The 288,358-nt window shown below is 38.4% G+C and overlaps 9 protein-coding genes across 18 annotated transcripts in view; 5 read left to right on the top strand and 4 right to left on the bottom strand.

The window, feature by feature from the left end:
* LOC106094046 (centrosomal protein of 135 kDa) overlaps positions 1 to 94,156 on the bottom strand; it is a 95,201-nt gene extending 1,045 nt beyond the window's left edge. For 2 of the 3 annotated variants that reach the window (XM_059360394.1, XM_059360400.1), the window contains exons 1-12: positions 93,895 to 94,156; positions 89,443 to 89,569; positions 89,242 to 89,385; positions 88,953 to 89,182; positions 88,389 to 88,896; positions 77,545 to 77,625; positions 76,834 to 77,482; positions 76,509 to 76,719; positions 76,332 to 76,447; positions 8,357 to 8,482; positions 8,068 to 8,221; positions 521 to 627 (exon numbers count right to left, since the gene is read on the bottom strand). In XM_059360394.1, the coding sequence (XP_059216377.1) occupies positions 521 to 627; positions 8,068 to 8,221; positions 8,357 to 8,482; positions 76,332 to 76,447; positions 76,509 to 76,719; positions 76,834 to 77,482; positions 77,545 to 77,625; positions 88,389 to 88,896; positions 88,953 to 89,182; positions 89,242 to 89,385; positions 89,443 to 89,569; positions 93,895 to 94,068 (2,627 nt within the window). In that variant the 5' untranslated portion in view covers positions 94,069 to 94,156. Of the gene's footprint in view, positions 34 to 520; positions 628 to 8,067; positions 8,222 to 8,356; positions 8,483 to 76,331; positions 76,448 to 76,508; positions 76,720 to 76,833; positions 77,483 to 77,544; positions 77,626 to 88,388; positions 88,897 to 88,952; positions 89,183 to 89,241; positions 89,386 to 89,442; positions 89,570 to 93,894 lie in introns of all 3 variants that reach the window. The other variant, XM_059360401.1, reaches the window with a different exon arrangement.
* Positions 31,652 to 76,154, top strand: LOC106094044 (uncharacterized). Of its 4 annotated transcripts, XM_059360419.1 has the most exons (6): positions 31,891 to 32,147; positions 66,973 to 67,447; positions 67,530 to 67,689; positions 73,416 to 73,593; positions 73,668 to 74,388; positions 76,013 to 76,154. In XM_059360419.1, exons 2-6 carry the CDS (start codon positions 67,011 to 67,013, stop codon positions 76,035 to 76,037), a joined length of 1,521 nt encoding a protein of 506 aa, XP_059216402.1. In that variant the 5' UTR covers positions 31,891 to 32,147; positions 66,973 to 67,010; the 3' UTR covers positions 76,038 to 76,154. The 4 variants fall into 4 exon arrangements, with proteins under 4 accessions (XP_013116668.2, XP_013116669.2, XP_059216402.1 ...); XM_013261214.2 differs by lacking the exons at positions 31,891 to 32,147; positions 76,013 to 76,154 and adding an exon at positions 31,652 to 31,813 and having other exon boundaries at positions 73,668 to 74,671; XM_013261215.2 differs by lacking the exons at positions 31,891 to 32,147; positions 76,013 to 76,154 and adding an exon at positions 31,652 to 31,872 and having other exon boundaries at positions 73,668 to 74,671.
* A 1,160-nt stretch (positions 94,157 to 95,316) lies between the features above and the next one.
* Positions 95,317 to 97,109, top strand: LOC106094045 (general transcription factor IIH subunit 4). 2 transcript variants are annotated; one of them, XM_013261218.2, is made up of 3 exons: positions 95,317 to 95,403; positions 95,471 to 95,788; positions 95,843 to 97,109. In XM_013261218.2, exons 2-3 carry the CDS (start codon positions 95,493 to 95,495, stop codon positions 97,038 to 97,040), a joined length of 1,494 nt encoding a protein of 497 aa, XP_013116672.1. In that variant the 5' UTR covers positions 95,317 to 95,403; positions 95,471 to 95,492; the 3' UTR covers positions 97,041 to 97,109. The 2 variants fall into 2 exon arrangements, with proteins under 2 accessions (XP_013116672.1, XP_013116673.1); XM_013261219.2 differs by having other exon boundaries at positions 95,375 to 95,403; positions 95,467 to 95,788.
* Positions 97,110 to 97,307: 198 nt separating this feature from the next.
* Positions 97,308 to 99,725, bottom strand: LOC106094043 (probable Ufm1-specific protease 2). The gene is made up of 4 exons (XM_013261213.2): positions 99,593 to 99,725; positions 98,512 to 99,531; positions 98,001 to 98,448; positions 97,308 to 97,938 (listed from the first exon to the last, which is right to left on the bottom strand). The coding sequence occupies exons 1-4, from the start codon at positions 99,629 to 99,631 to the stop codon at positions 97,583 to 97,585; spliced, it is 1,863 nt and encodes a 620-aa protein (XP_013116667.1). The 5' UTR covers positions 99,632 to 99,725; the 3' UTR covers positions 97,308 to 97,582.
* Positions 99,726 to 103,363: 3,638 nt separating this feature from the next.
* On the top strand, positions 103,364 to 120,761 carry LOC106094047 (ubiquitin-conjugating enzyme E2 R2). The gene is made up of 4 exons (XM_013261221.2): positions 103,364 to 103,545; positions 103,980 to 104,672; positions 104,740 to 105,068; positions 120,215 to 120,761. Exons 2-3 carry the CDS (start codon positions 104,175 to 104,177, stop codon positions 105,040 to 105,042), a joined length of 801 nt encoding a protein of 266 aa, XP_013116675.1. The 5' UTR covers positions 103,364 to 103,545; positions 103,980 to 104,174; the 3' UTR covers positions 105,043 to 105,068; positions 120,215 to 120,761.
* A 21,166-nt stretch (positions 120,762 to 141,927) lies between these two features.
* LOC106094647 (T-cell immunomodulatory protein) lies at positions 141,928 to 144,488 on the bottom strand. Its single transcript, XM_013261883.2, has 4 exons — positions 144,127 to 144,488; positions 143,965 to 144,057; positions 142,898 to 143,899; positions 141,928 to 142,844 (listed from the first exon to the last, which is right to left on the bottom strand). The coding sequence occupies exons 1-4, from the start codon at positions 144,251 to 144,253 to the stop codon at positions 142,234 to 142,236; spliced, it is 1,833 nt and encodes a 610-aa protein (XP_013117337.2). The 5' UTR covers positions 144,254 to 144,488; the 3' UTR covers positions 141,928 to 142,233.
* Positions 144,489 to 155,126: 10,638 nt separating this feature from the next.
* LOC106094645 (tetratricopeptide repeat protein 27) lies at positions 155,127 to 157,925 on the top strand. The gene is made up of 4 exons (XM_013261880.2): positions 155,127 to 155,287; positions 155,345 to 155,715; positions 155,770 to 156,269; positions 156,320 to 157,925. The coding sequence occupies exons 1-4, from the start codon at positions 155,233 to 155,235 to the stop codon at positions 157,767 to 157,769; spliced, it is 2,376 nt and encodes a 791-aa protein (XP_013117334.2). The 5' UTR covers positions 155,127 to 155,232; the 3' UTR covers positions 157,770 to 157,925.
* A 186-nt stretch (positions 157,926 to 158,111) lies between these two features.
* Positions 158,112 to 159,557, bottom strand: LOC106094646 (dynein axonemal assembly factor 10). Of its 2 annotated transcripts, XM_013261882.2 has the most exons (3): positions 159,535 to 159,557; positions 159,067 to 159,460; positions 158,112 to 159,005 (listed from the first exon to the last, which is right to left on the bottom strand). In XM_013261882.2, exons 2-3 carry the CDS (start codon positions 159,339 to 159,341, stop codon positions 158,162 to 158,164), a joined length of 1,119 nt encoding a protein of 372 aa, XP_013117336.1. In that variant the 5' UTR covers positions 159,342 to 159,460; positions 159,535 to 159,557; the 3' UTR covers positions 158,112 to 158,161. The 2 variants fall into 2 exon arrangements, with proteins under 2 accessions (XP_013117336.1, XP_013117335.1); XM_013261881.2 differs by lacking the exon at positions 159,535 to 159,557 and having other exon boundaries at positions 159,067 to 159,501.
* A 5,300-nt stretch (positions 159,558 to 164,857) lies between these two features.
* Positions 164,858 to 273,977, top strand: LOC106094653 (solute carrier family 26 member 6). 3 transcript variants are annotated; one of them, XM_059370614.1, is made up of 7 exons: positions 165,077 to 165,216; positions 242,041 to 242,066; positions 259,748 to 260,064; positions 260,296 to 260,848; positions 268,000 to 268,743; positions 268,804 to 268,952; positions 273,174 to 273,977. In XM_059370614.1, the coding sequence occupies exons 1-7, from the start codon at positions 165,090 to 165,092 to the stop codon at positions 273,742 to 273,744; spliced, it is 2,487 nt and encodes an 828-aa protein (XP_059226597.1). In that variant the 5' UTR covers positions 165,077 to 165,089; the 3' UTR covers positions 273,745 to 273,977. The 3 variants fall into 3 exon arrangements, with proteins under 3 accessions (XP_059226606.1, XP_059226597.1, XP_059226601.1); XM_059370623.1 differs by lacking the exons at positions 165,077 to 165,216; positions 242,041 to 242,066 and adding an exon at positions 164,858 to 164,881; XM_059370618.1 differs by lacking the exon at positions 165,077 to 165,216 and having other exon boundaries at positions 242,066 to 242,154.
* The last annotated feature ends 14,381 nt before the right edge of the window (positions 273,978 to 288,358 follow it).

Genomic DNA, 288,358 nt, shown 5'->3' with positions numbered 1-288,358 from the left:
CTAAGGCAGCAACAACAACGACAACAATTACAGCTACAGAAAGACAGAAAGATAAATAGAAAGTTGAGCTTATTATTGGGTTACAAAAAAAAAACTTGAAACAAGACAATGTGGTCTAGTAAGGAAATCCAAGGGGCAAAAGTTCATGACTTAGGTTTAGGGGGGAGTTTTTGAGTTGCCTAATAAACCAATTTAAATGTTTTCATTAATGTTCACTTTTGAGCCAATAGCTGCAAAGTTGCGCTCCTTGCCCACTATCAGTGGTTTAAAGAACAAACAAATGACTACTTGAAAAAATATGGCTACTTTGCCGTTTGGATTAGATTTTTGGACCACTTCTGTGGTACAAATTCCAAAATTAAAAGATTACTCAAAGACAAAATTTAATAAATTTCGATTAACTATCACTACATTGGGATATGTTTAATTCTAAATTTGTATTTTTTAAACCATGGTTAAAAAATACATATTTAGAAAATAATGGTTTTTAAACCATTACCAAAAAAAACGTCATACTCACTTGTACTCGGCCGTTTCATTTTCTAAGCTTTGATTATTACCCTCCAACATGACAGCATCATGTGAAAGACTTCTGTAATGCTCCAGCATTTCTTCGCGCTCTTTCTCCTAATCAAATAAACAAAAATTTAATAAGAATTTTCTGAAACAAGCGTAAGAATTGATGTTTCAGTCTACAAAATCTATATAACAAGTAAGGTAAGACAAAGTCGGGCGTTGCCAACTATTTAATATCTACAGTTCGGATTTTTATGGCAAATCGAATTTTTGACATCATTTGGAGAATGCGTTGGTATTTCAATACCCACCACCGAATGATGGCGGTATATTCATTTTGTCATTTTGTTTGCAACACATCGAAATATACATTTCCGATCCTATCATATATTGGGTTGCCCAAAAAGTAATTGCGGATTTTTTAAAAGAAAGTAAATGCATTTTTAATAAAACTTAGAATGAACTTTAATTAAATATACTTTTTTTACACTTTTTTTTCTAAAGCAAGCTAAAAGTAACAGCTGATAACTGACAGAAGAAAGAATGCAATTACAGAGTCACAAGCTGTAAAAAAAATTGTCAACGCCGACTATATGAAAAATCCGCAATTACTTTTTGGGCAAGCCAATTTATAAAAAAACGGCTGAACCGATTTTCTTGAAATTTTCACAGATGGTGCATAATGATCTGAAGGGGGGGCGGACCTTCCCCCTACCCTGATTATCAGAAACACCAGATCCCGGTGATGGGTGGTGCGATTTAAGCGAAATGTGCTATCTTAGTAGTAACCTAAAAATAAAAATTTGGTATCCAAGTTTCCGATGGGGTACCTGGGGGGGCCGCCCCACACCCCCAAAACCTACCAAATATATATATATAAACCAATCATGACAACATGGGACTCAAATAAAGGGTATTTAAGAGTCGAAAACGTGTCTGATATCCAATTGTCGGACTAAGTGTTTGGGGGAACACCCAACACCCAGAACACCCCTAAATCGGACATATTTACCGACAATGGCAATATGGGACTCAAATAAATGGTATTTGCGAGTACCCCTAAATCGGACATATTTACCGACAATGGCAATATGGGACTCAAATAAATGGTATTTGCGAGTAGATAAACGAATTTGGTATCCAAATGTGGGATCAAGTTTCTGCAGGTGCAACCCTTTCGCAAAACACCCCCCCAAACAGGACTTATTTACTGATCATGGCAATATGGGGCTCAAATAAAAGGTATTTAAGTATAGAATACGAATACGATATCCAATCAAGTGTATGGGGTGCCGCCACTTTTAAAAACCAACTCCTAACGAGGACAAATTTACTACAATAGCAATATGGGGTTCAAATGAAAGGTCAATGGGAGTAAAGTATGAATCTGATATCAACATTCGGAAAAAAGTGCGTATGGGACCACCCCACCTCATTTGTTGACCATTCCAATATGAGACTGTCATAAGAAGTGTTTTAGAGTAGAATACGAATCTGAGGCCAAGTCACTGAACGGCCGCCTCATCCCCCATAACACCCCCGAAACCGGTCATGTTTGCCGACTATGGAAATATTGGGCTCAAATGAAAGGTATTTGGGAGTAGACCACGAATCTGATATCAACATTTGGGACCAACTGCCTAGGAGACGTCCCACCCCCAAAACAACGCCCAAATAGAACGTATTTGCCCACCATGACAATTTTGGGTCTTAAAGGGAGTGGATCGGAGAGATCAAGTTGTGGGAGACACCTCGAAACTTGGTGTCAGAGATTTTAGAATCAGCGCGAGGCGCTTAGAACGCTATTCTACGTTCGGCTAGTGGAGCAAATGTACTGTCTTAGCCAATTAAAGTAAGTAAAGGGAGTGGATCTCGATATTGATAGTTTTTTGGGCCCACCCCACAAACCGGACATATTTGCTGATTTTGCAATAAGGGATTTAAATGAAAAGCATTTGGGACTAGAAACCGAATTTGTTATCCAATTTTGAGGCCAATGGCAATATGGGATTCAAATAGATGATATTTGAAAGTAGAGCACGACGAAAAACTCCAAAATGATTCCAAGCGAACTTGGAGATTTTTAAATGGTACCTTAGGCAGAAATTCTAGAACTGAAATCAATGTAGACGACAGTGCTGGTAATGTTATATTTGATGATCATGATAAAACGGAAGTAATTAACCAACATTTTCTGAAATCAATCCAAGATTTAAAGTTGGCAATTGAAGTTAAACAAATTGATACCTGTAATTCTTTAGCAACTTTGCATCGCTGTCCTTGTTTGTTCGAATTGGTTCCAACCTCTCTTGAAGAAGTTATGTTAGAGATATCGAGTCTGGAGACAAATAAAAGCTGTGGACACGATAAAGTTTCTTCGAAAGTGGTAAAGACGTGCCGTGAAAGTATTGCTCCCCACCTAGTTGAGATCTTTAATAATGTGTTAGATACCAAAGTATACCGAGATGTTTCATAAAGTTATCCCAATACGAAAAGGAAAAAGTTCCAATGATATATCAAACTTTCGTCCAATAGCAGTATTGCCAATAGTTAATAACATCTTTGAAAGAATTATGTTTCTGCCTATTTTGAAACCAACGAACTTTTAAGTAGAAGTCTGCTTTGGTTCAGGAAAGGATGTGGAACTGAAGAAGCTCTTATTAATGTTCAATATCACATATGTATTGGGTTGCCCAAAAAGTAATTGCGGATTTTTCATATAGTCGACGTTGACACATTTTTTCACAGCTTGGGACTCTGTAATTGCATTCTTTCTACTGTCAGTTATCAGCTGTTACTTATAGCTTGTTTTAGAAAAAAGTGTAAAAAAAGTATATTTGATTAAAGTTCATTCTAAGTTTTATTAAAAATGCATTTACTTTCTTTTAAAAAATCCGCAATTACTTTTTGGGCAACCCAGTAGTTTATTGGATAAAGGTTACATTGGTGTCGTAGGCATATTTTTTTCGATTTATCAAAGGCATTTGACATGATTGACCACAAAATCCTTTTGGGAAAGCTTAACTATTATGGTGTTGGTGACAGCAATTAGAATTTTTAGCATCCTATTGGGTTGCCCAAAAAGTAATTGCGGATTTTTCATATAGTCGGCGTTGACAAATTTTTTCACAGCTTGTGACTCTGTAATTGCATTCTTTCTTCTGTCAGTTATCAGCTGTTACTTTTAGCTTGCTTTAGAAAAAAAGTGTAAAAAAAGTATGTTTGATTAAAGTTCATTCCAAGTTTTATTAAAAATGCATTTACTTTCTTTTAAAAAATCCGCAATTACTTTTTGGGCAACCCAATATTTGCGTAATAGAAGGCAATTTGTGCAAGTTAAAGGCGAGAGAAGTGAATTGGCTCTAGTGTAACATCCCGACACGGGATAACTATGAGCACCACACAGGCTGGAACTTTGAGCTCCGACTTGTGTGGTGTCCATCGTTACCACGGAAAGCTGCCGGGCGCGTCCACAGGTTGCGGATGGTGGAAAGCTCCGTTTTTATTCGGAGTAGCTGCAAATGGGGCCCCGGACAGTCAGCGATTTTCGAGAGGAGAGTCTCAGTGAGGAGTCAGGTGGCACTGGCTTTTAATTAAATACTGAGTGCCAATGATACTCGAGATGACAAGGCGAGTTATTGGCGCCTTTGCATAACCAATGGCTAACATCAGCGTCTGTTCCCAGGTTAGGGGCGGCTGGAGGCGAGCGTCGGATCTTGGAGCAAGCGGCTCGCCACAACGACGGATACATGTGCAATCCCACAAAACCTATGTGGTTGGGGTGCTGGCCCAGTAACCCGCCCCCGGAAAGCTATTAGAACTTTTATGAGAAACAAAGGAATAGTAAAAACGGACCCCCCCCTCCCAACGTTAACGACCCACGCAAACCAAAAAAGAACCACGATTTGCGGATCTGCACCTGGAATGTCCGCACTCATTATAGAGAAGGTGCAGTATACGCGCTGGCGGATGTATTAGAGAAGTACAAGGCAGATATTACCGACTTACAGGAAGTGCGATGGACTTGGAATGGTGTCACTACAACACCAAACGGTGACGAACTATACTATAGCTGCCATAACACGAGGCATGAATTTGGCTGTGGATTTGTAGTTAGTCGGAGACTAAAACACCTTGTCTCCAGCTTTACTCCGGTGGATGAGAAGCTAGCCACAATCCGCATAAAAGCTAAATTCTTCAACATCAGCCTTATTTGTGCCCATGCCCCGACGGAAGACAAGGACGAGCAGACCAAGGATATTTTCTACGAGCGCCTAGAGAGAATATGACCGCTGCCCCGACCATGATATTAAAATCGTTCGGGGAGATTTTAATGCGAAGATAGGAAAGGAAGACATTTTTGGTCCAACAGTCGGAAAGTTTAGCCTCCACGAGATAACGTCCAGTAATGGGTTGAGGCTGATAGATATTAGGTAGGTTAGCATGTCCGCCTATGGCGCTGAACGTCTGGCTCCAAATCTTGGCGAGACCATCAGAAAAAAAAATAAATCAATGGTGGTTTTCCCTTCCTAATGCTGGCAACATTTGTGAGGTACTATGCCATGTAAAACTCCTCTTCACAGAGGTGTCCCACTGCGGCACGCCGTTCGGACTCGGTTATAAAAAGGAGACCCCTTATCATTGAGCTTAAAACTTGAATGGGACTGCACTCATTGATATGTGAGAAGTTTGACCCTGTTCCTTAGTGGAATGTTCATGGGCAAAATTTGCATTTGCAAAAAACATGGTAGTAAGTTACACCAGATTTCAACATAAAAATATTCACAAAGCCACATAGTTGTCACCCGATCAAAACACAAGGAACCAAACTGATCTCGTTGTGATAGATGGAAGGCATTCATCCAGCGTGTTAGATGTACGATCTATCCGTGGAGCGAATATATATTCGGATCATTACCTTGTTGCAGCAAAAGGTTCGCACCCGTTTGAACATGGCGTGGAAAGTACAATCTGACACTGCACGAAAGCTCGACATTGAAAAGCTGCAAACTTAACAAATGGCAGCGGCAAACTCCACACGATTGACCCAACTGCTTGATGAAAGCACCCCTTTTTCCGATGATATAATGGCGCAGTGGCAAACTATTGCCCACTCCATGGAAAATGCCGCGAAATCCGTACTTGGGTACCGGAAGCCTACTCCAAGAAACCCATGGTACGACCAAGAGTGTAGAGATGCTACTGAAGAATGCGGCATATAGAGCAACCCTGCAATCAGTAGCAACGGAGAAAAGGAGAGAGGAGAAACGTCTATTCCCCAGAAAGAAAAATGAAATGGAAAGACGTGAATGTGAACGAATTGAGATGTACAGGAGTCAGAATAACGTCCGGAAATTCTACCAAAGAATTAAACATAAAACCGAGGGCTTTGGTGCAGGCACATCCTTTTGCAGAGACAAAGAAGGAAATCTGGTAACTGACACTGACAACATGCTGAGGATGTTGGCGGCGAAGAGGATACCGCAGAACCAATCCCTGATGATGGTATAGAATGTTTACCTCCTAGTCAGAATGAGGTCCAAGTAGCAATGACCCGACTAAAGAACAACAAGGCTGCAGGAGTCGACGGGTTACCCGCTGAACTATTTAAGACCGGAGGTGACACGCTGTTAAGGCGTATGCATCAGCTTATCTGCGCAATATGGCTAGAAGAACGCATACCCGATGATTGGAACCTCAGCATACTATGTCCCGTACACAAGAAAGGAGACAAGACGGAATGTGCCAACTACAGAGGAATAAGTCTCCTCCCCATCGCATACAAGATACTCTCGAGCGTACTGTGTAAAAGATTAAAACCTAAAGTCAATGAGATAATTGGGCCCTATCAATGCAGCTATAGACCTGGTAAAGCCACCCTGGAACAGATATTCACACTGCGCCAAATTCTGGAAAAGACGCGAGATGGACAAATCAACACCTACAATCTCTTTGTTGACTACAAAGCCGCTTTCGATACCCCTTTACCCCGTTCAACGGTATTTCAAGCCATGTCTGAGTTTGGTATCCCTGCAAAATTAATAAGACTCTGCAGGATGACAATTGCTGATACGCGTTCCTCAGTAACAATTGGAAAGAATCTCTCCGAACCATTCAATACCAAAGGAAGTTTCCGACAAGGAGACAGCCTATCGTGTGATCTCTTTAATATCCTGCTGGAGAAGATTATACGAGATGCAAATGTGAATAGATATGGCACACTAATCACAAGAGAACACATGCTACTCGCCTATGCCGACGACATCGACATCATAGGTCGGTCCCCGGAAGTAGTAACTGCAGCCTTTGAAAGAATCGAAAGAGCAGATAAAGAAAATGGAGAAACTTGGGAACCACAACTTTAAGCTGGTCAGTAACTTTATCTACCTCGGCACCGCCGTAACCGAAACGAATGACACCAGTTTTGAGATAAAGCCAAGAATAATACTGGCAAACAGATGCTACTTTGGACTAAGTAAGCAGTTTAGAAACAAGGCCACCTCCCGACAGGCGAAGATTACAATATACAAGACAATGATTCTATCCGTGTTGTTTTATGCTTCTGAGGCATGGGTACTCGTGAAAGCAGATGAGGCAGTGCTTGGAGTATTTGAGAGAAAGATTCTTCGTAAAATATTCATCTGTACCCGATGCCGCGGCACAGAGATATCCCATATGTGGGAATTTTAGAGCGGTCGAGCTAAGTCTTCAGGATCAGGCATGAAGGGACACGGATGAGAGATGTTTACAACGGGGAGTTGTGGGCATTCCAAAAATGTTTTGCCCTGGACTAGACTTTAAGAGGTCTACCACTGACGTCCCAGTCTCATTGTGTCCGTCATGACAGGTCACTACATGATCGGCAAACATACTCACAGACTGAAAGTTGCAAGAAACGACACTTGCAGAAGATGTGAAGATTTCGAGGAGAAAAGGACTATAGAACATCTCTGTTGTGTGTGTATGGGTCCCGCAATGGCAGTCAAAAGGAGTTCCACTCTAGGTTCTCATTTCTTTGAGGGTTTTGTGAACATTCTAGCGTATGTGAACATTCGCAAGTTGTTCAGCTTTTTAAAGCGATCTGGAGGGTTCAACGGTAGGAACTAGAAGGCATCTTCCGAAAACTTCTAAGTAAGTCACTAAGTAAACCTAACCTAACCAATCGAAGTCCCAGCGGAAGATTTATTAGGAGTGTAGATATATAGTTAAACTCAAATATTAACATTGGTGTTTAGATGGACGCCTAACTTGAATTTCGATTTACGTCGATGCGATATACCTCGCGAAACCAACTACCAAGTAATTCGAGGTATTACTGTGCTTGTGAATAATTTGAAATGGATAGCTTTGTTTATTCCGAAGATAGTGTACATCCAATAGGCGGACGGACGGACATCGCTGGAATGACTTGGAATTTTGTGACGGATCCAAATTGTATTTTGTAGAGTCTTTGATCACTATTTCCAGGTGTAAACGTATTGTAAAACCCCCCATCCTTGGGTGAGAGGTATAAAAAAAAATCGCAATTTTGTATCATCCATTTTAACCTGCCTTGTGCATTAGCAAATCTTCAGCTTTCTTAACTTCCTCCACATATTTACGCAATTGTTGTTTCAAACGTTCAATTTCCTTTTCGGACTCTTGCAATTGTTTCTTAAGCGAGCTAACTTCCGCTTGGCTCTCGGCCAACTCATTGGTAAGTTTTCTAAAAGAGAAAAGTGAAAAAAAAAACAAACAAACATTAAAGATATCCACTCAAGAGAGTTCTATTCTTTGTCATAAAACATAAAATAAAATAAATCACATGAAGGCTATATAATACAATACATGTTTTACTTACACATTTTCCTGTATGGCTTGATCTCGGCTGGCTTTTAAGGCTGTCAACTGTTGACGTAGACTTTTGCCTTCGGTGGATGTTTCCTGCAATTCGGAGTCACGTTCACGTGTTTGGTTTGAAAGTTTGCTGCAAGCATAAACAAGAATAATTTATTATTGAAAATAAAATAAAATAAAAAAATAAACAAAAAGCAACAAAAAATTAATGAATGACTGGCTTAGTAACCAATGACGAATGAGCCAAATTCAAAAGACTTAAGAAGCAAACTTGTTTTCAGAAAAAAAATCTAAAAATGATGCAATTAAGTTAACCGAATTTTGAACAAAATTGATTTTTGTTGTTTTTTTCTTACTTCTAATAGAAAAACATCAAACTCTAAAAGTCATGAAACATTTATTCATTTTTCTTTTTTTTTTTTTTGTCTAATCCCTAGTAGTATCTCTTTTTGGCCTTTAATGAAAATGCCATGTACAAATTTTCGTGATTTAGCTGTTGTTGTTTTCCCTTTCCATACAAAACACAGTTTCCATTTCATCGATTCCAGGTTTGTTTGATTTATTGCATATTGTTCCATAGCTTACCACAAAATCACTTAAACATTTTTTGCTGCCTGCCTGCCTTCTTTGTTGTGGGCCAAACCCATAAATGATACTTTAACCTGTATTTCAAACCACAAAATCAGTTTCTGTTTCAATTTGTTTGGTGTGGTGTTGTCTTGTGAGCCATTGCAACATTTTAATTGAAGGGATTATGTGACATACAAGACATGGGAAAAAATGCATCAACCGAATCCCTGGCAGAAAGACCGACTAGATGACTAAGAGCATATTACATTATTATGTCAATATGATTAACTTTATCACATTTTTATTTTTTTGAATAATTACAGTTTGTAATGGTTCCCAGAGTTAATTGATGAGTACTGCGGAAAGATTAAAGTGATAAAATATAAAATTAGCTTTTGATATGCCTCCACACCAAAAGGTGTCCGACGAATTCTCTTCTAAGGGGCGAAACGCCACACACCATGGTTGGTATTTGTTATCGTCTGGCTTTCCCATTTCCCATTGTAAGAAAAAAGTCTTTGATCATTAACTCGAACACGACTCTTATATACCCTCCACCATGGATCGCATTTGTTGAGTTCATTTCCTGGCATCTCTTCTTAGGCGAAACAGGATAGAAGAAAAGATTTGCTCTGCTATTAGAGCGATATCAAGATATGGTCCGGTTTGGACCACAATTAAATTATATGTTGGAGACTTGTGTTAAATGTCAGCAAATTCGAATAAGAATTGCGCCCTTTGGGGGCACAAGAACTAAAGTAGAGATATCGATTTATATGGGAGCTGTATCGGGCTATAGACCGATTCAGATCATAATAAACACGTATGTTGATGGTCATGAGGGGATCCATCGTACAGGCAAATCAGATAAGAATTGCGCCCTATAGAGGCTCAAGAAGTCAAGTCCCTAGATCTGTTTATATGACAGCTATATCAGGTTATGAACCGATTTGAACCATACTTGGCACAGTTGTTGGATATCATAACAAAATACTTCGTGCAAAAATTCATTCAAATCGGATAAGAATTGCGCCCTATAGAGGCTCAAGAAGTCAAGACCCAAGATCGGTTTATATGGCAGCTATATCAAAACATGGAATGATATGGCCCATACTTGGGACAGATGTTGGATATCATAACAAAATACTTCGTGCAAAAATTCATTCAAATAGGATAAGAATTGCGCCCTATAGAGGCTCAAGAAGTCAAGTCCCCAGATCTGTTTATATGACAGCTATATCGGGTTATGGACCGATTTGAACCGTACTTGGCACAGTTGTTGGATATCATAGCAAAATACTTCGTACAAAAATGCGTTCAAATCGGATAAGAATTGCGCCCTCTAGAGGCTCAAGAAGTCAAGTCCCCAGATCTGTTTATATATATGACAGCTATATCAAGTTATGAACCGATTTGCAACATACTTGGCACAGTTGTTGGATATCAGAACAAAATATTTCGTGCAAAAATTCATTCAAACTGGATAAGAATTGCGCCCTATAGAGGCTCAAGAAGTCAAGTCCCCAGATCTGTTTACATGATAGCTATATCAGGTTATGAACCGATTTGAACCATTCTTGGCACAGATGTTGGATATCATAACAAAACACGTCGTGCAAAATTTCATTACAATCCGATAAGAATTGCGCACTCTAGAGGCTCAAGAAGTCAAGACTCGAGATCGGTTTATATGGCAGCTATATCAAGTTATGGACCGATTTGAACCATACTTTGCACAGTTGTTGGATATCATAACAAAACACCTCGTGTAAAATTTCATTCCAATCGGATAAGAATTGCGCCCTCTAGAGACTCAAGAAGTCTAGACCCAAAATCGGTTTATATGGCAGCTATATCAAAACATGGACCGATATGGCCCTTTAATAATACCAACCGACCAACACTAATAAAAAGTATTTGTGCAAAATTTCAAGCGGCTAGCTTTACTCCTTCGAAAGTTAGCGTGCTTTCGACAGACAGACGGATGGACGGAAGGACCGACGGACAGACGGACGAACGGACATGACTAGATCGACATAAAATGTCATGACGATCAAGAATTTATATACTTTATGGGGTCTCAGACGAATATTTCGAGTAGTTACAAACAGAATGACGAAATTAGTATACCCCCATCCTATGGTGGAGGGTATAAAAAGAAATAGCCACACAAAAATTTCGAAAAAATTAAAAATTACAGAAAATATCGTCAAAATGTCTTTTTCATAAAAAATAAATCCGTTTAATTCGAAAAATTTGTTTTAAATTTAGTTCAATAAAAAATTTTGTACATTTGATTTTCTCAAAAAATTTGAGATGAGAGAGAGAACAAATAAAAGTGCGCCAAGTTCGGCCGGGCCGAGTCTTTTCTACACTCCATCATGGATCCCATTTGTCGAGTTCTTTTCACGGCATCTCTCTATATAGACAAACAAAGGATATTGGATAAGAAATGCTCTGCTATTAGAGCTATATCAAGTTATGGTCCGACTGAGACCATAATTGAATTGAATGTTGGAGAACATATTTAATAGAAGTAATTCTGTAAAATTTCAGCCGATTCGAATAAGAATTGCGCCCTTAAGAAGTAAACTAGGGAGATTGGTTTATATGGGAGCTGTATCAGGCTATAGACCGATTCAGACCATATTTGACATGTATGTTGAAGGTCATGGGTAAGGCCGTTGTACAAAATTTCATTCAAATCAGATAAGAATTGCGCCGTCTAGAGGCTCAAGAAGTCAAGACCCAAGATCGGTTTATATGACAGCTATATCATGTTATGGACCGATTTGAACCATACTTGGCACAGATGTTGGATATCATAACAAAATACTTCGTGCAAAAATTCATTCAAATTGGATAAGAAGATTGCGCCCTCTAGTGGTTTAAAAAGTCAAGATTCAAGATCGGTTTATAGTGCAGCTATATCAGGTTATGGACCGATTTTGACCATACTTAGTACAGTTGTTGCAAGTCATAACGAAACACCTCATGCAAAATTTCAGCCAAATCGTATAAGAAATGCGTCCTCTAGTGTCTCAAGAAGTCAAATCCAAGGATCGGTTTATATGGGGTCTATATCTGTTTATAGACCCATTCGCGTCATACTTGGCATGGATGTTGAAAGTCACAACAAAAGTCTTTGTTCCAAATGTCATCCAAATGGGATAAAAATTGAGGCTTCTAAGGGCTCAAAAGAAGTCAAATCAGGTGATCGGTTTATATGGGGGCTATATTTGTTTATAGACCGATTCGGATCATACTTGGTATGGATGTTGAAAGTCACAACACAAGTCTTTGTTTCAAATTTCAGCTAATTTCGGATGAAAACTTAGGTTTCTAGAGCCCAAGAAGTCAAATTCCTATTGGTTTGTCGAAATTGTGGGACGTATATTTTAATGAATTCTCCTCCCCTTTATATTGTAGGGAACAAAATAGTCTTTAACTGAATTAACTTAAGCACAATATTTGAAAATTTTTTAAAATTTAATAAAAAAAAATTATTGAATCAAATAATTTCATAAATGAAGATTACAAATATTTCAATTACAATTGTGATTAAAAAAATTTTCAGATTCAATTAAAAAATGAATTGAATCAATTAATTATTTAATTGAAAATTACAAAAATTTCAATCACGATCATTTCTAATTAATCAATTAATTAATTGAATCAATTAATTTTTAATTAGCAACGATTTTATTTTCAATAAAATTTTTAATTGAATTTTTTTTTTGCCACGCACCTCGACCTCACTGTCCTTGAATTCAAGGCCTTGAGCGCCGCCACATAAATCAGTAGTTTTAGATCCCTTTTCGGAATGACGATTACGACTATTGCAATACATAGCCCTCTGTCTGAAAGAACTTACATTCCATAGGAGTAGATCGCAATCTCGCCTCCTTCAGTGAAGTAAGCGGATTCAACGTCCTCAAAGGGCGGACCACGTTGCTTTTCAATGGCCATTAGCCATCTCCTCTGCTAAAGGGTGATTTTTTAGCTATTATCTTTTTGGCAACACTGGTTTAAACAACTCACGCACGTTTCGAGTTTTGTTTCACTGTCAAACATCTTCAGTTTGGTCTATAATTTAACCATGTATCGTCTTACAAACGAACAACGCTTGCAGATTATTGAATTTTATTATCAAAATGAGTGCTCTGTTAAGAAAGTTCATCGCGCGCTTCTTCTTCTTCAGCGAAGAAGCTCATTTTTGGCTCTACGGGTACGTAAAAAAGCAGAATTGTCGATTTGGAGTGAAGATCATCCAGAGAAGCATTGCAAGAGCTACCAATGCATCCAGAAAAAGTCATAGTTTGGTGCGGTTTATGGGCTGGTGGAATCATTGGACCGTACTTCTTTAAAGATGATGCGAATCGTAATGTAACTGTGAGTGGTGAGCACTACTGTAAGATGATAACTAATTTTTTTTTACCCAAAATGCAAGAGCTTGACTTGCTTGACATGTGGTTTCAACAAGACGGTGCCACATGCCACACAGGACTTATTGAGAGACAAGTTCGGTGAACATTTTATTTTACGTTCGGGACCGGTCAATTGGCCGCCTAGATCGTGCGATTTAACGCCTTTAGACTATTTTTTGTGGGGCTATGTTAAAGCTCATGTCTATACAGACAAGCCCGCTTTAATTGACGCACTTGAGGACTATACTGAAGCATTTATTCGTGAGATACCGGCTGAAATGTTGGAAAGAGTATGCCAAAATTGGACTAGGCGAATGCACGATTTGGAGGCCATCGCAGCGCAGAGGTTAGCATTTTCGCCTATGACGCTGAACACCTGAGTTCGAATCCTGGCAAGACTATCAGAAAAAAACCATTTCTCAGCGGTGGTTCTCCACCAACAACATTTGTGAGGTACTACGCCATGTAAAACTTCTCTCCAAAGAGGTGTCGCACTGTGGCACGCCATTCGGACTTGGCTATAAAAAGGAGGCCCCTTATCATTGAGCTTAAATTTGAATCGGACTGCACTCATGGATATGTAAGAAGTTTGCCCCTGTTCCTTAGTGGAATTTTCATGGGCAAAATTTGCAATCTCGGATGGACCATTTGAGGCGCAGTCACAGCACACATTTGCATGAAATAATCTTCAAACATCAAATTATATGGACCGTACTATCGATTCAAATAAAGATTTGTTTTGGCTTTTTTGAAAAACTTTCCTATAGCTCTTAAAAAAATCACCCTTTAGTTACTCTAATGTGGGTAATGAGTATCTCGTATCAGATGGTCTACGACACTCCTCAGCTTTCCCCTCGCATCCATAACTGATCTGTTGAAATACCCATACTCTTTCAGCATGGCAACTTCCCTCGGCCTGAACACAAGCCTTTCATAGAAATGGGGTTTTCTTTTTATACCCACCGCCATGGGATAGGGGATATATTCATTTAGTCATTCCGTTTGCAACACATCGAAATATCAGTTTCTGACCCTACAAAGTATATGTATTTCTGATCGTCGTAAAATTCCAGTCAGTTGTACAGTCCTTAAAAATTGAGATATTGACTCATTTTTGTTCTATACGCAGGTTAAGTTCTTGAACGGGCCAAATCGGAAGATATTTGGATATAACTGCCACATAGACCAATCTGGCGATTTAGGGTCTTGCAAATGCAAAATTTTTTCTGATGTTCTCGCCAGGATTTGAACCCAGGCGTTCAGCGTGACCTCCAATTTAGTGTTTTAAGCCAGCAAAAGCCACATTTTCTGTCCGATTTCGCTGAAATTTGAAACAGGAAGTTCAATTAGGGGCCCCGATATTCAAACTAAGCATGGTCCATATCGGACACTATTTACATATAGCTGCCATAAAGACCAATATGCCGGTTTAGGGTCTTAAGCATGTAACAGGCGCATTTATTATCCGATCTCGACGAATAAGAAAAAGTGAAATATTTTAAACCTCCCGACATCCGACTCAAATATGGTTCAGATCGGACCATTTTTAGATATAGCTGTCATATAGACCGATCTGCTGATTTAGAGTCTGAAACCCATAAAAGCCGCAATTTTTTTCCGATTTTGCTGAAATTCGAAATAGCGAGTTCACTAAAGACTCCCGATATCCGACTCAAATACGGTTTAGATCGGTCTATATTCAGATATAGCTGCCATATAGAACGATCTGCCGATTGAAGGTTTTAGGATGGGGATATACAAATCACGTCATTTCGTTTGTAAAACCTTTGTTTGTTTGTTTGTCTGTCGGTTGGTTTGTTTGTTCCGTATAGACTCAAAAACATCTGATCCGATCACCTTGAAATTTTCACAGATTGTTTAGGTTGGTCTGGAAGGGAACATAGGCTATATAACTTTTTCATATCGGGAGGGGGGGCGGACCCTCCCCCTTACCCAAACAGTACTACCCAAAAATAAAAATGGAACGGTCGAGACAATATGGGATTCAAATGAAAGGTATTCAAGAGTAGAGTACGAATTTCATAATAAAAGTTGGGTCCAAGTACCCGGTGGGCCACTTCAGCCCCAAGACCTCTTAAAATAGGTTTATTTGACGATCATGACAATATAGGACTCAAATAAAAGGTATTAGGGAGTAGATCACGAATTTCGTCAGGAAGTAGGAATAGGCTTTATAATTTATTGATAACGGAAGGGGGCGGACCCTTCACCGTTACCACAAAAGTACCACCTAAAATCGAAAGTGGACCGATATGGACAATATGGGTATCAAATGAAAAGTATGCGGGAGTAGATAACGAATCTGGCATACAAATTCAGGTCGAATTTTAGGGGGTCATCCACCCCCACAAAAACGCCCAAAATGGGCATATTAGGCAATCACGAATATATGGGACTCGGTTTATTTGTTCCGTATAGACTGAAAAAACGGCAGAACCGAGTTTCTCTAAACTTTCGCATATTATGTAGGTTGGTCTGGAAGGAAACATAGGCTATATAATTTGTCGGTATGGAAGGGGGGGGGGGGGGGGGGGGGGGGGGGGGACAAAAACACAACCCAAAATCAAAAGTGGACCGATCGGGACAATCTAGGTATTAAATGAAAGGTATTGGAGAGTAGAATACGAATATGTTATTAAAATTGGAGTCGAAGACAGACATATTGGACGTTCATTTCAATATGGGGTATTCAGAAGTAGATTTCGAATCTGGCATACAAAATCAGATCGAAGTATAGGGGGTCACGCCACCCATCAAAAACGCCATTAGACCCATTATGACTAAATGATACTTGGCTGAACCGATTTTCTTAAAATTTTCGTTGATTGTGTGCGTTTGTCTGGAAGGAAATATAGGCTATATAATTTTTAGATCTCAGGTGGAGGCCACCCATATCCGAAAGTGGTCCGATAGACACAATAAGGGTATAAAATGAAAGGTATTTGAGTACCCAAGTACCAAGTACCCAGCGTTCAAGTCTAGGTGGCGCTTTTCCTCCTAAAGATACGTCAAATGGGTTATTTGACCCACTATGACAATATGGGACTCAAATGAAAGTTATTTGAGAGTAGAAAACGAATTTGATATCCAATTTTGGAGCCAAGTGTTTTGGGATACGTCCTAAAGCAACCCCTAAACTGAACTTCATTTCCGTTGGGAATAAAGAACGAATTTGATATCTATTTTCAGTGCAAAGTGCTGGTGGGTGCCCCAGACCCAAAACACCCTTCAAACGGTTCGTATTTACCGGCCAAGGCAATATGGGGCTCAAATTAAAAGGATTTGGAAGTGCAGCACGAATTTGATATCTATATTTGAGTCGAAATGTCTGAGGTGCCATCCCTTCCCTAATGAGAATATTACCATTTTCTCACACATCAATCAATGCTTTCCGATTCAAGTTTAAACTTAATGATAAGGGATCTTTTATTATAACCTAGTCCGAACGGTGTCCCGCATTGCGACACCTCTTTGGGTAAAATTTTCTAAATGACCATACATGGCATTGTCACTCGCAAATGTCAGCAACATTAAGAGGGGATAAACACCACTTTGATCGATGTTCTCGCCAGGATTTGAATGCGTTCAGCGTCATAGGCTACAATGGCACGAATTCGATAGAGGGTTAAAGAAGGCATAGCGGAGCGAGCCCGGTTCGACTAGTTATGTATTGGGTTGCCCAAAAAGTAATTGCGGATTTTTTAAAAGAAAGTAAATGCATTTTTAATAAAACTTAGAATGAACTTAAATCAAATATACTTTTTTTACACTTTTTTTCTTAAGCAAGCTAAAAGTAACAGCTGATAACTGACAGACGAAAGAATGCAATCGCAGAGTCACAAGCTGTGAAAAAATTTGTCAACGCCGACTATATGAAAAATCCGCAATTACTTTTTGGGCAACCCAATATATTATAGATCGTCTCGATGTTCTGAGTCGATCTAGCCATGTCCGTCCATCAATCTATCGATATCACAATAGCGGTCGAACGCGTAAAACTAGTCGCTTACAATTTTGTACAGATACTTGCTATTGATGTAGGTTGTTGGGGATTGCAAATGGGCCATATTGGTTCAGATATGGATATAGCTCCCATATAAACCGATCTCCCGATTTGACTTCTTGAGTCCCTGGAAGCCCCAAGTTTTGTCAGAATTAACTGAAATTTTGCTAATGGTGTTCTATTATGACTTCCAACAACTGTGCCAAGTATCCTTATTCCTTTTGGCAGAATTTTTGGTATGTGGAATAAAATTATGCCCTTCAACTAAATTTATTTCGTATAATATTTTATCACTTTCGTATTTTTTGTAATTCGTATAAATTTTAGAACTTACTTATTTAGTTACCATGTGCCAGAACATCCTTGAAATATCTTAGCATATGGCAAAGGAAAAGAACTGAAAACAATTACCAATTGCCCATACGCACAATTCAAATACACTTGAAATGTCACCATCAATCGTACAAATACAAATCGAAAGACTTAAGACACGAACTTTATAAATAAGCCATAGCTTACCATACACACAAATGCAGCTACTAATGTTGTTGTTGCTAATGCTTCAATGGATTGACATTTATTATTGAAAGTAAAAATGTGGCACTTCAACCACACCAATGACCATACTCAATTTTATTTGGGCCATAGCCTAGTATTGCTATAAAAATTTAAATTAGAACCATAGAACAAAGTTTCAAAAAAATACAATGAACCATCACCATAATATGCATGTTCACACTTAAGCGAGCTCATTGAAAAGTCACAAGACACACCTAAACGTTCATAATTATTGTGGCCCGCAACAACGAAAATGTCAGTTGAAATTCAATAAAGCAAAAATAAAACCAGGCTAGTATTCTACTAAACTCAAGTCCATTTGTCTGCAGCTTAAAAAGTCGATGAATCACAAACTGAAACACCATAAGCCACCACCACCATCATTATCATCGTCGTGGTCATAATAATTATGATGATTATGGTGGTACTGGCGCAAATGATGTTTGGCAAACATTTCAAAAACGTGTAAAACAAGTAAAAAAGGCCGGGCCGAACTTTGGATACCCACCACCTCGGGTATATATGTAAACCACCTTTCGTCAAAATCCGGTGCAAAACTCATACCTTATGTCCCATAGCACAAATATGTGGAGGGGCTTGACTTAACTTTTTGTCCCCGATTTCGGCAACATCGGACAATAAATGCGCTTTTTATGGCCCCAAAATCTAAAACCGAGAGATCGGTCTATATGGCAGCTATATCCAAATCTGGACCTATCTGTGCGATAATGCAGAAGTATGTCAAGGGGCTTAACTGAACTCACTGTCCCAAATTTCGGCGACATCGGACAATAAATGCGTGTTGTATGGGCCTAAGACCCCAAATCGGAGGATCGGTCTATATGGCAGCAATATCCAAATGTGGACCGATCTGAGCCAAATTTTTGGAGGATGTCAAAGGGCCTAACACAACTCACTCTCCCAAAGTATAGCAAAATCGGATAATAAATGTGGCTTTTATGGGCGAAAGACCTTAAATCCAGAGATCGGTCTATATGGCAGCTATATCCAAATCTGAACCGATCTAAGCCATATTGACGGAGGATGTCGAAGGGCCTTACACAACTCACTGTCCCAAATTTCAGCAAAATCGGATAATAAATGTGGCTTTTACGGGCCTAAGACCCTAAATCGGCGGATCGGTCTATATGGGGGCTATATCAAGATATAGTCCGATATAGCCCATCTTCGAACTAAACCTGCTTATGGACAAAAAAAATGTTCCGTGCAAAGTTTCAGCTCAATATCTATATCAATATCAAAGTTTCAGCGTGATTTCAACAGACAGACGGACAGACAGACAGACGGACATGTCTAGATCGTCTTAGATTTTTACGCTGATCAAGAATATATATACTTTATAGGGTCGGAAATGGATATTTCGATGTGTTGCAAACGGAATGACAAAATGAATATACCCCCATCCATCGGTGGTGGGTATAAAAACGGCAGAACTCTTATGAACATTGTTCTTGCTTTAGTTGCTGGTAGCTGGGTTTGAGCTTAGCTTGGTTTTATGCAAAACACGTTCTTCTTTATTTTTTTACAATATCCGTCAATGAAATTGTAAAGAATTCATGCAAAGTAAATGCTGATTACTTTTGCTTATTCTTTTCATATTTTTTTCTTTGGGCCTTTGTTTATTTTTTTTTTCACCATAAAGTGTTGAAAGTCCCAAGCATTGCTCCGTCTAGCCATAATTTTCGTATGGAGATGGTAATACAGGCATCGAACAGGCCAGGCTGGAGGACATCGGCAGCCTCGCTGTTTCATGTTGGCGTTGATTATTTCAAGAAATTGTAAATACAGTCCCTTAGCACCATTTTTTTTGATGTCAAGGAGTTTAACCAAAATAAATACGCAAAGAGTCTTCTTTTGTCAGACCTCTTTTTTTGTGTGTAAAATTCTTCGTGATGTTCTTTCTTATTTGTTCTTCTTAAATCGTATAATTTTTTTTGTTCCTTTACCTTCCGCCACAAAATCCCCAGATTATCTCTTTCGAGATCATGTTTACATACGAAATCATTGAAACAATGGCAATCATTGTGCTAATTTACAAAGAGAGAACATGTGTTTAAATGTTGGCAGTTAAAGCGTGTATTGAATTTCTTATTACCATAGAATTGGTATCCAACAAATAAGTCGTTTTAAACGAAAAATGTTCTTTAAAAGACATGCCTCATCTTCTTCACAATCAAATGAAGTCATAAAAGTACATTTTTGTTTTGTGCAAAAGAAATGTGGATTTATAAAAGACTCAAAATACGCTTCTCTCCAAAAAAAAAAAAAACAGTAACTGAAAAAACTGAGTATTTTTTTTTTAATTTTTATATGGGTTGCCCAAAAAGTAATTGCGGATTTTTTAAAAGAAAGTAAATGCATTTTTAATAAAACTTAAAAACTTTTTTTACACTTTTTTTCTAAAGCAAGCTAAAAATAACAGCTGACAACAGACAGAAGAAAGAATGCAATCACAGAGTCACAAGCTGTGAACAAATTTGTCAACGCCGACTATATGAAAAATCCGCAATTACTTTTTGGGCAACCCGAAAATATTTGGCAATTTTAAAATAACAAATTTTTCAAGTAAAATTCGGCAGGGGCGAATCTTATATACCCTCCACCATGGATCGCATAAATCAAGTTCTTTGAATGATTTTTTCATATAGAAAAACACCAGTCATGAAAAAACACCACCTGCAAAATTTCAGGCAAATCGAGTAATAATTGCGCCCTCCAGAGGCTCAAAATGTCAAACTGGGAGATCGGTTTATATGGCAGCTATAACAGGTTATACAACGATTTAGACCATACTTGGAACAGTGTGGATAAGAATTGCACCATCTAGAAGCCCAAGAAGTCAAAATCGGGAGATCGGTTTATATGGCGGCTATATCGGGATATTAACTGATATAAACCATACTTGACACATTTGTTGGAAGTTAAAATAAAACACTTCATGCCAAATGTCGGCCAAATCGGATAAAAATTGCGCCCTCTAGAAGCTCAAGACCCAAGATCGGCTTATATATAGCTGCCATATATTAGCTTATAGACCGATTTGAACCATTCTTAGTACAGTTGTTGGAAGTCATAACGAAACACGTCATGCAAAATGTCAGCCAATAAGGTTTAAGAAGTCTTATCGGGAGATCGATTTTTATGGCGGCTATATTACGTTATGAACTAATTCAGACCATACTTGGCAGTTTTAACAAAACACTTTATACAAAATTTCAACCAAATCGGATAAGAATTGAGCCCTCTAGAAGCTCAAGAAGTGGCGCCCCGGTCGCTTTATATGGCAGCTATATCAGGTTATCATCCGATTTAGACCATACTAAGCACAGTTGTTGAAAGTGATACCACAACACGACGTGCAAAATTTCAGCCAAATCGGATTAGAATTGCGCCGTCTAGAAGCTCAAGGAGTCAAGACCCAAGGTCGGTTTATGGGCAGCTATATCATATTATCAACCGATTTAGACCATACTTGGCACATTGTCGGAAGTGATAACAAAACACCACGTGCAAAATTTCAGCCAAATCGAATTAGAATTGCGCCCCATAGAAGCTTAAGAAGTCAAGATCTAAGATCGGTTTACATACCGACCTACAACCGACAACAAGTATTTCAAGCGCTAGCTTTACTCCTTCGAAAGTTATCTTGCTTTTGACAGACGGACGGACATGGCTAGATCGACGATCAAGAATCTATATACTTTATGGGGTCTTAGACGCATATTTCGAGGTGTTACAAACGGAATAACGAAAATAGGGTATTAAATTTTTTGATATCCAAAGGGGGATCGGGCCCTCCCCCATTCCCCCAATTTTCAAAAACGCCAGATCTCGGAGATGCGTGCACCGACTTAAGCGAAATTTTGTATGCCACCTTATGGTAACCCAAAAACACGCAATTGGTAAAATATTTGGGGATCAAATAATCGGGGGGGACGCCCCATCCCAAAACCCATGTGTACTGATTGGGACAATATGGGTATCAAATGAAAGGTATTTAAGAGTAGAGTACGAATTTGGTATACAATTTTTACTCTTAAGTTTTTTGGTAGAGTCCAATGCGGATATAAAAATTTATTCCTTGGTGTCTGAGGCGCCTCCCTACCTCCAAAACCCGAAAGTTACACCGCCCAAAACCCCTCAACAGGACATATTTATCAAATCAAACGAAAGATATTTGGAATTTGTTGCAAGTATTTGGTCCAAGGTGTCAACGGGGCATCCCTAACCCCAAAAACCCCCGAAACGAGAACAAATGTCCAACGTCACAAAATGGGTATCGAATGAAAGGTCTTTGGGAATTGACTACGAATCTGGTATGCACAATTAGGACAGAGTCTGGGACCGGCCCACCCACTAAATACCCTACAATAGGACGTGTAGTTCGATCGGGATAATATGTCAATTAAAAGAAAGGTCAATGACAGTGTATTTCGAATCTAATGTTGGTATAAAGGTTCAAGTATCTCGGGCACGACCTACCGTTCAGCAAATTGTTGTTTGGTTCTCAGCGTTGGGGGACCGACCCTCTCCTCCCAATAAATGCAACGCCAAACTGCCATGTTGGATGACGGACAATATATTTTACCCAAATGAAAGGACGTGTCAGAGGGCAATCCCCCTCCCCCTATCCTACCCGAAAATTGCGCCCTCTAGAAGCTCAAGACCCAAGATCGGCTTATATATAGCTGCCATATATTAGCTTATAGACCGATTTGAACCATTCTTAGTACAGTTGTTGGAAGTCATAACGAAACACGTCATGCAAAATGTCAGCCAATAAGGTTTAAGAAGTCTTATCGGGAGATCGATTTTTATGGCGGCTATATTACGTTATGAACTAATTCAGACCATACTTGGCAGTTTTAACAAAACACTTTATACAAAATTTCAACCAAATCGGATAAGAATTGAGCCCTCTAGAAGCTCAAGAAGTGGCGCCCCGGTCGCTTTATATGGCAGCTATATCAGGTTATCATCCGATTTAGACCATACTAAGCACAGTTGTTGAAAGTGATACCACAACACGACGTGCAAAATTTCAGCCAAATCGGATTAGAATTGCGCCGTCTAGAAGCTCAAGGAGTCAAGACCCAAGGTCGGTTTATGGGCAGCTATATCATATTATCAACCGATTTAGACCATACTTGGCACATTGTCGGAAGTGATAACAAAACACCACGTGCAAAATTTCAGCCAAATCGAATTAGAATTGCGCCCCATAGAAGCTTAAGAAGTCAAGATCTAAGATCGGTTTACATACCGACCTACAACCGACAACAAGTATTTCAAGCGCTAGCTTTACTCCTTCGAAAGTTATCTTGCTTTTGACAGACGGACGGACATGGCTAGATCGACGATCAAGAATCTATATACTTTATGGGGTCTTAGACGCATATTTCGAGGTGTTACAAACGGAATAACGAAAATAGGGTATTAAATTTTTTGATATCCAAAGGGGGATCGGGCCCTCCCCCATTCCCCCAATTTTCAAAAACGCCAGATCTCGGAGATGCGTGCACCGACTTAAGCGAAATTTTGTATGCCACCTTATGGTAACCCAAAAACACGCAATTGGTAAAATATTTGGGGATCAAATAATCGGGGGGGACGCCCCATCCCAAAACCCATGTGTACTGATTGGGACAATATGGGTATCAAATGAAAGGTATTTAAGAGTAGAGTACGAATTTGGTATACAATTTTTACTCTTAAGTTTTTTGGTAGAGTCCAATGCGGATATAAAAATTTATTCCTTGGTGTCTGAGGCGCCTCCCTACCTCCAAAACCCGAAAGTTACACCGCCCAAAACCCCTCAACAGGACATATTTATCAAATCAAACGAAAGATATTTGGAATTTGTTGCAAGTATTTGGTCCAAGGTGTCAACGGGGCATCCCTAACCCCAAAAACCCCCGAAACGAGAACAAATGTCCAACGTCACAAAATGGGTATCGAATGAAAGGTCTTTGGGAATTGACTACGAATCTGGTATGCACAATTAGGACAGAGTCTGGGACCGGCCCACCCACTAAATACCCTACAATAGGACGTGTAGTTCGATCGGGATAATATGTCAATTAAAAGAAAGGTCAATGACAGTGTATTTCGAATCTAATGTTGGTATAAAGGTTCAAGTATCTCGGGCACGACCTACCGTTCAGCAAATTGTTGTTTGGTTCTCAGCGTTGGGGGACCGACCCTCTCCTCCCAATAAATGCAACGCCAAACTGCCATGTTGGATGACGGACAATATATTTTACCCAAATGAAAGGACGTGTCAGAGGGCAATCCCCCTCCCCCTATCCTACCCGAAAAAAGGAATAATATATATGAATAATAAATAATATATGAATAATATAAAATAATACTAGCTGAGCCGGGCCCGGAAATTATCCTTTGAATATTTATTTTCGACAAAAAAAAAGAGCTTTTAGTGAAATGCCGTGCTACGATAAAAGTATATGATGGTCGATTTAGCAGTGTTTACGGGGGTGAGGTGGTCCCCTAGACACTTGGCCCTGAAAAAAGTATCAGCATCGTGCTCTTGTCTCAAATACAATTTATTTAAACCCCATATTGCCATTGGTTTAAATAGAGTATATAGAATGAGGCGTGCCCCAAACACTTGCCCCAAAATTTTTTATCAAATTATGGGTTGCCCAAAAAGTAATTGCGGATTTTTTAAAAGAAAGTAAATGCATTTTTAATAAAACTTAGAATGAACTTTTATCAAATATACTTTTTTACACATTATTTCTTAAGCAAGCTAAAAGTAACAGCTGATAACTGAGATGGGTGTGCTTAAATCGCACACCCATCTCCGTGATTTATAATAATTTCAAGAAAATCTGTTCAACCGTTTTTGAGTCTATAAGGAACACACAAACAAACGCAAATTGATTTTTATATATAAAGAAGATATAGATTTGTAGGATTCGTACCCCTTTCTTTAATTAATGCCTCATATTTTTAGTATCGGGTTATATGTCCGTTTGGTGGGAATTACTTAAGATTTGGAAGACTAAGATTGGCAAAGATCCTAGTATTGAAACAACAGGCAGTACAAGGACGGAAAACTTAATACAGCCTAACGAACAGGGACCCGACGATGGAACCATTACCAACTTTATAAAGAGTCGGAAGACTACAAATAGGCAAAGAACCTAATACGAAAACATCAGGCGGTGCAGTGACAGGAAAGTCAATGCAACCTAATGAGCAGGGAACAAACGATGAGACCACATCATCCACTCCTGATGATGTTAATGGGAGACCAATAAATGAGGTCATCCAGATAAATCTCCAGGGGAGCGAGATAAATCTCCAGGGGAGCGAGACAGCTAAATGATGATGGAGAAAATCATCAAGGGCAAGATTCATATAGCCTTAATTCAGGAGCCATGGACGACCCGGAACAGAGTTTCTTGACTGAACCATATCAACCAACAATTATTCTATGCTAACAATGGTACACGGCCGAGGAACTGCGTTATTAAAAAAAAAAAATTAAATTATGTATTTTCTCCAGACTTGTCAACGTCGGATGTAACAGTGATGAGACAAGGAGACGTTGGAGCATACTTCGTTTCACTTTATCTACCTTTCGACTCTCCAACACCGCCACCTACGCCGGAGCTGCAACGGTTGGTGAAGAAAGTAAAACAGAAAGGCAACGAGGTACTAATAGGGTGCGATGCGAACTCTCACCACATTACGTAAGGTTGTACCAACATTAATAAGCGAGGCCTAGCCCAGGTAGAATTCTTGAATACTAACGACCTAATAACACTTAATATTGGTAACACCGCTACCCCTGTTATGAGGATTAGGGAGGAGGTTTTAGATGTGACAATATATTGGGAAAATCTAATCGATGAGGTTCAGGATTGGAGGGTCTCCAATCTGCTACGCAGACGATATTATAATACTTCTAAGGATCTGAACCAGCTATGCAGAAGGGCCGAAAGGGTTCAGCAGATGGCATACGACTGGACTAGACCTAGGGGTCTCAATATTAACCCAGAGAAGACCGAAATCTGCTTGTTCACGAGGAAGACAAAGCTGGGCCAATTTAACGCATCACGCTTCCTTAATAGAACGATTTCAACACTTGAGGTCAAGTGCGAGGCACTGCTGCCAGCGGCACAGTCTTGAATTGACAGCACCCTAGTATTGTCATCTGGAATATCATGGTACACGGATGGATGGATCAAAGCTAGAGAACAGAGTGGGCCTGGGGGTCTACATTGAGAACCCAGGAACTGAGATCTGTTTTAGACTGCCTGACCATAATACTGTCCTGTAGGCGGAGATCTGGGCGATTAGGCAATTCGTGAGGTGGTGTGGTGCTAACGCAAGGATGTCGAGTGTGAAGACCAATAGGGACATTAAATTGGCCATAAGGGCAATAACAACTAAGACGGTAAGGTGACGAATAATCTTGAAGTATAAGATGGAGATCAAATGCCTTGGAGTATAAGATGGAGATCAAATGGAGAGGAATGCCGTGAATAAGCTTGGTTAAGCCGAAGCCTTTCGGCTACGTCGCACCGAAAGGCTTCGTGTTAACCAAGTTTATTCACGGCATTCCTCTGACATAAAAATATATTCCTTGGTATCTGAGGTGCCTCCCCACCCCCCAGAACCCCGGGCAGGGCATACTTATCAATAGGGCCGATTTTAGAAAATTAAACTGCAACTTTTGGAATTATCTATCCAACTACATCGCATGGGATACCGTATATGGCTTTGAATCCGTTGAAGAACAAGTACATTTAATGCGACATGCTATTTAACTCCTGAGTACCTTTGCGAGTAATTAAAAGCATTCATAAACAACAAGCATGGTTTACGTGCGAAGTAAAACATTTGATTAAATACAGAGATGCACTGTATAAACGTTGGAAATGTTATAAAACCACAATCCCCTATAATCAGCTTTAAGAAGCGAGACGCCAATTAAATGAGAAAATAATTGCAAATTTGCCCATGATCATTTCATTAAGGAACTGGGGCAAACTTCTCACAAATCAATGAGTGCTGTTCGTTTCAATTTAAAGCTCAGTGATAAGGGACCAACTTTTTATAGCCGAATTCGAACGGCGTGCCGCAAACCCAGACGTTCAGCGTCATAGGCGGACATGCTAACCTCTGCGCTACGGTGGCGTCAAATGAGAAAATAAAGTTATTGAAAACTGAATACTATCGTCAGAAATTTGCTACTGCAGTCGATACTGAATCAAAGGGGAAAGTAATTCGTAATATTGGCATCGGACAAAAGAAGACTTCCGTTCCTGACCTGGATGTGGATTACTAAAAACCCAGTGTTTGGCAACAACCAAAATCAGACATCAAATCCCAACAATAATTATGAACACATTATTCCATCGGCAAGCAATAATTTTACAGACTCCAAGTTCGGTTGATGTGTCGATCAGAAAGAAGTCTTAGAATGTTTTTCTCTCTATAAAATCAAATGCAGAAGGAATGGATGAACTACTTCCTATTTATGGACTATAACATATTATCAATTCTCGTTTTACTTGATCACAGCAAAGCGTGATCAAGGCACCCCCTAAACTGAACTTCATTTCCGTTGGGAATAAAGAACGAATTTGATATCCATATTTGAGTCGAAATGACTGAGGTGCCATCCTTCTAGCCTTGGAATCATATGCAACTAGCCGAACCGGGCCCGCTCCGCTGCGCCTTTTTTAACTCTTTAATATCTTTTTAGGGTGGGGACACTTCGCCCTGAATGCGGATATCGAATTCGTGCCATTGTAGCCTATGACGCTGAACCAGTTCGAATCCTGGCGAGAAAATCGGACAAAGCGGTGTTTATCCCCTCTTAATGTTGGCGACATTTGCGACGTACAATGCCATGCATGGTCATTTAAAAAATTGTCCCCAAAGAGGTGCCGCACTGGGGGACGCCGTGCGACACCTTTCATGTGAGTCCCATATAGCCGCGATAAAACTACGCCAAATTTGAATATCAGATTTGTATTAGATTCGTACTCTAATCTCGAGAACCTTTCATTTATTTAACACACAGACATAGTGTCAGACATTTTTCGGGGATTTTGGGGAGTTTCGTTCTAAAACTTCAAACTTCTATATCAGATTCATATTTTTGGGCCACTATAAAGGCAAAAAAAAAAAAATTGATTTCAATCTGTCCAACCATCCCAGAGGTCTGGCGCTTTTAGAAAATTGTAGTAAGGAAAAGTATCTACCCCCTTCACTTCCGCATCGCCAATTGGCCATTTCCGTATGTCTGTCTGACAGCCTGTCTGCCCATGTATTGATCACATTTGACATATGTCACTTGTTTGGCCCAAGACGAAAGCCAAAATCGATCTTCCCGTTTTTAATGACAAACTTTTTTTTCACTACCACAAAAACGAAATATTCGACTCTGTCATTTGACTAATGGTTTCTTGGCCAAAACTTCTTAGAATTGACGTAGATCACAATTTTAATAACCGATAGGCTGTAGGGATGGTTTATGGTCTTAACTAACAGGTAACATCTTAACTAACAGGTAACATCTTAACTAACAGGTTAACATTTTACTATTACAGCATGTAAGGCATTGCTTATTGTATTGGGTTGCCCAAAAAATAATTGCGGATTTTTCATATAGTCAGCGTTGACAAATTTTTTCACAGCTTGTGACTCTGTAATTGCATTCTTTCTTCTGTCAGTTATCAACTGCTACTTTTAGCTTGCTTTAGAAAAAAAAGTGTAAAAAAAGTATATTTGATTAAAGTTCATTCTAAGATTTATAAAAATGCATTTACTTTCTCTTAAAAAATCCGCAATTACTTTTTGGGCAACCCAATATATTCACGTTCAGCAGGGTCGAATCTTAAGAACCCACCACCATGGATTCTGCTAAAAATTTATACAAAATAAATTAAGTTGAAGTCAAACCAGCAAAAGTTAAAGCTTCTATGAACCGAATAAGGATAATCGAGGGACCGGTTTATATGGAAGTCGTAACCGAACACCGCATGCAAAATTACAGCTAAATCGGACGAAAATTTCGGCTTGTTAGGACTCAAGAAGTCACATCGAGAGATCGGTTTATATGGGAGCTACATCAGGTTATAGATCGATTTGGACCGTGCTTGGCACAGTTGTTGGAAGTCATAACAGAACACTATATACAAAATTTCAGCCATCTAAGTCATTACATAACACCACATGCAAAATATCAGCCAAATCGGACAAAAATTGGGAGCTATATCAGATTATAGACCGATTTGGAACGTGCTTGGCAAAGTTGTTGGAAGTCATAGCAGAAACCATTTGCAAAATTTTAGCCAAATTGGAAAAAAAAATTGCGATATAGCTCCTATATAAGCTGATCTCCAGAAGTCAAATCGGGAGATCAGCTTATATAGGAGCTATATCAGGTTGTAGACCGATTCGGACTGTACTTTTCACATTTGTTGGAAGTCAAAACAGAACACTACATACAGAATCTCAGCCAAATCGGACAAAAATTGCGGCTTTCAGAGGCTCAAATCGGGAGACCGGTTTATATGGGAGCTATATCAGGCTATAGACCGATTTGGACCGTGCTAGGCACAGTTGTTGGAAGTCACAACAGAACACTACATGGAAAATTTCAGCCAAATCGGAAAAATTGCGGCTTCCAGGGGCTCAAGAAGTCAAATCGGGTGATTTGAACCGATATGGCCCATTTGCAATCCCCATCGATCTACATCAATAGTAAGTATCTGTGAAAACTTTTAAGCGGCTAGTTTTATGCGTTCGACCGCAATTGTGTTTACGACAGAGGGACATGGCTAGATCGACTCAAAATGTCGAGACGATCAGAAATATATATACTTTATGGGTCCTTAGATGAATATTTCAAGGTGTTACAAACGGAAAGTCTAGATTTTATACCCCTTTCCTATGGTGGGGGGGGGGGAATAAAAAAATTAAAAACAAAATATTATTACAAATATTTGTCCGCTTGTCTCGCATAATAAATTCATTCAAAAATTTTGCTCAACATTTTGATTGCTTCCGTGGTTTAATTTCATTTTTGGCTTTAATTTATTGACTCATAGTCTTCAATAAAGCGTAGCTGACATTTGGAATTGTTCGATCTTAAAAAAACAAAAATCCAATACACTTTACAAATACTAATTACTTTAACAAAAAATTGTGTGCAGTAGTGGGTTTCGTAGGAATCTAACCTTGATATTGAACGGATTAACAAGCGGTTATCGTACTTTAACCACAATGGAAGGTTTAGTCATAAATGGTAGAGGGAAGTCATAAAGCTTCTTATTCACACCCAGTGCAATATTGTATTTGGGTGAAAGAAATCTGGCGAATATAAACAAAAATATATACAAATATTTATAGAATTTTTTATACAAAAAATTTCGAGACAAATTTTTTATACAAAAAATTTCGAGACAAATTTTTTATACAAAAAATTTCGAGACAAATTTTTTATACAAAAAATTTCGAGACAAATTTTTTATACAAAAAATTTCGAGACAAATTTTTTATACAAAAAATTTCGAGACAAATTTTTTATAGAAAAAATTTCGAGACAAATTTTTTATAGAAAAAATTTCGAGACAAATTTTTTATAGAAAAAATTTCGAGACAAATCTTTTAAGGAAAAAATTTTGACATAAATTTTTAAAGGAAAAAATTTCGAAACAAATTTTTTAAGGAAAAAATTTCGACACAAATTTTGTGTAGCAAAAATTTTAACTCAAATTTTTTATTTTTATAAGATTAATTACCAAAAAATTTTATTGGCTTATGAAAAGCTTGTTTTCTACCGTTTTTTTTCCAAATTATTGTAATAATTTATAATTTATACCCACCACCATAGGATGGGCATATACTAATCTAGTCATTCCGTTTGAATTATTTGTATATATATTCTTGGTCGTCTCGACGTTCTGAGTCGATATAGTCATGTCCGTCTGTCGAACGCATAATGCTAGTCACTTGAAATGTTGCACAGATACTTAATATTGATTTAGGTCGTAGGGGATTGCAAATGGGCCATATCGGTTCAGATTTAGATATAGTGCTCTAAACCGATCTCCCGATTTGGGTTCTTGAGCCTTTACAAGGCGCAATTTTCGTCCGATTTGGCTGAAATGTAGCATGTGGTGTTTTGTTAAGACGTTCAACAACTGGGCCAAGTACGGTCCAAATTGGTCTATAACCTCATAGAGCTCCCATATAAACCGATCTCGCGATTTGGGTTCTTGAGCCTCTGAAAGTCGCAATTTTTGTCCGATTTGGCTGAAATGTAGCATGCGATGTTATGTTAAGACTTTGCCAAATGCAGTCCACATCAGTCTATAACCTGATATAGGTCGCATATAAACCGATCTCGCGATCATCCTTGTTCGGTTCCTACCAGCTTTAACTTTTGCTGGCTTGGCGAAAGTGTGGTATGTACAATAAAATTATGTCCTTCAACTAAATTTATTTTGTATAAATTTTTAGCAGTATCCCGGTGGTGGGTACCCAGGTGTTGGCCCGCCAAACTTAGCATGCTTTTACTTGTTTTTAAGCTATTTATTCATTTGTTTATTTTTTGTTTCCAATTTAAATGTTTTCAAATATTTCGTTTAATTTAAGTAAATTCTTTGCCAAGACTGTCAAGACTATTTGTCAAGACTGAAAGAACACATTCGTATTCGTTTTGAACTTCACTCAAACTAAAGGCCATATCAAGCCAAACTCGACAAAAGAAATGAGTTGACTTGAAAAGACACTCAAACAAAACAACTACCGGCTTATTAAACTGAACTTCTCTGTTGTTGGGGCATTCAGCAAAACTGAGTTGCTGAGTTAAGTGGTAAGACTCTTTGAAAACGTTGCTATGGCTTACGAAGGCAGTTAGTCAACCAAAGACAGGTAACAAGTAAACATAACACACGGCTCGTACATAAACGCAAGATACCGCGAGATCGAAACACAAAAAAAAAACATAAAATCAAAAACAAAAACCCCGTGTATATAACGCTAAATTGTAAACAAGGCGACGACGCTATAATGTCAGACACGTTCTAAACAAAATTCGAGATAAACATCAAAAACACGAGAGATTGGTCACAAGAAAAGGCCAAACAACAGACGGTGAACAAAAAAGTGGATATAAAAAAATCAACCAAAAAAATTTATTTGAAACGGTATGACGACGGTCTACTGATTTTTATGATAAAAAAATTATTTTATGTCAAAATTATTTTTTGTTTGTTTATAAAATATGAAGGAAATGATAACAATTTGATGGTGCTTAAGATGAATGAATATGCAATAGGCAATTTGTCATGTCAAAGGTCGTTGTTGGCTTTTAGTTAGCTATGACTTATAATATACACAACCTCTATGCATTTGTGATATAAAATTGATTTACCAATGTGTTATTAATAATTGTGGCGAAATTTTATTTACACTGAATAAGCAAGAGAAAAAATATTTTTTCTTTATTGGCAATCATAATGGTGATAATGAAAAAAGTAAATAATCATGTTGGTGGTCATGGAGATGACAATGGTGATAATGATGATGACGATAATGATAATAATAATAACAATTGTCATTTATTTTTTTTTTTTTAATAAAGAAAATCGCTGAGAAGAGTTCCACCAACAAAAAGAAGAAGAAACCACTTGTTAAAAATATTTTATAAGAAAAATTAAAGCAGCCCAAGAAATACATGATGAGCCAAGAGTATTTTGTATTGGCATCTAAGATCCAATAATAAAATAGCAAACTCATGATAGCCCACCAAGTGGGGGATTTTAATGTATTATTTTGTTTTTTCTTTTGTGAAACTTTAACGAACATAGAAAAAGTCAAGGGCAATAACATCTTCAAAATAATAATGATGATGATGTTAAAAAGAATACAAAGATAACATCATTATCAGCATCATTATTATGTTCAAGCAAACATTTGCTCAAGAACATGATTCAATCTTGGAGCAGCAACCCCCAAAAGAAAAAAATTTCAACCAAAGAATTACAAACAAAAATATTGGTAAAATAAATTATAATTTACCAGAACAAGTGATAAGTGCTATTTTTACTTGCATGTGGGCCTATAAATTAATTCCAGTAGTTCAGCTAGCGACAATCAAAACCAAAATGTTAAACAAAACCTGTTGTTAATCTCATTATAATATCAACAAAAAAAAAAACAAATAAAAGCGTGCTAAGTTCGGCCGGGCCGAATCTTATATACCCTCCACCATGGAGCGCATTTGTCGAGTTCTTTTCCCGACATCTCTTCTTAGGCAAAAAATGATGAATGAGCGATATCAAGATATGATCCGGTTTAGACCACAATTAAATTATATGTTGAAGACCTGTGTTAAATGTCAGCCAATTCGAATAAGAATTGCGCCCTTTGGGTGCTCAAGAAGTAAACTAGAGAGATTGATTTATATGGGAGCTGTATCGGGCTATAGACCGATTCAGACCATAATAAACACGTATGTTGATGGTCATGAGAGGATCCGTTGTACAAAATTTCAGGCAAATCGGATAATAATTGCGGCCTCTAGAGGCTCAAGAAGTCAAGATCCCAGATCGGTTTATATGGCAGCTATATCAGGTTATGAACCGAATTGAATCATACTTGGCACAGTTGTTGAATATCATAACAAAACACGTCGTGCCAAATTTCATTCCAATCCAAGAATTGCGCTCTCTAGAGGCTCAAGAAGTCAAGACCCAAGATCGGTTTATATGGCAGCTATACCAGGTTATGGACCGATTTGAACCATACTTAACACAGTTGTTAAAAGTGATACTAAAACACTATGTGCAAAATTTAAGTCAAATCGGATGAGCATTGCGCCCTCTAGAGGCTCAAGAAGTCAAGACCCAATATCGGTTTATATGACAGCTATATTAAAACATGGACCGATATGGCCCATTTACAATACCAACCGACCTACACTAATAAAAAGTATTTGTGCAAAATTTCAAGCGGCTAGCTTTACTCCTTCGGAAGTAAGCGTGCTTTCGACAGACGGACGGACGGATGGACGGACAGACGGATGGACGGATGGATGGACGGACGGATGGACGGACGGATGGGCGGATGGATGGACGGACGGATGGACGGACGGATGGGCGGACGGATGGACGGACGGATGGACGGACGGATGGACGGACGGATGGACGGACGGATGGACGGACGGATGGACGGACGGATGGACGGACGGATGGACGGACAGATGGACGGATGGACGGACGGATGGACGGACGGATGGACGGACGGATGGACGGACGGATGAACGGACGGATGGACGGACAGATGGACGGACGGATGGACGGACGGATGGACGGACGGACGGATGGACGGACGGATGGATGGACGGATGGACGGGCGGATGGAAGGACGGATGGACGGACGGACATGTCTAGATCGACATAAAATGTCGCGACGATCAAGAATATATATACTTTATGGGGCCTCAGACGAATATTTCGAGTAGTTACACACAGAATGACGAAATTAGTATACCCCCCATCCTATGGTGGAGGGTATAAAAACACACACACACAAATCGAATGTTTTCAATAATAACTCTATACCGTTATGGAACATATTTTATCGAAGAAATAAAAAATAAACATAATCAAGTTAATGTGCTAAGATAATGAGGACTTATTAAGGCACAAACTTATAAATATCTCCAAGTGTTTATGGAATTTCATCAAAAAGGTTTGGGCGTAACAGAAGAAAGAAAGAACCAAGAATAAGAAGTTAAAATAAGCGAATCAATACTTTTGTATGGTTTTATTTCTAACGCCAATATAAAAAGAAATAAAACGAACAATTGGTATTTTTCCGCTGTGCCTTGTCTTACTTTATATGGACCAGAATTATCCTTTGAATATTTATTTTTGACTATTAAAGAACTTTAGTATGTGTATATAGCTTGAGAAACAGTATAACAATATATCGGGTTGCCCAAAAAGTAATTGCGGATTTTTCATATAGTCGGCGTTGACAAATTGTTTCACAGCTTGTGACTCTGTAATAGCATTCTTTCTTCTGTCAGTTATCAGCTGTTACTTTTAGCTTGCTTTAGAAAAAAAGAGTAAAAAGAGTACATTTGATTAAAGTTCATTCTAAGTTTTATTAAAAATGCATTTAATTTCTTTTAAAAAATCCGCAATTACTTTTTGGGCAACCCAATAAATGCCTTTATCTGAATTCCATATGATCTTTATTCGACTATGATTTCGCTCGGAGGATTAATGGTCATTGAAGTTTGGATGTGAAAGATTTACATGAGGCCGATATTCTCATATGGATTTTGGTAGTGGGAAGTGCCCCAGGGTGGTGGTTGGTGGGTTAAGGGGGTGGTGTGGACCCCCAGAACGTGGTTCCGAAAGTGGGTATGAATTGCGTGCTCTACTCCCCAATATTATTGCCAAGATCGGTAAATATGTATATCCAATTTTGGAATGTTTTCTGGGGTGAGGTGGTCCCCCAGACACTAAGCCCTGATTGCCACTTTGGGGCCAAAATTGTTTATCAAATTCGTTTTCAAATCTCAAATACCTTTCATATGAGCCACATATTACCATGGTCGGTAAATTTTTACTGTTTGGCAGAAGGGGCGGTGCCCCAAATACATGGTCCCACTTTTCGATAACAGATTCGTATTATACTTCCAAATACCTTTATTTGAGCCCCATATTGCGATGGTCAGTAAATAATTGCTGTTTGTGGGGAAAGGGCAGACACCCAGAAAATTGGTCCCGAAAGTGGTCGTCAATTTCGTGCTCTAGTCCCCAATACCTTTTATTTGAGCCCCACATTGACATGGTCGGTAAATATGTCTGATTTAGGAGTGTTTTGGGGAGTGAGGTGTTCACCCAAACACTTAGCCCTGAAAATATATCAGCATCTTGCTCTACTCTCAAATATCATTTGTACCCTTATTGCTATTGGCCTCAAAATTGGATATCAAATACGTTTGCTATCTCAAATACCTTTTATTTAAACCCCTTATTGCAAAAGTCAGCAAATATATCCGGTTTGGGGTATGGGCCTTAAAAACTATCAATATCGAGCTCCACTCTATTTAAGACCCGAATTGTCATGGTGATCAAATACGTCCTATTTGCGGATGCGACGTCGCTTATACAGTTGGTCCCGAATGTTGATATTGCATTCGTTGTCTATTCCCAATTATCTTTCATATGAGCCTCATATTTTATAGTCGACAAACATGACCGTTTTTGGGGGCTGTTTTGAGGGATGGGGCGGCCACTCAGTGACTTTGTAGTCTATTCCCAATTACCTTTCATTTGAGCCTCATATTTTATAGTCGAAAACATGACCGTTTTGGGGACTGTTTTGAGGGATGGGGCGGACACACAGTGACTTAGCCCTGATTCTTGTTCTACTCTAAAATACCTCCTATTTGAGCCCCATATTGCAATGCTCAGCAAATACGTCCTATTTGGGCGGTTTTATGGGGGTGGGGTGGCCCATAAACACTTTTTCTCGAATATTGATATCAGATTTGTGTTTGACTCTCAAAGACTCTTCAATTTGTCGCCTTTGGGGGTGTTTTTGGAGAGGGGCGGCTCCCCCTACGACTTGGTCCAACATTTGGATATTAGATTGGTATTCTACACTCAAATACCTTTTATGTGAGCTCCATATTGCCATGATCAGAAAATAAGTCCTGTTTGGAGGGTGATTTGGGGAAGGGGTGGACCCCCAGAAACTTGGTCCCACATTTGGATATCAAATTCGTAATCTACTCGCAAAAACCATTTATTTGAGTCCCATATTGCCATTGTCGGTAAATATGTCCTATTTAGGGGTGTTTTGGGGGTTGGGGTGGTCCCCCAAACACTTGGTCCTACAATTAGATATCATATACGTTTTCTTCTCCTAATACCTTTCACTTAAGTCCCATATTGTCGTGATTGGACTATATATATATATATATTTGGTAGGTTTTGGTGGTGGGGTGGAAGAGCTTTTAGCGAAATACCGTGCTACGAAAATAGTATATGACTTGACTAACAGTTTAACAATATAAATGCCTTTATATGAATCCCATATGATCTTTATTGGTCTACGAATTTACGTTGGGATGTAAGGTGTACTCTAATCTTAAAACACTTTATTTCAGCCCGATATTCTCATGATATTTGATTTAGTGGTGTTTTCGGGGGAGAGGTGGTCCCCCAGGCACTTGGCCCAGAAAAATATCAGCATCGTGCTATTCTTTCAAATACTTGAACCCCATAATGCAGTTGGTTTTGAGGGGAATTTACAGGATGATGGCACCAAGATTGGTTATCAAATTCGTTTTCATATCTCAAATACCTTTAATTTGAGCCACATATTGGCATGGTCGAAAAATTTTTACCCTTTGGGGGGTGTTGGGCCACTCAGTGAGTTGGACTTGAAAATATATATCAGATTCGTGTGCTACTCTAAAAACCCTCTTATTTGAGCCTAATATTGCAGTAGTCAGCAAATACTTCCTATTTGGGTGGTGTTGTGGGGGTGGTGTGGCCCCATAGACACTTTTCCCGAATATTGATATCAGATTCGTGCTTTACTCCCAAAGACTTTTCAAATTTAGGACCATATTGCTATGGTCCTAAATTTGTCCCATTGGGGGATGTTTTGTGGGAGAGGCGTCCCCCAAAAAATTGGTCCCATATTTGGATATCAGATTCTAATTCTACATTCAAATACCTTTTTTTTAAGTCCCATATTCCTATAGTCAGTAAATAAGTTCTGTTTGGGGGGTGTTTTGAGGAAGGGGTGGAAACCCAGAAACTTGGTTCCACATTTGGATATCAGATTCGTATTCTACTCGTAAATACCTTTCATTTGAGTCCCATATTGCCATGGTCGGTAAATATGTCCGATTTAGGGGTGTTTTGGGGCTTGGGGTGGTCCCCTAGCACTTGGACCGACAATTGGATATCAGATAGGTTTTCTTAACCTAAATACCGTTCATTGGGGTCCCATATTGTCGTGATTGGTCTAAATATATGTTTGGTAGATTTAGGGTGGGGCAGCCCCCCTAGGTACCCCATCCGAAATTTGGATACCAAATTTTTTTTTTTTAGGGTACTATATGAAAGTACACAAAATTTGGCTTAAATCGCTGCACCTATCTCCGAGATCTGGCGTTTCTGAAAATTAGGGTAAGGGGGAGGGTCCGCCCCCTTCAAATATCAAAAAATGTAGTACCCTATTTTCACCACGGGATCATTATGCACCATCAGTGAAAATTTCAAGAAAATCCGTTCAGCCGTTTCTGAGTCTATAAGGAACACACAAACAAACAAACCTACAAACACAGATTGATTTTTATATATAAGAAGATTTTGTCAAAATTGATTTTTACAAAAAATAATTTTCAAAATTTTATTTCTATAGAAAATTGACCGAACTGGGCCCGCTCCGCTGCGCCTTCTTAAATTCTCTAAATTTTTTTAGAGTGGGGATATCGAATTCGTGTCACTGTAGCCTATGTCCGCCTATGATGCTGAACGTCTGCATTCGAATCCTGGCGAGAACATCGGGCAAAATTTAAAGCGGTGGTTATCCCCTCTTAATGTCGGCGACATTTGCGAGGTGCCATACCATGCATGGTCATGTAAAAAATTCTGCCCAAAGAGGTGTCGCACTGCGCCACGCCGTTTGGACTAGGCTATAAAGAAAGGTCCCTTATCATTGAGTTTAAACTTTAAACGGAAAGCACTTATTAATGTGTGAGAAGTTTGCTTGGTTCCTGGCAAATTTTTACTCTACTCCCCAACTGCTTTTCTTTTGGGTCCTATATTACCACATTGATAAATATTTCCCGTTTAGGGGGTATTTCGAGGGTAGGGTGGCCACTCAGACACCTACCTAAATACCGTTGATTTCAGCTCCCAATTGGCATAGTCGGAAATAAAGTTCTGTTTAGAGGGTGCTTTAGGGCGTACCCCTAAACATTTGACTCAAAAATTGGATAAGAAATTCGTTTTCTACTCTCAAATACCATTCATTTGAGTCTCATATTGGGACTATTTGATGTAATTTTAGGAGTAAAAGCGCCACCTAGACTCGAACGTAAAATTTTAATGTCATTTTCGTAATCTACTCCCAAATACATTTTATTTGATTCCCATATACATAGTCATGGTCAGCTAAAATGACCTTTTAGAGGTATTTGACCATTTGAAAGTATTTGGGGTTGTAATCTATTGCCGAATACTTTTCATTTGACATGAAAGTCGAATATATCTGTTTAGGGAAGTTTTGGTGGGGCGGCCCGTTGGGTACTTGAAACCAAATTTTAATAGGATATTCGTTTTCTAGCCTCCAATATCTTTCATTTGATACCCATATTATGCCTATCGGTCCACTTTTGGTTTTGGGTGGCTTTTTTGGGATAAGAAGGAGGGTCCACCCTCATCTGATATCAAACAATTATAAAGCCTATGTTTCTTTCCAGACAAACCTACACAATCTGTGAAAATTTTAAGAAAATCGGTTCAGCCGATTTTGATTCTACGAAAGAAACAAACAAACCGAGTCCCATAAAACACAGATAAAAAAAATGTTGAAAAACAACAACTTTGGTCGAAAAATCAACTACGAAAGTTGTTAATTTTCCTGCAACAATTTATTTTGAATCTCAACGACCCAAAGTACAAACTTGTTGTTGAAAGACACTCTTTGCAAGCAAGCATATATTAACAACAACAATATATCCATAAGCAAGGCAAAAAATCATCTAACCAGCCAACGCATGTGCTTTGTTTCGGGTGGTGGTGTTTTTGTTTTCTTGTTTACCCTTAAAATAAAAAAAAAAAACTTTAATAATTTTGGTGCAGCAGAGAATTGAATTTGTGATCTTATGTTTGGTAGACTTGCACGCATCCTCTAGCCTACCGACATCATCGTCGTTATGATGAAATAAATCAATAAGTACTGCTGCACAGTTATAAGTGTCTCAATTAATTAAATAGAAAAGAAGGTAAAAACCACTCAAAAAAATTTTTTTCTGAATACGAAATTCTTATTTTTTTATGCCGAATTTTCGTAAATAAGTTTAATGAAAAAATAAAATGTTTTTTGGCCGACCGGGGGATTCGAACTTGTGTTTGCAAGTCATGAATGGCATGGGAGTTTTGTGCTCTACATGGTACTACGCCTATTTTGACAACTACCTCAACTAAAGAGTTTGTTGAAAGTCAACAAAATTTCAATAGTTTTGTCTGTCAAGTCTCTTGTAGAGACTTGCTTACGTACTTCAACAAAGAATGTCTTCGATTAAATGCTAAAATTTGTTAAGAATTTACAATTTCACATACAAATTTGGTAGTTGGTGTTTTCTACGAGCTATTTTTTTCTGTGAGTCATGATTGGGGGGTGGGGTGATGCTAGATTCCTAATCTACTCCCGAATGACATGAACGTCCAATGTGTCTGTTTGGGGAAGTTTTGGGGTTTGGGCGGCCCGATGGGTATTTAGGCTCAAATTTGAATACCATATTCGCATTCTACTCTCCAATACCTTTCATTTGATACCCATATTGTCCCGATCCGTTCATTTACGATTTTGGGTGGCGGTGTTTTTGACATAAGGGGGAAAGTCCGCCGCCCTTCCGATATAAAAAAAATTATATAGCCTTTATTTCCTTCCAGACCAATCTACACAATTTGTGAAAATTTCAGCAAGGTAATCGGTTCAGCCGTTTTTATACCCTCCACCATAAGATGGGGGGTATACTAATTTCGTCATTCTGTTTGTAACTACTCGAAATATTCGTCTGAGACCCCATAAAGTATATATATTCTTGATCGTCGTGACATTTTATATCGATCTAGCCATGTCCGTCCGTCTGTCCGTCCGTCCGTCCGTCTGTCCGTCCGTCCGTCCGTCCGTCTGTCTGTCGAAAGCACGCTAACTTCAGAAGGAGTAAAGCTAGCCGCTTGAAATTTTGCACAAATACTTCTTCTAAGTGTAGGTCGGTTGGTATTGTAAATGGGCCATATCGGTCCATGTTTTGATATAGCTGCCATATAAACCGATCTTGGGACTTGACTTCTTGAGCCTGTAGAGTGCGCAATTCTTATCCGATTGGAATGAAATTTTGCATGACGTGTTTTGCTATGATATCCAACAACTGTGCCAAGTATGGTTCAAATCGGTCTATAACCTGATATAGCTGCCATATAAACCGATCTTGGGTCTTGAATTCTTGAGCCTCTAGCGTGCGCAATTCTTATCCGATTGGAATGAAATTTTGCACGATGTGTTTTGTTATGATATCCAACAACTGTGCCAAGTATGGTTCAAATCGGTTTATAACCTGATATAGCTGCCATATAAACCGATCTTGGGTCTTGACTTCTTGAGCCTCTAGAGTGCGCAATTCTTATCCGATTGAAATGAAATTTTGCACGACGTGTTTTCTTATTATATCCAACAACAGTGCCAAGTATGGTTCAAATCGGTCCATAACCTGATATAGCTACCATATAAACCGATCTTGGGTCTTGACTTCTTGACCCTCTAGAGGGCACAATTCTTATCCGATTTGAATGAATTTTTGCACGAAGTATTTCGTTATGATATCCAACAACTGTGCCAAGTATGGTTCAAATCGGTTCATAACCTGATCTAGCTGTCATATAAACAGATCTGGGGATTTGATTTCTTGAGCTTCTAGAGGGCGCTATTCCTATCCGATTTGGCTGAAATTTTGCATGACGTATTTTATTTTTACTTTCAACAACTGTGTCAAATAAGGTTCAAATCGGTTCATAACCTGATATAGCTGCCATATAAACCGATCTGGGATCTTGACTTCTTGACCCCTAGAGGTCGCACTTATTATCCGATATGCCTGAAATTTTGTACGATGGATCCTCTCATGACCATCAACAAACGTGTTTATTATGGTCTGAATCGGTCTATAGCCCGATACAGATCCCATATAAATCGTTCTCTCTATTTTACTTCGTGAGCCCCAATGGGCGCAATTCTTATACGAATTGGCTCAAAATTTACACAGGTCTCCAACATATAATTTAATTGTGGTCCGAACCGGACCATATCTTGATATCGTTTTAACAGCAGAGCAACTCTTTTCTTATATCCTTTTTTGCCTAAGAAGAGATGTCGGGAAAAGAACTCGACAAATGCGATCCATGGTGGAGGGTATATAAGATTCGGCCCGGCCGAACTTAGCACGCTTTTACTTGTTGATTCTACGGAAGAAACAAATAAACCAAGTGCCATATGATCGTGATTGGTACATATGTCCATTTGTGTGTCGGATTCGTAATCTACTCCCGAATACCTTTCATTGACAGGAACGTTCAATATGTCTGTTTGGAGGGAGTTTTGGGGTTTGGGCGACAAACAAACACAAATTGATTTTTATATATAAGATTTTAATAATTGATTGATTAAATAATTGATTTTTATTATAAGATTTATTATGTTCAAAGGTCTGTTATTGAATGAATAATATGTTGTTTATGAATACAAAGCAAAGATGTAAACAAAAATAACTATTGGGTTGCCCAAAAAGTAATTGCGGATTTTTCATATAGTCGGCGTTGACAAATTTTTTATATATATAGTATAATATATACATAATATATATATTGGGTTGCCCAAAAAGTAATTGCGGATTTTTCATATAGTAGGCGTTGACAAATTTTTTCACAGCTTGTGACTCTGTAATTGCATTCTTTCTTCTGTCAGTTATCAGCTGTTACTTTTAGCTTGCTTTAGAAAAAAAGTGTAAAAAAAGTATATTTGATTAAAGTTAATTCAAAGATTTATTAAAAATGCATTTACTTTCTTTTAAAAAATCCGCAATTACTTTTTGGGCAACCCAATAATATATATAATAGAATACTAAAATACAGTTTATAACATGAACAAGTACAGCATTAAAGTGTAAACTTGTTTCAAAAAATGAACACAAGTTCTAATCTTTGCATAATAAATGCAAGACTGTTTGGCCATCATATCCGTCAAGTTGATTTTTTGTAAATATTTGTGACACAAAGACTTTGCCTTCAATAATCTTCTCCCATATGAAGAAATGTTTTATTGAAATATGCTTAGGTTAGGTTAGGTTGAAAAGAGGGTGCAGATATTAATCCGCCCCATGCCAGTAATCGGCTTGTTGTGCGCTCTAAAAACTATAAAGTAACCTCTAGAAAGAAAATTTGAAGTAAGGAATTCCATGTTACTTCGAAAATCCTTAATTGTTTTCATTACCACTCCCCAAGTTGTTTTATGTCTGGTATTGTGTATCCACCTAAGTGTCGGTATATGTTAGACGCGATGGCCAGGCAATGACAAAGGAAATGCTTCAACTTCTCATCATCTTTCCCGCATGATTCCCCCGAAATATGCTTAGACCTGCTATGAAATTCTGGATTTTGTGTAAGGCGAAGAGTTGCAATGTTATCAATATAAAGGAAAATAAGTTCTTTTAAACCGAAGTAGCCATATCAATTCTTTGCATGCTTCGCTTGCAGCTATTATTTCAGATTCATTAGTTGATGTTGATACAATTTCCTGTCGTTGTAGTATTTGAGTAATTTTTGACCTTCTCTTTCATATTTCAGACTTTTGCTTCAAGTTCCAGATATATACCTATTTACAATAAATACTCCCTTCACTTTCACAATATCACAATATATTAAGGGGTTTCTAAATGCCTAGATAGATAACCCACACTGTAGGCAAGATCAGGTCTTGTTCCAAGCATCAGGTACATTAGGACTCCAATTGTCTGTCTGCAGGGAAAATATGTTTTTGTTTTCCCATCTTTATATGGAGTTTCAGATTTTCCATTGGCGTTGACACTGATTTACATTCCATAAAATTTAATCTTCTTAGAATTTGCTCTGCATACTCTTCTTGGTTAACTTTGGCATAATCATTATTATTCACAATTTCTAGTCCAAGAAAGTAATTGGCTTCTTTTGTTGTAATTTTGAAATCAATTTTTAACTCTTTTATTCTTCTTAATGTCTTTTATTCTTCTTCAACTGTAACTGCTACTAGTCCATCATCAATGTAAAGCGCAATATTCAGTTTATTCCCATTAGGCTCTCTGATATATAAGCATTGGATCAGCATTACTTGATTTTAAACCATTTTTCTGCAAATACTTTTCTATTCTCTTATTCCAGCATTTTGGAGCTTGTTTCAATCGATATAGACTTCTTTTTAATTGACACACTCTACCAGTTCCATTATTAAATCCTTCAGGTTGTTGCATACATATGACTTCTTCTAGTTCAATACAATACAGAAAAGCTGTAGGTACATCAAATTGTATCATATGTAAGTTTTCCGTTGCAGCAACACTCAACAATGACCTTATCGTTGTCATCCTTGCAACTGGGTTGAACGTTTGATCATAGTCTAAACCCTTTTCTTGGTTAAATACTTTAATAACCAATCTTGCTTTGTATTTATCTAAGCATCTGCATTTTGCTTCAAGCGATATTCCCACTTTCCAGGCAATGCTTTTGTGGCTTTTGATAGTTTGATCAAGATGCAAGTTCTATTTTCATGCAATGAATTCATTTCAGTTTTCATCGCTGCAGTCCATTTGGTCTTTTCATTACTATCCATCGCTTGCTTGTATGGTAATGGTGTTGAAATATTAAAGTCGTCAATTTCGTTGTACCTTAAGTTCAGGTTCCTGGCACCTCTAGATCATGTTCCAGGACGTAAACATCTTTGTACCAAATATTAAGAATTTAGTTGGACCAATTATATAAAAATTTTTAAAAACTTCAATCCTATTTTAATTGCAGCCATTAAAAAAGTGATTGAAAATTTTGAAAACTCTCAATCATCTTTTTAACTGATCCAATTGAAAATCAATAATTTTTTAATTGAATATGCATTTCTTTTATTTTAAATTTTTTTAATTGCTTTTTTAAAACGGTGTTTGATTCAAACTGCTTCAATCCCGAAAATGATAAAATTTTCGTGATTGAAGCACTTTGAATCAAAAAATTAATTGGATCTATAAATTTCGTGATTGAAACGGATTTTTTTTTTTTTTTGATAAATTTGTATCTTTGTCTGTTTGCGCTTTCTTTCTTTGGTCTTAAAATCTTATTGAGATTAATGCTTTCTATTCAAAGAATATCCTGCAATGGAATCTCAATAAGATTTTAAGACCGAAAAAAGAAAGCGCAAACAGACAAAACAAACCAGAAAGGCACGTCGCATGTGGTGTAGTTCAATGCCTATACACAAAAACAGCACTGGCAGTATCAACCGTTGGGCGATCGCCGTGCGAAAAACAAAAGAGTTTTGCAAAAGATGTTAGCGTTTTTTGCTATTAGCATCGTTGGATAAGTTGGATTTGAATAAGAGAAGTAAGTATTGATTTGTTTTCTATTGCGCTTGTGAAGCAAGTCGTTTTTAAGAGCCCTGTTCAAATTCAGATGTGTGCTTTACAACCTACTCTAGATGGGATGGTATGTAAAGCACCATGATCCATTTCACATCATCCGCTGAAGATTTTTCATTGTCGAAAATGAAATCGCGATACGGGAAACCAGTCAAATGCTTCTAGCAACAACACACTTTTGCTGTCATTTGTGTCTTTATATACAATTTAATCAAATTTGCGTCTAAGACCCCATAAGGATATAAGTTCTTGATATTCATGATAATTTAAGTCGAACTAGCCATGTCCGTCCGTCTGTCTGTCGAAAGCACGTAAACTTTCGAAGGAATAAAGCTAGGCGCACAAATACTTTTTATTAGTGTAGGTAGGTTGGGATTTTAAATGGGCTAAATCGGTCCTTGGTTTGATATAACTGGCATATAGACCTATCTTGGGTCTTGACTTCTTGAGTCTCTAGAGGGCTCCCCCCATACCCCAATTTTCAAAAACGCCAAATCTCGGAGATGCGTGCACCGATTTAAGCTAATTTTGTATGCCACCTTATGGTACCCCAAAAACACGAAATAGGTAAAAAATTTTGGATCAAATAACCTGGTGGTATCGAATGAAAGATCTTTGGGAGTTGACCACGAATCTGGTATGCACAATTAGGACAGAGTCTGGGACCGGCCCACCCACTAAATACCCTTCAATAGGACGTGTAGTTCGATCGGAATAATATGTCAATTAAAAGAAAGGTCTATGACAGTATATTTCGAATCTAATGTTGGTATAAAGATTTAAGTATCTGGGTCACGTCCTACCGTTCCGCAGGACAGTAGATCGCGACAATAAAAGACTCAAATTAATTGTCGTTTGGTTCTTAGCGTCGGAGAGACCGACCCTCTCCTCCCAATAAATGCAACGCCAAACTGTCATGTAGGATGATCGACAATATATTGTACTCAAATGAAAGGACGTGTCAGAGTGCACTCCTCCCCCCCCCCCCCCCCCCCCCCATCCTACCCCAAAAAAAAAAGAATTAAAAATAATATACGAAAAATATGAAAATAATATATGGAGGCCGATCAGGATAGAATAGGACAGAAATAAAAGGTCTATGGTAGTAGAGTAAACTTTTTACCCTCAAATTGGGATGAGCAAAGGAGGACCCGGGGGTTCTTTATGAATGTGGTATCCCAAGTGGTCGCTTTAAATTATGATTTTGAATGTAGATAACCAATACAAAAAAATTAATTAGTGTTAAACTGAACGAGACCCGTAGCCTTGAATATCTTGATAACCTCCTTCAAAATGCTTGACATTATGGGGCTCAAACAAAATCGTGCTGTAGCATGATGCTGATATTACTTCGGGGTCCGCCTCTAAGCTCCCTTCAAACCGGTCATGATTGCCTACTATGGCGATAAATAATAGGTATTTGATAGTAGACATTTGGCCTCAGTATTGGATATAAAATTCGTTATCCCATTCTGAGCTCAAATGTTTGGAGGTCATGTCACCCCATAAAATCCCTCTAAACCAATGGAGATTGGGGCTCAAATTAAAGAAATTTGAGAGTAGGGCACGATGCTGATATTTTTTCAGAGCTAAGTACAAGGATGGCCGCCCCAACCTGCATACCCTTCAAACTGGACATATTTGTGGATTATGGCAAAAAGGGTCTCAAATCTGTATAAACCACACATATATACCGACTATAGCAATATGTAGCTCCAATGTGGTTTTTGGGAGTGAAGTATGAATCTGATATCCAGTTTGGGGGTAAAGAATTTGGCTACTCCAATCCACCACCAAATCCAAGAGAATAAAGTGGATCTAACATCCAAACTTTAATGGACGGCCCCTTCCCTTACTCTATTTTCAAAAACGCCAGATCTCGTGGATGGGTGGGGCGATTAAAGCGAAATATAGTTGGTTTATAATAACTTAAATACAGAAATTTTTGTCCTTATTTAGGGTGGGATATCCAAAACCACCGTCCAAATGGAATTCAAACCAATAATGACAATATGGGACTCAAATGAAAGGTATTTGAGACCAGGACACGAATCTGATATATGGGGATCCGCCTCACCCCCAAAAAAAACACCCCCATACCGGACATATTTTCCGACCATAGTAATATAAGGCTCCAATGAAAGGTATTTGGGAGAAGAGCACCAATATAATATCCCCATTGGCGAGAAATATCTGAAAGGTCATACCAGCACCCCCAAACAGGACTTATGTCCTGACGTGACCGTATAGCGCTCAGATAAAAACAGCAGCGGAGCGGGCCCTGTCCAGCTAGTAATAGCTATATATATACATGTATTGGGTTGCCCAAAAAGTAATTGCGGATTTTTCAAATAGTCGGCGTTGACAATTTTTCCAGCGGCTTGTGACTCTGTAATTGCATTCTTTCTTCTGTCAGTTATCAGCTGTTACTTTTAGCGTGCTTTAGAAAAAAAGTGTAAAAAAAGTATATTTGATTAAAGTTCATTCTAAGTTTTATTAAAAATGCATTTACTTTCTTTTGAAAAATCCGCAATTACTTTTTGGGCAACCCAATATATTTTCTGCAAATATTTGAATATCTAATAATTTTAATCATAAAAGCGTTTTACCTTATTTTCCTTTACCAAATGTTATATATTGTAAGTAATCACAATTCCTTGATTCTATACATCAGTTGTTGTAATATCTATCGATAAAGTGTCATAACTATAAAACATTCATTTACAAAGAAGAATTTTATAAATGAAAGCCTTGCCATATTAATGGTCCTAGGGTATGTGTCTTAAGTCTGTTGTTTGGAACACTTAAAACTACAATACCTAGTCATTAGTTAATACAATAATAAGATTCTTGTTAAATATTAAGACTCATGATTTTAAACACACATAGTCTTATCAATTAATGAACGACAACAACAAGTTTTTAGGAAGTTATTTTTTCAATAATTATTTGTTTTTTTTTTTCAAAATAACCCATATTCATGTCAAGGTCAATAATACCAAAATAAGACCACAAAGTTGCTGGTCTCATTCGTGGTGTGCGGCTGGGAGATGCGGTTATCATGGCCCTTAAAAATTAAATCCAAATTGTTGCATATACCAAGGAAACAAAAAAAAGAGTTTATTCATGCAAAATTAATGACACATTTTGAACGAAACAATCACATGCGATAAGTATGTATGTAAGTATGAATATGAACGAGAAAAAATAAAACGTGAAAAAAAGAAGTAACACGATTATTGTAACTACTTGTCATATGGTTTGTTTTTGTTTTTGTTCATTTTCACTTTGTTTTTTGGCAGCAGCCATTAAAATGTTGTGGTACATTACATGTCATAAAGTTATAAATGGATGTATATGTATTGCAAGTAGGATAGGAAAAGAAATATGTGTCTATACAGTGGCAGGCAAACGTGAGCAGGTGAGCACATTTTTCTAGGAGATTTACTAATATGAGACTATATCCAAAAATTTTACAAAATGCTTGGTTTGGGGCATCTTCAGAGAATATGTCATTGAAACTTTGTCTTTAGAGGAAATTTGTTGAACATAATATAGAAGAAAGTTAGAATGGAAACAAAGTCTAGAAATAAAATAATTAAATTAACGAAATAAACACTTAATAATATATTGTAAAATAAAATAATAAAGCGAATATATAGGAATAAAATAATAAGAAGAAATACATATAAAAATCAAATTGTGTTTGTTTGTAGGTTTGTTTGTTTGTGTGTTCCTTATAGACTCAGAAACGGCTGAACCGATTTTCTTGAAATTTTCACAGATGGTGCACAATGATCCCGTGGTGAAAATATGGTACTACATTTTTTGATATCTGAAGGTGGGGCGGACCCTCCCCCTTACCCTAATTTTCAGAAACGCCAGATCTCGGAGATGGGTGGTGCGATTTAAGCGAAATTTTGTGTGCTCTCATATAGTACCCTAAAAATAAAAATTTGGTATCCAAATTTCGGCTGGGGTACCTAGGGGGGACGCCCCACCCTAAAACCCATCAAATATATACTTAGAACAATCACGACAATATGGGACTCAAATGAATGGTATTTAGGAGAAGAAAACGTATCTGATATCCATTTGTCGGACCAAATGCTACGGGGACCACCCCAAGACCCGAAACAACATATTCCGTATGTTGGATTTAGGGGTGTTTTGGAATTTACAATCAAACACATGGCACTACAAATCAAGTGTTTCATTGTAAACCCCCTGGTTTTGTTGAGCTCGAGGTTGTTTCAATAAATAAAACGGTTATTAACAAAAAGGTCGAATAAATCGTAACATAATACAACGTAATGTTTCGCTTTGAGAAAAATCAAGTAATTTTTGTTTTAGGAAATAAAACAAGTTATAGTCCGATTCGGACCATAACATTGAATGTTGAAGACCTAGTAGAAGTCATTGGGAAATATTTCAGTCCATTCGGATAAGAATTGTGCCTTGTTGGGGCTCAAGAAGCATATTCGAGAGATCTGTTTATATGGACACGTATGTTGAAAGCCGTTGTACAACATTTCATCCAAATAGGAAAAAAATTGCGCCCTCTAGAGGCTTTAGAAGTCTAGATCTCAGATCGGTTTGTATGGCAGCTATATCAGGTTATGTATCGATTTGAACCATACTTAGCACAGTTGTTGGAAGAAATAACAAACAATTTGATGCTAAATTTCAGTCAAATCGGATAAGAACTGCCCCCTCCAGTGGTTCAAGAAGTCAAGATCTCAGATCGGTTTGTATTTTACAATCCCAACCGACTTACACTAATAAGAAGTATTTGTGGGAAATTTCAAGCGACTAGCTTTCGAAAGTTAGCGTGCTTTCGAAAGACGGACGGACATGGCTAGATCGACTTAAAATGTCATGACAATCAAGAATATATATACTTTATGGGTTCTTAGATGCATATTTCGAGGTGTTACAAACGGAATGACGAAATTAGTATACCCCCCATCCAGTGGGGGGTAAATTAATTTTTTTTTAACAATTTAAAATGCAGATTTTTTGCAAAAATTCTATTTCGTGTACTTTGCAAGATTTTAATCCACCGACTCAAAATTATATCCCACAAGATATGTAAAGGCAATAAAATTATGCTTCATTTTTAACCTCCACTGTAAATATTGTGATATATGTAAGCCACCACTTAATATGCCATAAAAAAGTGCATTCAAATGTTATACAAACAAATAAATTACCGCTCAAACGCTGCAGCAATTGTAATGATTTTTTCCTTGTAGAAACAAAATTGAAGTCATGATCACAATTTAATACCCAAGATGAGTGAAAAAAGGTTACAACTTACAATTTGATTCCGTTATAAAAGCAAATGTAGACACATTACCTGATATTTAAATCAAATTGCAGATTGCACATACACAAGATGTTTGCCAATTTTTGATTTCTTTTTTTTCATGTATTACAAAATCATCATCATTGAAGTTTCAGTTACATATGTGAGTATCAAGGCGTTTTTTGATGCAATAAAAAAATTATTCGGGGTTAAAATCTTCTTACTGAGGACAAAGCGATGAATATCTTATATATAAAAATCAATTTGTGTTTGTTTGTATGTTTGTGTGTTCCTTATAGACTCAGAAACGGCTGAACCGATTTTCTTGAAATTTTCACAGATGGTGCATAATGACCCCGTGGTGAAAATAGGGTTTATGATATCTGAAGGGGGGCGGACCCTGCCCCTTACCCTAATTTTCAGAAACGCCAGATCTCGGAGATGGGTGGTGCGGTGCGGTATAGTATCCAAATTTCGGGTGGGGCCCCTATGGGGGCTGCCCCACCCTAAAACCCACCAAACATATATTTAGACCAATCACGACAAAATGGGACTCAAATGAAAGGTATTTAGGATAAGAAAACGTATCTGATATCCAATTGTCGGACCAAGTGTTAGGGGGACCGCCCAACACCCAAAACACCTCTAAATCTGACATATTTACCGACCATGGCAATATGGGACTCAAATGAAAGGCATTTGCGAGTAGAATACGAATCTAATATCCAAAAGTGGGACCACGTTTCTGGGGGTCCACCCCTTTCCCAAAACACCCCCTAAACAGGACTTATTTACTGACCATGGGAATATGGGGCTTAAATAAAAGGTATTTGAAAGTAGAATTCGAATCTGATATCCAATGATATCCTCTCACCATAAACATCCCCCAAAGGGGACGAATTTACGACCATAGCAATATGGGGCTCAAATGAAAGGTCATTGGGAGTAAAGCACGACTTTGATATCAATATTCGAGAAAAGTGTTATGGGGCCACGCCGCCCCCACAACACCACCCAAATAGTAAGTGTTTTCTGACTATTGCAATATGAGGCTCAAATAAGAGGGTTTTTAAAGTGGAACACGAATCCGATATATATTTTCAAGGCCAACTCACTGAGTGGCCGCCCATTCCCCAAAACACTCCCAAGCCGGACCTTTTTTGCCGACTATGGACATACGGGGCTCAAATTAAAGGTATGTGGGAGTAGACCACGTATCTGATATCAATATTAGCGGACGTCTCACCACCACAACCCCCAAATAGGACGTATTTGCTTAATAAGACAATTTGGGTCCTAAAGAGAGTGGAGCTAAATATTCATAGTTTTTAGGGCCAATACCCCAAACCGGATATATTTGCTGACTTTTGCAATGAGGAGTTTAAATGAGATTAGAAAACGAATTTGATATCCAAATTTGAGGCCAAGGGCAATATGGGGTTCAAATAAATGATATATAGATATAAGAGAATGGAGCACGTTGCTGATATATTTTCCGGGCTTAGTGTTTGGGGGATCACCGCAATCCCCAAAACACCCCTAAATCGGGCATATTTACCGACCATGTCAATGTGGAGCTTAAATGAAAGGTATTGGGGGGTAGAGCAAGAATTGATACCCATTTTCGACACCAATTTTCTGGGGGTCTACCCCTTTCCCAAAATCCGCCCCAAACAGCAATTTTTTACTGACAATATGGGGCTCAAATAAAGGTATTTGGGAGTAGACTTCGAATTTGATATCCAAATGTAGGACCTTGTATTTAGGGCATTACCCCTTTCCCAAAACACCCCCCAAAAGGATAAACATTTTTCGACCATGCCAATATGTGGCTCAAATGAAAGGTATTTGAGATTAGAAAACGAATTTGATAACCTATTTTGGGGCAATGTGTTTGAGGGACGCCTCATGGTCAAAACTCCCCTAAACCAATGGCAATGTGAGGTTTAAATAAATGGTATTTGAAAGAAGAGCACGATGCTGATATTTTTTCAGGGTCAAGTGCCTCACCCCCGAAAACACCCCTAAATCAGATATCATGAGAATATCGGGCTGAAATAAAGTATATTTAGAATGGAGTACACCATACATCCAAACTTAAATTCGTAGACCAATAAAGATCATATGAGATTCAGATAAAGGCACCTATATTGTAAAACTGTTAGTCAAGCGATATACTATTTTCGTAGCATGGTATTTCGCTAAAAGCTCTTTAATTGCCAAAAATAAATATTCCAAGGAAACTTTTGTTCCATATTAAGTAAAAGAAGGCGCAGCGGGGCGCGGCCAGGTCAGCTAGTATGCAATAAGAATAGAAACTACAATAAGTTTGGCTAGACCAAATTTTATACCATGGCTTTTAGAAATATTCCAAAATTTCCGTAACATTATCTGTCAAGACAAAATTTTCATGAAAATTCCTCTTAAAACAAAATTTCCTTTAATTTTTCTCTAAAGACAAGATTTCAAAACAAAAGTTGTAATCTTCTTAAGGCAAAAACCTTTTTCTAAAACTTAAAAGAAAAATGTTGCCCCAGTTAATTTAAAATTAAAATATTAGCTTAATAACTGATGGTAGGTGTTTCAAATTTCACACCTTCTTAAGTCACCACATGGTATTTGGCGCTGCATATATACTTTTGTTTATTTTAATACACATACATCATCTGCCTATTAATGGGAACTCGAGGTTAAATTCATTTTCTATGGCTTGTCTTATATTTTTCATTCCTCTTTCATTGTTTTGAGTTTAAATTGCATATTAATTGTACAGCGGTTAATAAGTGTTAGTCAGTTAGACAAAAAACCAACCCAAATGTGTTGCCAGACACTAAAAACAAAATTATAAAGTGGTTATGGTAGTAAACCTTAATTAAAAGGAAGTTTTCAAGTTGGATACAGCTTCCGTTTTATTGATTTGACACAGCAATTGGGGGTTTTAAAATAAGCTAAAATTTTGGTGATTAAATTGTTTTAATAATATCACGAAATTTGGATTTTCATGCTGACATCAGTCACCGATGGGCTGTATACGTATTGTTTATGATTTTTGGTAAGCATATGCCAAGGACAACAACTGACACTGGGCTATTCCAAGTAAAACTCGTTCGGTCTATTAATTTACCCAGTCATGCCCATTTTTGTGAAATAAAAAGCCAGCTAAAGCGTGCAAAGTTCGGCCGGGCCGATTCTTAAAACCCACCACCATGGATTCTGCCAAAAATTTAAAGAAACTAAATTTAGTTTAAGGGCATAATTTCTGCCAAAACAGCAAAAATTAAAGCATCTCGGTACCGAACAAGGAGAATCGAGAAACCGATTTCTATGGCAGCTATATGAGTTTATAGACTGATTTGGACCGTACTTGACACAGTTGTTGGAAGTCGTAACAGAACACCGCATGCAAAATTTCAGCTAAATCGAACAAAAATTGAGGCTTGTAAGGAATCAAGAAGTCAAATCTGCAGATCGCTTTATATGGGAATTATACCAAGTCATAGACTGATTTAGACATTACCTAGTACAGTTGTTGGAAGTCATAATACAACATTATGTGAAAAATTTCAGCCAAATTGGACAAAAATTGTGGCTTCCAAGGGCTCAAGAAGTGAAATCGGGAGATCAGTTAATATGGGAGCTATATCAGGTTATAACCGATTTTGACCTTACTTGGCACAGTTGTTGAAATTCATAACAGAACACTCTCTGCTAAATTTTAGCCAAAGCGGGCAAAAATTGCGGCTTCCAGGGGCTTAAGAAGTCAAATCGGGAGATCGGTTTATATGGGAGCTACATCAGGTCAAACATCCATTTGGACCGTACTTGGCACAGTTGTTGGAAGTCATAGCAGAACACCATTTGCAAAATTTTAGCCAAATTGGACAAAAATTGCAGCTTCCAGGGGCTCAGTTGTTAAATCGGGAGATCGGTTTATATGAGAGCTATATCAGATTATACACCAATTTGGACCGTACTTTGCACAAAAGTTGGAAGTCATAGCAGAACACTATTTGCAAAATTTTAGCCAAATTGGACAAAAAATTGCAGCTTCCAGGGGCTCAAGAATTCAAATCGGGAGATCGGTTTATATGGGCGCTATATCCAAATCTGAACCGATATGGTCCATTTACAATCTCCAATGACCTACATGAAGAAGAAGTGTCCATGCAAAATTTCAAGCGGCTAACTTTACGCGTTCGAACGCTATCATGATTTCGACAGACGGACATGACTAGGGTTGCCCAAAAAGTAATTGCGGATTTTTTAAAAGAAAGTAAATGCATTTTTAATAATACTTAGAATGAACTTTAATCAAATATATAATTGCCATTTTGTTCGATAACCTTTTGCCATCTTCCTGGCAAATTTTGTATTCCAAGCTCATAGAACTTCTGGCCTTTATCAAAAAAACTGAAGCAAGTGCGATTTTATAGCCTCATCATTGCCGAAAGTTGTACCATTTAAAGAATTCTGCAAAGATCGAAATAAATGGTAGTCTGATGGTGCAAGGTCAGGGCTATATGGTGGATGCATCAAAAGTTCCCAGCCAAGCTCACTCAGTTTTTGGCGAGTGACCAAAGATGTGTGCGGTCTAGCGTTGTCCCGGTGGAATAACACACCTTTACGATTGACCAATTCTGGTCGCTTCTCCTTGATGGCTGTATTCAATTTGTCCAATTGTTGACAGTAAACATCCGAATTAATCGTTTGGTTCCTTGGAAGCAGCTCAATCCCACCAAACAGACAGCATAACCTTCTTGGTCCAAGCATAACCATGCTTGGACCATGATCGTTTTCGACTAACGTTGTTGTAAACAATCCATTTTTCATCTCCAGTTATGATTCGTTTTAAAAACGGATCGAATTCATTGCGTTTAAGGTTTATATCACAAGCGTTGATTCGGTTTGTGAAATGAATTTCTTTCAATACATGTGGTACCCAAATATCAAGCTTTTTCACCAGTCCAAGACTTTTTATGTGATAATGAACGGTTGATTTTGGTATATTTAACTTCTCTCCTATCTCACGCTCAGTTACATGACGATCCAATTCGATTAATGCTTTGATTTGGTCATCATCAACTTCATTTGGCCGACCTGAACGTGGCTCATCTTTAAGTGAAAAATCTCCAGAACGGAATTTGCGAAACCAATTTTGACACTGTCTTCCTTTTAAGGCTTTATCACCATACACATATCGTAACTTTTTAGCAACCTGCTCCGCGTTTTTTCCTTTACGGAAATAATAAAGTAAAATATGACGAAAATGCTCCTTTGTGGGCTCCATATTAAAATTGACGCCAACAAACAAATGTAAACAAAATTTCGCGCACTTTTTTTTCTAAAGCAAGCTCAAAGTAACAGCTGATAACTGACAGAAGAAAGAATGCAATTACAGAGTCACAAGCCGTTGAAAAAATTTTTCAACGCCGACTATATGAAAAATCCGCAATTACTTTTTGGGCAACCAATAGGTCGACTCAGAATCTCTAGACGATACAGATTATATATACTTTTTGGGGTCTTAGCTCAATATTTCGAGGTATTACAAACGGAATGACTTGATTAGTATACCCTCATTCTATGGTGGTGGGTATAATAATTCTTTAATTAAAACCAACATTTGTAAACAATGACAAATATTTTTGATACATTTTCCAAAGAAATTCAATTTTGACAAAATCTGGGATATAAAAGTCACAGTGTGTTTGGTGTTTGTCCTGCAAAAGCTCCAAGGCGGCTGAACATTTTCTTTAAACTTTGAGATTAGGAAGCATGGTCTGGAAGGAATAATAGGCTACATACATTTTTGATATCAGCAGGGGGGCCGGACCCTTCCCCTTACCCCAAAAGCACCGCCCAAAATGAAAAGTGTACCGATCGGGATAGTATGGGACTCAAATGAAAGGTATTTTAGAATAGAATACGAAACATGCATCAAAATATGAAGCGGGGTCTCAGGATGAGCTGTCGCACTGTCCTCAAAAGAACGGATATGCAGACCGACCGCATTTTGAGAGTAAAATTTACATACGATTCATCATTTTTGCTATCACACCTGTATTTTATGTTCGTATGACATAACCTAAAAATTTCAGCAAAATCTGATTTTTTTATGCGCAATAATTGTTAAAGTTGTGAGAAAGCTGGTTAAATTATAAATTTGTTAAAACAATTTAATTTGGGATTGTTTTCATTCGACTGACAACAAAAACAGCTAATTTCTTTATGTTTTTGTCAGATGGAATAAAGCACGCTCTAATCGAAAAAAATTACATGTGCTATTGTGAAAAGTGATTTTCCGTTTGTTTCACACGACATGTACAACTCAACATGTGCTAAATTTGACATGTCATAAGACAACCACATGCCGTGTAATGGAGCCTTTAATAATAAGGAACATCCTTTTTACAGTCGAGTTCGAAAGGTGTACCTCACAAATGTCGGCAGCGGTAGGAGGGGATACCACCACTGAAATTTTTTTCTAATGTTCTCGTCAGGATTCGAACCAAAGCGTTCAGCGTCATCGGCGGGCATGCTAATCTCTACGCTACGGTGGCTATGCTCGAATTTGGGGGCAAGCCGATCGGGGGAATATGGGGCTAAAATTAGGCGCTTTCTGATACATCCAAATTTAGTATAAGGTTGAACCTGGGAGAACCCGGGTTAACTTAAAAATGATTGAATCTATTAAGGTACTTATAAGCCATATATTTTAGCAACAAAGATCATAAAGCTAGCCGCTTAAAATTTTGCACAAATACTTCTCATTGATGTATTGTAGGTCGGTTGAGATTGCTTCCGTATACACCGATCTCCCGATTATGCTTCTTGAGCGTTTAGAGAACGCAATTCTTATCCGATTTGACTGAAATTTCGCACTATAACTTTTTCTATGATTTATTCAACATATGTACTAAGTTTGGTTCGAATCGGTTTAAAACCTGATATAGCTCCCATATAAACTGATCTCCCGAATAAGTTGTTGAGCCTCTAGAGGGTGCAATTTTTATCCGATTTGAATGAAATTTTGCACAAACCCAAGACCAGCAACATACATGCCAAGTATGGCCTAAATCGGCCAAAAAAACTTACATAGCTACCATATAAACCGATCTCCCGGTTGTAGTTCCGGAGCCTGTAGAGGGCGCAGTTCTTATCTGATTTGTCTGAAATTTTGAACAACGACTTCTGCTACGATCTTTAAAATCCAAACCACGCATGGTCTGAATCGGACAATAACCCCTCCCCCTTACCCTAATTTTCAAAAACGCCAGATAAGCTAAAAACAAAAATTAGGCATCTAAATTTCGGATAGGGTACCTAGGGGGGCCGACCCACCCCAAATATATATAAAAACCAATCAAGACAATATGGGACTCAAATGAAAGGTATTTAAGATTTGAAACCTTATCTGATATCCAATTGTCGGACCAAGTGTTTGGGGGACCACCCCAAACCCTAAAAACACCCGCAAATCGGACATATTTACCGACCATGGTAATATGGGACTCAAATAAAAGGTATTTGCAAGTAGAATACGAATCTGATATCTAAATGTGGGACAAAATTTCTGAGGGTCTGTCCCTCCAAAACACCCCCAAAACAGGACTTCTTTAATGACCATGGCAATTTGCGACCTAAATAAAAGTCCCATATTGAAAAAACGTATTTACGAAATGAATACGAATATCTAATCTGATATCTAAATGTGGGACCAACTGTTTGGGGGCGCCCCTCCCCCAAAAACCCCCCTAAAATAGGACGTATCTGCTGACCATTGAAATATGGGGCTCAAATGAAAGATCTGTGGGAGTCAAGCATGAATCTGATATCAATATTCGGGAAAAAGTGTCTATGGGGCCACCTCACATCCATAACACCACCCAAATATGACGTATTTGATGACCACACAAAATTTTCTATAAAAATAAAATTTTGACAAAATTTTCTATAAAAATAAAATTTTTACAAAATTTTCTATAAAAATAAAATTTTTAAAAAATTTTTATAAAAATAAAATTTTGACAAAATTTTCTATAATAATAAAATTTTGTATAAAAATAAAGTTTTTACAAAACTTTTTAAAAAAAATAATAATAAAATTTTGACGAAATTTTCCATAAAAATAAAATTTTGACATTATTTTCTATAAAAATAAAATTTTGACAAATATTTCTATAAAAATGAAATTTTGACAAATATTTCTATAAAAATAAAATTTTGACAAAATTTTCTATAAAAATAAAATTTTGACAAAATTTTCTATAAAAATAAAATTTTGACAAAATTTTCTATAAAAATAAAATTTTGACAAAATTTTCTATAAAAATAAAATTTTGACAAAATTTTTATTAAAACAAAATTTTGACAAAATTTTCTATAAAAATAAAATTTTGAACAAATTTTCTATAAAAATAAAATTTTAACAAAATTTTCTATAAAAATAAAATGTTGACAAAATTTTCTATAAAAATAAAATTTTGATTAAATTTTCAATAGAATAAAAATTTCACAAAATTTTCTCTAAAATTTTGACATTTTCTATAAAAATAAAATTTTCACAAAATTTTCTATAAAAATAAAACGTTCACAAAATTTTCTATAAAAATAAAATGTTCACAAAATTTTCAATAAAAATAAAATTTTGACAAATATTTCTATAAAAATAACATTTTGACAAATATTTCTATAAAAATAAAATTTTGACAAATATTTCTATAAAAATAAAATTTTGACACAATTTCCCATAAAAATAAAATTTTGACAATATTTTCTATAAAAATAAAATTTTGACAAATATTTTATACAAATAAAATTTTGACAAATATTTCTATAAAAATAAAATTTTGACAAATATTTCTATAAAAATAAAATTTTGACAAATATTTCTATAAAAATAAAATCTTGACAAAATTTTCTATAAAAATAAAATTTTAACAAAATTTTCTTTAAAAATAAAATTTTGACAATATTTTCTATAAAAATAAAATTTTGACAAAATTTTCTATAAAAATAAAATTTTGACAAAATTTTCTATAAAAATAAAATTTTGACAAAATTTTCTATAAAAATAAAATTTTGACAATATATTCTATAAAAATAAAATTTTGACAAAATTTTCTATAAAAATAAAATTTTGACAAAATTTTCTATAAAAATAAAATTTTGACAAAATTTTCTATAAAAATAAAATTTTGACAAAATTTTCTATAAAAATAAAATTTTGACAAAATTTTCTATAAAAATAAAATTTTGACAAAATTTTCTATAAAAATAAAATTTTGACAAAATTTTCTATAAAAATAAAATTTTGACAAAATTTTCTATAAAAATAAAATTTTGACAAAATTTTCTATAAAAATAAAATTTTGACAAAATTTTCTATAAAAATAAAATTTTGACAAAATTTTCTATAAAAATAAAATTTTTACAAAATTTTTATTAAAACAAATTTTTGACAAAATTTTCTATAAAAATAAAATTTTGACAAAATTTTCTATAAAAATAAAATTTTGACAAAATTTTCTATAAAAATAAAATTTTGACAAAATTTTCTATAAAAATAAAATTTTGACAAAATTTTCTATAAAAATAAAATTTTGACAAAATTTTCTATAAAAATAAAATTTTGACAAAATTTTCTATAAAAATAAAATGTTGACAACATTTTCTATAAAAATAAAATTTTGACAACATTTTCTATAAAAATAAAATTTTGACAAAATTTTCTATAAAAATAAAATTTTGACAAAATTTTTATTAAAACAAAATTTTGACAAAAGTAAGTCTTGTTTATGGGTGTTATTAGGGAGACCGATTTGAAACGTTCTAGGCACAGTTGTTGGAAGTCAAAACAGAACACCACATGCAAAATTTCATCCAAAATCGGACAGAAATTGCGGCTTGTAAGGACTTAAGAAGTTGAATCGGGAGATCGGTTTATATGGGAGCTATATCCGATTATAGACCGATTTGGACCGTACTTGGCGGAGTTGTTGGAAGTCATAAGAGAACACTACGTGCAAAATTTCGGCCCAATTGCTGTTTTCAGGGGCTCAAGAAGTCTAATCAGAAGATCAATTTATATGGGAGCTAAATATATCTAAATCTGAACCGATATGGCCCATTTGCAATCCCCAATGACCTACATCAATATTAAGTATCTGTTAAAGCGGCTAGCTTTTAGAGTTCGACCGCTATCGTGATTTCGACAGACGGACGGACATGGGTCATGGAAACGATCAAGTATATATATACTTATATGGAAACGATCAAGTATATATATACTTTATGGGGTCTTACACGAATATTTCGAGGCGCATCCTATTATGGTGGATAAAAAAAAATTTACAAAAAATTTAATCGTCTTTAAATCTTATTTAGATTCCTTTGCAGGATGTTGTTCGTCCATTTCGTTCAATGCTTTCTATTCAAAGAATAGCACAGCAAAGTACTTTCAAAAGTAGGTGATAAAATATGTGATGTTACTTAAAAGCATTTAACCGGCTATCTGTACGGCGATTTCTGATTCGCCATGGCTTCGTCAAATGGAGTGGCAGCATAAGTCGTTGGCTAATCTCAATGTTGTACACTGAGGCGGCAGCCCTTGTCGATGAAAGACTTCATCGGGCTAATCCCTGCTGCCATGGGATTGATTAAATTATTTATAATAAATAATTGTTATTAAGTTATGCTCTTATGTATATAGAGCACAAAAATGTAGGTCAATAAAGCTTATTAACAGCTACTCACTCACTTGTTTTCAAGTCATTGCATTTTTCACCCAAATCCACTATTATGACAGCTGTCACATTATCATCTATCGTAAATTGAATTTCGATTAATTTATTTTCAAGTGGAGGTTATTTCAAGTCTACATTATGGCTCAGGGCTTAAAGTTAAGTATTTAGATGAGATGAAATATAAAAAAAAATGCATAAATATTTACCTGAGTGCCTGCATACGAGCATGTATGGCTTACGTCAATGTGGATTTGAAGTTATTTTCCATTGAGGCAATTGATAACACAAGTGTTTTAGTTTTGTTTTATTACCTAAAGTTCAAGCTAAGGCAAATTAATCGTAAAATCGAATGAACTAAAAAAAGCAGAAGTACAAGTACTCTAATGAAAATGGGCACAAACAAATATGAGGTGCCAAAATATGACACAATTAGGAAAACAAGTGGAGCACAGATGTCAAGCAGGCAATGTTTACTACTTGAAGTGTATCATCCATCAATCACATTTGAAAGAGAAGAAAAAAACAACAAAACTAACACTCCACCCAAGAAAATCAAACAAAAACTAGTAAACAACTACCCCAATTCTGCATAGCCATTCAATAATTCATAGCAATTCGTTTGGCGTTATTAACCCAATAAACCGCAAGTCCCGTGCTAAGAAAACAAATCCTAACCAAAGCAGACCGCATGTTATTTATATGGTCACAGGTAATCGAGAAAAACATGTTAATGGTTCAAACAACTTTGTTTGCTTCTCTCCTTATGGCCTGCCCCCTCGCTCTATGATGATTGCCTATTTAGTAGTAGGCCTTTAAGGCTTTTTCTTTCAGACGTAACAAAATTGTTAAAATTTCTTTTAAGTCGGTGGCAATTTCCTTCACTACCTTACCACCAACACAACCACTGAATTAACTGCGATGGTGATGTTTGTTTTGCTTTGACTTTTTTTGTTAGATCATGTGGCGCAATGTGAAATGTTGCATAGAAACTTTTAAGCTGGTTTTGAATTGACGTCATTGTTGCTGCGAGCAACGTTATGTGTTGAAAGTCGGAGCTAAAGGAAATTTGCCACTGCCTCTTGTTATTGTCTCTGTTGGCATTCAATTGTGCCAATATGCTTTCAAATTTCTTATGTAAGTTTGTTGTTGTTGTGATATTGTCAAAATAAATACATTTCTTCCGGTAATCGATGTGCTGCATCGATGTCAGTAAGATCAATAGAACACTAGTGTGTGAGCTAGGCAAACATGTTTGTGTCTTAAGTCTTTTGTTTTAAAAAACATCATGCATTTGAGATGAAGTGATTTTTATTCTATGAAGGATAACAAAGGTTAGGTTACACATTAACATAGAAAATAAAAAGCACCAGTCGTAACCTATGGATCCGCATCCCCGACTTCTGTTTATTATTTAAATGTGGTTTAATTAATCGAATTTTAGGAGCCCAAAGGTATAGTCAAACGTGGGGAATGATTTATAAAGGGCCACTAACAATTTTGTATATCGTGTGGAAGTCAGTAGTATACTTTACGTATCACATTTCAGCCACATGGTTCATAAATGAAGTCTTAATATAATCGATAGAGGCCACCGTTGCTCATAGGTAAGCATGTCGCTGAACGTCTGGGTTCGAATCTTGGCGAGATCATCAGAAAAAATTTTCAGCGGTAATTTTCCCCTCCTAAAGCTGCCAACATTTATGAGATACCATGCCATGTAAAACTTGTCTCCAAAGAGGTGTCGCAGTGCGGCACGCCGTTCGGACTCGGCTATAAAAAGGAAGCCCCTTATCATTGAGCTTAAACTTGAATCGGACTGCACTCATTGATATGTGAGAAGTTTGCCCCAGTTCCTTAGTGAAATGTTCGTGGGCAAAATTTGCATTTATAATATAAACGATAAAAAAATATGGATAAAAATGTTGTAACTGTAAAATTTTATGAATAACACGTAACAAGTAATAGCAGCTGGCCTGAATCTTGGTTACCCATCACCATGGATTCTGCTAAAATATACCCTTATTAACCCAGTTTGTATTTGAATTTATTTGTAGCAACCAAATCGGGTATTGATTAAGGTTTGTATGACCTCATTGGGTTTTAAGGTGCCTATCGGGGTAGAGGACACTTCACGTACAGAATTTCAGGCAAAAATTAAGGCTTGTAGAAGCTCAAGAAGTCAAATCCGGAGTTCGATTTAGGCTAGGCAGAAAAGAGGGTGCGCATGTTTATCCGGATGGGCTAATGGGGGCAAGGGACGTAGACCATAGCTAGCCGCTTCAAATTTTGCACAAATACTTCTTACTAGTGTAGGTCGGTTGGGATTGTAAATGGGCCATATTGGTCCATGTTTTGATATAGCTGCCATATAAACCGATCTTGGATCTTGATTATGATTTCCAACAACCGTTCTAAGTATGGTTCAAATCGGTTTATTAACTGATGTAGCTGTAATATAAACCGATCTGGTATCTTCACTTCTTGAGCCCCTAGAGGGCGAAATTCTTATCAGATTTTGCATGACGTGTTTTGTTACGACTTCCCATAACTGTGCCAAATATGCTTTAAATCGGTCCATTACCTCTTATAGCTGCCGTATAAACCGATCTTGGATCTTGGCTTATTGAGGCACTAGAGGGCGCAATTCTTATCCGATTTGGCTGAAATTTTGCATGACGTGTTTTGTTATGACTTACAATAGCTGTGTTTTGTATGATTTAAATCTGTCCATTACTTGATATAGCTGCCATATAAACCAATCTTGGATCTTGACTTCTTGAGCCACTAGAGTGCCCAATTCTCATCCGATTTAGCTTAGATTTTGGGGAGATCGGTGTATTTGGCAGCTATATATAAATATAGTCCGATCTGAACCATGTTTAGGTCAGATGTCGGGAGGCTTAAAACTACTCACTGTTTCAAATTTCAGCAAAATAGGGCAATAAATAAAGCTTTTAAGGGGCATAGACCCTTAACCGGCAGATCGTCTATATGGCAGCTATATTGAAATATTATCCGATCTGAACCATATTAAGGTTGAATGTCGGGAGGCTTAAAACTACTCATTGTTTACTCATTTCAGCGAAATCGGGGTAATAAATAAAGATTTTATGGGCTTCAGACCCTTTATCGGCAGATCGGTCTATATGACAGCTATATCTAAATATAGTTCGATCTGAAACATATTGGGTTGCCCAAAAAGTAATTGCGGATTTTTCATATAGTCGGCGTTGACAAATTTTTACACAGCTTGTGACTCTGTAATTGCATTCTTTCTTCTGTCAGCTATCAGCTGTTACTTTTAGCTTGCTTTAGAAAAAAAGTGTAAAAAAAAGTATATTTGATTAAAGTTCATTCTAAGTTTTATTAAAAATGCATTTACTTTCTTTTAAAAAATCCGCAATTACTTTTTGGGCAACCCAATATTAAGGTTGAATGTCGGAAGCCTTAAAACTACTCATTATTTCAAATTTCAGCGAAATCGGGTAATAAATAAATCTTTTATGGGTTTCAGACCCTTTATCGGAAGATCGGTCTATATGGCAGCTATATCCAAGTATGGTCCGATTTGGCCCGTTCGTGAACTTAACCTCCGTGCAGCAAAAAAACGCATCTGTGCCAAAAAGACGTATCTGTGCCAAATTTCAGCTCAATATACCAATTTTTAAAGGCTGTAGAGTGAGAGATTTAAGGAAAATGTTTTCGTTTGAAAAGATGTTATTGAAATTAATGGAAATTTTTCTTTTAGAAAAAATAATTTAGACTATGGATGCCCGGGCTTGAGCAACATTTTGTTTTTAGACAATATTTCATTAAAATATTGCCTGTATTTTTTTTTATTTATTTTCATTAAATTTTACAATAATTGTTTGTTTCTCTTTCGAGACGAACTGGATGATCGGAGATGCAAATGTAAAAGAAAAGCCAAAGACAGCAACACACACCAACCACTATGGGACGCGTTTCGTCTTTAGAAAAAAATGTCTTTCAAATGTTATCAAAATGTAGTGTCGCCAAATGCATTGAGCAGGCATAAAAAAATTTATTTTTAAATTTTGTCTGAGCAAAAGTTTGTCTTTAGAAAAATTTTCACTGAAATATAATCTTTAGAAAAAATCATTAAAATGTAGACTTTATAAAATTTTTTATTGAAAGATTGTCTTTAGGAAAAATTTTAATGAAATTTTTGGAGGGGGCTCCGACCCGGGCCTGAGTTATTAAAATTTTGTCTTTAGGAAAAATTTGAATAACGTTTTTTACGCTGAAATTTTGTCTTTAGAAAAAATTTCATTAAAATTTATTTAGAAAAACATTCACTAAAATTTTGTACTTAAGCAAAATAATTTTAAGGTGGTCCTGGTCTGATCAAAATTTTATCTCTATAATATTATAAATATGAAATTTTGTCACTTTAAAAAGTTTTACTAATTTTTTGTGTTTAGAATTAAATTAATTTAATTTTTTTTCTACAGACAAAATGATTTTCGGGCCGAGCCTCTCCCCCCACCCCTGGTTACGTGCCTGGTGGAGGGTACTTAGCACACTTTTACTTGTTTTTTTTATACCCTCTTCCATAGGATGGGGGTATACTAATTTCGTCATTCTGTTTGCAACTCCTCGAAATATTCGTCTAAGACATTTTAAGTTGAACTAGCCATGTCCGTCCGTCTGTCCGTCCGTCTGTCAAAAGTACGCTAACTTTCGAAGGAGTAAAGCTAGCCGCTTGAAATTTTGCATAAATACTTCTTACTAGTGTAGGTCGGTTGGGATTGTAAAATACAAACCGATCTGGGAACTTGACTTCTTGAGCCTCTAGAGGGTACAATTCCTATCTAATTTGGCTCAAATATTGCATGCGATGTTTTATTATGACTTCCAACAACTGTGCTGAGTATGGTTGAAATCGGTGAAATAACCTGATATAGCTGTCATAAAAACCTATCTGGGGTTTTGATTTCTTGAGCCACTAAGGGACGCAATTATTATCCGATTTGGCTGAAATTTTGCATGTGCTAAGAATAGTTCAAATCGATCCATAACCTGATATAGCTGCCATGTAAACCGATATGGGATCTTGACTTCTTGAGCCTCTAAAGGGCGCAAGTATTATCCTATTTGGCTGCAATTTTGTACAACGGCTTCCCCCCTGACCTTTAACATACGTGTATGGCATGAATCGGTTTATAGCCTAATACAGCTCCCCTATAAACCGATCTCGCTATTTTACTTCTTCAGCCTCTAAAGTGCGCAATTCAATTCAGTTCAATAATGGTCCGAAATGAACCATAACTTGAAATTGTTCCAATAACATAGCAATTCTTTTCTTTTATCCCGTGTTTGCCTAAAAAGAGATACCGTGGCAAGGGCTCGACAAATGCGATCCATGGTGGATTCGGCCCGGCCGAACTAGCACGTTTTATTTTTTAATTATTAAAAACATTTTGCATGGATAAAACATTTAAATCTGGAATATAAAGTCAAAAAAATTTATTTAATTTCAGAAAAATCCCCGCCCTATTGACGAATTTCCTCATACAAAATGAAGCGACGGAAATTATGCATATATTGGACCGTATTGCAGGCAGGCATAAGTCTGGTGACTTGTATGATTTTGTTACTCTGTCAGCAGGGAGATTCAGCTATAATTCCACCTCCATGGAGTGATCCAGATAAGAATCCTTGTGCTTCAATGCCTGGGGGTTGGCAATTGCTGTATTGGCCACCTCTTCAGAAATGTTTTAAAATATTTAGCGTAGGTTTTCCGTGTCCTGATACTATGGAATTAAGTCCCACTGCGTCCATAGGTACAAGCAAAAAGAAATTAATGTCCAATGCACCGGTGGCAGAATGTCGTTGTCCTCCCGGCACCGTATTGAGTGGGCAAAATAATAAATGTTATCGTATATATGAAAGAGGTCCTTGCAGTAAGGGGCAATATTTTAATCCAGTGCCAGAAATGCAAATGCTTAACAAAAGGTATATACAAAAGTAACAAACACATTTTCTAAACTATTTAAAAATACATTTTTCTGAATCACTCTCTCTCTCTCTCTTTTAGAACTCCCAATCGTTGGGGCATGTGTAAGACTCCTAGAACCTGCCCCGAAAACATGATCTTCTGGCCAAAGGATGGTAAATGCTATACACGCTTAACCAAAGGACCCTGCATCAAGGGTAAACTATTAGTTGTAAACGAAGAGGGTTTAGGCGAATGTAAGGTTTGTAAACAAAAGCATTGATTTTTTTCCAACATCACTCTTAAGGGTTATGTAGATTTTTGTCACAATACACTGGTAAAAACACTTTCATAAGCTTTAGTTTAGACAAGTTTCTTCAAAAACATTTGTCCATCCGTCAGTGGGATAAAAAACAAAAGAGTGAAATAAAACACTGCATTAAAGCGATGGAGATATCTGTATGAAAATTGCCATGTGTAGTGGGGTAGGTTCATTTCATAGTCTCAAGATCAAAATATGCAACACCAACGTTAAATCCTCCTCGTTGATCTTACTTTAATTGGCTATGGCAGAACATTCGTTGCACTAGCCGAACTCATAATTGAATTCCAACCGCCTCAATCTTCTGCGCTCCTTCTCCAATTTCTGACATCTGGTTTCGAGATGTCTTTCTCCACTTGCTGTTTTCATCGGAGTTTTGGTTGTTGTTGTAGCAGTGTCTTGTGTTCTATCATTCGTCTGCTTGGTTCTGTCGAATCTCCCGACCCAGGGGCCTAAACACGGCATTCGACAACGTATTCGTTTTTGCTTCGAACAAATGGTCGATACGAAAACATATTCGGATCGAATGGTGCTACCATTTTGTACAGCGTTGCCAGTATCAAAAAGCGAATTAGAATCAAAACAAATAGGAGAATTTAGTCGGCCGCAGCGAATAAAATTAAATATAGCTTTGTTTTGTTTTTTATCTAAATGCGAAAATTACGTTTTATTGTGGTGAAGTTGGTGGATCTTTCTCTTAAGAAGAAAGAATCAACGATTTTATGGCCGAGCGGAGTAAATTTTTGCACCGTTTCGATATTTTGCGCATCGATATATGCGTGTGGTTGTTTTTGGAAATGTATGGAGAGGTGCAAAAAGCAAATGACTGACTGAATCCTACCCCGCCCAAACGGCTAAGGCTAAATTTATGAATGTTGGCCTTGGGTCGGAGGCGCGAGGCCGGACTTGGCGATAATCGCACGTTAAGGTACTAAAAAGTACCAAAAAGTACGAAAATGGCTACTATTTGCCCAGGGCGAACGATAGGGCTAGGGAAATGTTTTTGGGCTCAAGTTAAGGAGCCACTCGAGAAACTAAATCTTGAAGAAAAAATTTGAAAAATCGTACCGGAAGTGGGAGAAACAGTACGTTTAGTGCCGAAATTGGTCCCGTTGGTACTTTTTTTATGGATTCAGCCAGAGTTCTGAATTCGGGAACTTTGGTACACTTTGGTGACCTAAATTGGGTGACTATATGAGTTTTTGGAAATTTGTGCATTTAGGTAATCGAAAATGTACCAAAATTGCACGATATGGGTGAAATTTAAACATAGCGGATGGATAAAGCTAGAATTTTGACTTAAAGACATCTCTTGCCAAAGGATGAGGGTGAAAAGAAAAAATGAAACAAGTAAAAGCGTGCTAAGTTCGGCCGGGCCGAATTTTGGGAACCCTCCACAATGGATTCTGATAAAAAGTTATACAAAACATACCAAACTTCTGTCAAACCATCAAAAAATAAAGCTTCTAGGAACCGAACAAGGATGATCGAGAGACCGGTTTACATAAAGCTATATCAGGTTATAGACTGATTTGAATCGTATTTGGCACAGTTGTTGGAAGTCGTAACAAGAAGTCCAATCGAGAGATCGATTTATATGGGAGCTATATCAGGTTATAGACCGATTCAGAACGTACTTGACTCAGTTGTCGGAAGCCATAACGGAACATTACATGCTCAACTTCAGCCAAATTGGACAAAAATTGTAAGGGCTCAAGAAGACAAATCGGGAGATCGGTTTATATTGGAGCTATATCGGGTTATAGACCAATTCGGACCGTACTTGGCTCAGTTGTTCGAAGTCATATCGGAATACCCACGAGCAAAATGTCAGCCAAAGCGGATAAAAATTGCAGCTTCCAGGGGCTCAAGAAGTCAAATCGGGAGATCGGTTTGTATGGGAGCTACATCAGGTTATAGACCGATTCGGTCTTTAACCGATTTGGTCAGCCAAATCGGACAAAAATTGCGACTTCCACGGGCTCAAGAAGTCAAATCGGGAGATCGGTTTATATGGAAGCTATATCTAAATCTGAACGGATATGGCCCATTTGCAATCCCCAACGACCTACACCAATATTAACCACCAATATTATTTTATGCGAATAGCTTTACGCGATCGACCGCTATCGTGATTTCGATAGACGGACGGACATATTATATTTTGAGGTGTTACAAACGGAATGACTAGATTAGTATGGGGGTATACTAATCTAGTCTTTCAGTATGGGTATAAAAATGGTACTGGCAAAGGGAGAAAACGTACGTTCAGTACCGCCATTGGTACCATTTGGAACTTTCGTTATAGATGGAGCTAGAGATCTGAAATTTGGGATATAGCTGCAACTAGGAAATATAAGATGGATGACTAAATGATCTATTCATTGTATATTTTGGTACCATTTCGTACCTTCTTTTCAAATGGAGCTAGAGGTCTAGGAAATATATGATGGGTGGCTCAATGATTTATTCAAATTCGTACATTTTGGTACCAAAATTGGAATCTTTTGATACTTTCTTGAAAAATGCAGCTAGAGGTCTGAATTTCAGTTTGTAGGTACAACTTGGAAAAAATTGATGAATGACTAAATGATCTATTCAAATTCGTACATTTTGGTATCAAAATTGGAATCATTTGGTACTTTCTTGAAAGATGCAGCTAGAGGTCTGAATTTCGGTTTGTAGGTACAACTAGGAATTAATTGATGGGTGACTAAATGATCAATTCACGATTCGTACATTTTGCTATCAAAATTGATACCATTTGGTACCTTATTTGCAGTTAGAGCTAAAGGTCTCAAATTTGGCAGGTAGGTACAAAAAGGAAATAATTGATGGACGACTAAATGATCTATTCACAATTCGTACACAGCTAAAAGATTTTTTTTGAAATTCGTACATATAGGCGTACTTTCTTTATGGATTCAGCTAGAGCTCTGAAATTTTTGATACAGGTACACCTTGATAGTTTATATCGGGCGACTCGAAGATTTTTTTGCAATTCGTACATTTAGCTACTAAACCGTACAAAATGGTACTTTCTTTGCAATTTGAGCTTCAGCTCTGAAATTTAGGATACAGCTACACTTTGGCAGTATATAGTGAGCAACTGGAAGATTTTTTTTTTTAAATTCGTACATTTTGTTACTAAAACTTGGACCTCATTCTGAATCGGCGGTATTCATTCTACACCATCATCAGGGATTAGTTCTGTAATAGTTGGGAAAAATGCTGCTTCCATATTCTAAGCACACTATTTGTATCAGGTACCAGATTTCCTTCTTTGTGTCTGCATAAGGATGTGCCTGTTCCAAAGCCATCGGTTTGATGTTCGATTCTTTGGTAAAAATACCGGACTTTATTGTGACTCCCATACACTTCGGTTCACTCACACTCCCCTCTTTTTCCTGCGGAACAGACGTTTCTGCTCTCTCCTTTTCTCCCGATATTTCTTCCTTACCAGACGCGTTGCTGCCGATTGCAATGCTGCTTTGTATGCTGTATTTTTGGCCCCAGTAGCATTTCGACACTTAGTCGTACCATGAGTTTCTTGGGTGAGGCTTTTGGTACCCAAGTACGAATTTCGCAATATTTTGCATAAAGTGGGAAAAAGTTTGCCATTGTGCCGTTATATCATCAGAGAAAGGAATGCTTTCATCAAGCAGTGTCAGATCGTACTTTTGTCGCCACGCTTAGACGGGTACAAACCTTTACTGCAATGGACACTGTAAAGGTTCAAAGCCTCTGGGTTGGTTGAACGAAGCTCCTGGAGACAATGGGAAGCTCGATTTTGATTTTAGACCAGTTTTGGGCACATGTGCTAGTGTGCGTAATATTTTCAAGCCCATGGGCTTATGTTCTTGTTCGCGTACACATATATGTGTAATAGTGTGTGTGCATTTGCCCGCTACAGTTGTAGACCTACGATTTTTGGAGCAAAACTTTCTAGAATTTTTCGTTGACTGCGATTGGAACTCTCCTTTCAGCGTGCAGATATACTTTCTTAAATGTCTTTTGTGGTCTTCCAACTCCATGAACTGGAAGTTTGCGTGACCCCTCCTGGAAGAACCCTTTTTTGGAGAGAAGCCCCTGAAGGTTCTTAATGCTGATACTCTAAGTGGCTATCCCCCGTTGACTCGACTAGACAATTAAACAGATTGATAATGGAAATTCATTGTCCATTAAGGTTATAACCCCTAAAAATGGTTCTGGAGAAAACAATTTATCCGTCCACACTGTTAGGATAGAGCATATCTGCAGGGATTAAAGGAGTTTATAAAGGTAGGACTTGAACAGTGTCGCGATGAGTACTCCCTCTCTAGGGGGACTCACTACTTACCTCTACAGGACTTGAACTTATTGTTCCTACAACTTTCAACCACACCATATATAGTCCACGATTGTTGTGTTTCATCCATTCGCCTGCTGGGTTCTGTTAAGTATCCACACCTAGGAATTCTTCGACTAAGTTGGGGTGCGCCGAGAGAGATCTGGAGAGAGATCCTAAGTCGAGTAGAATTGGTAGGCAATTAAACAGATGGCGTGTGTAGTGTGGTCCCAAGTCACAATCGGGACACACATCCAACACACTGGCATCATTCCTAGCTGTATAGGAGTTGAGGCGGCTGCATCTGCTAGAACACAATTGAGCCAGAATTGCTCTGGTTTGCCGAGGGAGGCTAACTTCTTCCGGTGTAATGGTGGGCCGTCGATTTCCGAGGATCGTTCGTTCATTCATTGGATGTTAACCGCTTTTGCTACAGTGTCTACGTGAATATTATCTAGACTGCTTCATCGCTTCTGAGATGTGATTCCATAGCATGATTTTAAATGTTGGATTGGTCAACGGTGTTGAATGCATTTGATATTTTCAGAACCACGAGAACAGTTCGTATACGGCCTTTTTCATTCAGCCTGTGGCTTATGTGCTTGGTAATGCCGCAGTAAGAGCTCGTCATTTTACCGAACCAACTACGATGATTTTCTGGAACTAAGGGTAAATCCATGATGGTCAGGAATATCATCTCAAAGGTGTGCGAACAGGGATATAAGAAGAACCGGTCTTTATTATTATCCTGGGTCTGCAAATTACCCTGGTTCGGGACAGAGAGGCCAGTTTATATCAGAAGTCTCCCTGATGTCGTGGGAAATTTTGCAACTCCTGAGAATAGGTACAACCCTGCTCTTTTGGCTTCTGCATTAACATCGAGATGGCATCAGGACTAATAACTTTCGACGGCTATTTTCTGAACACTTTAGCAATATCTTTGACTCGAAATGGGTGTCTCATCGGCTCGCATTTTCCTCGTCTTTCATAGAATTAACCTTCTGTCTAAAAAATTACATGCTTAAGTCGCTTACACACCGGTTTAAGACTTATATCTCTTATCCTTTAGGCGCTTAGTAAGAGTTTAAAGAGTTGACTATGGTTTATTGGCAGCAGAGCCTGTGGTGCTGGAGATATTTTGCCAGCTCTAATACTCACCGTTGATTTACTTATCTTTAGATTAAGCTTACTAACAGACGGATTGTTTGGTTAAGTTCAGTGAAGCTCGTATTGAATTTTGGCAAAGATTTCAAATTTTATTTTATATATCTCTTAATGGTGATGGTATATCTAAATTGGTTTAAACAAGTGATACTTTTCTTTCCATTTTTTTTTTCAGTGCGAAGATAGAGGAGAATTGAAACCCTATTACTACGATCTAGAAGACAGTTGCCATGAACATTTTACCAAAGGACCTTGCTCTACTCCAGGTCATCTGTTTTTGCCCGGAGGCATTTGTGATTGCCATCGCTTTTTACCTCATTATTATGACAACAATCAAATGTGTTACGAATTAAGTACAAACAGCTACAAGCGAGAGCTTTGGACTTTTTACTGGCTGTACTTCTTATCTCTCCTATCTCCCTTTCAGATACTCTGGGACCTTGTGCACCAGGCAATGTATTTGTCGTACCAGAAAATCTTACATCAGTGGAGGACCAATCCTTCTTTAGTCGCGCACCTATTCCCAAAGCCCAATGCCAATGCAAGGAAGGCTATATATCATGGCCCGATGGTTTATGCTACCGCCTCTATACCAGGGGTCCTTGTGAGCCTGACGAGTTTCTCATCAACTCCACAAGTTGTGTGGAAAATTTCTGTGGTAAAAATCGCCTATATTTTCCCGATCAAAATCAATGCTATCGCATTGGATCTCAGGGACCCTGTGATATTGACCAAGTGGTTGTATTTGATTTCACCGCTAAACCCTCCATCGATGGCATTTCCTATAATGGCATGTGTGGTTGCGCGGGAATTCTCAAGAATCTAGATCAGCAATGTTCCACACCTTCAGAGGCCATGACAAACAGATGTGAGTCCACACCAGGCATGGTAGAGCTAGAAGGCAATTGTTATAAATTATACAGCAGGGGGCCCTGCGGTCCCGGTCAATGGCTGGAACCCATTAAATCCATAGTTGCAGACACTGCCAGACACATACAAACTAAGGCGAAATGTGTTTGTCGTCCAGGCTATTCACCGATGGAGAAGGAGGAAAATTCAACCTCATTAATATTAACATCCTCACCTTCGCCATCATCTATGAATTCTCTGGTGGAACGATGTAATGCACCCACTGTAGGCTTAGCAAGGTATTTGACACAACACAGTCTCAGCCAGAGGCAAAATTCCAAGTTTTCTCAACATTTTCTTTGACTAATTTTCCCGTTTCTAATTTCAACTAATTTCGGAAACATCGAAAACTACTTTTCTAATGTAATATTGTTTCAAGGACTAATGCATGTCTTAAGTTGTTGTATATTACAATATAAATTTGTTTTCAAGAACTTGTGTATATCCTATCGTATATCCTGTCCTATTCCCTATCAACTGTTGGCATTTGAAGATATGTTGAGCGGTAATCCAAATTAAAAACAAAACGATAAAAATTTTGTCTCATGACAAAAAATTTTCTATGAAAATTTTGTCTCATGACAAAAAATTTTCTATGAAAATTTTGTCTCATGACAAAAAATTTTCTATGAAAATTTTGTCTCATGACAAAAAATTTTCTATGAAAATTTTGTCTCATGACAAAAAATTTTCTATGAAAATTTTGTCTCATGGCAAAAAATTTTCTATGAAAATTTTGTCTCATGACAAAAAATTTTCTATGAAAATTTTGTCTCATGACAAAAAATTTTCTATGAAAATTTTGTCTCATGACAAAAAATTTTCTATGAAAATTTTGTCTCATGACAAAAAATTTTCTATGAAAATTTTGTCTCATGACAAAAAATTTTCTATGAAAATTTTGTCTCATGACAAAAAATTTTCTATGAAAATTTTGTCTCATGACAAAAAATTTTCTATGAAAATTTTGTCTCATGACAAAAAATTTTCTATGAAAATTTTGTCTCATGACAAAAAATTTTCTATGAAAATTTTGTCTCATGACAAAAAATTTTCTATGAAAATTTTGTCTCATGACAAAAAATTTTCTATGAAAATTTTGTCTCATAACAAAAAATTTTCTATGAAAATTTTGTCTCACGACAAATTTTTCTATGAAAATTTTGTCTCACGACAAATTTTTCTATGAAAATTTTGTCTCACGACAAATTTTTCTATGAAAATTTTGTCTCACGACAAATTTTTCTATGAAAATTTTGTCTCACGACAAATTTTTCTATGAAAATTTTGTCTCACGACAAATTTTTCTATGAAAATTTTGTCTAACGACAAATTTTTCTATGAAAATTTTGTCTAACGACAAATTTTTCTATGAAAATTTTGTCTAACGACAAATTTTTCTATGAAAATTTTGTCTCATGACAAATTTTTCTATGAAAATTTTGTCTCACGACAAATTTTTCTATGAAAATTTTTTGTCTCACGACAAATTTTTCTATTTTTAAAACATGTGATGCGTTATAAATGTTTTATTGAAGTGAGTTTGTTACAAAACATATTGTTCTTTTGTACAGCATAGAGCGGAAGACACACATAAGAAATCATAAAAGATTTAAAAACCCTAACTCACTAAATGGACAACAGATGTACGCCACGTATATAGTTCCTCTGGGTATGCTTTATGTACAGAAATATTTTATAGTGTGTCCTTTGCTTTGTTAATCTTTATTCCATTGAGATGAAACCCTCCGCCTTTTGGGTTGCCTATAACCTGTTCCATTGGTCATCCTTGTTTTGTTATTTCTTATATGATTGTTAATCATTTTTTATTGCATATCTAATATTATTTATTTTGATTTTTAGATGGTTTTTAGAAATATTCGGTTAAGAAAATTCACCACACCATCACGATTCTACCGCAAAATGTATATTTGAGCTGGTTAAGTTTATAAAAAGATTTTTTGTTTATAATTTAGAATAAGTTTGTGCCATTATGAATAGAAATAAAGAAGGTTTAAATGAAAACTATTTTATTAAGTATTTGTTTTTAGAGATTTTTTTAGAAATTCAACATTATTTGAAACAAGACAAAAGTTGTAAGCTAAAAGTCAATACACTTAACGTACTTACCTTATAAAATTGAAAAAAAAAAAAAAAATAAAGACGTTTTATACCCACTTACCTAAGTTTTTCTTCTAATTCTTTTACTTGTTTTTCCAAAAAGTTTCGTTTTTCCTTGGAACCTTTAAGTTCATATTCCAACTGATATACCTTTTCAGTTTTTGCATCAAGTTGAGTCTGAAATATATGAATTTGTTATCAAATACACCTTGAAAATCTCTTGCAAAGAAAAGTCTACCAAAAGTTTATCTTTTTCGTTTTCCAAAGCCACATAGGTTTGTTTCAAAACCTTAACCTCACTACGCAATTGAAAAGTTTCTTCACGCGAAGAGTCACGATTGGAGTCCAAGGTATTTACACGCCTATTGGTAGATTCCAATTGTTGTTCTGCAAATGAAAGTTTATTCTGATAATCCGATAAGGAGCGTTCAGTTTGCTCATGCAATAACCTGAAACAGAAAAGTGAAATTTGCAAAGTTAACATTCAGTTAGGAATCGGAGGCATATGTCTATTAGTTAAAGATAAGTTATAGGCTTAGTTTTTATGTATCTTTCCAACTCACTTCAATTGATTGTAACTCAATTGCAATTTATTATTTTCCTCTCTGAGTTGAAAATGCTGTTGTTTGTAACTCTCAATTTCTTCTTTGAGCATAACAATTTGTGTCTCTGTGGGCATGCGGGCCGATTGTAATTCTCTCTTCTCCCTTTCCATTTGTTTGAGACGTTCATTGAGTTCTTCAAAGCGTTCCTGGGTCTTATGCATTTGCTCGTCATGCATTTTGGTGGTACACAAAAGTTTCTCCCTTAGAGTATCTCTCTCACATTTAACTCTCTCCACTTCGGCTCTGGCACAATCACGTTCCCTTTCGACCCTTATTATCGCAGCTTGAACACAATCACTGCCAGAACTGGAAGAAGCCGAACGAGCAGAGGAAGGTTGAGAAGCGGGTAAATTGAGTTGGCGATTTTGGGCTTCATTGTAGCAAGGCACCAAAGCATGACTAGGCCTTGCACATAATTCCGTTCTCAGGACTCGTAATTCATCATCTTTGGATTTAATTTGTGAATGTAGAAATTCAATTTCTTTATCCGAACCGGCTTTGCTGAGTAAGCGTAGATATTCCTTTTGGAAAAAGTCTCTTTCCGACTTCAAACGTATTTTCTCCTCATCCAGGGACTGGGCATGATTTGAATCAATTTCTTTCAGCTCTATGAATAGTTAAAATATTTTTGATTTTTAAGACAAATTTGCTAAAGAGTTGTATACCTACCCTTTTGTACCGACAACAGCTTACTCTTCAGTTTTGAGACTTTCTTTTGTAGATGTTCATTTTCTATTTTAAGTTCGGATTCTAAAAGATGGAAGAATTTTAAATGGTTGGAAAGTTGTGTGAGCGAGCAACGTCTAATAAATAGGGAAAGTTAGTACAGATAATTAATTGGTTCGAGGTGTTACCAAGTTCACACTATTCAAACTAGAAATTACGGCAATATGATAACTGTTTAATTGACAGCTCATTATATTGTTTACAAGCAATTGAAAGCATTTCTGACTTAGGTTAGGTTAGGTTGAAAAGAGGGTACACATACTAATTAATCCGCCCCATGCCACTATGCACATACTCCTAAGCCAGTACTCTCGAAATACTAAAAAATGTCATGCTACTTCCAAAATTTCTAATTGTTTCTATACAACGCCCCTAAGTTGGTTCCTGTATGTTATTCTAAGAAAAAAAAAACAATTCTCTTTCACTATTGAAAATAAAAGTGTCCTTAAAAACCTAAAGATAAATTCCGCCCCAATTTTTTTTTTAATCCCCAAAATACGACCCCTTTCAAGCAATGATGGTTTCAATATCGGGAGTTTTTAGTAAATTTGCTGAGGAGGCTACAAACATTGTTAGGTGCGAAAAATTGTTAGCATGGGTTTAGGGGACATATGGAGTAAAAATATGTGCCCATTAGGGAGATCTTGGCTTTGGAAGTTTTGAACTCGAGGGGTTTTTCAATTTTTTTTAATAAAAAATTACCTACCAAATATATATGGGTTGCCCAAAAAGTAATTGCGGATTTTTTATATAGTCGGTGTTGACAATTTTTTTCAACGGCTTGTGACTCTGTAATTGCATTCTTTTTTCTGTCAGTTATCAGCTGTTACTTTTAGCTTGCTTTAGAAAAATAGGGTAAAAAAAGTATATTTGATTAAAGTTTATTCTAAGTTTTATTAAAAATGCATTTACTTTCTTTTAAAAAATCCGCAATTACTTTTTGGGCAACCCAATATATAGTCCAATCATGGACTCAAATGAAAGGTATTTAAGAGTGGAAAACTTATCTGATACCTACCTAAAACTACCCAAATAGGACGTATTTGCTGACCATTGCAAGAATCTGATATATATTTTCAGGGCCAAGTCACTGAGTGGACGCTCCAGCCCCCAAAACGGTCATGTTTCTTGACTATGGAAATATGGGGCTCAAATGAAAGGTAATTGGGAGTAGACTATGAATGTGATATCAACATGTCTAACCGACGTCCCACCCGCAAATAGGACGTATTTGCTCACCATGACAATTTAGGTCTTAAAAAGAGTGGAGTTCGATATTGATAGCTTTTAGGGCCCATGCCCCAAACCGGACATATTTGCTGAGTAAGCGGTTTAAATAAAAGGTATTTGAGATTAGCAAACGTATTTGATATCCAATTTTGAGGCCAATGGCAATATGGGGTTCAAATAAATGATATTTGAGAGTAGAGCAAGATGCTGATATATTTCCAAGGCTAAGTGTTTGGGCGACCACCTCAGTCTCCAAAACACCCCTAAAGCGCACATATTTACCGACCATGTCATTGTGGAGCTAAAGTGAAAGGTATTGGGGAGTAGAGCACGAAATTGATACCCACTTTCGGAACCAATTTTCTGGGTGTCTACCCTTTCCCCAAAAACAACCCACAAACAGCAATTATTTACTGACCGACGCAATATGGGGCTCATATAAAGGTATTTGGGAGTATAATACGAATCTGATATCCAAAAGTGGGACCATGTATTTGGGGCACCGCCCTTCCCCCAAAACACCCCCCAAATAGTAAAAATTTACCGCAAAATTTAGCACGATGCTAATATTTTTCAGGGCTAAGTGTCTGGGGGACCACCTTGCCCCACAAAATATCCCTAAATTGGACATACATATCTAGCGATCTTGGCAATTTGGGGCTCAAATGAAAAGTATTTGGGAGTAGGACACGAAATTCATACCCACTTACGGGACCACCCCCTTAACCCACCAACCACCACCATGGCGCACTTCCCACTAAAATCCATATGAGAATATCGGGCTCCAACAAAGTCTTTTAAGGTAAAATAAGTCTTTAACATCCAAACTTAAATGACCATAAACCCTCCGAGCGAATTCATAGACGAATAATGATCATATGGAATTCAGATAAAGGCGTTTATAGTGTTATACTGTTTCTCAAGCTATATACACATACTATTTTCGTAGCATGGTATTTCACTCAAAACTCTTTAATTGACAAAAATAAATATTCAAAGGATAATTTTGTTCCATATAAAGTAAAAGAAGACGCAGTGGAGCGGGCCCTGTCCAGCTAGTCTATATATAAAGGGTGATTTTTTTGAGGTTAGGATTTTCATGCATTAGTATTTGACAGATCACGTGGGATTTCAGACATGGTGTCAAAGAGAAAGATGATCAGTATGCTTTGACATTTCATCATGAATAGACTTACTAACGAGCAACGCTTGCAAATCATTGAATTTTATTACCAAAATCAGTGTTCGGTTCGAAATGTGTTCATTCACCGTAACGTTGCGTCCAACAGCATCTTTGAAAAAATACGGTCCAATGATTCCACCAGCGTACAACCCACACCAAACAGTGCATTTTCGGGATGCATGGGCAGTTCTTGAACGGCTTCTGGTTGCTCTTCACTCCAAAAATTTGTGTTTGTTTGTTTATAAATTTGTTTGTTCCGTATAGACTCAAAAACGGCTGAACCGATTTTTTTTTAAATTTTCACAGATTGTGGGGAATAGTCCGGAAGGAGCAATACGCTATATAATTTATTGATATTGGTAGGGGGCGGACCCTCCCCTTACCCTACAAGTACGACCCCAAAATAAAAGTGAACCAATCGGGACAGTATGGAATTCAAATGAAAGGTATTCAAGAGTAGACTAATTTCATATTAAAAATTGGATCCAAGTAACTGGGGGGCCACCCCGACCCCAAAACGCCCTAATATTGGACGATAATGACAATATGGGACTCGAATGAAAGGTATTGTGGAGTGGATTACGAAAATGGTCAGGAAGGAAAAAACATGACACCAAAAACACGACCTAAAATCAAAAGCAGACCGATAGGAACTATATCCCAGTATCGGAAATAGGCGAAATACATGCATACGCATGTGCCTGTAAAGGCAGTTGCCAGTACTTCCACACAAATGTAAACACCATTTCAAATTAACATTGTGTGTCATTGGCACGATGTCATGCACCTCCCATTGCTCGATATACGTCTGCAGAAGGGCCTGCGAAATATGTCCTACAAAAACAGTGTTATGAACTGGCCTGCAACAGCACCAATTAAATAAGGCCTGCTCTTAAAGTTGTTTTTACAGCACTGCGAAAAATGGGATATTTGTAAGACCTAAAAAAGCAAAAAATAGAAAGAACCAATTTTTTTATTTTTGGGCAATTATATTTGAGACATTTTGCCCTCGAGTGTTAATTATTAATTTCATACCCGCTTCAACATTTTTTGAAGTTAACTTTTTGCTGTCAGCGTGGTATGAATTCAGGTCGTTCAAATGCAAAGCGCATACTCTACCAACTCAGCCACCACACAATTAATGTAACGAACGGCAAAAGGTTTACTTTAACTTAACAACAAAATTGTAGTAGGCAACATACCCCTTCATTGCACGTTACAGGCATACGTAGGTGCATGCAATACGGCAATTCGACTCAATTTCTACCGCAAACCCAGGTTCGATTCCCACGGCTGGCAATTTTTTTCTGTTTTATTTTTTCTTTAAAGTAATTTTAGAAAATTCGGCGCAATTTTTTATGTATTTCTTATTAAACAATTTTCTTAAAAGTGATTTCTACACTTTTTTAAATTTTTATTGGTTTGTTTTTTTTTTATTCATTTTTTATGTCGTTGTCAAAATATATAAAAGGATAGCGCGACTGACTGATCGTCGTCCAGCCCAAACGGGTAAAGGTAGAATCATGAAATCTTGCACAAATGTTGGTATTGGATCATAGGCACGGAATAAGACGGGAGTTGGTGATATTCATACGTTTAGGTACTAAAAAGAATTAAAAAGTACCAAATTGTTTGTTTTTATCCAGCACGAACGGATAGGTCTAGAATTATGATTTTGGGCTCAAATTAAAGAGCGTCGCGAAAAATTATGATTTGGTGGCAAACATTTTCCAAGATAGTACTGGAAGTGGTAGAAATACTACGTTTAGTGCCGCAATTGGTACTATTTGGTACTTTTTTTGTAAATTTAGCTAAAGTTTTGAATTTTAGAACTTAGGTACACCATGGCAAACTTAATTGGATGACAAGAAGAATTTTTTGGAATTTGTACATTTAGGTACTAAAAAAAATACCAAAAATGTACAAAATGGGTTAGCTTTGTACAGAGCGGATGGTACGGCTAGAATTTAGAAATTTGTTAAAATACATCTGCTGAAAATTAAAAATTGCAAAAATAGTACTGGTAATGGGGGAAAACGTACGTTTAGTACCGCAATTGGTACCATTTGGTACTTTCTTTACAGATGGAGCTAGAGGTCTGCATGTAGGTAGAACTAGGAAATATATGATGGTTGACTTAATGATCTTTTCAAAGTTCGTACATTTTGGTAACAAAATTGCTACTGTTTGCTACAGGTCCGAAATTTGGCATATGAATACAACGAGGAAAAATATGATGGATGACTAAAAGATGTATTTAAAATTCGAATATGTTGGTACCATTTGGTATTTTCTTTATAGATGGATACAACTAGGTACAACTAGGAAAAATATGAAGGGTGACAAAATGATCTAAATTTTGGTACCAAAATTGGTACCATTTGGTACTTTCTTTATAGCTGCAGGTCTCAAAAATTGGCATGTAGATAAAACGAGGAAAAATATAAAGGGTGACTAAATGATCTATTTAAATTCGAACATTTTGGTACCAAAATAGGTACCATTTGCTTATTTCTTTACAGATGGAGCTAAGGGTCTGAAATTTGGCAAAATCGTACATTGTTATAGCAGAAAGTGTAAAATAATACACAAGAGCTCATCTCTGCCTACAGCGTACGCGAACAGCTAGAATTAAGCAATTTGACAAACATTATCGCAGTCTTGACCAAAATACAACATGTGGAAGAAAACGTACTAATTGTAGTGCAATTTGAACCTTGAAAGTATATGTTGCGCGACTAGAAGATATTTTTTATTCGTACATTTAAGTATTCAAACGTACGAAATTGATATACATCTTAACCTTGACGACAAGTTTTGGGCGATCAGAAGATTTTTTTCAAAATCTTACATTTAGGTACAAAGACTTACAAAATGGTATTTTCTCTACGAATTGAGCAAGAGCACTCAAAATTTGAAATCGGGTTCAAATTGACATTTAATATAGGGCGGCTAGAGGGGTTGTTTTTAATTCGTGCCTTTAGGTACTAAAACATACAAAATTGTACTTTCTTTACAAAGTGATCTTAGGCTCTCAAAATTGGGATATAGCTATACCTTGACGAAGCGGACCGCTGGGATGCTAGTTGTAAATAAATACATCAATGAAAATAGCAATTATAATGTTTGTTTGTTAATTTGTTTCTTCATCTAAGTCTACAGAGTTTAGCTCCATAAAAATTCAATGTTGTTCGTTTTAGTACCTAAATATACGAATATCACAAATATCTTCTAGTCACTCAACACATACTGTCAAAGTGAAAAAACTGTATCCCGAGTTTCAGAGCACCAGCTCAATACAAAAGGAAAGTGCCGTTTTATACGTTTTAGTACCATAATGTAAAAATTAAAAAAAAAAATCTTCTAGTTGCCCACAATATACTGTCAAGGTGTAACTGCATCTCAAATTTTAGAGCTTTAGCCCATTGTGCAAAAGAGTACCATTTTCTACGTTTTAGAAATTAATTGATCGAATTTCAAAAAATCTTCTATTTTGAACGTTTAGGTACCTAAATGTACGATTTTCAAAAAAGCCTTCTAGTCGCCCAATATATGCTTTCAAGGTACCAATTACACCACAATTAGTAAGTTTTTTACCACTTCTGGTACGATTTGTTACGATATATCGTATTTTTGTCAAGACTGATAATTCTTATCCAGTTGCATAATTCTAGCTGTCCCCGCTCGCTGTAGGCAAAGATAACCTATTTCGTACTATTTATTACTTTTTGATACCAATATGTACGAATAGAACATTTTGTAACCTATCACGATCCGCTTCGTTTGGGTGCCGGGCCCTGGCGGAGTAGGGGGAATTAATTTGCAGACGATTTGGCAGTGAAGGCCAGAGGACTGCCGTCAATAAACTTGGTTAACCCCATGCCTTTTGGGGAGACGCAGGACACATAGGACTACGAGCTCACTTACGCAAAATCGGTGCGGCAAGTGATACCATGTGTAGGGCATGTGGGAAAGTTATGAAACGTTGGAGCATTTCCTATGTCATTACCCGGCTTTCGCTGGGTAAGGGGCGTGGTATGGAAAACAATAAGGGATTTTGTAAGTAGCAAGGAAATCCTGACTTAATTTTTCTTTTTCGAGGTTACTGTTTAGTAATTAGAACACCCCTACGGGAAATGTGTAGTCAATTGCCCCAAAGTTACCTGTCACAGGACATATCCTACAGGGAATGAAAAGTTTCAATTGTCATAACTTATGATTTTTTTTATTTTTTAAAAAGTCGCTTAATTATTGTTAAAAATGGCTTATCCGTTAAATATATTTGCTTACTAATGTTATATTCCTTAAAAATACTTGCAAAGTATGCTCATACTTTGCGAACTGTCGCAGGACCTATCCTACGGTGTTAGAATGATGGCAATTCGTCACCTCGAGCGACAAAAGTGATAGGTTTTTTCCATGTAAGAAGACGAGGACTGGGACCAATCCCTATCACCAGACGACTTATCCCGTGACAGGTTTGGGACCTATCCCATTTCCCATAGGGGCACAACAAGCCAATAACTGGCTGAGGTGTATGTCCATAGTGGCATGGAGCAGATGAATTTCCGCATCCTCTTTTCAACCTAACCTAGTCACCCATCATATTTTTCCCACTGGTACCTACACGCCAAATTTCAGACCTGTAGCTCATTCTATAAAGAAAGTACCAAATGGTACCAATTTTGGTACCAAAATGTTCAAATTTTAAAGAGATCATTTAGACATCTAACATATTTTGCGTACTTGTGCCTAAATGCCAAATTTAAGACCTCTAACTCCATCTGTAAAGAAAGTACCAAGTGGTACCAATTGCGGTACTAAGCGTACGTTTTTTTTGGAAAATTTCGATCCGTAAAATATAGAAAAATAAAGTATAGGAATTTCGTTGCGGTTGTTTGCTGTATTATTTCTTAAATTTCTCGCCCTAAGATAGGTGTTTCAGGTAGTTTATGTGGCTATCTTTGCCATAGATAAAAATTTATTTATTTAGTAGAGTGCGAATATCAAATTTTTTGTTAAACTGCCAGAGGGGAAGGCTCAATGAACGTACACAGAATCAGAGCTATTGGTGAGTAGATTACATTACAGAGGGTGAAATTGTTCTACGTCTTGAAAGCAAAGCGCAGTGGAGCGGGTTTGATTGAAAATTTAGCTTAAAGGTAAGAAGCCTCTTCTTTATAGCCGAGCCCAGGTCGCGTGCCGATAAGCACACATTTTTGTTTTGTTTTGTCACTCGATTCGTTCGCCAAGTCTTTGAAAACAGCTGCTTTTATAAAGGGAAAATATCTGTTTCCAACGACTTGGCGAACGAATCGGGTGACTACAAGTAAAAACGTGAAAAGTTCGGCCGGGCCGCATCTTACATATCCTCTACCATGGATCTCATTTGTCATTTTTTCTTGCCCGATATCTCTATATAGGCAAAAAAGGATAATGGATATAAATTAAAAAGCTATTGGAGCTATTTCACATGCTTGTTTTGGCTGTTGGAAACCATAATAGATGTCAATATGCAAAATGTCAGCAAAAATTGGATAAGAATTGAGATCTATAGTGGCTTAAGAATTAAAATCGGGAGATCGGTTCATATGGAAGCTATATCAGGTTATGGACCCAATCAGACCATATTTGGCACGTATGTGGAAGGTCATAGGAGAAGTCGTTAAAATAATGTTTAGCCAAATCGCATAAGAATTGCGCCCTCTAGAGGCTCAGAGAGTCAAATAAGGAGATCGGTTTATATGGGAGCTACATAAAGTTTTAAACCGGTTTGAACCATACTTAGCAAAGATGTTGGAAGTCATAACAAAATATCTTATACAAAACTAGCTGACCCGGGCCCGCTCCGCTGCGGCTTCTTTTACTTTACATGGAACTAAAGTTTCCTAGGAATATTTATTTTCGACAATTTAGTGAAATACCATGCTACGAAAATAGTATATCACTTGGCTAAAAAGTTAAACAATATAAGTGCCTTTATGTGAATCCCATATGATCTTTATTGGTCTACGAATTTAAGTTTGGATGTAAGGTGTACTTCATTCTTAAAATACTTTATTTCAGCCCGTTATTCTTAAGTTGTCTGACTTAGGGGTGTTTTCGGGAGTGAGGTTGTCCCCAAGATACTTGGTTCTGAAAAAATATCAGCATCGTGGTCTTCTTTCCAATACCATTTATTTAAAGCCCATATTGCCATTGGTTTTGAGGGGAGTTTACAGGATGGGGCGTCGCCCAAACACATGACCCCAAAATAGGTTATCAAATTCGTTTTATAATCTCAAATACCTTTCATTTGAGCCACATATTGGCATGGTCGAAAAATTTTTACACGTTGGGGGGTGTTTTGGGGAAGGAGTGATGCCCTAAATATATGGTCCTTCACTTGGATATCAAATTCGTATTCTATTCCTAAATAACTTTATTTGAGCCCCATATTGCGATGGTCAGTAAAAAATTGCTGTTTGTGGGGTATTTTGGGAAAGGGGTAGACCCCCAGAAAATTGGTCCCGAAAGTGGGTATCAATTCTTGCTCTACCCCCAATACCTTTCATTTAAACTCGACATTGACATGGTCGGTAAATATGCACGATTTAGGGGTGTTTGGTGGATTGGGATGGTCCCCCAAACACTAAGCCCGGAAAATATATCAGCAACGTGCTCTATTCTCATATATCTATATATCATTTATTTGAACCGCATATTGCCATTGCCCTCAAAATTGGATATCAAATTCGTTTTCTAATCTCATTTAAACTCTTTATTGCAAAAGTCTGCAAATATTTCCGATTTGGGGTATTGGCCCTAAAAACTATAAATATTTAGCTCCACTCTCTTTAGGACCCAAATTGTCTTAGTGAGAAAATACGTCCTATTGGGGGTTGCTATGGTGGGGGGACGTCCGCTAGACAGTTGGCCCCAAATGTTGATATCAGATACGGGGTCTACTCCCACATACCTTTAATTTGAGTCCCATATTTCCATAGTCGACAAAAATTACCGGCTTGGGGAGTGTTTTGGGGGATGGGCGCCCACTCAGTGAGTTGGCCTTGAAAATATATATCGGATTCGTGTTCTACTTTAAAAACCCTCTTATTTGAGCCTCATATTGCAATAGTAAGAAAATACTTCCTATTTGGGTGGTGTTGTGGGGGTGGCGTTGCCCCATGGACACTTTTCCCGAATATTGATATCAAATTCGTGCTTTACTCCCAAAGACCTTTCATTTAAGCCCCATATTGCTATGGTCGTAAATTTGTCCCCTTTGGGGGATGTTTTTGGTGAGAGGCGGCCCCCAAACACTTGGTCCCATATTTGGATATCAGATTCGTATTCTACATTTAAATACCTTTTATTTAAGCCCTATATTCCCATGGTCAGTAAATAAGTCCAGTTTGGGGGATGTTTTGGGGAATGGGTAGACCCCCAGAAACGTGGTCCCACATTTGGATATCAGATTCGTATTCTACTTGCAAATACCTTTCATTTGAGTCCTATATTGCCATGGTCGGTAATTATGTCCGATTTAGGGGTGTGGCTCAAATGAAAGGTATCTGGGAGTAGACCATGTATCTGATATCAACATTAGCGACCAACTATCTAGGGGACATCCCACCACCATAACAACGCCCAAATAGGACGTATTCACTCACCAAAAAATTTGGGTCTTCAAGACAATGGAGCTCGATATTCATTGTTTTTAGGGCCCATACCCCAAACCGGACATATTTGCTGGCTTTTACAATAAGGGTTTTAAATGAATGGTATTTGAGATTAGAAAACGAATTTGATACCGAATTTTGAGGCCAATGGCAATATGGGGTTCAAATAAATGATATATAGATATATAAGAATAGAGCACGTTGCTGATATATTTTTAGGGCTTAGTGTTTGGAGGACCACCTCACTCACCAATACACCCCTAAATCAGGCATATTATTTACCGACGATTCCAATGTAGGGCTTAAATGAAAGGTATTGGGGGGCAGAGCAAGAATTAATATCCACTTTTGGGACCGATTTTCTAGGGGTGTACCCCTTTCCCAAAATACCCCACAAACAGCTATTTTTACGGACCATCGCAATATGGCGGTCAAATAAAGGTCTTTGGGAGTAGAATACGAATCTGATATCCAAATGTAGGATCATGTATTTAGGACATCACCCCTTCCCTAAAACACCCCCCAAAGGGTAAACATTTTTCGACCATGCCAATATGTGGCTCAAATGAAAGGTATATGAGATTAGAAAACGAATTTGATTTGTAATAATGTTGTTAGTTGCTATACAAAAACTTGAATTTCGTTTTATATAAAAATAAAACACTTTGCCATTAAACTCCTCCTATATAAAAATTAAAAATTGGTATATTTACCTTTTTGTGTCAGCTCATTGATTTTCTCATTGAATCGATGTTTATCTATTCCGGATACAGTTGCTTTATAATCACCAGCCTTGTAATCGGTAGCCTTTGCTTTATCCTTGCGTCCATCCAATTGTCTATTCTCCACTACCAGCTTACATTTGCCTTGCATTTGTTTCAATTGCGATTTTAACATTTCCACTTCGGCTTCACGTTGCGATATCTCCTGATTTGCTTCGGTCTCTACAAGCAAAGCAGCCTCTTTCAGTTCATCCAATTGTTTTTGCAAGGATCTATTGGATTTTTCCAAATCCAAAGCTCTTTGCATGGCTTCATGCATTTGTTCTTGAAATTCGCGCATACGCGTTAGACAATCCATTTTTTCACGCTGCAATAAATCTATGTCGTCATTCATGGCGCCTATGTTTTTGTAGCAGCAATCTCGAGCCACAGCGGCGGGAGGACGTCCACCACCAAGTAGATCGTTTAAACGGGATATTTCACGATCTCGTGCCTCAATCTGGAATTGCAAAAAAATTTTTTACTTAAAGAAAATATCTGGTGTATCCGTTATACCTTCTTCTGATAAAATTTGAGATTTTCTAATAAATCCTTGTTGGCATTTTCTAACTTTTCTATTTCTTTTTGCTGTGACTTGGTTTGTGTGGCGCCATCGTGTTTCACACTACCGCAATAGCCCATTGTATTGCATTTGGTACATTTTAAATGGGAATTATGTTCTTGTAAAGGTTGCAATGTAGGCAATTGATCACCTGAACGAACGGCTGTTATAAAAGGTTTTTTGGCTGCAATAGAAAGCATTTAAATAGCAAACCAAGGAAATTCAACAGTTCTATTTACTTACGCTTTGAATCTTTGCCATATTTCATATTAGCACTATTGGCAGTTTGCTTAATGTGTACTGTCTTCAGTTGGTGTTGCAATAGCTCAGTTTGTTGTTGCAAGTGAAATTTATCCGTTTGCAAATCTCTTAGCTTAGAGTTAAGTTCTGTAATGAATTGGCTCAAAATATAGTTGTTTATATGTTTTTGATTTTAATGTTTACCTCGTATCTTGTCTTCATAATCTTCCTGCAAATGCACAGTTTGCAGTTGTAATTGATTGTTTTGCTGTAGTAGTCGCGCATTATCACATTTATAAGGCTCCACGCCTAACTCCCAACAAGATTTTTCCTTGAAAACACGCAAAAGCATATTATGTATGAAAAAAAGAAATGAAATGAATACAACCAATAGGTAATGTGAGTGTCAAACAGGAGTAGTCAATGTTTGCATTTAAGCATTCTTACTCATGCCTCAATAACGGCTAAATGGGTCATAATGGATTTCTTTGGCACATAGACATTGGTAGGGGGTATCAATGTTTCGTTATTACACTACACGACCTAAGTATGATGATGGCTTGTTTTTGTTTTAAATTTACAAATAAAAACAAAAGATTGTTGTTGCTGTTGTTGTAGCAGTGTGTTGTACACTGAGACGGCAGCCGTTGCCGATGAAGGACTTCATCGGTTAATTCCGGTACGTACAACCGGCTGCCATAGGATTGTTGATTTCGGTTTGACTTTGACATTTTTTCTTACAGAGGCCTAAAAAGTAATATTCCCGGAAATTAAAGAAGCGTTTTAATCACCAATTTCGACCAACCCTAGATTATAAAACCAGTTAGGAAAGGCTCATGTCGGGCGCAACCGACTATGTAATACTACTCTACTACTACATTTAATAAATAATAGAACATATGTCTAAATCTTGACAGACTTTAATTTATTGGGTTGCCCAAAAAGTAATTGCGGATTTTTCATATAGTCGGCGTTGACAAATTTTTTCACAGCTTGTGACTCTGTAATTGCATTCTCTCTTCTGTCAGTTGCATTTACTTTCTTTTAAAAAATCCCCAATTACTTTTTGGGCAACCCAATAGTATACTTACTGAAATATCTATAAGAACAGCAAAATGATTTCACAATAAGACCTAATTCTGGCTATGGCAGTTTTAAAGGCGAATATCAGCTAAAAAAATATCTGTATATGGGAGATACGTATAAATCTGGACCGATTATGGTGATTATGATGGGCACAAATATTGCGACGTCAAATAGACCATCTCATGGACAATTTTGTAAAGATCGGACCAAAATTTTAACTTCTACATCCCTAAAAGTCCATAACGGATGAGAGATATATTGCAAATTGCAAATTTTGCCCATGAACATTCCACTAAGGCACAGGGGCAAACTTCTCACATATCAATGAGTGCAGTTCGATTCAAATTTAAGCTCAATGATAAGGGGCCTCCTTTTTATAGCCGAGTCCGAACGGCGTGCCGCAGTGCGACAGCTCTTTGGAGAGAAGTTTTACATGGCATAGTACCTCACAAATGTTGCCAGCATTAGGAAGGGAAAACCACCGCTGAAAATTTTTTTCTGATGGTCTCGCCAGGATTCGAACCCAGGCGTTCGGCGTCATAGGCGGACATGCTAACCTCTGCGCTACGGTGGCCTCCATGAAAGATATATATGGGAGCTATATCTAAATCTGATCCGGGTTTGATGAAATTTTGCGCATGCATTAAGACGTCAAACAAAACACACCTTGGGAAATTTGGTAAAGATGTGGCTTCAACAACCTTAATAGGCCGTATCGGATGAAAAATATATTTGGTAGCTATATCTAAATCTGATTCGATTTGGAAGAAATTTTGCACACATATTGGAACGTCAAATGGAACACCTCTTGCAAACTTTTGTAAAGATCGGTCCAAACGTGTGGATGGCAAAGACTTAAAAGGCCACATCGGATGAAAGATATGTATGGAAGCTACATCTAAATCCGATCCGATTTTGATGGCACACTGCACACACATAAAGACGTCAAACAAAACACCTCTTGCAAAATTTTGTAAAGATCGGTCCAAAATTGTAACTTCAACAGCCTTAATAGGACGTATCAGATGAAAGTTATATCTAAATGTGATCCGATTCTTGCAAAATTTTATAAAGATCGGACCAAAATTGTCGCTTCTACAACCTTAAACGACCATTTCGGATGTCTTTACGACAGTCGGAAAACAAATGCGACCTGTGCCTTAATTAAAAGGCTGTATGGACAGATAGACAGACAGACACACATAGCTAAATCGAATCAGGAATTCTAAGCCGATTGGAATGCTTATCAATGGGACTAGCTCTTTTCCTTCGTATCATTACAAACAAATGCACAAAGTTATAATACCCTGTTGTACCTGAAGAAATTGACCTCCCCCGGCAAACCAGAGTAGTTCTGGCTCAATTATCGCAAATTGCAGTGGCATGTGAGGATAATGTTTAAGAGTTGTCAAATGTGACACCAAATATTTGTCTTATCCATTTCATGCAAAGCAGTTGTTGTGCTACGCAGTTTTCGAAATCCATGCTGTTGCTCGGCGAATGGAAATTCTCCTACGAGGCTCGGGAGCAGTAATGCCTCAAGCGTCTTTGCTACTGGTGGGAGAAGGGAGATCAATTTGTACGACTCCCCCAAACTCGGGTCCTTTCCAGGCTTCAGTAGCGGGATCACTCTGCCCATTTTCCAGACATCGGGAACTATAAGTGTTCAAAGACAGGTTGAGGACAGTGACAGGTTTTTCCGCGGGTGGCGGCAGTTCACTGAAGTGGCGATTGGTGTACTCTCTGAAGTCAGCCCAATCGGCCTTCTTCTGATTGATAAAATCGTCCGGCGTCAGAGGATGCAATGGAAATGTCTGGCGAGCTGCTGCACCTTCTCGTAATCCTAGGGGGGGGCATCCTCATTCAACGTGCAAAACGTGGAGCCTTCAATCTGCTCTGCCAAAACCATGCCACTCTGGTCGATGTGATGCTCATTAAAATCCCCTAGAACCAGATGATTATGGCCAGATAGTAACCCACTTATGTCAGGGTTGTAAGCCAACCGGCGTTATGTACACGTTGTATAGCTCTATCTCGGCATGTAGGAGTCACTAGCGCCAGGCGCAGGCAAGATGGGTCTATATTGCACGGAATGGTGTATCACAAAGGCCAATCCCCAGAACCTCCCAGAACCAGACCAGACCCAGACCAGAAGGCTGCGGAGAAGGCACTCCTGAATGTGCTTCTCCCATGACGAAAAAATACGAACACGTACACTGAGGCAGCAGCCCATGTCGATGAAGGTTTCCGCCGTGTGAATCCGGTGCGTACAACCGGTTGCCATGGGATTGGTGTTCATCGTCATTACAAAAAGCTCAACTGAGAGCTACCGGGAGTGTCCACAAATTGAGGATTGTTCAATTAACGGTATCGAGTGGAGAGCCTCAATAAGAGACCGGTCGGAACCGGCTCTTGCTTAAATACTGAGTGACTAGCCACGTTTGTATGTAGCAGTGGCGATCCTCGTCAAGCTCTTGTAGGTGAGCAAGCTCCTTCCGGTCCAATGGACCGATCGCCGCGGGAACAGTGTGGCCATTGGTTATTTAGAGGCGCCAATAACACGCCTTGCCATATTGAGCATTATAGACACTCAGTATCCAAGAGTCGGTGCCGCCCGACCTCTCACTGGGACTCTCCGCTGGATACCGTTGATTGTCCACGACTGCTGTTGCAGCTACTCCGTATGGAGCATTCCACTATCCACAACCTGTGGACAGGCCCGGTAGCAAGAGCCGGTACCACCCGGCATTTCACTAATACTCTCAGAGAGAGGCCGGAAAATTCCTATCACTCAGTACACAACGCTACTTCTTCTTTGCTTCAAGAGCCTTCTTACCTACTCTAAACGTACCACACCAATCCAATTGCAGCCGGTGTACAACACACTGCTACAACAATAACAACAACAACATTCCCCATACACCAAAGTAGGAACAGGGTAATAAAAACCTTTGCGGGTACATCTTAGGGCCGATCGGTCGATCCATTTTCAATTATGCGACACCAGTCTGGATTTAATTTTTAATTAACCATAGTGGTAAAGATTGCAGCTGATTCAGAAACTTTCGGTAACGGTCGTAACAAGGGTTTGTAAAGATTTCGGATGTATACCACATGTATACCAGGAGAGCAACATACAAAGGAAGTAACCCAGGGGAAGAGCAAATGGATCCTCAAAAACCACCCAGCATATTATTTCCAAGAAGTAACCTCAGCTAAGTTCAGATAAGAACCCTTTAACAAACTCACAACGCGTCAAAATCCTCCAAGAAGTACAAGATGTTTACAAGATGACCGTAGAGTTACTGTGCAGCAGGAGCCCATGAAAAAAAAACTTTGTTTTTTTATGATTACAAAATTGTCTTTAAATGTAAATTTCTAGAATTTTTTTATTCTCATCGCAAATTCCGTTTGGCTTTATTTTGCCGAAGGCGTCACAATAATTTTGCATGTACTGTAGCTGACCCCTCAAATCAAAATACCATAGCAACTGTAACCGGACAATGGGCAAGCAGAACGCTGCCCAGGACATAACCTTAAATACGTCATCACAAACTAATGTCTAATTACCTCCAATAATTCAACAATTTTTTGCTTTGCATCTCTTAAACTTTCTGTAGTTTTAACTAAATCATCAAATAGACATCCTACAAGTGGTATAGCAGACAATGGTAAGGTCTGATGGTAACCCAAAACATTTAATTTTTGACGTAAATTATTAAAAACACTATCACTAAAACTCATTGCTTTCAATAAATCACAAACAAAATAGCAAAGTAATTATTTAATTAAAATTTCAACATTGAACAGGAAAACAAACAAAACTCGAACCGCGAAATGTCAAATACGAGCACTATTCAGCGTTGAATGATAACAAAGAACATGACAAATGCATGAGTGTGGCATAATGTAATGGTAGTTAAAAAAACGCTAAAATGAAACCTAAAACTATGCAATGTGTACGACTAAAAGCACGTTTAACTTGAAATTTTTATGATCTGCATTTAACTAAATTCAAAAAGAAGTCCTGTCCGTTTACAATGCGTTTTTTTTGGGGATTTAAGTTGTTGTTGTAGTCACATTTCCGTGTGAGGGTGGATATCTCTTTTTAAGCAAAAAGGATAAAGGAAAAGATTTGCTGTGGTATTGGAGCTATTGTATTGGGTTGCCCAAAAAGTAATTAAAGTAATCAAATATACTTTTTCTACACTTTTTTTCTAAAGCAAGCTAAAAGTAACAGCTGATAACTGACAGAAGAAAGAATGCAATTACAGTGTCACAAGCTGTGAAAAAATTTGTCAACGCCGACTATATGAAAAATCCGCAATTACTTCTTGGGCAACTCAATATATCAAGTTATAGTCCGATTCGGACCATAATTGAATTGAATGTTGAAGACCATAGTAGAAGTCATTATGTAAACTTTCATAAGAATTGCGCCCTTAAGGGGCACAGGAAGTAAAATCGGAAGATCGGTCTATATGGGAGCTCTATCAGGCTACAGACCGATGCAGACCGTATTTGACACGTATGTTGAAGGTCATGGGAGAAGCCGTCGTGCGTCATGCAAATTTTCAGCCAAATAGGATAAGAATTGCGCCCTCTAGAGATTGAAGAAGTCAAGATCCCAGATCGGTTTATATGACACCTATATCAGGTTATGAACCGATTTGAACCATACTTAGAACAGTTGTTGGCAGTCATAACAGAAAACGTCCTGCGAATTTTAAGCCAAATCAGATAAGAATTGCGCCCTATAGGGGCTCAAGAATTCAAGATCCAAGATCGGTTTATATGGCAGCTATATCGATTATCTCCAACTTTTCACCGACGTTTGCATAAAAAATTATTATTCGCTTCAAGAAAAATATATTTTTTTCAATCGTAATTCGCAAGTTTTTCGTGTGTGGTGCGTGAGTACCATTTTTGTCTCGTGAGAGAGCGTGAACGTGATTCGACATAAAGAAGTCGTGCGTGAGTGTAAAATCACTCACGTGCACATCTCTAGTAATGGACCTTTTGACACTTCATTTCAAACTATTGTAGACAACACTTGCACCGGCGTTTTGTTTTTGTTTTGTAAGTTTCTCGCCGAAATAATGAAATTGCGTTAAAACTAATTTATTTTCTTGGTGTTTGAAGATAGATTTCCTCAATCATTTGCGACTATGAACGATTTCAAATCGTCGTCCTCATCACGCCATGGCGGATCATCTTCATCAGCAGCACAGAGTTCCTTGCTGGTCTCGAAACCAGCCAACTTACAATGTAAAGATTTCCAAGAATACCTACGAACCAGGAATCCAGAGACACTGGAAAAGCTCTATAATTATCCCACAATTTGTTTAGCAGTATACAGGGAAATGCCAGAAATTGCAAGGCAATTTGTAATACGCATATTATTTGTGGAACAGCCCGTACCACAGGCTGTGGTGGCTTCTTGGGGTTCTCAGTATTATGCCAAGTATGTTTGAAAAATTTAAGGTGGCAAAATAAAAAAAAAAACGTTTCATTTCAGAGAGCAAGCTGTTTCCACTAGTATTTTGACGGAACTCAATGTTTGGCGCACCACTGCCATACCAGGAGGTTTATCAGCATGGGAATTATGCCCCACTTTTAAAAAGAACTTAAAAATTGCTCTTTTGGGTGGTGGCAAGCCATGGTCCATGTCTCATACGTTAGAAAAAGATTCCAAGCCTCGAGATATTGCCTTCTTGGATCAATATGCCATGTCTAGATGGCGTTGTGTATTGCACTATATGGTTGGAACTGGCGGAGCCAATAAAGCCCAAGGTAGTGAAGTTATAAGTCCCGATGCGGTGAGAATTCTTTTACATGCCAATTTAATGAAGCGAGATGAAACTGGCATCACCATAACACGCCAAGGTTTTCAATTTCTGCTGCTGGACACCCAGTCTCAGGTGTGGCATTTTATGCTCATGTATTTGGACACCTGTGAGGAGAGAGGACTATCACTGCCCGAATGTTTGAGCATGTTGTTCCAATTGAGTTTTTCCACATTGGGCAGAGACTACAGTTCGGAAGGAATGAATGCTAAAATGTTGGCATTTCTTCAACATTTGCGAGAATTTGGTTTGGTATTTCAACGAAAACGCAAGGAGGGTAGGTTTTATCCCACCCGTCTGGCACTTAATGTTACAAACAAGGCGGCCACTGTACCTGCCGTAATATTAGAGGATGAAAAATCACAAGAAAGTGGTTACATAGTTGTAGAAACCAATTATCGTGTGTATGCTTATACCGACTCACCTTTGCAAGTGGCTGTACTGGGTCTATTTACCGAATTACTATATCGATTTCCCAATCTGGTGGTAGGAGTTCTTACCAGAGATTCAGTGCGCCAGGCTTTAAGAGGTGGCATTACAGCGGATCAAATAATTAGCTATTTGGAGCAATATTCCCATCCAAATATGAAATTAACCGAATCAGCTATAAAATCGAAATCTCCATTGCCGCCCACAGTGGTGGATCAAATCAAACTATGGGAAATGGAACGTAATCGTTTCACCTACACCGAGGGCGTGGTGTACAATCAATTTTTATCGCAGGCTGATTTTGTTACCTTGAGGGACTATGCCCAATCCATAAGTGTGCTGGTGTGGCAAAATGAACGCACACGAACAATGGTGGTCACCAAGAACGGGCATGACGATGTGAAGAAATACTGGAAACGTTATTCAAAGAGTGGCAGTTAAACTTCGTGAGAGTTCTTTATATTTTAATTTTTTAAGGTAGAAGTTAAAATAAAACCAGAGAGAAAACTAAAAAAAGAGAAAAGTCTTATTTGGCATACCTTTTTAGTTGGTTAGAGTCTTGTTTAGTACCCATATCCAATATAAAGTGACAATATAGTCCGGAGAACTAACTTCACGCTGATATGTCACCACGTACCGGCCCACTTGGTATTTCTGAAAACCAATTTCCCTTTATTTTTCACCAGATTAAAGTTTCCCATGTCCATATAGTAAGTATGAAGCTTTTTATTACTACTTTTATTAACGTTATTGTTTATATATAAAAAGTGTGCCATATAAAATTATAAAAAATGATTGGATTTGACATAATTTCTAGACAAAACAAAACTGCAACAGCGCTATAACCTTTAGAACCAGGATGCCAATAACATGTATATGAGAAAAAAAAACAAACGTCGAATAAATAAGAAACATTTTAAATGAATTATGGATCTTTCCGAAATCCAAACTAATGAATGTAATTTGACTGGATGCCTTGGCTTTTAAAACATAATGGGCCTTTGTGGCAGGCACAGATTGTAGTAGCTCTTTTTGTCCCAGAAATCCATACCCTTCCATCCGCACCAACCTTTAGACTGTATAATTTGCAAGTCATCTTCTCCTGTGTAATGAGGATCTAAAATTAGGAATTTAATTTGTCCCGTTTGGACATTGTAGTCAATGCCAATAATGGTGTGGGCCAAGACTCCTCCACCAATCATAATGGGTGTGCCCTGAGTTTGGAAATGCATTGCTAAATCGGATGCAATTGTTGAGAGATCACCTCCAGATGTCACATGCTGAATTTTAGACTCTACATTTAGGAAACCCTGCAGACACATTCCAACTTCAGTCGAACCTATAATGAAAATTAATTAATTATTTTACTTTCTTCTCAACGAATTTATAGAAATCCTCTACCTATCCATTGGGATGAACCCTTAAAACTCAGTGGCTTATCCCCTATCTTTACCAAATGCTGCTGTATCTCCAAATGTGTAGGTACTGCCCGTTCGGTATAACCCTGTAACAAGAACCATGAACATATCGTCTGCAGTGATCTATAGGCACAGCCCCAGCCATTGTCTTGCATTTGCTGTTGCAGATAATGGTAGTAGTGGTAGTAGCCCTGCACCAGATACTGTTTACCCTCGCTCACACCACTGGCCTTAAGGCCCACATGTGTGTTGAGCAAGGGCTCTTGAGTTGAGATTTCATTGCGGAATATGCAAACATTGGTTCGTCGGAAATAGGGACGTGTAACTGGCAAGCCCGAATGGCGGTGTAAACGTTTGCGCTTATTTTGCATGCTAGCATCATCATCGGAAATATTATCCAAATAGCAACAAGAAATAAAATGGCCAAACTCCTTAAATTAATACAGAAAAAAAAAATCATTAAGTTTGAACTTCAACTGAAAAACTCATCTTACCTTTGGGTAAAAATTGTAGACTTTTGGTACCCTCAATTTATTCGATTGACTCTCTTCCAAGCTCTCGCTTATACTTTGCTCGCACAAACGCAAAGATCTACATATACTTTCAATCAATATGTCATATAATCTCGATACTTTTATATTTTTGTTTAAAATGGCCATGGGCTCCAGTTCTACGGGCACGGCAAATCTCTTTTCCGCTGGTTTCAGGCACATACTCATGGATGGCAGTGTGTTTGTTGTATTATCTGCATCAGAAAACTCTCTTGTTTTAGAGCGCAGAACTTCAATATTGATTACATCAAATTCACATCCCAAAGCGCCGTAGATGTTACTCAATTTAATATCGCTCTGCGACGTTTTCTTGCTCTTTTTTTCAGCAACATTCTCTTTATTATCTTGGCCAAAATGCACCGCTGCCTGCACGGAGCTTATAACTTCAGTGATATAGGAGTCATTGTTTATGGTTCCCTTGTGTCCCGAATATGGTGTGCCCTGAGCACCACCATTGGTTATGAAAACCTTTGTAGGCTGTACATTAAAGGCTATGCTACCACCGGAGATAGTTTTTCTTAGGGCATGCATTTCCCGGCGAACCGACAGTGCATTGTCCTCTGTGTAGATGGTCCACGAACACTTGAGACGAGTGAAACAGAAGTCTCTGTACAACTGATCCTCATCCATTACTTCGTAGGGAACATGTTCCAGTTTGCCATGCATTAAAAATGATGCCTTCAACCCCACCAATGTACCTAATTCGCAATGCAAAAGTATGGGGTTGTCGGTAATATCTACATCCTTAAAGACTTCACTTAAGTGAGCCTCAGCATCCGAGCAGTCGCCAAATTTAACCAAGCCGCACAAGTCCACCTCTGCTGGGAACTTATGCTGTATTTGTTCGTAATTCAGCTGTCCAATTGTAGACTCAACATTAAATCCCAGCAATAAGAGAGTCCCTTCTCCATAGAATACCCCAAATAAACAACCACTGCATTGTTGTTTTACTTGTTCCAAACGCTGCGAAAACCAGATTTAAACGTTACAAACGGCGGACATATAGCTTTGTGATGAAAAATACCTTTAAAAGTAGAGCGGAAATCTTTAATTTTGGTAACATTTTCGTCTGATTGGAGAAAATCACTTAATGCGTTGGCAAAAATAAAATATCCAAGCTCTCCCCTGTGTTGTCATTCGAAGTTGACATTACAACAGTGATGCCACCTGCAATGTATTCAAAGATAGGAACATATTTAGGATACACTTAAATAAGTAGTGTCAATGGCGCAGCCCACGAAAATGCGTTTAAGGCTCTATTACACGGCATGTAGTTGTCTTATGACATGTCAAATTTAGCACATGTTGAGTTGTAAATGTCGTGTTATACAAACGAAACTACCATTTGAAAATCACTTTTCAAAATAGAACATGTAATTTGTTTCGATTAGAACATGTTCTATTCTTTCTGACAAAACATAAAGAAATCAGCTGTTTTTGTTGTCAGCTGAGTGAAAGCAACCCCAAATTAAATTGTTTTCACAAATTTATGGTTATTCAGCTTTTGCTCAAATTTGTAGGCTATGTCATACGAAAACAACATAGAGGTGTGATGAATCATATGTAAATTGACAATTTTGACAAAGATTTTTAATTACATGTAAATACAAAGAGTGACATGTCAAAAGACATCTACATCTCATGTAATAGCGCCTTTAGTGATGTTGCTCACATGTATTTACTCTGGCCTTGCAAAAATTTTCTATCGTACGAGTCCCTAAATCTGCACTCAAGGAAGTGGAAAACCATCTCAGGCAATATCATTTTTTAGTCTTATCAGTGAATCGGTACGGGAGAAAACGTGCCACTTGGCGATATATCTCAACGAGAGGCTAAAAAGGGACTACCAAAATTTAAAATTCGATTAAGCGCGTCATTTAAAAAAAAGAGGAAAGCCTCTTTTTTCTAAATTTTTTCGACTGTTAGGGCGAAGATTATTTTTATTTATATTTTTTTATTTATTTCTCTTTTCCTGTCAATCTTAATGATCGAAGTTTTTTCCAATGATTCAACCCGACTGGGCTGTGAATAGCCAACCTCCCGAATGCGAAGCGTATGCTCTCTCTGTCTCTCTCTCTCTGTGCTATACGCCTTAGGGTTGGTATCAGGATGCACTTATAAGGTGAGGTCATGCGAACAGCTGAGAACAATTTTTTAATTTTGTAGTAAATCTAAATGCCAAAGCCTTGATAACACAGCTGTTATTTTGTCTAAAACCTTAAAAAAAATTTCAATTTCATCCGATATTCCACATATGAGCAACAAAACAGTGTAATAATGATGAAAATACCAATATAAAACACATTTGATGAAGAAAGTTTGTAAAACAAAGTTTATTTCTAAAACCACTTCGACATTTCAATTTACGGCATTTGCTACTCAAGGTTATTTTGTTGGGCGTAGAATTTTGTTTTTGTGCTAATGACACTACCTCTTGATTGTACCATGGTTGATATTCTATTCTGTTTTCGGAATACCCGCTGAAATTTTTAACCAATAAAACAAACAGAAATGATGTCAGCAATAGTTTCCAGTGTTGCCACTATAATGGTTTTTTGCCATTTTCCTCACTATTTAATGAAACCGTACTTTTGTACCAACAAAATTTATGATATTGTTAGGGAATACATTCTTTACCTAGAAGTAAAAACAAACAACAATAAAAAGATGTGTCCCATGCTGCACGCATATTCCCGCTAGGATTCGAACCCAGGCACTCAGAGTCATAGGCGAGCATGCTGACCTTTATGCTACGGTGGTCTTTAAAGGTTTACAAACAAAAATATGCAGACAAGCAATCACAAAAAAGAAAAAAACATTTGACAACGAGTTCAGGTATTATTCAGAATTCCTTCCGAACTGTCGGGAAAAAATTTCTGCAGGTATTAAAAATATGCGCCACAAAAAAGCCTAAATAAATCCGTCAAAATTCAGAATTCGTTAGGAATTCTATCAGAACTGTCGGAATAAAAATTCCTAACGTTTCACAAAACTTAATATGTAAGAAACAAACACAAAAAACAAAAACAAAACATGTTTCAGAACTGTCGGAACAAAAATTCCTTCTGACAAACACTCCAGAAATCCTTCCGAACTGTCGTAAGAAAAATTAAAAAAAAAAAAACCAAGACGGCCCGACGTTCAGAATTCTTTCAGAACTGTCGGAACAAAAATTCCTTCCGACAAACAGTGCACAGGCAGTGCATGCCTATTTCTGTAGGAGAAAGAACGCCCCCAAGACTGAACATGGCTGGGTCCAGTAGGTAGCCAGTTCCAAGGGGAATAGGGCCATTATTTTGTAGATCGTTACATAATGCACTCAATATTTTGTTGTTGGGCAACTGCTCCTACCTGTAAATGAATATATCTTGCATGTAGAGCACCGCTCTAATCGAGAAAATAAAAGTGCTATTTTGAAAATTGATTTTCGTGTGTTATTTCCATTCATGTGTGCAACTTTAACAATAGCAAAAATTTACATGTCATAAGACAAGAACATGTAGTGCGATTTTGACAAAGAGTGCGGTCAATATTTGTTGTTGGGCAACTGCTACTACCTGTAAATTAATATATCTTGGTTTTACTGAATGTAATCAGCAAGTTTTTTTTTGCTTTAAATTCATCATCTAAAAAATAATCCGCGAAAAATATCGCGAAAAGTGAATACTCGTATGGTACCAGACATTAAGCAAAAATAATTTTTTTAAATTTGCCATGTCATCTGACAAATAAATATCGTTGCAACATTAAGCTCCTTTTGCACGATCAGAAATGTCATATGTGCTGTCACTTTCTGTATTCGTAAGACTTGTCTTCTGTACGTCATATACGAATAGAGCGCCCTCTAATCGGCATGTATTCTCATATGTATTTTACTTTTTTTATAGACATGTGTCTACATGTAAAGGGTGATTTTTTTGAGGTTAGGATTTTCATGCATTAGTATTTGACAGATCACGTGGGATTTCAGACATGGTGTCAAAGAGAAAGATGCTCAGTATGCTTTGACATTTCATCATGAATAGACTTACTAACGAGCAACGCTTGCAAATCATTGAATTTTATTACCAAAATCAGTGTTCGGTTCGAAATGTGTTCAAATTTTGACAAATTTTGTTCAGCGATGAGGCTCATTTCTGGTTGAATGGCTACGTAAATAAGCAAAATTGCCGCATTTGGAGTGAAGAGCAACCAGAAGCCGTTCAAGAACTGCCCATGCATCCCGAAAAATGCACTGTTTGGTGTGGTTTGTACGCTGGTGGAATCATTGGACCGTATTTTTTCAAAGATGCTGTTGGACGAAACGTTACGGTGAATGAACACATTTCGAACCGAACACTGATTTTGGTAATAAAATTCAATGATTTGCAAGCGTTGCTCGTTAGTAAGTCTATTCATGATGAAATGTCAAAGCATACTGAGCATCTTTCTCTTTGACACCATGTCTGAAATCCCACGTGATCTGTCAAATACTAATGCATGAAAATCCTAACCTCAAAAAAATCACCCTTTATATATTGATATAAAAGAAAAAATTTGTTTATATATTCCAATATCCATTTGTCATATAAAATTTTTCGTACGTATCACACGATGTGTACAACTTTCAGAGTTGCTATTTTTGAAATTACATATCATATGTCTGACCGTCTAATAACAGCTTTACTGATAGCCGCCCGAACTGTGTGTGTTCCTCGAAAACAATCAAATCTATCAGCTGATCATGTTAACTCAATTTGCTTATCAACGCCACGTTACTTTATTACTTAACGTTACATTGACACTGATTAAAAAACATCTACTAATTTGACCGAATACGGCACAAATGACAAAAATTAAATTGCATTTTTACAATAAAGAAAAAAAAGCGAAAACATTAAAGAACGTTGTCCAAACTAGTAAAAATTATAAAAAATTCCAAAATCTACAACTAAAATTATAAATTCAACGTCCATCGAAGAGTTTCTGTGCTTTAAAGTAAGTATTTACGCCAAAGAAGTTTTCCGTGAAAGGCAATTATGACGCAGGCCGCAGAAAAAAACTGCAAACAATATACACAAACAATGAAACGGGGGACCATGAAACATTCAGCGAGGCAAATATTTAACAACTTTTCCCAGTTCATTCCACCGATCTCTTCCATAAAAATGCATAATTTGTGTTTAATTGCTTTTTTGAACACAATGCTGTAGGGAGATGCATTTTACACTTTATTCGGTGTATGGGTTGCTTACCTTGGTGGTTCGGTGGGGACGACGGAGTGTAACGATCTATTGTTTTGGTTTTCTTTATCTATTTTTTAGAATATATTGTTTGTTTTCGTTTTTAATGCGAAATAATTTTGACAACAAAGTCGTTAATGATCGTTGTTTTTTTTGCATATCTTACTTTGGTTCTCGCTCTCATTCCAGTTTTCTTCTAACAAAGGAACAAGATAAATTGGTCACGATTTGACAACTGCATTTTATCCTGAGATTTGGTATTATTTGCTTACACTCTCGAGACTGAGTTGCAGCCCAGTTTCTCAAGGTGCTATTCTCTAATAGCAGACAAAAAAGCAGCACGAGTTTTAGTAGTTGTCCTTACCTCAAAAGAAGTCATCCTAAATGTCACATTCTTTGGCCTCCACATCAAATTCTCCCTTGGCCACACCCAGCAGTTCGGCTGTACGTGCTTTGGCTCTCGAATACAAATCCTTGCAAGAAGAACCAGTTGAGGGATTCCGTGTTAAGCTTGTGAATGAGGATAATCTATTTGAATGGGAGGTAGCCATATTTGGTCCTCCCGATACCCTTTATCAGGGTGGTTACTTTAAGGCACACATGAAGTTTCCGCCCGACTATCCCTATTCACCTCCATCTATACGTTTTCTAACAAAAGTATGGCACCCTAATGTTTATGAGAACGGAGACCTATGCATATCCATATTACATCCACCAGTTGATGATCCACAGAGTGGAGAGCTGCCGTGCGAACGCTGGAATCCTACACAAAATGTACGCACTATACTGCTATCGGTGATTTCATTGCTCAATGAACCCAACACATATTCGCCAGCGAATGTCGATGCGTCGGTTATGTATCGTCGATGGAGAGATTCTCAGGTAAATTGCAATGCATCTAGGTTAAACTTCCAGATAACTTGTGTTATCTTGTATTCCCCATTTGTAGGGTAAAGATAATGAATATCCCAATATAATACGCAAGCAAGCATTGGCTGCTAATGCCGATGCCATTAAAGAAGGTATCGTTGTGCCCATGACCTTGGAGGACTATTGCATTAAACCCAAGAGAAAAGAGCCCACAGAACCAACGCTTGACTCGAATTTCTTCGATGATGTATTCGATCTGGAAACCGAAGATGATTTGCCAACCGATGATGATGATGATGATGACGATGACGAGGACGACGACATAGATGATGATGACGATGCAGACAATGCAGACGATAGCGGCAAGGGCGAAACAACATAAAGAGAAATTTTCTGCAATCAAATAAAGTATGTATCTCACTATACATCTATGTTTACTTTTGAAGAAGAAAACAAAGAAGATTTGTTTATTCAAGAAATTCTTCGTAATGAAAATCTAAATGTTGGCGTATGAATTTGGATAGTTATTAATTAATTTCTCCAAACAAAGGACTTAGAACTATGGAACTAAAAATGAGTTTGGCCTTACATGACCTCAAGGCAATACATGCGTCAAGAATATCCTAAATTTATTTTGCCTCTATAAGAAACAGTTTCAAAAGTAATTGTTCGTTTGAGTTGTGCAGCACATATTTTTAAATGAGAGAGACATATCCTCCCAGCTTTATGCCCTTGGTACTCTCTTATATGTGTAGAGAGAAACATTTATTGCTTAGACTACCTTTTGTTCACAGTTCTCTCGAGTACGGAATCTTAGAAACATATTCATTGCTCGAACGAGATGAGGTGTTTAACGTAACGCTTTGAGTATTCATAGGAAATAATTTAAATTTCTTTTGCAATTTATGACGTTTATTATTAAGACTAGTCTCTTGAGTAATTCTTCCTTAGAATTAGAGGCTAGAGAGGTTAGCATGGTTATTCCCTCCTAATGCTGGCGACATTTGTGAGGAACTATGCCTTTTAAAAAATTCTATGGCAGCCATGTGAATACTTCTCTCCAAAGAGAGAACGCCGTTCGAACTCGGCAAAAAACGAAGGTCCCTATCATTGAGCTTAAAGTTGAATCGAGCAGCACTCATTGATATATGAGAAGTTTGTCCCTGTTTCTCAGTGGAGTGCTCAATTGCAATTGCAGTATTTCTTAAGAATATTTCAAATATAGTACCTTTATAGATGCCAATTTAAGGCTGATATGTCACACCTAAGCATGATTTGATTAAGATTGGTTTCTTGAATAATTCTTCTTCAAAATTTTCTAAGAATACTCCAAAGATATTGCCTTTATAGACGCAAATTTAAGGTAAGGTAATATGGCATACTTAAGCAAAATTGAAGGACACGCATTTAGCACCTTTGATTGGCAACTGCTTTATTCTAGACTGTTATCGCAAAGACCATCCAAATCATTACCTTGTGGATAGGTTTTCAGCGCCTCATGATCTAGAGAGAGTGTAAGAGGGAGTGATTTAGCGCTATAAGAAATAAACTCTAGATCAAGCGGGTCTGGACAATATTCAAGCTGACACGGTAGCAGCTGCAGTGAATAGCTACCGGTAGAATGTTGACCTTGGAGAACGACCGCCACCTATCGCACCTGAGGGAATTGACTTTCCCCAGCAAATCAGAGTGTTTCCATCTCAATAACGATCCTGTGTGTCCGATTGGGACCTGGGATCACACGACATATGTCACCTGTTTAACTGCGCAGCCAGAGGCACTCGTCTCAGACCCAGATCCTTCTGGACAAACCCCATCGTAGTCACAGAGTTCATGGATCTGGATATTCATTTCATTTATTTCAAAAAATGCAAAGTCATCAGGCCTATTAAGCAATTACACAATGCGTGTATTATAAATAACTACTCCATAATGACCACCTGAATCTTGGGAAACCATGGCCATGGATTCTGCTTTATGTAAAATAAATTTAGTTGAAGCGCATAATTTTATTCTACATGCACAATTTCTGTGAAACCAGCAAAAATTAAAGCTTCTAGGATTCGAACAAGGGTGATCGAGAGACCGGTTTAGCCATACCCGATATAGCTAAACTGGTCCGATTTGGACCGTAATTGGCACAGTTATAGAAATCATAACAGAACGCCGCATGCAAAATTTCAGCCAAATCGGACAAAAATTGCGGCTTGTAAGGACTCAAGAAGTCAAATCGGGAGATCGGTTAATATGGGAGCTATATCAAGTTATAGACTGATTTGGGCCGTACTTGACATAGTTATTCGAAGTCATAACAGAACACTACATGAAAATCAGGTTTTAGGCCAATTTGGACCGTACTAAGCTGAAAGCCTTTACAAGACACAATGTGCAAAATTTCCTCAAAATCGAATAAAAATTGTGGCTTCCAGGGGCTCAAGAAATCAAATCGGGAGATCGATTTATATGGGAGCTTTATCAGATTTGGACCGTACTTGGAAGTCATAACAAAACACGTCATGCAAAATATCAGCCAAATCAGATAGGAATTGCGCCCTCTAGAGGCTCAAAAAGTCAAGACCCCAGATGGGTTTATATGACAGCTATATCAGGTTATGAACCGATTTCAGTTGTTGGAAATCATAACAATACACCTCATGCTAAAATTCAGCCAAATCGGATAAGAATTGCGCTCGCTAGGGGGCTCAAGAAAGGGCTCTCTAGGGGCTCAAAATTTCAAGCGGCTAGCTTTACTCCTTCCAAAGTTTGCGTGCTTTCGACAGACAGACATGGCTAGATCGACTTAAAATACCATGACGATCAAGAATATATATACTTTATGGGGTCTTAGACGAATATTTCGAGGAGTTACAAATAGAATGATGCAATTAGTGCACCACCATCCTACGATGGAGGGTATAAAAATATATATGCTCGCCTATAAGAGCTTGACGAGGACCGCCACCTTTACATGCAAATGTGGTTGCAACAAAGCCCAACTAATTGCGCTAAACCAGACAGGTTCTCAAAGAAATCAGAACCTAAAGTGGAACTTCCTTCTCACAGCTTCTGCAAAAGTTGTTGCTGGCAACCTTCAGTCTGTCAGCATGTTTCCCGATCAGACAGTGGCCTGTCATGACAGACACATTGACTGAGATGTCTGTTCTAGCCAGTAACAGCAAAGCGGTAGACTTCAAGGTTAGAGATCTAGATTAGGCCACATAGTTTTGGAATTCTCACAGACTCTTTGTGGCCATCTTTCATTCGTTGTTTTTCGGGCCTGGTCCTGAAAACTTAGCTTCAATGTTGCTAGAGGCATACCCACAGATTCCAGTTTCCCTGGGATGTGTAAGATTGTTCCTAATCTCACAAGCTCGTCCGCTTTACAATCCCCTAGGATATCTCTGTGGCTCGGCATTCAGAACTGGTGAATTTTGAACTGTTCAGCCGTCTCGTTGAGAGATCTGCGACAGTCTAGGGCGGTTTTTGTGTTCAGAAATGGTCGTAATGACACTACGACCACTCCACCACTTCCTTAATTGCAAGTATCTTTGCTTGATACACACTGCGGTGGTCGGGAGTAAAGCTGGAGACAAGGTGTTTGAGTCTCCGACTAACCACAAATCCACAGCCAAATTCATGCCTGTGTTATGGCAGCTATAGTATAGTTCGTCACCTTTTGGTGTTGTAGTGACGCCATTCCTAGTCCATCGCACTTCCTGTAAGGCGATAATATCTGCCTTGCACTTCTCCACTACATCCGCCAGGGTGCATACTGCACCCTCTCTATAAAGAGTGCGGGGTCGTCAACGTTGGGGGTCCGTTTTTTCTATTCCTTTGTTTCTCATAGTAGTTTTCATAGTTTTCCGGGGTGGGTTACTGGCCCAGCGCTCCAACCGCATGGGTTTTGTGGGATTGCACATGTATCCCTCGTTGTGGCGAGCCGCTTGCTCCAAGATCCGACGCTCGCCGCCTCTAACCTGGGAACAGACGCTGATGTTGGCCATTGGTTATTTGAAGGCGTCAATAACTCGCCTTGTCATCTCGAGTATCATTGGCAATCAGTATTTTATTAAGAGTCAGTGCCACCTGACTCCTCACTGAGACTCTCTTCTCGAAAATCGTTGACTGCCAGCATTTGCAGCTACTCCGCATAAAAACGGAGCTTTCGACCATCCGCAACCTGTGGAAGCGCCCGGTAGCTTTCAGCTAAGCTTACCGTGATAACGATGGACACCACACAAGTCGGAGCTCAAAGTTCCAGCCTGTGTGGTGCTCATAGTTACCCCGTGTCGGTCGGCAAGTATCTAGCTACAGGTGAAAAAATCTCCTTGTAATCAATCCCATATTCTTGATTATATCCTTTCGCTACTAAACGGGCCTTGTAGCGTCTAATTTGACATTTCTTTTAAGCGCGAAGATCCACCTGCATGGTATTGCCTTGACTTTCCATATCGATTTCATCCCCATTTTGTTCCGGCGCACTATCATCAATACATTATGTAAAATAGTCCTCGCACTTCAAATCGTTGACGTCATCGTGTTTAAAAGAATTTTCGTTAAAAAGGACATCTCGATGTTCGGATATTTTCATATCTTCCTTGTCGAAAAGTCGATACGCCTTTGATGTAGAAGAGTAACCTACCATCATACATTGTTTACCTTTAGCCTCAAATTTTAATACCTTCTTTTTGTTCAAAGCCACCTACATTTTATAAGGTGTTTTGTCCTCTAACAACTTTGTTGGACAGCGATTCCGAACATAAACGGTTTCCGCCCACAAATGTTGATTCACACCTGAATGAACCATCATCGATCTCGCCATTCCAATGAGTGTCCGGTGGGCACGCTCAGCCACGCCATTCTGCTGAGGTGTGTATGGTACGGTCAATTGTCTGCATATGCCCTCCTATTCCAAATATTGGTTGAATTCACCATTTATATACTCCGTGCCATTGTCAGTTTTAAGGGTCTTCACTTTTCGATTGGTGGATGTTTCGAGCATCACTTTGAGTACTTTGAACTTTGCGAAGACTTAGTTTTTTGACTTGTTGAAGTATACAAACATCATTCTGCTCCTATCGTCAATAAACTTTACAAAGTATATTGAGCCTCCAATCGAATTAGTTCTAAAGGGCCCACAAACGTCTGTGTGAATTAAATCCAAAATTTCTCCTGATTTAATTTCTGATGAACTTGAAAACGGGAGCAAATAAACTTTGCTCATCGTGCAAGTCTTACAAGTGACATCGGAATTCTTTGGAAACACCATGCCATTCACCATAATATTATTCGATAATTTCAAGAAAGCTTTCGAATTTAGATGGCCGTACCGGTTATGCCACAACGCTGAGTTATTCATAGCGAATAATTTCTGATGTTCATTTTCAGCTATAAACTGTATAGTCTTTTCTCGTTATGAATGTTTCTTTTCCACCAAATTTTACGAACAGTCCTTTATCAACGGCTTTTGACACTGAAACAAAATTAGGTTGTAGTGCTGTCTGCGGAATACAACACATTTTCATGCAAAAGTTCAAATTCACTATTGTGAATAACAACGTCTCCTATACCAGTGATGTGTTTCTCTCCAGCTAATGCTGTTGTCTCCTTATGTTCACTAAAACGTATAAACATCAAAGAGCGTAAGATAATATAAGAGAGGGTTTCTGCTTTGTCTTCCCCGTACCGTAAAATAACTCGCGTTAAAGACACCAAAGAGCGTAAGATAATATAAGAGAGGGTTTCTGCTTTGTCTTCCCCGTACCGTAAAATAACTCGCGTTAAAGACACAACATTTTCATTGTATTCCAATTGGATTCACATTGAGAGCTGCAACATTTTCGGGTTATTCTGTTTTGATTCGAGCATTCGTTCGAACATTTTTTCGTATTTTGCTTTGTTTCTTTGCAACCGAAAGTTGCAATAAAGGAAAAACGAAATATCGTGAGCAATTCAAATATGTTGTGTCTTTAAATTTTGTCACTCGTCATTACGTATTGCCCTCTAACGCCAGCTCTTATCTTTCTTACGCTCTTTGGTGTCTATTGCAGCTAGCATTGTAAGAGTTTGTTATTTTTCTCTCTTTTCGCATTTGCTTGCGCAGTGTCCCCAACTACTCCACACCAAAGAGCGTAAGATAATATAAGAGAGGGTTTCTGCTTTGTCTTCCCCGTACCGTAAAATAACTCGCGTTAAAGACACAACATTTTCATTGTATTCCAATTGGATTCACATTGAGGGCTGCAACATTTTCGGGTTATTCTGTTTTGATTCGAGCATTCGTTCGAACATTTTTTCGTATTTTGCTTTGTTTCTTTGCAACCGAAAGTTGCAATAAAGGAAAAACGAAATATCGTGAGCAATTCAAATATGTTGTGTCTTTAAATTTTGTCACTCGTCATTACGTATTGCCCTCTAACGCCAGCTCTTATCTTTCTTACGCTCTTTGAAAGACAACATTTTCATTGTATTCCAATTGGATTCACATTGAGGGCTGCAACATTTTCGGGTTATTCTGTTTTGATTCGAGCATTCGTTCGAACATTTTTTCGTATTTTGCTTTGTTTCTTTGCAACCGAAAGTTGCAATAAAGGAAAAACGAAATATCGTGAGCAATTCAAATATGTTGTGTCTTTAAATTTTGTCACTCGTCATTACGTATTGCCCTCTAACGCCAGCTCTTATCTTTCTTACGCTCTTTGATAAACATTGCACGATCATTACACATACATATGTGATGTGGCACCGCTAACCACATACCACAAATGTGTGTGTAATGACGATGTGTCTATCAAAGAGCGTAAGATAATATAAGAGAGGGTTTCTGCTTTGTCTTCCCCGTACCGTAAAATAACTCGCGTTAAAGACACAACATTTTCATTGTATTCCAATTGGATTCACATTGAGGGCTGCAACATTTTCGGGTTATTCTGTTTTGATTCGAGCATTCGTTCGAACATTTTTTCGTATTTTGCTTTGTTTCTTTGCAACCGAAAGTTGCAATAAAGGAAAAACGAAATATCGTGAGCAATTCAAATATGTTGTGTCTTTAAATTTTGTCACTCGTCATTACGTATTGCCCTCTAACGCCAGCTCTTATCTTTCTTACGCTCTTTGGTGTCTATTGCAGCTAGCATTGTAAGAGTTTGTTATTTTTCTCTCTTTTCGCATTTGCTTGCGCAGTGTCCCCAACTACTCCACACCAAAGAGCGTAAGATAATATAAGAGAGGGTTTCTGCTTTGTCTTCCCCGTACCGAAAAATAACTCGCGTTAAAGACACAACATTTTCATTGTATTCCAATTGGATTCATATTGAGGGCTGCAACATTTTCGGGTTATTCTGTTTTGATTCAAGCATTCGTTCGAACATTTTTTCGTATTTTGCTTTGTTTCTTTGCAACCGAAAGTTGCAATAAAGGAAAAACGAAATATCGTGAGCAATTCAAATATGTTGTGTCTTTAAATTTTGTCACTCGTCATTACGTATTGCCCTCTAACGCCAGCTCTTATCTTTCTTACGCTCTTTGCTCCACACACATAACACTTTTCTTTGAACGGTTTCCTTGTGTTAGTGTTGTTTCTCTTCGTCGTTGATTTTGGCTTTGCTGTAAACGCCAAAGAGCGTAAGATAATATAAGAGAGGGTTTCTGCTTTGTCTTCCCCGTACCGTAAAATAACTCGCGTTAAAGACACAACATTTTCATTGTATTCCAATTGGATTCACATTGAGAGCTGCAACATTTTCGGGTTATTCTGTTTTGATTCGAGCATTCGTTCGAACATTTTTTCGTATTTTGCTTTGTTTCTTTGCAACCGAAAGTTGCAATAAAGGAAAAACGAAATATCGTGAGCAATTCAAATATGTTGTGTCTTTAAATTTTGTCACTCGTCATTACGTATTGCCCTCTAACGCCAGCTCTTATCTTTCTTACGCTCTTTGGTGTCTATTGCAGCTAGCATTGTAAGAGTTTGTTATTTTTCTCTCTTTTCGCATTTGCTTGCGCAGTGTCCCCAACTACTCCACACCAAAGAGCGTAAGATAATATAAGAGAGGGTTTCTGCTTTGTCTTCCCCGTACCGTAAAATAACTCGCGTTAAAGACACAACATTTTCATTGTATTCCAATTGGATTCACATTGAGGGCTGCAACATTTTCGGGTTATTCTGTTTTGATTCGAGCATTCGTTCGAACATTTTTTCGTATTTTGCTTTGTTTCTTTGCAACCGAAAGTTGCAATAAAGGAAAAACGAAATATCGTGAGCAATTCAAATATGTTGTGTCTTTAAATTTTGTCACTCGTCATTACGTATTGCCCTCTAACGCCAGCTCTTATCTTTCTTACGCTCTTTGAAAGACAACATTTTCATTGTATTCCAATTGGATTCACATTGAGGGCTGCAACATTTTCGGGTTATTCTGTTTTGATTCGAGCATTCGTTCGAACATTTTTTCGTATTTTGCTTTGTTTCTTTGCAACCGAAAGTTGCAATAAAGGAAAAACGAAATATCGTGAGCAATTCAAATATGTTGTGTCTTTAAATTTTGTCACTCGTCATTACGTATTGCCCTCTAACGCCAGCTCTTATCTTTCTTACGCTCTTTGGTAAACGCCTGTTGTTGTTTTGATTCTTGTTGTTCGCTAACTGTTCTTTTCTTCTCTTTCCCCCTTCCAAAATTTTCTGTTTCATCACAACAAAATTTGGCAATTCATCCCTTGCCTCTATGGCCACGACAAATTTATTGAATTTTTTGGAAAGGCTTGACAGGTGCATGATGACAAGTAACTCCTTAGTCACTGCACAAAATTCATTTACAAGTTGTGCAACATTTTCCCCATAGGGCATGGAAAGACTAAGCAACCTTCTGCAATGGTCCCCTGGGCATATACATAAAAATCTTTTAATTTATTCCATGCCTGACTTGATGTTGCACAATTTCTAATGTAACTTAGCTGGGACGGCTTCACGCTTAGGCAAATGGAAGCCAATGCCTTTTCGTCAATATCTTTTCGTTTTGCCTCATCGAAATTATGTGCAAGCTGTCCACTCACAACTTTCCACAAGCCACTATGGATAAGTACGCTTTTCATCTGTACGCACCAGCTGTCATAGTTGATGTCGTCTAACTTCCCCATTGGCCCAAGAGGTGAAGTCATCCTTACTCGATGAACAAAAATGGAAACGACTTTATTGAAAAACTCCACTACAAACAATGACTCTGGGCCCATAAGTTAAAAATCCAATTTATTGATTTTAGTATAAAAACAGAAAAATGCGTTTATTCAGTTTGAGAGTATAAGAACGAATGAATGAGAAAAGTAAACAAGTTATGGTCCGATTCGGACCATAAATGAATGCTGAACAGTGTAGAAGTCATTGTGTAATATTTCAGTTCATTCGGATAAGAATTGCGCCTTGTAGGGGCTCAAGAAGCCAAATCGGGAGATATGTTTATATGGGAGCTGTATCAAGCTATTGATCGATTCAGATCATATTAGACTCGTATGTTGAAGGTCATGAGAGAAGCCGTTGTACAAAATTTCTGTCAAATCAGATGAGAATTGCGCCCTCTAGAGGCTCAAGAAGTCAAGATCCCAGATCGGTTTATATGGCAGCTATAGCAGGTTATGTACCGATTTGCGCCATACTTAGCATAGTTATTGGAAGTCATAACAAAACACCTCGAGCAAAATGTCAGCCAAGTCGGATGAGAATTGCGTGCTCTATTGGCTCAAGAAGTCAAGATCCAAGATCGGTTTATATGGCAGCTATATCAGGTTATGTACCGATTTGCGCCATACTTAGCACAGTTATTGGAAGTCATAACAAAACACCTCGTGCAAAATGTCAGCCAAGTCGGATGAGAATTGCGTGCTCTATTGGCTCAAGAAGTCAAGATCCAAGATCGGTTTATATGACAGCTATACCAGATTATGAACCGATTTGAATCATACTTAGCTCAGTTGTTGCAAGTGATATGAAAACACTACGTGCAAAATTTCAGTCAAATCGGACGAGAATTGCGCCCTCTAGAGGCACAAGAAGTCAAGACCCAAGATCGGTTTATGTGGCAGCTATATCAAAACATGGACCGATTTGGCCCAACCAAATCGGTCCCAACCGACTTACACTAATAAAAAGTATTTGTGCAAAATTTCAAGCGGCTAGCTTTACTCCTTCGAAAGTTCGCGTGCTTTCGACAGACAGACTGATGGACTGACATTGCTAGATCGACTTAAAATGACATGACAATCAAGAATATATGTATATACTTTATTGGGTCTCAGACGCATATTTCGAGGTGTTACAAACAGAATGACGAAATTAGTATGCCCCCATCCTATGGTGGAGGGTATAAAAAGAAATAAAGCCTAACAAACAGCATACCATAGATAAATTACATAGATAACACAACCGTAGTTGCAGTATTTTCCGACAGAGGGCAACCTTGAGGACAGATAATTTGATTTATCTAAAATCACATGATGTTTCACTCAAATCGCACGATAAACCACTCAAAAGCTCTTTTGTTTTGGTTTTATTTCCCAAAACAAATATCCCAGTTTAAAATGGCCGATGAGTTAGTTATGAAATAAGGGTTGGTTTAAAAAACAAACAGGCAACGAACCAACATGAAATAATCTGTGATCAACAAATGCCTTATAGATATGGCCAGAAATTCCAATTACTTGGTCAGAGCCATCGTTAGAATTTTTAGCCTTTTAGTCCGAACAGCGCACTGTGGGGAATTCGACCCCATTCCAAGCTATAATAAAATATTATGCACCATTCGAAATATGATCTTAGGCTATCTAATCTGGTTGTATTAAGTTAATGAACATGCACTTTTTTTTGATTTTCAATTTAACACGATATCGTATAACTTTTGAAACTTTAAACCTATTGGGTTGCCCAAAAAGTAATTGCGGATTTTTCATATAGTCGGCGTTGACAAATTTTTTCACAGCTTGTGACTCTGTAATTGGATTCTTTCTTCTGTCAGTTATTAGCTGTTACTTTTAGCTTGCTTTAGAAAAAAAGTGTAAAAAAAGTATATTTGATTAAAGTTCATTCTAAGTTTTATTAAAAATACATTTACTTTCTTTTAAAAAATCCGCAATTACTTTTTGGGCAACCCAATATTTGTTTCAGTCGTTGAACGAATTTTACAGATTTTGCTACAGTAGAAATAAAAAATGTTCATATCGTAAAATTATAAATTTCTGACGAATTTAAAATTTGTATGTTTTTAAAAAACATGGAGATATACTTGACTATTCAAATGTATTAAGCTTCGAATCATGGTTTTTCTAATTCAAAAACCAAATGTTTTTGGCGCTTTTTTTTTAAATAAGTCGATACCAAAAAAGCGCATATTTTGAGTATTATGCTGTTTATATTGCTTGCCGATTTTGCCCAACCTTTTGGGCGCAAATTTAAATAAAGATTATTAAAGCTTGAAAAAGTGATCTACGATTTTATGCAGATATATTTTCTTAATCTTTGTTGCTAAATATATGCAAATCCATATTCAGCGATATCTTTAAACACACTGCCCTATAAAGTACTACCCTCCACCATAAGATGGGGGGTATACTAATTTCGTCATTCTGTTTGTAACTACTCGAAATATTTGTCTGAGACCCCATAAAGTATATATATTCTTGATCGTCGTGACATTTTATGTCGATCTAGCCATGTCCGTCCGTCTGTCCGTCCGTCCGTCCGTCTGTCTGTCGAAAGCACTTCCGAAGGAGTAAAGCTAGCCGCTTGAAATTTTGCACAAATACTTCTTATTAGTGTAGGTCGGTTGGTATTGTAAATGGGCCATATCGGTCCATGTTTTGATATAGCTGCCATATAAACCGATCTTGGGTCTTGAATTCTTGAGCCTCTAGCGTGCGCAATTCTTATCCGATTGAAATGAAATTTTGCACGACGTGTTTTGTTATTATATCCAACAACTGTGCCAAGTATGGTTCAAATCGGTTCATAACCTGATATAGCTGCCATATAAACTGATCTTGGGTCTTGACTTCTTGAGCCTCTAGAGTGCGCAATTCTTATCCGATTGGAATGAAATTTTGCACGACGTGTTTTGCTATGATATCCAACAACTGTGCCAAGTATGGTTCAAATCGGTCCATAACCTGATATAGCTGCCATATAAACCGATCTTGGGTCTTGACTTCTTGAGCCTCTATAGGGCACAATTCTTATCCGATTTGAATGAATTTTTGCACGACGTGTTTTGCTATGATATCCAATAACTGTGTCGAGTTCGGTTCAAATCGGCTTATAACCTGATATAGCTGCCATATAAACCGATCTTGGGTCTTGACTTCTTGAGCCTCTATAGGGCGCAATTCTTATCCGATTGGAATGGAATTTCGGACGACGTGTTTTGTTATGATACCCAACAACTGTGCCAAGTATGGTTTAAATCGGTCTATAACCTGTTATAGCTGCCATATAAACCGATCTGGGATCTTGACTTCTTGACCCCTAGAGGTCGCAATTATTATCCGATATGCCTGAAATTTTGACGATTGATCCTCTCATGACCATCAACAAACGTGTTTATTATGGTTTGAATCGGTCTATAGCCCGATACAGATCCCATATAAATCGTTCTCTCTATTTTACTTCGTGAGCCCCAATGGGCGCAATTCTTATACGAATTGGCTGAAATTTTACACAGGTCTCCAACATATAATTTAATTGTGGTCCGAACCGGACCATATCTTGATATCGTTTTAATAGCAGAGCAACTCTTTTCTTATATCCTTTTTTGCCTAAGAAGAGATGCCGGGAAAAGAATTCGACAAATGCGATCCATGGTGGAGGGTATATAAGATTCGGCCCGGCCGAACTTAGCACGCTTTTACTTGTTTTGATCATCTTTTTGTTAGTCTAGGGTCTTTAAAGGCTAGGTCATGTCAGCTCCGATTTTTATACAAAATCAATGCAACAACAATCAAAGTTACATTCTGATGACAACCATAAAATTTATCCAATGTAGTGCTACGCTCTATGTAAGGGCATAGGGTCGTTATTTAATTACTATCAAATAGTTTAGTATGCATATACATTAGCATTATGTCTAAATCTGATTCGATTTCCTTGAAACTAATCACATATATCCCTCATTTACGAACATCTGTAGTATATTTCGGTCCAATCGGTGGTTAAATGCAAGACAACAGCATTTACAAGGAAGGTTAGGTTTGGTTTAAGTGGCAGTCTGCCATCAGATTCACTGAGACGTTTTCGTCCATTGTGATACCACAGGAAAAAAAGGAGGAAAATCCTTTTAGTTCCTACCGTGGAACCATTGAGATCGCTTTAAAAAAGTGGAACTCCTTCTGACTGCTAGTGCGGGACACAAACATAGAGAAAGAGTTCTATAGTCTTTTCTTCTTCGATGTCCTCCCAGCTTCTGCAAAAGTCGTTACTGGCAACCTTCTTCAGTCTGTCAGCATGTTTTCCGATTAGACAGTGACCTGTCATGACGGACACAATGATTTAGACGTCTGTTCTAGCCAGTGACAGCAAAGCGGTAGACCTCTTCAAGTCTAGATTAGGCCACATAGTTTTGGAATGCTCACAGCCCCCTCTTGGAGGCCATCTATCATTCGTTGTCCTGGGGGCATGGTCCTGAAAACTTAGCTTATATGTCGCTAGAGGCATACCCACAGATTCCAGTGTCCCTGGAATGTGTAGGGTAGTTTCTAGTCTCGCAAGACTACCAGAACAAGTGAATTTTGAACTGTTTAGCCATCTCGTTGAGAGATCTGCGACAATCGAGGGCGGTTTTTGTGTGTTGATAGCTGCGTGGCTGTCTGAGAAGATATTTATGTCAATCGTCGTTATGACAAGCATCTCCGCTTGGTACACACAGCCAAGCGGAGATGCCGTTGTGGTCGTCTAGTTTGGAACCATCTGTATAGAAGTCTATGTAACTTCTGTTACCAGGTATATCGTAGTTCCAATTGGTTCTATCAGGAATAGTGGTACAGTAATTTTTATGAATAAGCGACTCAATTAGGGTGTAATCCACATTGCCTCGAACATCGGATATTGTATCAAGGATAACACAGTGCCCGGCTAACAGTGTCAAGGATAACACATAAATTGAGGTTGAATCAAAAATTACGAGGATGAAGGATAAGGTGTACGCCAACAGTCCAGCGTCAGCCAGCCACTTACGATTTGTTTAGGAAAATTTCATTAAAAATATATGGTCCAGCAAGCGTGGTCGTGATGGCCATTTGGGTGAAGTTCGTTTTTCATTATTGACGGTATACCAAACAGTATCCAAAGCATAACGAATCTGTGTAAAATGTAAACCAATCATAATTTAGCCAGTTTGAAAACGAAACTTATAAAGGGTTTTCTATAAGAGGTATCGAATGTTTATTTCATAATAAAGAGCAATTATTATGAAATAAACATTCGATTATTTGTCTCAAAAATTACATATTTCTTTGAATACCGAAATAATACCTCTTATAGGAAACCCTTTATAAGTTTCGTTTCCAAACTGGCTAAATTATGATTGGTTTACATTTTACACAGACGTTTTACATAGATTCGCTGTGCTTTGGATATCATTGACATAGTCACAAGGTGATAAATAAAATATTTCTCAGAAAAACCTAAAATTAAATTAAACAAACTTTGCTTATTACACTTTTCTTACTTACTCTTTGCCAGTTTTTAAATTTAATTTTTGAAAACTAATCTTAAACGGGCATCATTAATCGCCATCATTAACTGCCATGTTGAGTAAAAGCTTCAACAAGTTGAAAACTTTCCAATTCCAATTTAAATTCAAATAACGGTTTTCGCCTTTTTTCCTTTCCTTTTTCTTTCCCTATATAACGCCGAGGCGAACAGAGTTTTGTGTTATCTCTGTATTTTTTGTCTCTGAGCATGCACATTGTAAAGAGTTACCATATTTTTTCCAACAAAACGCAACCCTCTCTTCTCTAACTTGAGCTCCTGTTGCCATGACATAATACCCAGGTAGTGTACCGTAAACAGCTGAGTACAATCTTTTCTCGCGAAGTGCACTATCTGTTAACGAGTTTTGGTCGTGTGTATTATAGTTAAGATATATAACACACCCAAACAACGAATATGGCATGAACTAGTAACATAGACAAAATCAGAGTTGTACTAATCACAGATTTTGACAGATAGTGCACTCAACATTTTGTTGTTGGGCAACTGCCACTACTTGTAAATTAATATTGGGTTTTTCATATAGTCGGCGTTGACAAATTTTTTCACAGCTTGTGACTCTGTAATTGCATTCTTTCTTCTGTCAGTTATCAGCTGGGCAACCCAATATATCTTGCCTGTTGCTCATTGTTCGGGGGTTTTTGTAATTCTATGCTCAATCACATCCAGTACTCCCTCGTTGAAATGTAGAAAATTCAATGACTTCAGATTTTCTTCTCGAAATACCATTTTAAATTGCTAAACACTTATTTCAACATAAACCTTGTTGATATTATAAAAACCTTTAATTTTTTTTTTTAATTTTCAGCTAACTTGTTCGTGATCATGAAGAAACCCTATGCGGATCAAAATTTTGTTTCTGGTGAAGATGAAGCAGCATACGACGTGCAAATTCAGTTATTGTGTGTGTGTTTTTTTTTTTAATTTTAATTTTCCAATATAGAGTGGTAAAATAATTTTTATTTAATTTTGTTTTCTATTTTATTTTGGACAATTTGCAAATTTCAACAACCACAACAGAGCAATATTTTTATGATAAAAATGTGTGTGAAATGTAAACTGTTATATGTATGTATCTTTAAACGGCAAGGAAAAGTAAGGAAAATAGCTGAAACCCTAGCAAAGAAACAAACAAAGATCTTAAAGCCAAATAGTAAAAAAGAAAAAAGTTATATTGTTGAAAACATATATAAAGAAAAATTGCCATATTTCCAAAAAAAAAGCAGCCCACCCCCTTACCTGCCCTCTGATAAAACCTCTTGCTTTACATTTGTTTATGATCTTTTTTCACCATTAAATAAATATGGAAAAAGAAGAGAATGCAATTAAGTTAAAAACTCTTGTATAACAATTAAGTTTTTTTCTTTTTATTTTTTAACTGATCATATTGAAATTATAATTTAGGTAATTGTAACTTTATACTCTTTTACATTCTTTATAATTTTTGTGTTTTTTACTTCTACAAATTATAACATTATTATGCTTTATTCATTTTTATCATGTTATGGGTTCGAAAGAAAAATAATGTCTCAATTTTTAAACTCTCGAAAAAAAATTAAATACAAATTATGTACGTAACATTAAAAACATTTCCTGCAAGAAATATATTTTTTAATAAAAACTGAGTAATTTTAAGTCAGTCAGTCAGTCGTTTAAACAAAAAACCACTCTACAACTCAATGCCCTCTCTCCCCTTCACCCCTACTTAAACACCTAAGAGTCAACAACCTTCATTTTAACATATGGAAATGAAGAAAAATAAATGTAAAGCATATAAATCCATACATATATTTTTTTAAGTCTCTCGCCTATACTTTAACTATAAATTAAAACATACCCACACAACTATATATACCATATAGACATAGGGATTATTTAAATAGTAATAAGACAAAGGGATTTCGTAAATAATCCTAAATCAGTAAGAAGAAACAACAGAACATCTTTCATCGTCATTACAAGACAAGCAATAAACCTTTTTCATCTTTCGTAGTTATGTAATTTTTTCAGTAAATAGCTACTACTACAAAGATATACAGAGCTCAGTTCTATCTAGGCTTCTCTAACCTTGATATGTTTCCGATTTATCAGTAAAATATTGTAATACGTACTGCATGAATATCTAGTGTTTAATTGTTTTTTTTCCAATTTTAAACACTTCAACAACAAAACATATAAAATGCCAATAAATATAGACTATAGTGAAAAACAGAAACTATATATTTGCAAGGAATGATTTTTTTACCGTGTGCCTGTTCAAGCTTATGAATATGAACTCGTAAAAGGTATTCAGCAAGAACTCGAAAAAGCTAGTTTCTCATTAAATGTACACATAGCCCATAAAGTCTGCGTTCACCTGTCAAACTTTTATGCTTAAAGAACACAAAATAAAATTATAAATCAAATCAACTCTTTTACATATATTTTTTCTTCATTTTCCTAACATTAAAAAACAAACACAAAATTCTAAGTTTGATTAAGCACTTTCACTCTAGAGCGATTTAAATATGATAACAATTAAATATAAGCACCGCAAAGTCTGCGTTCAGTAATTAAAAATAAACAAAAGAGTTATTTAAACACAAAATAAAAACATAATAAAACATTCCTAATATTGGGTAGGATAGCCACGTTGTTTTAAGACTGCACTTAGTCTATTTGGCATGGAGTTTACCAATTTCTCTGTTTCCTCAGATGTTATTTTCGCCCATTCTGCCTGCATGCCACTTCGTAGCATCTCCGTGCTGACGAATTTTTTTCTCCAATAGATCCCAAAGATGCTCAATGGGGTTGAGATCTGGTGTTTGGGGAGGTATTGGGTTGCCCAAAAAGTAATTGCGGATTTTTCATATAGTCGGCGTTGACGAATTTTTTCACAGCTTGTGACTCTGTAATTGCATTCTTTCTTCTGTCAGTTATCAGCTATTACTTTTAGCTTGCTTTAGAAAAAAAGTGTAAAAAAAGTATATTTGATTAAAGTTCATTCTAAGTTTTATTAAAACTGCATTTACTTTCTTTTAAAAAATCCGCAATTACTTTTTGGGCAACCCAATATTTTAAGCTGCTTTGGAGTGTTATATAGAAGCCAAAGCCTAACAACCTCCGATGTATGCTTTGGATCGTTATCTTGTTGGAACCAAAATGTCGTTGCTAACCCTAGTTTAGCAGCACTTGGTTTCAATTTTTTTTTCTTCAAAATATTGATCCATTTTGCACTCAATAAATTCTAATTGACCCACTCCACTAGCAGCCATACACCCCCACACCATAACTCCACCACCACCGTGCTTCACCTTTCCAACTAAATTTTGTTTTTCCAGCTCAGTCCCGGACTTGCGCCACCACACTATTTGCCGACCTTTAATGCCAAAAATAAAGAATTTGCTCTCGTCGGAGAAAATAATTTGTTTCCAGAATTCAGGAGGCTTATTGATGAAAGTATTAGCGAATGCAATCCGCTTTTGTCTGTTATGACTGAAATATACGGCTTTCTTCGAGCAACTCTTCCATGAAATCCAGCTCTATGTAATATTATTCTGACAGTTTCGGCACAGATGCTTTTTTTAAATATTGTTTTAATATTTTCAACAGTTTTGGTTGATGTTATACGAGGGTTGTTGCTTGCCATATGTATCACTTTGCGCCAATCGCAGGCAGCCGGTTGTACGTACCGGATTGACCCTAATGGAATTCTCCATCGGCAAGGGCTGCCGTCTCGGTGTGCAACACACTGCTACAACAACAACAACATCACTTTGCGCTCTTCTCTAACGGATAATTTTTTTTGGACGCCCAGGCCGAGGCTTTGAAGTTATTATGCCGGTTTTTTTGTATTTATTAATTACGCGCTGGACAGAAGAATACGTTCTTCCAACTGTTCCACAATATTTCTTAAGCTTTGTCCTTCTTTCCACAATTTAATCATTATTTTTCTTTCAGATATGCATATTTCCTTTCCTTTAGTTTCCATGTTTCCAAATTTATTAATTAAAAAAAAAAACACGTGTAACTATCACTTGTTATGATAATGAACTGATACAGATCAAAAATAAGCACAAGCACCATAAAAAGTAGCGGTACTTTCGAAGTAAACAAAGTGAACGCAGACTTTTTGGTTGTCATAATTTCTTCTTATGAGTCAAAAGTACCGTTAGAACAAAAAAGCAAAAGCAAACTTGTATTTTTGTTTTTGTTTTCCAATTTAAGAAATATAAAGAAACAACATATACAACAAAACTTAACGTTATTTATTTCTTTATGTTGTTTTTTAATCATTATTAAAGAAATTGTCACATGAACGCAGACTTTATGGACTATGTGTATTTTGATCCCTCAAGCCAGATTCAGTTGAAACCCCACCTGTGGCAAGAGACTCAATTGCTTACATTACTTGAATAGCCATTACAGAAATTTATTCAATCCCATGGCAGCCGGTTGTACGCACCGGATTGCCCCGATGGAGTCTTTCATCGGCAAGGGCTGCCGCTTCAGGGTACAACAACAACAGAAATTTATTCCTCTGGCCGAACGTAGCATACACAGAAAAAGAAGAAATCACGAAAATGTTTTTAATTGAAAATTTAATTGAAAATAAAAATGTTTTCCATAAAAAAATTTAATTGGAACTAAAAATGGTTTGATTTCAAAATTTATTTGAATCAATCATATTTATACCCACCACCGTAGGATAGGGGGTGTATTCATTTAGTCATTCCGTTTGTAACACAACGAAATATCAATTTCCGACCCTAAAAAGTATATATATTTAGGATCGTCGTAAAATTCTAAGAAGATTTAACGATGTCCGTGTGTCTGTCCGTCTGTCCCCCCTTCGTTTGTTATCACTCTACAATCTTCAAAAATTGAGATATTGAGCTGAAATTTGGCACAGAGACGTCTTTTTGATGCACACTAGTTAAGTTCTTGAAAGGGCCAAAGCGGACCATATTTGGATATAGCTGCTACAGCGGTCAAAAAAAGTATTCATCATTAGCAAAATTGATAATAAATTCACTTATTTTGGGTAATTGAAGAAAAATTAAAGTAAACAAATAATGCAGTTTTATGCAATAGTTTATTTTTCGTAATATGTTTTAAAATAAATTCAAAAAATAAATTTAATTAGCGCAAAAAATGCAATTTTATATAATAACACCAAAAACAGAACAAAAAAAGTATTCATCATTGATGTGCTATCATCAAAGTCAAATTCAAATATTATTTGGGAATCCCCCTTTTCTGTTTTATTTAGTAAAGGAGGCTTTGCCCTTGACAGCAAATATTTAATTTCATTGAAAATATAGTTTTTGTCAAAATGGGTCGTAAGCAAAACGAGGTTTCTGATGAGGTAAAAGTTTTGATAATAAAACACCACAGGAATGGTTTAACTCAAAAAACTATCAGTGAAATATTAAATAGACCACGATCTACTATACAATCCATCATCAGAAAGTGGACAGAAACGAAAACTGTTGACAATAAACCAAGATCTGGTCGACCAAAAGCACTTTCAGTTGGAGATGTGCGTTGGCTAGTGCGGCAAGTTCAGAAAACTCCGAAGACAAATGCGACTATTCTTCGTAAAAACACTATGGAATATTTAGGGAAGGAAGTTACTACACAAACAATTCGAAATACACTCAAAAGGCATAGTTACAGAGGAAGAACTGCACGTAAGAAGCCCTTTATAAATAAAATAAACCGAGTGAAAAGGCTAAACTTCGCAAAAATGTATGTAAAACAGCCCGAATCATTTTGGAAAACAGTCATTTTTGCAGACGAGAGCAAGTTTAATCTTTTTGGGTGCGATGGAAAGGTCATAGTGTACAGAAAACCAAATACAGAGCTTGAAGAACGAAACACAGTTGCTACTGTAAAACATGGTGGAGGTGGTTTAATGGTTTGGGGGTGTATGGCGGCTTCAGGAGCTGGAAATCTTGAAATTATTAATGGAGTAATGGATCATAAGTATTACCTTGACATTTTAAAGAGGAATTTAAAAGATAGTGCTGTAAAACTTGGGCTTGGTAATAACTTTCAATATTATCAAGATAATGACCCCAAACATTCTGCTTTAAATACCAAGATGTGGATGCTGTATAACTGCCCCAAAGTCATTAAAACTCCTCCTCAAAGTCCCGACTTGAACCCAATTGAACATCTTTGGGAACATCTCGAACGCAAATTGAGAACGCGAAATTTTTCGAGCAAGAGTTAAATGCAACAGGTGATAATGGAGGAATGGACTAATATAGACCAAAATATAACCGCTAAATTAGTCCAATCGATGTCAAACCGTTTAAAAGAAGTTATAAGACGCGGTGGTCGAATAACAAAGTATTAATTTTTTTTAAATTATGTTATTTATTTTTTGTTTTTTTGCAATGATGAATACTTTTTTTGTTTAATTTTTTGTGTTCAGCTGTAAAATGGCCCTTTTTGTTCCAATAAATACTATTTTTTTCTTTAAAAACAATGAAACTGTGTACATATATATCACACAAGCACTACTGCATCATTAGTTTAATATGTTTTTATTCCAATTGTCTTTTGTAGACTTATTAAAAAAAAAACATTGAATGATGAATACTTTTTTTGACCGCTGTATATAGACCGATTTTCCGATAAAGGGTCTAATGCCCATAAATGCTTTATTATTTATACGATTTTGCTGAAATTTGAAACAGTGAGTAGTTTAAGGCTTCCCGACATCTGACCCAAATATGGTTCAGATCAGCCTATATATGGATATAGCTGCCATGTAGACCGATGTCTCCTTATTAAGGGTCGGATGCCCATAAAAGCTTTTTTTATTACCCGATTTCGCTAAAATTTAAAACAATTTTTTATATTAAGCCTTCCGACATCTGACCTTAATATGGTTCAGATAGCTGTCATATAACACCGATCTCCCGATAAAGGGTCTAATGCTCATAAATGCTTTATTTTTTATCCGATTTTGCTGAAATTTGAAACAGTGAGTAGTTTAAGGCTTCCCGACATCTGACCCAAATATGATTCAGATCAACCTATATTTGCATATAGCTGCCATGTAGACCGATCTCCCGATAAAGGGTCTGATGCCCATAAAAGCTTTATTTGTTACCCGATTTCGCTGAAATTTAAAACAGTTTGTTATTTTAAGCTTTCCGCCATCAGACCCAAGTGTGTTCAGATCGAACTATAGCTGCCATATAGACCGATCTCCCGATAAAGGGTCTAATGCCCATAAATGCTTTATTTTTTATCCGATTTCACTGAAATTTGAAATAGTGAGTAGTTTTAGGCCTCTTAACATCTGACACAAATATGTTTCAGATCGAACTATATTTAGATATAGCTGTCATATGGATCAATCTCCCGATAAAGGGTCTAATGCCCATAAAAGCTTTATGTTTTATCCAATTTCGCCGAAATTCGAAACAGTGAGTAGTTTTAGGTCTCTCAACATTCGACCTAAATATGGTTCAGATCTGACTATATTTAGATACAGCTGTCATATGGATCAATCTGTCGATAAAGGGTCTGAAGCACATAAAAGCTTTATGTTTTATCCAATTTCCCTGAAATTTTAAAAAGTGATTTGTTTTAAGCCTCCCGACATCCGCCCCGATAGACCGATCTTCTAATTTCGGGTCTTAATCCCATAAAAAGCAGATTTATTATCTGAAAATGCTGTCTGTATATGAGTTCTCGGGACCTGAATAAAATATGATCGAGATCAGCCCCTATTAAGATATAACTACGTATGTATATAGTAGTGGAGTTATAATAAAATACGATGATTATTATACCCTCGTTTAATTTGGTCCAGATCGGTCCAGATTTGGTTATAAGTGCCATATAGAAAGAGCTTTCTATAGCATTCATTATCCGATTTCGTTGAAATTTGACGCAGTGACTTTTGTTAGGCTTTTCGACATCCGTTTCCTTTATGGTTCAGTTCGGTTTATATTTGGATATAGCCAAAAGGACCAAAATTTTGTTATACAAAATTGAACAGTGACTTATATTTATTAGACCACTCAATGTCCGTCCCGAATTTTGGTGCATAAGTTATCCAATATTCACCGGATTGTGACAAAAAGGGGTTTACATATATACCCGAGGTGGTGGGTAACCGAATTTTACCCTCCCCTTACCCTAATTTTCAGAAACGCCAGATCTCCAGATTTGGTATCCAAATCTCGGATGCGGTACCTAGGGGGGCCGTCCCACCCTTAAAACCAACCAAATATATATTAAGACCAATCACGACTACATGGGACTCAAATGAAAGGTATTTAGGATAAGATAACGTATCTGATATCCAATTGTCGGACCAAGTGTTAGGGGGATCACCCCAACCCCCAAAACACCCCTAAATCGGACATATTTACCGACCATGGCAATATGTTCCACATCCAAATGTGGAACATTCTGGGGGTCCACCCCTTGTCCAAAACAACCCTCAAACAGGAATTATTTATTAACCATAGCAATATGGGGCTTAGATAAAAGGTATTTGAGTGTAGAATACGAATCTGATACCCAAATGTGGGACTACCAAAGAGTACCCCCAAGAGGACAAATTTACGACCATAGCAATATGGGGCTCAAATGAAAGGTCTTTGGGAATAAAGTAGGAATCTGATATAAATATTCGGGACAAAGTGTCTATGGGGCCACCCCACCCCCATAACACCACCCTTATAGGACTTATTTGCTGACCATTCCAATATGGGCCTGTAATAAGAGGTATTTTAGAGTAGAACACGAATGTGATATATAATTTCAGGGTCAAGTCACTGAACGGCCTCCCCATCCCCAAGCCAGTCATGTTTGCGACTATGGAAATATGGGGCTCAAATGAACGGTATTTGGAAGTAGACCACGAATCTGATATCAAAATTCGGGACCAACTGCTTAGGGGACGTCCCAACCCCTTAACAACCTCCAAATGGGACGCATTTGCTCATCATGATAATTTGGGTATTAAAAGGAGTGGATCTCGATATTGATAGTATTTAGGGCCCATAGCCCAAACCGGACATATTTGCAGACTTTTGCAATAAGGGGTTAAATGAAAGGTATTCAAGATTAGAAAACAAATTTGATATCCTATTTTGAGGCCAATGCCAATATGGGGTTTAAATAAATGATATTTGAAAGTAGAGAACGACACTGATATATTTTTAAGGCTAAGTGTTTGAGGGACCACCCCACTCCCCAAAACACCCGTAATTCGAGCATATTTACCGATCACGACAATGTGGGGCTCAAATAAATGTATTTGACCATGTGAGACCATGTATTTGGGGCACAACCTCTTTTCCAAAACACCCCCCAAAGAGTAAAAATGTTGGTGCCAAGTGTTTGAGGATGCCTCATCTCATAAACTCCCCTTAAACCAATGGCAATATGGGGTTTAAATAAATGGTATATGAGCACGATGCTGATATTTTTTCAGGGCCAATTGTCTAGGGGACCACCTCATCCCCGAAAAAACCCCAAATCGGAAATCATGACAATATCCGGCTGAAATAAAGACTTTTGAGAATAGAGTATATCAAACACCCAAACGTTAATGACCCTAAACCCTCTGAGCGAATTCATAGACCAATCAAGATTATATAGGATTCAGATAAAGGCTTTTATATCCTTATACTGTTAGTCAAGCGATATACATATACTATTTTCGAAGTATATAGACTCAAAAACGGCTGAACCGATATCTTTTAAATTTTCACAGTTTGTGGGGAGTAGTCCGGAAGCAGCAATAGGCTATATAATTTATTGATATTGGTAGGGGGCGGACCCTCCACCTTAGCCTAAAAGTACGACCCCAAAATAAAAGTGAACCGATCGGGACAATATGGGATCCAAATGCAAGGTATTTAAGAGTAGACTACGAATTTCATATTAAAAATTGGATACAAGTAACTGGAGGGCCGCCCCGACCCCAAAACTCCCTAAAATAGGTTTATTGGTCGATAATGACAATATGGGACTCGAATGAAAGGTATTTGGGAGTAGATTACGAAAATGGTCAGGAAGGAGGAAAAGGCTTTTTAGTTTGTTGATATTGGAAGGGGGCGGACCCTCCTAAAATCAAAAGTGGACCGATAGGGACAATATGGGTATTAAATGAAAGGTCTTTGGGAGTAGAATACGAATATGGTATTAAAAATTGGGATGAAGTATGCGAGGGGTCGTCCAACCCCAAAAACTCCCCCCAAACAAACATATTGAACGTAAATATCAATATGGGACTCAAATGAAAGGTATTCGGGACTAGACTACAAATATGACATATTTTCAGGAACGCCAGATCTCGGTGATGGGTGGTGCGATTTAAGCGAAATTTTGGTTGCTCTCTTATTGTAACCTAAAAATAAAAATTTGGTATCCAAATTTCGAATGGGGTTCTTATGGATGCCGCCCCACACCAAAAACCCACCAAATATATTTATAGACCAATCACTACAATATGGGACTCAAATGAAAGGTATTTTCGAGTAGAATTCGAATCTGATACACAAATGTTGACCCAAGTGTTTGGGGGATCACCCCAACCCCCAAAACACCCCTAAATCGGACATATTTACCGACCATGACAATATGGGATTCAAATGAAAGGTATTTGCAAGTAGAATACAAATCTGATATCCAAATATGGGACCAAGTTTCTGGGGGTCCACTCTTCCCCAAAACACCCCCCAAACAGGACTTATTTACTGACCATGGTAATATGGGGCTTAAATATAAGGAATTTGAGTGTAGAATACGAATCTGATATCCAAAGGGCTCAAATAGGAAGATTGTGACTAGAGCTAAATCACCACAAGAAGGGCTTTTGTATGACTTATTGAAGCTCTTGGATATCCGTGGGATGTTTAGGTAATTAGAAGAGGACAGTTAAGGTTTGTTAGCTACTAAGATGACGTTGTCATTACGGTGTGTGGTCGTGTGCCAAGATTGGCCAATGGGCTAGATGTATCTCCCGAAAGATAAAGTTTCTGCAATTCACCAATATGAGGTAACTTGGTGTGTTCAGAGTATCTCACGTAGATAGGGTGGAGCTACCGCTCTCATTGCAATGTTACGATTTTGATGTCTCCCTGGACATATGACGGACTTACGTTTGATGCTTGAGAATGAGGATGAGTTATAGATGGTTGAGCACCTACTGCGGCACTGCCCCGAAATTGCGGGACTAGGTGCACGATTATGACTATCTTCAGGTGCATAGTCCTTTAGCTTTAAATAGCAGATTGTAGGGAACTCTCCACGCCTTACCGCCGTTTTGTCATGCATTTTGGCTCCTTCTTCATTCTTGTGGCTGACATTGTACTGACGTAAATTTTATCTGTGTTCTTTTATACTTTTTATACCCTCCACCATAGGATGGAGGTATACTAATTTCGTCATTCTGTTTGTAACACTTCGAAATATGCGTCTAAGACCCCATAAAGTATATATATTCTTGATCGTCGTGACATTTTAAGTCGAACTAGCCATGTCCGTCCGTCCGTCTGTCTGTCGAAAGCACGCTAACTTTTGAAGGAGTAGAGCTAGCCGCTTGAAATTTTGCACAAATACTTTTTATTAGTGTAGGTCGGTTGGGATTGTAAATGGGCCAAATCGGTCCATGTTTTGATATAGCTGCCATACAAACCGATCTTGGGTTTTGACTTCTTGAGCCTCTAGAGGGCGCAATTCTCGTCCGATTTGACTGAAATTTCGCACATCGTGTTTTGATATCACTTGCAATAACTGTGCTAAGTATGGTTCACATCGGTTCATAACCTGATATAGCTGCCATATAAACCGATCTTGGGTCTTGATTTCTTGAACCTCTAGAGAGCGCAATTCTCGTCCGATTTGACTGAAATTTTGTACAACGGCTGCTCCCATGGCCTTCAACATACGTGTGCAATATGGTCAGAATCGATCTATAGCTTGATACAGCTCCCATATAAACCGATCTCCCGATTTCGCTTCTTGAGCCCCGAATAGGACTATAACTTGATATAGCGGCTCCTCCGTCCTTATTCATTATACTTGATTTGCCTAAAAACAGATACTGCGCAAAGAACTCGACGATGCGACCATGGTGGAGGTTTTAAAAAATTCAAAGCTCTGGCTCAATAAACAAACAAGGTATCAAAAAGTACCAAATGCGGTTCTAAACGTACCATTTTTCCTACTTCTGTACTATTTTGAGAAATATTTGTCACCAAATCTTTGAAAATCATAATTCTAGCACCATCCGTCTTATCACGCCAAATTTCCATGACTCTAGCTTTGGCCATGACATATTTACCAGGTAGTGTACCGTAAACAGCTGAGTACAATTTTTTCTCGCTGAGTGCACTATCTATCAACGAGCTTTGGTTGTGTGTGTGTATAATAGTTAAGAACCATAACACAACAAATAACGAAAATTTGCGCGAACTAGTAACATGCACAAAATCAGAGATGTACTAATCACTGATTTTGACAGATAGTGTACTCAATATTTTGTTGTTGGGCAACTGCCACTACCTGTAATATATCTTGGCTTTAGCAGTTTGGGATGGGATTTGATCAGTCAGTTAGCCAATCAAAATCGAACAACTGAATCGAAGGTTAGGCGTAATAGGTTAAAATGTTGTCTTTAAAAATATTTATTGAAATTTGTCTGTAGAAAAAATTTTAGGAAAATGTTGTTTGGGGCAGATAAGCATAATAAAAAGACTTTAAAAATATGTATTCAAAATTTACATTTTAGTTTTAAAAAGTAATCTGGAGTTTAAGTTGTCTTTAGAGAGTTTTTCGCTAAAAATTAGTTCTTAAAATATTCATTAAAAAAAATTTAATATTTTTTTTTTAAATTTTGTCTTAAAAAATAATTTTCAGGGGGTCCTGCTCATTCGGAAGTTTTGTCATTAAAATTTTTTTACAAAAAAATTTCATTAACATTTTGGTTTTACTAAGAAATTCATTACAATTTCGTCCTTAAGAAAAATAATTTGAAGGCGGACCTAGCCTCAGCAAAATGTTGTATTTGTAGAATATTATAAATATGAAATTTTGTCATTATAAAAAATGTTGATGACATTTTTGTTTAGAAAAAATTTAATTTAAATTTTTTCTTTAGACAAAATCATTTTGGGTGGGGGAGCTCGGCCCGAGGCTCCCTCCTGGCTACGTTCCTGGCTCGAATATAAACCGATCTCCCGATTTTACTTCTTGAGTTCTTACAAACCGCAATTTTTGTCCGATTTGGCTGGAATTTTGCATGTAGTGTTCTGTAATGAGTTTCAACAACTGTGCCAAATACGGTCCAAATAAGTCTATAACCTGATATAGCTCCCATCCAAACCGGTCTCTCGATCATCCATTTTTGCTGGTTTGACAGAAGTTTGGTATGTAGAATAAAATTATGCCCTTTAACTAAATTTATTTTGTATAAATTTTGATCAGAATCCATGGTGATGGGTTCCCAAGCTTTTACTTGTTTCAATTACGATCATGATTGAAATTTTTTTCATTTTCAATTAACAAATTAATTGATTCAATCAGTTTCTTAATTGAATCTAAACATTTCTTCAATTACGATCGTGATTGAAATTTTTAAAATTTTCAATTAAAAATTAATTGATTCAATAATTTTTTTAAATGAATCCTAAAAAATTTTATATATAAAATGTAATTGAAAATTTAATTTTTATATATAAAATGTAATTGAAAATTTAATTTTTTTCAATTAAACAATAATGACCAAGACCAATAACTTTTTTCTTTCTGTCACTCAATTTGTTCGCCATTTCATTGAGAGCAGCGCATTTTACAGACGGAAAACAGTTGTTGTCATTGAATTGGCGAACGAATCGAGTATATATGTAAACCACCTTTCGCCAAAATCCGGTGAAAAATGCATACCTTATGCTCCATAGCAGCTATATCGAAATATTGATCTTTTAAGTAGGTATATCTAGAAATAAACCGATGTCGAAAAGCCTGACCTAAGCCAATGTGCCAAATTGCGCCTTTTATGGGGCCAAGACTTTAAATCGAGATATCGGTCTATATGGCAGCTATATCCAAATCTGGACCAATTGGGGCAAGTTGCAGAAAAATGTCGAAGGGCCTAACACAACTCACTGTCCCAAATTTCGGAGACATCGGACAATAAATGCACCTTTTATGGTCAAAAAAACTTAAATCGAGAGATCGGTTTATGTGGCATCTATATCCAAATCTGGACCGATCTCGGCCAAATTGAAGAAGGATGTCAAAGGGCCTAACACAACTCACTGTCCCAAATTTCGGCGACATCCGACAATAAATGCTCCTTTTATAGGCCTAAAACCTTAAATCGAGAGATCGCTCTATATGGCAGCTATATCCAAAATCGGACCGATCTGGGCCAAATTGAAGAAGGATGTCGAAGAGCCTAACACAACTCACTGTCCCAAATTTCAGCAAAATCGAATAATTATTGTGGCTTTTATGAGCCAAAGACCCCAAATCGGCAGATCGGTCTATATGGGGGCTATATCAATATATAGTCCGATATAGCCCATCTTCGAACTTAGTCCGCTTATGAACAAAAAAAAGAATCTGTGCAAAATTTCAGCTCAATATCTCTATTTTTAAAGACTGTAGCGTGATTTCAACAGACAGACGGACGGACATGGCTAGATCGTCTTAGATTTTTACGCTGATCAAGTATATAGCTTCTTCCTAGGGTCGGAAATGGATATTTCGATGTGTTGCAAACGGAATATACCCCCATCCTTCGGTGGTGGGTATAAAAAGAAAAAAAATGTTAGTGGTCTAGGCGGTATGTTTTTTCAATGATTTCTTAATGGAATCGGACCCGACAGCACTGTTGAGAATGTGCGTTTTTGAAAAAGTCTAGCCGCTCAAAATACTGACAAATGCTCTTTATAAATAGAGGAAAAAACTCCCCAAAAAACAGTTTTTCGACGACCTTTTTAAATTTCTAGACGCATTTCTAATCTTATAAATGGTCAAAATATGCATATTAATGGCATAACGATTTCTTTAGCATCGATCTAATTACAACATATTCTTGTTAAACGTTTTTCTGTTGGGTTCACTTCCGTTCACGCATGTAATTCATAAAGTTACTGCCTCGCTACACTTTCTTTAATAATTCGGAAAACGATATTTACCGTTTCGTTTTTGGAAAAAACCCCGGAATAGCTTTGTATCTAAGGAGAGTTCATGAACCCAAACATTTTTTTACATATGTGAACCATGTTGCAGCGAGGTGCGCGCTATACAGCGGGCTTTTCGCAAAAATTTCAATATTTGAATACTTTCAATTAAATTTTTAATTGATCTTATTAAAAAATTAATTGAATTTTGTTAAAAATTTCAATCATTTTCAAAAATTCAATATTCAATAAAAATTCAATCATTTTTTTAATTTGATCAATTAAAAAATTAATTGGAAATTTCAAAAAAAGTTTAATCATTTTTTTAATTAAATATGCAATTTTTGTAATTGAAAATTTTTCCAATCACCTATTTCAAAAACTGTGATTGATATTATCATTTTCGTGATTGAAACAGTTTTAATTAAAAAATTAATTGAATTAATTAATTTCTTCATTGAAACCGTTTTTTATTTTTTTCCTGTGTAGCTGTCTATGCGTCTCGATCTTCTGCGCTTCCATAGTATATCTGACACCGAATTGCGCTCTCCACTTGGTCACTGCATCGGAGTTTTGGTCTTTCCCTTTGGGTTTTTTCGTTGCAAAAATTTGGATAACTTTTGAACCGAATAAGATAATTGGGTGATTTTAACGGCATAGATAAGGGTTCAGCCTTTAAAATTAATGTTTGAAAAGGGCGCTACGCCCTTAAGGTGTTTAGTTATGGCTTATCAAAGTCAAAGTTTATGGAAAAAAATGGTAACTCAGTGGAGTTCATTTTTTTTTAATTTTAGATTTTTTTCTCCTTTTTAAAGGCTTTAATATTTTAAAATTATCTACCAAAAATTAGAAAATCCTTTTTTTTTAATTTTCTGTAAAATTTTCATCATAATTTGCAATTTCCTGAGTAAAAACAAGCAAAAACGTGTTAGGTTCGGTCATGAGAACTTTGAATATCCATCACCATGGATAAATTAACCATCCTCTTTCACAACAACTTCACTACCACATCCACAGTAATATGCAAATGGGAGCTGGTCTGAATCATATTTAATACAGGTACCGATAACTCTTAAACAAGTCACAGTTTCGGGAAGATTGGTCTATATGGCTGCTGTATCTAAATAGAGCCTGATCTGAACCATATTTGAGTCGAATGTCGGAAGGCTTAATACACTGCGTCAAATTCCAGTGACATCGGGTAATAAATGCTGTTTTTTTTTGTTGGCCCTAAGACCAACCCTCAATCGACAGATCGGCCTATGTGACAGCTATTGGGTTGCCCAAAAAGTAAATGCGGATTTTTTAAAAGAAAGTAAATGCATTTTTAATAAAACTTAGAATGAACTTTAATCAAATATACTTTTTTACACTTTTTTTCTAAAGCAAGCTAAAAGTAACAGCTGATAACTGACAGAAGAAAGAATGCAATTACAGAGTCACAAGCTGTTAAAAAATTTTTTACGCCGACTATATGAAAAATCCGCAATTACTTTTTGGGCAACCCAATATATGTAAATATTTTTCGATCTGGACCATATTTAGGTGTGATGATGGAAGGCTTTAAATAACTCACTGCTTCAAGTTTCAGCGAAAATGGGTTATAAATGCAGCTTTTATGGGCGCAAGAACCTCAATCGACAGATCGGCCTATATGGCAGCTATATCTAAATATTTTTCGATCTGAATCATATTTAGGTGTGATGACGGAAGGCTTTCAATAACTCACTGCTTCAAGTTTCAGCGAAATCGGATTATAAATGCAGCTTTTATGGGCGCAAGACCCTCAATCGACAGATCGGCCTATATGGCAGCTATATCTGATTATAGGCCGATCTGAAACATATTTGAGTTGGATTTTGGGAGGCTTTAATTAACTCACTGTTTAAAATTTCAGCAAAATTGGATAATAATTACGGCTTTTTTGTGTTTTTAGGACCCTAAATCAGCAGATCAGTCTATATGACAGCTATATATAAATAAATATAGCTCGATCTGAACCATATTTGAGTCGGATGTAAGGAGGCTTAAAAAACTTACTGTTTTCGATTTCATCAGATAATAAATGTTAAGACCTTAACCGGCATATCGGTCTATATGGGAGCTATATGTAAATATGGTTCAATATGGGCCATATTCAGTTAGAATAACGAGGTCCCTGGTATAACTTCCTGTTTTAAATTTCAGCGAAATCGGACAAAAAATTCCGTTTTTTTTCGGGCTTAAGACCCTTAATCGCCAGATCGGTCTATACGGCAGCCATATCTATATATAGTCCGATTTGGCCCATTGAAGATCTTATGGGTCGATTATGGATTGCAACTCGACTGCAGTTGCGTTGCCTGGAAGCAGTTTGAAGATTAAAGTCGGAACTCGATTCCATACACACAGCCAACAACAAAATGATATCTGACAACACCACAGTGGAATTTGTCCAAGCTTTAAAAGCAATGAAGTACAATATCAGGAACTCGTATGTTGTAACAGCACCTAGGTGGTGGCTCAAGCTCTCATCAGGCATTCCGCAGAGACCACACCGGCTAATACCTTTAAAATCACCGAGGTACACCAATACAACGACTTTTAAGTCGGAAGCCATTGAACATGGTGAAAACCTGTTGGTTCAGCGAGTTGGTACGCCACACAAATGCATAGCTGCAATGGCAGATTCGCATTTCTGTTATGGCCGGAAATTTGGTACGGAGAATATATACATGTACGACCGCCGTTTCCAGATTCTAATAATGCGACGGAGACACGACATTGTCCAGGCAAGGCACACCATAGACGTAAAGATCTTCGACATAAGCAACCTTCTTTCGGTCCATAGCACGGATCGCCACGGAAACGCTATGACCATAAAGGCGCCCTTTGTCATATCGCGTACCACCGGCTCTCACCCAGCCTCTTACATTCCAGTCGATATCACTAATTGTCCGCAAAGGCAATTTGAGCTACTCCGTATACGAAGCATTCCGCTATACGCAATCTGTAGGCGTGCCCGGTCGTTCTCATCACAGCTTCTCGTGAATGCGATGAACTCCACATAGTGATAGTCGTTAGAGTAACGATTCCGAGCATCAAGTGTCCCAAAATACTCGGTGTCAAATTTGACAGCTCTTACACATTCTCCCCACATGCCACTGGAATTTGCGATAAGCTTAGAAATTGAAACAAGGTACACAATTCACTTGCCGCCAGCGCTTGGGGTACTGACAAAGATACTTTGTCGACCATCAAGGCGGATTTAAATGGCGGTGGTCGCACGCACGTTAACAGCTGGCGAGGTTTGACGGTATTACAATAAGGTGACAGATTTATGTTTACATTCTCTTTGTTGTTGATTTTCTTTCTCGCACCTTCTCTGCTCATGAACGCACACAAATTTCTTTGCGTGTGTTGGCAAAAGTTCTATCAGCTTGATAACAAGATGGCAGATTGCCCCATATGATTTGTGGTTGTTGTACAAATGAGACCACCTTTAATTGTTTCGCCATGGTCGACCATGTACAAAGCAATCGCGCTTTCGTATGGATTGCAATTTCATCTCGTATTTAAAAAGATTTTATTTTCAAATTTTTTATAAATTATGACCGATTTAAACATGTTCCTTCCTAAATTTCAAAGATTCTCGTTCAATAAAGAAATATGTAATTCACAGTAGAGAGATTTCGAACGATTTTACTCGTTCACGTATGCCGTAATTCGGCCCCAAGTCTGTCAAAATGCCGCTCTTTGAACTGCGAAATACCTTCTGGGCTGTTAAAGCAGAGACCATCCAAATCATCATCGTCCACCGCCCAAAAGCTACCAGGTGCATCTTTACGATCTAGATCGAGAGGATCAGCGATACAATAGAGAACCTCTAGATCAAGCGGGTCTGGACAACATTCATGCAGACCCGTCAGTAGATGTCCTTAAAAACGACCGCCACCCATCGCGCCTGAGAAAATTGACCCGATTGTGGGACCACACGACACCTGCCGCTGGACTTAGACCCAGAGCCCTCTGGATTCATACCGCCTTAGTCGCAGAGTTCCCGTAACCAAGCAGACGAGAGATAGAACACAACACACTGCTACAAGAACAACAACACGAATCTGAGCTCAGAGTTGCAACCCGTGTGGTGGAATCCCGTGTCGGGCTCACTTGGTGCCTGTAATGATCACGGCTACCAACAAGTAATAGGAAGAAGGCAAAAGAAATACACGGGTTTAACAACGCTTTTTGGAGAAGCGTCGTCACAACTTAATGGATTCAACATCGCTCTAATGGCTTTGGCACTGGCATATTTTCTCGCAGATGCAAAGAATGAAATCTGGCGATAAGGATGCCCAGAACCAATCTCTGATGACGGTATAGAAGAGTGATGTGGACACTACCACTATTGAAAATACCAAACTGTGTTTGTGTGAGTATCGTCAACATCAACTAAAAGAAATAGCTGGCATAGGAATTAATGTGCGGTTGTGTATGCTGCCCATCTATGCCCAGTTGGCACCATCATCTAGTTCAGTAGCTAACTTTAAAGCCAATTTTACAATCCCATGGCAGCCGGTTGTGCGTACCGGATTGACCCGATAGATTCCTTTATCGGTATGGGCTGCCGCCTCAGTGTACAACACTGCTACAACAACAACAACAAAGCCAATTTTGTCTGTGCAGTTCCATTTTACGCAAAATTCTAAGAAATGTAGTCATTTCTGGGTCTGTTTGAAAAAATGAACGTTGTTATTGTTGTTGTAGCAGTGTGTTGTACACAGAGGTAGCAGCCCTTGCCGATGAATGACTTCATCGGGTCAATCCAGTACGTATAACCGGCAGCTAGGGGATCGTGATCGTGCTTCTTGCTTGCGAGAAAAAGTTTACGTTTGAGTCCCCCGGCCAGTAAATTTTTTTAACTAATTTTAGAAAATTCGGCAAAATTTTTTACGTATTTCTCATTAATTTTTTTTTAAGTGATTTCTATAATTTTTTTAAATTTATAGATCGATTATAGATTGCGACTCAGTTGCAGTTGTGTGGTAAAACCTTGATATTCACATTGGTATAACGTTGGAAATTTTTGTCCGTTGCAGTCAATATAACTTTCTGGTTCCTTAAACTTGTATCACTGAAAGTGAGCGATTTTCGTTCGACTTCGTGTCCAAACCAGCTGATTTCTTAAAGGAAAAACAGATGTTGGAGTGATATATCACTGAAATTGAACGATTTTTGTTCGCCTTCGTGTCCAACCAGCCGATTTCTTAAAGGAAAAACATATGTTGGAGTTAGTGACTCGACCCACTTGAGTAAAAACAAGTAAAAGCGTGCTAAGTTCGGCCGGGCCGTATCTTATATACCCTCCACCTGAGACTGGAAATATCAGTTCCGCAGCAAGGCGGACATGCTAACCTCTGCGCTACGGTGGCCTCCACAGCTATTAAGTAACTTGTAAAAAATTGGGCAATTCACATTGGAAATTTTTTATAACAAATTTGCCCGTTGGCAACGCTACTGAAGTTGAGTTCCTAGCCATAATCGACCCCTTTATTTAATAGAGAAATTAATTGCTGTGCGGTAATGCTTATTGCGTTATGGGGATGCGTAGAAGACTACCAAACATAAGAGGATTAGTTCAAATCTTCTCGCAGTCAACTGACAAAACTAACAAAATTGTTTAGGTAGAGAGAGTGATGAAGAAAAATCAGAAAAAAAAATATTTTTCAAACATTGACAAAGGTCACAAGAAATCAATTACGGAATTAGTTTGTTGAAATTAGCAGAAGTACTAGTTCCAGGATCAACTGGTTACTCCAATGATAAATCCATGTTAAATTCAACAGTTGTTTACAATGAAAGTAAACAAGAGTGGAACTAGTCCTGATTTCTTTGGAATAAACAGGTTTGGAACTAGTGGCCTGGACTACTGGGTGGTATAGAACATAGATGGACAACAACACACAACCGTACATGAATTTCAATGCCAGCAGGCATAGTAAAAACGAGCATTAGCACTCGTACAGTGTAAGCAAATTCGTGTGGCCTTATATAGTCGTCACATTGTTGGTTGTTGTTGTAGCCATATTTTCATGTGGCGGTGGCGATCCTACTCAAGCTCCTGTAGGTGAGCAAGCTCGTTCCGGTCCCAAGGACCGATCGCCGCGGGAGCAGGTTGGCCATTGGTTATTCATAGGCGCCAATAACCCGCCTTGCCATATATCATAGGCACTGGGTATTTGTGTAAGAGTCGGTGCCACCCGGCCTCTCACGATATCGCTGATTGTCCGCGACTGCTGTTGCAGCCACTCCGTATAGAGCATTCCAGTATCCGCAAACTGCGGACGCCTCAATCGGAATCGGACCTCAATTTTCCAGCCTATGTGGAGCTCACAGCTATCTCGTGCCGGGACGCATTGTTGGTATTTTTTGGTTGGCTAGTCGGGTTTTTTGTCACTAATACAAACACAATTTAGAACTTTCAACTGTGTTAGGGTGCCCATCACAGGTATAAAATCCATGCCGCCTTGTCGGCGTGGTTATAATCTGTCTGAAAAACAAGAAGGCAGCAGAAGCCGCTGAGTCGCAAATTGAACTATTTTAGACCGGAGCGGCACTGTGATGAGACATATGCGTCAGTCAGTCTGCGCAAGGCTTGAAGATCGCCAACCCAACCGTTTGGAATCTAGGCACACTGTACCCCGTTCCAAATTGCTCGAAGTCATATATAAGTTTGGTTTCGTTCGGAACTAGTAAGAATCAATCAACAGTTAAAAAGAGTAAGAACCTCACTCGGCAATTAAGTACATAACGAGGTTTGAGGCAAGGAGACAACCTATCCTTTATCCCATAACCATTCCAGTAAAAAACAGGGGCAAACTTCTCACATATCAGTGAGTGGGGTCCGATTCAAGTTTAAGCTCAATGACAAGGGCCTCCTTTTTATAGCCGTGTACGAATGGCGTACCGCAGAGTGACACCTCTTTGGGGCGAAGTTTTTACGGTTGTACGTACCGGATTGACCCGATGGATTCCTCCATCGCCAAGGGCTGCCGCCTCAGTATACAACAGATTGCTACAACAACATCAACCATTTTTCAAATATCACAAATGTCGCCAGCATAAGGAGGCGATAACCAACGCTGAAAATTGTTTCTGATGTTCTCGCCAGAATTCGGACGCAGACGTTCGGCATCTTAGGCGGACATGCTAACCTCTGCGCTACGGCGACCTCCAGCATGAGAATGAATCTGCCAACGCGGGTGGTAACAACACACAGACGGGCGTCCAAGGGTCCCAGGTACGTTGCTACAACAACTAGTCTTAGGTAATTACAGCCATTAAGTATTCAAAGAGCATGTCTACCCCAAAACGACAAGAAATATCACGAATCTTAAGTATTTCATTAATTTTTATTGGATATTGAAATATATTTGCTGGTTAGAGTAGGTTATTTGTTTTGAATATAACCATACAATTTAAAGGCGGAATAATAGCTTAACATAAAAATTATTTAACACAAAATCAAAAAAAAAAAAATATAGAGAAACCAAATAAATTCAAAATTTAGTAACTAGGTCAAATAAAAAAAAAATGAGACGACAAAACTTAAACATATCACTTTGTATAATTAAAAATAAACATTTCTCCATATTTACTATTATACTGTCAAACTTCTCTCTTACACGCCCTCTCTCCTCTACATAGCATCGAAATGGAAACGATGGGCCTCTTGTAATTTCTCCTGCTTATCTTCACGCTTTTCTTTAATGTAAAGCACCAGTATGATAAGCACTATCACAAGGCAAGTACCACCCAGAGCCACAACACTCATGACAATCAGCTTGCTGGGTGTAACAAACAATTGGGCCTTCCAACGTTGTGGATCATCCACAGGCTTGGGCACTACAATAATTTGCGAATTCGGTATAAGTTGAGTCCAATTACGAGACATATGGCCCAGGCCCACGGTGAGAGAGTCGACGAAATTTGGTGTTCTGCCCAAACCGAAAATCGTATAGGGCAATTGCAAGGCAAAATAGGATGATTGGGGCAGTTGTACAGATGAACCACGCTGAAGATCACCCTCCTGAGTAGTGGTGAAATAGGTTATGCGTGGCCCTGGCAAATTGGTGCCATAGGTACGTTTCTTGCGTCCCAGGGGCGTATGTAATGTGGGATTTTTCTTATTTATGAGACCGGTTAGTACAATAACTTTAACAAAGTTTGCATCATAGTCCAAAGTATTGCGGAAGGCCAAAGGTCTGTAGCCTTTATTAGTTTTCTCAATGAGTATAACATCCAAAACACCTATGAAAGAAAAAAAATTATTTAAAATTTTAGTATCTTTGTATGTTACCTACCATCTTGATAGAAATCGTAAAATGCTCCTGCCACTGTGTTGTTTCCCATAGGATTGAGGGCATTCCATTTCACCTCAAATGTTCTTTTCAATGGGGGATTGCACATGGAGCAGGGAATGTTTTCCAATAGAAATGTTTGCATTCTCTTGGGGCCAGTCAATGTTTGCAGGGTCATAATCAAGTCTGGATAACCATCCATGTTGAAATCACCACTACGTGCAGTTATTGTCTTTAGATAGGCATCCTCTTCTATAGGTGGCACAAAACTCCACATAACGGCCTGGGGATCCTTGAAATTTACATGAATATCACGGAAGTTCCTGCCATCATGAACAAGTATAGTTGAATTGGAGCAATCCTTGTGGAAGCAAACTGGTAGAATAATGTTTTCCACACCTTCCAATTCAAAGTCGGCAAATACTGCCTGGCCCAAATTGTAGTCCGAGCCAACAATAGAATTATCAATGGTATGGTTAAAAATAAAGTCTTCCATGGGATCTTCGGTACATCCATACCAAACCTCGTAAAACTTATCGGTTTGCACAAAGAGATCAGCTACAAAATCCCCATTCATATCTAAATAAGCATTTGCATTAGGTATTCTCATTGAGGGTGCCACAGAATTTTCACCCGTGGGGGGATTGGCTTGATGGCGTACTTGTGGGGGCACACGAGATTTTTGGAAAATCCAAAATGTACGTTCCCCAAACTCATTTAAGCCATACAAATCGATGACCATGTCTCGATTAAAGTCCAAAGCCAGGGGTTCACCTTTGGTTTTCAACAAAGGCTCCTCCTTTTCACTTGTGCAATTCAGACCTTCGGGTCCTCCCCAATGGATATAAATTCTGTATACATTGTCCGAGCTCGTCAAAGGTTTGATGGCAACTAAAACATCCATTAGAGCATCTCCATCAAAATCACCGGGTATAACGCTGACAATTTTATAGTCCGTGTAATGGCAATAAGGGCCACTACGTAATAAGGGATCAGTATCAGCTCCTATTTGATAAACAAAGTAATATTTTAGAATCAACCTTCCTAACAGCGCGTTATTTCATGCCTACCATATAGAATTTGCAATATTTGCTGTCTGTCCTTTAGCATAAAAACATCAGTTAATTCGTCGGAATTAAAATCACCAAATGCAGCTACAATGCCTAAAATATTAATTAATCAAAATGGAATGGTTATAATGGCCATTGCAGTAAGTGGGTCGTTAGTCTTACCTTCTTTTACATTGCCAAAAACTTGGTTGGTAACATCATTCGCTTTCGTGTGGGTAAAACTTAGAGCAACTATGACCACAGTGAATAACACTAACTTACGATTAAATACAGTATTATATTGAAACATTATTATTCGATTTAATTGTGTATTTTTAATGGAAAATCTATATTTTTGGCCTCATAGTTTTGTGGCAAAAAATGTATGTGCAAAAGTCCAGCAAAGGCCACAAAACTTATCTTATTTAATAAGGCTTACAAATTTTCCAAGAAATACTTTTAACCAGGTCTATATTTGTTTCTTAAATCAATTTTGCAAGAAAATCACGAATATGAGTCAATGTATTAACAAAGGCAAAAACAGATAACAGCTGTTGAAGAAATCGTAATCGATTGCCGATTACAGTTTACTGTAGTATTAATGAAGGTAGATAAGAAATGGTAGGATCTTTCTACAATAGAATGTGACACAAATTCCCATTAGAGGCTGGTACAACGGTACAATTAAGAGGTAGGGTCATTAGCACAACAACAAAATTATAAAATCTATTTGTATTTTCATTTTTAAAACACTGTTTTGTTGCTTATATGTGGAAAATCGAATAAAATAGAACATATTCTTAAGATTTTAGACAAAAACACAGCTGTGTTATCAAGGCTTTGACATTTAGATTTACTACAAAATCAAAACAAAGAAAAAATTTACCCTGCATTTCGCATGACCGCACCTTATAAGTGCATCCTGGCTGATAACATGGTACAATAAAGAGGTAGAGTCATTAGCACAACAACAAAACTCCACCCCCAACGAAACCACCTTGAGTGGCAAATCCCGTAAATTGAAATGTCAAAGTAGTTTTAGAAATAAACAGTGTTTTAAAACTTTTCTTCTACAAATGTGTTTTGTACTACTATTTTCATCATTATAAATTTTTTTTGTTGCTTATGTGTGGAATATCGGATCAAATAAAGGGTGATTTTTTTGAGGTTAGGATTTTCATGCATTAGTATTTGACAGATCACGTGGGATTTCAGACATGGTGTCAAAGAGAAAGATGCTCAGTATGCTTTGACATTTCATCATGAATAGACTTACTAACGAGCAACGCTTGCAAATCATTAAATTTTATTACCAAAATCAGTGTTCGGTTCGAAATGTGTTCATTCACCGTAACGTTGCGTCCAACAGCATCTTTGAAAAAATACGGTCCAATGATTCCACCAGCGTACAAACCACACCAAACAGTGCATTTTTCGGGATGCATGGGCAGTTCTTGAACGGCTTCTGGTTGCTCTTCACTCCAAATGCGGCAATTTTGCTTATTTACGTAGCCATTCAACCAGAAATGAGCCTCATCGCTGAACGGTGAATGAACACATTTCGAACCGAACACTGATTTTGGTAATAAAATTCAATGATTTGCAAGCGTTGCTCGTTAGTAAGTCTATTCATGATGAAATGTCAAAGCATACTGAGCATCTTTCTCTTTGACACCATGTCTGAAATCCCACGTGATCTGTCAAATACTAATGCATGAAAATCCTAACCTCAAAAAAATCACCCTTTATAACATCTTCTTAGATTAGGTTAGGTTAAAAAGAGGGTGCAGATATTAATCCGCCCCATGCCACTATGGACATACACCTAAGCCAGTAATCGGCTTGTTGTGCGCTCTTAAAACTATAAAGTAACCTCTAAAAAGAAAATTTTAAGTTAGGAATTCCGTGCTACTTACACAGTCCTTAATTGTTTTCAATACAACTGCTCTAAGTTGGTTCATGTATTGTGCCTCCACCTAAGTACCGGTTCATGTTAGACGCGAAAGCCGGGCAATGACAAAGGAAATGCTCCAACGTCTCATCATCTTCCCCGCATGCCCTACACATGCTATCACTTGCCGCACCGATTTTACATAAGTGAGCTCGTAGTCCTATGTGTCCCGTTATGATACCAATAGCTATATTGTCCTCCTTCTAGCTTCCTTCAGTAATAGCCTCGTCTTCTCACGATCTGCATCCCCCCATAGGGTTTTCGCCGTCATACCGGCCGTTTCGCTGTTCCACAATGTTGCATGCGCTTTCGTCGTCCACTCACTTAACTCGGACTGCGTCGATCTGGCTTCGGGCTTACCAAGTTTATTGCCAGCAGTCCTGTGGCCTTCACCGCCAAATCGTCTGCCCTTTCATTTCCCTTTTACTCCGTTATGGCCCGCCACCCACACGGTGCGGATTTTCCCATCCTCAGAGAAGAAATCTCCCTCTTACACTGCAAAACTGTTCGTGACCTTACCGTCTGGTTGTTATTGCCCTTATGGCAATTTTACTGTCGGTAAAGATGTTCACACTCGACGTCCCTGCGTTCGCACCACACCACTCCACTCATTCCGTAATTATCCCGATCTCCGCCTGCAGGATCGTATTATGGTCAGGCAGTCTAAAACAGATCTCAGTCCCTGGATTCTCAATGTAAACTCCCAGGCCCACTCTGACCTCTAGCTTTGATCCATCCGTGTAACATATTCTTCCAGATGACAATACTAGGATTCCGCCAATTCAAGACTGTGCCGATGGCAGCAGTGCCTCGCACTAGACTTCAAGGTTCATCTTTGGTATCCGATCGGAAACCTCTTCCCTTCCTTCCAGGTTTCCTATCGTCGCCTCGATTATACCGCGATTGTATGAGCTGCTCCCATCCTCAATCCAGTCTCCCATCGCCTTAAGTCTCATAGCCACTACGGCTGCCTCACACTTAATCTGTATGTCAATGGGTCAGATATCTAGAGTAGTCTCCAGTGCCCTAGTTGGCATGGTTCTTATCGCTCCGCCTATGCCAAGACAACATGTTCTCTGAACCTGTTGTATGGTCCTTATGTTGAACTTTTTCTCCATAGCAGTCCACCAAACTACTGAGGCGTAAGTAAGTATTGGTCTAATCACGCTCCTGTAGAGCCAGTGGACTGTCCCCGGATTCAGGCCCCATTTCGAACCTACAGCCCGTCTACATAGTGCCCAACATCTTTGAGCCTTCTCAGTACGCTCCTGAATGTGACACTTCTAACTCAGTTTCCTGTCCAAGATCACACCTAAGTATTTGACCTTGTCAGATATCGAAATCGTCTTATTGAGGAAACGTGGTGCGTTAAATTGGCCCACCTACGTCTTCCTCGTGAACAGGCATATTTCAGTCTTCTCTGGGTTAACATTCAGACCTCTGGGTCTAGCCCAGTCATATGCCATATGCAAGACCCTTTTGGCCCTTCTTCTCTCGTTCGGTATTATAACATCGTATAACCTTAGAAGTATTATATCATCGTCTGCGTAGTAGACGTGTTCAAATCCCTCCCCAATCAGCATCCGTAATAGGTCATTTATGGTGGTCACCCATAGGAGTAGCTATAAAATGCCCCCCAGTTGCGTGCCCTGCGCCACTTGCTCCCTTATATTTATGCCATGGGATACACAATTTTTCCACCTGCATATGGTTTATCCAGTCTCTAAGGACCGGATCCACCCGGCACTTGTCTATGGATTGGATCAGAGTGTCGGTCCGCACATTGTTAAAGCCCCCTTCATGTCAATGCATACCGCCAGGGTGTACGTTTTGGCATCGATGGATTCTTCTATTTTATGCACCCCATGCAGGGCAGTCTCCACCGACCTTCCCTTGATATAGGCATTCTGTTAGTGTTTGATCAGTTCGCTGGATGTCCTAATCTTTATCATGTTGTCCACAATACGTTCCATGATTTTGAGTAGAAAGGACGTAAGGCTTATAGGTCTGTATGCTTTTGGTGTCGCATAACTTGCCTTGCCATGATTGGGTATAAACACCATTCTTGCCTCCTGCCAGGCTTTTGGAGTATATCCAATCCTAGGCACGCTGTGAAAATTTTGGCCAGACGATGCGCCAGATGGTCTGCCTCTTTCTGTGGTATCGTCGGAAATATTCCATCGGGTCCGGGTGACTTAAATGGTTTGATTTTTCAATTCGATTTTTCATCAAAAGCCTCAACCTGTCCTCCGTTGTCTTTGCTCTCACTCTCATCTCGTCTACGAAAATTATAGTTTGGGCTTGGGTTTTTGAGAGAAAATTTTTTAACTTGGCGGCGTCATTATCGCTATCGACCTGTTCGCAGAAGAGCTTCCAGGAGGCACGTTTTGCCGCTCTGGTGATCTTATTGTAGTCCTTGAGCCGTGTGTAATACACATCCCAATAAACTTCCGCTTTTTTACGAGGTCTGCGGATCTCTTTTCCATTCGACGTTGACAACTCTGGGGAAAATATATAATTAAAATTTTTGTGACAAATAACGCAGGTCCACGGCCGAGTACCAGTGTTAGCAAAGAATAATTGGTAGTTGATATGGTTCAGTCCAGAAACTTTGTTTTGGGTCGTCCTTGCAGATTTTCTCCATCAGAGCGTGTGTAGCAGTATCGCTCCGGTGAAGGTTTTTCTGGATTACTTCAATCATTTGTCCTCCAGTAAATGGGCATCTTGGGAGTAGGTGATGATCTCATCGTCTGCCGCCTGTTCTTTAGATTGCATTGACTTTCCTGTCACTGCACTGCCTGATGTCATCGTTTTGGGTTCTTTGCCTATTCTAGTCTTCCGACTTTTTAAAAAATCGTTAATGGTTCCATCGTCGGGTCTCTGTTCGTTAAGCTGTATTGGGTTTCCATTCCCTGTACTGCCTGATGTTTCAATACTAGGATCTTTGCCTATCTTAGCCTTCCAAATCTTAAGTAAATGAGCTTCTTGGGAGTAGGTGATGGTACCATCATCGGCTCCCTGTTCGTTGGGTTGAGACTCCTGTCGCTGCGCTGCCTAATGTTCCATCTTTTTAAGATTTTAGAAAAATATGACAGCTGTGATATCAAGCCTTTGACTGACTTAGATTTACTGCAAAATCAAAAGAAAAATGTAAAAATTGTACTCAGCTATTCACATGACTACACCTTTTTAGTGCATCCTGGCTGGTACTATTAGTTGCCCAAAAAGTAATTGCGGATTTTTTAAAAGAAAGTAAATGCATTTTTAATAAAACTTAGAATGAACTTTATTCAAATATACTTTTTTTACACTTTTTTTCCAGGATTCACTGAATAAGGTTAAGCCAAGCGATCAGCCGATATACTTTTTTTTTAATATTTGGCAGTACTTGGCATTGAGGATGTCAACTTGTTCTCTTTTTACATTCATTCTTTGTTTACGTTTTCTCCTATATGATGACATTTTCAATAGTCAGATTTGACATCCTTAATGATGTTTATGGGGCCTATCCACTTTGTGTTTTGCATGTGACCTAACCTTCTATTAGTGAATCCTGCTTTTTTTCTAAAGCAAGCTAAAAGTAACAGCTGATAACTGACAGAAGAAAGAATACAATTACAGAGTCACAAGCTGTAAAAAAATTTGTCAACGCCGACTATATGAAAAATCCGCAATTACTTTTTGGGCAACCCAATATATTCGATTTCCACAGTTGAAAACAAACATTTTTCAGGATTACTTTTTTGAAACACTACAAAAATCGCAATGAAAGCATAACGCTTTTATGAAGATTTTTTCATGAGTAAATACTGGTACAACGTTCTTTTTTAGGGAAACATCACTGAAAACATTTCAGTGGTTTGACAAGGTTACCACATTTGCTTTTTTTGTCCAAAATTTTGCCCTTAAAGGCCGGTACTATATTCGGTTTTCGCGTTGAAACTCCATATAAAAAAATGAACGGACATATTTGCCGAAATGTGTTCGTTTCGTCATAACTTGTTTTTTCATCTAGGGAAAATTTACATTACGGGACGCCCATTGAGAGCACAACCACAGTCGCTGTGCAACAAGTAATTTTCTTATGCAATATAAACACGATCGTCAAACTTCTAATTGTAACTAAGTGTTTGTTGGTGTTAGTGATGTTGCTCACATGTACTCTGGTTGGAAAAAAATAAAGTGTTTGTGGATGTATATATAAGAAAGTATTTTTTAAATGTAAATAAATATACGAAAGTAAAAATAATAAGATTTTCTAGTTTTTTCACTGCTATAAGTTAAATAAGCGCAACTTTCCAAAATCCTTTGTCAGCATCTTCCACTTTTATCCAAATATTGTTGTTGTAATTGCAGACCAAAAGCACAACACAACTATACACACACAAACAACGAAGAATGGTGTGAACTATTGGGTTGCCCAAAAAGTAATTGCGGATTTTTTAAAAGAAAGTAAATGCATTTTTAATAAAACTTAGAATGAACTTTATTCAAATATACTTTTTTTTACACTTTTTTTCTAAAGCAAGCTAAAAGTAACAGCTGATAACTGACAGAAGAAAGAATGCAATTACAGAGTCACAAGCTGTGAAAAAATTTGTCAACGCCGACTATATGAAAAATCCGCAATTACTTTTTGGGCAACCCAATAGCAACATACACAAAAAAAGGGTTGCTCTAATCACTGATTTTGACAGATAGTGGCCTCAATATTTTGTTGTAGGCCAACAGCCACTACCTGTAAATGCACCTTGCATGCACGTAAGCAGCTGAAAAAGTAATAGGTGCCATATCAATTTTTATATGAAAATGGCAACATTTTGGCCAAAGAAACCCAAAACAAGTAAAAGCGTGCTAAGTTCGGCCGGACGGACAGACATGGCTAGATCGAATAAGAATGTCGAGATAATCCAGAATATACTTTATGGGGTAGCTGACTAGATTAGTATACCCCCATTCTATGATGGTGGTTATGAAAATGAAATGTGGAAACCTTTTCAAACCAGCGAAAGAACGAGTTTGGGATAATTTTGCCCAAAAAAAACGTAGTACCAGCCTTAAGGCCTAGACAGAATGAGGCGTTGAGGAGTGTAGCGTTGAAAAAAGAAACTCTTAGAACAAATGTCAAAAATGTAACTCACAAAAGTTAAACAATTTGTAACTATGACGACTAAAAACACTTCTTCACGTATGGCAGCACAGAACGACGCTCACTTTCAAGTGTCAAAGTTGAAATTTTTTTAAACTTTTCCGCGTTGCTTTTGTGGGGCCTGTTGTGAGGAGTTGCATTTTTGCAACGCAACGTTCGAAAACAGCTCAACCTGCTGATTCTGTTTCGGCCTTTAAATGCTCGTTGAATGTATTCCCACTTCTTAGAAGGGCACAAAGCTTGGCTTGATGATAACAAGAGATGTCCCCTAGCTAAGGCTACGGACTTTATCTGAGGAAAGCGCATAGTTTGTGGAGAAGGTTAGGTTAGGTTAAGGTAGCAGTCTGCCATCAGACTCACTTAGACGTTTTCGTCCATTGTGATACCACAGGAACAGAAGAAGGAAGTTGCCTTCTAGTTTCTTCCGTTGAACCATCCAGACCGCTTTAAAAAGCGAAATAACTTGCGAATGGTCACATCCTCTAAATCAGACAGGCTCTCGAAGAAATGAGAACCTAAAATGGGTTTCCTTCTAACTGCTAGTGCGGGACACACACGGAAGGTGTTCTATAGTCTTTTCTTCCTCGATGTCCCTACAGCTTGTGCAAAAGTCGTTGTCGTTAAATTCAGTGCATCAGATGGAGTTGTCCTCAATGCGGCTGGGATGCATAAACAAGCCATCCTTTGGATCCGGTTAAGTATTGAGCTGTAGGTGGATTTTTGAAGCGCCATTCACCAGATCATAACACCATATAGCATAATAGGTTTGACATTTACAGCAGTCAGAATGAAGTCCGGAAATTTTTCCAAAGAATCAAACATTAAACCGATAGCTTTGGCACAGACACATCCTCCTGCAGGGACTGAGAAGGAAATCTGGTAACTGATACAGATAGTGTGCTGAGGATATGGAAAGAAATTTTTACCCAACTGCTAGTGTCCGACGATGGCTGCGAAGAGGATACCGCATAACCAATCCCTGATGATGGTATAGAATGTTTACCTCCTAGTGAGAATGAGGTCCAAGTACCATGTTTGGTAGTCTTTCATGCATCTTTTAGCCTACCTACATAATTTTCTTAACTATGATATAATAATAGGCATTACGGTACAGTAATAATTTTCTCAATTAAATTAAAATAAAAAAAAGTGTAGAAACCATTTTTTAAACAAATCATTAATAAAAAAACATATTTTTTAAGCTCGAATTTTCTTAAAAACGTTTAAGGAAAAAATATCAAAAAATATTTGGCCAGCCAGGGGGACTCGAACCTCGGTTTCCGAATTCTTCAGTGGTATGTGAAGATTTTATATGCAGTACTAACTGCCGGAAGGATAGTTAGCACAACTACTGGTAAGGGGTTAGTAGAACTCAAATATAGCAGTTAGCACAACTACCGGTAGGGTAAAAAGCAAAACTACCGTAAAGATGTTGTGCTAACTCTATGGTGGTACTGCAGAAAACAAAATATCGATACAATTAGCAGAAGCATAATAGATTTATTTTTTTATGGAAATGATGACCCCATTTATTGTATTATGGTTAAGGTAGTTTCTGAACTATGGAAATAAGCAAACTGTGGTCAAACAATTGAAATTGTTTTGACATTGACATAACGTTTTGTTCTTATAATCGAATTCCAACCAATGATTTCCCTGGGTGTACACATATCAAATTACAACGGTTGTGTTGGCTAGGTCATGTTGTAAGAATGGATGAAGAGACCTCAGCAAAGACGGCTTTTGAACACGTTGGTACACGCAAACCGGGACGACCAAAAGCCCGATCCCAAGACAGCCGGTTGTACGTACCGGATTGAGGTCAATTTCAATACAAAAAAAAAAACTCGTCGAAATGACGTAAAATCATCACGTCTGGCAGCCCTGACCAGGCTGTCCAATTTCTGAACACTTCCTAATTGAAATTCTAAATTTTATTTGCATTATCATATGTAGCTGCTATAAAATCAAAAGATTTATTGTTATAAACGTGTAAATTATGAATTAAAATGTGAATAAGGAACAAAATGTGAAAATATATATATATATATCCAAGCAAAGTATTCGACCTTGTAATGAGATTTGGATACATCTTTGGAATTGGAAGATTTCATCAGCTGAACAAGTGACCTAACCTTCTTTAGTGAACCCTAGCTCTTAACTAAAGGGTGATTTTTTTGAGGTTAGGATTTTCATGCATTAGTATTTGACAGATCACGTGGGATTTCAGACATGGTGTCAAAGAGAAAGATGCTCAGTATGCTTTGACATTTCATCATGAATAGACTTACTAACGAGCAACGCTTGCAAATCATTGAATTTTATTACCAAAATCAGTGTTCGGTTCGAAATGTGTTCATTCACCGTAACGTTGCGTCCAACAGCATCTTTGAAAAAATACGGTCCAATGATTCCACCAGCGTACAAACCACACCAAACAGTGCATTTTTCGGGATGCATGGGCAGTTCTTGAACGGCTTCTGGTTGCTCTTCACTCCAAATGCGGCAATTTTGCTTATTTACGTAGCCATTCAACCAGAAATGAGCCTCATCGCTGAACAAAATTTGTCAACATTTGAACACATTTCGAACCGAACACTGATTTTGGTAATAAAATTCAATGATTTGCAAGCGTTGCTCGTTAGTAAGTCTATTCATGATGAAATGTCAAAGCATACTGAGCATCTTTCTCTTTGACACCATGTCTGAAATCCCACGTGATCTGTCAAATACTAATGCATGAAAATCCTAACCTCAAAAAAATCACCCTTTATAATACACACACAGGATTCACTAATAGAAGGTTAGGTCACATGCAAAAACATAAAGTGGATAGGCCCCATAAACATCATTAAGGATGTCAAATCTGACGATTGAAAATGTCATCATATAGGAGAAAACGTAAACAAAGAATGAATGTAAAAAGAGAACAAGTTGACATCCTCAATGCCAAGTACTGTCAAATATTAAAAAAAAGTATATCGGCTGATCGCTTGGCTTAACCTTATTCAGTGAATCCTGACACACACACAACCAAAACAGGATTCAGCATTTTTATTGTGTTCAGCATATACATTGCGGTCAGCAATTAAGTTTGTGAAACGATTTTTTAAATTTCTAGTAAATTTTATAATTTCAATAAGAAATTGTCAGATGTTAAGAAAAACTGCTGCCCAAAAATGCCAATAATAACCGGTATTCAATGCAAACGCAATGTTGCATTTCAATTTGGAAGGAGATTTGCCACAAATCTCCTCAAATAAGAATAAAAAAACATTTAAAAATGAAAATAATATAAAATGTACAAACACTAAACACAAGTATAATCATAAAAAAACAAATACTACATTTTATTCATTTTTGTATGTACTTACAATTCCATTGTCGCAAATGTTCTATTGTACCTGAACGCTCGTTTACCATTTTATAAAAATATTTAACTGTGATATAAACATAAGCACTAAATTATATACATATACACGCATACATACAAAGTCATTTTAATGAACTTACGTTTATGAGCTCCGTTGTCAATAGTAAAACAGACCTCCGTTGTTAACTAGTTTTAAGCATCTTTGGTTTTATTATATATTTATTGGCAGCTCTCTTTTGCCTGTCCAGTAGCAGTAAGGCCGTGAGCAAGCCTTTTCTCCCGCTTTCCGTTTTTATGTAATACATCATATTATACTTTTCAATATCGCAAGTAGCATTTCATAACAAGTCCAATGTGAAATAGAATAAGCCAACAATAGTTTTATGTGTTCATGTTAACCATTCGTTTATACCATTGTCAATTCATTATAAAAGAAGACTCAATAAAAACCTATTACTACTCATCAAATAAGTCGATTTGCTCACATTGAAAATGTATGGGAAACCTCTTTGCAAAACACTAGATGTCTGAGAGCTTGTCGCAAATTTATATTTGCTCCAAGTGGAAACATGGTTTTAACCGTGCTGTACACTACCTGGGTTAATATGCCTTGGTATAAATGTTAAAATACTATCGCATTTTAATTAAGTTACACCAGCAATTAGTGATAAGTCGGGGTTGGTAGCTGGGAATCTCAGCTGATATTAAAAAGAAGAATATTGTTATCAAAACAAACGAAGAAGTATTTATTTGTTAAAAACGTGCACTAATTTTTTACATTGTAAAAGGAAGCTTTTTAATTATAACAGAATCAAAATGCAATTTCATTTAAATTATCTTTGTAATTTTAACGATAGAGTTAAACCTGAAGGTAAAGTTTCCTTAAAAAGGCTTGAATAAGCAGAATATTTAGTGCCTTTCTTTTTAGATCTGCCCAGTGAATCACTGAAACGTGTTTGGTCTGGAAAATGGTGCACCGAGAAACTGGAACATTCCTTAAAACATTGGTGGAATCAAAAGGATGATGCCAACCAATTGACTGTCGAAGACAGCGAAGAGCTGCTTTGTGTAGCCCTAGAATTGTTGTTAGCTTTCATACAACAAAATTTTACCGGTCCCTTTTGTGAGCTTACAGAATTGGAAGGCTTTGTTAAAGAACTTCAGCCCCTGGTGGGCGACTTTTTTGTGGAACTTAAAGAAAATGGTGAGGAAATCAATCCCAATGTGGTATTGGGTGAATTTCTACTAATATCCAGGGCTATTCTAAATAAATTGTTAAGCCTACATAAGGATTGTGTGGTAAGAGCAATTAATTTTAAATGTTAGAGTTCATGAATTATTTAGACATTCTAGGTTCTACATTGGTGGCATTTACGTTACATTTGCATACATCAACACATCATAGATGAGCTGACTTCAAATCTGTATGAACAACTTAAAATAGAAGCAGATTGGCTACTAACTCACCTTGATCAGTTAAACAACAGGGAATATGAAGCATTGCTTTATCTGGAGATTGCTAACTCATATTTGCAATATCATCGTGGTGAAAAGGCCAGTGAAATATTGGATAAATTGTGTCAACATTTATCAGTCAATCTGGTGGTGGAAGGCCTATTGGGAGTGCGGACAAAATTTCAGCAAAAGCCTCTGCCTCAACTCTGTCTAAAAGTGCAGCAAACCCAAGACCAAAATTTACCCAAGGCCCAAGAAACCAATGGAGAGACAAGTTTACCCAAACTTTTGTTGCATGAAGACGATACTCGCCTGGAACGCATACGTTTTATAGAAGAGAAGGATAATGAGGTTATGACCTTGCCTAGCGTTCTACAGGCCTTGGTTTTATCCAAAGTGTAGGTATTTTATGCATTATTAAAGACTTTAATTGTTTTGTTTATTTTAGACGCCAATTAAAACGTTGCCAGCCCAAAGATAGATTGGCCGACGAAGAGTTGGAGCCCTACACTCACACTTTGCTGTATCAGCAGCATGGCCCTTTGCAGGTGCGACAATCCGCCTTATTGTTGAATTGTGTCCAGGAATCCAATCATCGTCGTACTGTGGAACGTAGCTGGAAACAATGCGAAGAGGCTGTCAAACTTCTTTGCGAACACAACTATAGCGCCAAGGAGAGATTTTCCTATGCCTTTGCAGGTTTCCTACAGCCAAAATGGCAAATTCAATTGCAACTATGTGAGTTGCTATTGTCCTTGGGCATGGTTAAGACAGCATTGGATATATATCTTAAGATACAAGCCTGGGAACAAGTTATTGATTGTTATACCCGTTTGGAGCTACGTCACAAAGCAGCCGAAATCATAGAACAGGAACTTAAAAAGACACCCACTGTACTGCTCTATTGTCTATTGGGTGATGCTACTGATAGTTTGGATTGTTATGAAAAAGCTTGGGAGTTCTCCAAGCACACGAGTGGCAAAGCGCAAGCTCATTGGGGCAATTACTATTTCTTTCACAAACAATACGAGGAGGCCATAGAGCATTTGCAAAAATCGGTGGAGATTAATTCTCTGCAAGAGAAAATCTGGCTGCGTTTGGGCTATGCAGCCATAATGTTGGAGAAATGGGAATTGGCTGTGCACGCCTACATAACCTATACACATTTGGAGCCGTTGGGCTTTGAATCTTGGAATAATTTGGCCAAAGCTCTCATAAAACTTGGAGACAAACAGCGGGCCCACAAAGTTCTGGCCGAATCATTGAAATGCAATTACAACAATTGGAAGGTATGGGAAAACTTTATGGTGGTTTCCGTGGATACAGGAAATTTTGAAGATGCCATGAATGCCTATAATCGCTTGTCCGAGCTAAAGACGCATTATTTAGATTTGGAGGTTTTGTGTATTACCACAACCGCCATAGCTGAGGGCAAACCTGATGCCAAGGGCCAAACCCAGGAAAGACTGCTCAAAAAAGCCACCAATCTTATGGGTCATCAATGCGTAAAACATGGCTCGGAACCCAAAATATGGGAATTGGCAGCACTTTTGGCTCCTACACCTCTAAAGAAGGCAGACAAGTTAGTGAAAGCTTTTCGCGCCTATACAGCCAAGGAACTGGTGTGGGTTACCAAACAACCATTTGCCCAAAAGGCCTTGGAATTGTGTTTAGAGATGTCACAAAAATCTTTGGAAGCTATTACAAACCACAGCGAGGATGAAAGTGAAGTTATGATAACGTCCCAGTTGAATTCAGCCCGTTTGGCGGATCAGGCTTGCATCAGGGCAATTGAAAAAGAACCTACAAAATTTCCAGAAAACCTTGAATTGTTGGAAAATGTGAAGACTTTATTGGAGAAAATGACTGCGCATGTAAAACAAAGAATGGGAGCGTAATAAATGAGTGCGAAAGAATAAGCAAGCTAAAAAAAACAAATTTTTGTAAAGAATAAGAAGCATAAAAGGTAAAAAAAATATTTTTGTTCTCAAGGCTCACCAATAAATTTTAGAGTAGAAGAGGGTCCTATCTGAAATTTAAGGGCATTTAATTTATAGGCGAGTTTTTTCTTTTTTATCAAAAGTTCCGCTAAAGGTTCATGTACTAGGGCTCGTCTCACATGAAGAGATTGTCAAGCCTTTATTGACACATCATCTTTTACGAATGGGAGGTACAAATACAGGCTGAAATCACTTTCTATTCTCATTAAAAATCGTACTTGGTTGCATTGGCTTCACAAACCCGTTTAAGTAATATATCACTTATTTTATTCTAAAGACATTTATTTGTTCTAATACAAATTAAGCTTTGTCGTCACCAACACTCGCACACTTTGATCAAAGGCTCCACAAACGGCCAAACCCATTTTGTCGGGATGCCAATCGAAACAGTGTACTGGTTGCGTTGAAATCGTTGAAGCATGCAGCATTTCAAGAGTTCCCACAACACCCTCCTTAAAGCCATCGGCATCTTCCTTCATCCTCTTTTCGGGATATTGATAATTCCATAGGCGTATGGAACCTGTGCCACCACAAGTGACAAAAATATCACGATTTTGTGGCAAATGACGTGCACACCAAACAGTAGCCTTTGGTCCTGTGATAATACCATTCGATCCCACCGAACGTCCTGCATTACGTTCTTCTAGGCTTGTGAAGCCCTTTGTGGGATGTTGTGTTCGCATATCGAATATAAGTAGACCTCCCTCCAGGGTGGTGACCACCATTTTGTTCATGGCAATATCACGCCGATCGAATTCAATGCCACATATGCCATTTTTCAAGCTAGTCTCCCAACGTACAGATAGTTGCCTTAAATCGAACATCTTCAAATCGCCATTATCATAGCCAGCAGCAACACAACGTTCCTCATTATTGTAGCTGTCTCCAAAGGCCACAGCCCAGCAATCTCTTTTGGTATTATTGACCCCGTCAGCATTGGGTTCGGGAGTCATGTCCACAACAGGAGCCATGCCTTGGCGTATGTCCCATACTTTTACCGACCCATCACGACTGCCGGTAACAATTTCCGGTGCCCCACAATTGATTTGCTTACCTCCAATGGCATCAATGCAGTTAATTATAGAAGAATGGGCTTCCACATTGTAGACTGGTATATCTGGGCGTTCTAAATCTCTGAAAAAAGAAGAATAATTAATTGTTTGTGGAATTTCTATATGCCCTTTTCCCGACTTACAAAACTTGCAGCCTTCCCTGAAAATCGCCTATTGCCATGTGTCGATTCCTTAATGAGGCAGCTCCAAATGTGCCACATTTAAATGCCGATTTCTTCTCTATGGTCTTTATTTTTTCCAATTTATTTTCATTTAGCTCGTATATTTCCAATATTCCATGGCTGTTTGGTTTGGAGCCTAGCACCGCAAATTTGGCTGAGCATGGTATCCACTTGGTATCATAGACAGTATAGTTCACTGATTGATGTAGATGCTCAACCATTTGAGGCTTATCCATATTCAGTTAGAGCTATTAATGTCTAGCTGGTAAGACTATAAGCCTGAGCTCGGACAACTTTTTCTAGAATAGTTTTGAAAATTTGTTTGGTCGATGATGATGACTTGTTTGCCGGGTTGCTATGAAGAGAACAAAAAGGCCTGCGTTAAGTAAAATTTGACATGTTGATAAACAATGTAAAGTGCCAAATTACCAGCTGTTCTTTTCAATGTTGCCCTTTTGAGTGATGTCAACATAGCGTTTTAGCATCAACATAGTGTTTTAGCAAGGCGGATCTCACGCGAACAGCTGTTAGCAACCGGCCAGCTTTTACGGTGTTAAAATGACAAATTTTTGTTCGAATTCTCTTTGTTGTTATCTTCTCGCAAATTCTCTGCTCATGTACACACACGTATTCACACACGCACACAAATTTCTTTATGAGTGTTGCCAAAACGTCGATTAGCTTAATGGCAAGATGGCGGGTTGCACCTTATGATTTGTGGTTGTTGTACAAATGAGACAACCTTTAATTGTTTCGCCATGTAGTAGTAGTATAATTAATAACACTACATGTTTTTGTCTTATGACATATCAAATTTTGCTATTGTTAAAGTTGCACGCATAGTGTGATGCGAATGAAAATAACACATGAAAATTACTATTCAAAATAGCACTGTTATTAAAGCGGTATTCTATTCCTTTCCTATTCCTATATTAAATTGTTTTCACAACTTTATGATTTGATCAGCAACTTGAAGCCATAAAAAAGCTGCTTTTGCTCACATTTTTCTGTTATGACATACAAAAATAACATTCTAGTTTGATAGCAAAATTGATGAATCGTATCTAAATTGGCAATTTTGATACACGTAACGAAATACCAATGATACATAAAAAGTGACATGTCATAAGACAAAAACATGTAGCGTGATAGAGCCTTTAGCTCATCGGGAATAGAATTTTTCTCCATACAAACTAAACGAGAAAACGGCAGTTGTCAATATCTTCGTTTACGATGGTTACATGAGAGAGGTAAGTCGAATCAGAACAGGACCAGGAATATTCCTCTAATCTACATCATTCTTTTCTTCAGTCGTTGTCATGATGTTCAAGTTTCTCCATAAAGCGCCTTAATAAGTGAAGAGGACATCTGGGATATGGCTCAATTTCTGAGGTTGTATAAATACAATTGTTTAAAAGTTTCTTTGTCCTCGTAGCAAAATTCTTGTTTAAACACCTTCAGTGGATCTTACGTTCAAATATTTCCAGTTCCTTTGCCACAACGGAGATTGTGAATTAACAAACTAGCATTGGCCTTATGGCTACTTTGTACAAAAGCAGCTTTGTTTTCTGGGGTAGGTATTTGTTATTAAGAATATATGTAAAGGAGTCTAATAAATGATTTGCTTTCTGCAGACTGGTACGGGCATGGAGAATGAACTTCATCAATTTGTCAAAAGTAACTTCCAGGCACTTTATGCTGCTTTAGAAAGGAATCACAATTCGTTCCAGGAATCACATTCTTGCTTTGCGGCACAACAGATCCGTGACGTTTGCCTGAGAAGTTCCTAATCCAGATTGCTTCAGACTTTCCTTCATTGATAGTAATGCCTGAAGTGTTATAAAAATCGTTAACAATTCTTAGGTGGGCTGCAAGGCGGATGTAACAAGGTGGTCTCACGCGAACAGCTTTTAACCATCAGCCAGGTTTGGCGGTATTAAGATGTCAAATTTTTGTTTGCATTCTCTTTGTTGTCATCTTCTTTCTCGCATATTCTCTGCTTATGTACGCACACGTATGCACACACGCACACAAATTTCTTTGCGTGTGCTGGCAAACCGTCGATCAGCTTGATGGCACAAAGGAGGATTGCACCATATGATTTGTGGTTGTTGTACAATTGAGACCACCTTTAATTTTGTCGCCATGAGTGTGCTGCAGCTTTATGCAACGCTATGAGCAGTCGTCAGCATATAACAATGTCTGGGAATACTGTTTCGTGTGTGGGAAATCGTTTAAAAATAAATTAAAAAGATATGGAGCCAACACGCTTCCTTCTGGCACCCCACTGTCCTGACCGACAATCGTCGTTTGGTTGTTGTAGTCACATTTTCATGCGGAGGTCAAGCTTCTTCGTTAAGCTCTTGTAGATGAGCAAGCTCGTTCCGGTCCAAAGGACCAATCGCCGCGGGAACAGTGTGGCCTTTGGTTATTTAAAGGGTCCAATAACTCGCCTTTTCATATCGAGCATCATAGGCACTCAGCATTTGTACCAGAGCCGGTGCCGCCGGATCTTTTCACTGAGATTCCCTTTTCCAATCTGACTGAGACATCTCCAAAATATGGTTACTCATCGTTTCGTCAGCATATTTTGGCGACGAAATTCATTGACAACGTATTTCAATCTTATAGTGCGGGAGTAAAAAGAAGTCATTGGGTGCTAAATCAGGGCTGCATGATGACCCGTCAATTTAACAGTTGGCCGGTCGTTTTAGCGTAAGTTGTCCAGAGTCAGTGAAAATGGGTTTGACAGTGAATGGAGATAAGACGATATGGATGGTTTCAACTCCCAAAAAGCCTTGTACAATCGAGCAGATAAAGAAAATGGAGAAAGTTGGGAACAACAACTTTGAGATAGTCAGCAACTTTATCTTCCTCGTCATCGCCGGAACCCAAACGAATGACACCAGTTTTGAGATAAAGTGAAGAATAATACTGGAAAACAGATGGTAATTTGGATTAAGTAAGCAGTTTAGAAACAAGACCTCGACAGACGAAGATTACACTATACAAGACACTGATACCACTCGTGTGGTTATATGAGTCTGAGACATGGGTACTTGATAAAGCAGATGAGGCTGTGCTTGGAGTATTTGAGAGAAAGATTCTTTGAGCGATTGTTAAATTGCGCAGAAACCAACTAAAACACACAATTTTTACGGCAAGTAGTTCATGCAATATCGAATGTATGATGGCGGTACGTCACATGACGATCTTGCATTATAAATCACGTACAACATGAATATTCTCTCTCTGGCACAATTGACGTCTTTGGGCGATCTTTACAGATCTCGACTTTGAGCGAGCGTCATAATTCATAAAACCAGTTGTTCACAGTGCTATAGAATGGTGCTTCATCGCCATACAAAGATTAAGTTCATCAATGCATTCTTGTCGTTCGAAGAAACTCTTTGAATCTGCTAACTAGCCTCGCCCCAAGTGGTCCGACGTCTGACCTTTCTATGGAACTAGACTTTACACGTCATGACAGTCCGATCGGGCTATGATATAACAAAGCGCAGCAAGGTCCTTGGACTAAATATCTCATTATGTATGATTATTCTATCTTTGGAAAAAAGTTTGATGTTATTGATTTGATATATTTCTGAGTGCATTAATTTGCTCACTCACTCGTCTCCCCATTATTTTGTTCTTCTTTCGGAATAGTAATTTCTTTTTTACAAGGACAAGGATTTCCCCGTATGTTGCATTCTCAGCCTAGTTATAGTATAGCACTCCCGGTCTTATCATTGGATCCTTGATGGAAGATTCCGGTACGCATGTAAGCCAACGACACAACTTCCAAACGATGCACAGACAATGTATGTACCTTGGAAGCAATTGTAGTAGGTGTATGGAAAAGAAATTCATCGTTAGTACAACAGAACACATGCATTGGAAGGAGAAAACTAGTGTGGCAAAGAGTCGAGCTTGGTTAGTGTATTAATTTATTTATTACGTACTCAGAAAAAATAAATTTTTAATTGAAACTGCTTCAATCACGAAAATGATAATATCAAATCACCAAAAGTAATTGAACATTTTTCAATTAAAAAAATGATTGAAACCGAAAGTGTAAAAATATTATCGTCAAGAACTGTCAAAAATTCAAATAATCATATGTCGGCTGATTGTTGTACGCAAGCTTATATAGTGAGTCCTGTAAAGTAGCTACAAAACAACATATCGCCGGCCAATGCTGGCGTTTAATCGCACTTCCTGTCGGACAAATGTACTCGAACGACTTCCAATTAACATTAATTCGAATTAGTTAATACTCTATTACACGACTTGTAGTTTTCTTATAACATGTCGAATTTAGCACATGTTGAGTTGTACATGTCGTGTGATACAAACGAAACTGACATATGAAAATCATTTTTCAAAATAGCACATGTAATTTTTTTTCAATTAGAGCGTGCTCTTTTCCTTCTGACAGAAACATAAAGAAATCAGCTGTTTTTGTTGTCAGTCGAATGAAAGCAACTCCAAATAAAATTGTTACCACAAATTGTTATGTTTTAACAAATTTATCTTTCCATAAGAGCGCCACAAAAGCGTTTTTTTTAAATAAAACAAAAACAGTTGTTAATATCAATGAAATTCTTATTTCTGTGAAAATATGTTCGATCAGTGTTGCCACTCAAGAAAATTATGTGCATTTAAAAAAAACAATCCTACCAAACTCGACTAATGACAATACCTCTTAACTGAACCATGTTATGTATGCAACTCGATTTCTTTTGCACGGCCCAAGGCATATTCATTTACAGGTAGTGGAAGATGCCCAACAACAAAATATTGTGCACACTATATGTCATAATCAGTGATTAGTGCAACTCTGATTTTGTGTATGTTACTAGTTCCATTTTTCGTTGTTTGTGTGTGTCATGGTTCTTAACTATAATACACACACAACCAAAACTGGGGTTGACAGATAGTGCACTTCGCGCTCTGAAAAAAGCACCCTTTAATATCAAAATACAACTGCTGCGTTGGCGAGGTCATGTTGTTAGAATAGATGAAGAAGCTCCAGCAAAGAAGTCTTTTAAAGGCAAACACAAACCGGGACGACCCAAAGCCCGATGGAGAGATCAAGTGGTGGGAGAAACCTCGAAACTTGGTGTCAGAGATTTAAGAATGACCGCAGAGTAGTGTGACGAAGCCATTCAGCTAGAAATAAGCCTCATCGCTGAAGCTCTTAACGTTGAGGCCACAGGCTCCGAATTTGGGTAGTAAATTTTAATATTTTCGACTCGTTGTTGGTTCGTATATCCTTCCATCATGAAATGGCAAACCTTACTGAAGAGAAATCTCAAAAGAGCGGCAAAAATATGGTGTCGTTTGCTATTCCTATCGGTCTACTTTTGTAGCATCCACGAAAAAAAAACCTGTATTTTATATTAAATAAATATTTGGTGTTGGTAGCATTCTCAAAAATTTCAAAATTCTTCAAATGTGAACAGCACTTTATAAAAAAGCTATAAATTAGAGCAATGAGACAACATTTTACCATTTTCTTGGATTTTGAAATGTAGGCATTACTGTTGAGTAAACAACAGCTGTTTGCAAAATATTAAAATTTTGCTGATTGTCTCTCTCTTTAACTGCTTTCAGTATATCTTGGCATTCTCCATAACAACAATACCGATTTCCTAATAGCTAAAGGACGGAGTGTTAGAATAAATTAAATTAATAAAAAAATATTAAAATAACAAATTACATGGTGCAAGTTTAAATAAAAGAAAAAAAAAAGTTATTTTCGGAATATCAAAATGTATGCTAATTAAAACAAAAATTAAAAAAAAAAAACAACGTGCTAAACTCATGTAGTAAAGTAACAACTTCATTGTTTCTTTTATTTCCTTGCAGTTGTTTTCTTTGTGTGACCTCGTAACGCTCGCCCCAAATCTTTTACTTACTGTTTTTTTTTTTTCTTTATTTCGCTAGTTATTGAATATAAATGTGTGTGGTATTTCTTGTTAATGTTTCTTATATGGGTCTCCCGAATTTCGCTTCCGACTAACCCCATTTCAGTATTCAGTAAATCACCCAATCGGTCAGTCAGTCAGTCATACATAAACGGTCGGATTGTAAACTACGACTTTACTGGTGAGAATTGTTGTTTTTGTGCCGTGTGTGAGTGAGTGTTGTTGAGCGTATTTTCTGAACCGTGTTGCCAATGCGAGGAAAATGTTAACATAAATAACGGTAGTATTATTTCCGGGAAATTTAAAATAATAAACTAAGTTTTTATTTAAAACTACACGGTTGAACCAAACTCCATGTGATAATTAAAAAAATTAATAAACAAATAAATAAAAATTGAGAAATATAACAAATTTGAAACATTTTTTAAGAGAAATAAAACAAATTTAATGTACATATATAAATTAAATTTGCCTTTATTTTTAATCGTTTGTCAAACCAACGAAATCAGCTGACTTTTAAAAAGAAATTTATTTTCACTGAGTTGGTGAATGAATAGAGTGAAAAAAATATTGGTTCTGTCAGTATATTTTCTAAAATAAATTTAATAAATTTTCAAACAATATTTTTGTCCAAATCAAATTTTTATGGAAAATTGTTAATATTTATCTTTCATTCAAAATTTAATTTCTATACATATAAAATTGCTACAAACATATATAGACGAATATTTTTCATGAAAATCAGGTTTTCACAAAATATAACAAAGCTTACAAAGGCTATAGAAGTGAAAATCGAGTAATACTTTAACTGAATTTTCTAAAATTCATCAGTGGTTACCAGAGTTTTAAGAGAAACGTTCGTGCGAAACTCTTTGGTATTTTGGTCATTTGTTAGATGATAGAAATTACCAAAATATTGCAGTATTAGTCGAAATCGGACGAAAATGTATACGGGAGCTGTATTAACGACAGTCATAAGAGAATAGTTAGTGCCAAATTTCGTGAGAATAGGATTACAGATTGTGGGAAAATTTATGATCATACAAAAAGGGTAAAAAGCACTAACGAGAGATGCAAAAATTGTCAACTTGTGACTTTTTTCCGTTTGCCACTAACTGGCAAGATAAATTCATTTACAGGTAGTAACAAGGCGGATTTAATAAAATTGTCTCACGCGAGCAGCTGTTAACAGCCGGCCAGGTTTGACAGTATTAAGATGTCAGATTTTTGTTTGCATTCTCTTTGTTGTTATCTTCTCTCTCGCATATTCTCTGCTCATGTACGCACACATATACACACTGCACACAAATTTGTTGTTGAATATATCAAAACCCAGATATATTCATTTACAGGTAGTGCCCAGGATTCACTAATAGAAGGTTAGGTCACATGCAAAACACAAAGTGGATAGGCCCCATAAACATCATTAAGGATGTCAAATCTGACGATTGAAAATGTCATCATATAGGAGAAAACGTAAACAAAGAATGAATGTAAAAAGAGAACAAGTTGACATCCTCAATGCCAAGTACTGCCAAATATTAAAAAAAAAGTATATCGGCTGATCGCTTGGCTTAACCTTATTCAGTGAATCCTGGGTAGTGCCAGTTGCCCAACAACAAAATATTGAGTGGACTATCTGTCAAAATCAGTGATTAGTGCAATTCTGATTTTGAATATGTTACTAGTTCGCTCCATTTTTCGTTGTTTGTGTGCGTGAGAGCGAGCTAAATGTTGAGAGATTGGTAATTGAGAGCTTGCAAATTTCTAGTGGAGGTTTTTTCCTAGCAGAAATTTGCAACATCGAACAACTGTTTTATGCCAGATGTTTAATTCAAATAAATAGCAAAATTCTCTATGAAGATTTCTACAAAAAAAAATTTTATAGATTTTGAAATTTTTATTAAATTTAAATTTTACTCTCATCACTGCTATTAAATAAGATTTTTATACCCTCCATTATAGGATTTCACGACATATATATTTTAAGGAGTCTCAAATAGATATTTCGAGGTGTTACAAAACGAATGATGGAATATAGGCTCATCCTATAGTGGTGGGTTATAGAGATGGCAAATTTGAATAATGATGAGTAAAAGGTACAAGGCACCACACTGTTGCAATAAAGGTTGTAAACGGTAAATAATGATAGACATACAACAAATTGTTGATATGCACTTAACTTCTAGTTATTTCATAATTGGTATGTTCTTTTGTAATAATTTGTTCACAATTTGCTGAATTTAAAAATTTGTGTTGTTTTGACAAATTTAATGATTCAAAACCAGGTCATCCTGAAATGACGTTGCGTCCCCACTGGAACTTCTTGGCGCCCACCTGTTGAGAAGCGCTGCTCTAGAGGGCGCAATTATTGTCCGATATGACTGAAATTCTGCACGTGGTGTTTTGGTATCACTTCCAACAGGTGTGCTAAGTATGGTTCAAATCGGTTCATAACCTGATATAGCTGCCATATAATCCGATCTAGGGTCTTGACTTCTTGAGTTTTTAGAGGGAGCAATTCTTGTCCAAATTGGGTGTCATTTTGCACGTGGTGTATTGGTATAACTTCCAACAACTGTGCTAAGTATGGTTCGTAACCTCATATAGCTGCCATATTAACCGATCTTGGATCTGGAACTTCTTGGCGCCCACCTGTTGAGAAGCGCTGCTCTAGAGGGCGCAATTATTGTCCGATATGACTGAAATTCTGCACGTGGTGTTTTGGTATCACTTCCAACAGGTGTGCTAAGTATGGTTCAAATCGGTTCATAACCTGATATAGCTGCCATATAATCCGATCTAGGGTCTTGACTTCTTGAGTTTTTAGAGGGAGCAATTCTTGTCCGATTTGGCTGTAATTTTGCAGGCGGTATTTTGGTATCACTTCCAACAACTGTGCTAAGTATGATTCATATCGGTTCATAACCTGATATAGCTGCCATATAATCCGATCTAGGGTGCTAAGTATGGTTCATAACCTCATATAGCTGCCATATTAACCGATCTTGGGTCTTGATTTCTTGAGCTTTTAGAGGGAGCAATTCTTGTTCGATTTGGATGTAATGCAGGCTTTGCAGGCGGTATTTGGGTATCACTTCCAACAACTGTGCTAAGTATGATTCAAATCGGTTCATAACCTGATATAGCTGCCATATAATCCGATCTAGGGTCTTGACTTCTTGAGTTTTTAGAGGGAGCAATTCTTGTCCAAATTGGGTGTCATTTTGCACGTGGTGTATTGGTATCACTTCCAACAACTGTGCAAAGTATGGTCGAAATCGGTTTACAACCTAGTATAGGTGCCATATAAACCGATCTTGGATCTTGATTTCTCGAGCCGCTAGAGGGCGCAATTCTTACCCGTTTTGGCTGAAATTTTGCACGCGGTGTTTTGTAATGACTTCCAACAACTGTGTTTAATGTGGCGGAAATCGGTACATAAACTGATATAGCTGCCATATAAACCGACCTGGGATCTTGACTTCTTGAGCCTCTGGAGGGCGCAATTCTCATCCGACTTGGCAGAAATTTTGTACCACGGCTTCTCTCATGACCTTCAATATACGTGTCCAATATGGTCTGAATCGATCTATAGCTTGACACGGCTCCCATATAAACCGATCTCCCGATTTTGCTTCTTGAACCCCCTTCGGATAAGAAGTCCGAATAGGCTGAAATATTTCACAATGACTTCTAGTATGGGCTTCAACATTCAATTCACTTATACTCCGAATCGGACTATAACTTGATATTGGGTTGCCCAAAAAGTAATTGCGGATTTTTCATATAGTCGGCGTTGACAAATTTTTTCACAGCTTGTGACTCTATAATTGCATTCTTTCTTCTGTCAGTTATCAGCTGTTACTTTTAGCTTGCATTAGAAAAAAAGTGTAAAAAAGTATATTTGATTAAAGTTCATTCTATGTTTTATCAAAAATGCATTTACTTTCTTTTAAAAAATCCGCAATTACTTTTTGGGCAACCCAATATATCTCCAGTAGCATAACAATTCATATCCATTATTCTTTGTTTGCCTAAAAAGAGATACAGCGCAAAGAACTCGACAAATGCGATCCATGGAGATTCGGCCCGACCGAACTTAGCACGCTCTAACTTGTTTCTTTTACCTTTCAGACTTTTTGATTTTTTTTTTTAGATTAAAATGTTATTCTTCTTCAATACATTTTCCCCATTGATGGTGTTTTCATTGCAAACTAGTTGGCAACACTTGTTCAGAGAAAGCGAAACCGCGAAAAGAGAACCATAGGGTTCAGAGCGTCATTGGCCGTTGTGGTACAATGTACAACTCTCGAGAGACACATTCGCGTGTTTATTTCCCACTAATTCGTCATTAGCCAGCCACATCAAACGACAACAGCGGTAGACGCGAATAATCCCCTCCCCCCCCCCCACTCGACGAACGCTGATCTCAACACACTACATGAAAAAAATTTCCAGCTCCAAGAGTGAATAAAACTAATTCGTATTAGTTTCTATTTTAGTAAAAAAAAAGAATTGCAATTACAAATAAAATCTAATAAAAAAGCGCGTTCTATCAACCAATAAAAATTCGCTCATTGCAAAAACAATGTAACGAACGTTCTTATCTCTAGGCTAAATTCAACAACCACAGTGTAAAAAAATCCAAAGACCCCCTCCCACCTTAAAATACAAAAAAAAAAATAAAGATTAAAAAATAGAAAAAAGCGAAACAAAACGAAAAACCTGTTAGTTTTTCTATTCCTGCTATTTATTGACTTCACAAATTCATTCCAATCATATTGGCAACAGGCGCGGGCTAGCCAAAAAGCAAAACAAAAAAAAAAATAATAATAAAATCTAGCGTGACACAAGCTAAAGCAAGGACAACAACAACAAACGCCTCGCTCGGTACAGTGCCAAACAGGCAACAACTTATCTACTCTTCTCCACAATATTAGCAAATTCGCCATAATCATTGTCGTCATCGTCATCATCATCATCACCATCACCATCATCATCGCCACTAATATCGTTGGTGTGTGCGGTTGTTGACTTTTTCAAAAAGAAGTCAAATCGCATAAATACGATTTGTGTTCCCTGTTCTAGATGTTGTTGGTGCTTTTGTGAAATTGTTGGATGTGATACTCAAACAAAACAAAGCAACCTTAGGTCTTATCCCTCCTTCAATCCCCTCGGCAATAATATAGCAAAAGACAGATATTGACTACGTCTGCGAATCAGTCATCTCAACAAATGTCCTCACATTTTTAATGTGTATTACTTAAAAAGGTAAGAGTTTTTTTTCTTAATTTTTTCAAATAATTTTTAAGAATTTCGCATATCTTATCTATTTATGTATCAACATAGTATCTGTATTTGACTCATATCGGGATTTTTATGAGATAACGAAACGTCTGGTATAAAAAATCAAGTGTTGATAAAAAACTATGAACATGATCGAAGCAAAACTCTTGTTATACCCAACATAAAGGGTGATTTTTTTGAGGTTAGGATTTTCATGCATTAGTATTTGACAGATCACGTGGGATTTCAGACATGGTGTCAAAGAGAAAGATGCTCAGTATGCTTTGACATTTCATCATGAATAGACTTACTAACGAGCAACGCTTGCAAATCATTGAATTTTATTACCAAAATCAGTGTTCGGTTCGAAATGTGTTCAAATTTTGACAAATTTTGTTCAGCGATGAGGCTCATTTCTGGTTGAATGGCTACGTAAATAAGCAAAATTGCCGCATTTGGAGTGAAGAGCAACCAGAAGCCGTTCAAGAACTGCCCATGCATCCCGAAAAATGCACTGTTTGGTGTGGTTTGTACGCTGGTGGAATCATTGGACCGTATTTTTTCAAAGATTCTGTTGGACGCAACGTTACGGTGAATGAACACATTTCGAACCGAACACTGATTTTGGTAATAAAATTCAATGATTTGCAAGCGTTGCTCGTTACTAAGTCTATTCATGATGAAATGTCAAAGCATACTGAGCATCTTTCTCTTTGACACCATGTCTGAAATCCCACGTGATCTGTCAAATACTAATGCATGAAAATCCTAACCTCAAAAAAATCACCCTTTACATACCAAACTTCTGTCAAACCAGTAAAAATTAAAGCTTTTAGGAGCCGAACAAGGATGATTGAGAGAGCGGTTTATATGGGAGCTGCATCAGGTTATAGACTGATTTGGATCGCATCTGACACGTTTGGTGGAAGTCATAACAAATCACTACATGCCAAATTTTAGCCAAATCGGACAAAAATTGCGGCTTCTAGGGGCTCAAGAAGTCAAATCGGGGGATCGGTTTATATGGGAGCTATATAAGGTTATAAACCGGTTCAGACCGTACTTGGCACAGTTGTTGGAAGTCATAACAGAGCACTACATGCAAAATTTTAGCCAAATCGGACAAAAATTGCGGCTTGTAATGGCTCAAGAAGTCAAATCGGGAGATAGGTTTATATGGGAGCTATATCAGGTTATAGATCGATTCGGATCATACTCGGACAGTTGTTGGAAGTCATAATAGAACACTACGTGCAAAATTTCAGCTAAATTGGATAGAAAAATTGCTATTTCCAGGGGCTCAAAAGTCAAATCGGTAGATCGGTTTTTAAGGCAGCTATATCAGGTTATAGACCGATTCGGATCGTACTCGGACAGTTGTTGTAAGTTATAATAGAACACTCCATGCAAAATTACAGCTAAGTCGGACAAAAATTGCGGCTTGTAAGGCTCCTGAAGTCAAATCGGGAGATCGGTTTATATGCGAGCTATATCAGATCGGATAGAGCTATGGCATTTTTGTCGGAACGATGGAGTCGCTCTATCCACCAATTTGGTGAGAGTAAGGTCGTGGCTCTGGATATCTCTAAGGCGAATTTGGTGAGAGTAAGGTCGTGGCTCTGGATATCTCTAAGGCAGGCATTTGATAGGGTCTGGAACGGTGCACTTTTATCAAAGCTTGTCGCTTTTGGAGTCGGTAATAACTTCGTTCGATTTATATCGAGCTTTCTCAGAGATTGCACTATGCGAGTTTTTGTAGATGGGTTCTCATCAGATGAGATGAGATGAGATTGACCGCAGGTGTGCCACAAGGCTCTGTCCTTTCCCCTTCCCTTTTTGCTTATTTTCATTGAGGATCTATGTTTCTGACGCAGTGCTGTTTCTTGTCTCACAAGCAATTCACTGACCCACTTCAATTGTCGATATTTATCGACAGGGTATTGATATTGAACAGTCAGATGCTCTTGATGTTCTGGGCATGAAGATACAATGTGATGTCCGTTGGACAAAAAACGTATTCGAAGTGTCGAAAGAAGCATTCAAGTGTTTGGGCTTTCTTAGGCGGTGCAAAAAATATTTCACCTCTTCTGATCTTCTCAATATCTTTACTACCTACATCAGGCCGAGGATGGAATATAACTCTCATATATGGGCAGGAGCTCCAAAATCATCCTTGAAGCTACTTGACCGTGTTCAACGGAGTTGATTGGGGACAACAGGGTATCCAATTCTATTGCTTCTCTTGAACATCGTTGGAATGTGGGTAGCGTTGTATTGCTCTATCTTTATTTTCATGGCGTGTGTTGCAGGGATATTGGTCTTCTTATCCCTGACGCTAGGATGTTCATCAGGAATACAAGACTTGCCAGGAACTCACGCCCATTTGTAATTAATAACTGACCCGGGCCCGCTCCGCTGCGCCTTCTTTTACTTTATATGGAACAAAAGTTTCCTTGGAATATTTATTTTCGACAATTTGACATCTTTTAGTGAAATACTATGCTAACTTGACTATTGGCTTAAGAGGAGTTTACAGGATGAGGCGTCCCCCAAACACATGGCTCCAAAATAGGTTATCGAATTCGTTTTATAATCTCAAATACCATTTTAGCCACATATTGGCATGGTCGAACATTTTTTTTCCTTTTGGGTAAGGGGTGATGCCCTAAATACATGGTCCTACATTTGGATATCCAATTCGTATTCTACTCTCAAATACCTTTTATTTAAGCCCCATATTGCCATGGTCAGTAAATAAGACCTGTTTGGGAGGTGTTTTGGGAAAGGGGTGGACCCTCAGAAACGTGGTCCCACATTTGGATATCAGATTCGTATTCGACTCACAAATACCTTTCATTTGAGTCCCATATTGCCATGGTCGGGAAATATGTCCGATTTAGGGGTGTTTTGGGGATTGGGGTGGTCCCCCAAACACTAAGCCCGGAAAACATATTACCATGGTGCTCTATTCTCTTATATCTATATATCATTTATTTGAATCCCATATTGCAATTGCCCTCAAAATTGGATGTCAAATTCGTTTTCTAATCTTATTTAAACTCCTTATTGCAAAAGTCAGCAAATATGTCCGGTTTGGGGTATTGGCCCTAAAAACTATGAATATTTAGTTCCACTCTCTTTAAGACCCAAATTGTCTTGGTGAGCAAATATGTCCTATTTGGGGGTTGTTATGGTGGTGGGACGTCCGTTAGACAGTTGGCCCCTAATGTTGATATCAGATACGTGGTCTACTTCCATATACCTTTAATTTGAGCCCCATATTTCCATAGTCGGCAAACATGACCGGCTTGGGGGTTGTTTTGTGGGATGGGCGGCCACTCAGTGAGTTGGCCTTGAAAATATCTATCGGATTCGTGTTCCACTTTAAAAACCCTCCTATTTGAGCCTCATATTTCAATAGTCAGAAAATACTTACTATTTGGGTGGTATTGTGGGGGTGGGATGGCCCCACATAAACTCTTTCCAGAACATTGATATCAGATTCGTGCTTAACTCCCAAAGACCTTTCATTTGAGCTCCATATGGCTATGGTCGTAAATTTGGCCCCTTTGGGGGATATTTTTGGGGAGAGACGGCCCTCTAAACACTTGGTCCCATATTTGGATATCAGATTCGTTTTCTACATTCAAATACCTTTTATTTAAGCCCCATATTGCCATGGTCAGTAAATAAGAACTGTTTGGGAGGTGTTTTGGGAAAGGGGTGGACCCTCAGAAACGTGGTCCCACATTTGGATATCAGATTCGTATTCGACTCACAAATACCTTTCATTTGAGTCCCATATTGCCATGGTCGGGAAATATGTCCGATTTAGGGGTGTTTTGGGGCTTGGGGTGGTCCCCCTAGCACTTGGTGGGACAATTGGATATCAGATACGTTTTCTTATCCTAAATACCTTTCATTTGAGTCCCATATTGTCGTGATTGGTCTAAATATATGTTTGGTAGGTTTTAGGGTGGGGCGGTCCCCCTAGGTACCCCATCCGAAATTTGGATAGCAAATTTTTATTTTTAGGGTACTTAAATCGCACCACCCATCTCCGAGATCTGGCGTTTCTGAAAATTTGGATAAGGGGGAGGGTCCGCCCCCCTTAGATATCAAAAAATGTAGTACCCTAGTTTTCACCACAGGGTCATTGTGCACCATCTGTGAAAATTTCAAGAAAATCGGTTCAGCCGTTTCTGAGTCTATAAGGAACACACAAACAAACAAACGGACAAACAAACAAACACAAATTGATTTTTATACCCTCCACCATAAGATTGGGGGTATACTAATTTCGTCATTCTGTTTGTAACTACTCGAAATATTCGTCTGAGACCCCATAAAGTATATATATTCTTGATCGTCGTGAAATTTTATGTCGATCTAGCCATGTCCGTCCGTCTGTCCGTCTGTCCGTCCGTCCGTCCGTCCGTCTGTCTGTCGAAAGCACGCTAACTTCCGAAGGAGTAAAGCTAGCCGCTTGAAATTTTGCACAAATACTTCTTATTAGTGTAGATCGGTTGGTATTGTAAATGGGCCATATCGGTCCATGTTTTGATATAGCTGCCATATAAACCGATCTTGGGTCTTGACTTCTTGAGCCTCTAGAGTGCGCAATTCTTATCCGATTGGAATGAAATTTTGCACGACGTGTTTTGTTATGATATCCAACAACTGCACCAAGTATAGTTCAAATCGGTCCATAACCTGATATAGCTGCCATATAAACCGATCTTGGGTCTAGACTTCTTGAGCCTCTAGCGTGCGCAATTCTTATCCGATTGGAATGAAATTTTGCACGACGTGTTTTGTTACGATATCCAACAACTGTGCCAAGTATGGTTCAAATCGGCCCATAACCTGATATAGCTGCCATATAAACCGATCTTGGGTCTTGACTTCTTGAGCCTCTAGAGGGCGCAATTCTTATCCGAATGGAATGGAATTTCGCATGACGTGTTTTGTTATTATATCCAACAACTGTGTCAAATAACGTTCAAATCGGTCCATAACCTGATATAGCTGCCATATAAACCTATCTTGGGTCTTGACTTCTTGAGCCTCTAGAGTGCGCAATTCTTATCCGATTGGAATGAAATTTTGTACGACGGATTCTCTCATGACCATCAACATACGTGTTTATTATGGTCTGAATCAGTCTATAGCCTGATACAGCTCCCATTTAAATCGATCTCTCTATTTTACTTCTTGAGCCCCCAAAGGGCGCAATTCTTATTCGAATTGGCTGACATTTTACACAGGTCTCCAACATATAATTTAATTGTGGTCCAAACCGGACCATATCTTGATATCGCTCTAATAGCAGAGCAAATCTTTTCTTATATCCTTTTTTGCCTAAGAAGAGATGCCGGGAAAAGAACTCGACAAATGCGATCCATGGTGGAGGGTATATAAGATTCGGCCCGCCCGAACTTAGCACGCTTTTACTTGTGTTTTGCTAGGTTTGTATTAAATATTTGATTTAAAACGCTAACAGATATTTTAAATAAATGGATTTTATTAATCTCATCTGCATTCAGCTTCTGAAAATCGTATTCAGCTTCTAAACATAGTGGCTTTCGTCCTGTTGAAAAGTTCCTAGACCAACCAGTTCTGGGCTCCACCATGGAAGCCGATGTTTGCTCCTTGGTTTGGCTCTGGAACATGCTGACACAAGCGAGTCATTCAGGGCCTTCGTGATCCGCTTAACCACTACCTTTTCCAGCTTAGAGCGGATAGCTGTGCAGAAGGTGTGCCGAAATGTATCCCAATCCGCCTTTTTCTGAGCCTTTAGTTGAACAAATACATTTTTATACCCTCCACCATAAGATGGGGGGTATACTAATTTCGTCATTCTGTTTGTAACTACACGAAATATTCGTCTGAGACCCCATAAAGTATATATATTCTTGATCGTCGTGAAGTTTTATGTCGATCTAGCCATGTCTGTCCGTCCGTCCGTCCGTCCGTCTGTCTGTCGAAAGCACGCTAACTTCCGAAGGAGTTAAGCTAGGCGCTTGAAATTTTGCACAAATACTTCTTATTAGTGTAGGTCGGTTGGTATTGTAAATGGGCCATATCGGTCCATGTTTTGATATAGCTGCCATATAAACCGATCTTGGGTCTTGACTTCTTGAGCCTCTAGAGTGCGCAATTCTTATCCGATTGGAATGAAATTTTGCACGACGTGTTTTGTTATGACATCCAACAACTGTGCCAAGTATGGTTCAAATCGGTCCATAACCTGATACAGCTGCCATATAAACCGATCTTGGGTCTTGACTTCTTGAGCCTCTAGAGTGCGCAATTCTTATCCGATTGTAATGAAATTTTGCACGACGTGTTTTGTTACGATATCCAACAACTGTGCCAAGTATGGTTCAAATCGGCCCATAACCTGATATAGCTGCCATATAAACCGATCTTGGGTCTTGACTTCTTGAGCCTCTAGAGGGCGCAATTCTTATCCAATTTGAATGAATTTTGGCACGTAGTATTTTGTTATGATATCCAACAACTGTGCCAAATATGGTTCAAATCGGTTCATAACCTGATATAGCTGCCATATAAACCGATCTGGGATCTTGACTTCTTGAGCCTCTAGAGGTCGCAATTATTATCCGATTTGCCTGAAATTTTGTACGATGGATACTCTCTTGATCATCAACATACGTGTTTATTATGGTCTGAATCGGTCCATAGCCCGATACAGCTCCCATATAAATCGATCTTTCTATTTTACTTTTTGAGCTCACAAAGAGCGCAATTCTTATTCGAATTGGCTGACATTTTACACAGGTCTCCAACATAAAATTTAATTGTGGTCCAAACCGGACCATATCTTGATATCGCTCTAAAAGCAGAGCAAATCTTTTCTTATATCCTGTTTTGCCAAAGAAGAGATGCCGGGAAAAGAACTCAACAAATGCGATCCATGGTGGAGGGTATATAAGATTCGGCCCGGCCGAACTTAGCACGCTTTTACTTGTTTAATATTTTCTAATGCTTATATGCAATAGTCCTTCATAAACCCATGCCTTATTTTCCGCTCAAATATTTTTTCGTGATTTCTTGTATGATACAAATGTGTCATATTTAAATAAAAGTAAACAAAGTTAAATTGAAAATTAGACACAGTGTATGGAAATTTAGACTATATTTTATTTTTAAGTAAATAAAATGCCAAAATGTTAAACAAAGCAAACAAAATTTGGGAATGTTTAATATCGAGTACCAAAAATGGTTTTACTCAGCTGAATTTTAGAAATATAAATATTGGAATTTTCATAGGTTGTCGATGCTATATGTAGCCAACACCATGGGAAAAAGGCATATAAATATAATATAGTCATATAGTTGCAGCCAATGCAAATAGTTATTCTTTATATACTCACCACCGAAGGATGAGGGTATATTCATTTTGTCATTCCGTTTGCAACAAGAAGTCTTGTTGAATGGGCAAGAACATTCAAGTCCGATTCAAGTTTAAGCTCAACGATAAGGGACCTCCTTTTTATAGCCGAGTCCAAACGGCGTGCCGCAGTGCGACACCTCTTTGGAGAGAAGTTGTACATGGCATAGTACCTCACAAATGTTGCCAGCATTAGGAGGGGAAAACCACCGCTGAAAAATTTTTTCCCGATGGTCTCGCCAGGATTCGAACCCAGGCGTTCAGCATTATAGGCGGACATGCTAACCTCTGCGCTACGGTGGTTTCCGACCCTATAAAGTATATATATTCTTGATCAGCGTAAAAATCCAAGACGATATCTTGATATAGCACCCATATAGACCGATCCGCTATCCCCCAATATATCCGATCTTAGGTCCATAAAAGCCATATTTATTATCTGATTTTGCTGAAATTTGGTACAGTGAGTTGCGTTAGGCCACTCGACATTCATCTTCAATCTGACACAGATCGGTTCAGATTTGGATATAGCTGCCATATAGACCGATCTCTCGATTTAAGGTTTTGGGCCCATAAAAAGCGCATTTATTGTCCAAAATTTGAGACAGTGAGTTGTGTTAGCGTCTTCGACATCCTTTTTTTAATTTGGCCCAGATCGGTTCAGATTTGGATACAGCTACCATATAGACCGATCTTTCGATTCAAAGTCTTGGCCCCATAAAAGGCAAATCTATAATGAAATTGACACAGTGACTTTTGACTTTACGACATCCTTGTGGTATATGGTTCAGATCGGTCTATATTTGGATATGGCTACTAAAAATACCAATATTTTGTTCTACAAAATTGAACAATGACCTGTACATATAAGACCACTCAATATCCATGTCGAATTTGGTCCGAATCGGAGCATATTTCGATAAATTTGCTATCGGGGGCATAAATTATGCATTTTTCACCGAATTCTAGAGAAAGGTGGTATATATATATACATTGGGTTGCCCAAAAAGTAATTGCGGATTTTTTAAAAGAAAGTAAATGCATTTTTAATAAAACTTAGAATGAACTTTAATCAAATATACTTTTTTTACACTTTTTTTTTCTAAAGCAAGCTAAAAGTAACAGCTGATAACTGACAGAAGAATGAATGCAATTACAGAGTCACAAGCTGTGAAAAAATTTTGTCAACGCCGACTATATGAAAAATCCGCAATTACTTTTTGGGCAACCCAATATATAAAGGGTGATTTTTTTGAGGTTAGGATTTTCATGCATTAGTATTTGACAGATCACGTGGGATTTCAGACATGGTGTCAAAGAGAAAGATGCTCAGTATGCTTTGACATTTCATCATGAATAGACTTACTAACGAGCAACGCTTGCAAATCATTGAATTTTATTACCAAAATCAGTGTTCGGTTCGAAATGTGTTCATTCACCGTAACGTTGCGTCCAACAGCATCTTTGAAAAAATACGGTCCAATGATTCCACCAGCGTACAAACCACACCAAACAGTGCATTTTTCGGGATGCATGGGCAGTTCTTGAACGGCTTCTGGTTGCTCTTCACTCCAAATGCGGCAATTTTGCTTATTTACGTAGCCATTCAACCAGAAATGAGCCTTATCGCTGAACAAAATTTGTCAAAATTTGAACACATTTCGAACCGAACACTGATTTTGGTAATAAAATTCAATGATTTGCAAGCGTTGCTCGTTAGTAAGTCTATTCTTGATGAAATGTCAAAGCATACTGAGCATCTTTCTCTTTGACACCATGTCTGAAATCCCACGTGATCTGTCAAATACTAATGCATGAAAATCCTAACCTCAAAAAAATCACCCTTTATATATATATCCAAGATTGGGGCATCCAAATTTCGGTCCGGCCGAACTTAACGCCTTTTACTTGTTATAGATGTAACAAGTAAAAATGTGCCAAGTTTGGCCGGGCCAAATATTGGTAAACCACCACCATGGATTCTGCAAAAAATTTTTACAAAATAAATTTCGTTGAAGGGTATAATTTTATTCTACATACCAAACTTTTGACAAGCCAGCAAAAATTAAAGCTTATAGGAACCGAACAAGGATGATCGAGGGACCGGTTTATATGGAAGTTATATCAGGTTATAGACTGATTTGGACCGCGCCTGGTACAGTTGTTGGAAGTCGTAACAGAAAACCGCATGCAAAACTTCAGCTAAATCGGACCAAAATTGCGGCTTGTAAGGACATAAGAAGCCAAATCGGGAGATCGGTTTATATGGGAGCTATATCAGGTTAAAGACTGTTTAGACCGCACCTTGCATAGTTGTTGGAAGTCGTAACAGAAAACCGCATATAAAATTTCAGCCAAATCAGACAAAAATTGCGGCTTGTAAGGACTCAAGAAATCAAATCGGGAGATCGGTTTATATGGAAGCTATATCAGGTTATAGACCGATTTGAATCGTACTTGGCACAGTTGTTGAAAGTCGTTCCAGAACACTATCTGTTAAATTTTAGCTAAATCGGCTTCCAGGGGCTCAAGAAGTCAAATTGGTTGATCAGTTTATAAGGGAGCTATATCAGGTTATCGATCGATTTGGACCGTACTTGATACATTTGTTGAAAGTCGTAACAGATCACTGTGTATAAAATTTAAGCCAAATCAGATAAATATTGAGTCTTCCAGGGGCTCTAGAAGTCAAATTGGGACATCGGTTTATAGGGGAGATGTATCCAAATCTGGACAGATATGGCCCATTTGCAATCCCCAGCGACCTACATCAATATAAAGTATTTTTTTTGCAAAATTTAAAGCGGCTAGCTTTACGTGTTCGACTGCTATCGTGATTTCGACAGACGGACATGGCTAGTTCATGCCAATTTTAGGCGTACATTTTTTGTTTAAAAGCATAGGTAGTAGTTATTTTTTCTATTGCTATTTAAATTCGATCAAAAATAAGCAAATTGTGAAATTGAAAAACGAAATGGAATATAAAAAATTTTTAAATATTCTTGAGATTTTTTTATTTTTTTTTTTATTTTGAAAACAGCAGAAAATATTTGCTGTTTTAGCAACAAATAACTGCTGTCCCATTTTCATTTAGCAAACATTTTTGCTGTTTATACTAATAAATTTCTATGAGTGTAGCTTAGTATAACCCCATCCTATGGTGGTGGGTATACAAATCGAAGACGATCTAGCAAAACTTGACTTTCTGTTTACTGTAATCATGATAACACGATTAATATTTCATGTTGTAAAGCACGGAGTGAAGAGTACTCTGCTCCCTATTCTGAGGAGGTTGATGCTTGAGATTATTTTCCTTACACAGTTTAAGTTTGACCATGATCAATATCGGTGTCCATCTTTAATTTTGATGAAATTTTAAATAACGAGTGGTATTATCCATAACTACAGCTAAGTTAAATAAGATACAGGAAAACCAATCATCCGATTCGACTTCGATATACTTACTTACTTTAAACGCCGAACGTGGAATAGCATTGCAAGCGCCTCGATCTTCTGCGCTCATTTTATAATCTCTGACACCAAGTTTCGAGGTGTTTTCTACCACTTGATCTTTCCAGCGGCATTTTGGGCATCCCGGTTTGCGTGCACCACCGTGTTTGCCTTCAGGAGACTTCTTTGCTGGAGCTTCTTCATCCATTGTGAAAACATGACCTAGTCAACGCTTTGCTATCGTAGTCATACAGCTCGTGTTTCATACGACGCCTACAGTATCCATTAACGCAAATTGGTCCATATATTTTACGAAGAATCTTTCTCTCAAATACTCCAAGCACTGCCTCGTTTACTTTTACAAGTACCCATGGCTCGGAACCATATAACAACACGGGTAGTATCAGTGTCTTGTATAGTGTAGTCTGTCGAGAGGTTGCCTTGTTTCTAAACTGCTTACTTAATCTAAATTAGCATGTGTTTGCCAGTATTATTCTTCGCTTTATCTCAAAACTGGTGTCATTCGTTTCGGTTACAGCTGGGCCGAGATAGATAAAGTTGCCGACTATCTCAAAGTTGTGGTTGCCAACTTTCTTCATAATCTTTATCTGCTCGGTTGTACAAGGCGTTTCGTTTTATCTCCGTTTACTGACAGACCCATTTTCACAGACTCTCTTTCGATTCTTGCAAAGGCTGCAGTTACTACTTCCGGTGACCGACCTATGATGTCGATGTCGTCGTCATAGGCGAGTAGCATGTGTTCTCTTGTGATTAGTGTGCCATATCTACTCAAATCTGCATCTCGTATAATCTTCTCCAACAGAATATTAAAGAGATCACATGATAGGCTGTCTCCTTGTCTGAAATCTCGTTTGATATTAAATGGTTCCGAGAGATTCTTTCCTATTCTTACTGAGGAACGCGTACCAGCAAGTGTCATCCTGCATAGTCTTATTAATGTTGCAATGATACCAAATTCAGACATGGCTTGAAATACCTTTGAACTTAAAGGGGTATCCAAAGCGGCTTTCTAGTCAACAAAGAGATGGTAGGTTGCGATTTGTCCTTCTCGGGTCTTTTCCAGGATTTGGCGCAGTGTGAATATCTGGTCGAGGGTGGAAGCCGCTTAGATAGGGCCCAATTATCTCATTGACTTTAGGTTTAAATCTTTCACACAATACCCTCGAGAGTATCTTGTATGCGATGGGGAGGAGACTTATTCCTCTGTAGTGGGCACATGTGTCTTTTATTTTGAAAAAATTTCATCCGATATGGCCTTCTATCGCCGTAGTGGCCGCAATTTTGGTCCAATCTTTACAAAGTTTGGCGTGAGATGTTAACGGATATCCATCAAAATCGGTTCAGATTGAGATATAGCTCCATATATTTCTTTCATCCGATACAGCCGTTTAAGGCTTCAGAAGCCACAATTTTGGTCCGATCTTGTGTAAAAATTCATCAAAATCGGTTCAGATTTAGATATAGCTTCATATATATCTTTCATCCGATATGACCGTTTAAGACTTTACAAGCCACAATTTTGATACGATCTTAACAACATTTATAGTGTGATGTTTACGTCCCAGTATGTCGACAACATTTCATCAAAATCGGATCAGATTTAGATATAGCTTCCATATATATCTTTCATCTGATATGGCCTTTAAAGACTGTAGAAGACACAATTTTGGTCCAATCTGCACCAACGTGTGCAAATTTTCATCCAATTCGGTTTGGATTTAGATATAGCTCCTATATATTGGGGTGCCCAAAAAGTAATTGCGGATTTTTCATATAGTCGGCGTTGACAAATTTTTTCACAGCTTGTGACTCTGTAATTGCATTCTTTCTTCTGTCAGTTATCAGCTGTTACTTTTAGCTTGCTTTAGAAAAAAAGTGTAAAAAAAGTATATTTGATTTAAGTTCATTCTAAATTTTATTAAAAATGCATTTACTTTCTTTTAAAAAATCCGCAATTACTTTTTGGGCAACCCAATATATCCTTCAACCGATTTAGACTTTTATGACTGCAGAAGCCACAGTTTTTGTCCGATCTTTACAAAATTTTGCGTGTGGTATTTTATTTCACATCCCCAGTATATGTGGAAAATTTCATAAAAATTTCGTTCAGATTTGCGTATAGCTCCCATATAAATCTTTCATCCGATATGACGATTTAAGGCTGTAGGGGCCACAATTTTTGTCTGATCCTATCAAAATTTAGCATGTGATATTTTTATACCCACCACCGAAGGATGGGGGTATATTCATTTTGTCATTCCGTTTGCAACACATCGAAATATCCATTTCCGATCCTATAAAGTATATATATTCTTGATCAGCGTAAAAATCTAAGACGATCTAGACATGTCCGTCCGTCTGTCTGTTGAAATCACGCTACATCCTTTAAAAAGTGAGATATTGAGCTGAAACTTTGCACAGATTCTTTTTTTGTCCATAAGCAGGTTAAGTTCGAAGATGGGCTATATCGGACTATATCTTGATATAGCCCCCATATAGACCGATCCACCGATTTAGGGTCTAAAGCCAATAAAAGCCACATTAAATATCCGATTATGCTGAAATTTGGGACAGTGAGTTGTGTTAGGCCCTTCGACATCCTCCGTCAATTTGGCCCAGATCGGTCCAGATTTGGATATAGCTGCCATATAGACCTATCCTCCAATTTAGGGTCTTAGGCCCATAAAAGCCACATTTATTATCCGATTTTGCTGAAATTTGGCACAGTGAGTTGTCTTAGGCCCGTCGACGTCCTTCGTCAATTTGGCTCAGATCGGTTCAGATTTGGATATATCTCCCATATAGACCGATCCTCCGATTTAGTGTCATAGGCCCATAAAAGCTACATTTATAATCCGATTTTGCTGAAATTTGGGACAGTGAGTTGTCTTAGGCCCTTCGACGTCCTTCGTCAATTTGGCTCAGATCGGTTTAGATTTTGATATAGCTGTCATATAGACCGATCCTCAAATTTAGGGTCTTAGGCCCTTAAAAGCCACATTTATTAGCCGATTTTGCTATGATTTGAGACAGTGAGTTGTGTTAGGCCCTACAACGTCCTTCGTCAATTTGGCTTAGATCGGTTCACATTTGGATATAGCTGCCATACAGACCGATCCTCCAATTTAGGGTTATATGCCCACAAAAGCTACATTTATTATCCGATTTTGCTGAAATTTAGGACAGTGCGTTGTCTAAGGCCCTCCGACGTCCTCTGTGAATTTGGCTCAGATCGGTCCAGATTTGGGTATAGCTGCCATATAGACCGATGCTCCGATTTGGGGTCTTAGGCCCATAAAACACGCATTTATTGTCCGATGTCGCCGAAATTTGGGACAGTGAGTAAAGTTAAGCCCCTTGACATACTTCTGCATTATCGCACTGATCGGTCCAGATTTGGATATAGCTGCCATATAGACCGATCTCTCGGTTTTAGGTTTTGGGGCCATAAAAAGCGCATTTATTGTCCGATGTCGCCGAAATTTGGGACAAAGAGTAAAGTTAAGCCCCTCCACATATTTCTGCTATGGGACATAAGTTATGAGTTTTGCATCGGATTTTGTCGAAAGGTGGTTTACATATATAGCCGAGGTGGTGGGTATCCAAAGTTCGGCCCAGCCGAACTTAACGCCTTTTTACTTGTTTTTTCTGTTTCATTGTTTTTCAAGTCGAGCTTAATGACCAAGCGAATGCAACAGCCAAAGGAGAGATTGTCAGACGCGTCCCCACTGGTGGACGCGTTTCGATAATTGGGTTTCTTTATCTCATCGACACCATCGTCCGTCTGACCGTCCTACAGTTCACAGCCTATTGCTCATAGTACTTATAGTTGAGAGGAACTTGTCTTCAAGACTCATTTAACAAACTCTCCTTTGGGTGTTGCATTCGCTTGGTCATTAAGCTCGACTTGAAAAACAATGAAACAGAAATTGATTCGCATGAAAAGCGATGAAAAAAATTATGAGATGTTTTATTTAACGTCCTTTTCCGTGTGCAAATTGCACCAAAATCGGCCCGGATATAGATATAGCTCCCACAATTTAGGTCCTATCGTGAGAAATCTTAGAAGATTCCTTTCGATATTTCAATAGGTATGCACATTTTAGTCTGACTAGATTTCGACATACGTTCTATGCGTTACCAATAGTAAGTAGACTCGGTGGTTTGGGGTATTTTGCAGTCGGCTGCGCCCGTCTGTAGCCTTTCCTTACTGGTTTTTATGTTGAAAATCAGTATTTGACCCATACAGCTTGCTGTTTAGACAATACTACCACATTTTCCCATCATTAGGCTTTTAATTATAAAAATCCCTACATAGAACAAAAGTTCAATTCAATTCTACTGCAATTGCAATATTTTGTAAATTCGTTCAATTAACTCAATGACATCACTTGGAAGGTTCAAACCAAAGGATAGTCATCTTAAATTGGCTTTAATTGACTCACAACACTCTGATATCAAATGATATCGTTCCAATAAGAAACAAATTCAAGTAATTTTAATGTATTCTTGGGAATTTCCATTCACAGTTCTTAGTTTGTGGTTGATTTCTTGATGGCTGAAGAATATTGGCGAGGTTGATTTTTTGATTGATAAAAAATACTCGAACAGTGACAATGACTTGCATCTATTTTGAAATTGAAAAGATTGTTGAGAAATGAAAAAAAAAAAAAAAAACACTTTGTAGGGCCATCAACATTGACAATTAATTGAAGTGTTTTGTTGTTGTTGTTTGTGAAATTATTAAGATTTACATGTTGTTGTTTTAACGTATAATTGCAAATACAAGAAGTGATTTATGGCTGTAAAAGTAATTGAGGGGGAAATTAATTCTTGCCTTGTACTATAAGACATAAATGAAAGGCAAATATCAAGAATGGCTTTGCACTTTAATAGCTTATAATTGTAGCCAGATAAGAGTCAATGTCTTATGTTAAATCATACTAACTAGGTAATGGGAAGTTTCCCTTCTATTAGCCTTCTGGTGCAAAAGTCACTACTGCATACTCTCACTACTGAGAGGTAAATTGTGTTTGACATGTAAAACCAAACTCAGGTAAGGTGATACTCCTTATCTTCTCTCCTTTTATTTGAATTTCTTATTTCTTCGCTCGAAGGCCACCATAGCGCAGAGGTTAGCTTGTCCTCCTATGACGCTGAACGCCTGGGTTCGAATCGTGGCGAAAATTTTCAGCGATGGTTATTCCCTCCTAACGCTGGCGACATTTGGGAGGTATTGAAATGATACAGTACCTCCCAAATGTTGCCAGCATTAGGAGGGGATCACAGGATAGGAGGGGTATGGCAGCCATGTAAAAACTTCTCCACAAAGAGGTGAAGCACTGCGGCACGCCGTTCGGACTCGGCTATAAAAAGGAGGCCACCATATCATTGAGCTTAAAAAAAACTTGAATCGGACAGCACTCATTGATATGAGAGAAGTTTGCCCATGTTCCTTAATGGAATGTTCATGGGCAAATTTGCATTTGTATTTCTTAGCTCATTGCTTTCTTTTTATACCCACCACCATAGGATGGGGGTATACTAATTTAGTCATTTCGTTTGTAACACCTCGAAATATTAATCTGCGATCCCATAAACTATATATAATCTGGATCCTCTCGACATTGTGATTCGATCTAGCCATGTCCTGCCGTCTGTCGAAATCACGATAGCGGTGGAACGCGTAAAGCTAGCCTCTTGAAATTTTGCACAGATACGTAGTATTAATGTAGGTCATTGGGGCCATATCGGTTCAGATTTGGATACAGCTCCCATAGAACCAATCTTCCGATTTGACTTCTTGAGCCCACGGAAGCCTCAATTTTCATTCGATTTGGCTTAAATTTTGCACAAAGTGGTCTCTTATGGCTTCCAACTACTTTGCCATGTAAGGTCCGATTCGGTCTATAACCTGATATAACTCCCATATAAACCGATCTCCCGATTTGACTTCTCGAGTCCCTGGAAGCCGCAATTTTAGTCCGATATGGCTGAAATTTTGCATGCGGTGTTCTGTTTTCAACTTTCAACAACTGTGCCAAGTACGGTCCAAATCGGTCCATAACCTGATAAACCGATATAAACCATATAAACCGGAAAGACGATCTTAGACGAATATTTCAAGGTGTTATAAACGGAATGACTAGATTAGTATACCCCCATACTATGGTGGTGGGTATAAAAACTTAAACAAAAAAAAAAAAAAAAAATTATAATCAATTGTAAAGAAAGTATTGATTGGTCAGCAGCATATTTACACAGCTGTCCAAGGTGTTTGTTATGATGCAAAACACCTGTTTGCCGTGTTCAATTACAAAATCGTTTCGTTCGTTTTTAATTTAATAAACGTGATATGTATGCATTACAAAACACAACAATTTTGCCGCAATATACACTTCCAGTATAGACACAGAACGAAGCTTTCTTCTTCTACTTCTTTTTTGATATGGATACAAAGAAAGACACGATAATGATGATTAACGAATTCGGGTGCAAGTGCACTTAGCACAATGGTTGCTACATGCTTTTGGATTCCTTTTCGAAGGGCTTAATACCCGCGTAATTAAACTAATTAAAATAATAAACAGTTATATGGCTGCCTCTCAATAAACGTTACCCTTTTGTAATACAAGTTAATTATATTAATTTGTTTATTTATTTTTTGAACATAATAGCTTTTATTATTGAAATAATAGTATGGTAATAGATAGAAAGGGAGGTTTGGGAACAGAATTAGGCCGTATAACAGTAAGTGTGAGGTGTTTATAAGCTTGCAGATTCAGTAGAAAATGCAATTATAATGTAAAGGAACGAACAACAACGAATGCACCAAGACATACATACAATGCATATCTGTATGTATATATGCATATCCAATGTATGCAAAACAGCATTGAATATAAGGATGGTAGAACACAAGACAGAGATTGAAAAACAATAACAAACAACAGCACTAGCACCAGCACAACACTCCCTTGGCACAGGCCACCCACAAGACTTTCAAAATGTAATAATATTACAATAGATAAAGAGCGGAAAAATAAAAAGGGACTAATGATAGAAAGCTTACGGATACAACAAAATATTGGATGAACGGTGAACCATAAAGATGACACTGAAAACATAAGCGCTAGTTATGGAGTTGCAATACTATGAAACAAACTGTGATATTACAATAGCTTTTAGGTCGTTTTTATACCCACCACCGAAGGATGGGGGTATATTTATTTTGTCATTCCGTTTGCAACACATCGAAATATCCATTTCCGACCCTATAAAGTATATATATTCTTGATCAGCGTAAAAATCTAAGACGATCTAGACATGTCCGTCCGTCTATCTGTTGAAATCACGCTACAGTCATTAAAAATAGAGATATTGAGCTGAAATTTTGCACAGATTCTTTTTTTGTCCATAAGCAGGTTAAGTTCGAAGATGGGCTATATCGACTATTGATATAGCCCCCATATAGACCGATCCGCCGATTTAGGGTCTTTGGCCCATAAAAGCCACATTTATTATCCGATTTCGCTGAAATTTGGGACAGTGAGTTGTGTTAGGCCCATGGACATCCTTCGTTAAATTGGCCCAGATCGGTTCAGATTTGGATATAGCTGCCATATAGACCGATCCTCCGATTTAGGGTCTTAGGCCCACAAAAGCCACATTTATTATCCGATTTTGATGAAATTCGAGACTAAGAATTGTGTAAGGCCCATCGACATCCTTCGTTAATTTGGCTCAGATCGGTTCAGATTTGGATATAGCTGACATATAGATCGATCCTCCAATTTATGGTGTTAGGCCCATAAAAGCCACATTTATTGTCCGATTTTGCTGAAATTTGGGACAGTGAGTTGTGTTATGCCCTTCGACATATTTCTTTAATTTGGTCCATATCGGTTCAGATTTGGATATAGCTGCTATATGGACCGATTTCTTGATTTATGGTTTTGGGCCCATAAAATTCTCATTTATTATCCGATGTCGCCGAAATTTGGGACAGTGTGTTATGTTAAGCCCCTTAACATACTTCTGCAATATCGCACAGATCGGTCCAGATTTCGATATAGCTGCCATATAGACCGATATCTAGGTTTTAGGTTTTGGGGCCATAAAAGACGCATTTATTGTCCGATGTCGCTGAAATTTGAGACAGTGAGTTTGGCTAGGCTCTTCGACGTCCTTCTTCAATTTTGCCCAAATCGGTCCAGATTTGAATATTGCTGCCATATAGACCGATCTCTCGATTTAAGGTTTTGGGCCCATAAAAGAGGCATTTATTGTCCGATTTCGCCAAAATTTAGGACAGTGCTTTGTGTTAGGCTCTTCGACATTTTTATGCAACTTGGCCCAAATCGGTCCAGATTTGGATATAGCTGCCATGTAGACCGATATCTCGATTTAAAGTCTTGGCCCCATAAAAGGCGTATTTATAATCCGATTTCACTGAAATTTGACACAGTGACTTTTGTTTGGCTTTTCGACATCCGTGTCGTATATAGTTCAGATCGGTTTATTTTTAGATATAGCTAGTGTACTTATTAGTATTTGGTCCAAATCGGAACATATTTTGATGAAACAGATATGGGACATAAGGTATGAAATTTTCAACGAATTTTGATGAAAGGTGGTTTACATATATACCTGAGGTGGTGGGTATCCAAAGTTCGGCCCGGCCGAACTTAACGCCTTTTTACTTGTTATTGTACTTTATGTCTAACTAGCAGAACCGGGCCCGCTTCGCTGCGCCTTCTTTAAATCTCTAATGTCTTTTTAGGGTTGGGACACTTATATCCCTGAATGTGGATATAGAATTTGTGCCACAGTAGCCCATGTCCGCTATGTGACGCTGAACGCCTGCGTACAAATCCTGGCGAGAAAATCGAAAAACATTTGAAGAGCTGGTTAGCCCCTCTTAATGCTAGTCATGTTCGGACTTGGCTATAAACAAAGGTCCCTTTTACTTTACCTTACCAAAAAATGCCTTTCTTTTGAGTCCTATCTTACCACTTTGGTAAATATTTCCTGTTTACGGGGTATTTCGGGTGTGGGATTGCCACCCAGACACTTGGCAAAATGCAAATTTGTTCATGAACATTCCATTAAGGAACAGGGGCAAACTTATCACATATCAATGAGTGCTCTCCGATTCAAGTTTTTTTAAGCTCAATGATAGGGGTCCTCCTTTTTTATAGCCGAGTCTGAATGGTGTGCCGCAGTGCGACACCTCTTTGTGGAGAAGTTTTTACATGGCTTCGATACCAAATGGTACAGTACCTCCCAAATGTCGCCAGCATTAGGAGGGGATAACCACCGCTGAAAATTTTCATGATATTCTCGCCAGTATTCGAACCCAGGCGTTCAGTGTCATAGGCGGACATGCTAGTCTCTGCGCTACGGTGGTCTCCGTATATATACTTAAAGGGCCCAGACACTTGGCCCTTAAAGTAAATATAAGCTACGTGCTTCACTTTCATAAACATATGAGCCCCATATTGGCATGATCGATTTCTAAATTCTATTTGAGGGTGCGGTGTACCCCAGGGTCTTTGTCCCGAAATTGGGTATCAATTTCCCGAAAATCAATCAATTCCCACCCCAAATAGCTTTTATATAATAGGGAGGTATTTTGGGTTAGGGCTGCTCCCCAACCACGTGGATTTGCATATCAAATTCGCTTTTTTATCTCAAGAACCTATCGTTTGAACTCTAAATTGTCGTGATTGGTCTATATATCCATTTGTCGGGATTTGGTCGGCCCCCGGGATTTGGTCGACCCGAACAATAGAAATCATGTTTTGTTTTTAGAGACTGTAAAAGTGCAAAAATATTTCGAACGAATCACATTACCAATCTCCGAGATCTAGTGTTTTTAACAATTAGAGTAATGAGGCATATGGATATCAAATTCGAGCTGCACTTCCAAATCCCTTTCATTTTAGCCCCATATTGCCATGGTCGGTAATTATGAACTGTTTGGAGGGTGTTTTGGGGCTAAGGCGGCCACTGGCACTTGGTCCTGAAAAAGGATATCAAATTCGTTTTTCACTCCCAAATGCTGTTGATTTGAGCTCCGTATTGCCATAGTCGGAAAAAAAGTTCAGTTTAGGGGGTGCCCCCAAATTGCCCCCAAACAATTGGCTCCAAAATTGAATATCAAATTCGTTGTCTACTGTCAAATACTTTTTATTTGAGCCCCATATTGCCACAATGGTTTAATTAACCTATTTGGCGTATTTTTAAGAGGAAAAGCGCCACCTAGACTTGAACGCAAATTTTAATGTCATTCGTAATCTACTCCCAAATACCTTTTATTGGAGTCACATATAGCCATGGTCGGATAATATGCCCATTTAAGGGTATTTGGTGGTGGGAAGACCTCCCATTACTTGTACCCAATTTTTTATGCCATATTTGTAATCTACTGCCGAATACTTTTCATTTGAGTCCCATAATGGAATAAACTTCGAATATATCAGTTTAGAGGAGGTTTGGGTTTGGGGCGGCCCGCTGGGTACTTGGGCCCAAATTTTAATATTTTTGGGGTCCCCCCCCATGCGATTATATATAGCCCATGTTTCCTTCCATTCAAACCTACACAATCTGTGGAAATTTTAAGAAATTTGGTTTAGCCGAGTCCCATATAGTCATAACGGGTCTTATGCCCATTTGGGGCATTTTTAGGGTGTGGGATGACCCCCTATACTTCGATCTGAATTTGTATGCCAGATTCGAAATCTAGTCCCGAATACCTTTCATATGAGCCCCATATTGAAATGAACGTCCAATATGGCTGTTTGAGGTAGTTTTGGGGTTGGGGATGAGTACTTAGACTCAAAGTTTAATACCATATTCGTATTCTACTCTCTCCAATACCTTTCATTTGATACCTTTACTGTCCCGATCGGTCCACTTTTGATTTTGGGTGGTGTTTTTGGCATAAGCTGGAGGGTCCGTCCCCCTTCCGATATCCAAAAATTATATAGCCTATGTTTCCTTCCAGACTATCCTACACAATATGCGAAAATTTCGAGAAAATCGGTTCGGCCGTTTTTGAGTCTATACGGAACAAACAAACCGAGTCCCATATAGCAGTGATTGGCTAAATTGCCCATTTTGGGCGTTTTTGTTGGGGTGGGGTGACCTCCTATACTATGACATGAATTTGTATGACAGATTCGTTATCTACTCCGGCATACTTTTCATTTGATACCCATATTGTCCTTATCGGTTCACTTTTGATTTTGGGTGGTGTTTTTGGGGTAACGGGGGAAGGTCCCCCTCTCCGCCTCTTCCTTCTTCCTGACCACATTCGTAATCTACTCCCGAATACCTTTCATTTGAGTCCCATATTGTCATGATCGTCAAATAAACCTATTTTAAGGGGTTTTGTTGCTGTTGGAGCCGCCCCTCCTCAGGTACTTGTACCCAACTTTTATTATGAAATTCTTACTCTACTCTTGAATACCTTTCATTTGACTCCTATATTGTCCCGATAAGTCCACTTTTATTTTTGGGTAATACTTTGGGGTAAGGGGGAGAGTCCGCCCCCTCCCGATATCAAAAGATGATATAACCTATGTTTCCTTCTAGACCAATCTACACAATCTGTGAAAATTTCAAGGTAATCGGTTCAGCCGTTTTTGAGTCTATAGGGAACAAACAAACACAAAATTCACACACAAATTATTAGGACGAGCTGAGCCTGGCCCGCTCTGCTGTGCCCGATAATGCTATGTTGGAGAGGAGTACTCTAAATTTGGAAATTTCTGCCTAATTTCAGTTGAAAATGTATTCCAATTTTCCTGTAGATTTGTCTTCACTTAAATTCCTTTTTTTTCAAGCCCATAGAAAATTTGGCAGAAAAGTGAAAGCCAATTTCATGCTCTACTCCCAAAGACTTTTCATTAAAGACCCATATTGCCATGGTCGGTAAATATGTCAGATTTGAGGGGTTTTTGGGAGAGTGGGGTGACCCACGAAATACTTAGTCCCACAATTGGATATAAGATTTGTTTTCTACTTTCAAATACCTTTAATTTGATACCCATATTGTAGAGATTGGTCTATAAACCCGTTTGGCAGGTTTTGGGGGTGGGCGGCCCTCCTAGGCACCCCATCCTAGATTTCGGTAGCAAATTTTTGTTTTTAGGTAACTGTAAGGGTAAATCGCCCTCCCCATCTCGGAGATCTGGTGTTTTTAAAAATTAGGGTAAAGGAGAGGGTCCAACCCTCGCCCCTTCAGATATCAAAAAATGAAGTACCCTATTTTCACCATGGGTTCATAATGCACCATCTGTGAAAATTTAAAGAAAATCGGTTCAGCCGTTTTTTGAATCTATATGAAACACACAAACAAACAAATCGACAAACAAACACAAATTAATTTCTATATATATAGAGCTGAGCGCGGCCCGCTTCGCTGCGCCTTCATTTACACCACGCGAAAAATATGTTTCTTATTCGTGCTCCAAAATATTGACTACATTTTAACTAAATAAATTAATTAAATCAAACACAGAGTCCTGTTAGGTCGTTATGACTGTTTAGGGGTGAGGAAGTCCGAGAGAATAAAGATATCAGATTCGCAGTCCACAACCATATACCTTTCTTTTGAACCCCATATTGTCATGGTTGGTGTAGGCAGCCTTTGGTGAGGGCGTCTATAGGAGGGTTATGCGCCACAACCCATCTGCCACTTGAGCACAAATTTGAATGACGCACTCCACTCAGAAATATCTATCACTTGAGTCCCCATTGTTTTAATGAGTCACATAACCTATTGAAGGCGATTCAAGGAAGTAAAGCATCACCTAGACTCTTAGATACAAAGTTTAATGTCGTATTCGCAATCGACTCCCAAATACCTTTCATTTGAGTCTTATATAGCTATAATCGAGTTAAACTCCAATTTGGGCGGCTTTTTGGGAGTGGGCGACCCTTGGCATTTTTTTATACCATATTCGTATTCTACGCTCCAATACCTTTCATTTGATACCCATATTGTCCCTATCGGTCAACTTTTGATTTTGGGTAGTGTTTTTGGGGTAACGGGGGAAGGTCCGTCCCCTTCCAATATCAACAAATTATATAGCCTATACCTAGTTCCTGACCATATTCGTAATCTACTCCCGAATACCTTTCATTTGAGTCCCATATTGTGATTATCGTCAAATAAACCTGTCCTGTTTTTTGTCCATAAGCAGGTTAAGTTGGAAGATGGGCTATATCGGACTATATCTTGATATAGCCCCCATATAGACCGATCCGCCGATTTAGGGTCTTAGGCCCATTAGCCTCATTTATTATCCGATTTTGCTGAAATTTGGGACAGTGAGTTGCGTTAGGCCCTTCGACATCCTTCGTCAATTTGGCCCAGATCGGTCCAAATTTGGATATAGCTACCATATAGACCGATCCTCCGATTTAGGGTATTAGGCCCATAAAAGCCACATTTATTATCGTATTTTGCTGAAATTTGAGACAGTGAGTTGTATTAGATCCTTCGACCTCCTTCGTCAATTTGGCCCAGATCGGTCCAAATTTGGATATAGCTGCCATATAGACCGATCCTCCGATTTAAGGTGTTAGGCCCATAAAAGCCACATTTATTATTCGATTTTGCTGAAATTTGGGACAGTGAGTTGTATTGAGCCCTTCGACATCTTTCGTCATTTTGGCCCAGATCGTATTATTAGGCCCATAAAAGCCAAATCTATTATCCGTTTTTGCTGAAATATGGGACAGTGAGTTACGTTGGGCCCTTAGACATCCTCCGTCAATTTGGCCCAGATCGGTCTAAATTTGGATATAGCTACCATATAGACCGATCTGCCGATTTAGGGTCTTGGGCCCATAAAAGCCACATTTATTATTCGATTTTGCTGAAATTTGGGACAGTGAGTTGTGTTGAGCCCTTCGACATCTTTCGTCATTTTGGCCCAGATCGGTCCAGATTTGGATATAGCTACCATATAGACCGATCCTCCGATTTAGGGTCTTGGGCCCATAAAAGCCACATTTATTATCCGATTTTGCCTAAATTTGGGACAGTGAGTTGTGTTAGGCCCTTCGACCTCTTACTTCAATTTGGCCCAGATCGGTTCAAATTTGGATATAGCTGCCATATAGACCGATCTTCCGATTTAGGGTATTAGGCCCATAAAAGCCACATTTATTATCCGATTTTGCTGAAATTTGAGACAGTGAGTTGTGTTAGGCTCTTCGTCATCCTTCTTCAATAAGGTCCAGATCGGTCCAGATTTGGATATAGGTGTTTTATAGACCGATCTGCAGATTTAGGGTCTTGGGCCCATAAAAGCCACATTTATTATCCGATTTTGCTTAAATTTGGGACAGTGAGTTGTGTTAGGCCCTTCGACATCTTTCTTCATTTTGGCCCAGATCGGTTCAGATGTGGATATAGCTGCCATATCGATCGATCTCTCGATTTAAGGTCTTGCGCCCATAAAATTCGCATTTATTGTCCGATTTTGCCAAAATCGGGCAAGGATTTCGGTTCGTGAGTTTACAACGACTTTGCCGCGACAAGTGTCCACATCTGATTATTCAGGTTAAAGTTATACAGTTTGGAAGTCAAAAAATGTGAAGAAAGTGTTTTTAATTGATTAGTCTTTATTAAAAAAATTGTTTTTTTTTTCTTTTTTGTAGGTGAAGGTGAGGAGAACATATTGAAGATGAGGTATTTTGGGGATTTCAGTAAAAAAATCGGTTAGAAATTATTTTTAGTTTTTAAGGACACTTCTATCTGCAATATTCATAAAGAATTACTAAGATACCTTTATTCGTTTTTTTTTCCTAAAAAATATTATATAGGAATACAATTAAAAAAAGAAATAGATAAAAGCCCGTTAAGTTCGGCTGGACCGTATCTTATATACCCTTCACCAGGAATCGCATGGAATCGCAAAATACTTATTTTGAATGACTTTTTCATATATGGGAGCTATATCTAGTTATAGAACATGATGCGCCGTACTTGTCATGACAGTTAGAAGTCACACAAATATACCACGGTCTTTATTTAAGCCAAATCGCACAGTTATTGCGCCCTGTAGAAGAAGTCAGGGGGGACAATTTACCGACCATAGCAATATGGGGCTCAAATGTAAGGTTTTTGGGAGTTGAGCACGAATCTGTTATCAACATTCGGGAAAAAGTTTCTATGGGGCCACCCCACCCTCATAACACATCCTGAATAGAACGTAGTTGCTGACCATCGCAATATGAGCTCAAACAATAGGTATCTTAGAGTAGAACACTAATCAGATATATATTTTCAGGGCAACGTCACTCAGTGGCCATCCCAGCCCCTAATACACCTACAAACCGCTCATGTTTGCCGACTATGGAAATAAGGAGCTCAAATGAAAGATATTTGGAAATGGAGCAGGAACCTCATATAAACATTCGGGACCAACTGTCTAGGGGACCCCACCCCCATAGCAACCCCCAAATGGGACATATTTGCTCACCATGCCAATTTGGGGCTCAAAGAGTTTTTGGGACCCACCCCCTAAACCGGACATACTCGTATTTGCTGCCTATTGCATCCTATTTGATATCCGTTTTTTTGGGTCAAGTGTTTGGCCGCCCAAACCAATGGCAATATGAAGTTCAAACAAATGCTGTTTGAAAGGATTACGATGCTGATATTTTTTCAGGGTTAAGTGTTTGGGAGACCACTCCACTCCACAAAACACCCCTTAATTGGACATTTGTACCGACCATAGCCATATGGGGGTCAAATGATAGGTATTGGAGGTAGAGCACAAAATTGATGCCCACTTTTGGGACCAAGTTTCTGGGGGTCCACCCCTTCCAGAAAACACCCCCAAAGCAGCACTTATTTACTGGCCATGACAATGTGGGGCTTAATTAAAAGGTATTTGGGAGTAGAATACGAATATCCAAATGTGGGAGCAAGTATTTGGGGCACAACCCCTTCCCCAAAACACTACCCACCGCATCAAATGAAAGGTATTTGGGGACGCCTCATCCCATAAACTCCCCTTAAACCAATGACAATATGGGGTTAAAAAAATAATGCTATTTGAGAGTAGAGTACGATGCTGATATTTTTTCAGGGCTAAGTGTTTGGGAGACCACTCCACAAAACACCCCTTAATCGGACATATTTACCGACCATTGCATTATGGGGTTCAAATCGAAGGTATTTGGGAGTAGAGCACGAAATTGATACCCACTTTCGAGACCACGTTTCTAGGGGTCTGGGCCCTGGGACCCTTCCAGCTCCCAAAATCTCCATGAGAATATCGGGCTCTAATAAAGTCTTTTAAGAATGGAGTACATCTAACATCCAAACTTAAACGAACCTAAACCCTCCGAGCGAATACATAGACCAATAAAGATCATATGGGATTCACATAAAGACATTTATGTTGTTACAGTATTTCACTAAAAGCTCTTTGTCGAAAATAAATATTCCAAAGATTATTTTGTTCCATACATTGTAAAAGAAGGCGCAGCGGAGCGGGCCCGGTTCAGCTAGTTTTCTATAAAAAATAATGTTTTGAGAACATTTTCTATATTTCTTATATAAATACGATTCTAACAAACTTTTCTGAAAAAAAGTAAATGTTGACAACATTTGTTTAGTGACACAATTTCAACAAATTTTGGTTTTAAAAATAACATTTTCTTAAAATGTTTTCTATAGAACAAAATTTTTTTCAGTTCTTTTCATAAAATTGTATTGCAAAGAAATGGCAAAATGTATCTACAAAATGTGTCGATAATCTTTTTTTTTTATAACCCAAACTAATAGAGTTTAAATTGAACATTGAAAAGAAATCCAATGATTATATTGGGTTGCCCAAAATGTAATTGCGGATTTTTCATATAGTCGGCGTTGACAAATTTTTTCACAGCTTGGGACTCTGTAATTGCATTCTTTCTTCTGTCAGTAATCAGCTGTTATTTTTAGCTTGCTTTAGAAAAAAAGTGTAAAAAAAGTATATTTGATTAAAGTTCATTCTAAGTTTTATTAAAAATGCATTTACTTTCTTTTAAAAAATCCGCAATTACTTTTTGGGCAACCCAATAATTTGCTTTTTTTATACAAGTTTTCTCTACACTTTAAATGACCCACATTCCATGTTCCACTTTGTGCTAAATAAGTAAAAGCTAAAAGTGTCTCTTGAATAACTCCCCTTCAATTTGCTTCAAAATTAAGTGACGCATCAAAAATTTGCCAAAGTAAATATGGAGGAGGAAAAAAATAAATATCATTCTTAAAGACTTTGCTCTAATAATAATCGAATAACGAAAAGTTAACAACAAATACATTATAAGGTCATAAATCATTTGTTATCACAAACTCAAGTGTAAAAAATAGCGACTCAGACCAGGCACAATAGAAGTTAACAAATGTACGAACTACAAAAGGTATGGGCAGTATTAGCTAAGAAACGTTAGGGAATTTGTTCTCTTTCAGCAGTAGGTGGCAACTGCCTTCTGGGGAGCAAAAAAAAGTTCCATATACTGAAAGCGGAAAGGTTATTGTACTTCTAGTCCAAAATTATTGGCTACCACCATCAGAAGTAAAATTGCTAATTTTGCCCATGAACATTCCACTAAGGAACAGGGGTAAACATCTTACATATCAATGAGTGCAGTCCGATTCAAGTTTAAGCTCAATAATAAGGGGCCTCCTTTTTCTAGCCGAGTTCGAACGGCGTGCCGCAGTGGAGAGAAGTTTTACATGGCCTAGTACCTCACAAATGTTGCCAGCATTAGGAGGGAAAAACCATCGCTGAAAAATTTTACTGATGCTCCCGCCAGGATTCAAACCCAGGTGTTCAGCGTCATAGGCAGAAGTGATAACCTCTGCGCTACGATGGCCACCCCCATCAGAAGTAGGTAATGAAATTCCACACTTAATGCCTGTTAACATCGTGACCAGAGCATGCACTGTAAAGTATCTTAGATATGACAAGTAAAAGCGTGCTGAGTTCGGCCGGGCCGAATCTTATATACCCTCCACCATGGATCGCATTTGTCGAGTTCTTTTCCCGGCATCTCTTCTCAGGCAAAAAAGGATATAAGAAAAGAGTTGCTCTGCTATTAAAACGATATCAAGATATGGTCCGGTTCGGACCACAATTAAATTATATATTGGAGACCTGTGTAAAATTTCAGCCAATTCGTATAAGAATTGCGCCCATTGGGGGCTCACGAAGTAAAATAGAGAGAACAATTTATATGGGATCTGTATCGGGCTATAGACCGATTCAGACCATAATAAACACGTTTGTTGATGGTCATGAGAGGATCCGTCGTACAAAATTTCAGGCATATCGGATAATAATTGCGACCTCTAGGAGTCAAGTAGTCAAGATCCCAGATCGGTTTATATGGCAGCTACATCAGGTTATGAACCGATTTGAACCTTATTTGACACAGTTGCTGAAAGTAAAAATAAAATACGTCATGCAAAATTTCAGCCAAATCGGATAGGAATTGCGCCCTCTAGAAGCTCAAGAAGTCAAATCCCCGGATCTCTTTATATGACAGCTATATCAGGTTATGGACCGATTTGAACCATACTTGGCACAGTTGTTGGATATCATAACGAAATACTTCGTGCAAAAATTCATTCAAATCGGATAAGAATTGTGCCCTCTAGAGGCTCAAGAAGTCAAGACCCAAGATCGGTTTATATGGCAGCGATATCAGGTTATGGACCGATTTAAACCATACTTGGCACAGTTATTGGATATCATAACAAAACACGTCGTGCAAAATTTCATTCTGATCGGATAAGAATTGCGCACGCTAGAGGCTCAAGAAGTCAAGACCCAAGATCGGTTTATATGGCAGCTATATTAGATTATGGACCGATTTGAACTATACTTGGCACAGTTGTTGAATATCATAACAAAACATCGGTTTATACGGCAGCTATATATATCAAAACATGGACCGATATGGCCCATTTACAATACCAACTGATCCACACTAATAAGAAGTATTTGTGCAAAATTTTAAGGGGCTAGCTTTACTCCTTCGGAAGTTAGCGTGCTTTCGACAGATAGACGGACGGACGGACAGACGGACGGACAGACGGACGGACAGACGGACGGACAGACGGACGGACAGACGGACGGACAGACGGACGGACGGACAGACGGACAGACGGACAGACGGACAGACGGACGGACATGGCTAGATCAACATAAAATGTCTCGACGCTCGGATCCTCCCCCTTACCATTATTTTCAGAAACTCCAGATCTCGGAGATGGGTGGTGCGATTTAAGCGAAATTTTGTGTGCTCTCATATAGTACCCTAATAATAAAAATTTGGTATCCAAATTTCGGATGGCGTACCTAGGGGGGCTGCCCCACCCTAAAACCTACCAAACATATCTTTAGACGAATCATGACAATATGGGACTCAAATGAAAGGTATTTAGGATAAGAAAACGTATCTGATATCCAATTGTCAGACCAAGTGCTAGGGGGACCACCCACCCACCACCCCAAAAAAACACCCCTAAATCGGACATATTTACCGCCCATGGCAATATGGGACTCAAATGAAAAGTTTTTGTAAGTAGAATACGAATCTGATATCCAAATGTGGGACCATGTTTCTGGGGGTCCACTCCTTTCCCAAAACACCTCCCAAACAGGACTTATTTACTGACCATAGCAATATGGGGCTTAAATAAAAGATATTTGAATGTAGAAAACGAATCTGATATCCAAATATGGGACCAAGTGTTTGGAGGGCCGTCTCTCCCCAAAAACATCACCCAAAGGGGACAAATGTGCGACCAAAGCAATACGGGGCTCAAATGAAAGGTCTTTGGGAGTAAAGCACGAATTTGATATCAATATTCGGGAAAAGTGTCAATGGGGTCACTCCACCCCCACAACACCACCCAAATGGTAAGTATTTTCTGACTATTGCAATATGAGGCTCAAATAAGAGTGTTTTTAGAGTGGGAAACGAATACCATATATTTTTTCAAGGCCAACTCTCTGAGTGGCCACCCATTCCCCAAAACACCCCCCAAACCGGTCATGTTTGCCGACTATGGAAATTTGGGGCTCAAATTAAAGGTATGTGGGAGTAAACCACGTATCTGATATCAACATTAGGGGCCAACTGTCTAGCGGACGTCCCACCACCATAACAACCCCCAAATAAGACGTATTTGCTCACCAACACAATTTGGGTCTTTAAGACAGTGGAGCTCGATATTCATAGTTTTTTAGGGCTCATACCCAAAACTGGACATATTTGTTGGCTTTTTCAATAAGGGGTTTAAGTGAATGGTATTTGAGAGTAGAAAACGAATTTGATATCCAATTTTGAGGCCAATGGCAATATGGGATTCAAATATATGAGAATAGAGCACGTTGCTGGTATATATATTTTCAGGGAATAGCGTTTGGGGGACCATCCCAATCACCAAAACACCCCTAAATCGGTCATATTTACCCACCATGTCAATGTGGAGCTTAAATGAAAGGTATCGGGGGTTAGAGCAAGAACTTATACCTATTTTCGGGACCAATTTTCTGGGGATCTACCCCTTTCCCAAAATACCCCACAAACAGCAATTTTTTACTGACCATCGCAATATGGAACTCAAATAAAGGTATTTGGGAGTAGAATACGAATTTGATATTCAAATGTAGGATCATATATATTTAGGGCATCCTCCCTTTCCCAAAACACCCCCAAAGGGAAAACATTTTTCGACCATGTCAATATGTGGCTGAAATGAAAGGTATTTGAGATTAGAAAACGAATTTGATAACCTATTTTGGGGCCATGTGTTGGGGGGACGCCTCATCCTGTAAACTCCTCTTAAGCCAATGGCAATATGGGATTTAAATAAATGGTATTTGAGAGAAGAGCACGATGGTGATATTTTTCCAGGGCCAAGTATCTGGGGGACCATCTGTTCCCCGAAAACACCACTAAATCACACATCATGAGAATATCGGGCTGAGATGAAGTATTTTAGGAATGGAGTACACCTTACATCCAAACTTAAATTCGTAGACCAATAAAGATCATATGAGATTCAGATAAAGGCACTTATATTGCTAAACTGTTAGTCGAGCGATATACTATTTTCGTAGCATGGTATTTCACTAAGAGATCTTTAATTGTCGAAAATAAATATTCCAAGGAAACTTTTGTTCCATATAAAGTAAAAGAAGGCGTAGCGGAGCGGGCCCGGGTCAGCTAGTCTTATATATAAAATTCAATTTGTGTTTGTTTGTTTGTTCCGTTTAGACTCAAAAACGGCTGAACCGATTACCTTGAAATTTTCACAGATTGTGTAGGTTGGTCTGGAAGGAAACATAGGCTATATAATTTTTTCATATCGGGAGGGGGGGCGGACCCTCCCCTTACCCAAACAGTACTACCCGAAAATAAAAGTGTACCGATCGAGACAATATGGGATTCAAATGAAAGGTATTCAAGAGTAGAGTACGAATTTCATAATAAAAGTTGGGTCCAAGTACCTGGTGGGCCGCTCCAGCCCCAAAACCCCTTAAAATAGTTTTATTTGACGATCCACAGTGGGCCAAATGGCAAAAAAATTGGAAATAAGTCTACAACTTTTTATCTGTTGATTTTAGCCATACAAAATGTTCTAGACATTTGTTGAGGAGGACATAGGCTTTCAGAAAAGTGCTGTTGTTGGTCCATATCTTTAATACAGGGTGAGCTACAGGGTGTCAAAGTTGACCACTTTTGACTTCTCCAAGCTTCTGGGGGCCATAACTTTTGATCTACTCAACCGATTTACATGATTTAGGACTCTAGAGAAAGAGCTTGACAAGATCTAAAAAACTTATGCATAAAGTACCATGCCATCGTGTACTGTTAAGGAGTTATGAATTGTTTAATTTTAAAATATGAAAATTTGGCCTTGGTTTTTTTCAGTGTTTTTTAAATAACTCCGTCAATTTTAAAGCTATAAACTTCATACTTCACACAAATTATGCCAGCATATGTGTGCATAAAATACAAAAGGAATCACGTGAATATCTTTGGCGGTTTAAAAATGGCATCGTTTTCAATATGAAAAATATTTTTTTTGTCAAAAAATTGCAAAATTTTTCAAAAAAGATACTCCCATTTCCTTTAAGTTTTCGCAAACTTTGGCCGTCAAAGCATTATCATTTCTTTCCATTTTCACAAAGTCGAGGTATTAAGAAAAGTTTTAAGTGCTAATTTGGCTAATTTCGATATCAAACAACACCGTTATCTTAAGACCAAAATGGCCAATTTTTTTACTAAACTTCAAAAGTTTCTCACTGGAAAAAAAGTTCCACGGGGATTTTTTCGCTTTTTTTGAACTTAAATGAAAGCTTAAAATGTTCCCAACATTTTAAGGTATGTCTCGCCATATCCTAGCCATAAATGAGATCGTAGCGATCAAAATACTGAAAAAAGTCAATTTTCAAGTAGTGCTATATTCATTGCTAAAAAACAAGTATTACGTCACATTTTATTGCAAAGATGTTAAATAAACTTTTATTTGGTAACACTTCTTCTACAAAACACAAAAAGAATCATGGAAATATCTCTATTCTATTCCATTTTATGGAACCGGCAATAAAAAAGTCAATTTTTCAAAAAAGTCGAATTTCCCAAATTTTGTTTTTGTTGTCCTAATTGCACATGACACACTATAGCCATATTTACGCAACATACCTTATCGTAAAGGAAATTTTCATACCTTTCCAACAATGTATAAAACATTTCTCAACTCGGATTCTATCTACTCTAAAATTCATTTACACTTCATTAAACTCTATATAAAAATGTCTATTTGTGAAATGGAACCTTATATGGGGCCTACACTAAAACATTGATAGATTTGCCCAGGGTTTACAATACAAATGTGTAGAATAAAAAAAGGTCTCCTGCCAAAGTTTAAAAAAATTGGAATAAAAATATGTGTTTTAGAGCGAAAACACTTCGCATCGGCGTGCGTTTATATGTATATTAGCTACTCCCAAAATAAAAAAGCATTTTAGTTTTGTATTATTTGATTTTATTCTCTACCAAATAATCTAAGGTATCAAAATTTAAAAGCTCTTTAATTTGAATGGCATCGGGATCGTCCTTATCTATATCGTCACATATTTTTGGTAGCCATTTAGTTCTGATGCTGTATAGTACCGGATCAGACGATAACAATAAATATTGAAGTAAATCATAATTTTGGTTAAATTTGGTGCTCTTTCGGGTATTGAAAAGCCGGAACTGTTTAACATCTCTATTACGGGATTCCTGAGCTTCTTCTGTAAGTTCTCCTAACGGAAGTATGTTGTATTCCACAATTTCCTTGCCATGATGTAAGACTTTATGTACTGTCGGTGTTAAAGCTTTCCACGAATATAAATCAGATAAAATGTTTTTTGTGTCATTACTATAAGCTTCAAATTTGGTTGAATTTATCATCTTTTTGCTATTGATTACAGCCAAAATCACTTTGAATCGTCTTAGCAAGTGTTCATCAAGACCGGTTATTTTAGATGTCGATACGGGGTCCTCAAAAAACCGCCTTGCCGAGTTGCCATCATTTGTGCTTCCGTATCCGTAAAGAGGTTTATCTATTATAAGTCCCTTTTGTTTAAACTCCAACTGGATTCGATTCTTCTCTTCCTGCCTCATTTTGTGAAGATCTTGGTTGTTTCTAGCAGAGACATCGCGGTTTCCAGGGCTAGTCCGATATTTAAGGTCATACGATAAATGCAAACAATACTCCATGAATCGAATTCTACAGTGCAGGGGCGAAATACCGAAATTGAGCGCATTTTCGTTTACTAAATTTTCATCAGACTTGTCCTCGAATTGCCCATTCTTCTTGCCACAAATATTGCATCTCCAATTGGACATAACGCCAGTTAATGCGTTTGCCACCTTTCCATCGATCATAGTGAGTTGTAGTTGAAACGAAACTTTTATATTTCTTCCCAATTGGTTTATAACAATCATGGGTAATGCAGCAATTTCTTCCTTTATTTCGTTCACCAAAGATCGTGTTGTGTTCCGGTCTTCCTTTGTATACTCAAACCGAATTGGGCGACATAAATATTTTGACCCAGGTGTTCTATTTATCCATATATCTTGAAATGCATTTTCTTTCGATGATGAAGATTGGTCCTTGTACAATCTCATTCTCAATGGTACTAATGATGCCATGAAAATTGATGCGAAGTTGGTATCTATTTCTGTTTGTTGCTTATATTCGGAAAATCCAGATGATCCATCACAACCCCATTTGCTGATCAAAACCACTTCGGAATTATTACATGTGTTCAACTGTTCTTCAGTAAAATTAGAAATAATTCTAACAGCTGTATTTTCAACAAGATCAGCAAGTTTCACTCTTGCTTTTAATTCGTCCACGTATATATTTGATGGCACCATTTTCGTCCTGGTGTTGTACAATTTATGTTTTGAGGGTAAACAACCCCATCCTTTTTCACGAAGAGCCTTCCTCATTGTTGAGTATTTGTTTCTTGAGAGGCCTAGGTTCAAAATCAGGGCCAGTGCATCTTCCTCCGTGAATTCTGTAGTCGATTTTGGAGTTGGAATACTTTCTACCATTCTCTTTACCCTTTTCGGAGATGCTAATGGTAAAACATCGACAATTCGTCCAACATTTTTTGGTTGTGTTTTTAACAATGCTGTTTTGATCGTATCTTTTATTAAATTTGGCGGATGTGCCGCCAATAGTTCCTCTTGTTTTTTCTTTTTGGTTTTCTCCGTAACTTCGTCGTATGCTTTGCTAGGCCGGCCGGGAATCAGCGGTTTAATTTCAATAAGTAGATCCGATTTCAGCCACTTCTCATACATTTTGAAAAACTTGATTTTTGCGAATGAACATTCTGGCAACCTTCTCTCAAATGATTTGTAGAATTTTTCAAGTTTGTCTAAAGCGTCTTTATTTAGCCTTATTCCATATATGTGGTCCAAAGTGTAAACAAGTTCCTTAAATGACTCCGTGTATGATTTGGAATCATTTTTGATGTCCCATACAATTTTCGAAAGAGTGGAATACTTCAGTATGACTTCCATAACTTATAAATGTCCTTTACGCCTCTACAAAATATAATGAAGAAAATTTGGATTTTGTTCAAATATTTATGCAATATATTCACAATTAATGACCCATTTCAGGTATCAGACGCAATCGTAAAAAGGGGTCCAAAGTGCCTCTTTTTACTTACTCTTCTATAATTATTTACCTGGACTCGAATTTGGTTAAAAAAAATGACAATGAATTTTTTATGGGTAGGTTTTTTCACATTCATTGATACGGTGGATTTCCTGGGAATTCGACATAGCGAAACAGGTAACATTTGTCTGCATCAAATCTTAACACAAATATATATATATATGCAGGTATATTTCTAGGTTACTTTTTATTCAAAAATCATCAGCTTACATTAAAAATAGATGTAGGTACTATACAAACGCACGCCGATGCGAAGTGTTTTCGCTCTAAAACACATATTTTTATTCCAATTTTTTTAAACTTTGGCAGGAGACCTTTTTTTATTCTAACACATTTGTATTGTAAACCCTGGGCAAATCTATCAATGTTTTAGTGTAGGCCCCATATAAGGTTCCATTTCACAAATAGACATTTTTATATAGAGTTTAATGAAGTGTAAATGAATTTTAGAGTAGATAGAATCCGAGTTGAGAAATGTTTTATACATCGTTGGAAAGGTATGAAAATTTCCTTTACGATAAGGTATGTTGCGTAAATATGGCTATAGTGTGTCATGTGCAATTAGGACAACAAAAACAAAATTTGGGAAATTCGACTTTTTTGAAAAATTGACTTTTTTATTGCCGGTTCCATAAAATGGAATAGAATAGAGATATTTCCATGATTCTTTTTGTGTTTTGTAGAAGAAGTGTTACCAAATAAAAGTTTATTTAACATCTTTGCAATAAAATGTGACGTAATACTTGTTTTTTAGCAATGAATATAGCACTACTTGAAAATTGACTTTTTTCAGTATTTTGATCGCTACGATCTCATTTATGGCTAGGATATGGCGAGACATACCTTAAAATGTTGGGAACATTTTAAGCTTTCATTTAAGTTCAAAAAAAGCGAAAAAATCCCCGTGGAACTTTTTTTCCAGTGAGAAACTTTTGAAGTTTAGTAAAAAAATTGGCCATTTTGGTCTTAAGATAACGGTGTTGTTTGATATCGAAATTAGCCAAATTAGCACTTAAAACTTTTCTTAATACCTCGACTTTGTGAAAATGGAAAGAAATGATAATGCTTTGACGGCCAAAGTTTGCGAAAACTTAAAGGAAATGGGAGTATCTTTTTTGAAAAATTTTGCAATTTTTTGACAAAAAAAATATTTTTCATATTGAAAACGATGCCATTTTTAAACCGCCAAAGATATTCACGTGATTCCTTTTGTATTTTATGCACACATATGCTGGCATAATTTGTGTGAAGTATGAAGTTTATAGCTTTAAAATTGACGGAGTTATTTAAAAAACACTGAAAAAAACCAAGGCCAAATTTTCATATTTTAAAATTAAACAATTCATAACTCCTTAACAGTACACGATGGCATGGTACTTTATGCATAAGTTTTTTAGATCTTGTCAAGCTCTTTCTCTAGAGTCCTAAATCATGTAAATCGGTTGAGTAGATCAAAAGTTATGGCCCCCAGAAGCTTGGAGAAGTCAAAAGTGGTCAACTTTGACACCCTGTAGCTCACCCTGTATTAAAGATATGGACCAACAACAGCACTTTTCTGAAAGCCTATGTCCTCCTCTACAAATGTCTAGAACATTTTGTATGGCTAAAATCAACAGATAAAAAGTTGTAGACTTATTTCCAATTTTTTTGCCATTTGGCCCACTGTGCGATCATTACAATATGGGACTCAAATGAAAGGTATTCGGGAGTAGATTACGAAAATGGTAAGGAAGGAGGAAAAGGCTTTTTAGTTTGTTGATATTGGAAGTGGGCGGACCTCCCCCGTTACCCCAAAAACCCCACTTAAAATCAAAAGTGGATCCATCGGGACAATATGGGTATCAAATGAAAGATATTGGAGAGTACAACACGAATATGGTATTTAAATTTAAGTCTAAGTACCCATCTGGCCGCCCCAACCCCAAAACTCCCCCAAACAGCCATATTGGACGTTCATTTCAATATGGGGCTAAAATGAAAGGTATTCGGGAGTAGATTTCGAATTTGACATACAAAATCAGATCGATGTATAGGGGGTCACGCCACCCACACAACAAAAAAGGGCATTAGACCCATTATGACTATACGATACTCCCCAAATCGCCCCAAATCGCCACCCACATCCGCAAGTGGTCCGATCGGCACAATAAGGGTATCAAACGAAAGGTATTGGAGACGAATATGGTATTAATATTTGGGTCCAAGTCTATAGCCGAGTCCGCACGGCGTCCCGTTCCCTCTTTGGGAAAATTTTTTTAAATGTCCATCCATGGCATTGTAATGTCGCCAACATTAAGAGGGGATAAACACCGCTTTGTCCGATGTTCTCGCCAGGACTCGAACGCTTTCAGCGTCATGGGCAACAACGGCACGAATTCGATAACCGCATTCAGGGCGAAAAGCCCCCCCTTCTATAAAGATATTAGAGAGTTAAAGAAGGCTCAGCGGAGCGGGCCCGATACGGCTTGTTGATCATAATAACTAATAGCGCCAATAGGTATTACAATGTGCTTGAAACAAAGACTTCCATATGATGGTTCCAAACCAGATGTTCAGTATCTTAAGTGAATACCAGAGTATGATTAGTACTGGAAACATCCAAAAATTTTCCTGATCCCTGCGGTGTAAAAATTCCCATAAAAGGCATTTTAAATGTTTCGAAATTAAATAAATCATTGTCGGTTATTATTGAACAAAAGCGAAACTTATTAAAAGCACTCAGGCGAAGAATGAACACAAATGTCCCCTAAAGGCCAGTAAAGACTTGTGACAATCGAACAATTATAAACAATTGCGTGCTTCCTTAATAATTAATAACAATTGCCTTTGGCGCCAATCGAAGGAGAATTCTTTTTAGATTTTCAAAAATAAAACACCAACCAATTACCCTCGAATGCCAGGTACAGTTGTTTTTTTTTTATCCACCACCGAAAGATGGAGATATATTAATTTTGTGATTCCGTTTGCAACACATCGAAATATCCATTTGTGAACCTATAAAGGATCGTCGTAAAAATCTAAGACGAACTACCAAAGCCCGTCCGTCTGTCTGTTGAAATCATGCTACAGCTTTAAAAATGGAAATAATTAGCTGAAACTTTGCACAGACTCCTTTTTATGCATAGGCGGGCCAAGTTCGAAGATGGGCTGTATCCTGATATATCATCCATGTACACCGATCTGTCGATTTAAGGTCTTAGGCTCATTAAACTCACGTTTATTCGCTGAAGTTTGCCACAATATGTAGCGTTAGACTCATTGGCATTCGTACCGAGTATGGTCAGGATCGGGCTATATTTGGATATAGCTGCCATATAGACTGATCTCCCGATTTAGGGTATTGGGCCCATAAAAGGCTCATTTATTAGCCGAGATATAGACCGATCTTCCAATTTAGGGTCTTAATCCCATAAAAAGCGGATTTATTGCCTGATTTCGCTGAAACGGTTACTTGTATATGAGTTCTCTGGACTTGAATAAAAAACAAGTAAGAAGGCGTTAAGTTCGGCCGGGCCGAACTTTGGATACCCACCACCTCGGGTATATATGTGAACCACATTTCGTCAAAATCCAGTGAAAAATGCATACCTTATGCCCCATAGCAGCTCTATAGATATCATCCGATTTAGACCAAATGCTTATAAGTACAAGTCATTGTTCAACCGAGAGATCGGTCTATATGGCAGCTATATCCAAGTCTGGACCGATCTGAGCCAAATTGAAGACAAATATCGAAGTGCCCAACACAAGTCATTGTACCAAATTTCGGCGACATCGGACAATAAATGCGCTTTTTATGGGCCCAAAACCTTAAATCGAGAGATCGATCTATATGGCCGCTATATCCAAATCTGAACCGTTCTGGGCCAAATAGAAGAAAGATGTCGAAGGGCCTAAGGCTAATCACTGTCCCAAATTTCAGCAAAATCGGATAATAAATGTGGCTTTTATGGGCCCAAGGCCATAAATCGGAGGATCGGTCTATATGGCAGCTATATCCAAATCTGGACCGTTCTGAGCCAAATTGACGAAGGATGTCGAAGGGCTCAACGCAACTCAGTGTCCCAAATTTCAGCAAAATCGGATAATAAATGTGGCTTTTATGGGCCTAAGACCCTAAATCTGAGGATCGGTCTATATGGCAGCTATATCCAAATTTGGACCGATCTGGACCAAATTGACGAAGAATATTGAAGGGCCTAACACAACTCTCTGTGTCAAATTTCATCGAAATTGGATATAAAATGTGGTTTTTATGGGCCTAAGACCATAAATCGGAGGATCGGTCTATATGGCAGCTATATCCAAATCTGGACCGTTCTGGGCCAAATTGACGAAGAATATTGAAGGGCCTAACACAACTCTCTGTGTCAAATTTCATCGAAATTGGATATAAAATGTGGTTTTTATGGGCCTAAGACCCTTAGTCTGAGGATCGGTCTATATGGCAGCTATATCCAAATTTGGACCGATCTGAGCAAAATTGACGAAGCATGTCGAAGGGCCCAACGCAACTCACTGTCCCAAATTTCAGCAAAATCGGATAATAAATGTGGCTTTTATGGGCCTAAGACCCTAAATCGGCGGATCGGTCTATATGGGGGCTATATCAAGATATAGTCCGATATAGCCCATCTTCGAACTTAACCTGCTTATGGACAAAAAAAGAATCTGTGCAAAGTTTCAGCTCAATATCTCACTTTTTAAAGGATGTAGCGTGATTTCAACAGACAGACGGACAGACGGACGGACATGTCTAGATCGTCTTAGATTTTTACGCTGATCAAGAATATATATACTTTATAGTGTCGGAAATGGATATTTCGATGTGTTGCAAACGGAATGACAAAATGAATATACCCCCATCCTTCGGTGATGGGTATAAAAATATGATCGAGATCAGCCACTGTTTAGATGAGAGAGAGAGAGAGAGATGAGAGTTATAATAAAATATCATGATTAATATATCCATGTTGGTGGGTATCCAAAGTTCGACACGACCGAATTTAACACATTTTTACTTGTTTTGTTTGCTATGTGACAAAAAAAAAGCCTCAAAAGATTTTTCGATATGGATTTACAAGTATCACTCATTCGCGTAGTGGTGACAGTTATCTCAGTAGTCGTGTTAGGGTCGGTTACTTATTTTCTAGATTACGTATCATAATCGATTTTGCTGCAGTCAATGAATAAAGTGTCCCGGGACTTGTGTTATTCCAATCTGCAATTGTTAGCGATAAGGAAATCGCTGTTTCCAATTCACATTCACATGGGCGGGCGGGCTGGCATTCAGCACTTTGCAGCATGTGGCCAATATGGAATTATGTAAATATTATTAAGTAAGCAAAAATCAGTCGCGCCCGTTGAATCCATATAAAAATAATTCATTTGACAGTATGTAAACAGTTATAAATATTTATCAGACTATATACAGACTTATAAAAACGAAAAATAAAACAAAAGAAATAATAAACATTTCGTTTTTGTTGTTAGATACCTAGTCATAATTAAAGGGTGGGTGGGTGGGTGTTTAAGTGGAAATTGTTATGCTCAACATATGTTTGTACGTTCTTTTGTATACGTAGACATCAATAGAATGAATGGCTTTTAAATTTAGTGAGAGAGGCTTTCTTAGTCTTGCTAAAACACTTGTGTAAACTAATGCCTTCATCAACGATTGGCGGTACGGTACCAGTTTAGTGATGCTTTGAAAGTGAAGTTTTAGAAAAATACTATAAAAGTCATTAATTCGAAACGGAAAATTTATTTAATAAAATATAATTTAAGAGAAAAAAATCATGGACAAGTAATCAAAATATGCCAAATATATAAAGAAATCAAAAAAAAAAAAATATATATATATATATTGGGTTGCCTAAAAAGTAATTGCGGATTTTTTAAAAGAAAGTAAATGCATTTTTAATAAAACTTAGAATGAAATTTAATCAAATATATAATTGCCATTTTGTTCGATAACCTTTTGCCATCTTCCTGGCAAATTTAGTATTCCACGCTCATAGAACTTCTGGCCTTTATCTGCAAAAAACTGAAGCAAGAGCGATTTTATAGCCTCATCATTGCCGAAAGTTCGAAATAAATGGTAGTGAATGATGGTGCAAGGTCAGGGCTATATGGTGGATGCATCAAATGTTCCCAGCCAAGCTCACTCAGTTTTTGGCGAGTGACCAAAGATGTGTGCGGTCTAGCGTTTTCCTGGTGGAGTATGACACCTTTACGATTGACCAATTCTGGTCGCTTCTCCTTGATGGCTGTATTCAATTTGTCCAATTGTTGACAGTAAACATCCGAATTAATCGTTTGGTTCCTTGGAAGCAGCTCAAAATATACCACACCCTTCCAATCCCGTCAAACAGACAGCATAACCTTCTTTTGGTGGATATCAGCCTTTGAAGTGGTTTGAGCTGGTTCACCATGCTTGCACCATGATCGTTTTCGACTAACGTTGTTGTAAACAAGCCATTTTTATACTCACCACCGAAGGATGGGGGTATATTCATTTTGTCATTCCGTTTGCAACACATCGAAATATCCATTTCCGACCCTATAAAGTATATATATTCTTGATCAGCGTAAAAATCTAAGACGATCTAGCCATGTCCGTCCGTCTGTCCGTCTGTCTGTTGAAATCACGCTACAGCCTTTAAAAATTGAGATATTGAGCTGAAACTTTGCACAGATTCTTTTTTTTGTCCATAAGCAGGTTAAGTTCGAAGATGGGCTATATCGGACTATATCTTGATATAGCCCCCATATAGACCGATCCGCCGATTAAGGGTCTTAGGCCCATAAAAGCCACATTTATTATCCGATTTTGCTGAAATTTTGGACAGTGAGTTGTGTTAGGCCCTTCGACATCCTTTGTCAGTTTGGCTCAGATCGGTTCAGATTTGGATATAGCTGCCATATAGACCGATCCTCCGATTTAGGGTCTAAGGCCCATAAAAGCCCCATTCATTATCAGATTTCGCTGAAATTTGGGACAGTGAGTTGTGTTAGGCTCTTCGACGTCCTTTTTCAATTTTGCTCAGATCGGTTCAGATTTGGATATAGCTGCCATATAGACCGATTTCTTGATTTAAGGTTTTGTGCCCATAAAATGCTCATTTATTGTCCGATGTCGCCGAAATTTGAGACAGTGAGTTAAATTAAGCCCCTTAACACACTTCTGCAATATCGCACAGATCGGTTCAGATTTGGATATAGCTCCCATATAGACCGATATCTAGGTTTTAGGTTTTGGGGCCATAAAAGACGCATTAATTGTCCGATGTCGGTGAAATTTGAGACAGTGAGTTAAGGTAGGTTCTTCGACTTCTTTCTTCAATTTTGCTCGTATCGGTCCAGATTTAATATAGCTGCCATATAGACCGATCTCTCAATTTAAGGTTTTGGGCCCATAAAAGAGGCATTTATTGTCCGATTTTGCTGAAATTTGACACAGTGACTTATGATAGGCTTTCGACATCCGTGTCGAATATGGTTCAGATCGGTTTATTTTTAGATATAGCTACTGTACTTATTATTATTTGGTCCAAATCGGTCCAATAACTGATATGGGGCATAAGGTATGAAAGTTTGACCGAATTTTGATGAAAGGTGGTTTATATATATACCCGAGGTGGTGGGTATCCAAAGTTCGGCCCGACCGAACTTAACGCCTTTTTACTTGTTATTTAAGCCCTATATTGGAGTGGGCAACATATTGGAGTGGGCTGTGTTTAAATTCAAACTGTAATTCCGATTCTTTTATTCGGTTATTTTTGTAACCGGTTATTTTGTATGTCGGCAACCCTATTTGTTACAGCATTATAGGATTTTTTGCATAGATTTCATTGAGTATTTGGTCCTTTTTATACCCACCACCATAGCATGAGAATATACTAAACTATCGGATTGCCCAAAAAGTAATATAGTAGTAATATAGTCGGTGTTGACAAATTTTTTCAACGGCTTGTGACCCTGTAATTGCATTCTTTCTTCTGTCAGTTATCAGCTGTTACTTTTAGCTTGCTTGAGAAAAAAAGTGCGCGAAATTTTGTTTACATTTGTTTGTTTGGCGTCAATTTTAATATGGGTACCACATGTATTGAAAGAAATTCATTTAACAAACCGAATCAACGCTTATGCATCTTATGCACCTCAAACGCAATGAATTCGATCCGTTTTTAAAACGAATCATAACTGGAGATAAAAAATGGATTGTTTACAACAACGTTAGTCGAAAACGATCATGGTGCAAGCATGGTGAACCAGCTCAAACCACTTCAAAGGCTGATATCCACCAAAAGAAGGTTATGCTGTCTGTTTGGTGGGATTGGAAGGGTGTGGAATATTTTGAGCTGCTTCCAAGGAACCAAACGATTAATTCGGATGTTTACTGTCAACAATTGGACAAATATTCCACCAGGACAACGCTAGACCGCACACATGTTTGGTCATTCGCCAAAAACTGAGCTGGGAACTTTTGATGCATCCACCATATAGCCCTGACCTTGCACCATCAGACTACCATTTATTTCGATCTTTGCAGAACTCCTTAAATGGTAAAACTTTCGGCAATGATGAGGCTATAAAATCGCACTTGGTTCAGTTTTTTGCAGATAAAGGCCAGAAGTTCTATGACCGTGGAATACTAACTTTTTGAAAAAAATTTTGATGATTGCGTATTCTTTGTATATAAACCTGATCTTCTGATGTCATAAAATCGGATTTTATTGGGTTGCCTAAAAAGTAATTGCGGATTTTTCATATAGTGTTGACAAATTTTCAGCGTGTGACTCTGTAATTGCATTCTTTCTTCTGTCAGTTATCAGCTGTTACTTTTAGCTTGCTTTAGAAAAAAAGTGTAAAAAAGTATATTTGATTAAAGTTCATTCTTAGTTTTATTAAAAATGCATTGGCTTTCTTTTAAAAAATCCGCAATTACTTTTTGGGCAACCCAATAGTTATATATAGCCGCTACATATAGACCGATCGCCAGACTTAAAGTCGTGAGGCAATAAATTGGTAAATTTTCATCCGGTTTCGATGAAATTTGGCACAGTGTGATCTGGTAGGGCACTACCCATTCCTGCCAAATGTGGTACAGATCGGACCATATTTGGATATAGCTGCCATATATACCGGTCTCCCGATATTGTGTAATGAGCCTACAAAAGGAGCATTTTTCATCCTATTTCCACGAGTTCCGGTACCCCTCTATACATTTCTGTTGAATATCTTCCAGATCGGGTCATATTTGGATATAGCTGCCATATAGACCGATCTCTCGATATATTTTGATGAATTTTGAAACTGTGGGTTCTGATAGACCTCTAAATTTGTTTGTTGAATATCGTCCAGACCGATCTCTCAATCGAGAGTATTGTATAGAATATTGTGTAGAGTATCTGGTCCACATTCCCTATGTGGTCCAATCTGGACGATATTTAACAAAAAGCTTTAGAGGGGTGCCAAAACTCACTGTGCCAAATTTCATCGAAAATCCTATTTCCTATGATCCTTTTATAGGCGCATTACACAATATCGTGAGATCGGCAGCTATATCCAAATATTGTCCGATCTGTACCAAATTTTGCAGGAATGGGTATGAATATGCCAAATTTCATCGAATTAGGGTATTAAATGGATCGTTTATGGCCTCAATACCCTATATCGGGAGATCGAGTGATCGGTCTAAGGGCCGCTATATTCAAATATAGTCCGATCAGAACCGCATTTCACCGAAATGAATAGGGGTCTACCAGAACTCACTGTGCCAAATTTTAACGAAATCGGATGAAAAATGACCAATTTATTGCCTCAAGACTTTAAGTCTGAAGATCGGTCTATATAGCGGCTATATATAACTAGATTAGAAGATCGGGTTTATATACAAATAATACGAAAACAAGTAAAAAGGCGTTAAGTTCGGCCGGGCCGAACTTTGGATACCCACCACCTCGGGTATATATGTAAACCAACTTTCATCAAAATTCGGTGGAAATTTCATACCTTATACTCATATACCTCATACCGATCTGAACTATATACGACATGGATGTCGAAAAGCCGAACATAAGTCACTGTGGCAAATTTCAGTGAAATCGGATTATAAATGCACCTTTTATGGGGCCAAGACATTAAATCGAGATATCGGTCTACATGGCAGCTATATCCAAATCTGGACCGATTTGGGCCAAGTTGCATAAACATGTCGAAGAGCCTACCACAAAGCACTGTCCCAAATTTCGGCAAAATCGGACAATAAATGCCTTTTTTATGAGCCCTAAACATTAAATCCAGAGATCGGTCTATATGGCAGCTATATTCAAATCTGGACCGATCTGGGCAAAATTGAAGAAGGACGTCGAAGAGCATAACCAAACTCACTGTCTCAAATTTCAACGACATCGGACAATAAATGCGTCTTTTTTTTTGGCCCCAAAACCTAAAACCTAGATATCGGTCTATATGGCAGCTATATCAAAATCTGGACCGATCTGTGCGATATTGCAGAAGTATGTCAAGGGGCTTAACTTAACTCACTGTTCCAAATTTCGGCGACATCGGACAATAAATGAGCATTTTATGGGCCCAAAACCATAAATCAAGAAATCGGTCTATATGGCAGCTATATCCAAATCTGCTATATCTCAAAGGGCCTAACACAACTCACTATCCCAAATTTCAGCAAAATCGGATAATAAATGTGGCTTTTATGGGCCTTACACCATAAATCGGAGGATCGATCTATATGGCAGCTATATCCAAATTTGGACCGATCTGAGCCAAATTAACGAAGGATGTCGATGGGCTTTACACAATTCACTGTCCCGAATTTCATCAAAATCGGATAATAAATGTAGCTTTTGTGGGCCTAAGACCCTAAACCGGAGGATCGGTCTATATGGCAGCTATATCCAAATCTGAACGGATCTAGGCCAATTTAACGAAGGATGTCGATGGCTCTTACACATTTCACTGTCCCGAATTTCATCAAAATCGGATAATAAATGTGGCTTTTATGGGCCTTAGACCCTAAATCGGAGGATCAGTCTATATGGCAGCTATATCCAAATCTGGACCGATCTGAGCCAAATTGACGAAGGATGTCGAAGGGCCTAACACAACTCACTGTCTTAAATTTCAAAAAAATCGGATAATAAATGTGGCTTTTATGGGCCTAAGACCCTAAATCGGCGGATCGGTCTATATGGGGGCTATATCAAGATTTAGTCCGATACAGCTCATCTTCGAACTTAACCTGCTTATGGACAAAAAAAGAATCTGTGCAAAATTTCAGCTCAATATCTCTATTTTTAAAGACTGTAGCGTGATTTCAACAGACAGACGGACAGACGGACGGACATGTCTAGATCGTCTTAGATTTTTACGCTGATCAAGAATATATATACTTTATAGGGTCGGAAATGGATATTTCGATGTGTTGCAAACGGAATGACAAAATGAATATACCCCCATCCTTCGGTGGTGGGTATAAAAAATGAAAAATGTTTTTGTACCCAAGATATATGCAAAATTATAAATACCCAGCTTTTGAGTATAAATATACCGGGTAAATACCTTTTGGGTATTTACCCATTGCTCATCTCTAATGATCAATTTATTTAAATGTTATAGTGATTTGGGGCGTATACGTTATGGTAATTTTAATAATATTCCGTATACGTCACCTGGTTCAATCGTTGTTATCTACCCAAAATGTTGCCAAAAATTTGATTAATTCCTCAATATTTAGAGGCCTTTGTTTCCATTTATCTTTATAGCCCTGTACCACAACTTATTTCACGCTACATTTTTCAAAATTAATTGCATCATACAGGTATATTGTTGTTAATTATTGCCTTAATTGTGCACATGGCAAATTAATAATAGACAAAGTTCAATTTTGTAACAACACTCACGTGTGTTTTAGAACAATGGAATTGGAAAAAAGTGCAAAAATTAATAATTGGCTGGAATTAAACTGTTGATTTCCGTTGCAAAGGGGTTTGTATTTTCCGTTTTGAAACAAAGCTGTGTCATATTTCTGACGCTTTGAAGCGGCTGCCAATAATGGTTATACATACAATTATTGTTAAACAATAGTTGTTACGCAAATATTCTTGTAAGAGGAATGCCAGTTATACTAGGTTAGATAAGAATGACAGTATTTTGAACTGGCTCATGCAATGTGAGTACATTGTGATATTGCAGTTTTTATATTGTAGCGACAGACCAGCAAAGCCGCTGGTAAAAATTGGTCCCCACAATCCACGCACTGGTCATCCGAGCACGCTGATGTAAAGGGGACCTTATGTTGATAAGTTGAAATGTTTATAAAATAATGCTGCTAAAATTTTCCAGCAATATGTAGTTTAGAGAAACAAAAACTGTTATAAATTGTCACATGACTGCCTTAAAAGCTCATGCTTTAATGAATGTGGCGAAACTAACACATTCGTCATACTGTGTTAATGGATTAGGTTTAATTGCGGCATTTTAATAATCATTTAAGCGTATATGGTCTAGTATTTCGTATAAATGGTACGAGATATTGATTGGTAAATGTTTCCCTCATTTTATTTGGCTTTTGTTCAACACATCATTTTTTATTGCCATAATTGAATTTTTTTTTTGTCGATTGTGATTAAATTAACAACAACATCATTATTTTTTTTTTTTTTTGACTATAACACACTTAAGCTACGCTCTCTTCTATTTGTTAATTTTTTTCTTTGTTTTTTTTGCTAATGGGTATATGAGTTGTAATTGCTCGAATAATTATCGCTATGCCTCAACATGAGGCTGGGGCCAGCAAAACTATAATGCGTCCAAGATCCTTTGCTAAAGTCGCTAAGAAAAGCTTCGTAATGGAGGTTATTAACATGGAAAATGAGGAAAGTGGCGAAATACGTAGGTGTTGTTCTTCAACAGAAATTGAAGTGGAGAAAGAAAGTTGTGGAGAGAGATAAACGGGGGTTGAATGCGATCTACTCATGTCGCAACTCGTTAGGCAGGAGTTTCGGACTTAGACCAGGGGCGGTACACGGATGCATTGTTGTGGTTCGTCCGATTCTCACCTATGGGTGCCTGTTGTGGCACCGGGCCCTGAAAAGGGTGAGTCTTTGTGGCATGTTAAGTAATATAAGGATATAAGAAAAGATTTGCTCTACTATTAGAGCGATATCAAGATATGGTTACCTGTGTAAAATGTCAGCCAATTCGAATAAGAATTGCACTCTTTGGGGGCTCAAGAAGTAAAATAGAGAGATCGATTTATATGGGAGCTGTATCGGGCTATAGACTGTATCGGGCTATATGACCGTATGTTGATGGCCATAAGAGTACAAAATTTCAGGCAAATCGGATAATAATAATGCCGACCTCTAGAGGCTCAAGAAGTCAAGACCCCAGATCGGTTTATATGGCAGCTATATCAGGTTATGAACCGATTTGAACTTTATTTGACACAGTTGTTGAAAGTAAGAATAAAATACTTCTTGCAAAATTTCAACCAAATCGGATAGGAATTGCGCACTCTAGAGGTTCAAGAAGTCAAGACCCAAGATCGGTTTATATGGCAGCTATATCAGGTTATGGACCGATATGAACCATACTTGGCACAGTTGTTGAAAGTAAGAATAAAATACGCCTTGTAAAATTTGATTCCAATCGGATAAGAATTGCGCACTCTAGAGGCTCAAGGAGTCAAGACCCAAGATCGGTTTATATGGCAGCTATATCAGGTTATGGACCGATTTGAACCATACTTGGCACAGTTGTTGGATATCTTAACAAAACACTTCGTGCAAAATTTTATTCCAATCGGATAAGAATTGCACACTCTAGAGGCTCAATAAGTCAAGACCCAAGATCGGTTTATATGGCAGCTATATAAGGTTATAAACCGATTTGAACCATACTTGGCACAGTTATTGAATACTACAACAAAACACATTGTGCAAAATTTCATTCTAATCGGATAAGAATTGCGCACTCTAGAGGCTCAAGAAGTCAAGACCCAAGATCGGTTTATATGACAGCTATATCAGGTTATAAACCGATTTGAACCATACTTGGCACAGTTATTGAATACTACAACAAAACACATTGTGCAAAATTTCTTTCTAATCGGATAAGAATTGCGCACTCTAGAGGCTCAAGAAGTCAAGACCCCAGATCGGTTTATATGGCAGCTGTATCAGGTTGTGGACCGATTTGAACCATACTTGGCACAGTTATTGAATACTACAACAAAACACATTGTGCAAAATTTCATTCTAATCGGATAAGAATTGCGCACTCTAGAGGCTCAAGGAGTCAAGACCCAAGATCGGTTTATATGGCAGCTATATAAGGTAATAAGCCGATTTGAACCATACTTGGCACAGTTATTGAATACTACAACAAAACACATTGTGCAAAATTTCATTCTAATCGGATAAAAATTGCGCACTCTAGAGGCTCAAGAAGTCAAGACCCAAGATCAGGTTTATGTGGCAGCTATATCAGGTTATGGACCGATTTGAACCATACTTGGCCCAGTTGTTGAATACTACAACAAAACACGTTGTGCAAAATTTCATTCCAATCGGATAAGAATTGAGCACTCTAGAGGCTCAAGAAGTCAAGACCCAAGATCGGTTTATATGGCAGCTATATCAGGTTATGGAGCGATATGAACCATACTTGGCACAGTTGTTGGATTTAATAACAAAATACTACGTGCAAAATTTTATTCCAATCGGATAAGAATTGCGCACTCTAGAGGCTCAAGAAGTCAAGACCCAAGATCGGTTTACATGACAGCTATATCGGGTTATGGACCGATTTGAACCATACTTGGCACAGTTGTTGGATTTAATAACAAAATACTACGTGCAAAATTTTATTACAATCGGATGAGAATTGCGCACTCTAGAGGCTCAAGAAGTCAAGACCCAAGATCGGTTTATATGGCAGCTATATCAAAACATGGACCGCTTTGGCCCATTTACAATACCAACCGACCTACACTAAAAAGAAGTATTTGTGCAAAATTTCAAGCGGCTAGCTTTACTCCTTCGGAAGTTAGCGTGCTTTCGACAGACAGACGGACGGACATGGCTAGTTCGACTTAAAAGTTTATGACGATCAAGAATATATATACTCTATGGGGTCTTAGACGTATATTTCGAGGAGTTACAAACAGAATGACGAAATTAGTATACCCCCCATCTTATGGTGAAAGGTATAAAAATTTCCAGTGGTGGTTTTCCCCTGCTAATGCTGGCAACATGCTAACCTCTGCTTTACGGTGGTGAGGTGCTATGCCATGCAAAATCTTCTCCCCAAAGAGGTGTCGCACTGAGGCACGCCATTCGAATTCGGCTATAAAAATGAGGTCCCTTATCATTGAACTTAAAACTTAAATCGGACAGTACTCATTGATAAGTTTCAAACTGGGCTATAAAAAGAAGGTCCTTTTCCATTAAGCTTAAAACTTAAATCGGACAGCGCTCATTGATATGTGAGAAGTTTACCTCGGTTTCTTAATGGAATGTTCATGGGTAAATTTGCATTTGCAGTACCACCGTAAAAAGTTTTTTCTGATGTTCTCGCCAGGACTCAAAACCAGGCGTTTAGCGTCTGGTCTCTCAGAGAGTGGCGCTGAATGCGATAATTGATGTCAGACCTTTGTATTTGTATGTGGAGTGCGCGGCATTGAGGACTGTCCTTAGACTAAGGGACTCAGGGACATGGTTGACAATACATGGATTTCTGACACTCATCTGTTGTGTGACTACGTGTCATTGGCATCGCGACGGACGGATGTTTCTTCGATGGCGACCTGTAGGTTGTCTTCGCTGAACAGGAGCTTCTACACGTATGAGTCCAAGCTGTATAGAGGCATTTGGGCATTGGCGGAAGGCCGCTGCCGTGGAACGACTACGTGGCATTTGCAACGTGACGGACTGATTCTTCTTCCTTCCTTTTTCAGGAAGACAATCTTCTCTCTGTTGAGACGTATGGGTCTAAGCTTAATAGCGGCATTGGGGCATGGGTGTTTTTTGAGTTCCTAAGAATTAGGGAGTCACATAGATTTCTGGACGAATATAGTGTCTGAGGTTGTGTGATCCTCGCGACCTTGGAAGTGATAATTCGCAGAATAGACGTGAGCTGGCGATGTGGGTTGAAGGGTTGCCAAAGCCGTGTAACCGAGATTCTCGCGCTTGTTGTTGGGAGTCCTAACCATTTGTTGACATGGCGATGGCTGGGGAATACCCCACAATGTCGGGGAGAAGGCGTAGGATTATGGGTGAAGACCTCTTCTTCTCTCAGCCTTCTACATACTCTCCACCCTCTTGGCAATCTGGACTTCTCTAGCGGCCTAGTTGGCGGAATTTTTCGATTTCTGCCCCGTCCTTTCGTTTTCACTCTTCCTTAATGGGACATCGGTAAATATGTGCCTTAGTGATTTCCTGGTGTGATTTCGTGTGCCTGACGCCATTTTTGTTGTTGTTGTTACTAGACATGCAAACATTTATCTAACTAAGGCGAAATTTAAAAATTTATCACTTTCCGAGTTTCAGTCAAGGAACAAAATGGGTAAAGAAAGGCAAAAGTCGAGCTGGGCCGACTATATACAATAATACCCTTCACCACTGAGTCGACGTAATACTTTTAATACATAGAACCTTTGTTGAAGTTTAATCACACTTTAATTTTGCATACCTATTGAAATATTGAGTAGAACTTTGCAAGATTTTCTTACGTTGGGACCTACATAAATCGAAGCTATATCTAAATCTAAGCCGATTTTAATGACATTTTGTACCCATATTGGGACGTCAACTTAAACTTCTCATGTAAAACTTTTGTCATGATCGGATCAAAATTGTGGCGATTACGGTCTTCAAAGGCCATATTGGATGAAGGATATATATATGAGCTGCATCTGGATCTGATCCGATTTTTTTCATAAGCGTTCGTCTTTGGACCAAAAAAGAGACTTGTGCAAAATTTAATGACAATCGGCCAACAAATGCGACCAGTACTTTGATATCAAAAATACATGGACAGACAGACAGACAGAGGGACATAGCTAAATCGAATCAGAATGTGAATCGTCTCCTTCTTAGCGTTGCAAACAAACTCACATAGTTATTATATCTTATACCACAGTGGTGGTGCATCGCATCATCTTTGAAGAAGTACGGTCCAATGATGCCACCAGCCCATAAACCACATCAAACTGACTTTTTCTGGATGCATTGGTAGCTCTTGGAACGCTTTTGGCTGATCTTCACTTTAAAATCGACAATTCTACTTATTGACGTACCCATTGAGTCAAAAATGAGCTTCGTCGCTGAAGAAGAAGAAGTGCGCGATGAACTTTTTCAACAGAGCACGCATTCTGATAATAAAAATCAATAATTTGCAAGCGTTGCTCGTTTGTAAGACAATTTATGGTGAAATCATAGACCAAACTGAAGATGTTTGACAGTGAAACAAAATACGAAACATGCGTTACATGCGCTGTTTAAACCAGTATTGTCAAAAAGGAAATAGCTAAAAACTCACCCTTTACTTTCAAATATTCTTTCTCTCTCTCTCTGGTGGGAAAGACACAGGAGAATTATTATTGGTCTGGTAAATGAATAATCGTTTGCTGCTATCGAAGCACTTTTGCCAATATTTTTGACTTCACAATGAAAGAAATATTCCTTTACCGTAGACGAAGTTTGAGGTCACCGTAACTGAGAGGTTACTCAAGTGTTTACCATAAACAAAGTTCAAAAATTCTACATTTATGGCTAACGTTTTGATACGTTGGAGTGAAACGTTATGCAGTTACGATAAAAATAAAACTGTTTTGTTTGTCGTAAATATATGGAGGCCACCGTAGCGCAGAGGTTAGCATGTCTGCCTATAACGCTGAACGCCTGGGTTCGAATCCTGGCGAGACCATCAGAAAAAATTTTTCAGCAGTGGTTTTCCCCTCATAATGCTGGCAACGTTTGTGAGGTACTATGCGATGTAAAATTTCTCTTCAAAGAGGTGTCGCACTGCGGCACGCCGTTCGGACTCGGCTATAAAAAGAAGGCCCCTTATCATTGAGCTTAAACTTGAATTGGACTGCACTCATTGATAAGTGAGAAGTTTGCCCCTGTTCCTTAGGGGGAATGGTCACGGGCAAAATTTGCAATTTGCAAATATATTCCAAATAATTTATTTTGTTGCTTGTATGGACTTATCTGAAATTTGTTTGTATGTTTATATGCAAAATACATTTCACTTTTCTTTGAATGCTATAGAGATATCTGTCCATTACGTGTCTATTGCATATATACACAATTTTATTATTCATGTATTTTTCTTTCTTTGTGGTTTATATGGCGAAAAGAGATTTGCGATTTCTTTCTTATTGTTGTAGGCCAGTGTTTGATGTTTCGTTTGAAGCGATTATAGATTCCTATGTTTTATGCCTTCTACTATAGGATGGAGGTATACTAACTTCGTCATTCAATCAATATTTTGATGTGTTACAAATTTAACAAATCAAAATATTGATCTGAAAACCCAAAAAGAATGCATATTCTTGATATTTTGAGTCGATTTGGCAATGTCCGTCCGTCCGTCTGTCGAAAGCATGGTACCTTCCGAAGGATTGCAAATAGGCCAAATCGGTGCATATTTTGATATAGCTGCCATCGAATCTTGACTTCTTGAGCCTTTAAAGGGCGCAATTGTTATCCTATTTGGCTAAAATTTCATATGAGATGTTTTGCTTTGAGTTCAAATAAGTTTCAAATCGGTGCATAACTTGAGCTACCTGGGAGCTATTCCATATAGACTGATCTTGAATTATTGAGCCTCTAGAGGACGCAATTTTTATAGGATTTGGCTAAGATTTCGCATGAGAGGTTTTGCTTTGATTTCCAATAACTGTGCTTAATATGGCCCAAACAGATTTACAACTTGATATACTTTCATATAAACCGTTCTCCCGATTTCACTTCTTGAGCCTCTAGAGGGCGCAATTATTATCCGATTTGGCTGAAATTTTGCAGGAGGTATTTCGTTCATTCTGCAGAGTATAATCTAAATCGGTTCATCATCTGATATACCTCTCATATAAACCGATCTCCCGATTTTATTTCGTGAACCTCTAGAGAGAGTATTTATTGTCCGATTTGGCTGAAATTTTGCACAAGATGTTTTATTTGACTTCCGTTATAACTTCGTTATTACTTTCCACAACTCTCCCACGTATGGTCAAAATCGATTCATAACATTCATGATATAGCTCCACACATAAACTGATCTCTGGATTATACTTCTTCGGCCTCTAGAGGGCACAGTTATTATCCGATTTGGCTGAAATTTTGCAGGAGGTGTTTCGTTATAACTATCCGTCCGTGTTTCGTAATAATTTTCCACAACTCAGCCAAGTATAATCTAAATCTGTTCATAACCTGATACAGCTCCCATATAAACCGATCTCCCGATTTTTTAGGGCGCAATTATTATATATTGTATATTGGATCGTCGTAAAATTCTAAGACGATTTAACGATGTCCGTGTGTCTGTCCGTCCGTCTGTTGTAATCACTCTACAGGCTTCAATACTTGAGATATTGATATTGAAATTTGACACAGAACGGGCCAAATCGGACCATATTTGGATATAGCTGCTATATAGACCGATTTTACTATAAAGTGTTCAATGCCCATCCGATTTTGCTGAAATTTTAAACAGTGAGTAGTTTAAGGCCTCCCGACATCTGACCTAAATATGGTTCAGATCGGACTATATTTAGATATAGCTGCCATATAGACCGATCTGCCGATAAAGGGTCTGAAGCCTATTTATTGCCCAATTTCGCTGAAATTTTAAACAGTGGGTTATTTTAAGCCTCCCGACATCTGATTGAAGTATGGTTCAGATCGGACTATATTTACATATAGCTGCCATATAGACCGATCTCCCGTTAAAGGGTCTGAAGCCCATAAAAGCTTTATTTATTGCCCAATTTCGGTGAAATTTGAAACAGTGGGTAGTTTTATGTCTTCCGACATCCGCCCAAATATGGTTTGTATTGACTATATTTAGATATAGCTACCATATGGACCCCGATCAAGGGAGATAAAGGGAGATCGGTTAATTAGCCTTAGTAAAAATAGTACTGCATTTAGATATAGCTGTCATATAGACCGATATGCCGGTTAAGGGTCTGAAGCTCATAAAAGCTTAATTTATTACCCGATTTTGTTGAAATTTGAAATACAAAATTCAACAGGGACTTATATTTATAAGACCACTCAATGTACGTGCCGAATTTGGGTGCATAAGTTATCCAATTTTCATCGGATTGTACATATATACCCGAAGTGATGGGTATCCAAAGTTCGGCCCGGCCGAACTTAATGCCTTTTTATACCCTCCACCATAAGATGGGGGGTATACTAATTTCGTCATTCTGATTGTAACTACTCGAAATATTCGTCTGAGACCCCATAAAGTATATATATTCTTGATCGTCGTGAAATTTTATGTCGATCTAGCCATGTCCGTCCGTCTGTCCGTCCGTCCGTCCGTCCATCTGTCTTTCGAAAGCACGCTAACTTCCGAAGGAGTAAAGCTAGCCACTTGAAATTTTGCACAAATACTTCTTATTAGTGTAGGTCGGTTGGTATTGTAAATTGGCCATATCGGTCCATGTTTTGATATAGCTGCCATATAAACCGATCTTGGGTCTTGACTTCTTGAGCCTCTAGAGTGCGCAATTCTTATCCGATTGGGATGAAATTTGCACGACGTGTTTTGTTATGATATCCAACAACTGTGCCAAATATGGTTCAAATCGGTTTATAACCTGATATAGCTGCCATATAAACCGATCTTGGGTCTTGACTTCTTGAGCCTCTAGAGTGCGCAATTCTTATCCGATTTGAATGAAATTTTGGACGACGTGTTTTGTTCTTATATCCAACAACTGTGCCAAGTATGGTTCAGATCGGTTCATAACCTGATATAGCTGCCATATAAACCGATCTTGGGTCTTGACTTCTTAAGCCTCTAGAGTGCGCAGTTCTTATCCGATTGGAATGAAATTTTGCACGACGTGTTTTGTTACGATATCCAACAATTGTGCCAAGTATGGTTCAAATCGGTTCATAACCTTATATAGCTGTCCTATAAACCGATCTTGGGTCTTGACTTCTTGAGCCTCTAGAGGGTGCAATTCTTATCCAATTTGAATGAATTTTGGCACGTAGTATTTTATTATGATATCCAACAACTGTGCCAAATATGGTTCAAATCGGTTCATAACCTGATATAGCTGTCATATAAACAGATCTGGGGACTTGACTTCTTGAGCTTCTAGAGGGCGCAATTTTTATCCGATTTGGCTGAAATTTCGCAAGACGTTTTTTATTGTTACTTTCAACAACTATGTCAAATAAAGTACAAGTCGGTTCATAACCTGATATAGCTGCCATATAAACCGATCTGGGATCTTGACTTCTTGAGCCTCTAGAGGTCGCAATTATTATCCGATTTGCCTGAAATTTTGTACGACGGATTCTCTCATGACCATTAACATACGTCTTTATTATGGTCTGAATCGGTCTATAGGCCGATACAGCTCCCATATAAATCGATCTCTATATTTTACTTCTTGAGCCCCCAAAGGGCGCAAATCTTATTCGAATTGGCTGACATTTTACACAGGTCTCCAACATATAATTTAATTGTGGTCCAAACCGGACCATATCTTGATATCGCTCTAATAGCAGAGCAAATCTTTTCTTATATCCTTTTTTTGCCTAGGAAGAGATGCCGGGAAAAGAACTCGACAAATGCGATCCATGGTGGAGGGTATATAAGATTCGGCCCGGCCGAACTTAGCACGCTTTTATTTGTTTTACTTGTTTTTGTTTATTTCATACAACATTTTAAAAGTGTTTATTTTTTCAAATAAGTGTGTTTACCATAAGATCTATATATTGTGACCAAAATGGATAATGCTGCAACAAGATGTTTTTAGTTTTCTTAATACAAGAATGATTAAAATCTGCATTTAATATTTAATTAAAATCATTTTTTTTTAATTCAAATTATTATTGTTAATCCCTTTGGCATTTTATCGAATGCTATACAGATATTTTCATTAATTTCCCTTTATTATTGCTATTCTTTGTTTCGTGTTCAATGTGTTTATGAGTCAACATTTAGTTGTTTTGTTTATAGTAGAACACCATAATCGTTTTTAACAATTTACTAAAAGTTTTTTTTTTTTTTTTTAACGTAATCCCCTTCTTTATACATTCATATGTTCATTTGTTGTTCTCATTTTGTTTATGTATTTTATTGTATATGTGTATGTATGTTGATTTGTTTATATGGATGGGCATTCCTCATGACTTTTTTGCCACCCCAAGTGCTCTTCTTTTGATTATGCGAGACTTAATTGTTTTTAATTTTCGGCAAATTTGTTAAGAGATAATTATATTGTATTATGACTAATTGATTTGTGTTTCTATTTAAAGACATTTAAAAATAAGTTCTTTAAATTTTTTATTTTTATTATATAAATTATTTAAATTGTCTTTGAAAAACTAATAAAATTATTTCATGTTCATGACATTTTACATTATTTGATGTATCAAGGCCAAATCATTATAATGTATGGTAAATTAAAAAACTTGTATCGAATTTAAGTTTATAGGCCTTTAAATAATTTTACCAAACCAAATATCCAGATGAGAGAAATCATTGTACAAAATGATAGCTTAATCGGGTGGAAATTGCGCCCTCTATAGGCGCAATTTATCTTAAAGAATGCTTTCAGTGTTGGACTGCTTATTTTTATACCCTCCAATATGAGAAGGGGGTACACTGATTTCGTCATTCTGTTTGTAACACCTCGAAATATGCGTCTAAGACCCCATAAAGTATATATGCTCTTGATCGTCATGAAATTTTAAGTCGATCTAGCCATGATCGGTTCATAACCTGATATAGCTGCCATATAAACCGATCTTGTATTTTGACTTCTACAGCTTTTAGAGGGCACAATTCTTATTCGATTTAGCTGTAATTGTGCACGTGGTGTTTTTGTATCACTTCCAACAAATGTGCGAAGTATGATTCAAATCGGTTCACAATCTGGCATAGCTGCCATATAAACCAATCTTGGGTCTTGATTTCTTAAGCCGCTGGATGGCGCAATTCTCATCCGATTTGGCTGAAATTTTGCATGAGGTGTTTCGTTATGACTTCCAAAAACTGTGCTAAGTATGGCGCAAATCGGTACATAACCTTATATAGCTGCCATATAAACCGATCTGGGATCTTGACTTCTTGAGCCTCTAGGGGGCTTAATTCTCATCCGATTTGGCAGAAATTTTGTACAACGGCTTCTCCCATGACCATCAACATTCGTATCTAATATGGTCTGAATCGATCTATAGCTTGATACAGCTCCCATATAAACCGATCTCCCGATTTTGCTTCATGAGCCACTACAAGGCGCAATTCTTATCCGAATGGACTGAAATATTACACAAGTCATTGTTTAGCATTCAATTCATGTCATGTTCCAAATCGTCCTGTAACTTGATATAGCTCCAATAGCATAACAGTGCTTATTCATTATTCTTTGTTTGCCTAAAAAGAGATACCGCGTAAAGAACTCGACAAATGCCATCCATGGTGGTATATAAGATTCGGCCTGGCCAACTTAAGCACGCTCTTGCTTGTTTTTGTTTAATTTTGCAGAAAAAATAACTTTTGCGATAACATCCATCGGAAAAATATCAAATGATATTCAGTCAAAAAATTAAACATCGATAGTGCCATCGATATTTTGCCAGCTCTAGTCTGTTAGCCGCTTATATGAAATGCTTCAACGTCTCATTATCTTCTCCACATGCTATCACTTGCCGCACCGATTTTGCATAAGTGAGCTTGTAGGCCTATGTGTCCCATTATGACACCAAAAGCTATACTGACCTCCTTTTGCTTCCTTTCAGTAAAAGACTCGTCCTCTCACGATCCGAATCACCCCATAGGATTGTCGTCTTCCTGCCGACTATTTCGGGCGTTTGTCGCCCAAGCCCTTAAATCGGACTGCGTCCACCCGAAAGGCTTCGGGTTAACCAATTCCGTTTGTAACACCTCGATATATTGATCTGCGACCCCATATAAGTCTATATCGTCTCGACATTCTGATTCCATCTAGCCATGCCTGTCGAAATCACGATAGCGGTCGAGCGCGCAAAGCTAGCCGCTTGAAATTTCGCACAGATACTTACTATAGAGGGGATTGGAAATGGGCTATATCTGTTCAAATTTGGATATAGCTCCAATATAAACCGATCTCCCGCTTCGACTTTTTGGGCCCCTGTAATCCGCATTTTTCGTCCGATTAGGCTAGAATTTTGCAGATAGTGTTCTGTTATGACTTCCAAGAAGTGTGCCAAGTATGGTTCAAATCGGTCTATAACCTGATATAGCTCCCATATGAACCGACCTCCCGGTTTAACTTCTTGAGCCCCTGGAAGCCGCAATTTTTGTCCGATTTAGCTACAATATTGAACATAGGGGTTTTTGACTTCCAACAGCTGTGTCAAGAACGGTTCAAATCTGGCTATAACCTAATATAGCTCCCATATAAACCGATCTCCCGATTAGACTTCTTGAGCCCTTACAAGCTGCAATTTTTGCACGAATTTTGCATGCGGTGTTCTGTTCAACTTCCAACAAATGTGCGAAGTACTGTCCAAATCAGTCTATAACCTGATATAGCTCCCACATAAACCGGTCTCGCGATGAGCCTGTTCGGTTCCTAGAGGCTTTAATTTTGCTGGTTTGACAGATGTTTGGTATGTAGAATAAAATTATGTCCCTCAACTTAATTAAGTTTGTATACGTTTTTAGCGGAATCCCAAGATTCGTCCTGGCCGAATTTAGCACGCTTTTATTTGTTCAATATCAATTCATTTACCTTTTTAAAAAATCTTTGCACACATATAATAGTTTATCAAAATCAATTCACTCGATCAATTAAATCCATTTTTTTATTTAAAAAAAAATGTATCGATTAATTTAATCAAGTTACTACCCCCTAAGAACTCTCTTTCAGTTCACAACACTTCAGAGGCTTATCAAAATAGTTTTGTCTACCCAAGCATTACCGCATGATGAGGGATGCGTGTCTGGCATTGAACCTCATTTTCAATTTCCATAATCTAGCCTTAGTAGAAGGTATTTTTTTTTTTAATTTTGTGTGTTTGCTGTTGTTGTCTTGTTAAGCAAAGTGCATTTTTATGTAATGTGTTGTTGTTTTTTTTTTTTCATTCATTCAAAGCCACATACACATATGCACATGTAATTTGTTTATGGTCGGTTAAAAGCTCCATGGCAAAAGGTACTACTGCTTACAACAATTTGCCAAATTATTTGTTGGTGTTTCTCATTGTGGTGTGTGTGTGTGTGTGTGTGTGTGTGTGCGTAAACTTGCAATCTAATAGTATTTAGTTTACATTGAACTTGACATTCGCAACGAAAGCGTGATCGAGAGAGTGGAAGAGAAAGGGAAACTAAATAAAACAAATGCCACTAGCATATGATGGGGACAACGGGAACAAAAGAAACATGCATTCATGTCGTTTTTATTTTTTTCACCACTTTTCTTTTCTATTTGTTTTGTGTGCCATAACCACTAATGTTTCTTGGTTGTTGCCTTTGTATAAGTCTCCCCGTAAACCAACCTGGTGTCTGTCCGTTTTCTTGGCACAGTTGTGATGTGTGGCGCTGGCGGGCGTTTTTAACACGTGACTCAATAATTAAAGACTGTTTATGCTCTGCATAAAAATCATGCGATAATAAATATAAATAAGCTATGAATTTAAGACAACTGCAGCAGTACTAATGCCATAATTAACACAGTAGATAAATATTAATAGATAGTATTTATGGATTATTGGAATTATTAAAGTATCACTGCAATAAGATTGTACCAACGTATAGTCTAAGTTAGGTTATAGTGGTAGCCAATTTATTGTGATACCGCTAAACCAAGAAAAAGGAAAAAGAACATAAGAACAAGTTAAAGCGTGCAAAGTTCGGCCAGGCCGAATCTGGGTTACCCACCACCATGGATTCCGCTACAAATGTACCCTTATTAACTTAGTTTGTATTTGAATTATTTTTTTAGTCTCAAGAAGTCATATCGGGTTCGGTACTTAGGGGGGGGGGCCTATATCACTATATTGACCGATTCGGATAAAACTTGGTGCTGATATTGTAAGTCATAAAAAGGGTTTTTGGGCCACATTTCATCCAAATCAGGTGAAAATTTTGGCTCTTAGGCTCCAAGAGCTGAATAAGTCAAATCCGATTCGGATAATACTTGGCATAGATGTTGGAAGACTCTTTATTCCATATTTCAGCCAAATCAGATGGAAGTTGAGGCTTCTAAGGTCTCAAGAATTCTAATCCGGGGATCGGTTTATATGGGGGCTATATTCGTTTATAGACCGATTCGGATCATACTTGGCCTAGATATTGAATGGGGTCGCAGACTAATATTTCGAGGTGTTACAAACGGAATGACTAGATTAGTATACCTCTACCCTTTTGGTGGTGGGTATAAAAAATAAAGAAATAGTCACTTGCATCCTTCGTCTATTCGCACGATTTCCAATCAGAGAGTGACTTATTATGACCACGGACAAAAAATAGATTGATAAACCATCGACTCTTTTAAGAGGCAAATTAAGAGAAGAGAGAATTAAGCTTGTTTTCAATTGATTGTGGACATTTTTTTGCTTAAAAATTAAATTAGTTTTACTTTTTAACTTTGTTGTTACCTTTTTATACCCACCACCGAAGGATGGGGGTATATTCATTTTGTCATTCCATTTGCAACACATCGAAATATCCATTTCCGACCCTATAAAGTATATATATTCTTGATCAGCGTAAAAATCTAAGACGATCATGTCCGTCCGTCTGTCCGTCTGTCCGTCTGTCTGTTGAAATCACGCTACAGTCTTTAAAAATAGAGATATTGAGCTGAAATTTTGCACAGATTCTTTTTTTTTGTCCATAAGCAGGTTAAGTTTGAAGATGGGCTATATCGGACTATATCTTGATATAGCCCCCATATAGACCGATCCGCCGATTTAGGGTCTTAGGCCCATAAAAGCCACATTTATTATTCGATTTTGATGAAATTCGGGACAGTGAATTGTGTAAGGCCCATCGATATCCTTTGTTAATTTGGCTCAGATCGGTCCAGATTTGGATATAGCTGCCATATAGATCGATCCTCCGATTTGGAGTCTTAGGCCCATAAAAGCCACATTCATTATCCGATTTTACTGAAATTTGGGGCAGTGAGTTGTGTTAGGCCCTTTGACATATTTCTTCAATTTGGTCCAGATCGGTTCAGATTTAGATATAGCTGCCATATAGACCGATTTCTTGATTTATGGTTTTGGGCCCATAAAATGCTCATTTATGGTCCGATGTCGCGGAAATTTGGAACAGTGAGTTAAGTTAAGCCCATTGACATACTTCTGCAATATCGCACAGATCGGTCCAGATTTGGATATAGCCGCCATATTCTTATTCGATTTGGCTGAAATTTACACAAAGACTTCTACGTTGGTCTCCAACATTCAATTCAATTAGCATAGCAATTCTTTTCTTTTATCCTTTGTTTGTCAAAAAGAGATAGCGCGAGAGAGATACCGGTTTATTATATCTAGGCTAATGAAGTAAAGTTAGATTTTTTTATATATGAGCAATAGAGACGGATTCAGGCCAGGCTTGGCATCGATGTTGGTGATACAGGAGAAATCTTTATGCAAAATGTAAGTCAAATCAAATAATAATTGCTCCCTCTAGACGCTCAAGAAGGTCAGATTGTACGGGAGTTGGAGGTCATAGGAGAAATTACAATCGGGAGATTGGTTTATATGGATGCTATAAACGGTTATGGGCCGTTAGAGACTATACTTTACAAAAATGTTAGAGGTCATTAAAGAAATTGGTTTCCAAAATTTCAGTCAAATCGGATTAGAATTGCGTCCTCTAGTGGCTCAATGCAAGAGATCAGTTTATATGGGGGCTTTATAAGGATATGGTCCCATATCGACATCGATCATGAATACACCTGATCGGAGGTGAATATTTCTTGATGTTGTAAACGTAATGACAAAATTAGTATATCACTTCATAAGCACGATGTGTATACGAAAAAAAATTGAAAAATAAATAGTCAATAGAAATGTAAAGGAGCTGGAGCGGAGCGTAGAGCGAAAAAAAAACTGTCGGAACCGAGTGGAAAATTTTTTTGCCGAATTTTGCTGAAAATACAAATACAACCCACTGTGACAAATTTCTGTGAATTCGTGTAATAAATGTGGGTGAAATAGACCTAAGACCTTACTTCGGCAGATCTGTCTATATGGGGTCTTTATCAAGATATAGTCCGGCATAGCCCATCTTCGCACTTAACCTGCCTATGGACAAAAAAAAAAAACAAGTAAAAGCGTGCTAAGTTCGGCCGGGCCGAATCTTATATACCCTCCACCATGGATCGCATTTGTCGAGTTCTTTTCCCGGCATCTCTTCTTAGGCTAAAAAGGATATAAGAAAAGAGTTGCTCTGCTATTAAAACGATATCAAGATATGGTCCGGTTCGGACCACAATTAAATTATATGTTGGAGACCTGTGTAAAATTTCAGCCAATTCGTAAGAATTGCGCCCATTGGGGCTCACGAAGTAAAATAGAGAGAACGATTTATATGGGATCTGTATCGGGCTGTAGACCGATTCAGACCATAATTAACACGTTTGTTGATGGTCATGAGAGGATTCATCGTACAAAGTTTCAGGCATATCGGATAATAATTGCGACCTCTAGAAGCTCAAGAAGTCAAATCCCCAGATCTGTTTATATGACAGCTATATCAGGTTATGAACCGATTTCAACCATACTTGGCACAGTTGTTGGATATCATAACGAAATACTTCGTGCAAAAGTTCATTCAAATCGGATAAGAATTGCGCCCTCTAGAGGCTCAAGAAGTCAAGACCCAAGATCGGTTTATATGGCAGCTATATCAGGTTATGGACCGACTCAAACCATACTTGGCACAGTTGTTGGGTATCATAACAAAACACGTCGTGCGAAATTTCAATCCAATCGGATAAGAGTTGCGCCCTCTAGAGGCTCAAGAAGTCAAGACCCAAGATCGGTTTATATGGCAGCTATATCAGGTTATGGACCGATTTGAACCATACTTGGCACATTTGTTGGATATAATAACAAAACACGTCGGGCAAAATTTCATTTCAATGGGATAAGAATTGCGCACCCTAGAGGCTCAAGAAGTCAAGACCCAAGATCGGTTTATATGGCAGCTGTATCAGGTTATGGACCGATTTGAACCATACTTGGCACAGTTGTTGGATATCATAACAAAACACGTCGTGCAAAATTCCATTCCAATCGGATAAGAATTGCACACGCTAGAGGCTCAAGAAGTCAAGACCCAAGATCGGTTTATATGGCAGCTATGTCAAAACATGGACCGATATGGCCCATTTACAATACCAACCGACCTACATTAATAAGAAGTATTTGTGCAAAATTTCAAGCGGCTAGCTTTACTCCTTCGGAAGTTAGCGTGCTTTCGACAGACAGACGGACGGACGGACGGACATGGCTAGATCGACATAAAATGTCACGACGATCAAGAATATATATACTTTATGGGGTCTCAGACGAATATTTCGAGTAGTTACAAACAGAATGACGAAATTAGTATACCCCCCATCTTATGGTGGAGGGTATAAAAAGAATTTGTGTAAAGTATCAGATCAATATCTTCATTATACCCTACACCACCACTGTGGTACAGGGTATTATAGATTTGGTCATTTGTTTGCAACGCTAAGAAGTAGAAGAGCTAGACCCATCGATAAGTATATGGATCGGCTTAGAATCACTTCCTGATTCGATTAAGCTATTTCCGTCTGTCTGTCTGTCTGCCCATGTATTCTTGTTATCAAGGTACAGGTCGCATTTGTTGTGCGATTTTCACAAAATTTTGTGTAAGTATCTTTTTTGGTCCAAAGACGAACGCTATTGATTTTGATCGATCCAGATTAAGAAATAGCTCCCATATATATCTTTCATCCGATGTGCCCTTTTAAAGCTGCAGAAACCAAAATTTTGGTTCGATCCTTACAAAATTTGGCACGTAGAGTTTTTTTTTAACTACCCAAAATGTTTGCAAAATTTTACTGAAATCGGTCCAGATATAGATATAGCTCCCATATATATTTTTCATCCGATATTGCCTTTTAAGGCTGTAGAAGCCACAATTTTGCTCCGATCTCTACAAAATTTAGCATGGGGTGTTTTATTTAACGTCCTCATATGAGTGCAAAATTTCATCAAAATTGATTAAGATGAAACTCCCATATATATATTTAATGCGTTTCGACTTTTAAAGCTGTAAAAGCCAAGTAAGAAAATCGTATAAGGTCCTCTTCGATATTTCAATAGGTATGCAAAACTAAAGTCTGCCTAAATTAGGATATAAGTGTCATCTATTAAAAGTATTTCGTATACTCGATGGTGTAGGGTATTATATTTTTATACCCACCACCGAAGGATGGGGGTATATTCCTTTTGTCATTCCGTTTGCAACACATCGAAATATCCATTTCCGACCCTATAAAGTGTATATATATTTTTGATCAGCGTAAAAATCTGAGACGATCTAGACATGTCCGTCCGTCTGTCCGTCTGTCTGTTGAAATCACGCTACAGTCTTTAAAAATTGAGATATTGAGCTGAAATTTTGCACAGATTCTTTTTTTGTCCATAAGCAGGTTAAATTCGAAGATGGGCTATATCGGACTATATCTTGATATAGCCCCCACATAGACCGATCCGCCGATTTAGGGTCTTAGGCCCATAAAAGCCACATTTATTATTCGATTTTGCTGAACAGATTCTTTTTTGATCCGTAATCAGGTTAAGTTCGCAGATGGGCTATGTCGGACTAGATCTTGATATGGCCCCCATATAGACCGATCCGCCGATTTAGAGTCTTAGGCCTATAAAAGCCACATTTATTATCCGATTTTGATGAAATTTGAGACAGTGAGTTGTGTTAGGCTCTTCGACATCCTTCGTCAATTTGGCCCAGATCGCTCTAGATTTGGATATAGCTGCCATATAGACCGATCCTCCGATTTAGGGTTTTAGGCCCATAAAAGCCACATTTATTATCCGATTTTGCTTAAATTGGAGACAGTGAGTTGTGTTAGGCTCTTCGACATCCTTCGTCATTTTGGCCCAGATCGCTCTAGATTTGAATATAGCTGCCATATAGACCGATCCTCCGATTAGGGTCTTAGGCCCATAAAAGTCACATTTACTATCCGATTTTGCTGAAATTTGAGACAGTGAGTTGTGTTAGGCTCTTCGACATCCTTCGTTAATTTGGCCGAGATCGGTCCAGATTTGGATATAGCCCCCATATAGACCGATCCTCCGATTTAGGGTCTTAGGCCCATAAAAGCCACATTTATTATCCGATTTTGCTGAACAGATTCTTTTTTGATCCGTAAGCAGGTTAAGTTCGAAGATGGGCTATGTCGGATTAGATCTTGATATAGCCCCCATATACACCGATCCGCCGCTTTAGAGTCTTAGGCCCATAAAAACCACATTTATAATTCGATTTTGCTGAAATTTGAGACAGTGAGTTGTGTTAGGACCTTCAACATCCTTCGTTAATTTGGCCGAAATCAGTCCAGATTTGGATATAGCCCCCATATAGACCAATCCTCCGATTTAGGGTCATAGGCCCATAAAAGCCACATTTATTATCCGATTTTGCTGAACAGATTCTTTGTTGATCCGTAAGCAAGTTAAGTTCGAAGATGGGCTATGTCGGACTAGATCTTGATATAGCCCCCATATACACCGATCCGCCGCTTTAGAGTCTTAGGCCCATAAAAACCACATTTATAATTCGATTTTGCTGAAATTTGAGACAGTGAGTTGTGTTAGGACCTTCGACATCCTTCGTTAATTTGGTTGAAATCGGTCCAGATTTGGATATAGCTGCCATATAGACCGATCCTCCGATTTAGGGTCTTAGGCCCATAAAAGCCACATTTGTTATCCGATTTTGTTGAAATTTGAGACAGTGAGTTGTGTTAGGACCTTCGACATCCTTCGTTAATTTGGCCGAGATCGGTCCAGATTTGGATATAGCTGCCATATAGACCGATCCTCCGATTTAGGGTTTAAGGCCCATAAAAGTCACATTTTTTATCCGATTTTGCTGAAATTTGAGACAGTGAGTTGTGTTAGGCTCTTCGACATCCTTCGTTAATTTGGCTGAGATCGGTCCAGATTTGGATATAGCTGCCATATAGACCGATCCTCCGATTTAGGGTCTTAGGCCCATAAAAGCCACATTTATTATTCGATTTTGCTGAAATTTGAGACAGTGAGTTGTGTTAGGCTCTTCGACATCCTTCGTCAATTTGACCCAGATCGCTCTAGATTTGAATATAGCTGCCATATAGACCGATCATCCGATTTAGGGTTTTAGACCCATAAAAGACACATTTATTATCCGATTTTGCTGAAATTTGGGACAGTGAGTTGTCTTAGGCCCTTGGAACTTAACATCAACATTGCCAAAGTCTTGTTTAAAAAGACTTTGGCAATGTTGATGTGTTTGTTGTTCTTAGCATGGATGATTAGTTTGTATCGGTAGGTAAGGCTTTCTTCTCTCATACTGCTCTAAGGAGCAAAGGCGTGTTCTACACCGTACTCAATAGTCGTTGGGAAAAAAGGGCACCTTGATAAATTTGACACAGCTGGCGTATCAGAAATCGCGAAAGTGTTTTGAATAACAACACACACTTGCCAACTTGTATAAGTTCTTTGCCATGCTATTCCTTCAATAGAAAGCATTGAATATGATCTCGAGCTGGAATATGTTCGAAAAATTACGAACAGATAGTAAAGATCAAAATGAAAGAGCGCAATCAGACAAAACTTTTGTTAGTATTATTTTATTTAAATTTAAAAAGTATTTTATAGAGAAATAAAATATTGACAAAATAGAAAAAAAAACTCTGAAATTTGCTATAGAAAGTTTCTATAGAAATTAAGTGGTGACGACTTTTTCTGAGGAATGGCGAAATTTAAATGTAGACAAAATTCTGACGAAACTGAATTTTTTATGATCAGTCAATATATTCTTGAATGCCATTTATTGGCTCTACGATGAATGGAGCTTCAATTGAATTTCATAATTAACCCATTGTCATTTTCTAGGAAACGCATTTTTGAACTTTTACGGCTCTCCAAAAAAAAAAAAAAAAATTACTTTTGCAAATACTCTTCAATCAATGAACATTTCCTTGAAGCTTGACTTAGTCATTGTCAATATTTAACCTATTTTAAAGTGCTACTTTGTTGGGGGCTTGAAATAATATTTGCTTGTGATTTGTTGTGTTATTCGTGATAGTATTTAAAATCATTCATTATCATGTAGTAGGTGCTCGCAATAGAAATTTGCAGGCACACTGGCAGTGTGGTATATTTACATATTCATCAATCATGTATTATGGTGTTTTGAATTTATCATTGCCGCCAAGCCATGGCTGCATAAATAGTCCCATTCTCCCATTTTTATACCCTCCACCATAGGATGGGGGTATACTAATTTCGTCATTCTGTTTGTAACACCTCGAAATATGCATCTAAGACCCCATAAAGTACATATATTCGTGATCGTCGCGACATTTTAAGTCGATCTAGCCATGTCCGTCCGTCCGTCTGTCTGTCTGTCGAAAGCACGCTAACTTTCGAAGAAGTAAAGATAGCCGCTAGAAATTTTGCACAAATACTTCTTATTAGTGTAGGTCGGTTGGGATTGTAAATGGGCCATATCGGTCCATGTTTTGATATAGCTGCCATATAAACTGATCTTGGATCTTGATTTCTTGAGCCTCTAGAGGGCGCAATTCTTATCCGATTTGAATTAAATTGTTCACTAAGTATTTTGTTATGATATCCAACAACTGTGCCAAGTATGATTCAAATCGGTCCATAACCTGATATAGCTGCCATATAAACCGATCTTGGGTCTAGACTTCTTGAGCCTCTAGAGTGCGCAATTCTTATCCGATTGGAATGAAATTTTGCACGACGTGTTTTGTTATGATATCCAACAATTATGCCAAGTATGGTTCAAATCGTTCCATAACCTGCTATAGCTGCCATATAAACCGATCTTGGATCTTGATTTCTTGAGCCTTTAGAGGGCGCAATTCTTATCCGATTGGAATGGAATTTTTCACTAAGTATTTTGTTATGATATTCACCAACTGTGCCAAGTATGATTCAAATCGGTCCATAACCTGATATAGCTGCCATATAAACCGATCTTGGGTCTTGACTTCTTGAGCTTCTAGAGGGCGCAATTCTTATCCAATTTGAATGAATTTTGGCACGTAGTATTTTGTTATGATATTCACCAACTGTGCCAAGTATGGTTCAAATCGGTCCATAACCTGATATAGCTGCCATATAAACCGATCTTGGGTCTTGACTTCTTGAGCCTCTAGAGTACGCAATTCTTATCCGATTTGCCTGAAATCTTGCATCAGGTGTTTTATTATGACTTCCAACAACTTAGCGCAGTATGGTTGAAATCGGTTCATAACCTGATATAGCTGTCATATAAACCTATCTATGGCCTTGACTTCTTGAGCGTCTAGAGGGCTTAATTTTTATCCGATTTGGCTGAAATTTTGCACCACGTATTACGTTATGACTTCCAACCATTGTGCTAAGTATGGTCTAAATCGTTTCATAACCTGATATAGCCGCCATATAAACCGATATCCCGATTATACTTCTTGAGCCTCTAGAGGGCGCAATTACAATCCGATTTGACTGAAATTTTGTACAACGGCTTCTCCCATGACCTTCAACATACACGTCAAATATGGTCCGAATCGGTCTATAGCCTGATATAGCTGCCATATAAACCGATCTATCTATCTCTCTTGAATTGGCTGAAATTGTACACAATGACTTCCACTATGGTATCCAACATTCAATTCAATTATGGTCCGAATCGGATCATAACTTGATTGGGTCCAATATTATAACAATTCGTTTCATTTTTTTCCTTTTTGGAGGGTATATAAGATTCGGCTCGGCCGAACTTAACACGCGTTTATTTGTTTTGTTGTAGATTCCTTTGCCAAGTGCGAATCAATGATGTGAATATTTTAAGTAAATACAATAGTACCTATTTGTTAATATCCAATTTTCGTTCAATAAAATCATATCTTTTAGAAGCAGTTAGTAAGTGCTTGGTGAAAAGTTAGTCTAAGTTTTTAGTTTTGAATATGCCGTTAAAAAAATTGTTAGGTTCTCTAACCTACACATGTTTAATTCTATTTCTTCTTTTTGTTTTTCGCATGCATCCTTGAGAAGAGAGTTGTCGCACGAACCAACAACAGGTACTACTCCGTCATACTATTTGTTTTTGTTTTGGGTTTTTAATTGATGATGAATAATATGGACAAGTCACCACGTATTTCAAAACGGGTAGGTGTGGCTGTTGTCAATCGATTTTTTGTTGTTGTTGATTAGTTAGTTTATCAGCCGTAGACGCATGGAGTAGTGAGCAGTGTAATTGTCATGTGTTTGCTAATTAGGCAAAAATAATTATCTAAGGTAATTTTCCCCGTTTTTATTTCCGCCATGAGTATGTTACAGAGTTGCCACACGCAAATTTTTCACCTAAACGATATTTAATAGAAATATTGAAGAAATACTCTCTTAGTTGTACTAGGGGAATAGAAAATGGGCGGATACCCTTATCGATCGCATTTTTATACCCTCCACCATAAGATGGGGGGTATACTAATTTCGTCATTCTGATTGTAACTACTCGAAATATTCGTCTGAGACCCCATAAAGTATATATATTCTTAATCGTCGTGAAATTTTATGTCGATCTAGTCATGTCCGTCCGTCCGTCTGTCCATCCGTCCGTCTGTCTGTCGGAAGCACACTAACTTCCGAAGGAGTAAAGCTAGCCGCTTGAAATTTTGCACAAATACTTCTTATTAGTGTAGGTCGGTTGGTATTGTAAATGGGCCATATCGGTCCATGTTTTGATATAGCTGCCATATAAACCGATTTTGGGTCTTGACTTCTAGAGCCTCTAGAGTGCGCAATTTTTATCCGATTGGAATGGAATTTTCCACGACGTGGTTTGTTATGATATCCAATAACTGTGCCAAATATGGTTCAAATCGGTCCATAAACTGATATAGCTGCCATATAAATCGATCTTGGGTCTTGACTTCTTGAGCCTCTAGAGGGCGCAATTCTTATGCGATTGGGATGAAATTTTGCACGACGTGTTTTCTTATGATATCCAACAACTGTGCCAAGTATGGTTCAAATCGGTTTATAACCTGATATAGCTGCCATATAAACCGATCTTGGGTCTTGACTTCTTGAGCCTCTAGAGTGCGCAATTCTTATCCGATTGGAATGAAATTTTGAAATTTTTGTTTTGTTATGACTTCCAACAACTGTGCCAAGTACGGTTCAAATCGGTTTATAATCTGATATAGTTCCCATATAAACCAATCTCCCGATTTGACTTCCGATTTGGCTGAAATTGAGCATGAAGTGTTTCTCTATGACTTCCAACAACTGTGCCAAATGCGGTCCAAATCAGTGTATAACATGATATAGCTCCCATATAAACCGGTCTTGCGATTATCCTTGCTCGGTTCTTAAAGCTTTAATTTTTGCTGGTTTGACAGAAGTTTGGTATGTAGAATAAAATTATGCCTTTATTTAAATTTATTTTGTATAAAATTTTAGCAGAATCCATGGTGGCCCACCAAGATTCGGGCCGGCCGAATTTAGCGCGCTTTTATTTGATGTCTCTAAATTCACTTGAAAGCGGCAACCCTGCCAAAATGTTTGCTGCTTAATGACATGTTCTATTTGATATTAACGGTATTTGGTGTAGTTTGTTGGAGTCCCCCTATCATTTGATGATAGATCACCCTGCAAACATTTTTGGAAGAGCGTTCGTCCCAGCGATAAATAAAATAATATATTTTAAATGTGAGCCGCGAATCACTCTTCTGCGATATCACTAGGCAATCCATTGCGTGTGCGAATATTTATGCAACACTTCGAGACCATTCTCTTACAACCCATTGCGTTATAATCGTCCTAATGACTCGTGGAACACTCTTCTAGGTTATCATTGGACAATTCATTGGGTGAACGGATGTTTTAGTAACATTTCGCGACGATCATTGCTCAGCCCATTGCGTTATAATCGTCCAGAAGATTTGTTTATAAATCGACTGAGTTAAATTTTCGCGATTTTATACCTACCACCGATACCTACCAAGGATGGTATATATATTTTGTCATTTCGTTTGCAACACATCGAAATATCCATTTTCAAGATCGCGTAAAAATCTAAGATGATATAGGCATGTCTGTCCGGCTGTTTGTTGAAATCACGCAACAGTTTTTAAAAACTTCTTGAGCCTCTAGAGGGCGCAATTCTTATGCGATTGGGATGAAATTTTGCACGAAGTGTTTTCTTATGATATCCAACAACTGTGCCAAGTATGGTTCAAATCGGTTTATAACCTGATATAGCTGCCATATAAACCGATCTTGGGTCTTGACATCTTGAGCCTCTAGAGTGCGCAATTCTTATCCGATTGGAATGAAATTTTGAAATTTTTGTTTTGTTATGACTTCCAACAACTGTGCCAAGTACGGTTCAAATCGGTTTATAATCTGATATAGTTCCCATATAAACCAATCTCCCGATTTGACTTCCGATTTGGCTGAAATTGAGCATGAAGTGTTTCTCTATGACTTCCAACAACTGTGCCAAATGCGGTCCAAATCAGTGTATAACATGATATAGCTCCCATATAAACCGGTCTTGCGATTATCCTTGCTCGGTTCTTAAAGCTTTAATTTTTGCTGGTTTGACAGAAGTTTGGTATGTAGAATAAAATTATGCCTTTATTTAAATTTATTTTGTATAAAATTTTAGCAGAATCCATGGTGGCCCACCAAGATTCGGCCCGGCCGAATTTAGCGCGCTTTTATTTGATGTCTCTAAATTCACTTGAAAGCGGCAACCCTGCCAAAATGTTTGCTGCTTAATGACATGTTCTATTTGATATTAACGGTATTTGGTGTAGTTTGTTGGAGTCCCCCTATCATTTGATGATAGATTACCCTGCAAACATTTTTGGAAGAGCGTTCGTCCCAGCGATATATAAAATAATATGTTTTAAATGTGAGTCGCGAATCACTCTTCTGCGATATCACTAGGCAATCCATTGCGTGTGCGAATATTTATGCAACACTTCGAGACCATTCTCTTACAACCCATTGCGTTATAATCGTCCTAATGACTCGTGGAACACTCTTCTAGGTTATCATTGGACAATTCATTGGGTGAACGGAAGTTTTAGTAACATTTCGCGACGATCATTGCTCAGCCCATTGCGTTATAATCGTCCAGAAGATTTGTTTATAAATCGACTGAGTTAAATTTTCGCGATCTTTATACCTACCACCGATACCTACCAAGGATGGTATATATATTTTGTCATTTCGTTTGCAACACATCGAAATATCCATTTTCAAGATCGCCGTAAAAATCTAAGATGATCTAGCCATGTCTGTCCGCCTGTTTGATAAAATCACGCAACAGTTTTTAAAAATAGAGATATTGGGCTGAAACTTTGCACAGATTCTTTTCCTGTCCATTGGCAGGTTGAGTTCGAAGATGGGCTATATCGGACTATATCTTGATATAGCCCCCATATAGGACGATCTGTTGATTTAAGATCTTAGGCCCATAAAAGCCACATTTATTATCCCATTTCGCTGAAATTTGGGACGGAGAATTATGTTAGGCCCCTCAATATACTTGATAAGTTTGGCCCAGATCTGTCCAGATTTGAATATAGCCGCCATATAGACCGATCTCTTGATTTAAGGTCTTGGGCCCATAAATGGCGCATTTATTGTCCCATTTCGTTGAAATTTGGGACAGTGAAATTTTGCACAGATACTTTATATTGATGTAGGTCGTTGGGGATTGCAAATGTGCCATATCGGTTTAGATTTGTATACAGCTTCCATATAAACCGATCTACCGATTTGACTTCTTGAGCCCTTGGAAGTATCAATTTTTATCCGATTTGGCTGAAATTTTGCATATAGTGATTTGTTATGACACTCAAAAACTTTCCCAAGTACGGTCCAATTCGGTCTTTAACTTGATATAGCTCCCATATTTTAGCAGAATCCATGGTGGTGGGTTCCCAAGATTCGGCCCGGCCGAACTTAGCACGCTTTTTATACCCTCCACCATAAGATGGGGGGTATATTAATTTCGTCATTCTGTTTGTAACTACTCGAAATATTCGTCTGAGACCCCATAAAGTATATATATTCTTGATCGTCGTGACATTTTATGTCGATCTAGCCATGTCCGTCCGTCTGTCCGTCCGTCCGTCCGTCCGTCCGTCCGTCCGTCTGTCTGTCGAAAGCACGCTAACTTCCGAAGGAGTAAATCTAGGCGCTTGAAATTTTGCACAAATACTTCTTATTAGTGTAGGTCGGTTGGTATTGTAAATGGGCCATATCGGTCCATGTTTTGATATAGCTGCCATATAAACCGATCTTGGGTCTTGACTTCTTGAGCCTCTAGAGTGCGCATTTCTTATCCGATTGGGATGAAATTTTGCACGACGTGTTTCGTTGTGATATCTAACAACTGTGCCAAGTATTGCTCACATCGGTCCATAACCTGATATAGCTGCCATATAAACCGATCTTGGGTCTTGACATCTTGAGCCTCTAGAAGGCGCAATTCTTATCCGATTGGAATGAAATTTTGCACGACGTGTTTCGTTATTATATCCAACAACTGTGCCAAGTATGGTTGAAGTCGGTCCATAACCTGATATAGCTGCCATATAAACCGATCTTGGGTCTTGACTTCTTGAGCCTCTAGAGTGCGCAATTCTTATCCGATTGGGATGAAATTTTGCACGACGTGTTTTGTTATTATATCCAACAACTGTGCCAAGTATGGTTCAAATCGGTCCATAACCTGATATAGCTGCCATATAAACCGATCTTGGGTCTTGACTTCTTGAGCCTCTAGAGTGCGCAATTCTCATCCGATTGAAATGAAATTTTGCACGAAATATTTCGTAATGATATCCAATAACTGTGCCAAGTATGGTTGAAATCGGTCCATAACCTGATATAGCTGTCATATAAACAGATCTGGGGATTTGACTTCTTGAGCTTCTAGAGGCCGTAACTCCTATCCGATTTGGCTGAAATTTTGAATGACGTATTTTATTTTTACTTTCAACAACTGTGTCAAATAAGGTTCAAATCGGTTCATAACCTGATATAGCTGCCATATAAACCTATTTGGGATCTTGACTTCTTGACCCCTAGAGGTCGCAATTATTATCCGATATGCCTGAAATTTTGTACGACGGATCCTCTCATGACCATCAACAAACGTGTTTATTATGGTCTGAATCGGTCTATAGCCCGATACAGATCCCATATAAATCGCTCTCTCTATTTAACTTCGTGAGCCCCAATGGGCGCAATTCTTATACGAATTGGCTGAAATTTTACACAGGTCTCCAACATATAATTTAATTGTGGTCCGAACCGGACCATATCTTGATATCGTTTTAATAGCAGAGCAACTCTTTTCTTATATCCTTTTTTGCCTAAGAAGAGATTCCGGGAAAAGAACTCGACAAATGCGATCCATGGTGGAGGGTATATAAGATTCGGCCCGGCCGAACTTAGCACGCTTTTACTTGTTCTTGTTATTTTCATGGCTGGTGCCTTTAGGACTTGTGCTGAATTATGTTATGCGATGTTTTGTTTTGAGGGGACAACTTCCACAACTACTTTAATTTAATTAGCCATGACAGAACATTTAACCCATTAGCCGAACCTAGAATAGCGTTCCAAGCGCCTCTATCTTGCACACAACACCTAAAAGAATTCTCACTTGGCTTATATCACGATTGGTACATAGTAAGACGAATATGACAAGTAAAAGCGTGCTAAGTTCGGACGGGCCGAATCTTATATACCCTCCACCATGGATCGCATTTGTCGAGTTCTTTTCCCAGCATCTCTTCATAGGCAAAAAAAGGATATAAGAAAAAATTTGCTCTGCTATTAGAGCGATATCAAGATATGGTCCGGTTTGGACCACAATTAAGTTACATGTTGGAGAACTGTATAAAATGTCAGCCAATTCGAATAAGAATTGCGCCCTTTGGAGGCTCAAGAAGTAAAATAGATAGATCGATTTATATGGGAGCTGTATCAGGCTATAGACCGATTCAGACCATAATAAACACGTATGTTGATGGTCATGAGAGAATCCGTTGTACAAAATTTCAGGCAAATCGGATAATAATTGCGACCTCTAGAGGCTCAAGAAGTCAAGATCCCAGATCGGTTAATATGGCAGCTATATCAGGTTATGAACCGATTTGAACCTTATTTGACACAGTTGTTGAAAGTAAGAATAAATTACGTCATGCGAAATTTCAGCCAAATCGGATAGGAGTTTCGCCCTCTAGAAGCTCAAGAAGTCAAGTCCCCAAATCTGTTTATATGACAGCTATATCAGGTTATGAACCGATTTGAACCATACTTGGCACAGTTGTTGGACATCATAACAAAATACTACGTGCCAAAATTTATTCAAATTGGATAAGAATTGCACACTCTAGAGGCTCAAGAAGTCAAGACCCAAGATCGGTTTATATGACAGCTATATCAGGTTATGGACTGACTTAAACCATACTTGGCACAGTTATTGGATATCATAAAAAAAAACACGTCGTGCAAAATTTCATTCCAATCGGATAAGAATTGCACACTCTAGAGGCTCAAGAAATCAAGACCCAAGATCGGTTTATATGGCAGCTATATCAGGTTATGGACCGATTTGAACCATACTTGGCACAGTTGTTGGATATCATAACAAAACACGTCGTGCAAAATTCCATTCCAATCGGATAAGAATTGCGCACTCTAGAGGCTCAAGAAGTCAAGACCCAAGATCGGTTTATATGGCAGCTACATCAGGTTATGGACCGATTTGAACCATACTTGGTACAGTTATTGGATATCATGACAAAACACGTCGTGCAAAGTTTCATCCCAATCGGATAAGAATTGCACACTCTAGAGGCTCAAGAAGTCAAGACCCAAGATCGGTTTATATGGCAGCTATATCAGGTTATGGACCGATTTGAACCATACTTGGCACAGTTATTGGATATCATAACAAACCACGTCGTGGAAAATTCCATTCCAATCGGATAAAAATTGCGCACTCTATAGGCTCAAGAATTCAAGACCCCAGATCGGTTTATATGGCAGCTATATCAGGTTATGAACCGATTTGAACCATGCTTGACACAGTTATTGGATATCATAACAAAACACGTCGTGCAAAATTTCGTTCCAATCGGATAAGAATTGCGCACTCTAGAGCCTCAAGAAGTCAAGACCCAAAATCGGTTTATATGGCAGCTATATCAAAACATGGACCGATATGGCCCATTTACAATACCAATACCAACCGACCTACACTAATAAGAAGTATTTGTGCAAAATTTCAAGCGGCTAGCTTTACTCCTTGGGAAGTTAGCGTGCTTTCGACAGACAGACGAACGGACGGACAGACGGACGGACATGGCTAGATCGACATAAAATGTCGCGACGATGAAGAATATATATGTACTTTATGGGTCTTAGACGAATATTTCGAGTAGTTACAAACAGAATGACGAAATAAGTATACACTCCATCCTATGGTGGAGGGTATACAAATTATACCCTCCACCATAGAGTGGGCTGGGGAATCGTATATGACTCTTAGACGAGCTCGTCCGCGTTCATATCCTTCATCTAGAAGAGTCGCAGATTGATTGTTTGGCGATTGAAAATGTTTGCAGGGTTTGTATACCATACCAACATACGCTTTTACATATTAAATTGCATATCTACGATGAGGGTTCTTGTTTACCCTGCACCATAGGATGGGAGTATAATAATTTCGTCATTCTGTTTGTAACTCCTCGAAATATTCCTCTAAGACCACATAAAGTATATATATTCTTGATCGTCATGACATTTTAAGTCGATTTAGCCATGTCCGTCCGTCTGTCTGTCGAAAGCACGCTAACTTTCGAAGGAGTAAAGCTAGCCACTTGAAATTTTGCGCAAATACTTCCTATTAGTGTGGGTCGGTTGGTATTGTAAATGGGCCATATCGGTCCATGTTTTGATATAGGTGCCATATAAACAGATCTTGGATCTTGACTCCTTGAGCCACTAGAGGGCGCAATTCTTATCCGATTTTGGTTGAAATTTTGCATGAGGTGTTTTTTTGTGGCTTCCAACAACTGTGCTAAGTATGGTTGAAATCGGTTCATAATCTGATATATCTGTCATATAAACCGATCTGGGATCTTGCTTTCTTGAGCCTTTAGAGGGCGCAATTATTTTCCGATTTGGCTGAAATTTTGTACAACGATCTCCCTATTTTACATCTTGGACCCCTAAAGTACGCGATTCTTATTCAATTTGGCTGAAATTCTACAAAATGGCTTCTACTATAGTCTCCAACATTCAGTTCGGTTGTGGTCCGGATCGGGCAATTATTTTGTTTTATCCTTTGTTGGGGAAAAACTTGACAAATGCGATCCATGGTGGAGGGTATCTAAGATTCGGCCCGGCTGAACTTACCACGCTTTTACTTGTTTTTTTTTTTTTATCATAGTAATGCTTTTCATTGAAAAAAGTCAATTACCCTTGAAGAGGATGAGAGATAAGCCACTGGTCAAAACGTGAACGAAGAAAGCCTTTGAGTATGAATTTCGGGAATCGTTATCTTTTGACAGTCCGACTGATTACTGTTTAAACGTTATTGCCTTATAATTTGACAAATGCTCAAGTGTAGCGGGCTGGCATAGCTGCTTTTGCACTTTTCTGGTGTTGTTTTTTTTTTTTTTTTGATTTCATTTTAAGTGTTGAAGTTTTGTACACGGAAAGAAGACAGAAAATTTGATTGAATGATTTTGATACAGAAATTTCAAATAATAAATGATAATTTGTAGGTATATGAAATTAAACGGTCAAAGGAATTCGTTTGTTGTAATATTAGAGGGCAAAAACTTTAGTTTCGTCTTCATTTGTTTAAGTTTAGGTTAGTCAAATTCCAGCTCGCATATAGACGGTGGCACTGTAAGGATTTTATTCACAATACCTTTCCGGATTTTTGTGCTGTATACTCAAATGGTATTGGGAGATTCAACAAGTTTGATGCAGTGTATAGCAAAGGTTAACTGTGAGTATTTTTTTCCCGCAATTCTAATCGAAATTCATATCGGGCTTCGGATAACTGTGTCCTTCGCTGATTGATCGAGAAGTTACCCTTTTAGGGTATTGACTTGGGGAGCAAGAAGGAGTGCTCTGAGAAAGCCGCTGAATGTCATTCTCGATCTCAGGTCTAGTGCTGACTTTTCGCCAGAAGAACTGTGAAAAAGCTTTATAAAAAACAAGTAAAAGCGTGCTAAGTTCGGCCGGGCCGAATCTTATATACCCTCCACCATGGATCGCATTTCCGGCATCTCTTTTTAAGCAAAACAATGAAATTAGAAAAGATTTGCTGTTGTTGGGTATCATAACAAAACACGTCGTGCAAAATTCCATTCCAATCGGATAAGAATTGCGCCTTCTAGAGGCTCAAGAAGTCAAGACCCAAGATCGGTTTATATGGCAGCTATATCAGGTTATTGACCGATGTGAACCATATTTGGCACAGTTCTTGGATATAATAACAAAACACGTCGTGCAAAATTTCATTTCAATCGGATAAGAATTGCGCACTCTAGAGGCTCAAGAAGTCAAGACCCAAGATCGGTTTATATGGCAGCTATATCAGGTTATCGACCGATTTAAACCATACTTGGCACAGTTGTTGGATATAATAACAAAACACGTCGTGCAAAATTCCATTCCAATCGGATAAGAATTGCGCCCTCTAGAAGCTCAAAAAGTCAAATCCCCAGATTTGTTTATATGACAGTTATATCAGGTTATGGACCGATTTGAACCATACTTGGCACAGTTGTTGGAAGTCATAACAAAACACGTCGTGCAAAATTTCATTCCAACCGGATAAGAATTGCGCCTTCTAGAGGCTCAAGAAGTCAAGACCCAAGATCGGTTTATATGGCAGCTATATCAGGTTATTGACCGATTTTAACCATACTTGGCACAGTTCTTGGATATAATAACAAAACACGTCGTGCAAAATTTCATTTCAATCGGATAAGGATTGCGCACTCTAGAGGCTCAAGAAGTCAAGACCCAAGATCGGTTTATATGGCAGCTATATCAGGTTATGGACCGATTTAAACCATACTTGGCACAGTTGTTGGGTATCATAACAAAACACGTCGTGCAAAATTCCATTCCAATCGGATAAGAATTGCGCCCTCTAGAGGCTCAAGAAGTCAAGACCCAAGATCGGTTTATATGGCAGCTATATCAAAACATGGACCGATATGGCCCATTTACAATACCAATACCAACCGACCTACATTAATAAGAAGTATTTGTGCAAAATTTCAAGCGGCTAGCTTTACTCCTTCGGAAGTTAGCGTGCTTTCGACAGACAGACGGACGGACGGCCGGACGGACGGACGGACATGGCTAGATCGACATAAAATGTCCCGACGATCAAGAATATATATACTTTATGGGGTCTCAGACGAATATTTCGAGTAGTTACAAACAGAATGACGAAATTAGTATACCCCCCCTCTTATGGTGGAGGTTATAAAAATATCTGTGCCAAATATGAAGATGAACGGGAGTAAATTGCAATGCCTGGAAAGACCGTTTAAAGTTTTAGCTCAATGTTAAGGGACCCACTTTATTAGGCCGTATCCGAAAGGTGTGCCACTTAGCAACATCACTTCGTACAGAAGTTTAACAGAACTGGATACCTAATAAATGTCACCAGCAATCTGATATATGAAGGGGAGTTCAAACTCCCCCTTAGTATATTCTTCAAAAACTGGAAGATTGATGCACCTTATTAAACGAATTTTTATTTCTATCCCTATGGTAAACCAAAAACGCGGATCTGGTAAACTAGCTGCACTTGAAAAATGGCCCACAAACATTCCTAAAGCTGCTATCACACGATATGTATTGTCCTATTTTCAAACATATCAACGCTGAAAGTTGTACACATCGTGTGATACGTACGAAATATTTAATATGAAAAATGTATTTTTGAATAAATTTGCAATTCTTTCGATTAAAGCGAGCTCTAATTTCAATGAAGATACATGTAGACACGTGTCGGTAAAAAAAAGTACAATACATATGAGAACACGTACATAAGGAAATTCCTCATTCAAAGTGACACCACATATGTAACACACATATCGTGTGAAACATGTAAGAAACATGAGTCAACATTCTCCCATACCAATGAGTGGTATGGGAGATAAGGTACCTCCGTTTTATAGCCGAGTCCGAATGGCATGCCGCAGTGGGACCTGCGGCAGAAGTCTTTACATAGCTGCCATACCATTATAACACCCACAATTATGGGAAGGTATACTTATCTAGTCACTCCGTTTGTAACTCCTTAAAATATTGATCTTCGACCCCAATCTTGACATTCTAAATCGATTTAGGCCCGTCTGTCTGTTGAAGTCACTATAGCCGACAAACGCGTAAAGCTAGCCGCTCGTAATTTTGTACAGATACTACTTGTTGATGTAGCTCGTTGGAGATTGAAAATGGGCGATATCGGTTCAGGTTTAGATACAGCTCCCATATAAAGTGGTTCTTTGACCCGGCACAGGATAGCTGTGACCACCACACAGGCTAGAACATTGATGTCAGATCTGTGTGGTGTTCATTGCTGTCACGAGAAGCTTAGCAGCAAGCCACTAGACATTCCACTATCCACAGATGCGGATAGCGGTATGCTCCATTCGGAGTAGCTGCAACGGCAGTCGCCGACATTCAGCGGTATCGAGCGAAGAGTCTCAGTGCGAGGCCAGGCAGCACCGGCTTTTGCACCAATACTTAGGGCCTATGATGCTCCATATGACAAGGCAGGTTTTTGACGCCTTTAAATAACCAATGGCCACCCTGTTTCCACGGCGATGGGAACTTTGGACCGGAATTGAGCTTGCTCACTTACAGGAGCTTGACGAGGATCGCCACCTCCACATAAAAATGTAGCTACAACAACAACAACAACTATGTACTCTGTTCTCTGTATCAACTTCCAGCATTGTACGGTCCGAATCGGTCTATAACCTGGTATAGTCCCATACAAACCAAGCTCCCAATTTGGCATCTTAAGCCCCAAGAAATCTTAATTCTTATCCGATTGGGCTGAAAGTTGGCACGTAGTGTTCCGTAACGCCCTTCAAAAACCGCGCCAAGTATGGTCCAATTGGTTCCGACACCGGATATAGATTCCATATAAACCTATCTGCCAGTTTGACATCTTGAGTCCCTAATTCTTATCCGAACCAATCTTATCCGATTGGGCTGAAAGTTAACACGTAGTGATCCGTTACGCCCCTCAACCACCTGGAGGGTGTAACGGAACCAAAAAGGTCCAAAACCTAATATAGCTCCCATATATACCGATCTGCCGATTTGACATCATAAGTCTCTAAAAGTCGTAAGTCGTATCCGATTGGGCTGAAAGTTGGCACGTAATATTCCGTAACGCCCTTCAAAAACCGCGCCAGGTATGGTCCAAATGGGATATAGCTTCCATATGAACCTATCTCCCGTTTTGACGTTTAGTGAGCCCCAAGAAGCCTTAATTCTTATTGGGCTGAAATTCGACCTTAAGTGTTCTGTTATGACTTCCAAAAATCAGGACAAGTATGGTCCGAATCGGTCCAGAACCTGATATAGCTCTCATATAAACCAATCTGCCGATTTGACATCGTGAGTCCCTAGAAGCCGTAATTCATATCCGATTGGGCTGAAATTTGACACGTAATGTTTCGTTACGCCCTCCAGCAACTGTTCCATGTATGGTTTAAATGGGTCCAAAACCTGATATAGCTCCCATATAAACTTATCTGCCGATTTGACATCTTGAGTCCCTTGAAGCCGAAATTGTTGTCCAATTTTGTAAAAATTTTCAAAAATATTGTACAAATTGTTCTAGAACCTGGTGTAGCTCCCATATAAGCCGATCTCCCGATTATGATTAGCCTTCTACGGTCTCTAGAGGCTTAAATTTTTGCCTAATTTGGTGTGTTTCTGTGTAGCAGAATCAAGATTCGGCCGGGCCGAACGTTTTTACTGGTTTTAAATGTCACTATATGTCACACATGTCGCCAGCATTAGGAGTGGATAACCCTCCCAGAAAATTTTCTTTCAGATGTTCCCGCCAAGATTCGAACCCAAGCGTGTTCCATTAGGGAACAGCGGCAAACTTCTCACATATCAAGGAGTGATGTCCAACACCTCTTTGGGGAGAAGTTTCTACATGTAATGGTACCTCCCATATTGAGCGCTTTAACTTAAAAACAAGTGTCCACCAGTATAGCATTTGGCACGTTGTTTCAACGAATTTTTTCAAAGAGCGTGTCAAGTTATGGTCCTATATGGACAGTACATGCCATGACTATTAGAAGTCATAAAAAATATCTCGTTAACAATTTCTGACAAATCGGATAATAATTGCGGCCTCCAGAGGCTCAACAAGTCTAAACGGGCGATAGAGTTATATAAGAGCTACATCAGGCCATGGACCTATTTAGACCATAATTGGCACGGCTGTTAAAAGTCATATCTAAACTTAACGTCCATTATTTCAGTCAAATAGTTCGGTAATTGCGGCTTCTAGAGGGTCAAGAAGTCATATCTCAAGATCGGTTTATATGGCACCTATAACACGTTATGGTTTGATTTGAACCATACTTAGCACAGTTGTTATATAGAGATGGGTGATGGGTAAATACCCAAAAGGTATTTACCCAGTAAATTGGGTATATACCCGGATATTTTCCCATTTATACCCAAAAGCTGGGTATTTATAGTTTTGCAGATATCTTGGGTATAAAAATATTTTCCAAAAATTTTTTGATGATTTCGTATTCTTTGTATATAAACCTGACCTTCTGATCTCATAAAATCGCAATTTTGTTATACCCACCACCGACGGATGGGGGTATATTCATTTTGTCATTCCGTTTGCAACACATCGAAATATCCATTTCCGACCCTATAAAGTATATATATTCTTGATCAGCGTAAAAATCTAAGACGATCTAGACATGTCCGTCCGTCTGTCCGCCTGTCTGTTGAAATCACGCTACAGTCTTCAAAAATAGAGATATTGAGCTGAAACTTTGCACAGATTCTTTTTTTGTCCATAAGCAGGTTAAGTTCGAAGATGGGCTATATCGGACTATATCTTAATATAGCCCCCATATAGACCGAACCGTCGATTTAGGGTCTTAGGCCAATAAAAGCCACATTTATTATCCGATTTTGCTGAAATTTGGGACAGTGAATTGTGTTAGGCCCTTCGACATCCTTTGTCAATTTGGCTCAGATCGGTTCAGATTTGGATATAGCTGCCATATAGACCGATCCTCCATTTGACCTCCAAGTTAGGGTCTAAGGCCATAAAAGCCACTTTTATTATCCGATCTTGCTGAAATTTGGGACAGTGAGTTGTGATAGACCCTCCAACGTCCTTCGTCAATTTGGCCCAGATCGGTCCAGATTTGGATATAGCTGCCATATAGACCGATCCTCCGATTTAGGGTGATAGACCCATAAAAGCTACATTTATTATCCGATTTTGCTGAAACTTGGGACAGTGCGTTGTCTTATGCCCTTCGATATCCTCCGTTAATATGGCTCAGATCGGTTTAGATTTAGATATAGCTGCCACATAGACCGATTCTCCGATTTAGGGTCTTAGGCCCATAAAATCCATATTTATTATCCGATTTTGATGAAATTTGGGAAAGTGAGTTGGTTAGGCCCTTCGACATCTTTCGTTAATATGGCTTAGATCGGTCCAGATTTAGATATAGCTGCCATATAGACCGATCCTTCAATTTAGGGTCATAGGCCCATAAAAGCCCCATTCATTATCCGATTTCGCTGAAATTTGGGATAGTGAGCTGTGTTAGGCCCTACGACATCCTTCGTCAATTTGGCCCAGATCGGTCCAGATTTGGATATAGCTGCCATATAGCCCGATCTCTCGGTTTTAGGTTTTGGGGCCATAAAAAGCGCATTTATTGAGTTAAGTTAAGCCCCTCCACATATTTCTGCAATTTGGTCTAGATCGATCAAGATTTGCATATAGCTGCCATATAGACCTTCTTCTTCTCCTCGCAACTGCGGGGCAGTGAAATAAAAGGAGCTCTCCAACTTCTCCTCGTCACCGCATACGTTGCAGCAGTCTGTCTCTCCTGCGCACAGCACTATGTCAACGACCTGATGTTGTAATGACATGTCAGGACTGCTGTTAGCAGTCCAAAGTTATGCTTAAGAATAATAAGCGACGCCCTGTCCCTCAAAATATTCGGCCACAGGTTATTTGCCGCCCTTCAATCTACAGCATCAACCCACATCTCCTTGTTTTCATTCCACCCTGTTAAGAAGCTCGCACAGGGAAGGTCTCTTTGGCATAATTTTGGCTAATCAGCGACCAACAGAGCCTGTTCGATGGAGCTCTTTGCATCTTCTTACCTGTCTCGACCTCACATGACCCGGCGCCGTCCGACTGTCCAAATATATCGCGACAGTCTCCCCGACATAGTCTCCTTGCTTTCAGGATCCAAAAGACCTCCGCCTAAAAGACGCTGCAACTGTCAAAAAGTCTTGCTTCCAAAGAAAGCAATGAAGACTCCTACCCCTGTACCCATCCGTTTATACCGAAGGTTCCGGGAAGTGTGGAGTACCCCCAACCCTGAAATCCCTTTTGGGGAAACGACGTCCAACCCGTCAACAAGTAAGGACTGCCTTTGTATATAAAATGTCGCGCCGCGTAAAGCATGCCTCCACGCAGCATCTCCCTCCCCCAGTAGAACGGAAAAAGGTTGCAAGCTTAAAGAGAACAAGGTAGCAGACTCACTCAATCTTACGGCGATCTTTGTTGCCATGCACCCAACAAGCAGGCGCTAAGTCTTAAAGCCTAGTACTAACTTCATTCACACGAAAATTGTCTATTAATTGGTGGCGAAATATGCCTCATTCTATTGGACGAAACGAAACGCAAACCAAAGTCAGCAAAGCCACACAACAAAAGCAACTACGATGAAACAGAGTTGCCTGGCCCCAGGTCGTGAGCATTTAATTACATTTGGAATAAATTAGGGCGAAATTTGTATTGGCACAGCGTCCTACCGATGGTATTTCGCTCAAAGAACTCAGTTCCACTTCTGCGGAATGTGTTTGCATTTTTTTCGTGACCATTTTTATACCCTCCACCATAAGAGGGGGGGTATACTAATTTCGTCATTCTGTTTGTAACTACTCGAAATATTCGTCTGAGACCCCATAAAGTATATATATTCTTGATCGTCGGGACATTTTATGTCGATCTAGCCATGTCCGTCCGTCCGTCCGGCCGTCCGTCCGTCTGTCTGTCGAAAGCACGCTAACTTCCGAAGGAGTAAAGCTAGCCGCTTGAAATTTTGCACAAATACTTCTTATTAATGTAGGTCGGTTGGTATTGGTATTGTAAATGGGCCATATCGGTCCATGTTTTGATATAGCTGCCATATAAACCGATCTTGGGTCTTGACTTCTTGAGCCTCTAGAGTGTGCAATTCTTATCTGATTGGAATGAAATTTTGCACGACGTGTTTTCTTATGATATCCAACAACTGTGCCAAGTATGGTTCAAATCGGTCCATAACCTGATATAGCTGCCATATAAACCGATCTTGGGTCTTGACTTCTTGAGCCTCTAGAGGGCGCAATTCTTATCCGATTGAAATGAAATTTTGCACGACGTGTTTTGTTATGATATCCAACAACTGTGCCAAGTATGGTTCAAATCGGTTTATAACCTGATATAGCTGCCATATAAACAGATCTGGGGATTTGACTTCTTGGGCTTCTAGAGGGCCCAATTCCTATCCGATTTGGCTGAAATTTTGCATGACGTATTTTATTTTTACTTTCAACAACTGTGTCAAATAAGGTTCAAATCGGTTCATAACCTGATATAGCTGCCATATAAACCGATCTGGGATCTTGACTTCTTTACCCCTAGAGGTCGCAATTATTATCCGATATGCCTGAAATTTTGTACCACGGATCCTCTCATGACCATCAACAAACGTGTTTATTATGTTCTGATTCGGTCTATAGCCCGATACAGATCCCATATAAATCGTTCTCTCTATTTTACTTCGTGAGCCCCAATGGGCGCAATTCTTATACGAATTGGCTGAAATTTTACACAGGTCTCCAACATATAATTTAATTGTGGTCCGAACCGGACCATATCTTGATATCATTTTAATAGCAGAGCAACTCTTTTCTTATATCCTTTTTAGCCTAAGAAGAGATGCCGGGAAAACAACTCGACAAATGCCATCCATGGTGGAGGGTATATAAGATTCGGCCCGGCCGAACTTAGCACGCTTTTACTTGTTTTGGCCTTAAATATAGCTCACATAGATGTTGTAATAATTTGATCATTAGATAACAGATGTTCACGAATCTTGACTCTCGTTTAAGCTGATGATTTTTCGAGCTGTGTTCAAATGATTCCAGATGAAAATACTATGGCTGGTCAAACATCACAAGGTGGTTTACAACGGAAAACTGGAAAAGTCATCTTTGCTAATATTTATAGTTCATAAGCTTTTAGAAGTTTCTTGAATTAATTTGTAGTTTTCATTGCTTTCTTTAGTATTGCGAGTATATATAGAACACTTTTCCAAATATTGTAATTTTGTTTTTCATTATTTTTGGATTTAAATTCTAACATTACATATTATCTGCTTCTTTGTTTTTACAGAAACATTTTTGCCTAAAACGTTTACAACAATACGCTGCCATATATTGGCAACCATCGCCATCTTCAAGTCCATATCGCGGAGCTGGTTCTTCGTTTTCGATCTCCACATCGAAATGTTCCTCTAGATTATCGAATAGAGTGTCAAATAATGACACAGCGCAGCAACAGTACGAAGCCCAAGGAATATTGAGCAAACAAAAAGTTATTTGTAATCATCCATTTCTCATAAAGTTCCAATACACCGATGAGGATATAGGAGGTATACAGGTCACAAAAATGTCGAAAAGTAGTAGCAGCAACGAAAATGGAAACAATGAGTAAGTCATATATTGGGTTGCCCAAAAAGTAATTGCGGATTTTTTCATATAGTCGGGGTTGACAAATTTTTTCACAGCTTGTGACTCTGTAATTGCATTCTTTCTTCTGTCAGTTATCAGCTGTTACTTTTAGCTTGCTTTAGAAAAAAAATCCGCAATTACTTTTTGGGCAACCCAATACAATAATAAATCATTGAAATTATTTCAGTTCATGTCCTGTCTCTCTTCCAGAGCTAAAAAGCCTTTAACCACCACAACAACAAATTCTAAACCAAAAATCCAACCCAAATATGATGTTCACCGTGATGTCTTGACCCATGAATTGGTCATCAAGCAGACCGGTTATAATGCCCGCGATAAAAGTATACCCTATGGATTGAAAAAATGTTGGCACAATTGGTCCTTTTGGGCCATGTTTGCCGGCATTCTGCCCATAGTACAATGGTTGCCAAAATATTCACCCAAACGTGATTTAATAGGTGATATAATAGCCGGTTTTACGGTGGCTATAATGCATATACCTCATGGCATGGCCTACGGCTTATTGGCCGGTGTCTCTCCAGGCTGTGGTCTATACATGGCCATATTTCCCACGCTTGTATATATGGTGCTGGGCACTTCGAAGCATATCTCGATTGGTACATTTGCGGTGGCCAGTATGATGACCTTGAAAGTGGTGCAATCCTATGCCTCCGATGAACAAGTGATATCGCAGGGAGGTGAAAATGTGATAACGCCGCTGGAAGTGGTGACAACGCTGGCGTTTACAGTGGGACTACTGCATGTGAGTAGATTACTTTAAAGTATGAAAATCCATAATTATTATGTCAGGGAGTTGAGAAATGCTCCAGAGCCAGGTTGCTAAATCGAACATAATCCTATATTTGGTATCTAAAGGGTGATTTTTTTGAGGTTAGGATTTTCATGCATTAGTATTTGACAGATCACGTGGGATTTCAGACATGGTGTCAAAGAGAAAGATGCTCAGTATGCTTTGACATTTCATCATGAATAGACTTACTAACGAACAACGCTTGCAAATCATTGAATTTTATTACCAAAATCAGTGTTCGGTTCGAAATGTGTTCAAATTTTGACAAATTTTGTTCAGCGATGAGGCTCATTTCTGGTTGAATGGCTACGTAAATAAGCAAAATTGCCGCATTTGGAGTGAAGAGCAACCAGAAGCCGTTCAAGAACTGCCCATGCATCCCGAAAAATGCACTGTTTGGTGTGGTTTGTACGCTGGTGGAATCATTGGACCGTATTTTTTCAAAGATGCTGTTGGACGCAACGTTACGGTGAATGAACACATTTCGAACCGAACACTGATTTTGGTAATAAAATTCAATGATTTGCAAGCGTTGCTCGTTAGTAAGTCTATTCATGATGAAATGTCAAAGCATACTGAGCATCTTTCTCTTTGACACCATGTCTGAAATCCCACGTGATCTGTCAAATACTAATGCATGAAAATCCTAACCTCAAAAAAATCACCCTTTACAAGCCAATCCTTGCTTTAGAGTGGCTACAAGTAGCATTTCTGCAAGGGCATGCGTAATTGTGGAAGCACAATCCCAGATATTGGCCCTTTCATCTTAGGCTTATCGTTTGTGATATTCTGTTCGTTGTCACAATGAAGACTTCTTGTTATTTGGCAATTTGGAATTGATTGCCACATTTCACAATGGGCATTTCGTCTTTGAGTTGCCGACAAATGGAGGATAGGTGAAGGTAAACCTGGCTAGGTTTATTCGGCCCTTTTTCCGTTCTTTGAAATTTGTCGGTTCCAGGTTCTTAGCCTTGGAATACTATGTCTGTTTGCGCTCTTTTATTTTGATATTTTCGAATATATTCCAGTACTAGATCATTTCAACTCAATGCTTTCCATTCAAAAAATATCATACCATGGTCAGCCACCACCTTAGGATGGGGGTATACTAATCTACTCATTCCGTTTCGTAACTCCTCGAAATATTCGTTAAAGACCCATAAGTAATATATGTTCTTGATCGGCTTGACGTTCTGAATCGATCTAGCCATGTCCGTCCGTCTGTCGAAATCACGAAAGCGGTCGAACGCGTAAAGCTAGCCGCTTGAAATTTTACACAGATAATATTAATGTAGGTCGTTGGGGATTGCAAATGGGCCATATCGGCTCAGATTTGGATATAGCTCCCATATAAACCGATCTTCCGATTTGATAACTTGAGCCCCTGGAAGCCCAAAATTTTCATCCGATTTGGCTGATATTTTAAACAAAAACTTATGTTATGACTTACAACATCCATGCCAAGTATGGTCTGAATCGGTCTATAAGCGGATAAAGCAGATTGGTCCGAAGTCAAGATCCGAGATCGGTTTATCTCGGATCTTGGCTTTTTGAGCCACTAGAGGACGCAATTATTATCCGATTTGACTGAATTTTTGCCTGAAGTGTTTTGTTATAACTTTCAACATTTGTACCAAGTATGGTCCAACTCGGTTCATAACCGGAATATAGGTCACATATTAACCGACCTCGGACTTCGCTCTTACGCCAGAGGGGCAATGAAGCACAACAGAGATGAACTGACTTATGCAGTCATCAATATCGGCTGTGCATCCGGTAGGATTCCACTAGATCATCGGTCCCAAGTGGAGGATCTGGTTAACGATCGGATTTTTGAACATGTGTGGAACTCTGTAGAGGGTCCACCCATACAAATGATGAGCTGCGAGGTTAGAGACATCTTTACGCTGCGTTTTACGTCGGCGGAATGTGTTAATACCGCCAAACAGCTCGTCAGAGGTATTCACGCTCCCTGGGAAGGGGCAAACTCGACCTGGTGAGAAAGATGGATATTCCCCAGCTCACGTAGGCTACGGTCTTCATCAAGGGATGGGGACGGAACGCATGCTGGGATTCTTGGGCAATAAAAAGCAAGGTTTGGTCGCAGAGAAGTGGGAGGTCTTCCACAGGGAGAAGAAGGAGAAAGGAACACTCTTTGTGGTTGGCATCTCCGTGATAAGTTTGGCTAAGACTAAAGTCATGGCGCACTACTGGAGCAAAGCTGTATTTTTCAAGATTGGGAAGATTAGGATAGGCAGAAATTTTCATCAAGTGACTCAACACCGCCCAACAAATAGACGGCCGAAAACGAGACAATCACGGCATCTCTCAATATTGGAAAGACTAGGAGAGGCAAAGATCCTAATACTAAAATATCAGGCAGTGCAGGAACCCGACGACGGACCCATCACCGACTTAAACTGGGACTGGGATAGGTCCCAATATTGAAACATTAGGCAGCGCAGCGACAGGAGACTCAATGTAACCCAACGAACAGGGATCCGAAGAAGCCCATTTACTTAAGATTTGGAAGACTATGATAGACAAAGATCGTAGTATTGGAACATCGGGCAGAACAGGGAATGGAAACTCAATACAGCCTAACGAACAGGGACCCGACGATGGAACCATTAACGACTTTTTAAAAAGTCGTAAGACTTGACTAGGCAAAGAACCTAAAACGATGACATCCAGCAGTGCAGTGACAGAAAAGTCAATGCAGTCTAATAGAATAGGGAGCAGACGATGAGATCATCACTAAGGGCGACCCGGAAAAAGTTTCTGGACTGAACCGTATCAACTACCAATTATTCTATGCCAACACTCGTACTCGGCCGAGGACTTATATGTCATAAAAATTTGAATTTTATATTTTCCCCAGAGTTGTCAATGTCGAATGCAACAATGGTGAGACAGGGAGACGATGGAGAATACCTGGCATCACTTTATCTACCTTTGGACTGCGATGCGAACTCTTACCACATTTCGTGGGGTAGTACCAACACTAATAAGCGGGGCCAAGCCCTGGAAGAGTTCTTGAATACTAATGACCTAATAACACTTAATATTGGTAACACCGCTACCTTTGTTAATAGGATTAGATGTGACGATATGTTCGGAAAATCTAATCGATGAGGTTCAGGATTGTAGGGTCTCCATGGAAAACTCTTTCTCTGACCATCGCTACATTAGCTTTAGAATAGCACGGCCAGCGCCCAATCCGATAAGCTTCCGGAGTAAGTTGAAAACCAACTGGACAAAATTCGGAAGGCTACTCGGAAGAAGACTTGGGCAAGATAATTTAGATTGTCCAAGGATAGAAGATATTGACGAAAAGGTGAACAGGATAGTTGTCCTCTTCGGGAAAGGAAATCAACCCAAGAAAAACCCTGGATGACCGGGGAAATTGCAATATTGGGAAATAGGTCCGCAGATTTTTTAACAGAGCACGTCGTAAAAAACCGGAAGTTTGGGATGTGTATTAAACACGGCTCAATAAGATTACTAGAGCGGCAAAACGTGTCTCCTGGAAGCTTTTCTGCGAACATGTCGATATCGTTAATGACACCGCCAAGATAAAAAAGGTTCTCTCAAAAACCCACGTCCAAACTGAATCTTTAGTAGACGACAAGGGCGTGAGAGCAGAGACAACGGAGGACATGTTGAGGCTTTTAATGAAAACCCATTTTCCACAGGATACAAAGGGACTCACGGAGACACCGGAATCTTGGAATAATGGCGTTGATCGAAGGTTCATAATTACGGAATTTATGGTGAAGGAATCCTTGAGGAGCTTCAAGTCACCCGGACCTGATGGAATATTTCCGGCGTTACTAAATAAAGAGGAAGACTATTTGGCGCCTCGTCTGGCCAAAATTTTCACAGCGTGCCTAGGACTTGCATATACTCCGAAAGCCTGGCAGGAGGTAAGGGTGGTGCTTATACCCAAGTCCGGCAAGGCAAGTTATGCGACACCAAAGGCCTATAGACCCATAAGCCTTACGTTCTTTCTACTGAAAACCATGGAACGTATTGTGGACACCATGATAAAGAGTAGTACATCCAGCGAACTGCTCACATACAAACAGCATGCCTATGTCAAGGGAAGGTCGGTGGAGACTGCCCTACACGAGGTTGTGCATAAAATAGAAGAATCCTTCGATGCCAAAACGTCAGCATGTATTGACATCCTTAGACCAGTACCGGGTGGACCCGAACCTTAGAGACTGGACAAACCATAAATATAAGGCATAAATATAAGGGAGAAAGTGGCACAGGGCACGCCATTACATTTTATCGCCATTCCTATGGGTGACCACCATAAATGACCTATTACGGATGTTGACTGAGGAGGGATTTGAACCCGTCTGCTACGCAGACGATATTATATTACTTCTTATCGGGTAAGGATCCGAACGAACTATGCAGAAGGGCCGAAAGGGTCTTGCATATGGCATTCGGGCCGTAGGCTCGAAATGGGGCCTGAATTCGAGGATAGTCCACTGGCTCTACCGGAGCGTGATTAGACCAATACTTACTTACGCCTCAGTAGTTTGGTGGACTTCTATGGAAAAAAAGTGCAACATAAATACTTGAGATGAACCTTGAAGTCGAGTGCGAGACACTGCTCCCATCGGATTGATGGAACCCTAGTATTGCCATCTGGAAGATCATGTTACACGGATGGATCAAAGCTAGAGGACAGAGTCGGCCTGAGGGTTTACATTGAGAACCCAGGGACTGAGATCTGCTTTAGACTGCTTAGAATGACCATAATACGGTCATACAGGCGGAGATCCGCGCGATCACGGAATGTGTGAAGTGGTGTGGTGCTAACGCGAGGACGTCGAGTGTGAACATCTTTACCGACAGTAAAATTGCCATATGGGCAATAACAACCAGGACGGTAAGGTCACGAACAGTAGTGCAGTGTAAGAAGGAGATTAACGCCTTCCCTGAGGATGCCGGGCCTAAACGTAGTAAGAAGAAGTGAAAGGGAAGATGATTTGGCGATGAAGGCCAGGGGACTGCCGTCAATAAACTTGGATAACCTGAAGCCTTTCAGGTCGACGCAGTCCGAGTTAAGGGTGTGAGCGACGAATGCGCATGCAACATTGTGGAACAGCGTAACGGTCGGTAGGACGGCGAAAATCCTTAGGGGGGGATCCAGATCGATGAGAAGACGAGGCTATTACTGAAAGGAAGCAACAAGGAGGTCAGTATAGCTATTGGTATCACAACGGGACACATAGGACTACGAGCTCACTTATGTAAAATCGGTGCGGCTAGTGAGAGCATGTGTAGGGCATGCGAGGAAGATGATGAGACGTTGGAGCATTTCCTTTGTGATTGCCCGACTTTCGCGTCTAACAGATACCGGCACTTAGGTGGAGACACAATACCAAACATGAACCAACTTAGGGGAGTGGTATTGAAAACAATTAAGGATTTTCTAAGTAGCACGGAATTTCTAACATAAAATTTTCTTTTAAGGGGTTACTTTAGTTCTTAGAGCGTACAACAAGCCGATTACTGGCATAGTGGCATGGGGCGGATTAATATCTGCACCCTCTTTTCAACCTAACCTTACCTACAACATCCATGCCAAGTGTGGTAGCTCCCATATAAACCGATCTCGGATCTTGGCTTCTTGAGCCGCTAGAGGATGCAATTTTTATCCGATTTGACTGAATTTTTGCATGAAGTATTTTATCATGACTTTCATAATTTGTACCAAGCATGGTCCAAATCGGTTCAAAACCTGATATAGGTCACATATAAACCGATCTCGGATGTTGACTTCTTAAGTCGCTAGAGGACGCAATTATTATCCGGTTTGGCTGATACTTTGCATGAGGTATTTTGCCATGACTTCCAACAACTGTGCCAAGTATGGTCTAAATCGGTTCATAATCTGATTTCTGATCTGACTTCTTGAGCCTTTAGAGGGCGCAATTATTATTCAATTTGGCTGAAATTTTGCACATTGGCTTCTAGTTTGGCCTTCAATAGCCAAGTATGGCTCTAATCGGTTCATAACTTGGCACAACCAAGTATGGCCCTAATCGGTTCAGGTATAGCTCCAATAGCATATTATACTTTGTTTGCCTTTCCTTTATACTTTGTTTGCCTACAAAGAGATCTCGGGCAATGAACTTGAGAAATGCGATGCATGGTGGAGGGCATATATGACCGTTTTGGATATGACATCTGTAACAGCATCAACTGCGTATGCCAGATATCCGATAAAGACTTCCAGGGGACCCTAGCATCTGCATATGTTCAATAAAGTTTTCCAGTAGGGTTTTCCGGAGTACTGTAGGATTTCCTATTCAATATCTCAAGATCGATTTGAATATTACTACTGTGGAGGTTCAAGACATGTCAGTTAGAGACTAAAAATGTCTGACAATTTCGGGGTGTCCTTTAGTTGCAAATGCCCCAGTATCAACTATGGCATTGTGTTCTTTAGCTTCCTGCCAATTGGGCTTGTTGGGGATTTATTCTTGTTGTGAGATAGATGTATGTAGTTTAGGACCAATACTGGCTTATTCGCTCAATTCATGGTTACTGCTGGTAAATTTTTAGCCATGCAACGAGGCATATCACAAAGGAAACTTAAAATTACTGTTACTCCTTAAATTAAAAGGTCTCAGAATTCGGAGATACAGTGCAACAGATCAGGGCCCTTGCAAATCTGTTCTGAGTTCGACAAATGGATCAAACGATCTGTGACAGCCAACTTGGTAGTTTTGAAAGCCAAATACTGGTGGCGGTATGATGGAACACAATGCATAACAATTGTGTCCGGCCCGACTACTTTAGGTTATAGGCAGATTGTTGGGCTTAATGTCTTCTAGCTGCTAAATTGGAATTGCCCTGTTCCTCAATGGAATGTTCTTAGGCTAATTAGGATATAGATGCTCAATATAAAATTGGATTAGAAAACTTAAAATGGCTGTAACTCCTTTAAATAGAGAAATTATCTTTGGATGCTTATTAACTAAAAATGATTTCTGCAAAAGAATCTTTTATGAAATAAAAATATATTTTGAGTTATGTCTTAGCTTTGTATCAATAACTTTTCTTCTTTTCTCTTCCAGCTTGCCATGGGCTTCTTCAGACTAGGCACATTGTCATCCCTGCTCAGTGATCCCCTGGTGAATGGTTTCACAACGGGTGCAGCTTGTCATGTTGTTACTAGTCAACTGAAGGATGTCTTCGGGGTTACAGTGCCACGTCACAAAGGAGCATTCAAAATTATCTACACCATAGTAGATCTGTGCGCCGCTTTGCCCAGTACAAATGTACCTGCGCTATTATTCTGTTTGGGCATCATAGTCTTCATGACCATATGCAATGAACTGATAAAGCCTTGCCTACGGAAATATTGTCGTTTCCCCCTACCCGCCGAACTAATAGCCGTCATTGGCGGCACCGTGATATCGATGTTGGTTGATGTTAAAAACAAATATGATATAAAGCCCGTGGGCGATATACCCACGGGCTTGCCAATGCCAGTATTACCACGCATGGATTTGGTGCCAGATCTGGTAGTAGATTCCATAGCTATTGCCATTGTTACCTATTCGATAGTTATGTCATTGGGTTTGACCTTTGCCAAAAAGCATTCGTATGAAGTGAGGCCCAATCAGGAACTATTCGCCATGGGTGTGGGCAATATTGTGGGAGGATTTTTCCAATGTATACCCTTGGCATGTTCGCTATCACGATCTCTCATACAGGAGCAGACAGGAGGTGCTACGCAACTGGCTTCATTGGTTTCAGCTTTGATCATATTGATAACTTTGTTTTGGGCCGGCCCGTTTTTTAGTTTTTTACCCAGAGTAAGTGCTGTGTTTGGAGATGTACAGGAAATTTCCAACTATTTTGTATTTCTTTTGCAGTGTGTCTTGGCTGGCGTTATTATAGTGGCACTTAAGCCCATGTTCATGCAGGCAGGAGAACTAAAGAAATTTTCCAAACAAGGCAAATTGGAACTGTTGACATGGCTCTCTACATTCATTTGTGTGGTGCTGATAGATATTGACATTGGGTAAGTATAAACAGTAAGGAAAGGCCAAAGTTGGGCGGTACCACCTGTATAATACACATACCCTACACATACCCTATAGGTTGTTGTAACCACATTTGCATGTGGTGGAGGTGGCAATCCTCGTCATGCTCCTGTAGATGGACAATTGAAATAAAATAAGTCCATAGTAAGGCGTGCTGTGTGGCATCGTCTTGTTGAAACCACATGTCATGCAAGGCAAGCTTTTGCATTGTGGCCAACAAAAATAGGATATCATCTCACGATTGCGCTCACCATTCACAGTTACGTTACGATTTGCATAATCTTTGAAGAAGTGCGGCCCAATGATGCCACCAACCCATAAACCGCACCAAACTGTGATTTTTTCTGGATGCATTGGTAGCTCTTGCAATGCTTCTGGCTGATCTTCACTTCAAAATCGACAATTCGACAATCGACAATGAGCTTCGTCACTGAACGCAATGAACTCTCTTAACAGATCAGATACGTTCTAAATCGGTCTATAACTTGATATAGCTCCCATATAAACCGATCTCCCGATTTGACTTCTTGAGCCCCTATAAACCGCAATTTTTGACCGATTTGGCTGAAATTGTACAGATGGTTTTCTGTTATGGCTTCCAACAAATATGCAAAGTACCGTCCGTATCGGTCTATAACCAGATATAGCTCCCATATAAACCGATCTCCCGATTTGACTTCTTGAGCCCTTACAAGCCGCAATTGTTGTCCCATTTGGTTGAAATTTTGCATGTAGTGTTCTGTTAAGACTTCCAATAACTGTGTTAAGTATGGTCCAAATCGGTTCATAACCTGATATAGCTCCCATATAAACCGATCTCCCGATTTGACTTCTTTTTTTAATTTTTGCTGGTTTGAAAGAAGTTTAGTTTTAGTTTCAACAAAATTTATTTTGTATAAATTTTGAGCAGAATCAATGGCGGTGGGTTCCACAGATTTGGCCCGGCCGAACTTAGAACTCTTTTACTTGTTTATTATAAATTTGGATAAGGATTGCTTCCGGTATATGCTAAAGAAGTAACGTCACTAGATCTGTTTATATGGGAGCAATAGAGACGGATTCAGACCATACTTGGCATGGATGTTGGAGGTTATGTTTATGAGAAATATTTCAGCCATCGTGTAATCGAATAATAATTCCACCCTCTAGAGGCTTAGGAAGTCAAATCTGGAGATCGGATTGTATGGGATTTATTAGGATATAGACTGGTTTAGACAATACTTGGTCTATAGGACCTCTAGGGGTACAAAGAGTACAATCGGGAGATATATACGGGAGCTATAAACGGTTATGGACCCATTGAGGAGGTCATAAAAGAAACTGTTTGCTTCAACCAAATCGGTTGACAATTGCGCCCTCTATATGCTCAAGAAATCAATGCGGTAGATCGGTTTATATGGGCGTTTTGTAAAGATATAGTCCTATATAGATGGCAATTAAGAATATAAGAGTTGAAAATTGCTTGATGTTCTAAATATAATGACAAAATAAGTATATGGCTGCTGTATAACGATGTGTATATAAATGAAATTGAAACAAGTAAAAGCGGGCTAAGTTCGGCCTGGCCGAATCTTATATACCCTCCACCATGGATCGCATTTGTCGCTTCTTAGGCAAAAAAGGATATAAGAAAAGATTTGCTCTGCTATTAGAGCGATATCAAGATATGGTGCGGTTTGGACCACAATTAAATTATATGTTGGAGACCTGTGTAAAATGTCAGCCAATCCGAATAAGAATTGCACCCTTTGTGGGGCTCAAGAAGTAAAATAGAGAGATCGATTTATATGGGATCTGTATCGGGCTATAGACCGATTCATACCATAATAAACACGTATGTTGATGGTCATGAGAGGATCCGTCGTACAAAATTTCAAGCAAATCGGATAATAAATGCGACCTCTAGAGGCTCAAGAAGTCAAGATCCCAGATCGGTTTATATGGCAGCTATATCAGGTTATGCACCGATTTGAACCATATTTGACACAGTTGTTGAAAGTAAGAATAAAACACGTCATGCAAAATTTTAGCCAATTCGGATAAGAATTGCGCCCTCTAGGGGCTCAAGAAGTCAAGACCCAAGATCGGTTTATATGACAGCTATATCAGGTTATGGACCGATTTGAACCATACTCGACACAGTTGTTGGATATGATTACAAAATACTTCGTGCCAAAATTCATTCAAATCGGATAAGAATTGCGCCCTCTAGGGGCTCAAAAAGTCAAGACCCAAGATCGGTTTATATGACAGCTATATCAGGTTATTGACCGATTTGAACTATACTTAGCACAGTTGTTGGATATCATAACAAAACACGCCGTGCAAAGTTTTAGCCAAATCGGATAAGAAATGCGCCCTCTAGAGGCTCAAGAAGTCAAGTCACAAGATCGGTTTATATGACAGCTATATCAAGTTATGGACCGATTTGAACCATACTTGACACAGTTATTGGATATCATTACAAAATACTTCGTGCCAAAATTCATTCAAATCGGATACGAATTGCGCACTCTAGGGGCTCAAGAAGTCAAGACCCAAGATCGGTTTATATGGCAGCTATATCAAAACATGGACCGATATGGCCCATTTACAATACCAATACCAACCGACCTACACTAATAAGAAGTATTTGTGCAAAATTTCAAGCGGCTAGCTTTACTCCTTCGGAAGTTAGCGTGCTTTCGACAGACAGATGGACGGACGGACGCACGCACGGACATAGCTAGATCGATATAAAATGTCCCGACGATCAAGAATATATATACTCTATGGGGTCTGAGACGAATATTTCGAGTAGTTACAAACCGAATGACGAAATTAGTATACCCTCATCCTATGGTGGTGGGTATAAAAACTTTGGTACAGTCTCTATAAGTTTCAAATTTTATATTTATTCCAACAACTATGCAAAGTATGGTCTAAATCAATCCATAACCTGACATAGCTGCCTTATTCATCGATCTCCCGATAAAACTTCTTGAGCTTCTAGAGGGCGCAATTTTTATCCGATTTGTCTGAAATTTTGCACATATCGTTTTGGTGTGACTTCCAAACACTTTGCTAAGTATGATTTGAATCAGTCCATAACCTGATATAGCTGCCATATAAACCGATCTTGGGTCTTGACTTCTTGAGCCTCTAGAGTGCGCAATTCTTATCCGATTTGAATGAAATTTTGCACGACGTGTTTTGCTACGATATCCAATAACTGTGCCAAGTATGGTTCAAATCGGTTCATAATCTGATATAGCTGCCATATAAACCGATCTTGGGTCTTGACTTCCTGAACCTCTAGAGTGCGCAATTCTTATCCGATTGGAATGAAATTTTGCACGACGTGTTTTCTTATGATATCCAACAACTGTGCCAAGTATGGTTCAAATCGGTCCATAACCTGATATAGCTGCCATATAAACCGATCTTGGGTCTTGACTTCTTGAGCCCCTAGAGGGCGCAATTCTTATCCGATTTGGCTAAAATTTTGCATGTCGTGTTTTATTGTTACTTTCAACAACTATGTCAAATAAAGTACAAGTCGGTTCATAACCTGATATAGCTGCCATATAAACAGATCTGGGGACTTGACTTCTTGAGCTTCTAGAGGGCGCAATTTTTATCCGATTTGGCTGAAATTTCGCAAGACGTTTTTTATTGTTACTTTCAACAACTATGTCAAATAAAGTACAAGTCGGTTCATAACCTGATATAGCTGCCATATAAACCGATCTTGGGTCTTGACTTCTTGGGCCTCTAGAGAGCGCAATTCTTATCCGATTTGCCTGAAATTTTGTACGACGGATCCTCTCATGACCATCAACATACGTGTTTATTATGGTCTGAATCGGTCTATAGCCCGATACAGCTCCCATATAAATCGATCTCTCTATTTTACTTTTTGAGCCCCCAAAGGGGGCGCAATTCTTATTCGAATTGGCTGACATTTTACACAGGTCTCCAACATATAATTTAATTGTGGTCTAAACCGGATCATATCTTGATATCGCTCTAATAGCAGATTTTTCTTTCTTTCTTTTCTTATATCATTTTTTGCCTACGAAGAGATGCCGGGAAAAGAACTGACAAATGCGCTCCATGGTGGAGGGTATATAAGATTCGGCCCGGCCGAACTTGGCACGCTTTTACTTGTTTTCTTATATTATTTCCTTATTTATCTAATGTTTCATTTTCCATTGCAGTCTTCTCATTGGCGTTTGCATATCCCTCCTATCGCTGTATATCAAAGGACTTAAGCCGTACTCTTGCCTCCTGGGCTATATACCAGAAGCCTCTGCTGTTTATGTGGACATGAATCATCATCGCAATGCCTTCGAAGTTCCTGAGACGAAAATCTTCCGATATTGCGGCTCACTGAACTTTGCTACCTCCATGTATTTCCGCAAAGCTCTCAACAAAGCTTTGGGAATTGATAGTGAGAATACCCGCAGAGCCTCCTATATACCACTCTCACAAAATGGCTCCACCACCATAAATGGTGGCATTACCCCGCTGCATCATCTGAATTCGTCCTTCCGTTATTTGATATTAGACTTTAGTATGTTGGGTCACATTGATGTGGCGGGAAGTCGAGCGTTATCCGATGTAAAGCATGAACTGGAGAAAAGAGGAGTTTGTACATTTTTTGCCACACCCACTGATCGGGTGTACGATTGTTTGGTGCATAGTATGGTGCTGGGTGAGGGACCCTTCGAAATGTTCCCCACATTACATGATGCTGTGGAGTATGCCAATGCTTGTCGCCTGGCGTGATATTTAGAATATAGAACAAATACTACTACTACAACTACTACTACCACTACTACTACCACTACAAAAGGCTTAATGAATACGTGACAAATTGTTCTCATGACAATTTTTTTTAACAACATTACAATTAAATAAAGTAATGTAAAACAAAACCGAAATTTAGTTCTTAACTACTACAACATCAACAAAATATGTCTGTTAAATGAATTTTGTAGGAATTGTGTAAAAGAAACTAAGGATTAAAAGAAGTCTAAAGACTTGAAACGAATATGTTTGCTATTGAAATCTTTCATGGTATCCTAAGACAAAAGTGCCTCAATTTTGTAACAAAAAAAAAAAAAAACGTAACCAAATAACAACCACTTGGTTTTCTTATGCAAAAATAATTTGGAAAAACTACCTTGGCTGTATATAAAAAGCAAAACGATATACATATATTTTTTATATGCCTATTCAAAACACAAACAAGTACTTAATTTTTTATTAAAATTATTCAAAATTTCTTTTCTTTTGTATATAAATGTTGTGTATTTAGTAAAAGCAAAAAAAAAACCAATTCCTGCCCACCTCCCCCCCCCCAAAAAAAAAAAAAAAAAAAAATAAATAAATAAACTGTAGATACGTTTGTTTGTCGTTTTTACCCTCAAAACCCCTGTAAGACGGCAAGGGACAAGAAAGAAAATAAAATTTGTAATTCTAAATGACATGGTTTCTTCTTGAGCGTTTTTTTATAATTTTTTTTTTTTATGAAATCCCAATGTTATTTGTTGTATATGGCGTCATGAAATTTTTTAAATACACATATGTGATGCACATATTTTGCCCATGGCTCTTTCCAAACATTACACATTATGGATAATACCAAAATGAACAATTTTAAGAGTAAAAAAAAAAAATTCTGTATTTTTTTCATAGTCCTCAAGAAATCTTTAGTTTTAGATTTAAGTTATTTTTTTATTATTACCTTTATTATATTATATTAGAAAACTTGTTGAAATACTGATAAATGTGAAATGATTAAAAATAAAAAATATACGTAAACTTTTGTTTAAAAAGGAAGGTTGCATGAATATATTTAATGCCCACATAAGGCTTTGTTTATTGTGCGTGAAAGAATTCTTTTGGGTCGATTATGGATTGCAGTTCAATTAGCAAAAATGCTTCTCGTAAATAAGAGTTGATTACATAACACACTTTGGTTCATGATCTTTACTGAAAAGTTAACTTTCTGAGAAATGATGATGAGATAGAAATATTGGTTTGCCCAAAAAGTTATTGCGGATTTTTCATATAGTCGCTGTTGACAAATTTTTTCCCAGCTTGTGACTCTGTAATTCTTCATTCTTTCTTCTGTCAGTCATCAGCTGTTACTTTTTGATTGCTTTAGAAAAAAAGTGTAAGTGAAAGTTTTATTAAAAATGCATTTACTTTCTTTTAAAAAATCCGCAATTACTTTTTGGGCAACCCAATAGATACTCAGGTGGTGTTAGTAATTATACCCTACACCACTACTATGGTACAGGGGACAATAATTTAGGGCATTTGTTTGCAACACCCAGAAGGAAGAGAGATAAGTATACCGATCGACTCAGAATTACTTTCTGATTCGATTTAGCGATATCCGTCTGTCTGTCCATATGCATTTGTGTACAAACTACAGGTTGTAGTTTTTTATACCCACCACCGAAGGATGGGGGTATATTCATTTTGTCATTCCGTTTGCAACACATCGAAATATCCATTTCCGACCCTATAAAGTATATATATTCTTGATCAGCGTAAAAATCTAAGACGATCTAGGCATGTCCGTCCGTCCGTCCGTCTGTCCGTCTGTCCGTCTGTCTGTTGAAATCACGCTACAGTCTTTAAAAATTGAGATATTGAGCTGAAATTTTACACAGATTCTTTTTTTGTCCATAAGCAGGTTAAGTTCGAAGATGGGCTATATCGGACTATATCTTCATATAGCCCCCATATAGACCGATCCGCCGATTTAGGGTCTTAGGCCCATAAAAGCCACATTTATTATCCGATTTTGCTGAAATTCGGGACAGTGAGTTTTGTTAGGCCCTTCGACATCCTTTGTCAATTTGGCCCAGATCGGTTCAGATTTGGATATAGCTGCCATATAGACCGATCTGCCGATTTAGGGTCTAAGGGCCATAAAAGCCACATCTTTTATCCGATTTCACTGAAATTCGGGACAGTGAGTTTTGTTAGGCCCTTCGACATCCTTTGTCAATTTGGCCCAGATCGGTTCAGATTTGGATATAGCTGCCATATAGACCGATCCTCCGATTTATGGTCTTAGGCCCATAAAAACCACATTTTATATCCGATTTTGCTGAAATTCGGGACAGTGAGTTTTGTTAGGCCCTTCAACATTCTTCGTCAATTTGGCCCAGAACGGTCCAGATTTGGATATAGCTGCCATATAGACCGATCCTCCGATTTATGGTCTTAGGCCCATAAAAGCCACATTTATTATCCGATTTTGCTGAAATTCGGGACAGTGAGTTTTGTTAGGCCCTTCGACATCCTTCGTCAATTTGGTCCAGATCGGTCCAAATTTGGATATAGCTGCCATATAGACCGATCCTTCAATTTAGGGTCTTAGGCCCATAAAAGCCACATTTATTATCCGATTTTGCTGAAATTTGAGACAGTGAGTTGCGTTGAGCCCTTCGACATCCTTCGTCAATTTGGCCCAGATCGGTCCAAATTTGGATATAGCTGCGATATAGACCGATCCTCCGATTTATGGCCTTAGGCCCATAAAAGCCACATTTATAAACCGATTTTGCTGAAATTTGGGACAGTGATTAGCCTTAGGCCCTTCGACATCTTTCTTCTATTTGGCCCTGATCGGTTCAGATTTTGATATAGCTGCCATATAGACCGATCTCTCGATTTAAGGTTTTGGGCCCATAAAAAGCGCATTTATTGTCCGATGTCGCCGAAATTTGGGACAATGACTTGTGTTGGGCACTTCGATATTTGTCTTCAATTTGGCTCAGATCGGTCCAGACTTGGATATAGCTGCCATATAGACCGATCTCTCGGTTGAACAATGACTTGTACTTATGAGCATTTGGTCTAAATCGGATGATATCTATAGAGCTGCTATGGGGCATAAGGTATGCATTTTTAACTGGATTTTGACGAAATGTGGTTCACATATATACCCGAGGTGGTGGGTATCCAAAGTTCGGCCCGGCCGAACTTAACGCCTTCTTACTTGTTTTTTTTTCATACGATCGTCTTAAAACTTGATACAGGCATGTTTTTCGGCCTAGAGACAAAGCCGATTGAAATTAGAAAAAATCGGTTCAGATTTAGATATCTTCTTCTTACATATAACAAGTAAAAGCGTGCTAAGTTCGGCCGGGCCGAATCTTATATACCCTCCACGATGGATCGCATTTGTCGAGTTCTTTTCCCGGCATCTCTTCTTAGGCAAAACAAGTAAAAGCGTGCTAAGTTCGGCCGGGCCGAATCTTAAATACCCTCCACCATGGATCGCATTTGTCGAGTTCTTTTCCCGGCATCTCTTCTTAGGCAAAAAAAGGATATAAGAAAAGATTTGCTCTGCTATTAGAGCGATATTAAGATATGGTCCGGTTTGGACCACAATTAAGTTATATTTATGTTGGAGACCTGTGTAAAATGTCAGCCAATTCGAATAAGAATTGCGCTCTTTGTGGGCTTAAGAAGTAAAATAGAGAGATCGATTTATATGGGAGCTGTATCGGGCTATATACCGATTCAGACCATAATAAACACGTATGTTAATGGTCATGAGAGAATACGTCGTACAAAATTTCAGGCAAATCGGATAATAATTGCGACCTCTAGAGGCTCAAGAAGTCAAGATCCCAGATTGGTTTGTATGACAGCTATTTCAGGTTATGAACCGACTTATACTTTATTTGACGTAGTTGTTGAAAGTAACAATAAAAAACGTCTTGCAAAATTTCAGCCAAATCGGATAGGAATTGCGCCCTCTAGAAGCTCAAGAAGTCAAGTCCCCAGATCTGTATATATGACAGCTATATCAGGTTATGAACCGATTTGAACCATATTTGGCACAGTTGTTGGATATCATAACAAAACACGTCGTGCAAAATTTCATTCCAATCGGATAAGAATTGCGCACTCTAGAGGCTCAAGAAGTCAAGACCCCAGATCGGTTTATATGACAGCTATATAAGGTTATGAACCGATTTTAACCATACCTGGCAAAGTTGTTGGATATCATAACGAAACACGTTGTGCAAAATTTCATTCCAATCGGATAAGAATTGCGCACTCTAGAGGCTCAAGAAGTCAAGACCCAAGATCGGTTTATATGACAGCTATATCAGGTTATGAACCGATTTGAACCATACTTGGCACAGTTGTTGGATATCAGAACAAAACACGTCGTGCAAAATTTAATTCCAATCGGATAAGAAATGCGCACTCTAGAGGCTCAAGAAGTCAAGACCCCAGATCGGTTTATATGGCAGCTATATAAGGTTATGAACCGATTTGAACCACACTTGGCACAGTTGTTGGATATCATAACAAAACACGTCGTGCAAAATTTCATCCCAATCGGATAAGAAATGCGCACTCTAGAGGCTCAAGGAGTCAAGACCCCAGATCGGTTTATATGACAGCTATATAAGGTTATGAACCGATTTTAACCATACCTGGCAAAGTTGTTGGATATCATAACGAAACACGTTGTGCAAAATTTCATTCCAATCGGATAAGAATTGCGCACTCTAGAGGCTCAAGAAGTCAAGACCCAAGATCGGTTTATATGACAGCTATATCAGGTTATGAACCGATTTGAACCATACTTGGCACAGTTGTTGGATATCAGAACAAAACACGTCGTGCAAAATTTAATTCCAATCGGATAAGAAATGCGCACTCTAGAGGCTCAAGAAATCAAGACCCCAGATCGGTTTATATGGCAGCTATATAAGGTTATGAACCGATTTGAACCACACTTGGCACAGTTGTTGGATATCATAACAAAACACGTCGTGCAAAATTTCTTTCCAATCGGATAAAAATTGCGCACTCTAGAGGCTCAAGAAGTCAAGACCAAGATCGGTTTATATGGCAGCTATATCAAAACATAGACCGATATGGCCCATTTACAATACCAATACCAACCGACCTACACTAATAAGAAGTATTTGTGCAAAATTTCAAGCGGCTAGCTTTACTCCTTCGGAAGTTAGCGTGCTTTCGACAGACAGACGGACGGACGGACGGACAGACGGACGGACATGGCTAGATCGACATAAAATTTCACGACGATCAAGAATATATATACTTTATGGGGTCTCAGACGAATATTTCGAGTAGTTACAATCAGAATGACGAAATTAGTATACCCCCATCTTATGGTGGAGGGTATAAAAATCAATTTGTGTTTGTTTGTAGGTTTGTTTGTTTGTATGTTTGCGTGTTCCTTATAGACTCAGAAACGGCTGAACCGATTTTCTTGAAATTTTCACAGTTGCTGCATAGTGATGCATAGTGAAAATAGGGTACTACGTTTTTGGTATCTGAAGGGGGGGCGGACCCTCCCCCTAATCCTTATTTTCAGAAACGCCAGATCTCGGAGATGGGTGGTGCGATTTAAGCGAAATTTTGTGTGCTCTCATATAGTACCCTAAAAATAAAAATTTGGTATCCAAATTTCGGATGGGGTACCTAGGGGGGAGCTGCCCCACCCTAAAACCTACCAAACATAAATTTAGACCAATCATGACAATATGGGACTCAAATGGAAGGTATTTAGGATAAGAAAACAAATCTGGTATCCAATTGTCGGACCAAGTGCTAGAGGGCCACCCCAAGCCCCAAAACACCCCTAAATCGGACATATTTACCGACCATGGCAATATCGGTCTCAAATGAAAGGTCTTTGAGAGTAAAGCACGAATCTGATATCAATATTTGGGAAAAGTGTCTATGGGGCCACCCCACCCCCAAAACACCCCTAAATCGGACATATTGGGTTGCCCAAAAAGTAATTGCGGATGTTTTAAAAGAAAGTAAATGCAGTTTTAATAAAACTTAGAATGAACTTTAATCAAATATACTTTTTTTACACTTTTTTCTAAAGCAAGCCAAAAGTAACAGCTGAAAACTGACAAAAGAACGAATGCAATTACAGAGTCACAAGCTGTGAAAAAATTTGTCAACGCCGACTATATGAAAAATCCGCAATTACTTTTTGGGCAACCCAATATATACCGATCATCGCAATATGGGACTCAAATGAAAGGTATTTGCGAGTAGAATACGAATCTAATATCCAAATGTGGGACCACGTTTCTGGGGGTCCACCCCTTCCCCAAAACACCCCTTAAACAGGACTTATTTACTGGCCATGGGAATATGGGGCTTAAATAAAAGGTATTCGAGCATAGAATTAGAATCTGCTATCCAAATATGGGACCAAGAGTTGGGTGGGGGGGGGGGTGGGCGCCCCTCCCCATAAACATCCCCCAAAGGGGACAAATTTACGACCATAGCCATATGGGACTCAAATGAAAGGTCTTTGAGAGTAAACCACGAATCTGATATCAATATTTGGGAAAAGTGTCTATGGGGCCACCCCACCCCCACAACACCAACCAAATAGTAAGTATTTGCTGACTTTTCCAATATGAGGCTCAAATAAGAGGATTTTTACAGTGGAACACGAATCCGATATATATTTTCAAGGCCAACTCACTGAGTGGTCGCCCATCCCACAAAACACCCCACAAGCCGGTCATGTTTGCCGACTATGCAAATATGGGGCTAAAATTAAAGGTATTTGGGAGTAGACCTCGTATCTGATATCAACATTAGGGACCAACTATCTAGGGGACGTCCCACCATCATAACAACCCCCAAATAGGACATATTTGCTCACCAAGACATTTTGGGTCTTAAAGAGAGTGGAAGTAAATATTCATAGTTTTTAGGGCCAATACCCCAAAGCGGACATATTTGCTGACTTTTACAATAAGGAGTTTAAATGAGATTAGAAAACGAATTTAATATCCAATTTTGAGGCCAATGGCAATATGGGGTTCAAATAAGTGATATATAGTTATATAAGAAAAGAGCACGTTGCTGATATATTTTCCGGGCTTAGTGTTTGGGGGACCACCCCAATCCCCAAAACACCCATAAATCGGGCATATTTATCGACCATGCCAATGTGGAGATTAAATGAAAGGTATTGGGGGGTAGAGGCAAGGGGTCAACCCCTTTCCCAAAATACCCCACAAGCAGCAATTTTTTAATGACCATCGCAAAATGGGGCTCAAATAAAGGTATTTGGGAGTAGAATACGAATTTGATATCCAAATTTAGGACCATGTATTAAGGACATCACCCCTTCCCCAAAACACCCCGCAAAGGGTAAACATTTTTCGACCATTCGAATATGTGGTATTTAAGATTAGAAAACGAATTTGATAACCTATTTTGGGTTATGTGTTTGGGGGACGCCTCATCGTGTAAACTCCCCTGAACCTCCCCTAAAACTAATTTGATAACCTATTTTGGGGCCATATGTTTGGGGGACGCCTCATTCTGTAAACTCCTCTTGAGGCAATGGCAATATCGAGTTTAAATAAATGGTATTTGGGAGCAGAGCACGATGCTGATATTTTTTCAGGGCCAAGTAGCTTGGGGACCACCTCACCCCCGAAAACACCCCCAATCAGACATCATGAGAATAACGGGCTGAAATGAAGTATTTTAAGAATGGAGTACACCTTACATCCAAACTTAAATTCGTAGACCAATAGATCATATGGGATTCAGATAAGGGCACTTATATTGTTAAACTGTTAGTCAAGTTAGCATGGTATTTCACTAAAAGATCTTTAATTGTCGAAAATAAATATTCCAAGGAAACTTTTGTTTCACATAAAGTAAAAGAAGGCGCAGCGGAGCTGGCCCGGGTCAGCTAGTAGCTCCTCTATATATGTTCGTCCAATTAGATATAGCTCCCATCAGGGACGTGGCCAGGGTAATGCTATGGCAGTCGGTTGTACGCACCGGATTGACCCGATGGACTCTTTCATCGGCAAGGGCTGTCGCCTCTGTGTACGTTTTCGTCCTTTTTTTGTCATGGAATGGGCACATCCCGGAGTGCCTTCTCCGTACGCCTCTGGTCCGTGTCGGGAATGAAAAGAACCCCGGACCCTGGTTCTGTTCGGTTTGCCAGAACCGCCTCCATCACCGGTGAGTTGTAACCGGTGCATGGACTGGATACATTTCCGATCTTGCTCTGGCCTCACATCACTACGGCAGTATAGTCGTACTGGATATGTCGCAAGGTGCTGTGCGAACATAGCCAGCAGTGGGTCACAAGCATCATCATCGTCGTCTTCTGCGTCCTCGTCGTCAGACTATGTGACACCCCCGACCTCTGTGCGGCTATATACGCAACAACAGCATCCCAGCCCCAATATTGACAGGCCAGTGGCGGGAAGTGTATCATTTTTGCAACGGTCTCCGTTGAAAGATCGACAAGATTGTGGATCGGAAGAACATATTTGTGGCAGCGATCCAGGAGACAAAGCTGTCCTACACCTTCAGCTTGCACAGTTGTCGCGGATACAATGTGCTATGTAAGGATCGCTCAAGGATTGGAGGTGGGGGCTTGACCTTCGTGATACACCATTCCGTGCAATATAGACCCATCTCGCCTGCGCCCGCCGCTAGTGACCCCTACATGGAATGCTTGGCGATAGCAGTCAGGTCCGGTACTGCCGAGATACAGCCAGTGTACATACCGCCGGTGGGTAACTGTGTCCCAATTAATGGCCAAGCTTACATTCCCGACATAAGTGGGTTACTATCTGGCCATAATCGTCTATTTCTAGGGTACTTCAATGCGCATCACATTTCATGGCTTTCTCCCCTAGGTAACGACATGCGTGGCATGGCTATGGCAGAGCGGATTGAAGGTTCCACGTTTTGCATGGTGTATGAGGATGCCCCTACTAGGATGTTGTTGTAGCAGTTTGTTGTGTTCTATCTTTCGTCTGCTCGATTCAGTTGAGTGTCAAGACCCAGGAATTCTGCAACTATGATGCATATGATACGATCTCTATGCCATCTGAAGAGGGAGGAATGGAGGATAGGTAGAGGTTAAACAGTGCCGGAGATATCACCCCACATTGGGGTACACACTGTTTCACTCTACGGTGCTTCGACTTCCTATCCATAAATTCCACAAATGACTGGCGACCACACAGGTAATTAGCGAGCCAGTGTTTCAGGCCTGCCTGCAGGGCCGTGTTGGCGATGTCCTCAAATACGCATTCTATAGGTCCAGTGCCACGAGGACGGTCCTATCACATGGCCTGGGCTGATTGAAGCCACGGCTGTGCGGTTATGGCATGCAAAGCTGTTATTGTGCTATGCAGTCTTCGAAATCCATGTTGATGCTCGGCGAATGGAAATTCTGCTACTAGGCTCGGGAGGAGTAATGCCTCAAACGTCTTTGCTAATGGTGAGAGAAGGGAGATCGGTCTGTACGAACCCCCAGGCTTCAGTAGCGGGATCACTCTGTCCATCTTCCAGACATCGGGAACTATAAGAGTGTTCAAAGACATATTGAGGACAGCAGTAAGGTACTCAACTCTAGGTAAAGATTCTTCAGCATCAATGTAGTGATTCCGTCGGGCCCAACGCCTTGGATGATTTGGCTGTCCATCGGCTTGGAGACCACGGATGTGGCGAATGGCTCTCCTCCTTGCCCTATCACTCTCGGGATGCACAATAAATTGACGGTTGAACAAACTGGCGCATCTCTTCGGATCAGTCACGGTTACGTCGCCAAAAGTGACTGAGGTCCTGTCATCCCGTCTACCGGAGTTCGAGAGTGATTTAATCACACAGCTTGCCTAAATCGGTGCCTAAGTTACATTGTTCCAAGTGATTCAGCCACAAATACGGCTTATGTTCGTTGACTACCCTGTTTATTTCCAGGTTCAGCTCGCTGATTCTGGGGTTAGTGGGGTCCGTACAATGAATCCCATCACGTTCATCTTGGAGGGAAATTGGGTAGTACATGGGGTATTCGACCGGCTGGTATGAATCGAGCGGCTACTGCGTGCATGGTGTCTCGGAATTTCCTCTCGGTAACTAGCACATCCGAGGGGGTTGCAGTTCACTGCAGCGGCGATTGGTGTACTCTTGGCCTTCTTCTGATTGATAAACGTCCGGCGCTCAGAGGTTATGAAGTCGGGTGAATTCTGAAGGGGAGTTGATCAGATCCCTAAGAAATGACAGCTAGCCAGGATACGTCACTCAGGAGATCAGAGGATGCAATGGAAATGTCTGGCTAGCTGCTACACCTCCTTGTAATTTAGTGGGGGCATTCTCATTCACCTTGCAAAATATGGAGCCTTCAATCTGCTCTGCCCGAGCTATGCCCTAGGGCAGGGTAGAATTCCATGAAATGTGATGCGCATTAAAGTTTCGTAAAACCAGACGATTATAGCCAGACAGTAGCCCACTTACGTTTGATCATTAACTGGGTCACAGCTACCAACCGGCAGTATGTACACGTTATATCGCTCTATCTCGGCAATATCGGACCCGGTTGCTACCCCCATGCACTCCATGTTGGGGTCACCAGCGCCAGGCGCTGTCGTGTAGCGGGTCTATATTGCACGGAATGGTGTATCACGAAGGTCAAGGCCCCACCTCCAATCCTTGAGCGATCCATTCATAGCATATTGTATCCGTGCACAAGTGTTGGTCAGCTTTGTCTCCTGGATCGCTGCAACCAAAAAAAATGGCCCACTTCCCGGCATTGGCCTCGCAAGATTGGGGCTGGAATGCTGCTGTTGCATACATTGCCTCACGGGAGAGGTCGGGGGGTCACATAGTCCGTCGACGAGGACGCAAAAGGCGACGACGACGACGATGCTTGTGAATGTCATGTGTAAATAACACATGACATTAAATCGCCTCTAATAGGCTATTTGACCCATTTAAATAATGGGGGAACACGTGATAGATAAATTTGAGTGGACTACGTCATTCAAATTTGTGCTCAAGTCGCAGGCCGGGCTAAGCTAGTCTAACATAAAAATCTATTCCTTGGTGTCTGAGGGGCCTCATCCCAGCAGGACATATTTACCGATTGGAACATTATGGAAACCAAATGAAAAGTATTTAAAAGTAGAGTACAAAGCTAATATACAATTTTTTTTTCCATGGTGTCTGAGGCACAAATATCTGATCGGAAAGTTGATCCTGATTTGCATGACATTGTTATTAAAAATATAAACCACGGTCCATGCGGAGAAATACACCCAAATTCTCCAAGCATGATAGAAGTGAACTAAGATATATCCACGCCAAATGCTTCAGGAAATTATTCTCTGAATGGATATCCTCTTTATCGCCGTAGATCTTTAGACGATAATGGACGATCGAGAACACTTAAAGTGCGAACCAGAAACATTGAAGTGGATAACCGTTGGATTCTTCCCTATTGTCCATTACTTTTAAAGATATAACAAGTAAAAGCGTGTTAAGTTCGGCCGGGCCGAATCTTATATACCCTCCACCATGGATCGCATTTGTCGAGTTCTTTTCCCGGCATCTCTTCTTAGGCAAAAAAGGATATAAGAAAAGAGTTGCTCTGCTATTAAAACGATATCAAGATATGGTCCGGTTCGGACCACAATTAAATTATATGTTGGAGACCTGTGTAAAATGTCAGCCAATTCGTATAAGAATTGCGCCCATTGGGGGCTCACGAAGTAAAATAGAGAGAACAATTTATATGGGATCTGTATCGGGCTATAGACCGATTCAGACCATAATAAACACGTTTGTTGATAGTCATGAGAGGATCTGTCGTACAAAATTTCAGGCATATCGGATAATAATTGCGACCTCTAGGGGTCAAGAAGTCAAGATCCCAGATCGGTTTATATGGCAGCTATATCAGGTTATGAACCGATTTGAACCTTATTTGACACAGTTGTTGAAAGTAAAAATAAAATACGTCATGCAAAATTTCAGCCAAATCGGATAGAAATTGCGCCCTCTAGAAGCTCAAGAAGTCAAATCCCCAGATCTGTTTATATGACAGCTATATCAGGTAATGGACCGATTTGAACCATACTTGGCACAGTAACGAAATACTTCGTGCAAAAATTCATTCAAATCGGATAAGAATTGTGCACTCTAGAGGCTCAAGAAGTCAAGACCCAAGATCGGTTTATATGGCAACTATATCAGGTTATGTACCGATTTAAACGATACTTGGCACAGTTGTTGGGTACCATAACAAAACACATCGTGCAAAATTTCATTTTGATCGGATAAGAACTGCGCACGCTAGAGGCTCAAGAAGTCAAGACCCAAGATCGGTTTATATGGCAGCTATATCAGGTTATGGACCGATTTAAACTATATTTGGCATAGTTGTTTGATATCATAGCAAAACACGTCGTGCAAAATTTCATTCCAATCGGATAAGAATTGCGCACTCTAGAGGCTCAAGAAGTCAAGACCCAAGATCGGTTTATATGGCAGCTATATCAAAACATGGACCGATATGGCCCATTTACAATACCAACCGACCTACACTAACAAGAAGTATTTGTGCAAAATTTCAAGCGGCTAGCTTTACTCCTTCGGAAGTTAGCGTGCTTTCGACAGACGGACGGACGGACATGGCTAGATCGACATAAAATTTCACGACGATCAAGAATATATATACTTTATGGGGTCTCAGACGAATATTTCGAGTAGTTACAATCAGAATGACGAAATTAGTATACCCCCCATCTTATGGTGGAGGGTATAAAAAGTCCATATTAATATCGACTATTGTAACTGAGTGAAGTCCATTAAATACGATTATGTCACCAAAGGATCAGATATGGCTGTGATTTCATTGCAAAACCCTCGAGATGAATTATTGCAGTACCAAATGGCGCGCTGCATAAGTAGTAAGACAGTTTGAAGCATCTTTGGACATCCAATACACGAACGTCACCCAACCGTGGTCCATCTATCTGTCCATTAAGAAAACGGTCAACGTGTTTATTTCACCTAATCAAACGCAGAAGCTAGAGCTTCATCACCATCATCCACGACATTAACATCATTCTTCCATTTGTGTAGAGAAGACGATTTCGCAGAAACATTGTTGTATGCTGAGATACCAAAATACTATACCTGGAATGCTTCAACGAAAAGCTTTCGTCGTCGTAAACAAGACAATTTAGCCCCTGGCTGGCAAAACATCTATTCTACAGATGCGTTGGGAAGGATCAGTACCATTCATCCACAAAATGCTGAGTGTTTTTTTACGCTTGTGGACCTACGCACAGTTTGCGCAACTTATAGAAAAGATTATAGTTATTAGAAAATGATAATCATTGGGAATCAACACTTTGGGATGCCTCTCTAACGAATTCTCCAAGGATGATACGAGCGTTATTCGCAATAATACTGGTACATGCTCTCCATTGAACTCTCTACGAGTTATGGAATAAATTTAAATCGTCCATGGTTGAAGACATCTTACTTCGGCATAGAACATTGGCGTATAACCCCATTCTTGAATTCTCCGAGACCATCTACAATGAATGCCTTATTCTGTTGGGGGATAAATGTTTGGAGCTGAATAATAAAACGCTTCAACAAATCGGAATAATGGTTGAAGACATCTTACTTCGGCAAAGAACATTGGCGTATAACCCCATTCTTGAATTCTCCGAGACCATCTACAATGAATGCCTTATTCTGTTGGGAGATAAATGTTTGGAGCTGAATAATAAAACGCTTCAACAAATCGGAATAATAGCCTCTTCCCGCCCGGCTAATTTAGATAGGGATTTCAATCTGCAATGATGCATTGCTTCCATTACCTTATAATACGCAATAGCAAATGGCAGCGGTGTATTATATTTCCTAGACGCGCCTAGCGGAACCGGAGAAAAACTTTTCTTTTGTCTTTGATTTTGGCGAAAATTCGCTGGGAGAACAACAGTGCGCTTGCTATTGCATCATCATCGGACATAGTTGTGAACCTTTTCAATGACGGCAGCACATTCTGCCCTGAAGTTGTCGTTGAAAATCATCAGACGCGTGAAGGATTCCGGAAGGATTTCCGGAACAATGACACAATATTTGGTGGAGCATTCATTCTACTAGCAGGAGCTTTGCGATAAACACTTTCCGTAGTGCCGGCGGGAATTCCAGCAGATGAACTTAAAGTTTGCTCAAAATCTTTGGAAGCATGTTCAGAAACTACAGTTAAAAACAAACATGCGAGTCCAACTGCAAATTAATTCCGCATCTGAATTCTCCAAAGTATTGCTGGACGTAGGTAATGAAACAATAGCTGTTGATCCTAACAAAAAATTGATAACATTGCCTTCTACATTTTGCAAATTCGCTTCATCAATAGACTAGTTAGCAAATGCTCCAACAAAACATCACGATTCAACAATGGATCCGGGAACGCGCACTAAACAGTGATGTTTTGAAATGACTTCATACAAATCTATGGTATCCATAACGTGTGAAGAGGATGTAGTTTATTAACCAACCGAATTTTTGAACT

This window comes from Stomoxys calcitrans, chromosome 1 (genome assembly GCF_963082655.1).
Source record: "Stomoxys calcitrans chromosome 1, idStoCalc2.1, whole genome shotgun sequence".
NCBI classification, from domain to species: Eukaryota; Metazoa; Arthropoda; class Insecta; order Diptera; family Muscidae; genus Stomoxys; species Stomoxys calcitrans.
This window is presented reverse-complemented; position numbering and strand designations above follow the sequence as displayed.

Coding starts and splice junctions, on each gene's coding strand:
- LOC106094047 (XM_013261221.2), top strand. CDS start 104,175: ATGTCACATTCTTTGGCCTCCACATCAAATTCTCCCTTGGCCACACCC. Junction 104,673..104,739: donor GTCGATGGAGAGATTCTCAG/GTAAATTGCAAT, acceptor CCCCATTTGTAG/GGTAAAGATAATGAATATCC.
- LOC106094653 (XM_059370614.1), top strand. CDS start 165,090: ATGTTTCTTATATGGGTCTCCCGAATTTCGCTTCCGACTAACCCCATT. Junction 165,217..242,040: donor TGTAAACTACGACTTTACTG/GTGAGAATTGTT, acceptor ATCCTTGAGAAG/AGAGTTGTCGCACGAACCAA. Junction 242,067..259,747: donor GTCGCACGAACCAACAACAG/GTACTACTCCGT, acceptor TTGTTTTTACAG/AAACATTTTTGCCTAAAACG.
- LOC106094647 (XM_013261883.2), bottom strand. CDS start 144,253: ATGTTTCAATATAATACTGTATTTAATCGTAAGTTAGTGTTATTCACT. Junction 144,058..144,126: donor TTTTGGCAATGTAAAAGAAG/GTAAGACTAACG, acceptor TTAATATTTTAG/GCATTGTAGCTGCATTTGGT. Junction 142,845..142,897: donor TTACGATTTCTATCAAGATG/GTAGGTAACATA, acceptor TTTCTTTCATAG/GTGTTTTGGATGTTATACTC.
- LOC106094645 (XM_013261880.2), top strand. CDS start 155,233: ATGCAATTTCATTTAAATTATCTTTGTAATTTTAACGATAGAGTTAAA. Junction 155,288..155,344: donor CGATAGAGTTAAACCTGAAG/GTAAAGTTTCCT, acceptor CTTTCTTTTTAG/ATCTGCCCAGTGAATCACTG. Junction 156,270..156,319: donor GCCTTGGTTTTATCCAAAGT/GTAGGTATTTTA, acceptor TGTTTATTTTAG/ACGCCAATTAAAACGTTGCC.
- LOC106094646 (XM_013261882.2), bottom strand. CDS start 159,341: ATGGATAAGCCTCAAATGGTTGAGCATCTACATCAATCAGTGAACTAT. Junction 159,006..159,066: donor CAGGGAAGGCTGCAAGTTTT/GTAAGTCGGGAA, acceptor TTCTTTTTTCAG/AGATTTAGAACGCCCAGATA.
- LOC106094045 (XM_013261218.2), top strand. CDS start 95,493: ATGAACGATTTCAAATCGTCGTCCTCATCACGCCATGGCGGATCATCT. Junction 95,789..95,842: donor GGTTCTCAGTATTATGCCAA/GTATGTTTGAAA, acceptor GTTTCATTTCAG/AGAGCAAGCTGTTTCCACTA.
- LOC106094044 (XM_013261214.2), top strand. CDS start 67,011: ATGAAGCGACGGAAATTATGCATATATTGGACCGTATTGCAGGCAGGC. Junction 67,448..67,529: donor ATGCAAATGCTTAACAAAAG/GTATATACAAAA, acceptor TCTCTCTTTTAG/AACTCCCAATCGTTGGGGCA. Junction 67,690..73,415: donor AGGGTTTAGGCGAATGTAAG/GTTTGTAAACAA, acceptor TTTTTTTTTCAG/TGCGAAGATAGAGGAGAATT.
- LOC106094043 (XM_013261213.2), bottom strand. CDS start 99,631: ATGTTACCAAAATTAAAGATTTCCGCTCTACTTTTAAAG. Junction 99,532..99,592: donor TTTCCGCTCTACTTTTAAAG/GTATTTTTCATC, acceptor TGGTTTTCGCAG/CGTTTGGAACAAGTAAAACA. Junction 97,939..98,000: donor GGGTTCATCCCAATGGATAG/GTAGAGGATTTC, acceptor TTTTCATTATAG/GTTCGACTGAAGTTGGAATG.